Source organism: Zophobas morio, unplaced genomic scaffold (assembly GCF_036711695.1).
Source record: "Zophobas morio isolate AGI-343-1 ecotype UQ-CSIRO unplaced genomic scaffold, CSIRO_AGI_Zmor_V1 ptg000004l, whole genome shotgun sequence".
NCBI classification, from domain to species: domain Eukaryota; kingdom Metazoa; phylum Arthropoda; class Insecta; order Coleoptera; family Tenebrionidae; genus Zophobas; species Zophobas morio.
The window spans coordinates 1,438,162-1,726,519 of NW_026972109.1; the positions used below are offsets into that span (position 1 = coordinate 1,438,162).

The 288,358-nt window shown below is 32.7% G+C and overlaps 5 protein-coding genes and 1 non-coding gene across 10 annotated transcripts; 4 read left to right on the forward strand and 2 right to left on the reverse strand.

Annotated features, from left to right (window-relative positions):
- The first annotated feature begins 819 nt into the window (after positions 1 to 819).
- Positions 820 to 982, forward strand: LOC135144950 (U1 spliceosomal RNA). Its single transcript, XR_010283272.1, has one exon. It is a non-coding gene; the product is annotated as a U1 spliceosomal RNA (small nuclear RNA).
- A 6,883-nt stretch (positions 983 to 7,865) lies between these two features.
- Positions 7,866 to 10,161, forward strand: LOC135136848 (putative uncharacterized protein DDB_G0271606). The gene is made up of 3 exons (XM_064066286.1): positions 7,866 to 8,697; positions 8,754 to 9,925; positions 9,978 to 10,161. The coding sequence occupies exons 1-3, from the start codon at positions 7,907 to 7,909 to the stop codon at positions 10,064 to 10,066; spliced, it is 2,052 nt and encodes a 683-aa protein (XP_063922356.1). The 5' UTR covers positions 7,866 to 7,906; the 3' UTR covers positions 10,067 to 10,161.
- A 6,841-nt stretch (positions 10,162 to 17,002) lies between these two features.
- Positions 17,003 to 23,291, forward strand: LOC135136879 (G-protein coupled receptor 143-like). The gene is made up of 6 exons (XM_064066342.1): positions 17,003 to 17,367; positions 17,414 to 17,525; positions 17,584 to 17,678; positions 17,728 to 17,906; positions 17,954 to 18,281; positions 22,964 to 23,291. Exons 1-6 carry the CDS (start codon positions 17,218 to 17,220, stop codon positions 23,183 to 23,185), a joined length of 1,086 nt encoding a protein of 361 aa, XP_063922412.1. The 5' UTR covers positions 17,003 to 17,217; the 3' UTR covers positions 23,186 to 23,291.
- LOC135136853 (protein cappuccino-like) lies at positions 23,183 to 40,165 on the reverse strand. Of its 5 annotated transcripts, none has more exons than XM_064066317.1 (10): positions 40,088 to 40,165; positions 26,660 to 27,623; positions 26,014 to 26,189; positions 25,104 to 25,962; positions 24,997 to 25,023; positions 24,481 to 24,860; positions 24,216 to 24,425; positions 23,839 to 24,163; positions 23,493 to 23,790; positions 23,183 to 23,442 (listed from the first exon to the last, which is right to left on the reverse strand). In XM_064066317.1, the coding sequence occupies exons 2-10, from the start codon at positions 27,582 to 27,584 to the stop codon at positions 23,307 to 23,309; spliced, it is 3,336 nt and encodes a 1,111-aa protein (XP_063922387.1). In that variant the 5' UTR covers positions 27,585 to 27,623; positions 40,088 to 40,165; the 3' UTR covers positions 23,183 to 23,306. The 5 variants fall into 5 exon arrangements, with proteins under 5 accessions (XP_063922387.1, XP_063922378.1, XP_063922402.1 ...); XM_064066308.1 differs by lacking the exon at positions 40,088 to 40,165 and adding an exon at positions 28,287 to 28,902 and having other exon boundaries at positions 26,660 to 28,237; XM_064066332.1 differs by lacking the exon at positions 40,088 to 40,165 and having other exon boundaries at positions 26,660 to 26,842; positions 26,888 to 28,901.
- LOC135133588 (cylicin-2-like) lies at positions 37,093 to 38,413 on the forward strand. Its single transcript, XM_064062040.1, has 2 exons — positions 37,093 to 37,232; positions 37,831 to 38,413. The coding sequence occupies exons 1-2, from the start codon at positions 37,093 to 37,095 to the stop codon at positions 38,411 to 38,413; spliced, it is 723 nt and encodes a 240-aa protein (XP_063918110.1).
- Positions 40,166 to 48,022: 7,857 nt separating the features above from the next.
- Positions 48,023 to 210,153, reverse strand: LOC135136890 (hemicentin-1). Its single transcript, XM_064066352.1, has 10 exons — positions 209,833 to 210,153; positions 141,217 to 141,391; positions 118,547 to 118,821; positions 94,601 to 94,783; positions 77,039 to 77,579; positions 69,897 to 70,510; positions 67,941 to 68,918; positions 55,833 to 56,210; positions 55,306 to 55,659; positions 48,023 to 48,970 (listed from the first exon to the last, which is right to left on the reverse strand). The coding sequence occupies exons 1-10, from the start codon at positions 209,873 to 209,875 to the stop codon at positions 48,804 to 48,806; spliced, it is 3,708 nt and encodes a 1,235-aa protein (XP_063922422.1). The 5' UTR covers positions 209,876 to 210,153; the 3' UTR covers positions 48,023 to 48,803.
- Between the last annotated feature and the right edge of the window lie 78,205 nt (positions 210,154 to 288,358).

A 288,358-nucleotide genomic window follows, 5' to 3' on the forward strand; every position in this document is an offset into this window, starting at 1 on the left:
TTTATTCCATATAATCCTCTATTTTTACCTTTCTGCTTATATGTATTATTATATAATATGTTTATTTTATTCAAATGTGTATAAACTTTTTATTTATAATTTGCAGTTTGTGTTCATTTAAAAATTTTTATATTATACTACCACTTTATAATAAAAATATTAATTAACTGTTCAAATTTAATAATTTCACAAAATCGTCAAAAACGATATTCATTTGTTCCCGTTCGCGATATTTCGGCACCCATCGTTACGTTTCACTTTCGCAGCTGATTTAATTTCCAACCCGTATAAACGTTATTATTATTATTCTGTATTAATCTGTTCTTGTTTCGGTTCCAACATCGCAAATCGCTAGTTTCACTTATAAAACCAGTTTTGCGGACTTATATTTTAAAGGAACAGATTTATCCCGAATAACTGTTATTTTGAATCTTCGGTAACAACTTGTTCCTGTTCCACGTCGGTAACCGTTCCGAAATACCTGTTCCGTCAAATACTCCCCACCCCTACAAGGGACAACTTGTTACTTTTTTTTCTCTTGAAACTTTTTACACACAGACACAGACGTTAATAATAACCACAATAAAAACAAAGATAAAGTACGTGAATTAAATTTGACACAATCAAGCATGTTTTTAACCAAAGCGCATAGCAACACTCGTTATCGTCACACTCCAAATTAAAAAACACACAAATGATGTACAGGGTGTTTTCTATGTGAAGTTGTTCTTTAGGTCGAGAGATGTCCCCATGTGTTACAAACCACTCCTGTCTGGCTACCCCCCGTCTACGACTACCCTCCAGCAACCCTCGACGAGCATACTTACCTGGCGTAGGGGTTACCGTGATCACAAAGGCGGTTCCCCCAGGGTGAGGCCCTTCCATTGCACTGCGGCGGGGCTGACCCCCGCGATTATCCCTAATGCGGATAACTCGGGCGCACAATTTTTGGTAGTCGGGACTGCGTACGCGCTATCCCGGTCTGATATAATCAAACAAAATTTGCTTTGTTTTATCTGCGATTATGAAGTAGATGTCACTTAGGCGTATTTGAGTTGGCTGATAAGTAAGGCACTTATTTTTTGTGTTTATTTGTTTTCGAGAAATGGGCGAAGTAGATAAAATTTTGTTTTTCTGGCAACTAAGACGTTTTAATCGTTTTATCGTGCTCGTGGGATTACGCAACTCGGCTCACGCCTTGTTACACGAAATGGAAGCTGTGAAGAATTTTCTTTTTCAGTTTTCTACGATTTCCCGCATTAAAGATAATTTAATAATAATAATAATATTTATTGACTTCAACAGGAAGAAACACAATTGCAGAAACCAAATAAAATCATTTATTTTTTCAATGTTTCCTCCGATTTTACAATTTTTCCTGCGTTTATTTCATTCTTCAAATTTTTCATTTTCCAATTTGCAAATTTTTCAATTTTGCAATTTTTGTATTTCGAATTTACAATATTTGTTTTTTTCGATCACCAGATTAACGATTTGCTTTGTTTAATTTGACAGATTTATTTGCCTTTTTTTCCATAGGTACCTCTAGCCTTCCTTTCACAACTAGAAACTTAAAACATGTTGAAAATGGTATATTTTTTTTAGAAAAATAGTATTTTGCTCCGCTCCTCGGTCTAACAACGAATGAAAGACTCATCACAATTGAGATCGGGGAGGGTGGGCGGGCTTTAATCTATGTTTGCTTTTTTTAATATATAGAGTTTTCTTTCAACAACAGGATAGTTAACATGTTTTCAGTTTTTTGTTGGCAAAAAAAATTCCTATATTAAGAAAAAAGGGAGAAAATATTAGCCCCACCCACCCACCCCATCTCAATTGTGACGAATTTTTTATTCATCGTGAGTTTAGTTGCAAAATTCTCATTTCCTTACAAGAAATTACATTCGAAATATGTTTTTAAAAGGGTAGAATTTTCTAGAGAATTCACATTAGTACCCGCTAAGATAAGATACATTTTGGCAAATGAAATGCCCTCTAAGATAAAACTGATTTTGGCAAATGACATACTCTCTAAGAAAAGAGAGGGCGGATGGGCTAATACCTGTTAAGACTGATTTTGGCAAATGATATATTCTCGGAGTAGAACGAGGGTGGGTGGGCGGGGCTAGTACCTGCTAAAATAAGACCGATTTTAGCAAATGTGATATCCTATAAGAAACGAGAGGGTGGGTGGGCGGGAGTTGTACCTTCTAAGATAACACTCATTTTGGCAAATGAGAGATCCCGATTCGATCTCAAAAAAATCGAGAAATAAAAAATTGAAAAGTCAAAAAACTAGAGAATGAAAATTCAAGAAATCGAAAAATCACAAATCGAAAAGTACAAAGATTGAAAATTCGAGCAACGAAAATAGAAAATTCGAGAAATCAAAAAATCGAAAAATAAAAAAGTCGAATAATCTAAAAACTGAAGAATGGAAATATTTAAAAGTCTAAGAATTGAACAATGGAAAATTGAAAAATCGGAATATTGAAAAGGTAACACATTGAAAATTCGGATATCGAAAATTCGATGAATAAAATATGTATTCAAAAAGCGAAAATCGGAAAACCGAAAATTAGAAAATCGAGATTTCGACTAATCGAAAATTCTTAAATCGAAAAGTCGAAAAATGGAAAAATCGAGAAATTGAAATTTAAAAACTGAAAACTAGAATATCGAAAAATCGAAATTTCGAAAACTGAAAATATGAAAAATTGAAAATTGGAAATGTCAAAAATCGAGAAGTCAAAATTATTACTTATATTACTTATTTTATATTATTCAATGATTTTGGAGTGTACTTCAATATTTAATTCGTTTTCCATAAACCGACCCTACTTTTTTCAATTTTTCATTTTTCGATATTATAATTTTTCATCCTTTGTTTTTATTTCCTCAATTTTCAAGTTCCTTATTTTTATTTTTCATCTTCCAGATTTTTTAATTTTCATTTTCTTGTTTTAATCTTTGTTGTTTTTTTTTTTTTGTTAATATAAATAGTTTTCTTTCAACAACAGGATAGTTAACTTGTATTCAGTTTCTTGTTGCCAAGAAAGACTTCGTATACTAAGAAAAAATTGACAAAATATGAGCCCCGCCCACCCACCCCGTCTCAATTGTGGTGAATTTTTTATTCATCGTGCGCTGATGGGCGGAGCTTATTTGCAAAATTGTCATTTCTTTACATGAAATTACGATATGAATTATGTTTTCAAAAGGGTAGAATTTTCGATGTTACAATTAAACTCCGCCCCTCGGTCTGATTAGGAATGAAAAACTCATCACAATTGAGATCGGGGCGGGTGGGTGGGGCTTAGCCTTTGTTTCTTTCAACAACAGGATAGTTAACAGTTACTTGTTGCCAAAAAAGACTTCGTATATGAATTATATTTTTAAAAGGGTAGAATTTTCTAGAGAAATTTTAATGTTACAATTATTCAATTTCACGGTTGCAAGTTTTTCAGTTTATCGTTTATTGAAATTTTCGCGTTGAAATTTTTCAATTTTCCAATTTTTCGATATTATAATTTTTCATTCTTCGTTTTTTGTTCGTTCAAGTTCCTTATTTTTATTTTTCATCTTCCCGATTTTTTAATTTTTGATTTTCTTGTTTTATTGTTTTTTTTTAATATATGTGTATAGTTTTCTTTCAACAACAGGATAGTTAACATGTTTTCTATTACTTGCTGCTAAAAAAAGATTCTGTATGTTAAGAAAAAATGGTACAAAATATAAGCCCCGCCCACCCACCCCTTCTCAATTCTGATGAATTTTTTATTCATCGTGAGCTGAAGGGCGGAGCTTATTTGCAAAATTCTCATTTCTTTACACGAAATTACCATGTGAATTATGTTTTTAAAAGGGTAGAATTTTCTAGAGAAATTTTAATGTTACAATTAAAGTCCACTTGGGGCTTAATCTTTTTCTTTTTTCTTTATGTACATAGTATTCTTTCAACAATTTTTTGGCACCAAGAACAAGAGATATTATAATAAAAAACAGTGTCAAAATGTAATAATTTTTTTCGAAAAACTGAAGAAATGAAGAATTGAAAAATAAAAAATCGGAAAATCGAAAAGGAAACACATTGAAAATTCGGATATCGAAAATTCGATGAATAAAATATGTATTCGAAAAGCGAAAATCGGAAAACCGAAAATTCCAAAATGTATAAATCGAGATTTCGAATAATCGAAAATCCCAACATCGAAAAGTCGAAAAATTAAAAATCGAGAAATTGAAATTTAAAAACTGAAAACTTGAATATCGAAATTTCGAAAACTGAAAATTTGAAAAATTGAAAATTGGAAATGTCAAAAATCGAAAAGTCAAAATGATTCTTCAATATTTAATTCGCTTTCCATAAACCGAACCTACTTTTTCAATTTTTCAATTTCATAGTTGCATATTTTTCAATTTTGCAATTTTTCGATGTTATAATTTTTCATTCTTCGCGTCTTCTTTATTTTATTATTATCTAACTTTTGGATTTTTCAATTATCCAATTTTCATCACTCATCATACTTGGGATCGGGGGGCTGGGTGGGATTTAATCTTTGTTGTTTTTCTTAATATATATAATATATAGTTTTCTTTCAACACCAGGATAGTTAACATGTTTTCAGTTTATTGTTGGCAAAAAAATCGTATATTAAGAAAAAATTGAGAAAATATTAGCCCCGCCCACCCACCCCATCTCAATTGTGACGAATTTTTTATTCATTGTGAGTTTAGTTGTAAAATTCTCATTTCTCTACAAGAATTTACCTTATGTTTTTAAAAGGGTAGAATTTTCTAGAGAAATCTATATTAATACCCGCTAAGATAAGACTGATTTTGGCAAATGAGATGTCCTCTAAGAATAGAGAGGGTGGGTGGGCGGGGCTAGTTGCTGCAAAAATAAGACTGATTTTGGCAAATGACATACACTCTAAGAAAAGAGAGGGCTGGTGGGCTAGTACCTGTTAAGACTGATTTTGGCAAATGACATATTCTCTAAATAAAACAAGGGTGGGTGGGCGGGGGTTGTACCTTCTAAGATAAGACTGATTTTGGCAAATGAGAGATCCCGATTCGATGAATCGAGAACTCGAGAAATCAAAAAAGTCGAGAAATAAAAAAATTGAAAAGTCGAAAAACTGAAGAATGAAAATTCAAGAAATCGAAAAGTACAAAGAGTGAAAATTCGAATAACGAGAATCGAAAATTCGAGAAATCAAAAAATCGAAAAGTAAAAAAGTTGAAAAATCTAAAACTGAAGAATGGAAAATTGAAAAATCGGAATATCTAAAAGGAAACAGTTCTCAAAATTCAAATATGGAACACTCGATGAATCAAACATTCGAAAAGTAAAAAAGTTGAAAAATTGAAAATCTGAAGAGTGGAAAAATTGAAAAATGAAAAATCTGGAAATCGAAAAGGAAATATTGAAAATTCGGATATGAAATATGTATTCGAAAAGCGAAAATCGGAAAACCGAAAATTCGAAAATCGAGAAATTGAAAAATTTAAAAACAGAAAACTAGGATATCGAAAAATCGAAATTTCGAAAACTGAAAATTTGAAAAATTGAAAATTGGAAATGTCAAAAATCGAAAAGACAAAATTAGTATTTATATTGATTATTGTATATTATTTAATAATTTTGGACTGTACTTCTTCAATATTTAATTCGCTTTCCATAAACGGAGCATACTTTTTCAATTTCATGCTTGCAAAATTTTCAGTTTATCCTTTATTGAAATTTTCGTGTTGAAATTTTTCAATTATGCAATTTTTCGATATTATAATTTTTCATTCTTCGTTTTTTGTTTCCTCAATTTTCAAGTTCCTTATTTTTATTTTATATCTTCCCGATTTTTTAATTTTCATTTTCTTGTTTTAATCTTTATTGTTTTTTTTGAATATATGTTTACAGTTTTCTTTCAACAACAGGATAGTTAACGTGTTTTCAGTTACTTATTGCCAAAAAAGACTTCATATATTAAGAAAAAATGGACAAAATATAAGCCCCTCCCACCCACCCCTTCTCAATTCTGATGAATTTTTTTTTCATCGTGAGCTGAAGGACGGAGCTTATTTGCAAAATTCTCATTTCTCTACACGAAATTACCATATGAATTATGTTTCAACAATCTTTTGGCACAAAGAACAAGAGATATTATAATAAAAAACATAGTGTTAACATATTATAATAATTTTCCTCTAAAAACTCAAGAAATGAAAAACTGAAAAATGTAAAAATTAAAAAATTAAAAATTGAAAATTCATGAAATTACAAATGGAAAAACTGCAAAACCTAAAAAATAAATTGAAAAATTGCAATTGGAAAAATTGACGAAACGAAAAATTGAAAAAAAGTGTAATTGAAAAAATAAAAAAATATGAAAACGGAACATTGAAAAATTGAACAATTGTAAAAGTAAAGAAAATAAAACTGAAACGAAAAATTGCAAAATCTATAAACTGAAAAATTCAAAACTTGAAATCGATAAAATGAAACAAAAAATGGAAGATTGATTTTTTTAATTTCGTCATTCCAGTTTTTTCTAGAACCGACGAACTGATACGTCCCAACTTAAAAAAAGTTCCAACAATTTAATCTACAATTGAACATTAAATTAATTTGATTGTTACTATCTGCTTTTACACTTCGAATGGCAGCATCGTGAAAACCATGTAAGAAGTTACATCAGAATTCAATGGTGGTAATCACTAATCGCGACAAACCCAAACAAAGTGTTAATAATGAGAATTAATCTCCTACTAATACCATTTTACGGTTGTTGACCACTACAGTGAGACTGGCGATAACAGATTCTGGTTTAAAAAAAAATATGTATCGTTTTAATTATATAATGATATTTTTTCGCAAAGTCATCCGTGACACCTATCACAGGTGTCATTTGCAAGCTTTCCTCGCCAAATTTGTGAATCTAGTCGGAAGCTTTTTCTAAAACGAAAGAAGAAGTTTCATTTATATTTACTCGTTTGTGAACTAGTTTGCAAAACTTATTTACACTGTCGCATTAAGAACATACAATATTGTTTATAATAATTATAATAAATACCTATTAATATTTCTACAAGGTAAAATGATTCATGACAAATAAAAAGAAACAAGAAAATTTTGTCATGATTTGTTTTTTTTCGGTTTTTTATTGCATAATTATCACCATGCGATTGACATCTTGGGCAACAGAATCCAACACTTTCATAATATTTATTTCTGTTGTTTACCAGTTAAAAAATGCAATACATTTCATCATGTTTTTTAAACGCTTTTTTAATAAATTAGAAACTTTCAGCAATACCTGGAAGACCATTACAACCAACCACGTCTATTTATATAGACCGACATACCAGCAATTCGTTTTTACTAAAAAAAAAAGAAAAAAATAGATTCCTAAATAGTTCTTACAAAATATAGTAGTTTCAAGAAGCTCAGATAGTTTTATTTTAAATTTGTTGAATTAAGTAATTTATAAATGCAAATTCCACAACTCAAATTGGTCCTAACTTTTCTTGACTATTTGTTTGTTATATAATTACAATAAAATACTAGCAAAAACAAATTTATCTCCTCATAATTATAATGTTTATCACAAAATATAGGTCCGTCCTATCGCCCTAAAAAAATGCCCCCGATGTGCCACGAACAAATAGATAACTCCATCAGACATTTTTTATTATTGTCGATATCTTCACCAGATACCATTTTGAACTCCTCTACAATTATTCCAAAGTGTTAAAAAACAACATATTTTTACTACAATCACTAATCAATTAAGTGTACAATAAACAAGGGTAAACCACCTTTGACATGATACAAACGCGATTAAATCCAATATAAAAGCCCCACAAACTTCATCGTAGTCACATCAGACTCAGCCAACAAGTCAAGATGAAGTTTCTCCTCCTGGCCAGCTTTGTACTCTTCTGCACTGCTTCCACAGTGTACAGATCCAGAAACATCTCCGTCAACGACGATGGCAACATCGTGATCACCTCGCCAACCGGTCGCCGCGTGGTCATCTCGAGAGAACTTGGACCCAGTGGACAGAAGAACATCGACATCGCCATCTCCGGCCCCAACATCCCGACCAAGAGGATCCAAGTCAACGACAACAATCTTGAAGAGGGCGTAATTGGAGGTAACCCACAATGGTCGTCGCTTGACAGTTTGGGCGAAGAGTCCAGGCTGAAGAGAGGATCGTTCAAGGGGAAGAGCCAAGGAGACGTTCTTTCCGAGATCCTGAAGGAATACCAAGGGGTCGTTGACGAAACCCAGTACGAGAAACTTCTGACCAGGATCAACAAAGCTGTGAGGAAGGGTGAAATCAGTCCCCAGGTTTACGATTTATTGGAAGGGCTTGAACAACAACAGTATGGGCAGCAGTTGGTTCAAGGACAGTATGGTCAACAGTACGTTCAAGGGCAATATGGGTATGGTCCTCGTTATGGTGGGTATGCGTACTCTGCTGGTTTCCCGCAAGGACAGTACCAGGGCTACCAAGGTCCAATTGCTTCCTACTTGTATGGTCAATATTTGGGTTACACTCCCAACGTCAGCCCCTTCTTGCAGTGGATTTTGCCCTACACCCAAGGCAGCTACTATGGCTTGTTGGCTAACCAGCAGTTGAACGGTGGAGTGCAGTCGTTTTTGAACAGATTGGGCTACCAGGGTGTGTCTAGGTAATTAGTTTTCCAATTTTACCCATCAAGATTTTTAATTATTTTTTAATTGTTAGTGGTGTCGGAAACAGCGCTCTTTTGAGACAAATCCTGGGTTATCAACAGACTCCTTATGGCCAAAGCCAGTCCGGAGTTCCCTATGGTGTTCAACAAACCATTGCACAACTCAGTGGCTACCCACAAATCGAGCAATACAACGATGTCGAGCAAACAATTCAACAATTAGCTCAAGTACAACAACAACTGCAACAACAACAACAGATCACCCAACAATACCTCGTCCAACAGGCAATCGAACTGCTCGTTCAAGTACAACAGCAACAACAACAAGTCGGTCAATCAACCGGAGTTCAACAAACAGTGGAGGCCATTCAGATCTTGAACCAAGTTCAACAACAAGTCCAACAACAACAATGGGTCGGACTTTTGCCCAGAATCCAACAAGCTATTCAGATTATTGAACAGCTGTACGAACTCCAGCAACAACTTCCCCAACAAGCTCAAATCGGTCAACTTACTGAACTCCGTCAGGTGATTCAGTCCGTGTACGAAATCCAGCAGCTGCAACAACAACAACAGCAAATCGCTCAGTTCGTGCAACAGTTGATTCAGATTCAACAGCAACAAGGCGTCGGCCAGCTCACCGGATTGGGTCAACCTTTGTCCCAGTTGTACCAACAACAGCAACAAATCGCTCAGCTCATCGCTCAGGTGAATCAAATCCAGCAGCAACAGCAAGGATACGGACAACTGGTAGGCTTCCGCCAGCCCCTTGTACAGTTGTACGGACAACAACAACAGCAAATCGCTCAACTCATTGAACAGTTGAACCAGATCCAGCAACAACAAGGAATTGGAGGAGTTGTGGGTTTAACCACCGTGCAACCACAGCAACCAATTGCCCAACTTGCCCAGCAGTTGATCCAAGGCCAACAACAACAGCAAGGTATTGGAGGAGTTGTAGGCTTGACCACTGTGCAGCCAGTTGGACAGCAGCAGTTGTTGAATCAGATTCAGCAACAGCAGTTGAACCAGATTCAGCAGCAGCAGCCAATTGCCCAACTTGTTCAGCAGTTGGCCCAAGGTCAACAGCAAGGAATTGGAGGAGTTGTGGGTTTAGGTTATGTACAGCAGCCGGTCGGGCAGTACAGAAGTGTTCCTTTGACTCTGCAGCAGCTGATTGGAGTTCCACAAAGCAGACTTGGAGGTTACCAGCCAACATACAGAGGTGGGTTCAGTGTTTTATTTTAAAATTGTTGTTACAATGTTTTTGTTGATAGGTTATGGACAAGGTTACCGCACTGTTCAGCCTGCTTACGTTCAAGGGGGTTACCTCAACACTGTTCCACAAGTACAAGTTGTATATTGACCTGTAGGAATTTATGTTTGATCTGTAATGTGAAATGGTTTTTATAATGTAAAAAAAAGGCATTGGTTTTGGGAATAAACGAGTGAATAGTATAACCTGTTTTTTTGTATTGCAATTATGTCACAAATAAGAGTTGAACTTTGAAAATTTGGTCAGCGTAACATGAAAGCGGCAGTGCAAGTCACTAATTCTCCATTTACATACTATTTAAATAAATTTGCTTTTAAAGTATTTGCAGGTGCAAATATTGACTCATCCATTAAAAAAAATCTCGCTTCTTAGTAGTTATAAATAAATTTGAAAACTATTGATCGTTATTTAGTTCTATTTTTTTAAATCATAAATAGTGGTCATTTCAAAGTTTTGACCTTCGGTACACACTATAGTTAACTACATACTTCATCACTTAAAGAGAAAAGCATATCAATATTGCTTTGTTTGAGCAACTTAATGAGTAAAAAAATTTCCAATGATGTGGAGACAATATCCCGAGAAGACAATATCCTATTGTTATATAAGGAGGCAAGAGAAATGTATTTAGCCATCAAGGTCTTAAAGTACGACATCATTCGTTGAATAAATAGGATTGCCAATGGAATCCCCTGTTCCAAACAATAGAGTTCACACAACGTCTAATACGGTAACTAAATTAATGTTAAAAGCTTGATCATTATCACAACTAGATGACCTAATGCATTTATACACAAAAAAGTTAAAAGAAGGAATTTTACTTAATGCGTTAATACATTTAATAAAGATAATGACCTGAAATAATAAATAATATTTATTATTGTTCGTTAGTAAGCGAAACCTTTATTTCATTTTTTTAGAATTTTCACAACAATTCCTATCGAAGTCGTGTAAAATTAATCTCACATTTAGTTAAATACTTCCGGTTTGTTTTCTAGACGAATGAGCGTCAGACACCGATAACTAGAGTCCCTCTATGTTGTGTTAAGATTAACAAATAACTAGACCTTATCACAAACCCCCGTTAGGTAACAAAGAAACAACGGAACCGGCACTAAAATTAATCGTTTTTTAATAGCCCAAACTCCGTCATCCACTCGCCCATCGAAATATCCGCCTGTCCACCTCTGTTACATAATACCATAAATCATCCCAAGCACTCATCTCTGCATCATTGTCCCGCGTTATTTTCATTTCAGACCGGAGGTAAATACAATTTCCAGCAAATTAACGCGGTATTCACTGTTTGCAAACCAAACACAGTTTAAATACCTTGAGTCTGTAACGTTGAAACCAGTTTAGCGCCGAAGTTCTTGCTGTCAAGTCCTCAAAATGAAAGTCTCATTACTATCGTTCGTGTCATTAACAAACCTCTTCATTACCGTGCGCAGTGAAACGTTAACCTGCAAGGTGATCCCTTTCGATACCAAAGACGGGATCTCGGGCACCTGTTGCGTGATTTTTAAAAATTCGTCCAAGGTGCCGTTCCCGCAGGACGAGATTAAGCAGCATATTTTGGCGCAGAAGGACAAGGAGGAGCCGGAAAAAGCCAAAAATGTTGACGAGAAAGTGGTGAATTCTGCGCAGGGAGAAAGGGCGAAGAGTGACGACGAGAAATTGGTGTTCAATCAAGGTGTAAATGGAACGCTGCAAGGGAAGAGGGCTGATGAGAAGAGGAATAGGACGGAAGTGCCGAAGAATTTTACCATCAATACCAAGAACGCTTTCGATGTGCCCAAGGGGTGTCCTGAAGGGCAGAGGATGGACCATACTGGTGCGTGCACGGAGCCGTTCTAAATTCCAAAATCGGACTGAAGAGGAAGTACTGCGTCAGGAGTCATGACTTTGAAAACGAATGTTTGTGGTTAGATCTTATCAAGTGTTTGAAATTTATTAAAATGTGCGTTGAATACGGCGTTGTAAATTTCAATTATCATTATTTAAATGTAATAAATAATAATTAAGGCAAAGCGTTCGTTCTTTTCGTCAATGTTAAAAAATGAGTGAAAAGTGCGTCAATTATTATAAATAAAATGAAACAACGACGTTTAGCAGGTGTACTTTACTCAACATGTGACTTCCACACGAAATAATAGGGACAGTTTTCACGTAGGATTTTCTTTCTTCGTAAACACATGACCGCACGTCTGCCGTCCTGAATTTTAACTATGTTTGTATCACGTGCTACATAAAAAGGCACTTTGTGACGTATTTCAGGATGAGCGAACAAGTGTTTCCTGTTTATTTTTCAGTTTACAAGGTTTGGAAACAAATTAGTTTTGTTTTAATTTTCTGCTACAACACAAAGAGGAGACAATAATTAACAAAATTTGTTGATAATTTGATTTTTTGACACAAATTCACGAAAGTTGGTAGAATGAAAACGGAAATTGCGCTTTTTTGTATTCTGTGGGCTGGCAAAATCCGTGAACACCAGCTCAGCTGTCATAAATTAATATCAAAATTATTAATAAATGACAAAATGTGTAGAAAGAAACAAAAAAAGAAACAAACATACAACCGTCAATTCAGGTCATGTCAAGTCAGGTCTTGTTAAGTCAGGTCATTTGCATTTAATTAAATATAATGTTAAAAATGTTACCCTAATTTCTGTTGTTTATTATTCACTTTACTTCTTTTACAACGTTTCGATGGTAAATTACTAATGTTAAGTTTTTCCTAAACTTCGGATTCGTAATTACCAGAAGCTTATCTATAATTTGACACCAAATTTCAGTCGATTGAACTCTTTAATTGCTTGCCTAAAGACTCTGTAGACAAAAAGTGCACTTAGCCCCGCCCAATTCCTTCCTTAATTTCACTAATTTAATATTTGATTTAGTGTATAATAGGAGTTAAATTGAGATTTAAAACAAAGACAAAAGTAGCCCCACCCACCCACCCCTACTTCGTTTTGATGACTCATTTGATTGGTTGTGACACAGAAGTTGAATTTTATATCAGCAAATAATACAATCTGGAACTACATTTTTTTTAATAAAATTTTAATTGTTATACGAAAAACGACTGCCGTATCATATGAGGTACAAGTGTAAACGCTATCCCTTTTCTTCACACCAATGGAATGATTTAATAAGGAGGAGCTTCTGCTACGGGGAGGAGCATTGGTAATATTGCTTTATAAATATAATTCTCACGTATGATATGCTGATCTAGCACCCACTTAATATTTTCAACAATTTTTTTTACAACTCTTCAACAATTTTTCGGCAAAGATTCAACCCATTTGGCTAAAACTCCAGTAGGATAATAACGTTGTAATTAATTAATAATATTAAGAGTGATCACTAGAATCAAGAGTGGGCGGGTGGGCGGGGCTATTGCTTGCTTAAAATCTCTGTAGTGAAAAGATAAACTTAGCTCCACCCACTTCCTTCCTTTATTTTACTGACTTCAACTTTTATTTTCTGTAAAATAGGAGTTGAATTTTGAATAAACATTACTTAAGAAGATATTTCACATGGTAATTTCTTGTAGAAAAGTAAGGATTTTACAAATAATCTCTGCCCCTCGGCTTACGACAAATAAAAAAATTCATCAGAATTGAGATAGGGCGGGTGGGCGGGGCTTATATTTTCCCTTTTTACTTAATAAATAGCCATCTTTTCACAACAAGAAACTTAAAACATGGTTAATGGTACATTTTGGCAAGGAAATATGGATTTTCCATTTATGGGGCGGCGCCTAATTGCAAAATCGATATTTCCTTATACACATTTTCCATTTTAAACATGTTTTAAGTTTCATGTTATGAAACGAAGTCTGCACATAATACAACAAAAAGGCAAAATGTAAGCCCGCCCACCCGCCCTGTCTCCATTGTGATGATTTTTTTATTGGCTGTGAACCAAGAGGGCGGAGCTTAACTGCAAAATACTTACTTCTTTACAAGAAATTAAAAACATGTTTTCCAGTGTTGTTCAAAGAATACTACGTACATTAAGAATAAAAGGCAAACGAATGAAAATTTCATTACTATTTAGATCAGGGCAGGTATGAGTGGGGTTTAAACTTTGGCTTCAATTTTTGAAACTAATTCTCAGTCGATTGAACTCATGTTGACCATTTTTTCGGAAAAATTTTGAAAATTTTAGCTCATTTTTCACGTTTATTTGAATAGACATCGTGACGGCGTTTCGGATTAGTAATTACCGGAAGCTTATCTATTATTTGACACCAATTTTCAGTCGATTGAACTCTTTAATTGCTTGCTTAAAGACTCTGTAGACAAAAAGTGCACTTAGCTCCGCCCAATTCCTTCCTTAATTTCACTAATTTAATATTTGATTTAGTGTACAATAGGAGTTAAATTGAGTTTTAAAACAAAGTAAAAACTAGCCCCACCCACCTACCCCTACTCAGTTTTGATGACTCATTTTATTGGCCCTGAAACGGAAATGTTAATTTCAATCAGATAATAAAGTTGTCGTTAATTAACAATATTAAAACTGGTCACTAGAATCAAGACCCTGTAGAGAAAAAGGTAAATTTAGCTCCGCCCACTCCCTTTCTTCATTTCACTATCTTAATATTTTATTAATTGTAAAATAGGAATTGAATTCTGAACTGGTAAGCGGTAGAAACGAAAATTTGAAACAAAGACAAAAGTAGCCCCACCCACCGACCCCTACTTCGTTTTGATGACTCATTTGATTGGTTGTGACACAGAAGTTGAATTTTATATCAGCAAATAATACAATCTGGAAATACATTTTTTTTTATAAAATTTTATAGTATACAGGCTACTCCTTTTCTCCGAACCAATGAAATGATTAAATAAGGCGGAGCTTCTGCTAGTGGGAGGAGCATAAGTAATATTATTTTTTGAATATAATTCTCGCATCTGATATGCTGATCTAGCACCCACTTAATATTTTCCACAAAATTTTTTTACAATTCTTCAATACTTTTTCGGCAAAAATTCAAACCATTTGTCTAAGACTCCAGTAGGATAATAACGTTGTAATTAATTAATAATATTAAGAGTGATCACTAGAATTAAGAGTGGGCGGGTGGGCGGGGCTATTGCTTGCTTAAACTCTCTGTAGCGAAAAGATAAACTTAGCTCCACCCACTTCCTTCCTTTATTTTACTGACTTCAACTTTTATTTTCTGTAAAATAGGAGTTGAATTTTGAATAAACAAGAGGTAGAATCTAAGATTAAAAGTTAAAACTAGTCCCACCCACCCCTACTCCGTTTTGATGACTCATTTTATTGGTTGTGACACAGAAGTTGAATTTGATATCAGCAAATAATATAATTTAGAACTACTCTAATTTTGAAAATTTTGGGCTCATTTTTCACACTTATAACACGATTACTTAAGAAGATATTTCACATGGTAATTTCTCGTAGAAAAATAAGGGTTTTACAAATAATCTCTGCCCCTCGGCTTACGACAAATAAAAAAATTCATCAGAATTGAGATAGGGCGGGTGGGCGGGGTTTATATTTTCCCTTTTTACTTAATAAATAGCCATCTTTTCACAACAAGAAATTTAAAACATGGTTAATGGTACATTTTTGCAAGGAAATATGGATTTTGCATTTATGGGGCGGCACCTAATTGCAAAATCGATATTTTCTTATACAAATTTTCCATTTTAATCATGTTTTAAGTTTCATGTTATGAAACGAAGTCTACACCTAATACAACAAAAAGGCAAAATGTAATCCCGCCCACCCGCCCTGTCTCCATTGTGATGATCTTTTTATTCGCCGTGAACCAAGAGGGCGGAGCTTAACTGCAAAATACTTACTTCTTTACAAGAAATTAAAAACATGTTTTTCAGTGTTGTTCAAAGAATACTACGTACATTAAGAATAAAAGGCAAAATATAAACCCCGCCCACCCACCCGATCTCAATTGTGATGACCCCTAGATCTGCCAACGAATGAAAATTTCATTACTATTTAGATCAGGGCAGGTATGAGTGGGGTTTAAACTTTGGCATCAATTTTTGAAACCAATTTTCAGTCAATTGAACTCATTTTGACTTTTTTTTTGGGAAAAATTTTGAAAATTTTAGCTCATTTTTCACGTTTATTTGAATAGATATCGTGACGGCGATTTCGGATTAGTAATTACCGGAAGCTTATCTATAATTTGACACCAATTTTCAGGCGATTAAACTCATTTTGACCAATAAAATAATTAAAGTCATTTTAAAAATACAACCAATAAAATTATGCATTTAATAATAAAGGAGGGAAAACGGAGACCACAGATTTAAGGAAAACGGGAGTGTTGAAAAAACCGCAGTAAAAAACACTGCATGAAATTAAAATATTTAATAAAATAAAAAACGCGTCCTTGAATTAAATTATACAAAAAACGTTAATTTAACGAGTGGCTGCATCGAACCCGTCTATTATGAAACTAGAAATTTTAAAAAGTGATGGTATTAAAATTTTGAATAACCGTTTTATTATATGTTTGGTTTTTCTTCACACTATTCTGTTTGCAAATAACAAACGTTTAAAAAATCCATAAAACTGTTTAATCGCCGGTTGATAGTGCCGCTTCCTACCAATGTCAGCAAGCAATAAATAACCTTCTCTTTATAATCCCCAAAGGTAAAAAATATTTGGTACAACAATGATGTTTATTGTAATTATTCGATCACCGGAAAATTAGGCCATATCCGTGAAATCGTTATAATAATATTATTATTACACGAATTAAAGCGTGCGACGTTACCAAATGTATTTATAGTAAATTTCTTACACAAACTACCTAGGAAATTCCATCGCACTTCTTAATTATGTGAATTATGACTAAGTAAGTACTATCCTGTTCAAGCCTACGCATCCACTCGTATTAAATCTAAAAATACCCACAACCATGTAAAAATTACGATAATTACGAATCCGTCCCTGTCCTTTGTTTACTCGAAAACATAATCCTGAAATAAACTCCGTTATCAGTCAGATTTAAATATCTTCACTCTGCCACGATAATCTTGTTCTGTGCAAATAAATCGTTTTCTCCACACATATCAAATTATTGCGTCGAAAACTGATAACTATCCATTCCCTGTAGATTATGTGGTATCTCGCACGAACAAAAACATGTGTGAAAGTGCAGCTGAAGAAACTCCAATCGATATGAAGTTTTAACAGTGTTTTTACGGCTTCTGGCTTTCGAAGTGCTTCAGCATGGCCGACCCGACTATACAGACCTTTTGCTGCCACCACGGAAATGGCACCGACATGGCGGTGACCATCATGCAAGAATTCAACACCGACGCATACAATGCCGTGTGTATTTTCTCGTCGTGTCTGGGCATACTGGGAGCTGTTTATCAAGTAAGACTTATCAAGTGTTTGTTTGTTTGTAGTAAGGCGGTTGTAGATTTTGCCCAGGCAAGAGTTCTCGAATAGGCATAGGTGGTTGTCGTTTTCGGCCGAACGAGGTAGAAAAATTATAGTGTGGTTGGCAATCGCGGATTTGTTGGCTTCTTTAGGTACGTTATGGTTATGTCACGTTCTGGCTGATTAACCAACCATCTGAAATAATCTTAGGAGTATTTACAAGGTCGACGATATGGATGAATTACAAAAACATTATGCCGGCTGTCGAGGATGACTCCAGTGTCGTATTTTGTGCCATTTCTTCCGTAAGCGGCCTTGACTTTCTCGGCTTTTTATCTACTGAGTTAATTTTAGGCTTTGATTCAATACTTCTATACAGCGACGTGGATATGGACTTTAATTTATGCCATCGATATGAGGTTTATTTTGAGCGAGCAGGCTTCCAGGACCACCTATTACCACCTGGTGGCTTGGATTTTACCAGCGATTTTAACCGCAACGGGTTTATCCTTGCTGTACCTTCCGGATGCCAAGTAATATGGTCGTTTTTGAGAACCAACCAAGACATTTTGTGTTGTAGTTGCCACACTACCACGTCTTTGAAAACCGCAGTCGTACGAATATTACCCAATTATGTGGCTACGTATGTACCTATAGCGACCGTAATGATCGCCAATCCGTGTCTGTACCACAAGTCCTCGAGAGACATGGAGCAAATAATAACCAGTGCCTCTGGTCAATTCACCAGTAGAGAAAGAGAAATTCTAGACGCAATCAAAGTCAAATTTTCTGTGATAAATTTCGTGTTTTATTTGTGTTGGATTCCAAACTTACTTAACGGTATTTTGCTATGGACGCTGTGGTTCCACTTGCCGGCGGAATGGATCATAGCAATCTGGTACATTATGGTAAAGAGATTTGATTTGTCTAGGTTGTCGATTTACGTTGCTGTTCGCCATTAACGTTGCCGTTGGGGTACTTTTCACAACAAGGAAGGTAAAACATGTTTAAAATGGTAAATTTTGTAAGAAAGTATCGATTTTGTAATTAGGCTCCGCCTCTCGGTCTGACAACGAATGAAAATTCATCACAATCGAGCTTGAAATGGATATGGGTGGGACTTAGTTTTTGGCTTGGTTTCTCGATATACATAGTATTCTTTGAACAACACGATACGCAAAAACCATTTTTATTGCACTCTTGGCTCACGACGAATAAAAAAATCATCACAATTGCGATAGGGCGGGTGGGCGGGGCTTATTTTGCCTTTTTTTCTTAATAATATACAAAGCCATCTTTTCACAACAAGAAACTTAAAACATGGTTAAAATGATACATTTTTGCAAGAAAATATGGATTTTGCAAATATGGGGCGGAGCCTAATTGCAAAATCGATATTTCCTTATATAAATTTTCATTTGAAACATGTTTTAAGTAGTGAAAAGAAGTCTACATATATTAAAACAAAAAGGCAAAACGTAAGCCCGCCCACCCACCCTATCTCGATTGTGATGATTTTTTTACTGGCCGTGAACCAAGAGGGCGGAGCTTAACTGCAAAATACTCATTTCTTTACAAGAAATTAAAAACATGTTGAGTGTCGTGTTGTTCAAAGAATCCTATGTACAGAGTCATCGAAATTGATTGAGAGAGTTGGTACTCCCTGTTTTTGCCGTGAAGTTTGTCAACCTTATGACAGATTTGTTTAAGGTTATGTGGCAATGAATTCAGTGGCATGACAAGAGAACTGGGGGTTGATTGTCGAATCAATTCCACGCCCCAAATTCGTCTTGAGTACCACTCCGGAAATGCCATCACTAGAAATGTGTTCTGCTCTACAGACATAGGCATATTAGAAAAATCCAAAATTCGAAACTTCAAATTTGACAACTAATATTTTTTACCAAAAAAAATCGACAAAAGACGCCACTGAGTTTTGAAATTTGAAACTTCAACCTTCAAATCTAGCAGCTAATATTTTTACACAACTTAATAAACCAAATTATTCAAGTTCAGGTTTACCAACTCTCTCAATCAATTTTGATGACTCTGTATATTAAGAAAAAAGGCAAAATATAAACCCCGCCCACCCACCCGATCTCAATTGTGATAATTTTTATATTCTTAGAAACTGAAAACACGATACCCAAAATGTTTTTAATTTCTCGTAGATAAATAAGGATTTTGCAGTTAAGATCCACCCCCTTGATTCATGGCGAATAAAAAAATCACCACAATTGAGATAGGGCGGGTGGGCGGGGCTTATATTTTGCCCATTTTCTTAATATACGTAGTCGTCTTATCAGAACAAGAAACTTAAAACATTTTTGAAATGTTAAATTCTTGTAGAACAACATGGATCTTGTAATTAAGCCCCGCCCCTCGATCTGACAACGAATAAAAATTCATCACAATTGAGAATTGGGAACAGGGCGGGCATGGGTGGGGCGTAATCCTTGGCTTTATTTTTTCTTAATACACATACATAGTTTTCTTTAAATAACACGATACCCAAAAATGTTTTTAATTTCTCGTAGAGAAATAAGGATTTTGCAGTTAAGTTTCACCCCCTTGGCTAACGACGAATAAAAAAAATTATCACAATTGAGTTAGGGTGGGTGGGCGGGGCTTATATTTTGCCCTTTTTTGTTAATATACATAGCCATCTTTTCACAACATGAAACTTAAAACATAGTCAAAATGGTACCTTTTTGCCGATCTAGGGGCGGAGCCTAATTGTAAAATCGATATTTCCTTATACCAATTTTCCATTTTAAACATGTTTTCAGTTTCATGTTGTGAAAACAAGTCTACACATATTAAAACAAAACGACAAAATGTAAGCCCGCCCACCCGCCCTGTCTCGATTCTGATGATTTTTTTATTCGCCGTGAACCAGAAGAGGGCGGAGCGTAACTGCAAAATACTTATTTCTTTACAAGAAATTACAAACATGTTTTTGAGTATCGTGTTGTTCAAAGAATACTATCTATATTAAGAAAAAAAAGCCAAATTATAAACCCCACCCAGCCACCCTCTCTCAAAATTTTTGGTTTTAACTTTTTCTTAATATACATTGTATTCTTTGAATAAGATGATATTCAAAAACATGTCTTACATGGTAATTTTTTGTAGAGAAATAATAACAACATTGAAAAAAATCATCACAATTGAGATAGGGTGGGTGGGCGGGACTTATATTTTGCCTTTTTTCTTAATAAACAACGTTTTCAGAACAAGAAACTTAAAACATATTTGGAATGGTAAATTCTTATAGACAAATATGGATCTTGCAATTAAGCCCCTCCCCTCGATCTGACAACGAATAAAAAATTCATCATAATTGAGAATTAAGTTCGGGTCAGGTATAGGTGGAGCTTAATCTTTGGCTTTATTGTTTTCTTAATATACAGTATGTCCCCGGATTGAGTTCACAAGAGGAAAAAAACTGTATTTTCTATTTTACAAAAAAATGACATAGGAATAACATTTTTTGCTTAATTCAATACGAATAAATCTGCAATTAAAACTTCAGTATTCCTGGTCTGTACTCTTAAAATAAATTTTTTCATATTTCTAAGTTTTCGTTACTTTTAGTTTTTTTTCGATTTTAAGGACACAGCCTGATAATATTAAAATTTTAATTGCAGATTTATTCGTTTTGAATTAAGCAAAAAATGTTATGCCTACGTAATTTTTTTGTAAAATAGAAAATACAGTTTTTTTCCTCTTGTGAACTAAATCCGGGGATATACTGCACATACATAGTTATTTTTTGAACAATACGATATCCAAAATCATATTTTTAATTTCTCGTAGAGAAATAAGAATTTTGCAGTTAAGCTCCGCCCGTTTGGCTCACGATGAATAAAAAAAATCGTCACAATTGAGATAGGGTGGGTGGGCGGGGCTCCATCTTGCCTTTGTTTCTTAATATGTGTAGACTTATTTCGACAACAATAAACTTAAAAAACATGGTCAAAATGGTACATTTTTGCAGACCTAGGGGCGGAGCCTAATTGTAAAAGCGATATTTCCTTATACCAATTTTCCATTTTAAACATGTTTTCAGTTTCATGTTGTGAAAAGAAGTCTCCACCATATATTAACACAAAAATACAAAATGTAAGCCCGCCCACCCGCCCTGTCTCGATCGTGATGATTTTTTTATTCGCCGTGAATCAAGAGGGCGGAGCTTAACTGCAAAATATTTATTTCTTTACAAGAAATTAAAAACATGTTTTGAGTATCGTATTGTTCAAAGAATAATATGTATATTAAGAATAAAAGACAAAATATAAACCCCGCCCACCCACCCCATCTCAATTGCGATGATCTTTTTTATTCATTTTAACGTGTTTTAAGTTTCTAACTTAAAACACGTTGAAAATGATACATTTTTGTAAGGAAATATAGATTTTGCAATTAAATTCCGCCCTCTTGGCTCACGACGAATAAAGAAAAATCATCACAATTGAGATAGGCCGGGTGGGCGGGGCTTATATTTAGTCTTTTTTCTTAATATACGTAGTCATTTTTTCAGAACAAGAAACTTTAAACATGTTTAAAATGGTTAATTCTTGTAGACTAAAATCTTGCAATAAGCCCCGCCTCTCGATCTGACAACGAATGAAAAATTCGTTACAATTGAGAATTGAGATCGGGGCGGGTATGGGTGGGGCCTAATCTTTGGCTTTATTTTTTCTTTGATATACATACACATTATTCTTTAAACAACACAATACCCAAATAGTATATTAAAGAACGAGTTTCATAAGGCAAATATTGAGGCACGAATCCAAGTTTATAGAACGAGCGGCGAAGCCGCGAGTTATATAAAGGATGAGTGCCTCAATGGCCTTATGAACGAGTTATTTATACTATTTTTTCTACCGCACACGTTTTTTCCCAAAATTTAATTGAAATTTACATTTTTTTTAATCTGGGGACTTTTGTCGTGGTTGGTCTGACACTAACCACGAAATATTTGAGGTTCGAATTTTCACAACAACAACTGTAATTCGAATCAATTCGAGTTTTTGTAATTTAAAATTGGTTAAAATGTCTTGCGAAGAAGTTACGCGTCCAGAAACATGGGAAATTTTAAGTTTACATTTGCCACTGACATTCACCTGACATTTCTCGTCATGGCTACCAGTCTTATCGATCTAAATTACACCAGATCTATTAAAGAACGCCTTTCCGCTATTAACGAACTGCTGTGACGTCATTTGCGTGCGTTAATAGCTCTATTAGAAAACCAAAAAACGTGGGCGGTAGAAAAAACATGTTTTAATTTCTCGTAGAGAAATAAGATTTTGGCAGTTAAGCTCCGCCCGTTTGGCTCACGACGAATAAAAAAAATAATCACAATTGAGACAGGGTGGGTGGGCGGGGCTCCATTTTGCCTTTGTTTCTTAGTCTGTGTAGACTTAATTTGACAAGAAGAAACTTAAAACATGGTTAAAATGGTAAAATGGTCAAAGTTACCATCAACGGCAACTAGGCAACGTCAGCGGGAACAGCAACTTCATTAGGAACTTCAACATCAACAGCAAGTTTATAAATCCCACTTAACTAATCGTTGCAGGCTTTAATGAATCCACTCCAAGCTTTATTTAACTGTATGGTCTACAGAAGGTGGAGAAACGGTTCCGAAAAAATAATTCTCCCGTGGCGAAAAATCGAGGGCTGTTATCCCACTGCTCACACCGAACCCAGTCCCAACTCCCTCAGCAACAGCGCCCGTGAGGAAATCCTGCCCTTGTTACGAAACGCCCAAAGCGTCAACGGTTACAGAAATTACTGGTGATTTTTGTAACGAATTGTAATTTAATAAATACAAACTTTCGTAACTTCTTTTATAAATAAATATGTACTAAAAACAATAAATACTTAACTGCAACGAATATAAAGAATTTGGTATGTACAAGTTAATTATTGGTCTCGATCTGTGAAGCGTGTTTGGCTTGGAGTTTTTTTATTTTGGACTTGAGTCCGTTTTCGCGCTCTTTGATCTTAATGGTTTCGGAAACTCGCTCGTTTTCTCTTTTTCGGAACTCCTGAATCCTAAAACAAGTGCAGTCAGTTTAAATCACTCACGATTGAGGATTAGTTACTTTTCCTTCTCCATCCTGATCAACTCCTTTTTAAAAATGTCTTTAAAATCCATGCAGAATGGTAACCATAGTTCGAAAAACGAGTTCGGGGGGTAGTCTTCCAAAGTCCCCGATTTTGGTCTAAAAAGGTAGAACTTCATCGTATTCAGGAACTTGACTTTACACTCATCCAAGTTCTCGAATTCCGCCATCAGTTGCTTTTTCGAGTTTTCCAAAAACAGGGTCATTTTGTCTTTGAACGGCTGCAGGTTTTCCGAGTTTGATGATTCAACCACTTGCTCGGTTTTTTTCTCGCATTCTGGAACGACTTAGCGGTGAGTCAGCTCATCTATATCAACCCAATTACCTGCCAGTTGTTTTTCCAGTTTTTGCAAATCCGCTCTGACGTCGTCGAACTTGACCGAAGCGGCTCGTTGAACATCGCCTGGCTCCGGAACCGGAAGCACCACGTTGGGTTCGAACGGATTATCAATTTTCTTCATATACAGCTTTACGATGTAATGCAGCAGAGTGATTTTGGAATCTTTCGACTTTACGTCTTTTAGTTTTGGCAGGATTTCAAGCCCGAAGCCGTCGGCTTGGCCCCGGGCCATGTTTCCGCCGTTCATGTAGTTTCCGAGGGTTAGAATTATGGCGAAAACCTCTTTGAGTTCGCCGTTATTGACTAAAAACTGCGGAAACGGTTTAGTGCGAGTTTCGTTTGGTAAAATGGGTTTTACTCACTTCGCATGTGGATTTGATATTCGTTAAGATGTGTCCTATCGTGCTAATTGAATCATCAAATTCGACTTGAAACATTAGACAGGATATTCTGTCAGCGAAGTTGGCTATTTCGGATAGGTCGTGCAAAAACTGCTCGGGTTTGTCTAGAGGTACTTGTGGATTCGTCGCTAAGTGGTTTTTTATGAGATTTAGTTCTTCGGAGTTGGCCCTCTGAAATAAATTTAACGTAACAGGTGTCGTGATTTCGGTGGATGATGATACTCACGACTTCGTATATCTGTTGCAACGCCTCTAGATTCACTATAGACGTGTCAAAATTATAAATCGCGTTTTCTATCTCTTGGAAGTCTACGTGTAAACTTTGAGCAAGTATTCCGACGTTCTGCGACCTCTTGCTATCTAGTATCTTGACGGCTTTAACTTTGGTTTTTTGTTCTTGTTTCTTGACAGTGGGTGTTCTGGTTACTACTTGTCGCGAAAATAGGTCTGCAAACTCGTTCAAACTTTCTAGAGGTAGTTCATCTATTTGGGTCCACAGAGCGGTGGAAGGCGCGTCCACCGTGTCCACCTCACTTGGTGCTAAAATTCTAGTCCAGTAGAGTGGCTTCATGGGGACTTTAGGGTTTAGAGTGGCTTTTCGCAACCCTAAAAACAAGTCACGATTATCGAATCTAGGAAAATTTTTCATAGTGAAGCAATATCGTGTTAGAAGCGTGATCACAAGCAAGTCGAAGCGTTTCCCAAATGCCTTAAGCAAGCATCCGTCTTAAAAGCGTCTTACCTAAGGACACTGGAACAGGAGGGACCACTACATAACAAAAAAAAATGTGCCTTCTGAGTAACATAAAACAATATTGGTGATGAGCTAACAGAATGAAAGACAATTACCGGCTTTTTGGGAGACCCAGCCTCCGGCGGGTGGCGGTGGGAGAGGAACGGGGCCGCTTGGTGGTGGCGGTGGTGGAGGCGGCCCACTTCCTATCGTCAGAGGTGGCGGAGGCGGTATTCCTCCAGACGCGACAGGAAGCGGCGGCGGCGGCGGCGGCGGAACCCCTAGTCCGGGAAGAGGTGGAGGCGGCGGTGCTTCCAAACTCGGCATTGGTGGAGGTGGTGGAACAAACGTCGCGACACTTGGTGGAGGAGAAGGAGGAGGTACCGAGGGTTCTAATACCGGCGGTGGCGTTACCACACACGCCGCCGCCACCAAAGTCATCGGCGGCGACGGCGTCGCCTCCCCCTCCACAACCACCTCTTCTATCATGATCGGGCTAGTGGTTTTGTCCGTTCGTGGCGTATCTTCAGTCTGTGTAGATTGTGCTTCACTACGTTGTGCTTCACTCAAACAGTCCGTTTGAACAATTTTATTTAAACTACTATCACAGCTCTTAAACAACTTGTTTTCTTCCACCGGCGAACTGAAATCTTCGACCGTCTTAGCGGTCAAGTGTTGGATTTCGATCATGGTTTTGTACTTGTCGACTTCTTGTTTTAGTCTGTTGATTTCTTCTTCCAATAGCAAGATTTCGACATCGCGGGCGGATTTCTTGAACTCTTGGTTGGGTCTTGGTTCCTCGTAGTCAAAAGGTTCGTCTGGTGTTTTGGGCGTCGTCACAGCGTCGTTTGTGCTCGCGGAAAGAAAAGCGTCGGACGGCGACGTCGGAGGCCACGAGACCATGCTGAGTCTTCCTGGTGTTTGCGGAATGGATAAGGGGGTCTCGGCATGGGTCCAGTAGTACATGCAATCAGGCTGCAAACAATCAACTTAACGAGATAAGATAATTTGCCGGTATTAACCAACTTTGAATATGTTGTACATTGGGACATCCTTGTCTGGGATTTGGCGAAGTACCCCGGCGGCTAGTAAATGGGTGCAGAACTGAATCGCCAGTAGCTTGAGGTCTTGTCCGTTGAGCAGCTGCACTAAGTGATGATCTTCACTAAACTCCGATAAGTACCAATTCACGAGCATATGACCTTAAACGGAACATTCACAATTAGAACTGGACCCTGAGCCGACTCATCATAAGGATGTATGGGTTGGTGATCACGCTCAAAAAGCATAGCCAACGAGAACGAATACCCCACAAGAATTACTAACTAAATTAGTTTACCTGTTTGACTTGGAGCACAATCACGTAACAGTTGTTTACTGACGAAAAACATAATTTTATCGCGAGATTACATTAATATGGGTGTTTGTCAGACAGCTCTCTGTCGTCTCAACTATTTGTTTTTTATGCCAGCTAAATGAAGATTTAAAAGACACGATATAGTAGACAAATTAAGTTTATAATGAGGCCGGAATTAAGCGCATTAATTACAAGAGATTGCCATGACGTACCCAAATAAGTAGGATGAATTCGCTTTTTATTTTATCGTTATCGTTTCAAATGATTTGCTACTATCAGATTGAACTTGAAAAACTAGTTCAGATAAATATCTACCTTCGAACTTTTCGTACAACTGGAAGTCCAATTTTTCTGGGACGAACTTAGGCTTGGTGATTTTCGCCTCTAGGTCCGCCTTGTTCAACGTAAGCGAGGCCACTTTCTTGAGTACTAAGCCATCTGGACTGAGTTTCGTAGGCTCTATGGGAACCGACATGTGTCTCTTGTACTCCGGGTGTCCTAAAACAACCCGTTCGCCAATTTCGTTTACACCGTCAGCCTCACCATTCGCTAGGTTGTTGTCCGACATCCTCTTGGCCAAGTGCGCCACCTTCTGCTCCTCTCCATGGTCCTGCGACTTTCGTTTCAACGTCCCACAATCCCCGCCTTCCTCGTCGTCCTTGTTTACGACTTCCACGTTTTCCGAGACGAAGCTGTCTTTGGGGTCGCTGTCCAGACTAATTTGGCTAGTTTTCGACACGCCGAGTTTGCTCAACTTCTTGCACTTGTCTTGTTCATGCCTGGCGCGGTAATCGTTCAGCTTGAAACTATTCAAAGTTAGGTTGTGTAAGAAATCCTCTTGCGTAGAGATATTAGGCACTTCCACGTCCAGATTAACGCTTTCTTCACTGTAATAGCACTGGTTCATTTCCGTGTTGAAGCCCACGGGTGTTAGGGGGTCGGTGAAATTGGAATCGGAGCTCGACGAGACCGCGCTGGGCGGCGTTTTGGTTTTCTTCTCGATATTTTTGTCGTTGAGCCGGTTGACTTTGCACCAGGAGTCGGTGACGATGAGGTTATCGGTGGCATTTTTTTCGGGCTCGGGGGCCGGGTCTTCGGAGTCTTCGGGCACGACGCCGGTGAAGTGGGACGAGTCGACTTTTCCGCGCTTTCCTCGCATTTTCATTAAGGATTTTACTTTACCTTGGGATTTGCCGGACTTGCCGGCCTGCTTAGGCTCGTTGGTTTGTAGATTACCCATTTTGGTGTCTGGATTTACGACAAGTCTAACTGTTTTCGTCTAGATTTAACAACAAAAGCGTTTGATTTAGAGGGAGTTGAACGAGGAGCCGCTTGCACACACTGCAGTTCCATTCTTAACTATACTTCGTTACTAAGTCACTACATTGATGTTTAGTTTTGCTACGATTTACTACAATTACTGTAAATATCACATTTTTGTATAAAGAACTGTACGGTGTTTGCTTCGGGCTTGTCAAGGCGCAGCTGCGCATGGTTGCGCCGTGGAATCGATAGAAAACAAAATACAACGCTGCTCTATTAAAACCCCCTTTTAATTGACTTTTTAGCGCTCTTTTGAAAACGTATGCACTATGAGTGATAACATTGTTACTTTGGCCGACTTGGGTCAGTGCTGTTTATTTATGGTGACACAATGTCCGTTTAACCACAAAAGGCACGAGCGTATAAATAACTCCACTTATCGTTTGATTATTCCAAAAATACACTCACGATTTACTCGGTACATTGGGATCGGAAAAGTAAACACGCGTTTTGATAATTAAAAAAATGCTGCAGGAATGGAACGAATTAATTTCCTATAGCGTTGTTGTTTGTGCACTTTCCTGCGGCAAATTTGTAGGTCCGAATGTTTCCCGGAGAATTCCGGGCATTCTGGAAACTCTGAATTTAAATAAGACTTTGCGGAATGGACGTAACTTACGCAGAAGTGGTTATAAAATGTCCATTTGCAGTGTTTAGTAAGTACAGTGTCTTTTAAAGGAGAGTGGAACGGTCTTTTACCACCTACGTTCGCAGAAACGTTTTACTTTTACCGCCAGATTTGTCATTTCCGACGCACTATTTTTATTTCTACATTGCTCGTATCACAACTAAGTTATCTTCAAGTTTCAACATTTAATTAAATCTAACTTTATCACTCTTTTTTCTCTAGATTAACAACACGCTTATTGTAACGCTTGACAGTACGTGTTTACCCAACAGATACGTTTTTTAAGTTAATAATGGTCAAAGTTCTTCGACTCGTGTAATCGTGTTGAATAGTAATTATGTTTCTGGAATACTATATTTCATCGTGACGATACCGTAATGAAACGATAATGATTTGACCTTGCAGAAATAGGGTAAAGAGAGCGATAAAATTCAAATTTGTGGGTGTTTCGACTAATCTACATGTTAATTGTTTTACTATGTAGATAAAATTAGTCATTTTTGTGATAAGTGTAATTGGCGTGGAAATTCGTGGATTTTTTCCTCAAATAAAACTGACCCAAAACAGCTGGTTTGTTCTTTTGCATATTTATTAAATGTTATTTAATACTAGCGAAGGCGACTCCCTAGTCTTATGTTTTCTTGACCTTTTATGACCCCTAAAGTAAAAAAAGTAGGTCTCCCGTTTCCGTCTGTCTGTCTGTCTGCCGTCTGACCGAATTTTTATTAGACAAATAATCTTCGAAATTGCAGGACCTACTTTTATGTATATTAGGACTATCATGTTCAGTTTTCACCCTAGACATCCAGATTTTTGGAAAAAAATTAAAGTTGTATAACATTATGCAATTTATCTTTGAAACTGCAAAACCAAAAAACTTATCCTGAATTGTTTGATTTCGACTTTTCAATGTTTCAGTTTCATAATTTTTCGTTTTTTCAATTTCACAATTTTTCGCATATTAGAATTTTTCATTTTTCGATTTTGCAGTTTATCAATTTTCCCGACATATTTATTTTTTTTTAATCTTTGATTTTTCAAGTTCTCTATTTTCCAAACATTGGATTTCTTTAATTTTCAATATTTCCATTTTATATTTCGTTTTTATGATTTCGCACTCATTCGATTTTTAAGTTTCTCAATTTTTAATCTTTGGATTTTTCAAAGTTTTAATCTCATATTTCATATTTTTTCGTTTTTTTCATTTTGATTTTTCAATTTTACAATGTTGCAATTTTTCCATTTTTTTGATTCAAATGTTGAGAAATAGAAAAAGTGGAAAATCGAAAAATCGAGAAACTTTTAAATCGAAGAAATGAATGAATCGAAAAACTGGAAAGAAGAAAAAATGAATCGAATCGAAAATAGCAAAAATTGTAAAAGCGTTCAAATTGTAAAGTTGGAAAACTGTAACACTGAAACATCGAAAAATTGAAAAATTATACCGAAAAACTGAAAATTGAAAAATTGAAAAATCCAAACATTGAAAATTTCAAATTATAAAAATCATAAAAATCAGAACATTAGAACACCGAAAACCTGAACAATAAAGAAAATAAAAAACCGAAACGAAAAACTGCAAATAAAAAATATAAAGAAATGAAAAATTAAAAATTCGAGAAATTTTAATTCGAACATTGTAAAATCCAAAAACTGAAGAAAAATGAAAAACTGAAAACTTGTAAAAATTAAATGTCAAAAGACAAGATTTTCAGTCTTTGCTTTTCAGATTCTCGATTTTCCAATCATTAATCTTTCAATTTTGCAATTTTGGATTTCTCAATTTTCCGATTTTCGGATTCCTTTAATTTTCAATGTTTCGATTTTACATTACGATTTTGCAGTTTTTCAAATTTTTAAGTTTCCTAATTTTTAATATTTCGATTTTTCCGTTTTTCCTTTTTTAGTTTTTGAAGTTCGTTATTTCCAGTTTTCAGATTTTTCAAAGTTTCGTCTCATACTTTTTCGCTGTTTCATTTTTGATTTTTCAATTTTACAATGTTGCAATTTTTACATTTATTTGGTTCGAAAAGTTGAAAAATAGAAAAATTGGAAAACTGAACAACTGAAAAAAACAAAAATTGCAAAATCAAAAAATGGAAAATCGATAAATAGCAAATCGAAGACCTGAAGAAACGAAAAATCGAACCACTGAAAAATTAAAAATCGGCGAATTTGAAAAATTGAAAAATTTCCAAAATTGAAATGTTGATAAATTAGGAAATCAAAATCTTAAAAAATAGAGAAATAGAAAAAAAGAAAAATAATCTAATGTAGGGAAATCAAAAAAGGAATCGAAAAATTGAAAAATGGAGGATTTGAAAAATTTAAACACTGAAATGTCGAAAAATTAAAAAATTGTAACATTGAAAATTTTGAAAAACAAAAATGAAAATACGGTAAAGTCGAAAAAAAAGGAGAAATAGAGAATTTGAAAAATCGAAATATCGAAATTTGAAAAATTTTAAAATCGAAAACTTGAAAAATCGAAAAATGTAAACATTAAAAATTGGGAAACTGAAACATCGTAAAACTGAAAATTAAAAAAAAAACAATGGAGAAATTGAAATATCGAGAAATTAAAAAAATTTAGAACAAAAATGTCGAAAAATTGGGAATTTGAAAAATTGTATAATCGTAACGTCGAAAAGTTAAGAAAAAGAAAAATTGCAAAATCAAAAAATAGAAAATTGAAAATTCGAAATGGAAGACCTGAAGAAAGGACAATTCGAAACACTGAAAAATTAAAAATCGAGGAAATCGAAAAAACGAAAAATTGAAAGAACGATCAAATCGTCGAAAATATGGAAAATTGAAAAATTTCCAAAATTCAAATGTTGAAATATTGGAAAATCAAAAACTTGAAAAAATAGAGAAATTGAAAAAAAGAAAATCTGAAAACCTGATGTAGAGAAATCAAAATGAAAAATTGTAAATTTGAAAAATCGAACAAAAAATAAAGAAGCTGAATTACCCCAAATTCGAAAAATTGAAAAAACCGAAAAATCTAAAACCAAAATGTCGAAAAATCGAAAGATCGAAAGTCGAGACATCAAAGAAATGAAAAATTTTAAATTTATCAAATCGAAAAATTAAAAACTGAGAAATCGGAAAACCAAAAAATTGAAACATTGAAAAATCCAGAAATCGAAAAGGACGAAAAAGAACGGAAAAGGACGAAAAGGACAATAAGTATGAAAAAGGACGCAAAGGGTGAAAAAGAAAGACAAAGGATGAAAAGGACGAAACAGGACGAAAAGGACGAAAAAGTACGAAAAGGACGAAAAAGGACGAAAAGGACCAAAAGGACGAAAAATACGAAAATTATGAAAAAGGACGAAAAGGAGAAAAAAAGGACGAGAAAGGACGATAAAGGACGAAAAGGACGAAGAAGGTCGAAAAGGGCGAACAAGGACGAAAAGGACGAAAAAGGACGAAAACGACGAAAAAAGACGAATAGGACGAAGGACGATAAAGACGAAGGACGAAAAGGACGAAGGACGAAGGACGAAAAGGACGAATGACGAAAAGGACGAAGGACGAAAAGGACGAAAGGCGAAAAGGACGAAGGAAGAAACGGAAGAAGGACTAAAAGGACGAAAAAAAAAGGACAAAGGATGGAAGGGACGAAGAACGAAGAGGCCGAAGGACGAAAATGATGACAAAGGACGGAAAAGGACGAAAAGGACGAAAAAGTACGAAAAGGACGAAAAAGGACGAAAAGGACCAAAAGGACGAAAAGGAGAAAAAAGAACAAGAAAGGACGAAAAAGAACGAAAAGGACGAAGACGGTCGAAAAGGGCGAGAAAGGACGAAAAGGACGAAAAAGGACGAATAGGACGAAAAGGAAGAAGGACGATAAGGACGAACGACGAAGGACGAAGAACGAAAAGGACGAAAAGGACCAGAAGGACGAAAAATATGAAAAGAATGAAAAAGGACGAAAAGGAGAAGAAAGGAGGAGAAAGGACGAAAAAGGACGAAAAGGACGAAGAGGGTCGAAAAGGGCGAAAAAGGACGAAAAGGGCGAAAAGGACGAAAAAAGACGAATAGGACGAAAAGGACGAAGGACGATAAGGACGAAGGACGATAAATAAATAGGTATATATTTGCCAAACAGCATAAGCCACAAGTAGGCAAAATAGAAAAAAATACAAAATACATATATAACAGGAAGGAAAAGGACAAAAAGGACGAAAAATACGAAAGGAATGAATAAGGACGAAAAGGAGAAAAAAGGACGAGAAAGGACGAAAAAAGACGAAAAGGACGAAGGACGATAAGGACGAAGGACGAAAATGACGAATGACGAAAAGGACGAAGGACAAAAAGGGCGAGAGGCAAAAAGGACGAAGGAAGAAACGGACGAAGGACTTAAAGGACGAAAAAAAAGGACAAAGGACGAAAGGGACAAAGAACGAAGAGGCCGGAGGACGAAAAGGACGAAGGACGAAAAGACCAAGGACAGGAAGAACGAAGGACGAAAAGGTGACCACTTTTTTGAAAAAAAATTCGGAAATCCTTTGTCTCTGGTTTTAAAATAGTTTCAAATAACCTAGGGAATCTTTGTGTTTTGTTTTTGAACTAATTTGAAAGAATGTCCGGGGCAAAGGACAGAAAGAACGAAGGACCAAAAAGACGAAGGACCAGGGACAAAAAGGGCGAAGGACCAAAATGACGAAGGTTGAAAAGGATGAAGGACAAAAGTGATTTTTCATTTTTTAGATTTTGCATTTCTGCGATTTTTAAATTTATCAGTTTTTAATCTTTGGATTTTTTCATTTTTCATTTGTTTAGTTTTTCAAGTTCTTGATTTCCCATTTTAAGATTTTTCGTTTCTTCGGTTCTTCAATTTGCAATTTTTTATTTTGGAATTTTTCGTTTCCCAGTTTTTCAATTTCTCAACTTCTCGAATCACATGAAAAAAGCAAAAAGCATAAAATGAAAACTTTGTAAAATCTGATAAATTTAAAAATCGACGAAATGCAAAATCTAAAAAACGAAAAATTAAATAAAAAAAAAAAATAAAGAAATCGGAAAATCGGATAATGTGAAATACGAAAATTCTAAATTGAAAAATTGAAAAATTGAAAAATCGGGTGACTGAAAAACCAAGGATGAAAATTTGAAGGACTGAATAAACTAAAAATGATAAAATCGAAGAAAAAGGTGGTCCCAGAATTTTTGGTGGATTTTTGGACAACATTTGAAACGTCCGCTTCAATACTCCCCATTTAAAAGAAAATTTCGACCTTTTTCGACAAAGAACTAAACAATGCTAACATGGCCTACCTTTGACTGAAAACGCTCTGAACGGTATCTAAATCGTTTTATTTATATTTCGTTTTTTTAATACCCGTAGCGACGTATCATGCATGTTTACAGTTTATAAAATTTTAATAACCGTAGTAGGAGAGTTTTCAAAGGACTATAAAGCTTTCATATTTTATTAGCGAGCACTTACAAAGTATAATAAATGAAATTTTAGAAGAACAGGAGGCGAATTAAATACAGATTGTTTCAAATTTAAAGTTTCCGGTTTGTCGGCCATCGTCGCAGTACAATTTATATGACGAAAATAAATGGAAGCAACCCTGTTTCATTATGACTTCCCTGGAACTGTTCGTTTATGAATATTCCAGATCATGGTATGGTGCGACTACTGACGACTCCGTTGTTTCATTTCGTTCCAGTTGTAATTTTATGGTTAATAACGAAGCGATTAATATTTGTAGATGCCTGTAGCAGTTATTAAATTGTTTCATACAGTTTTATGATGTTACGGCTACAATGGAAAGGACGACGCCACTTCAAACTACTCGTATCCCACTAACTAATCTAAAGATTTCTATTTTTGCACTAGTACGTGTATCGCGCAAACTGTTTTCTTTGAAAACTAATTTCACTCAAGACCGTCTTACTTTACTTTGCTTTGGGGTAATTAATTCTTTAACAAACCGCCACATTTGTTCTTCGGGAAACAAACCTTTTATGAATTCACCGCGTGCTCAAAGTTGTATCATAAAAGTTTTAAGAAGAGAACCCGCAAGTTCTAAGTAATTTGATCGTAAAGTATGAAACAAATAAGACCCTACGAGAATAAATTAATTCGAGATTTTATTAATAAGTAGTGCGCACAGCAGATATCCTTACCTTTACGTCCTTATTTTCATTTTATACACATTTCGTTTAGAAAACGCAGGCGAACTTCCGGCGAACTAATTCTTGCCAAGCCGAGAACTGGCATTTGCATACGTTTTAAATAAGGTCCTTAACGAAAATCTCCAAATTTCTGAGTTCGGCTCTCGGAATGGAAATTCTAGACAGCTCGCTGTTTTTGATGTAATTGAAGATTCGTTCAAATTAACAGAAAGCGCCCACGTTTAAGATTATTTCGGCCTGGCTCCTGAAGTGTGCCGGTGTTATTGAAATTTATCGGCGCACTCATATGCACTTTAATTTTCTGATCAAGTTTCTACAAATTGGGTTTTCTCTACAGGCTCTTTCGGATAATGGTTTTAAATAAATTTTCTTTCACATCATGCCGAGGGATTTGGCTTACCGAAACTGAATTTTATCAAACTAAAGCGATTGAAGAACTCTACTAAGCCTACGTTGTGCGCGGATAAAAAGGAAAATTAAATCGGTCGGAAAATTATCGGCGAATTATGTCGTAGCTTTGCTAGAGATAGTGAAAGTATATGTAGGGGTTTAGATATTCACGAAACTGTTACAAACACAATAGAGATAAAAACTGAACATGGTGTGTCCAAATCCGGGCAGATAGGCAAATATACAGGCTGTTTCCTGGCAATCGTGACTCAATTTTTATAATAATATTGTAGCTTTATATGGAAAAAATTGGTTGAAGATTTTTAAGATAGAAATTCGCTTGTCGGCGTAATTAACTGTCAGTTTTTCCATTTTCCAACTTTTAAATATTTCAATTTTTAGATTTTCCAATTTTTTGATTTGAAAATTTCGTTTCGGTTTTCATTTTTCAGTTATTCGATTTTTCGATGTTTAGTTTCTTCAATTTTTCGAGTTATAAGTTGTCAGTTTTTCATTGTTTTTCAATTTTTTTGCATTATTGCAATTTAAAATTGCTCCAGATTTCAATTTTTAACTTTCCAATTTTTCGATTCCTTCAGATTTTTTATTTGTAACCTTTCGTTTCAGTTTGTTATTTCCTTTGTTTTTTCAGTGTTTCGGGTTTTCAGTGTGTTTTTTGGCTTTTAATTTTTTGAATTTTTCGTTTCTCCAATTTAAATTTATAGTTTCCTCAATTTTTGATTTGCAATTTTCTTAGTTTTATTTTATATACGTAGGTAATAATAATTACAATTTCAAACTTTTTAATTTTTTTAATTTTACAATTTTGACGATTTTATGATTTTTCAAGTTTACAATTTTTGGGTTTTCAATTTGAAAAAGGACGACAAAGGACGAAAAGGACGAAAAAAGACAAAAAGGACGAAACAGGACGAAGCACGAAGAGGACGAACCACGAAAAGGACGAAGGACGAAGGATGAACAGGACGAAGGATGAAAGGGACGAAGGATCAAAAAGGACGAAGGACGAAAAGGACGAAGGACGGAAAGGACGAAAAGGACGAAGGACGAAAAGGACGAAAATGACGAAAAGGACGGAGGGCGAAAAAGGCGAATGACAAAAAGGGCGACCACTTTTTTTTGTTTTCAAAGTAGTTTGAAAAAAAATTCTGGAATTCTTGTATCTGGTTTTGAAGTAGTTTCAAATAACCTCGGGGATCTTTGTCTTTTGTTTCTGAACTAATTCGAAAGAATGTCCGGGGCAAAGAAAGAAAACGACGAAGGACAAAAAGGACGAAGGATACTAAAGGGACGAAGGACTAAAAGAACGAAGGACTAAAAGGATTTCTTCAGATTTTTGATTTGTAACCTTTCGTTTCAATTTGTTATTTCCTTTGTTTTTTCAGTGTTTCGGGTTTTCAGTGTGCTTTTCGGTTTTTAATTTTTTTAATTTTCCGTTTTTCCAATTTAAATTTTTTGTTTCCTCAATTTTTGATTTGCAATTTTCCTAGTTTTCATTTTATATACGTAAGTAATAATAATTATAATTTCAAAATTTTTGTTTTTTTCAATTTTTTATTTTGACGATTTTATGATTTTTCAAGTTTACAATTTTTGGGTTTTCAATTTGAAAAAGGACGACAAAGGACGAAAAGGACGAAAAGGACGATGAAGGACGGAAAAGGATTAAAATGACCAATAAGGACGAAGAAGGACGAATAAGGACGAAAAGGACGAACGACGAAAAGGACGAAGGACGAAAAGGATGAAGGACGAAAACAACGAGGACGAAAATAACGAGGACGAAAAGGACTGAAAAGGACGAAAAAGGACAAAAGAGGACGAAAAGGACGAAAAGGACGAAAAAGGACGGAAAAGGACGAAGTGAACGAAGCACGAAAAGGACGAAGGACGAAGAGGACGAAGCACGAAAAGTACGAAGGACGAAGGGTGAACAGGACGAAGGATGAAAAGGATGAAGGACGAAAAGGACGAAGGACGTAAAGGACGAAGTACGTAAAGGACGAAGTACGTAAAGAACGAAGTACGTAAAAGACGAAGTACGTAAAGGACGAAGTACGAAAAGGACGAAGGACAAAAAGTACGAAAAGAACGAAGATCGAAAATGAGGAAGGTCGAAAAGATCGAAAGGACGTAGGACGAAAAAAACGAAGGACGAAAAGGAGGAAAGACGAAAAGAACGAAAAAAGACGAAAAGGACGATGAAGGACGAAAAAGGATTAAAATGACGAAGGACGAAAGGAACGAAGGACGAAAAGGAAGACGGACGAAGAGGACGAAGCACGAAAAGTACAAAGGACGAAGGATGAACAGGACGAAGGATGAAAAGGATGAAGGACGAAAAGGACGAAAAGGACGAAGGACGTAAAGGACGAAGTACGTAAAGGACGAAGTACGTAAAGGACGAAGTACGAAAACGACGAAAAGGGCGAAGGACGAAAAGGACGATAGACGAAAAGGACGAAAACTACGAAGGACAAAAAGAAGGAAGGACTAGAAGGACGAAAAGAACGAAGATCGAAAAGGACGAAGGATGAAAAGTACGAAAAGAACGAAGATCGAAAATGACGAAGGTCGAAAAGATCGAAAGGACGAATAAGGACCAAAAGGACGAAGGACGAAAAGAACGAGGATGAAAAGGACGAAAAAATATGAAAAGGACGAAAAAGGAAGAAAGAGGACGAAAAGGACGAAATAGGATTAAAAGGACGAAGAAGGACGAAGAAGGACGAAGAAGGACGAGTAAGGACGAAAACGACGAACGACGGAAAGGACGAAGGACGAAAAAGATGAAGGACGAAAAGAAGGAGGACGAAAAGGACGAGAAAGAACGAAAAAAGATGAAAAGGACAAAAAAGGACGGAAAAGGACGAAGGACGAAAAGAACGAAGGACGAAGCGGACGAAGCACGAAAAGTACGAAGGACGAAGGATGAACAGGACGAAGGATGAAAAGGATGAAGGACGAAAAGGACGAAGTACGTAAAGGACGAAGTACGTAAAGGACGAAGTACGAAAAGGACGAAAAGGGCGAAGGACGAAAAGGACGAAAAGGGCGAAGGACGAAAAGGCCGAAGTTCGAAAAGGACGAAGGACAAAAAGGACGAAGGACAAAAAGGACGAAGGACTAAAAGGACGAAAAGATCGAAGATCGAAAAGAGCGAAGGACGAAAAGTACGAAAAGAACGGAGATCGAAAATGACGAAGGTCGAAAAGATCGAACGGACGAAGGACGAAAAGGACGAAAAAGGACCAATAAGGACGAAAAGGACGAAGGACGAAAAGAACGAGGATGAAAAGGACGAGAAAGGACGAAAAAAGATGAAAAGGACGAAAAAGGACGAAAGAGGACGAAAAGGACGAACGACGAAAAAGATGAAGGACGAAAAGAACGAGGACGAAAAGGACGAGAAAGAACGAAAAAAGATGAAAAGGACGAAAAAGGACGGAAAAGGACGAAGGACGAAAGGAACGAAGGACGGAAAGAACGAAAAGGGCGAAGCACGAAAATTACGAAGGACGAAGGATGAACAGGACGAAGGATGAAAAGGTTGAAGGACGAAAAGGACGAAGGACGTAAAGGACGAAGGACGTAAAGGACGAAGTACGTAAAGAACGAAGTACGTAAAGGACGAAGTACGAAAAGGACGAAAAGGGCGAGGGACGAAGTACGAAAAGGGCGAAGGACGAATAGGACGATGGACGAAAAGGACGAAGGTCGAAAAGATCGAAAGGACGAAAGACGAAAAAAACGAAGGACGAAAAGGACGAAGAACGAAAAGGACGAAGGACGAAAAGGACGAAAAAAGATGAAAAGGACGAAAAGGACGATGAAGGACGAAAAAAGATGAAAAGTACGAAAAAAGACGAAAGAGGACGAAAAGACCGAAAAAGACGAAGCACGAAAAGGACGAAGGACGAAGGATGAACAGGACGAAGGATGAAAAGGATGAAGGACGAAAGGGACGAAAAGGATAAAGGACGTAAAGGACGAAGTACGTAAAGGACGAAGTACGAAAAGATCGAAAGGACGAAAGACGAAAATGACGAAGGACGAAAATGACGAAAAGGACGAAGGGCGGAAACAGCGAATGACAAAAAGGGCGACCCCTTTTTTTTTGTTTTTAAAGTAGAACACAAATTCTGGAATCCTTGTATCTGGTTTTGAAGTAGTTTCAAGTAACCTCGAGATCTTTGTCTTTTGTTTTTGAACTAATTCGAAAGAATGTCCGGGGCAAAGAAAGAAAACGACGAAGGACAAAAAGGACGAAGGACTAAAAGGACGAAGGACTAAAAGAACGAAGGACTAAAAGGACGAAGGAGTAAAAAGACGAAGGACCAAAAACCAAAAGGGCGAAGGGCCAAAAGGGTGAAGGGCCAAAATGACGAAGGTCGAAAGAATGAAGAACGAAAATGACGAGGGACGAAAAGGAAGAAGAACGAAAAGGATGAAGGACTAAAGGGACGAAGGACTAAGAAGACGAAAGACCAAGGACAAAAAGGGCGAAGGACCAAAATGACGAAGGTCGAAAAGGACGAAAGACAAAAAGATGAAGTACGAATAACCTAAAGGCTAAAAAATTGATCAATTGAAAATCGAAAAATTGCAAATAGAAAAATTAAAAAATCTAAAAACTGATGTATTTCACTTTTTAAAAATTATAAAATCAGAACAGTAAAATAACGAAACACTAAAAAAAAAGAAAACAAAAAACTGAAACAAAAAATTACGAATAGTAAGCCTGCATAAACAAAAAAATGAAAAATTGAAAAAACAAATCGACAAATTGGATAATTGAAAAAAATAACCAAATATAAATAAAACAATTTAGACACCGTTCAGGGCGTTTTTAAGCAAAGGCAGGCCTTGTAAATCTAGTAGTTTGGTTGGCATTATTTAGGTCTTTTTCGAAAAAGTTCGAAATTTTTTTTTAAGTGGGGAGTATTGAATTGGACATTTGAAAAGTAGGCCAAAAATCCACCAAAAATTCAAAATAACTTTTGCAGGCCGAAATCTACAAAAAATCTATTTAGGTCGTTTTCGAAAAATGTTGAAAAAAGGTCGAAATTTTCTTTTAAGTGTGGAAAAAGTTGTCTAAAAATCTCAAAATGTGGCAAATCGGACTGACAGACAAACCTGTCAATGAAGCAGTTAATCCAAAGTGAAAAAAAAATCATAGCCTACTTTTTTTGCCTACAAATATACTGAACGATTTATACCTGTAATTACGTATTCCTTATCAACATCGGGTCAAAAATGTGCACATATTTCCACTACAGCGACCATTCCACACTGAATATTTATAAAATCGTGTATTATGTGCAAATATATGAATGAAGCCTTCGTTTTTATGTGTCAGTAAAAATTCCACCGGATTTGCAAAGGCGGCGAAAGCCGGAAGCGTGAGATAAAAGTGCATTTTTAAAACCATGATGATTCCCTCCAAAATATCATCTAACTGAAATTTATTTGGCACTTGGCTGCCAACAGTGAAACTTTCCATAAATAATTCGTTTTAAAATTCATCGGATGTTACATGTACTACAGCTGGAATTAAATTCAATAAAGCCCCGGTTGTAAACAACTCGCTGCAACCGAACTGATAATAACTAAATTAAAACTCATTCTACGCGTAGCTTTGACGTTTTCATTAAACATCAGCAGAAGTGCGAAAAATGCACCGATTAAAGCCGCTATTAATTAATGCACCCGTTCTGAGTCGAAATTAACATCTTCCAGCTCCCCTTTCTGGCGACGTTGTTATTTTACTTGGCGTAGAGCAACAAAATTATACAAAGTTTTTGCAATTTAATAATATTGCCAAGTTGGAGCAGAATCTATGTGACTCTGAGGTAAATCCAGTGTTGGTGCGAAATTTTCAACTAAATTAATTTTGTATTATAAGAGAAGGCACCTATATGAGACAGGTCTGACACAATATTATTTCCGTTTTACCAAGGTAACCAACAAGGTGTATAATTTTCATTACCCGCACGCGGAAAAAGAACGAACACTCATTCCCGGCGTTTTCCGGGTGTGTTTACTTATTATTTTTTGCCTTGAACTTGATATACGGTTGCAAGGTGGATGTGTAAACAGCCACAAATAAAAATGTTCCGGTAAAAAATTAGCACTAGTTGGGATAACATAACCAGGTTTTTACACCCATGTAGTTTGAACAAGATCTCAATCTCTGATTTTTATCAAAAAGATAACAGTTGTCATGTTTTGTAGTTATTCCGGTGTTGATAGCTTGTCGCCGGTTATTAATCCCTGATAACGAAAATATACACATCTCTGACACGATAAGAACCTTGTAATAAGTCTCTCTGGTGATAGAATGCGTCCCCGCCACGATGGTCAACGTCAACGTCATCAAAGCTACATTTTCAATTTTTAATAAAGTTTGTTTTCTTTCATTTAATAACCCAAATTCATTTTAAAATACATCTGTGTACGCTGGAAGTAAACAGTGCAGCGATATGTTAAAAGTTTAATCTCTGATTCCACCAAATTCAAAAACTTTTGTTCAAGCTTATTTTTTTAAGGTTCTCTATTTTTACAATTGCCGTTTTTCATTGGCGTTTGGCGGAAGATTGAATAGTTAAAAGTACGTGAATAAAGTTCTCGACGCTCTGTTTTAAATAAACGAAAACATTGGAACGGCGTTTTACAGCGAATATTTTCATTTAGTTTTTATCGCACAAAAATAAATAAAAGCGTCTGCAGCCAGTTCTGGTGGGTTAAAAATTGCTGTTTATTGTCTGACTTTTGGAATGTGGGAGTTGATAGCATAATGGGAAAAATGGTTTAAGGGTATTTGGAGAGAAATTCCTCGCTCCTGAAGTATAGTCCAGCTTCTTCGAAAAATTATATTATCTTTGAGTTTGTGGTATTTTACTTATTTTATGAAAACACATTGAAGTTAAAATAAAAATATATACATAATACCAATTACCTGAATTTTGGTGGGCTGGAAACCACCATGAGGGTACCGGGGGCAAGGATTAACCAGTGACATCCGCGCCGACTCGACATCTGCTTTTTTTCTCTGTTTTTTTTCCGACAAATTATTATCTTAACCGAAAAACCGTAAAATCGAAAAATTCAAAGAACGAGCAACAGAAACGTCAAAAATTGAAAATTTGAAAAATTCAGAAATGGGAATGTTGTAAAATTTGGAAATCGAAAACTTGAAAACTTGAAAAAACGAAAAATCTAAAAATTAAGATCGGAAAATCGAAAAATTTATTAAAAAATGGGGAAATCAAATCAAAAAATCGTAAATTCGAAAAATTGAAAAATCAAAAAAGAATAGCAAATTTGGAAAATTGAGAACTGAAAAATTCCAAAACTGAAATGTCCAAAAACCGAGAAATCAAGAATTCAAAAAAAAGAAACACTGAAAAATTGAAGCATCGAGAACTTGAACCGTGAAAAATTTAAAAAATCGAGAAAGCTGAACATCAACAAAAAATCGGGACGGCATACAGACGGACGGACAGACGGACAGACGGAAACCGGAGATCCATTTCTTCGTACTCTAGAGGCTATGAAAGATTGAAAAAACGTAAAAGTAGAGAGTCATCCGACGGGCTCGATTAAGTAATGCTCTGGAAGTAAAAATAAAAAAATTGAAAAATTGAAAAATCTGGAAATTAAAATCTTGAAAAATTTGAAAATCGAAAACTTAAAAAAATCGAGAAATCCAAAAACGAAAATTTTTAAAAATCCTAAAATTGATGCCGGGTAATTGACAATTCGAAAAATCAAAAAAATTATGAAACGATTTGAAAATCGAAAAATTAAAACATCAAAAAATGATAAAATTAATAAATCGAAAAACTGAAAAATCGTAAAACTGAAAAGTCAAACAAAGAATCGAAAAATTGAAAAAACGAGAAATCGAAAATTCGAAAAATTGATTAAAAAATTTAAAAATCGGGAACTCAAAACCTCAGAAAATCGTAAATTCAAAAAATTGAAAAATCAAAAATGTATAGAAAAAACGAAAAAGTGAAAAATTCCAAAACTAAAATGTCGAAAAATTAGGAAAATCCAAAACTTAAAAAAATAAAGATATCCAAAAAACCGAAAAGACGAAGATTTTTTAAAATCTAAAAACTGATGTCGTGAAATCGAAAATTCGAGAAATTGAAGAAATGATCGAACAATTTCAAAATTGGAAAAGTAAAACTTCAAAAAAATCGTAAAATTGAACAATTGAAAAATCGCAAAATGTAAAAATTAAAAATAGAAAAAAAAAGAAAATCGTAAAACTGAAAAATAAACAAAAAAAAATTGTTAAATCGAAAAATTGAAAAATCGTAACGTCGAAAAGTTGGAAAAACAAAAATCGAAAGTCCCAAAAGTCGAAAAATCGAAAGTTCAAAAATCGAGATATTGAAAATTGAACTATTGACATATCGAGAAACATGGGCGATCGACAAATCGAAAAAATCTGAAAAATAAAGAAATCGAATTATCCCAAATTCGAAAACCTGAAAAATCTAAAACCGAAAAACCGAAGGATCCAGAAATCGGGGCATAAAAAAATCAAAAATTTTAAAGTCGAAAAAATGGAAAATCATAAAACTAAAAAGTCTAAAAAAGAATGGAAAAATTGAAAAATCGTTACGTCCAAGATGGAAAAATAAAAATCGAAAAGCAGAAAAGTGGAACAATCGAAAAATCGGAAAATGTAAACATTAAAAAATCAATAAACTGAAAAATCATAAAACTGTAAAGTCAAAAAAGAATCGAAAAATTCAAAAATCGGGAACTTGAAAAATTCCGAAATTGAAATGTTGAAAAATTGGGAAATCGAAAAATCGAAAAATCGTTACCTCGAAGAGTTGGAGAAACAAAAATTGAATAAGTAGCCGAAAAGTGCAAAAATCTAAAAATCGGAAAACCGAAAATCAAAAAATCGAAACATCGAAAATTGAACAATTGATATATCGTGAAATTGAAACACTAAAAAATAAAGAAATCGAATTAGCCCAAATTCGAAAAATTGAAAAACTGAAAAATCTAAAACCGAAAAGTCGAAAAATCGAAGGATGGAGAAATCGGAATATGTATAAAAAATTTAAAAATCTAAGATTTAAAAAACTGAGTAATTAAAAATCGAGAAATCGAAACATCAAAACATTAAAAAATTGAACAATCATTGAAATGTTGGAAAATTGGAAAATCGAAAACTCAAAAAATTGAGAAATCCAAAAAAACGAAAAGCCGAAAAATTTTAAAAATCCAAAAACTGAAAATTCGAAAAATAAAAAAATCACGAAAAAGCTTAAAAATCGGAAAATCAAAACATCAAGACTGCTTAAAATTGAAAAATCTAAAAATTGAAAAATGTAAAAATTGAAAAATGGAAAAACTGAAAAATCGTAGTCAAAAAAGAATCGAAATATTGAAAAATCGCGAAATTGAAAAATTCCAAAACTGAAATGTCGAAAAATTGGGAAATCGAAAAATTGAAAAATCTAAAATTTTAAATAGGTATTGAAAAATTGGAAAATCGAGAAATCGAAAAAACGGAAGGCGAAAATTTTTAAAAATCTAAAAATCGAAAAAATTGTTTAAAAAATTTAAAAATCGGGAAATTAAATCATCAAAATTGAAAAACTGAAAAACGGAAAAATGTAAAAATTAAAATATCGAAAAACTTAAGAAACGTAAAACTGAAAAATCAAAGAAATAAGAATCGAAAAATTTAAAAATAGAGAAATTGAAAACTTCAAAAGTGAAATGTGAGAAACTGGAAAAGCCGAAAATTGGAAAAATCGAGACATAAAAAAATTAATAATTGACACATCGAGATTTTGAAACATGAAAAGAACAAGAAATCGAAAAATTGAAAAATAAAGAAATCTAAAAATTGTTTAAAAAATTTAAAAATCGGGAAATTGAAACATCAAAAAATCATAAAATTGAATAACTGAATGGTCAAAGAAAGAATCGAAAAATTGGAAAATCGACAAATCGAGAAAACAGAAAGCGAAAATTTTTAAAAATCTAAAAACCGATGTCAGGAATTCAAAAATTCGAAAAATGAAGAAATTGATTAAAAAAATAAAAAAATGTGGAAATAAAACATCAAAAAATCGTAAAATCAAAAAATTGAAAATAGGAAGAAAGTAAAAATTAGAAAATCGAAAAACTGAAAAGCGTATTTAACACAAAACATAAAAAAGCTCGAAAAATTGGAACATCGAGAAACTGAAAATTTCCAAAACTGAAAAGTCGAAAAATTGGGAAATCGAAAAATTAGGAAATCGAAAAATTGAAAAATCTAAAATTTAAAAAATCGAAACATTAAAAATCTAGAATTCGAATCTTCAAAAAATTGACAAAATTGAAAAACCCTGAAATTGAAATGTTGAAAAATTGGAAAATCGAAAACTTGAAAGAATCTAGAAATCCAAAAAAAAGAAACGCCGAAAATTTTTAAAAATCTAAAAACTGATATCGAGAAATCGAAATTTCGAAAAATAAAAAATTCATTAAAAAATTTAAAAATCGGGAAATCAAAACATCAAAAAATCTTAAGATCAAAAAACTGAAAAAACTTAAAAATCGAAAAAGTGAAAAATCGTAAGACATAAAGTCAAACAAAGAATCGAGAATTCGAAAAATCGAAACATCGAAAATTTAAAAATCGACGAATCGAAACGTCAAAAAATTGAAAAATTGAAAAATCCTTCACTGAAATGTTGAAAAACGAAAATTTAAAAAAATCAAAAAACTGATACAGGAAAATCGAAAATTCGAAAAATCAAAAAATTGATTAAAATAATTAAAAATCGGGAAATTGAAACATCAAAAAATTGAAAAACGACGAATGTAAAAATTAAAAAACCGAAAAACTCAAAAATCGTAAAACTGATGAAACGTCAGAAACTGAAAAACGTCGAAAAGTTGGAAAAACAAAAATCGAAAAGCCGAAAAGTCAAAAAATTGAAACATCGAGAAACTGAAAGATGAAAACATCGAGAAACCTATAAACGGAAAAAAGAAAAAAATGGAATTAGCCCAAATTCGACAAAATGGAACATCGAAAAATTGAAAAACCGAAAAATCTAAAACCAAAAAGTCGAAAAATCGAAAGATCGAGAAATCAAAACATCAAAAAATGGAAAAATTGATACGTTGAAAAATTAAAAAATCGAAAAATCGAACAATTGAAAATGTAAAAGTTGAGAAAAATTGGAGAATCGAAAAATTGAAAAATCGTTCAACTCGAAAAATTGAGAAACTGAATAATTCAAAAACGGAGAACTTGAAAATTTGAAAAATCGAAATGTACAAAAATTTAGAAATCGAAAAATTGAAGAATAAAATAAAATGAAAAATTCCAAAACCAAAATATCGAAAAATTAAGAAATCGGTAGATATAGAGAAATCGAAGAATTGAAAAGCCGAAAAATCGAAAAATATACTATAGGATAATACTATACTTCCAAAAATCTCGATATCAAGGATAAAAATCCAACACGGGTTCATAAACTTCAAGTTCAGGCTTATCTTACTTCAAAGACTTAAATATAAATAACATTTAAATAAATTCTTCAAATTTATATTGATGTTTTTCGAAAAATCTGTATGCTTAGGGTAAAAACTCAACACGGATTCATAAATCACATGTATAGGAATATGTTATTTTATAAAATCTATATGATATTCTAGACAGATAGACGGAAACGGGAGACCTATTTTGTCGTACTGTATGAGGAACCATCGAGGAAACATGAAAGTAGTCAACCGCCTGATGGACTCTCGTTTACAATACTTTCTAGCTTATATTCGAAAAGTAAAAAGAAACGAAAGACCCCCATAATTGTTTCAAAGCAGAGGTCTCAAAACTTTTTCAAATTTTTTCAGAAATAAGAAAAAAATATATTTCACATACTTAAATCACAAATAAAAGATTATGCCACTCTATACATTTCAATCAAGAACACTAAAAATTTTATAAAATAATGTGCTTGTGGTATGAATTTGCCTTTGAGGAGACAAGATTAATCAAATTTTATTTTCTTTTGCTTTTATTTTATTATTCATCATGTATGTCATGTTGCAGCAGCACAACGATGTATAACGTTCGCTTAGAGATATTTTTTGCATTTAATACCCCACGTGCATCGAAACTATTACGTATAATTTAAAATGATTGATTTTCCTGTGAATACGCTGCAAGAATATCAAAGGTCAGATTATTATGTTAATTTTCCAGAGAAACTTGACAGTTTAAGGTAATGAATTTACAATACACCTTACAATATCTATTACCTAAATGATTTATGGAGCACTCGATGCACTGTTGCACATGGTGTAATCTACCTAAATTAATTTGCCTCACTTTAGAATAACAACACCCTAATTACGATCATCACCGAAATATTCATCTCTTGTCGAAAATTTATCCGCCGTGTTGCGAAATTACAGCAAGCTTATGTTTTGTTCGAACATTCACAACCCCGTTTTGGGTTCGTTATGGACGAACCACGAGTAATATTTTGAAATTCTGTTTCATACAGGATTAGTTCTCTATTTTTGATAATGCAGAAACGTAAATAGAGGACCCACTCTACACCGAAGTAGAAAGTTGGCGGTTTTAAAGAAGATCAGAGTCGTTTCACGGCTACAACTTAATTCAAGTAATTCTCGCAGAAGGAAGTTTTTATGTAAATCCCTAATCAAATTTCACACCTGTCTCGAGCGCTTATTTATTAAAAATCTGTTCCCGTTTTACGATAAAAGTTGTAAGCGAAGTTGGCGTCGTAGAATGCGGAGCGGCGTGTTTACATGCACACTACAAAAACGATCCAAAGTTCGGTAGTGGAATTTAGTTTACATCACGATACGTAAGCACATGTGAAAGTACAATGGGTGTACGATGGAATAATTTTCGTCATTCTCGAGAAACTTGAGCCAAAGTTTGTGGATGTTTGTCAGATGCTTGCCATAAGACACCTCGAGAAATTGCTCTATCTCATTAATGCTGTAATAAGGGCACATAAACGAGTGTATAAAACACAGAGATAAGGTTACGCATTATTAAATAAGCTCTTTATTTATAATTAGGCTTTATGAAAATTGCGAAATTACGGCAAACGCATTTTGAGTAGGGCGAAACGAGACAGCGGTTAGAAAAGTTTTTAATACACATTTATTTACAAAAATGAATGATACAAATAAAAAACTTATCATGGGGTATTATTTACAACATTAAAACTCGAGTATAGTAATAATCTTAAAGACCTAGCCTTACATTTACAAAATAATAGTCTTTTTGCATTGTATTTACAAAATAATACACAATAAAATTATTTAATATTCTCTAGTCGGCTTTTAATCATCTTGTGAGATCATTTGAAACGAAGAAAACTTTGAGCGTGACACTTTTCGAAAATAGCACGTGAAAACACAAGAGAACCAAGTCGTCGTAGCGCATCGAGTTACTTTTCTTTGGCACATTTTCTCTACAAAATAATCTCGTCGTCCATAAAAAAATAAAAGCACGTTAAAAAGTGGCAAATGGGCTTATTTACCAGTCTTTAAGGCACGTCGATGAAAGGTAACACGATGCGCCACCTCCACAAACCTAAATCAAACAATACGATAACAGTACACAACAAATACTTATTGCAATCATAATCACATTTCTTTAAAATTCGTCTTTTTAAAAAGTTTGTTAGTCCACATTTGGCTTTCAAATGGCAAAATTTGTGACACGAAATGGCAGTTAAAAACGGTCCACATGCACACACACAAACATTTAAAACACTAATATTGTGAAGAATAATAACGTGATTTCAGGTACTCAAGACGATAATTATTTTCGAAACATAAAAATAGGGAATTTACAAACTCTGCTGATACGCGGGAAGCACAAAAAAAGTCTCAAACGGGGAACGAAAACAACACTTAGACAATTATCTCGCGAATTATTCTTCTTGTCCGGGAATTAGGGGTGGAATATCCACTTTCTAAACTTTCCTCATAACTGAGTGACATGTGTTGAGGCGGCTTCTCGTCCTCCATTTGCTCCAAATATGGATCCGGGAGGCCGCTGACGTCGTGATATGGAGAGTCTGCAAAGAAAAGACGGATTTGACAAATAATTCATACACAATATTTGGCGAATTGTACAAGGAGTATAACAAAGAAACGAGGGGCGGCGAACGCTGCGAAATTCTACTGTGAATACCGACAACGAACAAAAACGTCAAGTATCTCATTTGAGTGAGCTGCCGCTGTGGAAAGTACCAATAAAATCCATATTCAAACCAATATGAATGCACAGTGGGATCAAGCATCGAGGACGGAGTACCGATGTCTGTATTTGTCACACTCGGAAATGTTGCGTTTATTATGGGTTTATACTAGTTGGAACCGATATTGGCTCTAATACGGCTCTGCCGGAACGAATAACTCAATCGATTGCCTAAAATTAGTATTAAATTTGAATTGGAATCAAGTTCGTAGCCCACGTACATTCTGCATCCCAATCAACAACAAAAAAGTGCCATTTTCGGTTAAATCCAGTCCACGAAAAAAGTCTCCATTAAAATTCTGTATTACAGACAAAATCTAATAATAACATATGACAACAAGGTTGACTGCGTAAAAATAATGCCCTAAATGAAATTTATTTGTTCTCACAATAAGTTTTTTTTTAAGTAGACGGAAATGTGTCACATTAGTGCTCGGCACATGTCATTAAAAAAAGCTTTTACCGTCTGCCGAAGTTTCTTTTGCATGTGTTTCAACTGAATTATTGATTACATTGAATAACAAATGTTAATAGATTTTTTTGGTTTTCCGGAAAATCACGAGCTTTTCAGAAAATCCAATTTCCGTTTAGATTAAAAGGATTATTACACTGCAGGTAGAGCATGCTGTCCTCAATTCAAGTAACTCTGTGGTGACGTCATCATTTTTTACATAAGGTTACTAGGCAAAATTTTGTAATGACGTCATCACGGGATCTTAAAATGTGTCTGAAATTTTACAATAGTTTGTTCGATAGTGGGGGAGTTTCTGTCTAATAGGATAGTAGAGACAGAGGCGGAAACGGGACCTACTTTTTCGTATTCTAGGAGCTATGTACTTCAAATGTGACGCATCTGACGGATCTGGTAGATCCATATTTTATTTCTGAATTCTTGTAGAATCTAGTGATTCGTCAGATGTATGTTGTGTTGCATTCAAAGTACGACGGGTTCGTGCTCTTATGTGAATCACCCTGTATATAATAAAAATAATAAATTTCTAAAAGATCAAAAATGTTTAATATACACAAAACTTTAAAAATATGTAATTTTTTTACATGAAAATAGCGTGGTAATTAAAAAAAATTGCTAGATGGTTATTTCGACAGAACTTTCCTCGCCGTTAAAGTACAACTTCGAAAAATCAAAAAACAAAAAAATCCAAGTCTAAAAACTGGAGAATTAAAAATAATTGAAAAATCGAAGATTCGAAACATCAAAAATTGAAAAGTGGAAATATTTACAATTCGTGTATTGAAATTTGAAAACCCGAGAAGCCAAAAATCGAAATTGAAAAAATTGAAAATTCGAAATTCGAAAAATAAAACATTTAATGAATCAAATATTGGCAAAAACGTAAATCCAAAAAATCGGAACACCGAAAATTTGAAAAGTTCGAAAGTCAAGACTTCGAAAAATCGACGACTCGAGAAATAAAAAAATTGAAAAAACGAAAAATCCAAGAATGTAAAAACTGAAAAATCGAAAATTCTAGTACCGAAAATCGAATACTCGAGAAATCAAAAAATCGAAAAGTAAAAAAATTGAAAAGTCTAAAAACTAAGGAATGCAAAAATAGCCAAATGGAAAATTTGAAAAATCGAAAATTAGAAACTGTAAATAAACATCGAAAATGAAAAAACTAAAAAATCAAAAGTTCGAAAATCAAGACTTCGAAAAATCGAAAAATCCAAGAATTGAAATATAGAAAAAGTCGAAAAATTGAAAATTCGATAAATCGAGAACTCGAGAAATCAAAAAATTGAAAAGTACAGAAATCAAAATTAAAAAATTGAAAATTCGAATACCGAATAATCGAAAAACTGAAAAATCAAGAAATGGACAAGAAAACAAAATGAAAATCCATAAGAGCGGAAATTCGATAAGTTGAAAACCGAAAAATCACAAGTTCGAAAAACAAGACTTCGAAAACTCGAAAAAATCCAAGAATCCAGATATACAAAAAGTCGAAAAATTGAAAATTCTAAAATCGAAAAATCGAGGACTGAAAAAAATAAAAAAATCGAAAATTAAAAAATTGAAAAATCGAAAATCTACAGAATGGAAAAACTGAAAATTCGAGAAATCGAAAAGCAAAAGTTGAAGAGTCTAAAAACAGAAGAATGTAAAAATTGAAAAATCGAGTATCGAAAATCAAAAACCCGAGAAATCAGAACGAAAAAACAAAAAATCGGAAAACCGAAAATTTGAAACTGTAAAAATGTCGGAAATCGAAAAATCGAAAAATCAAAAGTTCAATCAAATCGTAGAATCGAAATATGGAAAAAGCCGAAAAATTGAAAATTCGAAAAATCAAGGACTTGAGGAATCAAAAAATCGAAAATTAAAAAAATTGAAAATCGAAAAATGAAGAATGGAAAAATTGAAAATTCGAATATTGAAAACCGAAAACTCGAGAAATCAACAAGTAATAAAAATTGAAGTCTTGAAACTGAGAAAAAACTCAAAAATCGAAAAAATCCAAGAACCGAAAAATAGAAAAAACAAAGTATCCAAACTTTAAAAAACGGAAAGTGGAAAAATTGATAGATCGAGAAACCGAAGTTAAAAAATTGGAAACTCGAATATCGAAAATTCCAAAAATGGGAAAATCGAAAATTGAAAATTTGAAAAATCGACAATCCGAAATGTCGAAAAATTCGAAATATTGAGAAATAAAAAAAAAAATAAAAAATTTGAAAAACTGAAAAATCCAAAAATTAAAATACAACAACAATCGGAGAATTCAAAAATTGAGAATCCGAAAATGGAAAAAGAAACAAATTAAAAATTCTGATGTCGAAAAATCGGAAATTTGATGAATCAAATACTAAAACGAAAATTCAAAAAATCGTCAAACCGAAAAAACAAAAATTCTAAAATCAAGGTTTCGAAAAAAATCTAAGAATCGAAATATGGAAAATCGAATTATCGAAAGTCGAAAAATTGAAAATTCTAAAATCAAAAAATGGAGAATTGAAAAATCGAGAAATCGAAATTAAAACAAATTCAAATTCGAATATCGAAAATTGACAAGTGACAAAAATTGAAAAGTCAAAAAGTCTAAAATTTCGAATGAAAAAACCCAAAAAAATGGAAAAATTGAAAAATAGAGAAATCCAAATTAAAAAATTTGAAAACTCAAAACATCGGAAAATCGAAAACTCGAGAAATCAAAAAATTTAAAAATCTAATTGAAGAATGGAAAAATTGCCAATTCGAAAATATGAAAATCGAAAAAATCGAATAACCGAAAACTTGAAACTGTAAACGTCGAAAATCGAAAAAAGTGATAGATCGAGAAATCGTTAAAGTTAGAAAATTGAAAACTCAAATTTCGAAAAATGGGAAAATCGAAAATTGAGAATTTCGAAAATTGAAAAATCGACAATACGAAATGTCGAAAAATTCGAAATATTGAAAAATCCAAAAAAAAAAAAATAAAAACAAAAAATTTGAAAAATCGAAGAATTCAAAAGTTAAGAAATCCGAAAATGGAACAAGAATCAAATTAAAAATACTAAAACGAAAATCCAAAAAATCGTCAAACCGAAAAAACAAAAATTCGCAAATCAAGATTTCGCTAAATCAAAAAAAATCCAAGAATCGAAATATAGAAAAAACGAATTATCGAAAGTCGAAAAATTGAAAAATAGAGAAATAGAAATTAAAAATTTGAAAACTCAAATATCGGAAACTCGAAAAACTGGAGAATGGAAAAGTTGAAAAGACTGATCTCGAGTATCGAAAATCGAAAACTCGAGAAATCAAAAAATCGGAAAGTAAAAAAATTTAAAAATCTAATTGAAGAATGGAAAAATTGCCAATTCGAAAATTTGAAAATCAAAAAAAATCGGAAAACCGAAAATTTGAAACTGGAAACATCAAATATTGAAAAATCAAAAGGTCGAAAATGAAGACTTCGAAATATCGAAAAAATCCAAGAATCGAAAAATTGTGAAATTGAAATTTAAAAAATTTAAAACCCAAACATTGAAACATCGAAAAATCGAAAAATCCATTGTCGACAAATCAAGGAATCAAATATTCGAAAAATGCAAAACATAAAACAACGAAAAAAATTTGAAAAATCGATGGATTCAAAAACTGAGAAATCCGAAAATGGAAAAGGAAACGAATTAAAAATTCGAAAATCGAAAAATCGAAAATTCCATGAAAAAAATATTAAAACGAAAATCCAAAAAAATCGAGACAGCAAAAATTGAAAATCCAAAAAACAAAATCTCGAAAATCAAGATTTCAAAAAATGGAAAAAATCCAAGAATTGAAATATAGAAAAATCGAAGATTCTAAAAACAAAAAATGGAGAAATTGAAAAATCGAGCAATCGAAATTAAAAAAATTAAAATTCTAATAACAAAAATTGACAAGTAACAAAAATTGAAAATTTGAAAAATAAAAAATTCAATGGATCAGATTTTCCTAAAATCGAAAAAAATTCAAGAATCGAAAAACAGAAAAAACGAAGTATCGAAAGTCGAAAAAGTGAAAAATAGAGAAATCGAAATTAAAATTTGAAAACTCAAATAACGGAAACTAGAAAAACTGGAGAATCGAAAAATTGAAAAGATTGATCTCGAGTATCGAAAATCGAAAATTTGGAAATCCAAAAAATTGGAAAACCGAAAACTTGAAACTGGAAACTTCGAATCTTGAAAAATCAAAACTTCGAAAATGAAGAAGAAATATCGCAAAAATCCAAGAATCGAAAAATAGTAAAAACAAAGTATCGAAAGTCGAAAAATGGAAATATTGAAAAATAGAGGAATTAAAATTTAAAAAATTTAAAACTCAAACATCGAAAAATCAAGGAATCAAATATTCGAAAAATGCAAAAAATAAAACAACGAACAAAATTTGAAAAATCGCTGAATTCAAAAATTGAGAAATCCGAAAATGGAAAAGGAAATGAATTAAAAATTCGAACATCGAAAATTCCCTGAATCAAATATTAAAACGAAAATCCAAAAAATCGAAACAGCATATATCGAAAATCCAAAAAAAAAAAACAAAAATTCGAAAATCAAGATTTCAAAAAATGGAAAAATTGATAAATGGGGAAATAGAAATTAAAATAATTGAATATTCTCATATCGAAAATTCGAAGATTTGTTGAATGAAATATTAGTAAAATCGAAAATTGAGAAATTGAATAAGCGAAAAGTAAGATAATTGAATATTCTAAAAAAAAAAAAAAAAACGAAAATCGGAAAATATTCCAAAAATTTACAAAACGTTTAATCAACTATTTGAAAAATTGAAAATAAACAAATCGAAAATCGAAAAAACAAAAACTAGACAAATCGAAAATGATACAAGAAAATGTAATTCCATAAAATTTACGGAAAAATTGTAAAATTACGTAAACAACGTTTTTTGGGGAGGACATAACCGAATAAATTTTGATTAACGATTTACCATTCCTATGATAATCTTAAGAAATTTGCAACATTTCAGAACATTCGGTTTTTCAGTTTCAAAGTGAAATTTTATCATGAATCCAGATTTTTAGGACAAAAAAACAAAGCTATTGCTTACGTTCGAAAAGTAAAAATGAATACAGTTTTTAACGATAGGAAAAAATCGGCGATTTCGCTAAAGTCCAGTTTCGTTAAAAATCGTAATGTTGGAACTGATGTTCGACAAGAAAATGCTTCCTTTGTCCGTTCCTCTTCAATGTTCATTTCTGTTAAACTTGGAGTGGGCGCAAATTTGACCATCGTGGATCTTTCCAGATTCTTTATGGCGAATTTGAGCGAAATTAAACTCTTGAAGTTATCGTTTGAATATGAGGGTGAAGAATGAGTTTCGAACTGGAAAAAGCAACTTGGAATCTCAACTTCGCTTGTCTCCTCACCCCCATCGATAAACTAAGCCGATAAATAGCGAAACAAGTACCCAACTGGCCGTCAGTCTGCCCCCGTGCGTTTAATCACGGAGAAAGGCAGCTCTGAACATTTAAAGACCTCTCCCACGATTATGGCCGGCAAGACACACAACGCTTTCGGTATTATGAGGGCAATTTTTCTGAGAACTTGTATCTTCAATTATTAATGTAATAACAACACCGCTTATGCTTTACGACGACGAAGACATCTCCAAAACGTATTACGTAAAAAGTGTTTTATACTCACCAATATGTTGGTCGATTCTCTTCTTGGGCTTATGTACGGCGGCGTACGGATCGCTGCAATAATCTTGCCTGGACGGATTGTTGCTGTTTCTCATGTAGTCGTCTCCGTGATTGCTCTGCGTCGTAATATGCGGATAGGGGGCATAATCGTCAACTGCCCCATAACCTCCATGGGTTATAGGATCATATCCGTACGAATTCTGCCTATCAACATTGATATGATGAGGTTGAAGTTGATTGGTCGAGTTGGTGGACGCTGCGGCCATTTTCATCTGCCACAACGAGTCTTGGGAATTAACGCTGCCCCCGTTATTAGAATTTGAATAACTGTTTTCCAAATAGCCCATGTTGGCCCCTGCAACGAACGCGTTAGTCGAGCCCGGAGCGATCCGGTCGTTCCCGCAACTCCCAGATTTTGGATTTCATTGATATCATTCGACGGTTAGTAAAATATGTAGGAGGGAGTTTCGACCCCAACGAAACCCCAATTCTGGGAGAAGTCTGGAACGACCCGACAAATAAACTTACAGTCGTTGTTGGCGATATTCTGCCGACTCTGTATGTCCGGGTTGGCCACGTGATACCCATAACCGTTCTGCGTGGCGTAAACGTTCTTCTGGTCTTCCATGGCCAGCGCCAGGTCCAGGGAGTGTTCCAGGGCCTTGTTTTCCATCCCGGTTGATGGGTAATACGGGGGCGGGGCTTGGTTCTGCTGCGGGATTATCGTCGGTCTCACCGAATCCATTTCGTAGTCCTTGGATTGGGACTTTTTCGACTGATTTCTTTTACATCTGCAGAAGATCAGCAGCAAGCCCACGAACAAGACAAAAACGATGCAGGAAACCACGATGGCAATCAATGTCGGGGTGGCAAGAGCCGGCGCCTCGCGGAAGTAGGATGATCCCACTGCAATAGGATTTACGTTAAAAAATTTAGGATAACATTTCGGCGGCAGTTAAGTACAAGATTTAATCCCCTGCGACCCGACTTGCGAAAGTCAGTGGATGCGAGCGAATCAAACGATGCTTATAAACAATACAGGGGAACCTCGCCCCGATTCCTTCTTTATCTGCATGCAGTAACTTTTTGTAGACGGCTGGGGAATTCGAGACGGGCCCCGATTAAAAAATTATTAAAAGTGGAAGAGGATTTTTATAATCGGCTCAGAGATAACGACAAACTTTAAACACCACTCGATTTGAAATTATCTGAGTCGCACGTTTGTAATTAAGCTCACTGACGACGCAAGGCGGCAAATACCTGCTTTCGTAGCAACAGTCTTAAGAAAGGTGTGCGGCACACCGCTTCCGATGACGCTGCAGAAACCATCTACGGCTCTAAATGTCAAAAAATCTTTAATTCATGTCGCATGTGCTTGCTTTAAAATCAATACAAGCTCATTATTACATGTAAATTAACCTGCATGTACAATGTCAGTTCAGCGGACACATTTGAATCAGACAAATCTACCTCCAGAGGCGGCTCGTGAGTCGAGAAATTGGGAAAACAAGACACAAAATGCTCCAATATCTACAAAAATTATATTGTTGTGTTTGCGTTTTTAGGATTTTTTTTGCAAAAAATGAAATTTTATGTCAAGTCAAAAAATAGTTTATTCTATGTAGCAGGTGAGGCTCTATTATTATTTTTATTATTTCTGACGGATATATTTATAGACATTTTTTTTATAATTTAAAAATAAATGTGAAAAAATATTGTAACTCAAAAATTCGGAAAGTAAAAAAAAACTGAAAATTCGAATATCGAAAAATCGACAAGTAACAGAAATTGAAAAATCGACGAATCAAATTATCGAAGAAACGAAAAATCCAAGAATTGAAAATTCGAGACTAAACATTGAAAATCGAAAAACCGAAAAATCAAAAGTTCGAAAATCAAGTCTTCGAATAGTCAAAAAAAATCCAAGAATCGAAATATAGAAAATGAGAAAAAAATTGAAAATCCGAAAAATTAAAAAATCAAAAATTCGAAATTTCGAAAATTTAAAATTTGCAAAATCAAAAGTTCGAAAAATAAAGTCAAAGAATCGAGGATTCGATGAATGAAATACTAGAAAAAGCGAAAATAATAAAAACAAAAATTTGGAAAACAGCGAAGTCGAAAAATTAAAAAAGCGAAAAGGAAGATGATTGAAAATTCGAAATCAAAAAATCGAAAATCGGAAATCTGGAATTCCTAAAAACGAAAAATCGTTTAATGAAACATTCGAAAAATCGAAAACTGGAAAAATCGGCAAGTAACACAAATTGAAAAGTCTAAAAACTGAAGAATGGAAAAATTGATAATTCTAAAATTCGATGAATGAAATTTTCGAAAAATCAAAAAATCCGAGAAGTATGAAAAGTCGAAAAATCGGAAATTAAAAAAAAAGTCGAAAAACTGAAGAATTGAAAAATTGAAAATTCGGGAAATCGAAAAGTAAAACAGTTGAAAAGTCCAAAAAATGAAGAATGTAAAAACTGAAAAATCAAAAATTCAAAAAATCAGAAAACCAAAATGAGACTAAACATTGAAAATCGAAAGCCGAAAAATCCAAAGTTCAAAAAATCAAGTCTTCGAAAAGCAAAAAAAATCCAAGAATCGAAATATGGAAAAAGTCGAAAAATTGAAAATTCTAAAATAAAAAAATGGAAAAATTGAAAAATCGGGAATACAAATTAAAGAAAAATTGAAAATTGGAAAATTTTAAATTTGGAAAATCAAAATTTCGAAAAATAAAGTCAAAGAATCGAGGATTCGATGAATGAAATACTAGAAAAAGCGAAAATAATAAAAACAAAAATTTGGAAAACAGCGAAGTCGAAAAATTGAAAAAGCGAAAAGGAAGATGATTGAAAATTCGAAATCAAAAAATCGAAAATCGGAAATCTGGAATTCCTAAAAACGAAAAATCGTTTAATGAAACATTCGAAAAATCGAAAACTGAAAAAATCGGCAAGTAACAAAAACTGAAAAGTCTAAACTAAAAACTGAAGAATGGAAAAATTGACAAATCTTAAATTCAAATGAATAAAATTTTTGAAAAATCAAAAAATCCAAAAATCGAAATATACAAAACAGAAGTATGAAAAGTCGAAAAATCGGAAATTAAAAAAAATCGAAAACCTGAAGAATTGAAAAATTGAAAATTCGGGAAATCGAAAAGTAAAACAGTTGAAAAGTCCAAAAAATGAAGAATGTAAAAACTGAAAAATCAAAAATTCGGAAAATTAAAACTCGAAAACTGGAGAAATAAAAAAATCGGAAAGTAAAGAAACTAATTGAAGAATGGAAAAATTGCGAAATCGAAAATTTTGATTTGAAATTTTTTGAGTTTCCGGTTTGATTTTTCGATTTTTTAGTTTTTCGTTACTTCACCATTGAGATTTCCAATTTCTACATTCCAAAATTATTCTATTTTTGAATTTTTCGGTTCTTCAATTTCTCATGTCGCAATTTTTTTGAAATTTCAAATTAAAAATTTTACTTTTCAATTTTTCGAATTTTCGGTTTTTTGATTTTTAATTTTTCGTTTCCGCTACTTTTTGATTTGCAATGTTTTGATTTTCCAGTTTAAATTTTTTAATTTTTAGATTTTGCTCTTTTGAATTTTTGGATTTTTCAATATTTCGTTGCTTCACCGTTTAAATTGTTTTTTTCTCTCAATTTTTCGATTTTTTTATTTTTTCGTTTTATTATGGATGTAAGTATCTGCTAAAATAAAACTGATTTTGGCAAAGGAGATATCCTCTAAGAAAAGAGAGGGTGGGTGGGCGGGGCTAGTAGCTGCTAAGATAAGACTGGTTTTGGATAATGAGCTACCCTTTTAGAAAAGAGAGCGTGGGTGGGCGGGGCTAGTACATGCTAAGATAAGGCTGATCTTGGCAAATCACATACCCTCTAAGAAAAGAGAGGGTGGGTGGGCGGGGCTAGTAGGTGCCAAGATAAAACTGATTTTGGCAAATGAGACACCTACTAAGAGAATAGAGGGCGGGTGGGCGGCGCTAGTACCTGCTAAGATAAGGTTGATTTTGGCAGATGACATATTATGTGAGAAAAGAGAAGGTGGATGGGCGGGGCTAGTAGCTGTCAAGATAAGACTGATTTTGGCTAATGAGATACCTTCTAAGAAAAGAGAGGATGGGTGGGCGGGGCTAGTAGCTGCTAAGATAAGACTAATTTTGGATAATGAGCTACCCTTTTAGAAAAGAGAGCGTGAGAGGGCGGGGCTAGTACATGCTAAGATAAGGCTGATTTTGGCAAATCACATACCCTCGAAGAAAAGAGAGGGTGGGTGGGCGGGGCTAGCAGGTGCCAAGATAAAACTGATTTTGGCAAATGAGATACGTACTAAGAGAATAGAGGGCGGGTGGGCGGGGCTAGTACCTGTTAAGATAAGGCTGATTTTGGCAGATGACATATTCTGTGAGAAAAGAGAGGGTGGGTGGGCGGGGCTAGTACCTCCTAAGTTAAGGCTGATTTTGGAAAATCACATACCCTCTAAGAAAAAAGAGGGTGGGTGGGCGGGGCTAGTACCTGTTAAGATAAGGCTGATTTTGGCAAATGTCATATTCGGTAAGAAAATAGAGGGTGAGCGGCTGGAGCTAGTAGCTGCTAAGATGTTTTGAATTTTTGAAAATTTGTTTGAAGTAAACTTGTTCTTTTTGTCCAAAATTTAAAAATGCAAAAACGAAAACTTGATTATTCAGAAGCTAAAACTGAAAAAACTGCAAATCAAAAAATTGAAGACATGAAAATTTGAATTACCGTTTAATTGAAATAAAGGAAAATTAAAATATGTACAAATCGAAAAATCGAAGAAATGAAACATTGAAAACTAAAAAATTTGAAGGCGAAAAATTGTAAAGTCGACAAAAAATAATTCTAAATCGAAAAATTTAAAAGTCGAAGTAACTATAAAAGCGAAAAATTGAAAAATTCAAGAGTTGATAAATAGAAATTTTGAAAAACTTAAAAAGTAAATTCGAAAAATTGTAAAATCTAAAAAAAATTGGAAAATCGAGAAATTGGAAAATCGGAAAACTAAAAATTTGTAAAAACTCAAGAATGGGTGATATTAAAAAATGCCCAGTCAACGCCATATAAATAAATGCGGTGAAGTAATTAAAAATTAATTAGTTAAGAAAAATTTTAATATAAAAATTGATAAATCCAAAAACTGTGAAATCGTGAAAATTTCAGTTTAAACAAATTTAGATTAGAATCTGGGAAAATGAAACATTAAAAAATTGAGAAGTTGAAAAACTTAAAAGCTAAATTAAAAATTGAAATTTCGATTACTTGAAATAAGAAAAAATTAAGATATCTACAAATCGAAAATCTGGGACATCGAAAAATTACAAAACCAAAAAAATCGAAAAATTGTAAAATTCAAAAATTAAAAATTGAAAACTAGAAAACCTAAAATCGGAACACTGTAAAGTCGAAAAACTGAAGAAACAAAAATTCGCAAATGGAAAATATGAAAATCGGAATATTAAAAAATGGGGAAACTGGAAAAATCAAAAACTAAATAAACGATCTAGAAATTGACAAATGTTGATACATAAATCAAAATTTTGAAAAACTGAAAAAAAGGCTTGCAAATCAAAACATTGTACAATTAATAAATGACGTTAAACATGTTTTAAGTTTCTTGTTGTGAAAAGAAGACGATGTATGTTAAGAAAAACAGACGTAAAATATGAGACCCGCCCACCCACCCTTTCTCAATTGTGGTCATTTTTTCTATTGGTCGTGAGTCAGGGGGCGGACCTTAATTGCAAAATCCTTACTTCTTTACAAGAAATTACCATGTGAAACAAATTCTTAAGTCCCACCTATGTCCGCACCGATCTCTATTGTGACAAATTTTTCATTCGTTGTCGGATCAAGCGACGGAGCATAATTGCATCCATATTTCACCAATAAAGTTTAGCATTTGAAACATGTTTCTTGTTGTGAAAAGAAGACTACGTATACTAAGAAAAACAGAGGCAAGATATAAGCCCCGCCCACCAACCCGATCTCAATTGTGATGAATTTTTCATTTGTTGTTAGACCGAGGGGCGGAGCATACTTTCAAAATCCTAGAAAAATTTACTATGACGTTAAACATGTTTTAAGTTTCTTCTTGTGAAAAGAAGATTACGTATGTTAAGAAAGACAGAGGCAAAATATAAGCCCCGCCCACCCACCCTGTCTCAATTGTGATGATTTTTTCTATTCGTCGTGTGTCAGAGAGCGAACCTTAATTGCAAAATTCTTATTTCTCTACAAGACATTACGATGTATAACAAGTTCTTAACTCATTGTATTGTTTAAAGAAAACTGTATGGATTATGTAAAAAAGAAAGCCAAAAATAAAGTCCCATCTATATCCGCAAGGACCGGAGCAGAGGAAACAGAGGAAAAATATATGTTTTGCAAAGTTAAGAAGTTCGCTCATAGATATATTGAGAGCTAGGAATTTGTTGCAAACAACTTAGGGTAAATTTGGCGAATTTAGACAGACATTTTTGAACAAAATTTATGGAAAATTTGGTATTGATATTTTATCGTCGAAATGTTCAATGGAAATTAGATTTTCTGGCAGATATGGCCTGACTTGACCTGACTAGAGACAGTTTTTTGTGGTAGGTGGGTTTTTTTGTTTTAGATAAATTTATAGAAATTAACCGTTACGGACAGCCTACATATCAAACAGCACCAGTTTTCGTACTAATTTTTCGCATTTATTATTAAAATATTAGAAAAAAAACCCTTTCATTGGCCAGAAATAATACAAATATTTGCCTCACCTACTTATACTTCGCGTGAAGCAGCGACTCTACCCCGACGGACTGTTTATCCGCGAGTTCGAGTTAAAAAGTAAAAAGATTAAATTTCGCTAAGCACTTATTTTCAGTAAGTCTTGTGCTTTAATGTCTTGTTGACTAGGTCAGAGGAATAAATTCACATTAAGATCAAATTAAGTCGCTTTGTTTTTGTGTTCATTTCAGCCTGAATCTCAGGTTTAAAGCTTTGAACGAGTCGACAAAACTCTTGTTTCCGCACATAGGAATGCTTTAATTCCGAATAACGCAATTGTCTCTATGACAAACGAAAACAAAATCCAAATTGCTACACTTCCGCGCAAAAATCGCTATTTTTAACGACGCGTTTCGATTCCTGGGTTATGAATTAATGAACGGGATAAGGGCGACGACGCGGCAATAAACTAAAAGCGACGTTTCAAAAATCCGCCATTTATTTCAATCCCCCCTTATTTTCATAGTTTTGAGTACACATAAATATTTTTAAAACCGTGAAAGGGAATATGAAATTTTTAGCATATTCGCAGGCACAGTTTTATCAAAGAAGAAATAAAAGCAGGCACGTTTCCAGCATAATTAATGCCGGAATCTTGACAGCATTTTTGCCTTCATGCAAGTTCTAGCTTCGCGAGCATTTGTTATTTTCGGCCAGAGAATGATTATAATGAAAGGGTGGAGGATCTAATTAACCCGGCTGGAATATAACGGCGCAAATAAAGCCCCGGTCCGGTCCTGAACGGGAATGATTAGAGAGGTAGACGTCGTATTTAAGAAATATAAGAACTTAATTACCTCGCCCGGACGTTAATTACACGAATTACATGTCACGAATACGTAAGTTCTCGGAAAGTATTTGTCTGACAAATGTACACAGAAAATTCGATAATTCCGCGGCGGAGCTACGTTTTTGCGAGTGGGTAGAATTTAATTTAAAAATGCGCGAGCGGAGGGCACGCGAACACAAAATAGAGACCTAGTTTCAGTGTGCCATGAAAAATATAAAATTATTATAGTTTGAAATTTCCCGCTAGCGTGACGTCATTAGAAACTGGTCGAACATTTACAACTGTGGGTTTGCTTTATTATTAAGTGCTCCCCTGTGGGTTTCACAATACCTTAATTTTACGACAGCCATATAATCTAACAAGTTTTGATTATATTTGCTGTTATTATTATTATTACTATTATTACGTGATGATAGTAGTAAAAAATACGTATGAGTAGCGGGCTGGGAGTTTTAGGCCTGTGCCGAAGCCTTTGAAAATGGTAAAAAGTGAAAAAAAATTAGAACAGGATGATACCCATTGGAAGCTTTTAAGGGTAGAAAACGGTTTATGACGATTTCCGGCAAAACTACAAGTGCTATCGCAAAAAGTTAAATGGCAAAGTTGTAGGTAATAAAAAGATCTGTAACTTTTGTATTTACACTTTCTGTATATAACATCAAAATTTACGCGAAAAATGCAAATAACCGAGTTTTTGGTTTTTTATTTTTATCTCCCACAAAAAAAAAAAAAATCACGAAATTTGGTGAAAACTTACCTATTTATGTCCCAAACTCACTGTAATTTTTTTGATTCAAAATATTTATTGTTTCCCCTTATTTTGATTTAATATCGAAAAACCACCCTAATTTTCAATCGAAAATTCTCACGTCAAAATATTTGCTTTTTTAAAAAAATCGGTGTGCGTTTTATTCGCTGAAATCTCTACTTTCAGGTGGTGTAAAAAAATTATACATTACTATGGCAAATTTTCACAGGAAATGCAAAAAACCGAAAAAACTCGAATTCAAAAATTTGTTTTTTAATTATTATGTAAAATTTGGAGCATTTATTAAAGAATGGGACACATAGGTGCCTATTTATTGCTATTTTAAGATAACTTATATACCTGAATGGCCTACGGAAAATTTACTTGCAGAGAATTGTGACGAATTGACTGACTTAAAAGAAACTTTTGGAATCTATAGTCACAAGGATTTGCCTGTAACCAAGCAGAAGAAGATGCTGCTGCTGACATAATTAAGATCTCGATAGAAACTGCCAGAGATACTAATAAAACTGTCATAGTTGTGGGTCAAGATATTGATCTTTTGGTCCTTTTGAATCAATTGAATTCAAATAATTATGACATTTATTTTCTCAAACCAGGTTCTGGAAATGTAAAAGATCTATTTTTCACGTCCAATAGTTTCAAATATGAATCTTTCAAAAATATCGTTGCATTTCTGTATTGTTTTTCTGGTTGCGATACAACATCTGGGTTTGCTGGAAAAGGAAAGAAAAACATCGTAAATTCATTGACTTCTAATATATAAAATTCTCGTTTTACAGTGTGTGTAACCAAACTCCTCCGAAATGGTTTGACTGATTTTAATGAAATTTTCTGTCTATATTCGGTAGGTCTGAGAATAGGTCGTAAACTATTTTTTATACCCCTAGGTGATAAGCGGGGCCCACCCAAAATTTTTTTTATATTTTTCGGACAAAATTTTTTATTTTTATTTTTTTAAGATTTGGCTTCAAAAAATACATATAACCCTAAATTTTCGCCCTTCTACCACCAACCTCCATTTTGTAGTAACGATATTAGTATAGGGTTATTAATAGGGTTCAAGATGGCTGTTGAATATAATCATTGTCGTACGATAAATATTTATGTATAATTTATAATTTAATTTAATTACAATTCATTTATTTATTTTAATTTAGTTTTTTATTTACCTACTGAAATATTTACTAGAAACAATTTATATGGCAAAACAACGTTTGCTGGGTCTGCTAGTTAGACGATAAAAATTTGTCAAATTTGGCCAATATTTTTTATAAAAAAACATGCAAACAAAGAAGATATTGCAAAAAATGGATTGCAATTAATCAAATATCCCTATTTATACATGTAAAAATGACAATATAACACTGAATCAATCAAGATTTCGAAAATCAATTGGCAAGAATTAAATCATCTTTCATATTGACAAATCTCCCATCAACAGAAGGCGTTTGTTTAATGGATTTTCAATTTATTGGTTTATCAGTGTAACATGGATTCTTGCTTTTTTCGAGTAATTAAAGTGTAAATTTTAATAAACAGCTCAAAATTTTACCTGATAAAATTCGAATTCGAGATTTTCGTTTTTTTGGATTTCCTATGAAAATCTGCCCTAGTAATGTATACTTTTTTTTACACCATCAGAAAGTAGAGATTTCAACCAACAAAAAGCACACCGATTTTTTTAAAAAAGCTAACATTTTGACGTGAGAAGTTTCGATTGAAAATTAGGGTGGTTTTTCGATATTAAATCAAAATAAGGGGGAAAAATAAATATTTTGGATCAAAAAAATTACAGTGAGTTTGGGACACAAATAGGTAAGTTTTCACCAAAATTCGTGAAAAAAAAACTTTTTTGTGGGAGGTAAATTTTCATTTTAAATATGTGTCTAACGATAATTATAGTTTGTTAAATGTTTCACTTTTCCAATTTTACGATTTTAGAAGTTTTCCATTTTTCAATTACTGGATTTTAAAACTTCTTCATTTATTCGCTTTACAAATTTTCGATTCGATTCATAATTTTTCTCGATTTTGCTATTTTTAATTTTTTTGATTTTTCAAATTTTCGATTCTTTAATTTTTCAAATTTTCTATTTGCAACCGTTTTTCTACTTTCAAAATTTTCGGTTTTTCTTTTTCGTTGTGAAATTTTTCAATTTTTGGATTTTTCAATTTGTAGATTTGCCATTTTTCTACTTTTCATTTTAATTTTTGATTTTTTTGATTCGATTCGTGTTTTCGTGGTTCCAATTTTTCGATTTATTAACTTTTTACAATTTCGAAGTTTCCCAAATTTTATTTTTTCAATGTTTCGATTTTTCATTTCTTCAGTTTTTCAGTTTTTAATTTTTCCATTTTTCAACTTCGATTTTTCTACTTTTGAATTTGTCGGTTTTTTAATTTTTATATTTTTTTACTTCTCGAATTTTCAATTTTTAGGTGTTCGAAGCTTTAGATTTTGAAATTTTTCGAGTTTTCAACTTTCAATTTTCCAACTTTTGAATTTTTCAATTTTTAGATTTTGCAGTTTTTCGATCTGAGTTTCTCCAGTTTTTAGTTTTTAAATTTTCAAATTTTCGTTTCGGATTTATTTTCTTTATTTTATCAATTATTCGGTTTTTGGATGTTTCGATTTTATAATTAATTTTTTCAAATTTATCGGTTTTTCTTTTTCTTCGTCATTGTGAAATTTTTCAATTTTTAATGCTTGCAATTTTTCTAGTTTTCATTGTAATTTCTGAGTTTTCCATTTTTTTTGAGTCGATTCGTGTTTCCAATTTTACGATTTATTAACTTTTTACGATTTTGAAGTTTCCCAAATTATATTTTTTCAATGTTTCGATTTTTTAGTTTTTCCATTTTTCCAACTTCGATTTTTCTACTTTTGAATTTTCCAGTTTTTGATTTTTCAAATTGTCAATTTTTTAATTTTTATGTTTTTTTATTCTCGAGTTCTCGAATTTTCAATTTTTAGGTGTTCCAAGCTTTAGATTTTGAAATTTTTCGATTTTTCAACATTTCGAATAAAAAAAAATGGAAAAAATGTGAAGAATTTTAAAATTGGATTATCAAAAATTAAAAAATGAAGACTTTAAAATTATAAAGTCGAAAGAAACATTGAATAAAATAAAGGAAATGAAAAAACGAAAAATTGTGAGATAAAAACGTGGAAATTCTTTTTGTTTAAAAAAAATAGTAAAATAATTATAACCTCAAATTCACACTTTAATATTCTAAGTACGTATTCTTTTGATGAAAGAAAACTATATATCTTAAGAAAAAAAACCAAGATTAAGCCCCACCCGCCCGCCCCTATCTCGAATGTGACGAATTTTCATTCGTTGTCAGACCGAGGGGCGGAGCATAATTGCAAAATCCATATTTCCCTACAAAAATTTACGATTTTTCATTTCTTCAATTTGTCGCTTTCCAATTTTTCAATTTTCCAACTTAACCGATTTTTAATTTTTGATATTTTTTAATTTCTCGAGTTCTCGAATTTTCAATTTTTAGATGTTCCAAGCTTTAGGTTTTGAAACTTTTCGATTTTTCAGCATCTCGAATAAAAAAACTGGAAAAAATGTGAAGAATTTTAAAATTGGATTATCAAAAATTAAAAAATGAAAAAATATAAAATGAAGAATTAAATTATAAAATCAAAAGAAACATTGAATAAAATAAAGGAAATGAATGTGGTATAAAAACCTGAAAATTCCTTATGTTTAAAAAAAAAATAATAACAATTCTAACCTCAAATTCACCCTTTCATATTTTAAGTACGTATTTTCTATAAGAAAGAAAGCTATATATGTTAAGAAAAAAAGGCAAACTCGGTTATTTGCATTTTTCGCATAAATTTTGAGGTTATGTAAAAAAAGTCTAAATACAAAAGTTCTAGATCCTTTTATTACCTAGAACTTTGCCGTTTAACTTTTTCCGATAGGACTTGTAGTTTTGCCGGAAATCGTGATAAACCGTTTTCTACCCTTAAAAGCTCACGTTCTTTCCTTTCCGACCTCAGATCGCCCGTAAATTATTTTTTCTTTTATTTTTGTTATATTTTCTTTCTTTTCCAATGGGTATCATCCTGTTCTAAATTTTTTTGTTCTCAAAAATTATCGGCCCTCGTATTTCATTTGGCGTAAATTTTTGCGGATTTTCCCGTTCGGCTGGGGCGCGTCGTAATTACAGTTGAAGATTGTTGACACGGGCCCTAACCGGATTAGATCTTGTTTATACCAAAAACAAACTGATAAATACTCACGCTCCGCTTCGACGAACTCCCCGCAGTGTTCCTGACGGGTTCTCAAGCACAACTTCACCCCCACTCTGGGGGTGTAGTTATCATTAACACCGATGGGTTCGTCCACTAACGAACGTCCTTTGTAGCTCCTGCCCAACTGGTCCAAATTAGCTTCCTTGTACGTAGGGGAAATGCCCGAAACTTGCAAAGGAATAGTTTCGACGGCTTGCCATATAGGAATCGGGTGACTGTCGCTGCTAACGGTCTCAATAACCGCCACGAGAGGCAGACAAGTAACCGGAACGTTAATCGACACAGTGTGCGAAGACGGGTCGTAGGCCACCCTTTGAGGAAGAGGGATCCGGTCGACCCTCGTCGTTAGACGAATCTCCTGCGAGTGCTCGCTGTTCCCCTTGGTATTCAGCGCTTTAACCTTAAACAAATAGGTCTGATGCTGGTCCAAATGCGAGACGTTGCAGGGGACGTTCTGCTGGCAATCAACTTCCGACCAATCCGTGGATTTCGACACGGTCCCGCATCCCTCGACCATGAGGTCTTCATCACCGGGGACTTTCTTGTACGAGACGAAGTACTTGGTGTTGGAGATGCCGCCGTTGAAACCGGGCTCCCAGCCGAGGGTGACGAAGTTCGGGCCGGTGTGAAGGGACACCAGCTTGGACGGTTTCTCAGGTGGACCTTTGGGCTGCAAACGAATCTTAGTCTCGATCTTTCCCAAGTTGTTGACGATCTGGCAGTTGTAATCGCCGTAATCGGATTTCTTTATGTCGGAAATGCGTAGCACACTGGTGAATGTGTCCTCTTCCATGCTCGTGTGGATGACGTAATGGCCTTCGGAGGATGATTGAAGAGGTGTAGGATGCGAACCATAAAACCATTTGAATTCGGGTTTCGGGTAGGCGAGAACTTTGCACACAACTTCAGCAGTTTCGGAGATGTCATAGGCGACTTTGTTGTATTGATGAAGGACGATCGGTTCATCTGGAAAGAGATTTATCGCTGCTGATAACGCAATTTCCAAGAAAGAACAAGATGTATGTAAAGTACACGGCTCGGCCTTGGAATATAGTGAACAATTTTACGGAAATCAAAGGAAATGCAGTTACGTAATAAAGCTCGCTGCTAATGGGGTAAGAAACAAAAAAGGCATTTAGGTTAATAAAGTCGAGAACTGAGGCCATTATTTGCATTCAGAATGCTCAAACTAAATCTCAACTTTGAAATCATTAGTCGATGCGGAATCTTGAAACGAAAGAATCCACGACGAAAGTTCAAAACAGCCGTTTGCTCTGAAGGAATGTTTTATATAGGATGTAGATATAATAAATGGATGTTATTGCTTAATCGGCATTTAACCTTTCAAGTTGGCAGTTGAGATACTATTACTAGCGTCGTAAACCACTCCGAACTGTAACAAATCGCTTCTGAGAGGAATTTAGCATTAATCGATATTTGTTGAAACATTTTCCTACAAATCCTTGAAATACTATACTGTAACTGTATTGTGTCATTTTCTTATTCATTTTTGTAAATTTAGACCCAGTGTGTGAGGTTATGTTGGAAATCTCGCCCTCGATAGTTTGCTCCAGCTTCAATTATAATAATTATTAACGTCGATAATTAATTATAAATAGCGCCTCAGTTCACCACGCTATCGACATCTAATATTTCTGATTTATTTACACCGAGTGACTGAAGCAAAAGTCGCCCATTATATTTTAAATAATCCATTGAATAAACTTCAGTCCCATAATTACTTGTTACGAAAATAATAAAAGTAGGACCGCCGAAATTCGATAAAATCCATTCGGACACGCACTTCCTTTGTTCCATAAAACATGTTATACCTTCCCTGCTGTAATTTACAACTTTGTATTTAGTTAGGAATTCGAAATGCGAAAAATCTCCCCGGATAAAAATTGCATGCGCGTAAATTTGATTTAGCGCCCAAGAACTTACGTTCAATCTTCAGGTGCATGCTGGACTCGGACTTTTTGACCTCGTTCTCAAAGGAGCACGTGTAAATCCCTCGATCGCTGGGCAACAATTCGTTTCCATTAGGTCGCGCTTTTCCGCTGAATTTCAAAACACTCTGTACGATGACGGCGCCATTATGACTCTCGGCATAATCAGTCTTGACTTCATACATATTCACGTCGGCAGTGAGTTCCTCGTTATCCTTCAGCCACTTAACCATCGGTTTCGGTTTACCTTTCGCGCTGCAGGTCATGGAGAAATTGGGATCACCGACACGTTTAGTTTCCAAAGGTTTTAATTGATACTTGAAGCTCGGGGGCTGATGGACTTCTAAATTGACGGAAGCCATCTCACCGGGACCTAATTCATTAGTAGCCTGGCAATTATAGACCCCTTCGGTGCCCAGATTCGCGTTCGAGATTGTGTACTTAGTCCCGGTTGCCAAGATGGTGGGCTGTCCGTCGCTGCCGATCCGGAACCACCGGTACTGGGGCGCCGGCCAGCCCGGAGGCGTCGCGGTGCACGTCAGCGTCACGGCGGAGCCCTCGGTGGCCACGGGCTTGTCCGGCATGATCCTCGCCTTCCCCGGCTTATGCCTGCCAACATACAAACAGCGTTAATAAATAATTAGAATCGACCAAAATTCAAGTAGGCTGATTAGGCCTCCAGTTCTTGGTGATTTTATATATCAACAAAATTTGACTAATCATTCCCACCAGCAATTTGATGACGTAATCTGAAAAGATTCTATTTTTAAATGATTTTTTTTATTGTTTATTGATCAGATTTCAAGAACCGTAGCCCCAGTGTTTTATAAATAGTATTACACTGCACGTGTCGGAATTGCCATACGCGTCCTTTTCCCATTTTGAAATATGAAAACTCGATAGAAACACAAGCGTAACCTTACCATTTATCAATGCATTAATATTTTTTAAGCAAAACACATGAAAAATATTTGTTATTCTTATCTTAGTGGGTACTGATAGATGTTTTTTTGTTGTTCCCATACTTATCAATTCGATGGTCGTAATAATTTGATTTCGATAATCCGGTCAGGTCAGGTCAGGTCAGGTCAAGAAGGGAAGGATATCTAAGAAAGGAAAAGGAAAATAAGAAAAACAAGAAAAAAAAAAGAGAAGAATAGGATACAGAGAGAACGAAAAACTGACGATCAACCCCCCCTCCCGGGAACAATTTGTGTTTTGCTTTTGGAGTAACTCTTGAAGAATCTAGGGAACAACTTTTGTTTTAGTCTTGAAAATGTTTCCAGGAATCTCGGGGACTTCTTGTGCCTGTTTTTTGAAGTACTTTGAAACAATCTTAAGAATCCCCCTTGAAATAATTATATTTCAAAAACTGATTTTTAGGAAATGACTTACCCTCTAAGAAAAGAGAGGGTGGGTGGGCGGGGCTAGTACCTGCTAAGATAAGACTGATTTTGGCAAATCACATACCTTCTAAGAAAAAAGAGGGTGGGTGGGCGGGGCTAGTACGTGCTAAGATAAGACTGATTTTGGGAAATCACATACCTTCTAAGAAAAGAGAGGGTGGGTGGGCGCGTCTAGTACCTGCTAAGATAAGACTGATTTTGGCAAATGGCATACCTTCTAAGAAAAGAGAGGGTTGGTGGGCGGGGTTAGTACCCGCTAAACTACGATCGATTTTGGCAAAATTTCAAGATGCCGTAGGTAAGTTTTTTACCACCACCTTATATTTTAATTTTCAAGTAATTTCAAAGGATTTAAGGGACCCCTTTTTCCAATTTTTTGAAGTAGTTTAAAAGAATCTTGAGGACCTCTTGTGTCTGGAATAATCTCAGGAACCCCTTTCAAATCGTTTTTGGAGTACATAATTTGAAAGCATCTCGGGCTCCCCTTTACGTTTTAGTTTTGAAGTAGTTTCAAAGAATCTCGGAGATTCCTTGTGTTTAGTTTTTGAAAGTGATTTGAAACAAATGTGTCTAGTTTTTAAGCAGTTTGAAAAAATCTCGAGGATCGCTTTAAGATTTGAAGTAGTTTTAAAGCATCTAAGGCACATACCTCTTGTGCCGATGTTTTGAAATAGTTTAAAAGAATCTTGGGGACCTCTTGTGTTCGGAATAATCTCAGGGACCCTTTTTATTTCGTTTTTGAGGTACGTAATGTGAAAGCATCTCGGGGTCCCCTTTATGTTTTAGTTTTGAAGTAATTTCAAACAATCTTGCCGACCCCCTTTCTGTAGTTTTTTAAGTAGTTTGAAAGAGTCTTGAAGACCGCTTTTGTTTCAATTTTGAAGTAGTTTTAAAGATTCTCGAGGACCCGGTTTTAGAAGTGATTTGAAAGAATCTTGGGGACCTCTTGCGTTTGGTTTTTGGAGTAGTTTGAAACAATCTCGAGGACCGCTTTATATTTTAATTTTTAAGTATTCTGAAAGAATCTCAGGGACCCCTTGTGCCTAAATTTTAAAGTAGTTTAAAAAAATCTGGAATAATATCAGGGATCCCTTTTATTTCGTTTTTGAAGTACATAATTTGAAAGTATTTCGGGCACCCCTTTATGTTTTAGTTTTGAAGTAGTTTCAAGCAATCTCGGCGACCTCTTGCGTCTGGTTTGTGAAGTAGTTTGAAAGAAATCTCGAGGATCCCTTTATATTTTAATTTTCAAGTAGTTTTAAAGAATCTCAGGGACCCCTTGTGCCTAGATTTTGAAATGGTTTAAAAGAATCTTGAGGACTTCTTGCGTCTGGAATAATCCCAGGGACCCTTTTTATTTCGTTTTTGAAATAATTTGACGGCATCTGTTTTAGTTTTGAAGTAATTTCAAAGAATATCGGGGACTCTTTGTCCCTGGTTTTTGAAGTGATTTTAAACAATCTTGGCGACCCTTTGTGTCTAGTTTTTTAAGTAGTTTGAAAGAATCTGGAGGACCGCTTTTGTTTCAGTTTTGACGTAATTTTAAAAATTCTCGGAGACCTCTTTTGCCTGGTTTTAGAAGTGATTTGAAAGAATATTGGGGATCTCTTGTGCCTGGAATAATCTCAGAGATCCCTTTTATTTAATTTTTGAAGTAATATGAAAACGTAGGAGACTTCTTACATCTGACTTTTGAAGTAGTTTGAAAATATATCGAGGATTTCTTTTGTTTTGGATTTGAAGTAACTTGAAAGAATCTCAGGGATCTTTCTTTGTCTTGCTTTTGAAGTATTTTTAAAGAATCTTAGGGACCTCTTGTGTCTGGTTTTTGAAGTAGTTTAAAAGAATCTCGGGGATCCCTTGTCTATGGTTTTTGAAGTAGTTTGAAAGAATCTCGGGGTTCCCTTGTGGTCTGGTTCGTGAAGTAGTTTGAAAGAATCTTGACGATCCCTTTATATTTAAATTTTCAAGTAGTTTCAGTGTACTTCAGGGACCTCTTCAACCCAGATTTTAAAGTAGTTTAAAAGAATCTTGAGGACCTCTAGTGCCCGGTTTTAAGTAATTTGAAAGAATCGTGGGGGACTTCTTACGTCTGATTTTTGAAGTAGTTTGAAAATATATCGAGGATTCCTTGTGTTTTGGATTTGAAGTAACTTGAAAAAATCTCGGGGACATTTCTGTGGCTTGCTTTTGAAGTATTTTTAAAGAATGTTAGGGACCTCTTGTCGCTGGTTTTTGAAGTAGTTTAAAAGAATCTCGGGGATCCCTTGTCTCTGGTTTTTGAAGTAGTTTGAAAGAATCTCGGGGCTCCCTTGTGGTCTGATTCTTGAAGTAGTTTGAAGGAATCTTGACGACCCCTTTATATTTAAATTTTCAAGTAGTTTCAAAGTATCTCAGGGACCTCTTGAGCCTAGATTTTGAAGTAGTTTAAAAGAATCTTGAGGACCTCTAGTGCCTGGTTTTAAGTAATTTGAAAGGACCGTGGGGGACTTCTTACGTCTGATTTTTGAAGTAGTTTGAAAATATATCGAGGATACCTTTTGTTTTGGATTTGAAGTAACTTGAAAGAATCTCAGGGATCTTTCTGTGTCTTGCTTTTGAAGCATTTTTAAAGAATCTTAGGGACCTCTTGTGTCTGGTTTTTGAAGTAGTTTAAAAGAATCTCGGGGATCTCTTGTCTCTGGATTTTGAAGTAGTTTGAAAGAATCTCGGGGGTCCCTTGTGGTCTGGTTCTTGAAGTAGTTTGTAAGAATCTTGACGACCCCTTTATATTTAAATTTTCAAGTAGTTTCAAAGTATCTCAGGGATCTCTTGAGCCCAGATTTTGAAGTAGTTTAAAAGAATTTTGAGGACCTCTAATGCATGGTTTTAACTAAGTAATTTGAAAGAATCTTGGGAAACTTCTTACGTCTGATTTTTGAAGTAATTTGAAAATATATCGAGCATTCCTTTTGTTTTGGATTCGAAGTAACTTGAAAGAATCTTAGGGATCTCTTGTGTCTCGTTTTTGAAGTAGTTTGAAAGAATCTTGACGATCCAGTTATATTTAAATTTTCAAGTAGTTTCAAAGTATCTCAGGGACGTCTTGCGCCTAGATTTTGAAGTAGTTTAAAAGAATCTTGAGGACCTCTAGTGCCTGGTTTTAAGTAATTTGAAAATATATCAAGGCTTCCTTTTGTTTTGGATTTGAAGTAACTTGAAAGAATCTCAGGGATTTTTCTGTGGCTTGCTTTTGAAGTAGTTTAAGAGAATCTAGAGGATCCCTTGTCTCTGGTTTTTGAAGTAGTTTGAAAGAATCTCGGGGCTCCCTTGTGGTCTGATTCTTGAAGTAGTTTGAAAGAATCTTGACGATCCTTTTATATGTAAATTTTCAAGTAGTTTCAAAGTATCTCAGGGACCTCTTGAGTCTAGATTTTGAAGTAATTTAAAAGAATCTTGAGAACCTCTAGTGCTTGGTTTTAAGTAATTTGAAAGAATCTTGGGAGACTTCTTACGTCTGATTTTTGAAGTAGTTTGAAAATATATCGAGGATTCCTTTTGGTTTGGATTTTTTTTTTTTATAATTACTTTCCAACAGGCCGAGAGGCCCAATTATAGGAAAGGGGACATACAAAAACACCCAGAGCCAGAGCGGGAATCGAACCCACAACCCAAGGTGTAGTGGGCAGATGCCAAGCCACCTCACCCACCGGGTCCTCGGGATTTGAAGTAACTTGAAAGAATCTCAGGGATCTTTCTGTGGCTTGCTTTTGAAGTATTTTTAAAGAATCTCACGGACCTCTTGTGTCTGCTTTTTGAAGTAGTTTAAGAATCTCGGGGATCGCTTGTCTTTGGTTTTTGAAGTAGTTTGAAAGAATCTCGGGGCTCCCTTGTGGTCTAATTCTTCAACTAGTTTGAAAAAATCTTGACGATCCCTTTATATTTAAATTTTCTAGTAGTTTCAATGTATCTCAGGGACCTTTAGTGCCTGGTTTTAAGTAATTTGAAAAAATCGTGGGAGACTTCTTACGTCTGATTTTTGAAGTAGTTTGAAAATATATCGAGGATTCCTTTTGTTTTGGATTTGAAGTAACTTGAAAAAATATCAGGGATCTTTCTGTGGCTTGATTTTGAAGTAGTTTTAAAGAATCTTAGGGACCTCTTGTGTCTGGTTTTTGAAGTAGTTTAAAAGAATCTCGGGGATCCCTTGTCTCTGGTTTTTGAAGTAGTTTGAAAGAATCTCGGGGCTCCCTTATGGTCTGATTCTTCAAGTAGTTTGAAGGAATCTTGACGATCCCTTTATATTTAAATTTTCAAGTAGTTTCAAAGTATCTCAGGGACCTCTTGAGCCTAAATTTTGAAGTAGTTTAAAAGAATCTTGAGGACCTCTTGTATCATGAATAATGTATAATTTCGTATTTGAAGGAATTTGAAATCATCTGGGGCACCCCTTTATGTTTTAGTTTTGAAGTAGTTTCAAAAAATCTCGGAGACTCCTTGACCCTTGTTTTTGAAGTGATTTGAAGCAATCTTGACGACCACTTGTGTCTAGTTTTTTAAGTAGTTTGAAAGAATCTTGGGATCCCTTTTTGTTTTTGAAGTAGCTTGAAAGTATATCAAGCATCCTTAGTGTTTTGTTTTTAAGTAATTTGAAAGAATCTCCTCTATGGGTTTTGTTTTTGAAGTAGTATGAAAGAATCTCGGGGACCCCTTGTGTTTTGTTTTCGAAGTAGTTTTGAAAGAATCTCGCGGACCTCCTGTGCGTCTTGTTTTTGAAGTAATTTGAAAAAATCTCTGGGACCTCTTGCATTTTGTTTTTGAAGTAGTTTCAAAGAAACTCGGGAACCCCTTGTGTTTAGTTTTGTTTTTGAAGTAATTTGAAAGAATCTTTTGGATTCCTTGTGTTTTGTTTTTGAAGTAGTTTGAACGGATTTTAGGGATTGCTTGTCTTCGTTTTGAAGTAATTTGAAAAAATTTCGGTGATCCCTTTTGTTTTGCTTTTGAAGTAGTTTGAAAAAATCTTGGGATCCCATTCGGTTTTATTTTTGAACTAGTTTGAAAGGATTTCGCGGATCCCTTGTATTGTTTTTGAAATAATTAGAAAGAATCTCGAGGACTTCATATATCTAGTTTTTAAAGTAAATTGAAGGCTATTGGAGTCTCCTAACAGGAATACGAATAATAATTTATCCTGAAATTTTTTTGGAATTGGAATTCTTGTCTAATTAAACTTAAGAGAGTATAATGACAAAAGCATATTTTTTCTAGAAATTTTCGCACTAATTTTTCAACAAATTGATATTAGGTCAATGCTGGATCGAACTTGTTAAATTTAAAGGGTGTGAAATTGCAAATTTCCATAGTAATGGGTTAAATTCGTAAATCTGATTGGCTGTTTATTTTTTTAACTACCTTTAAATTATAAAATGTTTGATTCAGAATTGGAACTTTAGGAAAATTACTCAAATTTAGAAGCAATTTTTGTTCGAAATTCCGAATTTTATAATTAATCAAATCAAAATTAGATTTTCTGGCATAGAAAAATTACACATTTTTCAGTTGATATGATCTGACTTGAGGTGACCTGACTTGACATAATCTGATTTGACATGACCTGACTTGATATGACGTGACAATTTTTCTTTACGTTGTCCTTAATAACGTTTTAATAAGTATAAGTTGCTTGTGAACGGAACAATAGTGGCCGGTATAATTCACTAAGAGAACTATCTTATAGTGTGACGAACCGTACCTGATCAAAAGGGCGATGGAGGAGTTTCCGATCTTCTCGTTCCTCCTCAGCGGCGGCGAGCTGGGGCTGATGATGTTCACTGCCCTGCAGATGTAGGTGCCCGAGTTCTCCGCCGACACGTGACTCAGTCTCAAGGTGTCTCCCGACTGTCGGAAATCCGGCTGGCCATCTTTGACCCATTCTATGGTAACCGGCGTGGGGTTGGCCGTCACGTTGCACTTAATGTACACGGATTCGCCCTCCTCCGCCTCCTTTGTTTTAGCCTCCAAGGTGACTATCGGCGCGTAAAGGACGTCTAGGGTGATCTCCTTCTCCCCCACTTTGCCCAGGCCGTTCTCGGCGCTGCACGTGTACTTCCCCGCGTCCTGGATGCTGACGCGATGGATCACGTGGTTGTTGTATGTGCTAATGAAACGTCCGTTCCGGGTCCACCGGATTCCGGAAACTTTCGGTTTGGCGTCAACCGAACATTGTAAGGTGGCTTGAGAGTCGCGCTCGACCCTCAAGGGGTTCTCCGGACCAACTTCGACGCGAGGGAAATCTGGAATTAAACGAATACATTATTATATAGTGATTTCGTGCCGTGTAATGCTAAGTTTTGGTTACGAGCACAATTGGAAGCCGAAGTGGAGGCGTGGGATTACGGGATATTATTGCGGTGCGAACGCCAGACGGATCTCCCGAAAAAATCTCTGTTAAATTCATTACGTCGAATAAAATAAAACCGGCAATTTACTTTCGCCTTCCGATATATAAAAAAAACTAATATAATTCTACATGGGAAGAGCTGGTCGGCAAAAACGAAAAAGCGCCCGTTTTCCCTTACTTCGTTCGTAACCTGGAAGGCCGTGAATATTTTATGAAGGACCCTACGACGAATATTCATTCTGCGAAGGCTGCTCCAATAACGCCCTTCAATTAATTGCTAATTCAAGAATTAACAATGATATCCCATTTTGAAACGAACTCCTCTTGTTCGAGCGAGCCATGAATTTACAACCGCCGAGGGAATTTCCTTTTTATACGGCGGTTTGCATTTATGGCGGCCTATTTCACTAGTTTCATATACATCAAACGGCTTTTTCGCGGTTAACTCAACTCTTATTTTCTTGGCAACGATATACTGCGAATTAATAAATCAAGCTCTAAGGCTAATTTAGTTTTTCAAATTTGAAGGAGTTTTGGCGGTGACCTTTTGAATTTGATTGATGAGTGAAATATGAAGATATAAAACAGGCTGTTATTACCAATTAATAGACGAAATTGTGGAACGGAAATAAATACAAAAATAAAAAAATTTAAAGCCTGGAAAACCGGGAAATTAAAAAAACTGAAATCGAAAGAACCATTGAAAAATAAAGAAAAAGAAAAAACGAAAAATTGTCAATTAAAAATGAAATGAAAATTAAAAAATCGGGGAAAAGAAAAAGAACTTGGAAAATTGAGGAGACGAATAATTGAAAAATCGAAAAATTGGAAATTAAAAAAAATCAATTTTTGGATCTTTCAATCAATTTGCAATTTTACCTACGGTTTTATTTTTCAATGCTTGGATTTTAAAACTTTTTCGTTTATTCGATTTTTCAATCTTTCGATTTTATTTTTTCGGTTTCTTAATATTTAATTTTTCAATTTTTCGATCTTGCAATGACACAATTTTCCGATTTTACAATTTTGACGATTATTTTTGCGATTTTACAATTTTTGGGTTTTCCAATTTTTAGATTCGATTTTCCAACTTTTCGAATTAAAAAAATGGAAAAATTACAAAGTTGTAAAACAAAACAAAAATGGAAATCAAGAACTTGAAGCAACAAAAAAATGAAAATTCGAAAGATCAAAAATTGAAAAATTTAAGAATCGAAAAAGTTCAAAATCGAAAAATCCGAAACTAAAAAAACAAGTCTTGGACTTTTATTTATTTTTTCAATTTAAAATTTTTCAGTTTCTCGATTTTTCAAGTTTTCATTTTAAATACGTACCTAATAATTTTTTTTTTAATTTCTCACTCTTTCAACTTTACGGTTTTATTTTTCAATTCTTTGATTTTAAAACTTTCATTTATTCGATTTTTGAACTTCTCGATTTTGAATTTTTCGATTTTTATTTTTTTTCTGTTTCTCAATATTTAATTTTTCAATTTTTCGATCTTCCCAGATTTAACAATTTTGACGATTCCATAATTTTTCGATTTCACAATTTTTGGGTTTTGTAATTTTTTGATTCGCTTCGTTTTTTTTCTTTCCAATTTTTCGATTTTTAAGTTTCTCGATTATTAGTTTTTCAATGTTTCCACTTTTCCGACTTTTTCAATCTTTTCTGATTTTTTTATTTTTTCCATTTTTGAATTTTTCAACTTCTTGAATAAAAAAAATGGAAATCAAGAACTCGAAGAAACGAAATAATGTGAAGTCGAAATATTGAAAATCAAAGAAACTAGGAAATCGAGAAATCCAAAAATTGCAAAAATGATAATTTTAAAAATATTGGTAAACCGAGGAATCGAAAATCAAAGACTGAAAATGTGAAAAATTGAATAAACGAAAAACTAAATCGAAATAAACATAAAAATAAAGAAAATAAATGAAAAAACGAAAAAGTGATATAAAACGTGAAAATGAAAACTAAAAAATCGGAGAAATGAAAAAGCAAGAACTTGGAAATTTGAGGAAATGAAGAATTGAAAAATCGAAAAATCAGAAATTAGGAAAAAACAATTTTTGGATTTTTCAATCTTTCGATTTCCAACTTTTCAGTTTTCAATTTTTTTTGTTCTTTAATTTTTAAACTACAATCTTTCAAGTTTTTATTTCAAATATATACCTAATAACTATAACTTTTAAAATTGTTCACTCTTTAAATTTAACGGTGTTTTATTTTTCAATTCTCCGATCTTTCAATGATACAAATTTCCGATTTTACAATTTTGACGATTCCATAATTTTTCGATGTCACAATTTTTGTGTTTTCCAATCTTTTTATTTGACTGGTTTTTTCTTCTTTTCAATTTTTCAACTTTTTTTCGATTTTAAGTTTCTCGATTATTCATTTTTCAATTTTCCGTTATTTCAACTTTTCCAATGAAAAAAATGGGAAAATTGAAAATTCGAAATATTGTAAAGTCGAAATATTGAAAATCAAAGAAACCGGAAAACCAAAAAACCCAAATTTTAAAATTGGAAAACCGAAGAATCGAAGATCAAATATGAAGGAAACGAAAAAACGAAAAATTGTGTTATAAAAACGGAAAAATGAAAAATCAAAATTAAGAACTTGAAAAATTGAGAAAATGAAGAATTGAAAAATAAAAAATTAAGAAACTGAAAAATTGAAAAATGAAAGAAAATAAAAAAATGTAAAATCGAAGAAAAAGGAAAAACGAAAAATTGTGATATAAAAAAATTGGTCGGAAGTAAGTAAATGTTTGCAAGATTTTAGAGCAGATGTCTAGAGTGAAAACTCGACAAGGATTCATCAATAAAACTAAAAAAATATTTATCCAAATACCTTTTGCCTTCTGTCAAAATTTTACATTGATGATGTGATATAGAAACGTCTGATTTTTTCATAGAATTTAAGAATTTATATAAATACAAGTCGCAATACATACACAATAATCTTCAAGTTTTTATTTAATACAGACCCCACAAAAATATTTAACACTTTATTGTCAAAATTTTCCACTAGAGACTAGACTAGACGCGCGGTTTCCATGGCAACGGTGTAAACAAAACGTCTAAAAAAGTCATAATTTGATACTTAAAAAAATAGTTTTGATAATTATGACACAAATTTCGTATAGTTTTTTAAATATTGAAAATTACTATTTTGCTGTGTCGAGTGTTTGTAGATGTTGTAATTTTGCCTTGTGCCCCCCGACACCGCCGCCCCTGTTTTAGCCACAACAAAAACCCCTTCGCTTAATTAGAGAAGTTAATACATGCATTGAACATTTCAACATTATTCCACAATTAGCGAAATAATTACACACAGAGACTTCATTAATATGCCCCGAATGCAATAACCCGCAACCTTTTCATTACATATTATGCCTCCGAACAGCACGAAAAATCTTGGAATTAATTAACAGAATTTGGGCGCCCTTGGTGGTAAATTACGCGTGAAATCAGCTCTCTACTTCATAACGGATTTATTGGGCCATCTATAACTTTTATAGTACATCAGTAAAGCGTCTGTAAAATACATCCGGTTTCAAGGCATAAATTCACTTATGACGATACGAGAGATAAATGTGCGAAGTGAAATCTGCGAATGTAAATTCCAGGTTCGTTCCTCCGAAAATATCGATTGTTGACGGTGTTCGATATTCGCCCAGCCACAAAGAAATCCTAATTAAATTGTCGATAAAATTCAATGCAGACGTCAACTGCTAAGTTCGACGCGAGCATTGTTAGCTGGAATCGGCCGCATCACCAATTAGCTTTGGATTTAATGACGATTTATGCTTTTGATTTTCCCCGGCTTATCGAAATATAGCGAAATTGGCTTATAATCAGGTTAAAGCGTGGCTCTGTACGTGCAAACTTATTTCCCAGCAGATGAGATTTCTTGCTAAGTGATTGGAAGTCTGTTTAATTTGCGGCACCGGAAGTAAAAACAAACAAGAGAACGACATGTGTAAATTTTGGATTTAATTGCAGTACGGGCTGGTATTGCGTTCCGGGTTTAATTGTAAACTAACGACATTGAGGCTTAAGCGTCGCCATGCTTCGAAAATATTTACGGCTTAAGTGCCGTATGTCTCATTATTTTGAAGATGTCCTCACAATTTTATCTTCGTGATGGCGTGCCCGTAGTGTTCTACCGTGTTCCGCAGATCTAATTCCGGGGAACAGGTTCCTGATAGACTGCTATTATTCTTTGATGATAAAGCTGCGCCAGAAATTCTAGTAAAATTGGTTATCCGGGTAATGCAGTATGAGAATAATCTTTACATTTAATAGCTTAACGTCGACTGTTGCACTAAATCCAGGTCTGAAACCATGACAAACATGAAGAGAAAAGAGATAATGAGAATGAACTTAACAGATAAAATCCGACCATTAATTCCGTGAATTATAAATTTTACGATCAACAGTTTACAGCCCTTTGCGATTTGTGATACCACACATAAGGTCGGCAGTTTTTAATTATCACTTGTATTATGAATAACTCTGCATACAGTAATTTCGTTCATTATTGATTTTCAATGATGTAGACGTTTGCGTTGGTCATGACTCCAAGCAGAGCTGGAAACCTTTCAAGTCAATGCGATATTTGTAACTGTGAAAGTAAATGTAATCTACATGTAGGCGTCGCTAACAAGAACAAATGCTACCATCGAGACTTATTTATGCTTGAACGGGCACAGGTTTACAGTTTACAACAATTTACACAGAATCTGCTAATAGCGATGGAGAGTCTTGAGAGTCAAATTAAATTAGAATCTTTGAGGTGACGTCATCAAATGGTTGGTGGGGAAGAACAGCAAATTTAGTGGGGGTTTTACCAATTATGCGATATTCCTAAAATAACTATTAAATTTGATCACAATCAGTACTGGTTTCGGAAATTATCTGTCAAATATATATCGGCGTCGAGAAAACATGAAAGTAGCCGTTCAAGGGATGGAATTTTTTCAAAAGCAAAATTTTTCAATACCTTCTCCTATGAAATTGTTGGCAAAGTTCCCATGATTTTTGAATCTTAACAAAAGACACTTTAATATAGATTTCGACTTAGAAGTTACTGCGGCCTCATTTGTTGGATAGATCCTATCTTTTTCCAGATTTTTTTGGAAGTTTTTGGAAACTTTTCGAAAGTAAAATATTTCGATTTCTGGATTTTTTGATTTTTTGGCTTCTCAATTGCCCGATATTTCAGTTTTACAATTTTTCGTTTTTTTCTTCAGATTTTCGATGTTTGAATTTTCGTCCTTTTTCAAAATTGTGCAAGTTTTTAAAATTTAGATTTTTTACTTTTTGATGTTTTCATTTCTTGATCTTTTGATTTTTCGATTTTTGAGTTTATATTTTTTAATTTTGGGATTTTTCAATACTTCGATTTCATTTTTTCGATTTTTAGATTTCCGAAATTCAAAACTTTCAAAGCAAATTTTTTTAAAATCGTACACTAGGAGTATAAAAATACTGTGTTTTTGAAAGTGCAAATTTGCACTCCTATGAAAATTCCGATCAATTTTCGACAATTTTCGGAATTTCACTTGACATTTTCTTATAGATTTCGAACTCCAGAAGTTAAGTCTCGGTCTAATTTTTTCGATAGATGGTAGTATTTTTCCAGAATCGGCCACTGAAATATTGCAATTTTTTGGACTAAAAAAGTTCGATTTTCCGATTTCTCGATTTTCCGATATTTCAGTTTTACAATTTTTCTTTTTATTCTTCAGATTTTCGATGTTTTAATTTTTAGATTTTTCAATTTTTTCGGTTTTTTTACCTTTGAAATTTTTGATTTTTGAGGTTACATTGTTCAATGTTGGTATTTTTCAATACTTCGATTTCAATTTTTCGATTTTTAGATTTTTTAATTTTCCGAAATTCAAAACTTTCAAAACAATTTTTTTTTTATATCTTACACGCGGAGCATAAACATACTGTGTTTTTGAAAGTGAAAATTTTCAATCCTATGAAAATTTCGATCAATTTTCGATAATTTTCGGAATTTCACTTGACATTTTCTTATAGATTTCGAACTCCAGAATTTAAGTTTCGGTCTCATTTTTTCGATAGATGGTAGTATTTTTCCAGAATCGCCCACTGAAATATTGCAACTTTTTGGATTAAAAAAGTCCGATTTTTCGATTTCTCGATTTTCAATATTTCGATTTCTCGATTTTTTCATTTTTCGGCGTCTCAATTTTCCAATATTTCAGTTTTACAATTTTTCTTATCATTCTTCAGATTTTCGATGTTTGAATTTTTGGATTTTTCAATTTTTGGCAATTTTAAATTTTAGATTTTTCGATTTCTCAAATTCTCGATTAATGTTTCTTTGGCTTTTCGATTTTTTTGTTTGTTTTATCAAAATTTTGCAATTTTTTAAAATTTAGATATTTTACTTTTTGATGTTTCCATTTCTTGATCTTTTGATTTTTCGTCTTCTCCCCTTTTCAATATTTTCAGTTTTCCGACCTTTAAAATTTTTGATTTTTCGATTTTTGAGTTTATATTTTTTAATTTTGGGATTTTTCAATACTTCGGTTTCATATTTTCGATTTTTAGATTTTTTAATTTTCCGATATTCAAAACTTTCAAAGCAAATTGTTTTAAATCTTACACAATTTCTCTCAATTTTTCGATATTTCAGTTTTACAATTTTTCTTTTTATTCTTCAGATTTTCGATTCGTCGATTTCTCAAATTCTCGATTAATGAGTTTTTTCATTTTTCGGCTTTTCGATTTCTCGATTTCTCCAATTTTTCGATTTCTTAAGTTTACAATGTTCAGGGATTTTTCAATTTTTCGATTTTTATTTTCGAGTTTACTGATTTTTCAAAATACGTATTGTAATTTTTTAAATTTTAGATTTTTTACTTTTTGTTTTTTCCATTTTTAGATATTTCGATTTTTCGCCTCCTCGCTTTTAGATGTTTCAATTCTTCAATTTTTCGAATTTTAAAAATTTTGATTTTTCGATTTTTGAGTTTAAATGTTTAAATTTTGGGATTTTTCAATACTTCGAGTTCAATTTTTTGTTTTTTTTATGTTTCGTTTTTCAAAATTTTTAAAGCGAATGTTTTTAAATCTTACACAAGGCACATAAACATACTTTGTGTTTGAAAGTACAAATCTTCACTCCTATGAAAATTTCGGTCAATTTTTCACGATTTTCGAACTGCAGAAATTAGTTTCGATCTCATTTTTTCAATAGATGTTAGTATTTTTCCAAAATCGTCCACTGAAATATTATAGATTATTGGAATAAAAAACTTCGATTTTTCGGCTTTTCAATTTTGCGATTTTCAATATTTCAATTTCTCGATTTTTCGACTTCTCAATTTTCAGATATTTCAATTTTACAATTTTTCTGTTTATTTTTCAGATTTTTGATATTTCAATTTTTAGACTTTTAAATTTTGGCTTTTTCGATTTCTCAAATTCTCGATTTTTCAATTTTTCTATTTCTTAAGTTTTCAATGTTCAAGGATTTTTCAATTTTTCGACTTTTTTATTTTTTAGTTTACTGATTCTTCAAAACATGTTTGCATTTTTCGATTTTTCGCCTTCTCGCTTAGAGATTTTTCAATTTTTCGATTTTTAAAACTTTTGATTTTTCTACTAGTGAACCGATTGTTGTCAAATTTTGTATGTACACATATTAGGAATATCATGTAGTCACCAAAAAATTCCCAAAAAATTTTGACATATATATATTTTAAAAACATAGCGTGTTTATGCTCCTGGTGCAAGATTTAAAAATATTTGGTTTGAAAAATCGAAAAATTGAGAAATTCCAAAATTGAAAAATCCCTAACATTAACACTTAAGAAATAAAAAAAATGAAAATTCGAAAAATCACAAACTCGAGAAATCAAAAAATCGATTAATCGAGTAAAATCGAAAATTTAAAAAAGCCAAAAACTGAAAAACTCAAAAATCGAAAAATTTAAAAACCTAGAAATTGAAAAATTGAAAAATTTAAACTGAAAAATCGAAAAAGAAAAACATTTAAAAATCTAAAAATTGAATTTTTGATTTAAAAAGTTCGATTTTTCAGCTTTTCGATTTTTCGATTTCCCGATTTTTTGATTGGATGAAAATTTGTTTAAATTTTGCATTTATGCATATAACCCTCATAAAAAAAATTGGTATAATGTTATTCGACAGAACTTCCCTCGCCCCTAAAATAAAACTAAGCAAATCCAGTTTTCAGACGAAAAATACAGGTAATAGCAACTACAGTGCGAAAAAAATATATAAAAAAATCAGGAATAAAGTTAGGGAAAGAAGCTTTTTCTTGCAAATTGCAAAATAGACAAAAGCTACAAAATAACGATTTCTGTGCTTTTTAAACCCTATATTGATCCACAATATTGTTGCAGAAACTTTTGTTAATGACAATTTCACTTAAGGAGTGCAAAAAATCATCTTCCTATTAAAAACAGTCATCGATGAGAATTTACTCCTGAATTCTATACAATCCGTAAAGCACGATCGATCCTTGTTGACAAGACAATTATGACAATAACGTGAAAATTCGCTACGATCTTCAAGAAAGCCATATTTTCCTCTTACAAACCACATAAATAGAGCTAAGCTTGAAAGCACGGTCTGCTCGCTTTTTCAGAAAATTTGTTGCAGTACGAATTTCACGATAATTACGTTCCATTATAAAATACGTCTTTCGTAGGAAATTTTTCATTCTATATACTCTCACAATACAACCCACGGTCTTAATATTGAAGAAGTTATCAAAATGAATACCTTGCATTATTCCGTGACAAGAGCACCTTTCGGTCTAGATCGCGTGAAGATATTAAACAATATTTCCCTTATCAAGATTTTTAACAACAATTGATCTAGATTGCCCCAACAAATTAATTTTAACGAAACAATAAGCAACGAAAACGATACTGTTAGCCTTTTGTAGACCACAAAGCGAGTTCGTAGACAATTTTCAAACGTCAGTTTTTATCAAACGGAGACAATTTATATTTACAAGACAAACGTTTCAATTTATTTAGAAATGAGTTTTTTGTGGAACTACATGTGCGCGTTTCGTCATTACGTAAAAAACGAGATCCGAATGTCATGCTGACAGCGTCATTTTAATTGGCTGTGACGTAGGTTTGACGTCATTGAATATCGGTTCGGGCTTGTTCTAAACATAGCGAACCCTTTAGCTTTTTGCGATAACACAATAAATAATTCATGCTTTTTTTGCAACTTATCTACATTTAAATTAAAGGAGATTTCGCTATTATTTATGTGTTATTAATTATTCGCTTTTCTGAAACCCTAAGTATTAGATAAACTACAGGGTTAGAACAAATGTGTGCAGTTCATACAAACTCGGCAAAAACAAGACACCCTAATCGTCCCTTTTTGTCTCTAATTGTGTCTTCACATAAAGTCTCGAGTAACGTCAACAACGCACTCATTTTAATCTTAGGATTGTTTTTCGAGAATTTAGCACGAGCTTCGCGCAATGAATTTTTCAGCATCATTCTGTGTATTCTGCTCTCCCTAAACCAACAAAATTATAATTAAATAACCGTAACGAGATGTAGGTGTAATTATCGTTCCGCTGCATAAATATTTTTAATGTTTTAGAAATTGAGTTGAAAATACTTCGCATGTAAACAGGCGATGTCAAAAGTTGCTTTTCGGTCTGGCTGAAATTCAGATTTCAAAGATAACCCGTGTAGCGTATTATGTTTAATTAAATGTTTACTCAGTTCTGCTATAATGTAAATACGTAAAACGTCCACGTAATTTTGTTTCGAGCGGCGAATTAAAAACGTCCTGTATGACAGGTAACCACCTGTGAAAAGTGCGGTTTAGCCACGGTAAACAGTTGGCTTTGAAACATGTGTGCATCCTGCATTGCAGTTTGTCGTTAGTGATGATAATTTATTGGTTGGTATATTTATTACTTCCTGAGCTTGAGCGTAAGTATGGTGATCGAGTCCATCGGGCGACTTGCCACTTTCAGGTTTTCTCGACGTTTCATGACCTCTATGGTACGAACAAGTGGTCTCCCGTTTTCGTCTGTCTGTAGTCTGTGTCAGTTTTTATTGGAGACAATTCTAAAAACTACTGAACCGATTATTGTCAAATTTTGTATGTATATTAGGAATATCACATAGATTTGGCTAGTTGCTAAAAAATTCCAAAAACATAACGTGTTTATGCTCCTGGTGCAAGATTTTAAAAATCGAATTTTTTTAAATCCCTGAATGTTAAGAACTTTGGAAATCCAAAAACTGAAAAATCGAGAAATCGAAAAATCAATAAACCGCAAACTTGAAAAATCAAAAAGTCGATCAATCGAGAAAAATCGAAAATTTAAAAATGCTAAAAATTGAAAAACTGAAAAATCGAAAAATTCGAACAACCAAAAAATTGAAAGACCAAAATCTAAAAGCGGGAAGACGAAAAATCGAAAGATCGAGAAATAAAAACATCAAAAAGTGAAAAATCTAAAGTTTAAAAAATTGCAAAATTTTGGAAAAATGAAAAACTAAAAAATAAAAATTGGAACCTCGAAAATCGAAAACTTGAAAAATCCCTGAACCTTAAAAACTTAAAAAATCGAGAAATTGAAAAGATGATAAATGACAAAGTCGAAAAATCAAAAAATTGATTAATCGAGAAAAATCGAAACATTAAAAATTTAAAAAATTGAAAAACCAAAAATTCCAAGGGCAGGAAGGCGAAAAATCGAAAGATGTAGAAATCGAAACATCAAAAAGTGAAAAATCGAAATTTAAAAAATATGTAAAATTTAAAAAAAATAAAAAAATAGAGAAATCGGAAAAACGAAGATACAAAGTCCAAAAATCAAAAAATTGATTAATCGAGTAAAATCGAAAATCTAAAAAAGCCATACATTGAAAAACAGAAAAATCGAAAAATTTAAAAATCTAGAAATAAAAAAATTGAAATTAAATTATTGACAAATCCCAAAATCGAAAAATTGAAAAATCAAAAAATCTAAAGGTAAATCGAAAGCAAAAAAAATTGCAAAATTAAAAAATCGAAATGGCGAAAAATGCAAAAATTGAAAAATCGAGAAATCGGAAAAACGAAAAATACAAAGTCGAAAAATCAAAAAATTGATTAATCGAGTAAAATCGAAAATCTAAAAAAGCCAAAAACTGAAAAACAAAAAAATCGAAAAATTTGAAAATCTAGAATTTAAAAAATTGAAATTAAATTAATAACAAATCCCAAAATCGAAAAACTGAAAAAACAAAAAATCTAAAGGCGGGAAGACGAAAAATCTAAAGATCGAGAAATCGAAACATCAAAAAGTGAAAAATCGAAAGCCAAAAAAAAGGCAAAATTAAAAAAAAAATGAAAAAATCGAAATGGCGAAATATGTAAAAATTAAAAAATCTAGAAATTGGAAAAATGCAAAAACACAAAGTCGAAAAATAAAAAAATTGATTAAACGAGTAAAATCGAAAATCTAAAAAAGCCCAAAATTGAAAAATTGAAAAATCGAAAAATTTAAAAATCTAGAAATTAACAAATTGAAATTAAATTATTGACAAATCCCAAAATCGAAAAATTGAAAAATCAAAAAACCTAAACGCGGGAAGACGAAAAATCGAAAGATCGAGAAATCAAAACATCAAAAAGTGAAAAATCCAAAGTTTAAAAAATTGCAAAATTTTGGAAAAATGAAAAACTAAAAAATAAAAATTGGAACCTCGAAAATCGAAAACTTGAAAAATCCCTGAACCTTAAAAACTTAAAAAAATCGAGAAATTGAAAAGATGATAAATGACAAAGTCGAAAAATCAAAAAATTGATTAATCGAGAAAAATCGAAACATTAAAAATTTAAAAAATTGAAAAACCAAAAATTCTAAGGGCGGGAAGGCGAAAAATCGAAAGATGTAGAAATCGAAACATCAAAAAGTGAAAAATCGAAATTTAAAAAATATGTAAAATTTAAAAAAAATTAAAAAATAGAGAAATCGGAAAAACGAAGATACAAAGTCCAAAAATCAAAAAATTGATTAATCGAGTAAAATCGAAAATCTAAAAAAGCCATACATTGAAAAACAGAAAAATCGAAAAATTTAAAAATCTAGAAATAAAAAAATTGAAATTAAATTATTGACAAATCCCAAAATCGAAAAATTGAAAAATCAAAAAATCTAAAGGTAAATCGAAAGCAAAAAAAAATGCAAAATTAAAAAATCGAAATGGCGAAAAATGCAAAAATTAAAAAATCGAGAAATCGGAAAAACGAAAAATACAAAGTCGAAAAATCAAAAAATTGATTAATCGAGTAAAATCGAAAATCTAAAAAAGCCAAAAACTGAAAAACAAAAAAATCGAAAAATTTGAAAATCTAGAATTTAAAAAATTGAAATTAAATTAATAACAAATCCCAAAATCGAAAAACTGAAAAAAAAAAAATCTAAAGGCGGGAAGACGAAAAATCTAAAGATCGAGAAATCGAAACATCAAAAAGTCAAAAATCGAAAGCCAAAAAAAATATGCAAAATTAAAAAAAAAAAATGAAAAAACTGAAATGGCGAAAAATGTAAAAATTAAAAAATCGAGAAATCGGAAAAAGGAAAAAACACAAAGTCGAAAAATCAAAAAATTGATTAAACGAGTAAAATCGAAAATCTAAAAAAGCCCAAAATTGAAAAATTGAAAAATCGAAAAATTTAAAAATCTAGAAATTAACAAATTGAAATTAAATTATTGACAAATCCCAAAATCGAAAAATTGAAAAATCAAAAAACCTAAACGCGGGAAGACGAAAAATTGAAAGATGGAGAAATCGAAACATCAAAAAGTGAAAAATCGAAAGCTAAAAAAATGCAAAATTAAAAAAAAAATGAAAAAATCGAAATGGCGAAAAATGGAAAAATTAAAAAAATTATTAATGGAGTAAAATCGAAAATCTAAATAAGCCAAAAATTGAAACACCGAAAAATCGAAAAATTTAAAAATCTAGAAATTAAAAAATTGAAATTAAATTATTGACAAATCCCAAAATCGAAAAATTGAAAAATCAAAAAACCTAAAGGCGGGAAGACGAAAAATTGAAAGACGGAGAAATCGAAACATCAAAAAGTGAAAAATCGAAAACCAAAAAAAATGCAAAATTAAAAAAAAAATGAAAAAATCGAAATGGCGAAAAACGGAAAAACTAAAAATCGAGAAATCGGAAAAACCAAAAAATACAAAGTGGAAAAATCAAAAAATTGATGAATCGAGTAAAATCGAAAATCTAAAAAAGCCAAAAATTAAAAAACTGAAAAATCGAAAAATTTAAACATCTGGAAATTAAAAAATTGAAATTAAATTATTGACAAATCCCAAAATCGAAAAATTGAAAAATCAAAAAATCTAAACGCGGGAAACCGAAAAAACATCAAAAAGTTAAAAATCCAAAGTTTAAAATATCGCAAAATTTTGAAAAAACGATGAACTAAAAAATAAAAAAATCGAAACGTCGAAAAATCACAAAATTGAAGAATCCCTGAACATTATTAAAAACTTAAGAAACCGAAGAACTGAAAAATCGAGAAATCCAAAGGAAGAAAAATCGATTAATCGAGAAAATCGAAAATTGAAAGTTAAAAAAAATGCAAAATTAAAAAAAAATCGAAATGTGGAAAAATTAAAAAATGACAAAATTGAAAATCCCTGAACATTAAAAACTTAAGAAATCGAAGAACTGAAATCGAGAAATCGAAACAAAAAAAAATCAAAAATTGAAAAATTGATATCGAAATATTGAAAAATCCCAAAATTGCAAAATTTAAAAAATTGAAAAACTAAAAAATCTGAAAGCGGGAAGGTGAAGAAGCGAACGATGGAGAATTCAAAACATTAAAAAGTGAAAAATTGAAAGTTTAAAATTTTGCAAAATTTTGAAAAATCACAAAATTAAAAATTCCTGAACATTAAAAACTTAAGAAATCCAATAAATGAAAAATCGAAAAATCAAAATTCAGACTAAAAAATTGAAGAAATGAAAATTTAAAAAATTGAAAAACTAAAAAATCCAAAAGCGGGAAGGTGAAAAACCTAAAGTTCAAAATATTGCAAAATTTTGAAAAAGAAAACAAAACAAAAACATCGAAACATTGAAAAATCGAAAAATTCCTGGAAAACATTGAAAAATCGAGAAATCAGAAAGACGAAAAATCATACAAGTCAAAATTTAAAAAATCGATTCATGGAGAAAAATCGAAAATTTAAAATAGCCAAAAATTTAAAAATTGAAAAATCTAGAAATTGAAAAATTGAAATCGAAATATTGAAAAATCCCAAGATTGAAAAATTTAAACTAAAAAATCGAAAAATAAAAAATTTTTAAAATTGAAAACCAAAAAATCTAAAAGAGGGAAGACGAAAAATGGAAAGATCGAAACATCAAAAAGTGAAAAATCGAAAGTTTAAAATATTACAAAATTTTTAAAAATCGATAAAATACAAAATATAAAATTGGAACTTCGAAAAATTGAAAAATCCCTGGAACATTAAAAAACTTAGGAAGCCAAAATTGAAAACGTGGAAAGTCGGAAAATTAAAAAATTTAAGCATTGAAAAATCGAAAAATAAAAAAAATCGAGGATTCGAAGAATCTACAAATTTAAAAATTCCCAAACTGAAATATCGAAAAATTGAGTGAACAAAAGATCGAGAAATTGAGAAATCGAAAAATTGTAAAAATAAGGAAAGTAAAAAATCAAATCAAAAATTGTAAATCGAAAATTTGAAGAAATGAAAATTTTTTACAATCCAATAATTGAAAAATTCTAAAATGGTAAAACTGAAAACGTGACGAATTTTAAAAAATATTATTACATATTTAAAATGAAAACGAGAAAAATTGCAAATCCAAAATTGAAGAAATGAAAAATTTTAAAACCATGAAAAAATAAAGATCTAACAGTTGAGAAATCGAAAAATTGAAAACCGAAAAATTGCAAACAGAAAAATTAAAAAATACAAAAATTGAAAAATGCTAAAATCAGAACATTGTTTAAAAACCGGAAAATTGAAAACAAGAAAAACTGGAAACTCCTGAAATTACAAATCCAAATGTTGGAAAATCGAAAAATTGAAAAATTTAAAAATGAAATTTGGAAAACATTGCAAAATTGAAGATAAAAAATATGAAAAATCTAAAAATTGAAGAAACGAAAAATTGAAAAAATAACAAACAGAAACGATAAATTGTAAATCGACAACCTGAAAAATCGAAAAATTTAAAAATTGTAAAACAATTGAAATCTCCCAAAAATGGAAACTTTCTAAAATTGTAAAATTGAAGTGAAATTTTTAAAAAATTATTATTAGTATATATTACACATTTAAAATGAAAACTAGAAAAATTGCAAATAAAAATTTTGAAGACACGAAGAATTAAAAAAACCGAAAAATTGCAAAATCTAGAAATTGAAGAAACAAAAAAAATTGAAAAATCGCAATTCGAAAAACTGAAGAAATAAAAAATTAAAAAAATAAAAAACAGAAACGAAAAATTGATTAATTAAAATGAAAAATTGTGACACAATTGAAAAGTCGAAAAATAAGAGTCGAAACATTCTAAAATAGTAAAATTGACAAAGCGAAAAATTTTTTAAACTATTATTAGAACCTACATAGTATATTACGCATTTAAAATGAAAACTAGAAAAATTGGAAATCAAAAATTGAAGAAACGAAAAATTGAAACCCGAGAAATTGCAAATCGAAAAATTGGAAAAATAAAGAAAATAAGAAACCGAAACGAAAAATTGCAAATAAAAAAATGCAAAATCTGAAAAGTGAGACATTCAAAAGTTGAAAAATTTAAAAATTAAAACTCGAAAAGTTGCATATCGTAAAATTGAAGCAACAGAACTGTTAAATTGCAAATTGTAAATTTGAAGAAATGAAAAACTGAAAAAATTAAAACTGAAAAAATAAAAAATTATAAAATCGAAAAATTGAAGAAACAAAAAAATAAAAAATTGAATTGAATAATTCAAGTCAAAAAATTTGCGGGAATGTTGTTTACGCCACTGCACTGATTTTTACTTTATAGAGGTTATCGGTATCACTTATCAGAAAACAAATCGTTTCGATCGCTAGGGTACTTTTGCTAAATAATTGTTAATATTATTAAACTTTTAATTAAATAACTGTAGTTCCGTTAGTTTTCATTGTTCTTTTTATACTGTAAACAAATGTTTTTTTTTTTTATAATTGGTTTAAGTACCTGTAGGAAATAAATTATCATTATCATTATTATTATTATTATTAGAATACTAAGTGCCTGAAAAAATCAACTCTCTCAGATCAATAGTGTTGGCCAAATTATCATCTGCTGTTTTCATATTGAACGACCCGAATGGGTTTAAAAACTCGACTATTTTAGTTCGTAATCACTTATCACTTATAAAACGTTTCGGCCATCATCGCCGGCACTCTTCATCTCTCATCGTCAACTTAATCCCGCCGTTATCGATAACTTTATCTATTTGTGCTTTCTCATAGATAATGACATCCGCGTCTAATGAACTGGCGTGTAATTTTCGAGTTTCTCTCCTCGCCACAAATCGACTATCGAGCAGAAAGTTTACACTCGATCGTTTTTATTACAAGATGAAAGCCACCATCTGGAACGTTCTCCGTAACGGCACCCAGGCCGGATGCATATGTTTATACATGTTTATCCTTCGCTAGCGCCTTTTTCGCGTCGAAAAAGCCCCGACTTGTTTACACTTGTACCAAAATATCGCCCTGAAAAACTGAGATAATACAGTCAAATTCTCATTAACGTAAACAGCGCTACATTTAATCCGGTTTAATTAAGCTCGCAAAATCGGGATGTTGCGGTAAAAAGTACTTACAGTTGACGCTAAGTGACACGGTTGAAATTAACTTCTTCTTCTCGGGCAAGGCTCTGTTCCACACTTCGCAGCGAAACACGGCCTCGTCGTCCTCCTTCGAAGGGACGATCGAGAGGGTCGCGGTGGTGGGCTGGTCCCGCGAGCCGCCATTCTTCAGCGCCGCCTCCAAGGGGTACGTGGAGCCTGGAAGAAAGTTTGGATTTATTCCCGTTTTAATTTAATCGGGCTTAATGAAGGACAGGCGGGTTTAAATTAACGAAAATGTATCGCGAAGTCGGAAAAAAGGTGTCAATCACGATCACAAACTTCTGCTATAATGTGGTTTTACAAACACAAAATTTGCAATTTTCAACACGCGAATAATAAAAAAGCGAATGGTGGTGATTTATGGCAAAATTTAATATGCGGTGGCTGGAATTAACGTCAAAGTAGAATATATAGCGAATTTGCTATAATAAGCTTGACAGTGACATCACTGACATCTCTTGTAAGATAAATAATACTTGAGAAAATTGCCACAAAGGGGGTTAAAGAGGTGAAATTTCAACCACTAATTAGAATTTTGTTACTTTGTGGTTTAAAAGGTGATAAATTTAGACCACATGTAGCGTAATGAATATTACGCTGTTTTCACGTACATAAAATACACTTGATTTTAACACGATATCACCCGTAATTTTTCAATTTTTGAAACACAAACGAATTTTCACTTAAAAAAATTAACAAGCAAGGTAAAATTATTTAACTAGACCACAACCTGGACCCCTTAATAAAAAGATTATCAGTTCCGGTGAATGTTAAGAAAATTTCGGAGAAATTCAAGGAGTTCCGGTAATTTCTTTCAACAAAATGTTGCAAAATTACATATAATTCCGCTCCATCGTAATAAATTGATGGTAATTATCTTAATGAGCACAATAAAATTAAAATTTTTATTTTTTTACCATAAATTTCAACTTTTCATATCTGGGGAGATAATGATGTTAATCTAATCTACATAATTATAAGTAGAAGGTGATTTCTGGTGATTTCCAAATAATTTTACTTCACGTCCACTTCAATTTTAAAACTACGTCAAAAAAGGTAAATTTTCTCTTATTTCTGAAAGTAGAGCAAAAATTTTCAAATTCACGTCGAAAAAATGAGAATCCCATAAATTGAAAATCGAGAAATGAAGAAATTGAGAAATCGAGAATTGAAAATGCAAAAATTGAAGCAATCGAAAAATTAAGAATTCGAAAAATCGAGAAATTGAGAAGTTGAAAAATTGAAAAATCAAGAAAGTAAAAATTCTAAAAATCGAGGCTTGTATAAAAACGAACAACTGAGAATTCGGAAAATCGAAAATCGAAGCACCGAAAAATAAAGAATTCAAAATTCGAAAAATGGAGAAACTGGGAAATCGAGAAATTGAGAAGTCGAGGAATTAAAAATCGAGAAAAATTGAAACACTGAAAAATCGAAAAATAACAAAAATTAAGAATTTTAAAAACTGAAAATCGAGAAACTGGGGAAACTGGGAAACCGAGAAATCTAGAATACGAAATATCGAAAAATCGAGAATTAAGAATTCGAATAATCGAAAATCAAGCAATCCAAAAAACAAAACTTTGTGAATTCGAAATATCGAATAACTTGAAAAATCAAAAAATCGAAATTTCAAAAAAAATTCGAAAAATCGTGAATTGGAAAAAAAAACGAAAAACTGACAATTCAAAAAATCGAGAAATGCAGAAATTGGGAAATCGTAAAACTGAGAATTCGAAAAATCTAAAATCGAAAAATGGAGAAACTGAAAAATTGGGAAATAGAGAAATTTAGAATTTGAAAAATCGAGAATTCGGAAAAAAAAACAAAAATTGAGAAATCTCAACACTGAACATACAAAAATTGGGAAAACTGGGAAAACGAGAAAAAACGAGAATTAACAATTAAAACTCAAGCAATCCAAAAATCAAAACATTGTGAATTCGAAATATCGAAAACCGAAAAATCAAAAAATCTAAAAATCACCAAAGTAAAAATTAGAGAAATCGAGAAACTGAGAAATTCGAAAAATCAAAAACAGTGAGAAATTCGAAACACCGAAAAATCGAGATTTGAGAATTCGAAAAATTGGAAAATTAAAAAAGTAAAAATGTGTAAAAATTCAAGAATTGGGAAAAAAAAGAAAAATTGAGAATTCGAAAAATCGAACATCGAAGCACCGAAAGATTGAGAATTTAGAATTAGAAAAATCGAATAATGGACAACCAAACTATCCAAACTTCAAAAAAGTAAAAATTCGAAAAATCAGAAATTTGAATTTGGTTTTTTCATTATTCGATTTTTCTTCCAATTCTAAATTCTCAATTTTTCGTTTTTTTCCAATACTCGAATTTTTACAAATTTTTATTTTTTTGATTTTTTGATTTTCCGGTTTTTCGAATTCTCAAATCTCAGAGAAATGAAAATCGTGAAATCGAAAAATTGGAAAATTGAGAATTCGAAAATTAACCAAAAAACGAAGAATTGAGAATTGGAAAAATCAAATAATGGAAAAATTAAACTACTTAGTAAAAGTTCGAAAAATCGAGAAATCGAGAAATTCAAAACCAAGAAATTAGAAATTTCGAATCTCGATTTTTCGGAGTTTCGATTTTCGATTTTTCCGATTCTCAATTTTTTTGATTTTTCGAATTCCTCAGTTTCTCCATTTTTCGAAATTTCCAAAAAGTAAAAATTCGAAAAATCAGGAATTTGAAAAAAAACGGAAAACTGAGAATTCAAAAAATCAAGAAATGAAGAAATCGGCAAATTCGAAAAATCAAAAAAAGTGCGAAATTCGAAACACCGAAAAATCGAGATTTGAGAATTCGAAAAATTGGAAAATCAAAAAAGTAAAAATTTGTAATAATTCGAGAATTGGGAAAAAATAAGAAAAATTGAGAATTCGAAAAATCGAATAATGAACAAACCAAACTATCCAAATTTCAAAAAAATAAAAATTCGAAAAATCAGGAATTTAAATTTGGTTTTTTCATTATTCGACTTTTCCAATTCTAAATTCCCAATTTTTCGTTTTTTCCAATACTTGAATTTTTACAAATTTTTCTTTTTTGATTTTTTGATTATCCGGTTTTTCGAATTCTCAATTCTCTATTTTTCGGAGGTTCGATTTTCGATTTTTCCGATTCTCAATTTTTTTGATTTTTCGAATTCCGCAGTTTCTTCATTTTTCGAAATTTCAAAAAAGTAAAAATTCGAAAAATCAGGAATTTGAAAAAAAACGGAAAACTGAGAATTCAAAAAATCAAGAAATGAAGAAATCGGCAAATTCGAAAAATCAAAAAAAGTGCGAAATTCGAAACACCGAAAAATCGAGATTTGAGAATTCGAAAAATTGGAAAATCAAAAAAGTAAAAATTTGTAATAATTCGAGAATTGGGAAAAAATAAGAAAAATTGAGAATTCGAAAAATCGAATAATGAACAAACCAAACTATCCAAATTTCAAAAAAATAAAAATTCGAAAAATCAGGAATTTAAATTTGGTTTTTTCATTATTCGACTTTTCCAATTCTAAATTCCCAATTTTTCGTTTTTTCCAATACTTGAATTTTTGCAAATTTTTCTTTTTTGATTTTTTTGATTTTCCGGTTTTTCGAATTCTCAAATCTCGATTTTTCGGAGTTTCGATTTTCGATTTTTCCGACTCTCAATTTTTTTGATTTTTCGAATTCCGCAGTTTCTCCATTTTTCGAAATTTCAAAAAAGTAAAAATTCGAAAAATCAGAAATTTGAAAAAAACGGAAAACTGAGAATTCAAAAAATCAAGAAATGGAGAAATTGGGAAATTCGAAAAATCAAAAAAAGTGAGAAATTCGAAACACCGAAAAATCGAGATTTGAGAATAGGGAATATCGATGATCAAACCATTCATAATATGAAAAAATGAAAATTCGGAAAAGCGAATACGCGAAAAATCAAAAATTGAAAAATCAAAAAATTCGAGGAATTGAAAAACGAGGAAACGAAAAATCGAGGTTTCGAGAAGTTGAGAATTCGGAAAATCGAAAAATCAAAAAAGTGCGAAATTCGAAACACCGAAAAATCGAGATTTGAGAATTCGAAAAATTGGAAAATCAAAAAAGTAAAAACTTGTAACAATTCGACAATTGGGAAAAAATAAGAAAAATTGAGAATTCGAAAAATTGAATAATGGACAAACCCAAACTATCCAAATTTCAAAAAAGTAAAAATTCGAAAAATCAGGAATTTAAATTTGGTTTTTTCATTATTCGACTTTTCCAATTCTAAATTCCCAATTTTTCGTTTTTTCCAATACTCGAATTTTTACAAATTTTTACTTTTTGTTTCTTTTGATTTTCCAATTTTTCGAATTCTTAAATCTCGATTTTTCGAAGTTTCGATTTATCGATTTTTCCGATTCTCAATTTTTTTGATTTTTCGAATTCCCCAGTTTCTCCATTTTTCGAAGTTTCAAAAAAGTAAAAATTCGAAAAATCAAGAAATGGAAAAATCGGGAGATGGAGAAATTCGAAAAATCGAAAAATCAAAAAAGTAGAAATTTTAAAAATCGAGAAATCGAAAAATTCAAACACCGAAAAATCGAATAAGCGAGAATGCGCAAAAATACAAAAAAAAAATGGGAATTTGAAAAAGCTAAAAGCAAAAAATGGAGAAATTAGGAAACCGAGAAATCGAGAAATTTTGAATTCGAAAAATCAAAAATTGAAATAATCAAAAAAGTAAAAAATCGAGAAATTGGGAAATTGAAAAACCGAGGATTTGAAAGTCGAAAAAACGAAAAACAGAATTAAGAAATTGAAAAATCGAAAATCAAACAATTCAGAAAACAAAAATTCGAATTATCGAATGATCGAAAAATCAAAAAATTGAAGAATTCCAAAAAACAAAAATTTGAGGATTCGAAAAAGCGAAAGTCGAAAAATGAAAACCTAAAAAATTAAAAATCGAAAAATTTAAATGAAAAGTCGAAAAATTGCAAACCGAATTCTCTGAACGTAGAGCAAAATTAAGTACAGATTCGTGAGAAAATTCCGATAACTGTTTCTAAAATAATTCCCGGAATTTTGAACAATTCCGGAAACAGTTAGGTAATTTCATCATTAATACTCTGAAGGGGCATTTTTCTATCCATCAAAGTTTTATCCCCTTGTGAAGTTAAAGACGACAGATCCTAAATGATGTTGTTCGAGTGGGAGATAAAATTCCGTGCAATTTAATAAAATCGTATTCCATTATGCAAGAATCACTTCATAAATTCAGCGCTAAGAATAATGTTAATTTAAAACTATGATACATATTACTAATTCCGGTGAATCTTAAAGACAACTCCGGTGAAATTCAAGAAATTCCGGTAATTTCAGTCGGTACAATTTCAAGAATTTCTTCCAACAAAGCATACACTCAGATGTCTAACCTTCCAAATAATTCCGTTTGATCGTGATAAAGCGTCGGTAATTATCTTAATGAGTATAATGCAGTTTTTTGCAAAAATGAATCATTTATTGTATTGTGCTTCACACACCGTATGCGAAATCCACGTTACAATTTGGCTTTTCACATGTGAGATAATGATGTTAATTTAAAATGGGGTGCACCTGCTTCGCACATAGATGCCACTCACCATAATTTATGTTGTTAATCTGCATAATTACAATCAGAAATAAAACGAAAAGACTGAAACAAAGTAAATAATGCAAACTAACGCTACAACGATTCGATATAACTTGCAGCGAAATGTAGATCCGCGTTTTGTTGTTAGTTATCCGAGAATGTTATGTTTTTGCAAAATTTAATGGATGTTTCGAGTATATGAAACGGAAGTTTTATAATACGGTTGAGACGTTCGTTGTGGGTTTTTTATAAACGTAGTATCCTCCGGTGTTAGATGGCTGCGAAAGATCAAATGGTAACGCCTTCCTACACCAATTTTATTTGTGACTGTGACATTTTCCCTTAAATTCCGCCCCGTTATTGCGGTCTCCAAACAAACAACCCCCTGTCGCAAACATTTCCCCAACCAAAAAAGTAAAATTCTAATTCGTTTTAATACGACGGTGAAGTACGGCCCCGTAATTTTTTATCAAAACCGAGTACTTTCACATATACTAATAATTTAAATTTAGCATTTCTCTGGGGCGAGTCACCCCAGCATCACGGATGGATATGTTATCTGAGGACACAACGTTCCAGCGAGTTATTCCAAATTGAAGATCGTGAGTTAGCTGTGCACATTGTTTGGGCTGGCACGCTAGTGATATCGCGCTCCACTTCCACACTTTGTTATGCAGCGGCTTTTCGCGCGGTATCCGCAATCAAAATAAACGTAACAAAAGAAATAACGATCGCGAAAATTTTAAATGAAATTACTCCTCTCGGCCTACACCGCTTCATTTATCTTCGGGCAGTTGCACAATTTCGGAAAAAAATTCGTCGCTGGAGTTGTTTATGACCACAAGAGGTTATTACCGAGATTATTATTGGACTCTATCTCGCAGAGCCATTTCGGATCTCGTCTGGTAAAATCAGCTTCATTCCTTTTGAATTTTCTCAATACTGATTGTGTCCGCATCCCTCCGAACCCGAATCACCGTGCTGGGGTTGCTCTCGTAAATTATTAATCGCCCTGTGGAGATTTTTCGTCTCAGGCGAAAGCGGAACTATAAAATCTATTAATAAAGTAAATTTTAGCCCGGCGCATTAAAAATTTAATCGTAGTCGGCTACAAAAACACTCCTGAGTACCTACATCAAAGAATTTCAAAAGCCATTAGCAGAAAAAAAGTCTAAACACAATTATCTTTACAGTCCACTTCCTAAAATGTGCGTCGATTAAACATTCATGGAATAAATATTAAAAACAAGGTACCAATTAGACCAGCGACAACGCTCTACAAGCACGCCTACTTATCAGCTACCGAATGATTAAATAAACAATTAAGATTGTTATTGATTTGTGCAATCGAATCGGTGGGAAGTTTACGGTGAAAAATACGAACCGGGTTCGTAAACAGTCGAGTTTTCAGGCAATTAGGCGATCTATAAAAATATACAAATGTGTTTGGCTGCGGTCGGCGGCGTGTTTTTTTAAAAAATATCACCGTATGTTTCTTCCGTACTCATTAATATTTCGGGTGGGTAAGTAATGAGTATTTTTTTCGATAAACCATCGTCAAGGATATTTTCTGTAACGTGGTTTTAAGAGTTCATTTACAAAGGAATATGAGTACTAGCGGAAGTCAGAAAAATTCGGTTTTAATTAAGTTACTCTACACTTTTTGTTGTTTCCTGTTTCCCACAAGACTGTGTCTTTGAGTCACTACAAGTCCACGATTGTTTCAAATTTACAAATATTTACATATTATGATTAGATCCACTGAAGGTTCTGAGTAAGCCCGTGATTGTTATGACACATTTTTACTTCCTAAGCCTCGTGAGATGAGGAAGTATTGTAATCAAATCCATCGGGCGACTGACTATTTTCATGTTTTCTCGACGTTTCATAACACTTAGGGTACGAAAAAATAGGTACCCGTTTCCGCTTGTCTGTCTGTCTGTCGTCTGTGTTGATTTTTATTAGGCAGATAATCTCCGAAACTATAGGAAAAAGATTATTGCCATATTTTATAAGTAATGTTAGGTAGATAATAAAATATTAATCAAAATTTGATGCCCAACCTTACCAACAAAGGAATGACGTTAGACATTAACTTCAAATTTTACAGTAATAAATGTTATCTAAAGTTTATTAAATAACGTACTCCTCCACGTTTTACCCCAGGCATCCAGATTTTTGAAAAAAAAAAGACAAACAAAATTGTATAACAAATTTTGGAGTCATCAATTTTTTGAATTTTGGATATTTCGGTTTTATTCTTCAATCTTCCGATTTTTCAATTTTTCGATTTCTCAATTTGCTGATTTTTCAATTTTTCGATGTTACTATTTTCCAATTCTCAGTATCTTGATTTTTCGAATTCCCGATTTCTCGATTTTCCAAATTCTCAGTTTTTCGTTTTTTTTTCAAAGTCTTGTTTATTCTATTCTTCGGTATTTCGATGTTTCAATTTTCAATTCTTCGATTTCTTAATTTCTCGATTTTAGATTTTTGAATTTCTACTTATTTGATTTATCGTTTTTTCTTTTTTGAATTCTCAGAGTTTTGGATTTTGTAAAATTTTTTATTTTTGAATCCTCAATTTCTCTATTTTTCTCAGTTTTTAGATAAAAGTATATCATTTTTGGGGGTTCTGTTTTTTTTTATTCTACCACCTTTCGATTTTTCATTTCCCGATTTTTCAATTTTTCGACGTTTCGCTTTTTTCGATTCAATTTCTCAATATTTCAAATTTTCGAGTTTTCGATTTTTTGATTTTTCGGTTTCTTATTTCCGATTTCTCAATTTTTGGATTCTCCAATTTTTCGATTTTTCGTATTCTCAATTTTTGGTTCTTGGAATTCACAATTCCCCATTTTCCAGTGTTCCAATTTCCGAATTCTCAATTTTTTGATTGATTTTCCAAATCATGTTTCCAGATTTTTCGAATTCTTAGTTTTTTTTTTCAAAGTCTCGTTTATTCGATTTTTTGAATTTCTACTTATTTGATTTTTCGACTTTTTGGTTTTTCAATTATCCGACTTTTTCAATTTGTTAAATTTTCGTTTTTTCGAATTCTCGAGTTTTCGTTTTCTTGATTTCCGATTTCTCAATTTTTTTATTTTTTTTTTATTTTTCGAATTGTTAACATCTAGATTTCTTGATTTCTAGTTTCTCCATTTCTCAATTTCCGTTTTTTCAAATTTTCGTTCTCGATTTTTCATTTTTTCGATTTTCAGTTCCTCGATATCTCAGTTTCTTCATTTTTCAATCTTTTGCTCAATTTTTCGTTTTTTGGATTGTATGATTTTCGATTATTCGAACTCTCAGTCCTCGATCTCAATTTCCGGATTTTCAGAACTTTTCAATTATTCGTTTTTCTGATTTTTGAATTCATGGTTTTTCGAGTTTAAGACTTTTCCAATTCTTAATTTTCCGAATTTTCAACTAGATTTCTTGATTTCCCAGTTTCTTCATTTCTCAATTTTCGTTGTTTCGAATTCTCGATTTTTTTTCGGGTTTTAATTCCCCGATATCTCAGTTTCTTCATTTTTCAAATTCTTTTTTTCGAATTTTTACTTTTCGATTTCTCAATTTTCGTTTTTGAATTACATCTTTGATTTTCGATTGTTCGAATTCATAATTCTCGATTTTTCATTGTTTCGATTTTCGATTTTTCGTTTTCTCGATTTTTAAAATACATGATTTTTCGATTATTATTCGCTTTTTGATTTGTGGGTTTTTCGAAATCTCAATTCTCGATTTTCCGAATTCTCAACTTCTCGAAACCTCGATTTCTCGTTTCCTCGTTTTTCAATTCCTCGAATTTTTTGATTTTTCAATTTTTGATTTTTCGCGTATTCGCCTTTCCGAATTTTCATTTTTTCATATTATGGATGGTTTGGTCATCGATATTCCCTATTCTCAATTCTCGATTTTTCGGTGTTTCGATTTTCGAATGCTCGATCTTTTTTTATTCCTCGATTTTTTAAATTCTTCATGACCGATTTTTTGAATTCTCAACTCAATTCCTCCATTTCTTGATTTTCGATTTTTCGAATTCTCAATTTCTGAATTTCTCGATTTCTCGATTATTCACTCTTTTAATTTTTTCAAATTCTCAATTATCCCGACTTCTACTTCTCGATTTCTTGAGTTCCGAAGTTCCCAATTTCTTCATTTCTCGATTTTTTTATTTTTCTAATTTTCGAATTCTGAATTCCTCGTTTCTTAGTTTCTCGATTTTCAAATTTTTACTTTTCGATTTTTTGATTTTTCAATTACATATCCCGATTTTCCTATTTCTCCATGTCTCAACGTTCGTTTTTTAGTTTTCTCGATTTTCAATTCCTCGAGTTCTTAATTTTCCATTTTTTTGTATTTTTCGTTTATTCACTTGTTCGAATTTTCAATTTTTCGTTTTTTGGATTGTTCGATTTTCGATTTTACGAATTCTCAATCCTCAACCTCAATTCTCAATTTTTTGAATTTTTACTTTTCCATTTTTCGAATTCTCGACTTTTCGTTTCTCGATTTCCAATTCCTCGAATTCTAAATTTTTCAATTATTCGTTTTTTCGATTTTTTGAATTCGCAATTTTTCGAATTTTCGATTTTTCCAATTCTTAATTTTCAGAATTCTCAATTTCTAGATTTCTTGATTTCCCAGTTTCTCCATTTCTCAATGTTCGTTGTTTCGAATGCTCCATTTTTCTGTGCTTTGATTTTTCATGTTTTCGATTTTCAATTCCCCGATATCTCAGTTTCTTCATTTTTCAATTTCTTGATTTTCCGATTATTCGCTTTTTCAGTTTCTCAATTTTTCGCTTTTGTATTGTTTAATTTTCGATTTTGCGAACTCTCAATCCTCGATTTCTCAAGTTCCAGACTTTTCGAATTTTTACTTTCCGATGTCTTATTTTTCGTTTTTGAATTATTTGATTTCCGAATGTTCGAATTCTTAATTCTCGATTTTTCCTTGTTTCGATTTTTCGTTTTCTCGATTTTCAATTCCTCGATTTTTAAAATGTATGATTTTTCGAAATCTTAATTCTCGATTTTCCGAATTCCCAACTTCTCGAAATCTCGCTTTTTCGAATTTTCAATTTTTCATATTATGGATGGTTTGATTATCGATTTTCCGTATTCTCAATTCCTCAATTTCTCGATTATTCACTGTTTTAGTTTTCTCTACTTCTCAATTATCCCGACTTCTCCATTTTTCCAATTCTCAAATCTTCGATTTCTCAATTTCTTGAATACTCATTTTTTTTATTTTTCGATTATTCGCTTTTACGTTTTTCCAAATTCTTCATTTTTTTGGATTATTTGATTGTCGAAGTCTCAACTTCTCGATTTCTTGAGTTCCGAATTTCCCAATTTCTTCATTTCTCGATTTTCGAATTCTCAATTTTTTTGTTTATCTAATTTTCGAATCCTGAATTCCTCGTTTCTTAATTTCTTGATTTTATTTTAAATTTTTACTTTTAGATTTGTTAATTTTTCAATTATCCCGATTTTCCAATTTCTCCATGTCTCAATGTTCGTTTTTTCGTTTTCTCGATTTCCAATTCCTCGAATTCTCAATTTCTTAATTTTCCATTTTTTCAATTTTTCGTTTTTTGGATTGTTTGAATTGTCAATTTTTCGTGTTCTCAACTTCTCGATTTCTTGAGTTCCGAATTTCCTAATTTCTCCACTTCCCGATTTTCGAATTCTCAATTCTTTTATTTTTCTAATTTTCGAATTTTCAATTCCTCGATTTCTTAAGTTCTCGATTTTTCAAAATATTATTTTTCGATTTTTTAATTTTTCAATTAGATACTCGATTTTTCGAATTTTCAATCGTCGATTTTTCGGTGTTTCGATTTTCAATTCCCCGATTTCTCAATTTCTTGATGTCTCGATTATTCGCTATTTCAATTTCTTCAAATTCTTAATTTCCCGACTTCTCGATTTTTCCAGTTCTTAATTTTTCGATTTTTCAGTTTTTCCAACTCTCAATTCTTGATTTTTCGAATTCGCAACTTCGCGATTTCTCAATTTCTCTAATTTTTTTATTTTTAGATTATTATTAGCTTTTTCGTTTCACTCAATGTTTCGGTTTTTTTCATTGTTTGCTTATAGATTTTTAAAACACAATTCTGGATTTTTCAGTTTCAATCTTCGAATTTTCAATTTTTCGTACTTTGATTTTTCGGTTTTTCTATTTTTCGATTTTTAAATATTATGTTTTATTTTTTCATTTATCCGATTTCTCGATATTTCGATTTTTCGAAAAGCATTGTTTTATCTTTGGAATTTGCAAAAAATGTTCATAAAAAAACAAGATTTGTTGCGCTGCGCTTCAGGGGCGAGGTAAGTTCATCGAACAACCTTCTCCCGATTTTTAATAATGAACTCGGACTCGTAATGGAATGATTTCCAAGTTTATCTCGTCGATCTCCTGTGTATATGAACCTTAATCCGTCTTTTCCGGCAGTGGCCCTCTGGGCGAAACTACATCGACATTTCCAGCGCGTACGTGACGTACCGTCAATCAATTTTGATTGTCCGAAATCAGCTTTAAACTTTGACGTATTATAAGAAAAACATAAGCCAATCATTGAAATCGAATCTCATACGCGTTCCGTATTTCCTGAAATTTTATATCGAATACAGCCGAAACAGTTTTCGCATTCGACTTTATAGTAAGATAAAACTTTACCAATTTTATTACTTTTATTAAAAGCTATTTGCCCACTGGGACATTATATCTGGAACAATACAAAGATAGCCGGCATTGATTTCGAACCAGAATTTTGTTCAAAATTAATCAAATTCCGTGGATCCGGATTTCAGGCGGAATTTGCTTGAACAGGAGCACGTGCACAATATGCATTAAAATAACACGCGAACTTGAGGTAAACTTGTAAGTAGAAAATGTACTTGAGGCTACTTAAGTTAACTTCGTACTTAAGAGAGTTTTCCGTGATGTGTTGAAGATTTGCGAAAAGTGGTAAGTAATAATGGAGCGATTTAGATTTATCGATTTATAAAATTCGTCACGTGTTGGTGTTTTACAGGCGAAAGCACTCCGGTAATTGTGATACGCATCCGTCAGTGTTTTCGAGGTGATTGCATTTTAAAATCTGGCTCATACGTCGCTCGCTTTATTGATGCTAATAGAAAGCAGTCGAGTCGAGAAGAGCTTTTAACGGGCTCAGTTATACCAATAGGGAAAGTAGTTATTTGAATTTATAGCGGCATTTCGACATCGTTTAAACTTCAATATTCTAGTCCATTATAGTTACAATTGCGGCATTTCCATTCAAACAGACGCATTTATACCGACTTTCCCTAACTAATAATTAAGTATTTGCCGTTTTAAATAATTCACGATCTGTTGGGTATTTTCGGTCGTCGAAGCACAAAACAATCGATATCGTCACTTTTGAGCGACTTTTCCACCGGGAAAAATAAACAGCCGGTGGAGCGAAAACGTTTAAAAATTAATTAGCGATGCAATTATGTCGGTAGTCGCACCTTCTTTGACTATAACTTGTAATTTAACGTAAATCTCGAGCAAAATTAAAAATAAACTAATGATTGAAGTTCTAAATTGAAAAAAGGAATTTTAATCAAGTTGGATAATCCCTAATTAAAAAAAGTTTTTAATTTAACTGTTCCTAACTTTTATGAATCGTACGAATTAAATTTTCACGTCACTTTCTGAAAAGCGCGATCATTTTTCCAAATTTGCGCCACATGCGCACTGGGTGCCTAATTAACCCCGGTTAACGACGTCTCGACTACTTTAAATTTTCCACAAAGCGCTCGTGTGGTTATTGTTGAAGTGTCGCACCACAAAGGAAGCTCATTATTTATTTTTTCCCATTTAAGAAATGGTATCTTTTTGTGAATCGTAGAAAATCTTAATTCAACTTTAATAAACCTCGGGTATTATAATGTCATTTCTGACATCATTGTTGGCGTGTGAACCGTCGCTGTGGGTTTCCACTTTCGTGGAGGAAGTATAATCCGATATTACAATACTGGGGCGTACACATCAGATTAAGGTTAACGATTGCATTACCGAATTATTTCGACGTACAATTTGTCATAGTCTTCTCATCAAAAACTACTCAATCGCCATCGATTATGCCCGTTTTTATCAAGGACATGGGAAAAATTGTGGCATGCACGCTAACTTTCGGTGCATTGATTGATTTAAATATAAAACAGGAAAAATAGGACGTCGAAGTTGATGAAAAATTAATGACAGGAGGTTTCTTTGCGCTACGTTAATCTAATGAGATGTTACTCGGATCTCGCCAGAATGACTTCGTTACTTACGTCGAACAAGCGAAGGTTCATTTCTGCGCCATTGAACCTACTTCCACTCTGAGAAAAATACGAAATAGCTACTTTTGCATTTAATCGAAGGCATTCTGTTCCGGTGGTTCGGATAAATGCAAAGTGAGTGTATATGTATATACTTCACTATGTACTTATGCAAATTTCGACCCATTTCTTCGATAATTTCAACCGTTTTTCCAGCATCGCTCATTGAAATATCGCAATTTTGAAAAATTTCAAAAAATTCTGAGTTTACTCCGAATATTTCAAAAATATTGCTCCGTGACCGTAAACACGCTATATTTTTGAAATCAACACGTCAAGATCTATGATCCTGATTTTTTTGAGAATTTTTGGACGACTTTTTCAAAAATGAAATTTTCCACTAACGCAAATTTCGATTAATTTTTGATGATTTTTTCGAAATTTAACTTAACACATTTTCTTGTAGATTTCGGGCCGCAAATTTCGGATTCTCAATTTTTCGATTTTTTGATTTTTCAATATTTCGGTTTTACGATTTTTCAGTTTGTTGATTCTTCAATTTTTCGATTTTTCCAATTCTTAATTTCTCAGTTTTCATTTTTTTCGATTTTTTCATTTTTCTATTTTTTGCTTTTTCAGTTCTCCAAATTCCCAATTTTTAGTTTTTTTTGTTTTGCTTGATTTTCGATTTTTTCGATTTCTCAAATTTCGTTGTATGCATTACTTGATTTCCATTATTCGAATTCTTAATCCTCGATTTTTCGTTGTTTCAAATTTCGATTTTTCGTTTTCTCGACTTCTCAATTTCTTCATTTTTAAATTATTTGATTTTTCAATTATTCGGTTTTTCCAAATCTCAATTCTCGATTTTCCCAATTTTCAACTTTTCGCAATCTAGATTTTTCGGTGTTTCGATTTTTCATTTTCTCGATTTCCAATTTCACGAATTCTCAATTTTTTGATTTTTCGTTTATTCGCTTTTTCGAATTTTCATTTTTTTTTTAAATTCCAAAAAGTTCCAATTTCACTCCGAATATTTTGAAAGTGTTGTTCATACACCCTAAACACGCTATATTTTTGCAATCAGTACGTCAAGATCTATAACTAGAAATTCCAAAAAGGTAAATTTTTGTACAGCAGTATTGACTTTGCGATTAAGCTCCGCCTCTCGGTGTGACAACGAATGAAAAATTCGTCACAATTGAGATCGGGGCGGGTGGGCGGGACTTCGTTTTTGACTATTCCTTTCTTACGTATGTAGATGACATTTAATATACTAAACAAAATTTGTCTGATCATCCTCGCCAACAATGGAATGACGTCATTTCCGAATTTTTAATAGTAAGTCTTGTTTAAATATTAGGCATCCAGATTTTTGGAAAAAATAAAAATTGTACCACAAATTCCGATTTGACAATTTTTTAATTTTTAGATTTCTCGATTTTCGATATTTCAGTTTTGGGAATTTCAGTTTGTTGATTCTTCAATTTTCAGTTGTTCAGTTCTTGAAATTTCGGATATTTGAGTTTATCGGTTATTCAATTTTTTGATTATTTAATTTCTCAATTTCTAAATTTTTCAATTTTTGAGGTATCTACATTTTTTGAGTATTTGATTTTTCGAATTCTCAATTTTTAGTTTTTTGGATTTTAAAATGTTTCAATTATTCCATTTTTTAAATTTAAAACGATTTTTGAGTTTATCAATTTATCAATTTTTCGGTTCTTCACTTTTTGGGTTTTTTGATTTCCATTTGTCGATTTTACAATTTTCAGGTTCTTCGATTTTTGATTTAAAATTTTTGAATTTATAATTTTTCAATTTTTTGTTTTTTCAGAGGCTTGCTTTTTACGATTTTCAGTTTTCCCGATCATTAGACTTTTTGAATTTATCGAGCCTTTAATTTCTTGATTGCCCGATTTTTCGATTTTTCAATTATTTTATTTTTCGATTTCTCGTTGTTTCGATTGTTCTATTCATATTTTTCGAATTCTCGATGTTTCGATTTGTGCTTTTTTTAATTTATCAGTTTTTCGAATTCTGAACTTCTCGATTTGTTGTTGTATAACAAATTTCGAATTTTTCATTTTTTCAGTTGTTCAGTTTTTCAGTTTCTCAATTTTCCGATATTTGAATTTATCGGTTATTCAATTTTTAGCGTGTCTAAATTTTTTGACTAGTTGATTTTTAAAATTCTCAATTTTTCGTTTTTTCAATTTGAAAATTTTTTAATTCTTCCATTTTTTAAATTTAAAATGATTTTTGAGTTTATCGATTTGTCAATTTTTCAATTCTGCACATTTTCGGTCTTTGATTTACATTTGCCGATTTTACAATTTTTGTTTTTTTTTTAATTTCCAGATTTTTCAATTTCCGTTATGGAATTCTTAATTTTCCCATGTAAAATTTTACGATTTTTCGATTTTAAAATTTTCAGTTTTCCCGATCGTTAGATTCTCTGAATTTATCCAGCCTTTAATTTCTTGATTGCCAAATTTTTTGATTTTTCAATTACATATTTTTCGAATTCTCGATTTTTCGATTTTGTGCTTTTTTTAATTTTTCAGTTTTTCGAATTCTCAACTTCTCGACTTGTTGCTGTATAACAAATTTCGGAATTCTCAATTTTTCGATCTTTCAGTTTTGGGATTTTTTAGTTGATTCTTCAATTTTCAGTTGTTCAGTTTTTCAGTTTCTCAATTTTTTGACTAGTTGATTTTTCGAATTCTCAATTTTTCGTTTTTCAATTTTAAAATTTTTCAATTTTTCAAATTTTCGTTCTTTGAATTACATTCGCCGATTTTACAATTTTTCGTTTTTTTTTAAAATGTTACGATTTTTCAATTTTCGTTATGGAATTCTCAATTTTGCGATGTAAAATTTTACGAGGTTTCGATTTTAAAATTTTCAGTTTTCCCGATCATTAGACTCTGAATTTATCGAGCCTTTAATTTCTTGATTGCCCAATTTTTCGATTTTTCAATTATTCTATTTTTCGATTTCTCCTTGTTTCGATTGTTCTATTCATATTTTTCGAATTCTCGATTTTTCAATTTTGTGCTTTTTTAATTTTTCAGTTTTTCGAATTCTCAACTTCTCGATTTGTTGTTGTACAACAAATTTCGGATTTCTCAATTTTTCGATCTTTCAGTTTTGGAATTTTTCAGTTTGTTGGTTCTTCAATTTTCAGTTGTTCAGTTTTTCAGTTTTCTCAATTTTCCGATATTTGAATTTATCGGTTATTCAATTTTTGATTCTTTAATATATTGATTTCTAAATTTTTCAATTTTTAGCGTGTCTAAATTTTTTGACTAGTTGATTTTTCGAATTCTCAATTCTTTGTTTTTTCAATTTTTAAATTTTTTAATTCTTCCATTTTTTAAATTTAAAACGATTTTTGAGTTTATCAATTTGTCAATTTTTCAATTCTTCACTTTTTCGTTCTTTGGTTTACATTTGCCGATTTTACAATGTTTCGTTATTTTTTTAATTTACAGATTTCTCAAATTCCGTTTTGAAATTCTCGATTTTCCGATCATTGGACTTTTTGAATTTGTCGAGTCTTTAATTCTTTGATTTCCCAATTTTTCTAGTACTATTGAGATTTTTCGAATTCTCAACTTCTCGATTTGTTGATTTCTCAATTTCCCAATTTCTCCATTTCTCCATTTTCCTATTTTCGATTTTTCCAAATTTCAACCATTTAATTACTAAAATTTCAAGAAAATTGGAAGAATGTGGCAGTCACATCAGCTTTTGCAATTATCCGACTTTCTGAATTTGTTGATTTTTTCATTTTTTCATCCTTCAATTTTTCAATTGTTCCATTTTCTCGATTTCTCAACTCACTTTCCAAAAATGAAATTTTCCACTATGTATACATACCCCCTTCATGCAAATTTCGACCTATTTTCGACCACTTTCGAAATTTAACTACATACATTATTTCAAAAAATTCCAAATTCACTCCGAATATTTCGAAAATATGTATATTGTATATCTCTGAAATTTTTGAGAATTTGTGTGTATTTATTGAAAATTCAAAAATTGAAGAATAAAAAAACACTGAAATATCCAAAAATTGAGAAATCCGAAATTTGTTCAACAATCTTTACTTTTTTCCAAAAATCTGGATGCCTGGGGTAAAAACACAACTCGGATTCATAAACCACAAGCGAAGTGCGTCAATTTATAAAATTTAAATAACACTTACTACTAAAAATTCGGAATGACGTCTTTCCATTGTTGGTGAGGATAATCAGACAAATTTTGTTTAATATATTACCATCTGCATATTATTTTAGAGAGAAAAAGTCAAAAACTAAGCCCCATCCACCCGCCCCAATCTCAATTGTGACTAATTTTTCATTCGTTGTCACACCGAAAGGCGGAGCTTAATTGCAAATTTCGACCCATTTTCGACCATTTTCCAAAATTAACTAAATACGTTTCCTTGTAGAATTCGGGTCGCAGAAGTCACTTCCTTTTTTTTTTCTAAAATATTGCTCCATTGCCATAAACACGCTACATTTTTGAATCAGCACGTCCAGAATTTTTATTCAAAAAGCGAAGACAAAGTTTTTGTCTAGAAACATCCTGAACAGTTTATATGTGAGTCGGGTTACATTACGCGGTACACATTTGTGATCAATTCTGACTGCTCAGACCGAATAATTACTCCTCTATTACTCACTTCCTACCGATATCTCCTGAAATAAGCGACTTCCCGTCGTTCTGTGAGAACCAAGGTTTACGCATTGTTAAGACAACAGTACAAGAAGTCCTCGTGCATGCGAAAACGTTTGCATATTGCACAGCGAATCCAATTGTATATAGTTTGGAAACCGAGATATCCATTATAAACGCAAATATCGAGACTTCATTTACATATAGATTGATATTTTTGCATTTATATTTTCACGGACGTTAAAATTTTAGCGAGTAATTTTGGCATTTTTCGCGCAATGTAAAAACTAGCCGCCGCTTTCCGTGATAGGGAACAGTCACGTCTAATTTACATACCTACTGTAATTTTTCCAATGCACTGTGCCTCGATTTATATTCCTTTCACTTGGCAAATTGCCGCTTTTTCGCCCTTTTGTTCCAGTTTGAAAGTTCTAATTATTAATTTTTTGCTCGTTCTAAATGATCAAGAATTAAGGGCGACATCGTCCGCCCGCAACCGCCCTAATTAAACGTGCAGGATCCGTCTCCCGAAATAAATGTCTGTTGCGGAAATCCTACGCCCTTGCCCTTTTGAGACCTCTAATAATCATATGTCCTGGTTATCGCTTATGATACCACACCAATCATAATCTAGCTTATAATTACTAGATATTGCTTTCAGTTCCCGAACATTTACGCTTCCTTGGAGCACATTTAACTTATAACAACTTGATGGAAGCGCTTTAGATAGATTTTATGTACGTTTTAAAACCACGATGGGTAAATAAAAGCTAACTGACCGAGACATTTAATCTAATGGTATCTACTTCTTTGCCTATCACATTTGCTTTGATATTTTCCGATCGATTTATAATAATCTACTAGGGTTATTTCTGGAAATGCGGTCTTGATGTAGAAACGATGTAAGCACATAAAAATGTACTAAAAACGAATTTAATTTGTCTATAGAACTTCCCTAGCCCCTCAAGCACAACCAAAACATTGATTTTGAGATCCTTAAATTACTGGCGATATATACAGGGTGAGTCACTAAAATTATTTTCAACTATACAGAGTGTTCAGTTTTTAAGGAATAACACAACTTAGTTTTTTATATATATTTTTACATGTTCCCATTGACTTCTTAGGCTTTACAACCACAGTCTATTTTTGAAAATCCAATGCAACGTATTTTTTTAGGAAAAAATTGCAATAGAGGTATTTTTAAAATCCGTCTTACAATATTTTGTGGAATCGAAACATCGAAAAATCGAGAAATGGAGAAATTGAAAAATTAAGGAATCAAAAGTTACGAATTCGAAAATCGAAATACCGAAAAATCGGGTACTAAAAATTCGAAATATCTAATCGAAGAATCAAAAAAGTAAAAGTTTGAAATATGAAGAAATTGGGAAATCCAATCCAATTAAAAATTGAAAAATCGAAACACCCAAAAATCGAAAATCGGGAATTCGAAAAAATTTGAAAAATACATAGAAAAATGGAAAAATCGAAAATTAAAGCAGTAAAAATGGAGAAAATAGAAAAATCGAGAATTCGAAAAAGATCAATTGAAGAATCGAAGAACTGCACAATTAAAAAATCGAAAAAATGAGGAATCAAAAAATTAAAAATTGGACAAATTCAAAAAATCCGATAACTGAAAAAACTCTGATGTGACGTTCCAAATAGGGTTTTTTTATTTAAATGTGTTACAAATATTTTGTGGAATTGGAACATAGAAATATCGAAAATCAAACAATCCAAAAAACGAAAAATCGAGAATTCGAAATATCGAATTGAAAAATCAAAAAATGGAAAAACTGAGAAATTAGCAATTCGAGGAATTAATGAAAATCGAGAAATCTAGGAATCAAAACACCGAAAAATCGAAAATCGAGAAATTGATAAATTGGGAAATCAAGAAATTGAAAAGTTGAGAATTGAGAATTCGAAAACTCGAACAATAGAAAAATTGAGGATACTCGAATCGAACAATCGATAAATTGAGGATTCGAAAACTGGAGAAATCGAGAATTTGAGAATTCTAATAATAAAAAACTGGGAATACAGAAAATCGAGAATTGAAAATTCAAAAAATCGAATCAGATAATCAAAAAAATAAAAATTCGAAAAATGGAGATATTGAAGAATTGAAAATCAAGAAATCGAAAAATGAATCGAAAAGTCAAAGAAATTGAAAAAACGAAAAAGTGACGAATCAAAAAATTAAAAATTCGACAAATTCACAAAGAGGATTTTTGAAAAATCAGTCCGATTTTCTTGAAATTTTTTAGAAACTGAAGCGACTATTTTGTGAATACGAAACATTGAAAAATCGAAAAAACGAAAAACTGAAAATTCGAAAAATCGAAAATTGAGAAATGGAGAAATTGAGAACTCAAGGAATCGAAAGTTGAGAATTTGAAAAATCGACTAATAAAGAAATCGAGAAATTGAGAATTCAAACAATCAAAAAATTGAGAATTCGAAAAGTCGAATTGAAAAATCAAAAAAGTAAAAATTCAAAAATTGGAAAAAAACCAGGCATTGAAATCGAGAAATCGAAAAATTGAAACACCTAAAAATCGACATTTCGAAAAAATTAAAAAATCAAGATTAAAACAGCAAAAATTATCAAAAAATCCAGAGTTCGAAAAATCAAAGTAGATCAATTGAAAAATTCAAGAACTGAATGCAAAGCTGAGGAATCAAAAATTAAAAAATGGACAAATTAAAAAATTCTGAAGAGACGTTGCAATATTATTCCAATTTTTTTGAAATTTTTTAGAAAAGGGTTCATGAAAAAATCGTAATAAGATTATTTTTAAAATCTGTTACAAACTTTGGGAACTGAGATACCGAAAAATCGATTGTCGAGAGTTCGAAATATGGAAAAAATTGAGAATTCGAGGAATTGAAAAATCGAAAAGTGGAGAACTATAAAAAAAGGAAAATTTGGAAATTCGAAAAATCGACAATATACAGAAATTGGGAAATCAAGAAATCGAGAAGTTGAGAATTCGAAAAATCGATCAACTGAAAAATTAAGAATTCGAAAAATTGATCAATCGAAAAACTGAGAATTCTAAAAGTCGCACAATCGAAAAATTGAGAATTCGAGCAATCGAAAAATTGAGATTTCGAAAAAATAAAAAATTGAGGATTCGAGAAACTGAGACTTGAGAATTCAAAAATCTATTCGAAAAATCAAAAAAACAAAAATTTGAAAAACGGCGATTTCGAGGAATTAAAAATCGAAGAAATTGAAAAAACGACAAATTCGGAAAAGTCGGATATTTGATTAAAATTCTTATGCGACGTTGCCACGTTAGTCCAATTTTTTTGAATTTTTTTTAGCACTTGAAGAGTTCTCGAAAAATAGGGTTATTTTTAAAATCTCTAACAATTTTTTTGGATTGGGACACCGAAAAATTGATAATTGAGAATTCAAGAATGCAAAATCAAACAATCAAAAAAACGAAAAATGGAGAATTCGAAACGTCGAATAATCGAAAAATCAAAAAATCGAAAAATCGAAAAACCGAGAAATCTAAAAATCAAACACGGAAAAATTGAAATCGAGAAATAGAGAAATTGGGACTTATCAAGAAATCGAGAAGCTGAAAATTCGAAAAACTGAACAATCGAAAAATTGAGAACTCGAAAAATCGAATTGAAAAATCAAAAAGTAAAAATTTTAAAATGGAGAAGAATTGAAAATCGAGAAATAGAAAAAACGAAACACGGAAAAATCGAAAATCCAGAATTTGAAAAGTGGAAAACTCGAAATATATAAATGGAAAAATTGAAGATGGAAGATTGGACAAATTCAAAAAGTGGGATATTTGAAAAACTCTTATGCGACGTTGCCATATTAGTCCAATTTTCTTGATTTTTTTTAGTAGTTGAGGGGATCACGAAAACATCGTAACAGGGTTATTTTTAAATCTATTACAATTTTTTGGAACTGAGACACAAAAAAATTGGTAATTGAATATTCAAAAAATGGAAATCATACGATTCAAAAAAGGAAAAATTGAGAATTCTAAATATTGAATTAAAAAAAACAAAAAACAAAAATCAAAAAATCAAAAAGTCGAGAAATTCAGATTTTGAGGAATTGAAAATCGAGAAATCTAAACATTAAAAGTTGAGAATTCGAAAAATCGAATCGAAAAAACGAAAAACTGAGGAGTCAAAAAATAAAAAATTCGACAAATTCAGAAAGTCGAATATTTGAAAAACTCGTATGCGACGTTGCCACAACGTCCATTTTTCTTCAAATTTTTTCAGCAACTGAAAATTTTGTGGAGAAATAAATAAAAATATGCGCTTTGTTCTGAGATAAATAGCATTAAATTTTAATATACAGAGTGTTCTTAACTTATATTACAGACAAATCTTAAAAATAACCCTTGTATTACTAAGCAAATCCAAGTAAACTGAATATGTCAAAATATATTATCCATTAAAAAAATGTGTAGTAACTTTTTCTGTCTCTAATAATAAATTAATAAGGTATCGAGGACAGTGAGCTTCGTGACTCACCCTGTACATTATTTTCCATAGATGGTTCTCAATAAAATCAACTGTTTGAGTTTTGTTAGACACCCTATATAAACAAGTTTTCAAAAATAGATATATGAAGAAATCAGACATAAAGATGTGAAAGTGACTGTAAAATTGACAGAAACGGAGGACCTACTTTTTCATATTCTACAAGCCACGAAACATCGAGAAAACATTAATCATTCGTCAACCTCATCACAATGTAATAAAACAATCAGATTAGTTTCATTTTTTGAATGATTGTCCCCCGAAATATCCTCCACTTTTCACCTCATTACTTTATTGACCTTATATTCGAGCAAATATTTGCACAGGAAAGCCCGTTACATGTGGATAGTCAACACAGACGGTGGTCAAGAGATCGATTCCCCACAATAAATTTTCAAAGCTATTTGATTTTGCATTGATATCGCAACGGAATTGGTTCGCTCACTGCAACCACACAGACTAAAAATTTAAAACCGTCGGTCGCCACATAGCTTTCTATAAAATTTAGAACGACATTTAACACCGATTATAAATTTTTTTAATCGGTGGTAAATTTTACACGAAACCGCGCAAAGCAATAATCGTGATCGTCGCGCATTAGGGTGCAATTTATTACATAAAGTATATATTTTTTTATAACGAGTAGTTGTAGCCGCTGTGGCTAGTAAAAGGTACAATGTTTGCCTCCATAGTGCTAGCCCGATTGAGCACGTGCGGCACTACGGTTGCAGTTGGAATCAAAGGTCTTATTAATTAGTCATGGGTGCGATGCTTACCTTCTCTGTACCACCTGACTTGTGGATCTGGCGATCCTCCCACGCTGCTGCAGGTCAGCTCCTGTCTTTTCCCCTCGGTGACGGTGACGTGGGACCCGGGAGCGATGGCTGGTTCTTGGGGAACCGTTAACACGGTAAGGGTGTATTTCTGTACATGCAAATTGGCCCCGGAACCTCCGGCCTTAACTTTGCATTCGAAGTTGCCGTTGTCCCTGTCGTAACTGGCGTTGGAAATTAGGAGATCGTAGATACCCTTCTCTGGATGAAAATTCAATCTGAAACGGAAAGTAGCCGTTTAAATGAGTGGGGCAAATACGAACAAGGGTCCAGAATTAATGAATTATAACACCCAAACACGGTATTTCAGGATGACCGGCGCAATTATGGAGATAGCATCGCGCTAAAGCGCGTTTTTAACACCATTGAATTAATTTAACGTAATTTTAACAGGACCTTATCGCGAATCCAATTCCGTAAATATTAGCCGGAATTAAAAAAAACCAATGCGAGAATCGATCTAGGCAATTTTTGTATATTTAGCGCGTAACGACCACTTAAATCTTCGGTTAAAGAAAGCGTGAAACGGCGATAAAGGGCCACGACAACGAGGAAATAAAAAGGGATTCGATCCCGTAAATTATTTTACGTATAAATAAAGTGGAGAAGTCTTATGAGTGCGGAAGTGCAGCGAATTGGGGCAAGCAAATTAATTGAATTTATAAAAGGATTAGAGCGAACGAATTCATACAAAAGAATGGCGAACCCTCAGCGAAAACCACCTTTGGGTAGACGTTCAGGTAAGCTCTTTGTTAGTCGGAGGCGTCCCTTCTATATTTTCTTTTTATGTCTCACATTTCATATGTGCTTTGGAATCTGATTCTTGCCGTCTCGTTTTCTATAAGTTGATTCTTCGATCGTTTGCGGAATAAAATACAATCCTTAATAAATTTTGACGCGATAAATTGAGAAGAACAGCTTGGAGCGACCCAGTTGTTGTAGGTAGAAACGTCGATCCCACGTACAGAGAGAAAGAAAAGGCGGTTTCGCGGGGCGTAGGCAGACGCAATTCAAATCTTTTGAAAACTGCTGTAATAGATCGAGTAACAGCGGGGGTTGGGCGATGATAGAGAATGTTTTAAATGCATTGGATGCATTCTTTGCACGAAACGCGATTCTTTTAATAGAAATCTTTAAGACAACAAAGGGACGACGAGCGAAATCTGTTGCGATCTGTGCAGGAAGAATCTATAATGAAGACGGTTTTATGGCAAAAACGACGGCTGGATGAAAAGTTTAAAAGTTGTAGTATGAAATTGGAAGATCGTCGGTATTTTTGTCGACAATGGCGAAATATGAAACTACAAAAAATGTAGTATTGTGTTTAATACGTGAGAAATCAAATAAATGGATGTTTTGAAACGATATTTCACAAAGATCGATTTAATTAAAAATGTTGTAGTTTGTAAATTTAATATCATGAAGCTGAAGCCAGGGATTATTTGGAAACGGTAAAATAAAATCAATTGACAAAAAATCCTTTTGATGCGATTGCTACACGAAATAAAATGAAATTAAAGATTTGATTGAAATTTATGTAGAGACGGTACACTGGAAATTTTATTTTTGACGTCGGTTATTGTATTTATTTTGTGTTATTTGTTAATCCTTCCAAGGTACGCTTTCCTTTCAACGAGATTTCTATTCCTAGAAGGAAATATGCGTTTACTCAAAAATTATGAATTATGAATATAAAAAAAGTGGTTTGTCTGTCGTCTGTGTCAAGCTTTACCGGACAGATAATCTTCGAAACTACCAGACCGATTGTTGTCAAATTTTGTATGTTAGGAATATCATGTAGATAGTGAAACCCTAACCAAAACTTGGCTCATCATTCCGACCAAGCATTTGACGACGCCATCTCAAAAGATTTTATATTAAAATGCATTAAATATTATTCAATAATATACTCCTACACTATTGCAAAGTCGAATGCATTAAAATCTTGAAAACGTTTTAAGGTTATTGGAAATATGGCTAATTGATGGTTAATCAAAATTTATCCGTTTATGCCCCCCCCATTGTTTGTTGAATAAACGTTAAAAAGTCACATAATCCGTGTTGAATTTTTATCTGAGACATCGCGATTTTTGGGAAAAAATCAAAATTGTATAATTTTTGGATTTACCAATTTTTCGAATTTTCGATTTTTTGGTTTCTTGATTTTTCAACTCCGATTTCTTATATTTTTAATTTTTTAATTTTTCAATCTCCCTATTTTTCCATTTTCAATAATATATATGTTATTACATTCTTCGGTTTTCTAATTTTTCAATTTCCAAAATTTTTGATTTTTCAATTTTTCGAGTTCTTAATTTCTCGTTTTTTTTCTTTTTGATATTTCAATTCCAAATGTTTTCAAAATTTTAAATTTTTCAATTTTTGACCAGGGTTTTTCGAGGTCCCGATTTCCCGATTTTAAAGTTTTTAATTCGGTTTTTTCCAAAAACTTGCACACAAATGAACCATTGTTGATTTAATCATAAAATTAATAATTGATTAATTAATTACTTCAAAATCTCACATGAAAATTCTAGAAAATTAAATTCTGTTATACAATTTTGAATTTTTTGCAAAAATCTACACATAAATAATCATTTTCGATTTAAACTCTAAAATTAATGAATTAATTGATTACATAATTACTTGAAATATCGTGCTTAAACAAATTTAGAAAATAAAAACATCAATTTCGCAAAAATTTACACATAAATGAACCAGTCCTGCTTTAATAATAAATTAAATTAATTCATTAATTAATTAGGTCAAACAACTTACAACAAATTGTAGATAATATAGTTCCTCGATTTCTCGATTTTTAAGTTTTCGATTTCACAATTTTTCGACATTTCAATTTTGGAAAATTTTCAAATTTCGTTTTTTCAGTTTTTTGATTCTTCAATTTTTAATTTTTCGATTCTTCGACATTTCGATTTTTCAGTTTTTTGAACTTTCCATTTATTGATTTCTCGATTTCTCATTTTTTCATTCATTCAATCTTTCAAGCTTTTGTTTTCTTATTTTTTGGTTTTTTAAGTTTCGATTTTTCAACTTTTCCACTGTTCGATTTTTTGACTTTTAGGTATATTTCTTGATTTTTCAATTCTTCGATATTTCAGTTTTGACATGTTTCAGGATTTCGATTTCACGATTTTTTCCTTTTCGATTTTTTAAATTTTAGATTTTTCAATTTATTTATATTTCTATTTCTCGATCTTTCGATTTTTCGACTTGTTGTTATTAGATTTTTCGGTTTTCTAATTTTTCAATTCTTTAATTTTTCGATTTCTCCAGATTTTGACGTTTCGACATTTCAATTTTCCGAGTTTTCAGCTTGTAGATGTTTCGATTTCTCGATTTTTTCATGTTTCAATTTCTTGATGTTTGGGGCCTTTCGATTTTTCATTTATCCAATTTTTCTGTTTCGATTCTTGAATTTTAGATTTTTCAATTTTTCGAGTTCTTGATTTCTCGTTTTTTTTTTGATGTTTCAGTTCCAAATGTTTTCAAAATTTTAAATTTTTCAATTTTTGACCAGGATTTTTCGAAGTCCCGATTTCCCGATTTTAAAGTTTTTAATTCGGTTTTTTCCAAAAACTTGCACACAAATGAACCATTGTTGATTTAATCATAAAATTAATAACCGATTAATTAAATACTTCAAAATCTCACATGAAAATTCTAGAAAATTAAATTCTGTTTTACAATTTGGAATTTTTTGCAAAAATCTACACATAAATCAATCATTTTCGATTTAAACTCTAAAATTAATGAATTAATTGATTACATAATTACTTGAAATATCGTGCTTAAACAAATTTAGAAAATAAAAACATTAATTTCGCAAAAATTTACACACAAATGAACCAGTCTTGCTTTAATAATAAATTAAATTAATTCATTAATTAAATAGGTCGAACAACTTACAACAAATTGTAGATAATAAAGTTTTCGATTTCACAATTTTTCAACATTTCAATTTTGGAAAATTTTCAAATTTCGTTTTTTCAGTTTTTCGATTTTTCGAAAAGCATTTTCTCGATTTTTCAGTTTTTTGATTCTACAATTTCACGATTTTTCGATTTTGTAAATTTTGGTGTTTCTAATTTTTAATTTTTCGATTTCTCATTTTTTCATTCATTCAATCTTTCAGGCTTTTGTTTTCTTATTTTTTGATTTTTTAAGTTTCGATTTTTCAACTTTTCCACTGTTCGATTTTTTGACTTCTCTATTTCTTGATTTTTCAATTCTTCGATATTTCAGTTTTGACATGTTTCAGGATTTCGATTTCACGATTTTTTCCTTTTCGATTAGTGGTTTAATTTTTTAATTTTTCAATTTTTCGAATTTTTAAATTGTAGATTTTTCAATTTCTTTATATTTCTATTTCTCGATCTTTCGATTTTTCGACTTCTCGTTATTAGATTCTTCGGTTTTCTAATTTTTCAATTCTTTAATTTTTCTATTTCTCCAGATTTTGACGTTTCGACTTTTCAATTTTCCGATTTTTCAGTTTGTAGATGTTTCGATTTCTCGATTCTTTCATGTTTTAATTTCTTGATGTTTGAGGCCTTTCGATTTTTCATTTATTCAATTTTTCTGTTTCGACTCTTGAATTTTAGATTTTTCAATTTTTCCAGTTCTTGATTTCTCGTTTTTTTTTTGATTTTTCAGTTCCAAATGTTTTCAAAATTTTAAATTTTTCAATTTTTGACCAGGATTTTTCGAGGTCCCGATTTCCCGATTTTAAAGTTTTTAATTCGGTTTTTTCCAAAAACTTGCACACAAATGAACCATTGTTGATTTAATCATAAAATTAATAATTCATTAATTAATTACTTCAAAATCTCACATGAAAATTCTAGAAAATTAAATTCTGTTATACAATTTTGAATTTTTTGCAAAAATCTACACATAAATAATCATTTTCGATTTAAACTCTAAAATTAATGAATTAATTGATTACATAATTACTTGAAACATCGTGCTTAAACAAATTTAGAAAATAAAAACATCAATTTCGCAAAAAATTACACACAAATGAACCAGTCTTGCTTTAATAATAAATTAAATTAATTCATTAATTAAATAGGTCAAACAACTTACAACAAATCGTAGATAATAAAGTTTTCGATTTCACAATTTTTCAACATTTCAATTTTGGAAAATTTTCAAATTTCGTTTTTACAGTTTTTCGATTTTTCGAAAAGCATTTTCTCGATTTATTTTATTTTCGATTTTTCAGCTTTCCCACTTTTCGATTTCTCGATTTTTCAGTTTTTTGATTCTACAATTTCACGATTTTTCGATTTTGTAACTTTTGGTGTTTCTCAATTTTTAATTTTCCGATTCTTCGACATTTCGATTTTTCAGTTTTTTGAACTTTCCATTTATTGATTTCTCGATTTCTCATTTTTTCATTCATTCAATCTTTCAGGTTTTTGTTTTCATATTTTTTGATTTTTTAAGTTTCGATTTTTCAACTTTTCCATTGTTCGAATTTTTGACTTTTAGGTATATTTCTTGATTTTTCAATTCTTCGATATTTCAGTTTTGACATGTTTCAGGATTTCGATTTCACGATTTTTTCCTTTTCGATTTTTTTAATTTTAGTGGTTTGATTTTTCAATTTCTTTATATTTCTATTTCTCGATCTTTCGATTTTTCGACTTGTCGTTATTAGATCTTCGGTTTTCTAATTTTTCAATTCTTTAATTTTTCGATTTCTCCAGATTTTGACGTTTCGACTTTTCAATTTTCAGATTTTTCAGTTTGTAGATGTTTCGATTTCTCGATTTTTTCATGTTTCAATTTCTTGATGTTTGACGCATTTCGATTTTTCATTTATCCAATTTTTCTGTTCCGATTCTTGAATTTTAGATTTTTCAATTTTTCGAGTTCTTGATTTCTCGTTTTTTTTGATATTTCGGTTCCAAATGTTTTCAAAATTTTAAATTTTTCAATTTTTGACCAGGATTTTCGAAGTCCCGATTTCCCGATTTTAAAGTTTTTAATTCGGTTTTTTCCAAAAACTTGCACACAAAGGAACCATTCTTGATTTAATCATAAAATTAATAATTGATTAATTAAGTACTTCAAAATCTCACATGAAAATTGTAGAAAATTAAATTCTGTTTTATATTTTTGAATTTTTTGCAAAAATCTACATATAAATCAATGATTTTCGATTTAAACTCTAAATTTAATCAATTAATTGATTAATTAATTAACTAATTACTTGAAAATATCTGGTTGACCGAGCTTCACTCGGCTCGTTTGGTAGTATTAGATCAGATTAGGACAGATAAATATGCGTATAGTATGCATTTTGAAGTACACGCGCTAGTTAAAAATACACATTAAAAAAGAAATTCCATAAGCAGTCTTTGTTTTAAATAGTGATGAGTGACATGTAGAGATTAAAGAATGGAAAACTGGAATTATTGCTTGACATTTTTATTAAAATCTCATTTGTTACCCAAGTTCTCTCTCTGTCGTTCTCTTTTTTTCCTAGTTCTCTCTCTCGACTCTAGAAAAAGGTCACAACCACTTTCTTACTGCCAGAATGGTTTCGCCTCTGGTGTGATTAACATACTGAGTTACCGTGCTCTTTTGCGTTATTCCTAATTTCTCAATCTCAACCCTGCTCCCGAAGATGCCACTTACGAAAGTGTGCGAAAAGTTGAGCCCAAAAACTGAAATAATACGGTCCCATCCCGGAAAACAATCACATATTGACCCTGACCGTCGAACCTCTGAAATGAATGCTTGACAACATAACCTTAACTCAACGCACTTTCGTGTGCCTTTTATCCGCTCACTGTTTAGTTTTCCGTAAATTTTGTTACCTCAGAGGGTGAATTTTAACGTCCTCTATACAGTGGAGTATGTTTCGGTACGTACAATTGAAGATAAAAAGGTACGTCAAACGTACTGTCAGACTGTCACCCAAACTTCTCTTATAAAACAATCTCGTGTTCGTGTAGTGTCATCCGATGTTACCTAGCAACGAATATAATTCACTGCCTGAAAATTGCTGAAAATGTATGAAGCTGTAATTTTCAGAAGTTAAAACTATGATGAATCGATTTCTTGACCCAAAAAACCCCCAACCTGTAAATTTCATCGAAATCGTTAGAGCCGTTTTCGAGAAACCCATTATATATATAGATATATATTTATATATATATATACAAACTTTGCTCGTTTAATAGTATAAGATATGGCGCTTAAACAAATTTAGAAAATAAAAACTCCAATTTTGAATTTTTCACAAAAATTTACACACAAATGAACCAGTCTTGCTTTAATAATAAAATTAATTAATTTATTAATTAATTACTTGAAACATCGCGCTTAAACAAATTTAGAAAACAAAAACATTAATTAATCAATTAATCCATTAATTAATTAGGTCAAACAACTTACACGAAATTGTAGATAATAAAATTTCTCCGTTTCTCGATTTTTTAAGTTTCCGATTTGCCAATTTTTCAACATGTCTATTTTGGAAACTTTTCAATTTTCGTTTTTTCAGTTTTCGATTTCCCGATTTTTCAATTTTTCGGTATTTCAGTTTCAAAATTTTTCAATATATCGATTCTTCATTTTTCCGATTTTTCAATTTCATAATTTTTCAATTTTTAAACTTTCCATTTCTCGATTTTTCAGCTTTTCCGTGTTGGACTTCTCAAATCTTCAATTTTTCGAGATCTCAAGAATTTGGGCCAATCGATTTCCCTATTTTTCAATTTTTCGACCTCTCAACTTTTAGATTTCTCAGTCTTTTCATGTTTCAAATCGTCGATTTTTTAATTTTTCGATTTCTCGATTTTTCCATTTTTTGACTTTTTAACTTTTCAATTTTTCGTTTTTCCAATTGGTGGACGTTCCGATTTTTCAATTTTTCGATTTCTGGATTTCTAGTTTTTTTTATTTTTCAGTTTTAAGTCTTTGTAAAAAGTCTCAATTTTTTAATTTTTGATTTTACGATTTTTCGATGTTTCAATTTACCGATTTTAAAGTTTTTAATTCAGTATTTTCCAAAAAAAAAAAAAATCAATAATTCATTAAATAATTACTTCAATGATTTCACGTAAAAAACTCTAGAAAATGAAATTCTGTTCTACAATTTTGTATTTTTTCCAAAAATCTGCACACATAAGCGAACCGAACCATTTTCGATTTAATCTCTAAAATTAATTAATTAATTAACCAATTACTTGAAACATCAAGCTCAAAAAAATCTATGAAATAAAATTTCCGATTTTAGGGTTCTGACATTTAATTTTTCCAATTATTTTATTTTCATATTTTCGATTTTTCAATTTAACAATTCTTCAATTATTCGATTCAGCAATTTTGTGACTCTTGAAATTTTAGATTTTGCAACTTTTTGCTTTTTCGAAGTTTCGATTTAAAGATTTTAAAGTTTCAATAACAATTCATTAATTAATAACGTCAAACAACTCAGATAAAAAATTCTAGAAAACGAAATTCTGTTCTACAATTTTTAAGTTTTTCCAAAAATCTACACACATAAGCGAACTATTTTCGATTAAATCTATAAAAATAATAATCGCCTTCGATTCGACTCCCCGAGCATCCCCGCCATTGCTTTTTTAACTCGAAATGCGATAATCCTGCCCCGACAATGGATCGAGAGCTTGTCAAAGCGCTCGAAGAATGTCAGCGTCTGCGAGCTTTCGTTTTCTGTTTTGGCTGAGTACTCGCCGCTTAAATCGACAGGCTCATGTTTAAACGTGCCACAATGCACCTTTTATAGTGATTTTTTATTAAAAATAACGCAAACCGAGGGTACGCGCTTTGTACTCAACACATCTCACGTCGAGTATTGTGCTTGATGAATGGTGGGAAACGTGAGTTTCATACAATGCAACCGACACCGGAAGCCTTCATGAAAGAAAGAAACATCAACGTCGGCGGGGCCTTTAAATTAAATAAGCAAGAAAGACGTGAAATTTGTGATAAGTTCCATTATTTTAACGTTTTCAATCGTGGCAGGCGGCGCGACGTGTGGGTACTGATTAGGTTGCTGCGACTATACGTAATTTTTGACTGCGGCTTCGTACGAAAATTATCTAAAAGTTTGACTGTCGTGTTTAATTCTTGTAAAATGAAATGAAACGTTTTAAAACGTTTGTAAATTTAATTTCATGAAGCAGAATCCGGAGAATTATTTGGCAACAGGAAAATAAAATCAATTAACAGAAAATCCTTTTGATTCGATTTGCGACACGAGATAAAACTGAAATGGATGATTTAATTGAATTTTGTAAAGACGGCACGCTGAAAATATTGTGGAAATTTTATTTTTGATGTGGTTTATTTCAACATTATTGTGTGAATGTTTAAAATTAATTAAAATTTTATTCGCTTCAATGACGATTGTAATTAAGTTTTATTTGTACGTATTTTGTATTATTCATTTATTTATATTTCTAAATTCCACTGTCGTTTGAACGAAATTTTAATTCCTGAAGGACAATATAGATTTATGTAATATGATTTTCAGAAAATTGGCTCCATTTATTCTGATACTGTATGGATTTACTCTAATGATTTTTTTTCTGATTAAGAAGTTTATACGCAGCTGAAGTTTAATAACATTGTGGTTTAAAATGGTTCTAATTAGAAATTTGGCCAAGTCTCAACTAATTCATTTTACAGATGGATAATCGGGAAATATGTGCCAAGTAATCGTTTTTCAGTTTACGACAAGAACAACCTAATTTTAAGAAAAGGAAATTACTTATTCTTATTACGCAACAATTTTGCTGTTAATTATTGAATTTTGACTTGAAAACTTCCACTTTTGTTTTGATCGTCTGGTTGCGGTGTTCCAATTTTTTTTCTTACGCTAAAACCGGCGGAGTAAAAAGTATTATTAATACATGACAAAACTTGTAATAAGCCTTCAAAAAAATCTAACGTTAAGACCGCTCCGGCCCTCCTCGAGCACTCCGCTCCGTATTCGTTACTCCGCGAAGTTATTAAGACCGGAAAAAACGAAAAGAACGAGTGGGTTGTAATTAATTATTGCAGTTGACTCCGGGCCAATTTAATATGTTCAATAAAACCGAAGCCACAAAAGAACTTTTTTTTGGTTAAAAAGTAACCGGCGAACAAAGAAGTCGGAAGCCTCGGTGAATTATTAACTTAAAGAAAAAAGGGAAAACAGCCAATAAGTTGAAAAAAGTATGTGGCGTAGGTACGCATTATACGCAATTTTACGTCGACGTGCCGAATTTGCACACACAACTTTAAATTTGAACTTAACTTGCTTCCTCGTTCTGCTTTTATCGACTCGGGGTAAAAAGTTTTCGTCCTACTTAACCTTCCTCGTTGACTCGGAGTGACCTATCTCCGACCTCGATTAGGCAAATAGTCCATTTATTTTAGGTTTCGTGCGAATAGCTCTATCCGCTGCAACCTGAATCGATGGACAATGGAACGTGTTTATGCTGCGAAAGCTTGACGTTTTAAAAAATATGCCGATTTCGAACGCTACGGTTGTGATATAAGAGTCGAGGAGAAATGTCGATTCCATTGAAAAGCCGCCAGAAACGGATCCGCAACGCATTCATTTCGCGCTTTTACACGCCGTTAAGCCGTGCTTAGTGCAAAGGCTTGCAACAGCGTGAAATTTTATAAATCTACATTGTGCTTCTTACGTAGAGACCGCTTGATTTATCATCGAGGAGGTTATCGCTGTTTTGGCAAACGAGATTGATGGAGGCGTCACCTTTGACTTTGTTTACGGAGGAGCTACTTGATACAAGACGAAAAACACGTAAATCGACAGCTGGCTAACTATTATTACAACAAGAAAGCTCCGTTTGTTGACGGTCCACCAACGCTGTAATTTACATTAACCCATCATACTTTAATCATCCATACTCCGCCAGCGTTTATGATGGGAACGCACTTTTATTGTCCCGAGGAATCGCAAACGGTTATCTATGTCAATTCCAACACGTGCAACGTAATACTAATAACAATATAGATATAAAAGAAGAAGATAAAAAAATCGAGATGTTTGCAGTAAGAATTATTATTTTACATTAGCGACAGAGCGAAGACGAACTACCGAACCGCTTACTTTAAAAATGTTTGTTTTGTTTAGTTTCATAATTGAGAGGTTGGTTTCTGAAAGCAATCGGTCGTTATTATTTGCGTAAAGAAAATTTTCCAGAAGAATCCAATTTTCCAGCAACATAAAACTAATGTTGTTTTATTTAAACGCGGTTGGAAATTTTTAGCTGAAAATTCAAAGGTTTAATGAAGGAAAAAATATTTTACAATAAAAAATAATTAATTACGCATTATTTCCTCCACGTTAGTCGAACATACCTAATAACGAAAAAACCTGTAAAATTATATTGTTAAATTGACCGTGAAAATTTTATTTAAAAAAAAACGTGCTCCAAATTTCATTTTCTTGTAATACTAGTTGAACTCTAACCGTCGGAGATATTTTTATTTTAACTTACTTAAATATTAAACATTGGTCGAAGGTTATTTCGACAGAATTTCCCTCTCCCCTGAAGTGCGGACCCGCAAATCTTGCTTCTTCAAAATATTTGAAGATTTTGGTGTTTGGAGGATTTATGGATTTTGATGTTTTAAGGGTTTGAGAATTTTGGTGTTTTGCGGATTTGAGGTTTTGGTGTTTTGAGAATTTGAGAATTTTGGTATTTGGCACTTTTCGATTTGAATGTTTCAATTCTTAAATTTTTGATTTTTTGTTTTTTCAGTTTTTGAATTTGCATTTTTTAAGTATAAACTTTTCAGTTTTCCAATTTTTGTAACTTTTGAATGTTTGATTTTAGATTTCGCAGTTTTCGAATTGAATTTCTCGCGTTTTCAATTTTTCATTACGGTTTTTTATTTTCTTTTTTTTTTAATTATTCGATTTTTCAATGTTTCGATTTTATATACTTTTTGTTTTATCAATTTTAATTTTTTCAATTTTCCGATTCTTCAATTTTTAGAATTTGAATTTTTTTTTTTTTGAGGAACTGAGGATTTTCGTGTTTTGAGAATTGGAAGAATTTGGTGTTCCGAGGATTTGAAGATTTGAGGATTTTGGTATCTTGAGAATTTGGGGATTTTGGTGTTTTGAGGATTTGAACATTTTGGTGTCATGAGGATTTGAGGATTATGGTGTTTTGAAGATTCAAGGATTTTGGTGTTTTGAAAATTTGAGGATTTGAGAATTTTGGTTTGATTGACACTACTGTAGTTTTCTCGATTTGAATTTTTCCATTTTTAAATTTTTCATGTTTTGATTTATTTTTCAGTTTTTGAATTTGCATTTTTTAAGTATAAACTTTCCAGTTTTCCAATTTTTGTAACTTTTGAATGTTTGATTTTAGATTTCGCAGTTTTCGAATTAAATTTCTGGCGTTTTCAATTTTTCATTACGGTTTTTTATTTTCTTTTTTTTTCAATTATTCGATTTTTCAACGTTTCGATTTTATATACTTTTTGTTTTATCAATTTTAATTTTTTCAATTTTCCGATTCTTCAATTTTTAGAATTTGAATTTTTTTTTTTTTTTTGAGGAACTTAGGATTTTGGTGTTTTGAGAATTGGAAGATTTTGGTGTTCCGAGGATTTGAAGATGTTGGTGTTTTGAAGATTTGAGGATTTTGGTATCTTGAGAATTTGGGGATTTTGGTGTTTTGAGGATTTGAACATTTTGGTGTCGTGAGGATTTGAGGATTATGGTGTTTTGAAGATTCAAGGATTTTGGTGTTTTGAAAATTTGAGGATTTGAGAATTTTGGTTTGATTGACACTACTGTAGCTTTCTCGATTTGAATTTTTCAATTTTTAAATTTTTCATTTTTTGATTTATTTTTCAGTTTTTTGATTTGCATTTTTTGAGGTTCCAACTTTAAATTTTTTAGTTTTTCAATTTTTCAATTTTACAACTTTTGAATTTTTCAATTTTTAGATTTTGCAGTTCTTGAATTGAGTTTCTCGCGTTTTCAACTATTAATTTTTGTTTCGGTTTTTCACTATCTTTATATTTTTTTTCACTTATTCCATTTTTCAATGTTTCAGTTTTAGAATTTGAAAGTTTTCGGTTTGCAACTTTTCGTTTCGGTGTTTTTATTTTCTTTATTTTTGAAATTTTTTCGATTTTTCAATATTCTGATTTTGTTTTTTCTTTTTTTCAACGTGAAATTTTTCAAATTTTGGATTCTTCAATTTTTTGATTAGTAGCAATTTTTCAGTTTTCATTTTCTCGATTTTTCAATTTTAGGTTTCTTCAATTTTTGATTTGCAAATTTACGATTTTATAATTTTTCCATTTTACAATTTTTGTATTTTAAAACTTTTTCTTTTAATCGATATTTCTATTTTTCGATATTCAATTTTTCAATTTTCCGATGTTTCAGTGTTACACTCTTTCGACTTTACAATTTTAAAGACTATAATTTTTTGGTTTTCCAATTGTTCGATTCATTAACTTTTTTCGAATTATAAGTTTCTTGATTTTCAGTTTTTCAATTTTACAACTTTTGAATTTTTCAATTTTTAGATTTTGAAGTTTTCGAACTGAGTTTCTCGCGTTTTCAATTTTTCATCTCGTTTTTTATTTTCTTTTTTTTTCAATTATTCGATTTTTCAATGTTTCGATTTTATATACTTTTTGTTTTATCAATTTTAATTTTTTCAATTTTCCGATTTTTCAATTTTTAGAATTTGAAATTTTCCGATTTACAACTTTTTTTTGAGGAACTGAGGATTTTGGAGTTTTGAGAATTGGGAGATTTTGGTGTTCCGAGGATTTGAAGATTTGCGGATTTTGGTGTCGTACGATTTGAAGATTTTGGTGTTTTGAGGATTTGAGGATTTTGGTGTTTTGACGATTTGAAGATTTTCGTGTTTTGTGGATTTGAGGAATTTGGTGTTTTGAGGATTTCTGAGTTTTGGTGTTTTGAGGGTTTGAGAATTTTGGTGCCTTGAGGATCTGAAGATTTTGGTGTATTGAAAATTTGAGCATTTTGGTATCTTGAGAATTTGGGGATTTTGGTGTTTTGAAGATTCAAGGATTTTGGTGTTTTGAAAATTTGAGGATTTGAGAATTTTGATTTGATTGACACTACTGTAGCTTTCTCGATTTGAATTTTTCAATTTTTAATTTTTCATTTTTTGATTTATTTTTCAGTTTTTTGATTTGCAGTTTTTGAGGTTCCAATTTTAAATTTTTTAGTTTTTCAATTTTACAACTATTGAATTTTTCAATTTTTCGTTTCGGTTTTTCACTATCTTTAGATTTTTTTTCACTTACTCCATTTCAATGTTTCAGTTTTAGAATTTGAAGGTTTTCGGTTTGCAACTTTTCGTTTCAGTGTTTCATTTTCTTTATTTTTGAAATTTTTTCGATTTTTCAATATTCTGATTTTGTTTTTTCTTTTTTTTTCAACGTGAAATTTTTCAAATTTTGGATTCTTCAATTTTTCGATTATTAGCAATTTTTCAGTTTTCAATTTTAGGTTTCTTCAATTTTTGATTTGCAAATTTTCTAGTTTTCATTTTAAATATATAATAATAATTATGCTTTTAATTTCGGTTTCAAATTTACGATTTTATAATTTTTCCATTTTACAATTTTTGTATTTTAAAACGTTTTCTTTTAATCGATATTTTTAATTTTTCAATTTTCCGATGTTTAGTGTTACAGTTTTTCGGTTTTACAATTGTTCGATTCATTAACTTTTTTCGAATTATAAGTTTCTTGATTTTCAGTTTTTCAATTTTACAACTTTTGAATTTTTCAATTTTTAGATTTTGAAGTTTTCGAACTGAGTTTCTCGCGTTTTCTCAATTTTTCATTTCGGTTTTTTATCATTTTTAATTTTTCAGTTTTCCGATTCTTCAGTTTTTAGAATTTGAAAATTTTTGATTTGCAACGTTTCTTATTTGCTTAATTTTTTCAATTTTTGGATTTTCCAATTTTTCGATTCTTTTACGAACTAAAAGTTTCTCGATTTATAGTTTTTCAATGTTTTTTCGATTTTTCAACTGTTTGAATCAAAAAAATGGAAAAATTGCTTAATTATAAAAATTGAAAAATAAAAAAAAAACGAAAAAGCATAAAATGAAAACTTTGAAAAATCTAAAAATTGGAAATCAGGACCTTGAAAAATTGCAAGAACGATAAATTAAAAAACAGAAAACCGGCAAACTTAAAAATGAGAAAAGTGCAAAATCCAAAAAACCGAAATACTGTCTAATCGAAATATTAAAAATTAAAGAAATCGGATCATTGAGAAATCTAAATATTGGAAAACCGGGGAATCGAAAAATCAGAGATTGAAAATTTGAAAAACTGGATAAACAAGGATCATAAAAACGTTGAAAAAATAAAAGAAATGAAAAAATTAAAACTTGTGATATAAAACCGAGAAAAGGAAAATTAAAACGACAGAAAAATGATAAAAAATATAAAATGAAAACTTTGATAAATCTAAAAATTTGAAATCAAGAACTCGGAAAATTTAAGAAACGATGAATTAAAAAATCGGAAATCGAGAAACTTAAAAATAGAAAAAGTGCAAAATCGAAATATCAAAGAATGAAAATTTGACGAATTGAATAAAGGAAAATGACGATAAAAATGGAAGAAAAATTGTAATTATCGAAAAATTGAAAAATGAAAAACGAAAAATTGTGATACCAAAAAATTGGTAGAAGGTAAATAATTCCAGATTTTTAGAAAAATTATAAGATTTGATTTTGCAAAATTTTTTGAGTCACCCTATAAAAGTAATTTTAAAATCAATGAGTGCCTTGAAAACCACGCTTACACTTATTATATTTTGCATATTTTAGACAAGATTTAATCGGCAAAATTTTGGGATGACGTCATCAATTTTTTAGGAGACGATAAACGAATAAATTTTGATTAAGTAATTACCATGATGACGATAAGCTTAAAACCTTCGCAGCTTTCAGACCATTCGGTTTCAAAGTTAAATTGCAAAATGTGAAACACGGATTCATACACCACAAGTACAGGACTACCTTATGGACAGACGAGAAACAGATAGATGGAAACGGAAGCCCTATTTTATCGTACTCCAGGTGTCATGAAAGGTCTAGATAATTGAGCTTACGCTCCGGAAGTAAAAAAGCTGTGTTCGAGTTCATTCAAAGGGTGTGCTTTAAAGTCCACCGAAAATAGCTTAACGCACTTTTTTAAATGAAAATAACGCCGACTCGCGGTGCGGGAATTTAAATACAACGCCGACATTCGAGATTAAAAGCGCCATGTTAATTACAATCCAGATGATAATTTGTCATATTTAAACTTAAAACACTGGCGCAATTAGGAGCTTAATAATTCCCATGGAAAATGTTGCAGCGTTACGTGTAAATGTGCGCCAGTGGCAGCCCTTACACCTTACATGATATAAAGCCCTTTGCATGTTTTATTCGTACGAAATATGATGGCGCAATTACAGCAAACTTCCGATAAACAGCGCCGGCTAAAAACTAAGCTAGATTAATGTCAGGCAACGAGTTACAAGCAGAATACATAATTTTTTACAGTCATCCTGCAACTGCGCTCCGACTGTTGTTATAAGCAGGAGTTTTCTGAGCCACTCGACGTTGCATAAACGCTATTATACCCTTTCAAACTTAAATGATGCAAACGCGCCCAAAATATTTAACATAATGTCAAGTGTCGCAGATCCGTAGGTCGCACTGGGTCAAAATGTCATCCATAAATATTCACGGCGATAGCGGAATCGGTTGGCTGCGCGCTGGATTAACAAAATCGCTCGAGCTAAACAAAGCGAGCGCAGCGAGCTATAAATGCTGAGTGACACTCGCGACTGCATTGAGTGTGAATCGTCGCTCGCGTTGAGAGCCATCTCTTTATTTCCTGGAGCGTTGGCGGCGTATCACTTTCAACAAAGCCGTAACTTTCTACGAGTTAAGATTAATAAATGGCTCTTTACATTTCTTTTTTATAGAAACTTAGGAAACGGCTAATGAAAGAATTGTGTTGGCAAAAGTTTACAGCCCTTGATACTAATTACTACCAGTGTAATGCGGTTGTTCCGCAATTCACTTTTATTGTATACTCATGTTACGCAAATAGTTTGTTACGGGGGTTTGGGTTGAATGCCAAAACGAAATTATTGTGGATTTTGCTTTACGTGGAGTGGAAACAAAAATATTGGTGCATAAAGTTCGGAAAATTGCGGAAATAATTTAATAAAAATTAACTAACTGCACAGATATGGAGTTCTACGTTGTTAAATTATCGTTTTGGGTTACATTTTTAAATTTACAACACATTGACAGGTTTTAGGTTTTAGTATGAGAGAGTAATTCCATGACATAGATAGCGGGTGTGGTTTTAATAACCAAAGGAAATAATAATCTCACAAGGGAGGTGAAATTTTCTTTGATAAAAAAATAATATTTCGTGTTCATGGGTTTCATCACAAACAGATGTCGACAAATGTATTCAGCAGACACATCTACAAAACCAGTGTAATTATTTTTCCATTTCATGTACCGTGTTTATACAATAAATGGGAAACTAACACAAAATGCCGTTGGTTAATCGTTTCAGTTTTTAACTATTATTTTAAGTATTTAAAAATGTATTTGTTGCATGTACACAATTTTGCATATTTTAATGTTAAATAAACACTATACTATATGAACTATATGATTTAAATGTACACTTTATTTGTATATATTTTATTTCAGCTGGCACACAGTTTTTAAATGATCGTAAATTTAAACAGTTACACAAACATTTGCTAATAACACTAGTTAAAATAAAATTTAATTTAATTAAAAACGACTCTTATCACCCCTAGAGTATGAAAAAATAGGTCTTGGCTAATACAATGCGAAAAATTATTGTTATATTTATCTTGGTATAATTAAACAGTGCGTTTCAAAAACAAAACTCACAATCTGATGTAAGCCGAACTTAAATTTAGTCTATGACACAATTTCCGAAATAATAATGTTAATTCAAATATAATATAGGTATATTATGGCGAACTGGAATCAAATACGAAAAACTAAAACTAAGTAGTACCAATGCAGCTTAATTTTGGCTTGCTTTTTTTTACTTAAAATTTTTCTTTGAACAACACGTTTACTTAAGAACACTTTTCATATGATAATTTCTCGTCAAAGAATCAAGATTTTGCAATTAAGCTCCGCCTCCTTGCTAACAACGAATAAAGAAAAATCGTCACAAATGAGACAGGGCGGGTGGGCGGGGTTTATGATTTAACTTTTTTTTTCTTCTCAATGTATTTACTCTTCATAACAAACGACTGAAAATGTATTTAAAGTGGTAAATTTTGTCTCCCACGCTTCTTAACATATTTACTATGATAAACAAGTTTTCACTTTCTTGGTGTGAATAAACGACTGCCACATTAAGAAAAAAAGGCTAAATACATAGCCCACCCACCCACCGTCATCTCAATTGTGACGAATTTTTTTATTCGTTGTCAGCCGAGAGGCGGAGCTTAATTTTGGCTTGTTTTGTTTCTTACTTAAAACTTTTCTTTGAACAACGCGTTTACTTAAGAACATCTTTCACATGGTAATTTCTCGTCGAATAAAAAGGATTTTGCATTCAAGCTCCACCCTCTTGCTAACAACGAATAAAGAACAATCGTCACAACTGAGACAGGGTGGGTGGGCGGGGCATATAATTTGATTTTTTTTTCTTCTTAATGTACATACTCTTCACAACAAATGACTGGAAACATGTTTAAAATGGAAAATTTTATCTCCCACATTTCTCTACAAATTCACCATTAATTTAAACAAGTTTTCAGTTTCTTGTTGTGAATAGAAAAACATGCACATATAAGAAGAAGAAAAAACCAGAATACTAACCCCGCCCACCCACCCTCTTCTCAATTGTGATGAATTTTCTTATTCACCGTGAGCCGAGGGGCGGAGCTTAATTTTGGCTTGTTTTCTTTCCTACTTAAAACTTTTCTTTGAACAACACATTTACTTAAGAACATCTTTCACATGGTAATTTCTCGTCGAATAAAAAGGATTTTGCAGTCAAGTTCCACCCTCTTGCTATCAACGAATAAAGAAAAATCGTCACAACTGAGACAGGGTGGGTGGGCGGGGCATATAATTTGACTTTTTTTTCTTCTTAATGTACATACTCTTCACAACAAATGACTGAAAACATGTTTAAAATATAAAATTTTATCTCCCACATTTCTCTACAAATTCACCATTAATTTAAACAAGTTTTCAGTTTCTTGTTGTGAATAGAAAAACATGCACATATAAGAAGAAGAAAAAACCAAGATACTAACCCCGCCCACCCACCCTCGTCTCAATTGTGATGAATTTTCTTATTCACCGTGAGCCGAGAGGCGGAGCTTAATTTTGGCTAGTTTTGTTTCTTGCTTAAAACTTTTCTTTGACCAACACGTTTACTTAAGAACATATTTCACATGAAAATTTCTCGTCGAAAAATAAGGATTTTGCAAGTAAGCTTCGACCCTCGGTTTACGACGAATAAAGAAAAATTGTCACAACTGAGACCGGGCGGGTGGGCGGGGCTTCTTTACAAATTTACCATTTCAAACAAGTTTTCAGTTTATTGTCGTGAATTGAAAACTACGTACATTAAAAAAAAGACAAAGGCAATTACAAACCCCGCCCACCCGCCCTCATCCCAATTGTAATGAATTTTCTTATTCGTTGTGAACCGAGGGGCGGAGCTAAATTGTAAAATGCTTATTTCTCTACAAGAAATTAGTCTGTGAAACATGTTTTTAAGTATGGTAACAAGGGTGTCCTAGACTTTTCAAATTACTTCAGAAAACAACACCCAATGGGATCCTCGAGATTTTTACAAAACTACTTCAAAAACAAAACACAAGGGGCTCCCGAAATTCTTTCATATTATTTCAAAAACAAGACCCATAGGGGCACCCGAGATTCTTTCATATTACTTGAAAAAAAAGACCCACAGGGGCACCCGAGTTTCTTAAAACTACTTCAAAAACAAAACAAAGGGGGTCCCCTAGATTTTTACAAAACTACTTCAAAAACAAAACACAAGGGGCTCCCGAGATTCTTTCATATTACTTCAAAAACAGGAACTACAGGAGGTCCGCGAGATTCTTTCAAAACTACTTCAAAAACAAAACAAAATGGGTCCCCTAGATTTTTTCAAATTACTTCAAAAATAAGACCCACAGAAAACAACCGAGATTCTTTAAAACGACTTCAAAATCAAAACACAAGATTTCCCAAAGATTCTTTCAAACTACTTCAAAAATACAAAGGGGTTCCCGAGGTTCTTTGAAACTACTTCAAAAACAAAACATAAGGGTTTCCGTAGACATTTTCAAATTACTTCAAAAACGAAACCCACATGGGATCCCCGAGATTCTTTAAAAACTACTTCAAAAACAAAACACAAGGGGCCCCCGAGATTCTTTTATATTACTTCAAAAAAAAGACCCACAGGGGGCACGCGAGATTCTTAAAACTGCTTCAAAAACAAGACAAACAGGGGACATCTGAGATTCTTTAAAACTACTTCAAAAACACAAGGGGTTCCCGAGGTTCATTGAAACTTTGAAGACCTGACTCAAAATGACTTGACTTCATATGGCCTGATTCGACACGACCTGACTCGACATGACCTGACTCGGCCTGACCTGACTCTACATAACCTGAATTAAGATGACCTGACTTGAGATTACTTAACTTGAAATGACCTGACTCGACATGACCTGACTAGACATGACCTGACTCGGCATGACCTGACTCTACATAACCTGACTTAAGATGACCTGACTTAACATGACCTGACTTAACATAACTAACTTGACATGACTTGACTTGTCACGACCAGAAATTACACATTTTCGACGTACTTAATATTTCTAGAATTTCATTTTAAGCCAAAAATTTCCTTATGAATTCCCAAAAACGCAAACACGACAACATACTGTTTTTGAAATTTAGATATTGGAGCATCTTGTGCCTTGCCCCATCAACTTCTCAATTCATGGGCCGCCTCTGATCGTTTCCCAAGAACAAAATACTTAATGCGTTCGAATCATAGACAGTGGCGGAGTATGAATGACTAGAGTACGATACGTAACGAATTCAGAAAAACAAGCTCTTCCAAAATTCAAAAAAAAAATATTGTCATTAAGAAAAAGCTGGATGTAGCCAAACACAAAAAACGCGTAGGTTGCGAAAACAAATATATATCGTTTAGCTTAACCTTCGACCAACTTTTTAATTAAATCAGTCCAGACTTTCCAGACATCTGTACGTAGCCGCCAACAATGCCTAATTTCCCAGAATTTTCCATTGTTTCATAAAAAATTCTGACGTGAGAAAAATAAACGCTTTCCAGTCCAAGTTCTGCAGTGTTGATTTCATTAAAAATTGAGAGAGTAATTTTAATTCTGTACAAAAACATGGAAAGCCAAAGTTCAGAGGTCCTTCCACTTACAAACTCTGGATGCCGCTGCAGTAACACATCAATAATTATTATTTTAATATTTGAACAGTAATCCCACTCGGAGTATTTCAATACAATAAAAAATTAAATATCCCCGATTTGAAATGATTTACTCCACATAATGGAAAATTGGTCCAAACTTTTAAGATCATTAACAACTTAAACAATTAAAATGGATTCGGCTTTGGGGCGAAGTTTTAATGACACCAGGAGCCCCAGAAGCTGATGAGCATCCTTTTGTTAGTCGCTATTCCCCAAAACTGATTCAATTCCGCCCACTCATAAACAATACTGTGTATTTATAATTATGACGTTCTCTAACTCAAGTCATAAAACAGCTTAGTATGTAGCGAAGCCCCCGGTCAAGAAATTAAAGCAAGTAGTATTTAATAATGAAAATTATGCAAATCGGTAAATCTGATTTGGCAATTGAGCAACGGTCACGTCCCTGATTGTGTACGGCGTCTTCCGTCCAAATTGATTAAGTTTCATCCAACACTCGGTTCCGCAATAATTTGTAAGCTGGCTAATCCTTCGTCGTGATTATACCACGTAATATCTACAAATCTGCAAATGAACGTATTACCATAAGAAAACGTCCGAGGATAAATAACGAAATGTCCTTCTAATCGCTCGGAACAATTGTTGAAGTTGGAGCAATTTAAGTTACTTTAAGCAAAGCTGACTTTTAAATGTAAGAAGCTTTAATAAATGTCTGCATTACTTTTTGTTGCGCGCTGCGAGTTTCCAGTTGCCGTTTTTATTCCCGACGAAGCTTACGAGGGATTTAGGAAAATATTTCGTGTGGTTACTCTAATTGAGCTTTCCCGATTCGACACAAGAAACTATGCGGCCTGACGAAACCGTAAAACATCCGACAAGGAGGAAATATAATAACCATAAAGTTTTACTACCCGTTTTAAAAGGTAACACATCTTTATTAGATTATTCGGCTTTCCCGCTGATAAAAATTTTCAGGAGATAAGGCGTGCCGCATTTAGCGCCTGCTACGCAAGTAAGTGGTCTTTAGATGAGCGCCAAAACAAAGTAAAAATAATCATAAATCTTACTTGTAGTTGTTATCCAGAGGAACGTTTCCTATGGCCACATTATCGTGCGTCTGCTTGTTGTTTTTCGCCCAATAATATGTCAGGGTCTCTCTGGAATTGTGAGGTGAAAATCGGCATTCCAACGTGACATCTTGGCCTTCCCTGGTGTCCTTAATTTCGTCAGTCAAGATTATGTCTGAAAAATTGAAACAACGATTGATGATATCGAACGATCCAACAGAAAAAGGACACGTTTTCAGGTCACAGTTTTATCTGCAAGACGGTTTAAGTCATGCTTTCAGAAAATAAAGCGCAACACTTATAAAGGGCGAATTCTGTTTTTCATTAAGGTTGTATATAGGGTCGCTAGAATGTGTGGAAACGGCTAGATATCTAATTGTAACTAAAATTAGGTGCAGAAGTACAAGAGGTTAAACCTAATTATTCGTCAGAAAAAATTTTTTTGGCTTCATTTCTATTCGAGATGCAAAACCAACTTGATTTTTTTTTAATGATATATAATTAATGAATTTTTGAATAGCTTTTTTTCTGATTGAAATGGCAAAATAAATTATTCTAAACAAGAAGATACGACTGAAAAGATGTTTAAAATGGTAAATTTTATCTCCCACACTTCTCTAAAAATTTACCATTTTAAACAAGTTTTCAGTTTCTTGTTGTCAATAAAAGACTACTAAAATAAAGTTTTTGCAATTAAGCTCCGCCTCGTGTCTCACAACGAATAAAGAAAAATCGTCACAACTGAGACCGGGTGGGTGGGCGGGGCTTATGAATTGACGTGGTTTTTATTCTTAATATACTTCCCCTCTTCACAACAAAAGACTGTAAACATGTTCAAAATGGTAAATTAATATCTCCCACACTTCCCTAAAAATTTACCATTTTAAACAAGTTTTCAGTTTCTTGTCGTGAATAGACGACTACGCACATATAAGAAAATGCAAGGTAAAATACGAACCCCGCCCACCCGCCCTCATCTCAATTGTGTTGAATTTTCTTATTAGTCGTGAGCCGAGGGGCGGAGTTTAATTTTGGCTTTCTTTTTTCGTTAAAACTTTTCTTTGAACAACACGTTTACTTAAGAACATGTTTCTAATGGTAATTTCTCGTAGCAAAATAAAGATTTTGCAATCAAGTTCCGCCTCCTTGCTTACAACGAATAAAAAAGAAAAATCTTCACAATTGAGACCGGGTGGGTGGGCGGGGCTTATGATTTGATTTTGTTTTTCTTCTTAATTTACTTAGGTACTCTTCATAACAAACTACTGAAAACATGTTTAAAATGGTAAATTTTATCTCCCAAACTTCTCTACAAATTTACCATTTTAAACAAGTTTTCAGTTTCTTGTCGTGAATAGACAACTACGCACATATAAGAAAAAACAAGGCAAAATACGAACCCCGCCCACCCGCCCTCATCTCAATTGTGTTGAATTTTCTTATTAGTCGTGAGCCGAGGGGTGGAGTTTAATTTTGGCTTTCTTTTTTCGTTAAAACTTTTCTTTGAACAACACGTTTACTTAAGAACATCTTTCACATGGTAATTTCTCGTAGAAAAATAAGGACTTTGCAGTTAAACTCCACCTCCTTGCTCACAACGAATAAAAGAAAATCGTCACAACTGAGACAGGGCGGGTGGGCGGGGCTGACCATTTGATTTTGTTTTTCTTCTTAATATACTTAGGTACTCTTCACAACAAACCACTGAAAACATGTTTAAAATGGTAAATTTTATCTCCCACACTTCTCGACAAATTTACCATTTTAAACAAGTTTTCAGTTTCTTGTCGCGATAGAAAACTACGCACATATAAGAAAAAAAGGCAAAGTACAAAGCCCGCCCACCCGCCCTCGTCTCAATTGTCATGAATTTTCTTATTCGTCGTAAGCCGAGGGGCGGAGCTTAATTTTGGCTTGCCTCTTTCTTACGTAAAATTTTTCTTTGAACACGTTTACTTACGAACATCTTTCACATGGTAATTTCTCGTAGAAAAATAAGAGGTTTGCAGTTAAGCTCCGCCTCCTTGCTCACAACGAATAAAATAAAATCGTTACAACTGAGACAGGGCGGGTGGGCGGGGCTTATGATTTGACTTTGTTTTTCTTCTTGATATACATACTCTTCACAACAAAAGGCTGAAAACATACACACGCACATGTAAGAAAAAAAAAAGGCAAAATACAAAGCACCCCCACCCGCCCTCATCTCAATTTTGATTAATTTTCTTATTTTACGTGAAATCGAAAAATTGTTACATTGAAATATCGGACAATTGAGAAACCGAAAAATTAAAAAATCGAGAAATCGAGGAATCGATGAATAGTAGAATTGAATAATCAAAATTGAGTGATCGAAAAATTGAGTGAGTAACCGAAAAATTGTAAAAAGAACGACAACTTGAAGAATTATGAAATTGAAATTAAAGATTCAAAAAATTGAAAAATCCCAAAACTGAAATATCGAAAAATTTGAAAAATCGAGAGTTGAATGTTGAATATTTATCCTAGACATCGAAATTTTTGGAAAAAATGAAAATTGCTATACAATAAAAATTCAACACGGATTCGTAAAGTTCAGGATTATGTTACTGTTTAACATTGTAAGATGACATCATCAATGGGCATAAATGGATAAATTCATCATGCTCTCTGAAGTTATAAAATTTTGATTGAACACAGATTCATAAACCACAAGTGGAGGAGTACATTACTCAGATCACTTTCATAAAATTGAAAATTTAAGGAAATGAGAGATCCAAAAACTGAAAAATCGAAAATTTGTACAATCGAAAAATGGGAAATGACAAAATTAAAAAACGGAGACAACGAATAATTGAAAAATGGACAAACTGAAAAATCACAAATTTCAACTTCTCGATTTTTAATTTTTAGGTTTTGTGGTTTTTCACTTTGTGGGTTTTAAGAATGGAAAAATCGAAAAAGCGAAAAATCGAAAAATCTAAAAACCGAAAAAATCAGAAACCCTGAAATCGAAAAGTTTTAACTAAATATTGAAAAACTGAAAATCCGAGAACCTGAAAAACTAAAATTGAAAATTCGAAAATTTGAATAGTCGAAAAATTGGGAAATAGAAGAACTGAAAAACCAAGAATCTAAAAAGTGAAAAATCGAGGTTACCAAATATAAAAATGGAAAAATCGAGAAAAATCTAAAACGTAACCTAACTTGACCTGACCCGCCATGACCTGACGAGCATCAGATCACCCCTCTGAGTGTGAGAGACGTATACATTTTTAGACCAATTTCTTGTGTTAGTTTTATATTCCGTGCTTCTGAAATTGTAGTAGAGCTAAGAGGTTCTATAAGCTACCAATTTGGGTATACAACGACGCTTTGATGTTGAATAATTAAATTTATTTTTAAAGCTTTTGCTGCGAACTAGTTCGAAAAGCGTTCCGGGCTTTTTGTGTCGTGTCCGGCCGGAGCGGAAAGTTGGCGAAATTCTCAGGGCGATAGGAAAATTCGACGTCTTCCAGTAACCGCAGACGACAGAGAAAAATAAGCGTCGCTGCTGCATCGTGATGTAGCGTTCCACCACAATAAATAAAATAAGGAATAAATGTGTTAGGGCAGAAAGAATGGGGAGTCACATGCGAATTTATTTCCCAAATGCTTCCAGAATGTCTTCCACTGGATATGATAACCTAATCTAGCGATAAAATTAAATTTGTGTGACGTCACGGGATTTTTTGTTTTTGTCGATTACGCGATGTTTACCGAGGAGTGGGTGCGGCAAGAGTCCGGGGAGGGCGTGAAATATGTTTTCTGGAAGCGATAGTGAGCCCCATATGGAGCGCCGGTCGAGACAAGATAAATATCTAAACAGATGTTGATAAAAATTTCCGTCTTAGCAGATGTGTTGGAAAATTCGTCACGAATGCGAGCGACATGATTTTGTGGTGGCTATAAGATCGGCGAAATAAGGCGATGGAGCGGCATATTTAAATGAAGTGCTCGCCCTGTTTTCGTGCGAAATGCAAATTTTCCTGTCATATATAAATTTAATTTTTTTGTTCGGAAAAATAGTATTCTGTGGTCCCACCCGGGGACCGAATTTCCAAGAGAACAAGACATATTTTAAAACTCGTTTCGTTCTACTCCTCTAATAAATGCTCCGAGGATCATCTTGAATATTAAAGGAGCGCCCGACTATTTGGATACTTTGTAGTTGAGAACTTTTACGAAATAATTTATTATTAAGTTGAGGAGTTTTTTGTATTAGCACAGGCAAAGTTGTTATCGAGTTGTAAAGTTTAGAGAGGAGCACTTGGCGAAAATTAAGTGCCATCGAACTTGGAGAAAATCCGTGATTCACTCGCGCTAGTTTTTACTTCCTCTGGCTAGTTTTTCACCAGCCTCATGATTGCAAACGGCTCATTCATATTTATAGTTGAAGAAAATCCATTGCATTCGGCTCCACCGGAGCGTGAAATTCGTGTTGCCAGTGCTCGATATAAGATTGATTTGTTTTTCAATCGTCACGTGTTGCTGATTAAGGTCCTCCTCGACGAAACAAACTACTCGACCGCAAAATCAACGCGTGCTTCGCTTTTTGTCTCCGCTTTCCGACGTGAAAAATCGACGCCGACACTTAAAATTAAATTCATTTGTTTGTGAAAACGTATTCGATGGATTTTTCACTTTGTTAACAAGGCGCTGTGATTAATGCGGCTTCGGGAAAATAAAAAAATCGCGCCCAACGAAGCCAATCTTCGCTTTCCTCTTTGCCTAAGTTCGGTGTAAACCCAAAACGCGACACATCCTTATTACCACCGCAAGCTCCGTAATAACGCGCGAAAAGGCGGAACTTTTAAATTTTTCACGCAGATCGGTTTCACGAGTTCGCTTTGATCGGGAAAACGAAACTACTAATTGTGGAACTTTTATTGATCAAAAGACAAGATCGCAAAGTAAAAGTGACGAATTATAGGTGAAATTTTACGTTCAACATGCGGGTTAATGCGTCGTTATCGCACTAGTGACATAAATGTAAAGAGCGCATTTTAGGCCACAAAAAAACCAAAACGAAATTCTACGTAATCAGCGATCCTAATCGTTGCATAACAAATCAGATATTTTTCGAAACTTTCTGCAGAAAAATTTTTCCTCTTGTTTGTTAGGACATTTTGATGCCTAGAGGAGGATCCCGCAACATTACACGATATTGAACGAGAATATTTAAAATTAGAAATTTTAATTTTTCTATATTTTCGCCTTGTAATGCTTTACTGGCAAGTTTAAACTATTACCAAAATGATAGCAATAATATATTGCTGCTTCAATCCATGAACCCCATCTTGTCAGAACAGGTTCTGGAGGCAATGGAGAATCCGGTAAGGTTTCCCGGAAGCCTAGGATTCTCAAATGAGCTTTTTTCTTTCATTCAGGATAACTTCAGCTAACAATTTTGTCCTGTTTCCAGACAACGAATGAACAATTCGTCACAAGTGAGGTTAGGGCGGGTGGGCGGGGCTTATTTTGTTGTGAAGACTATGTATATTAAAAACAAAAAAAACAAATCATAAGCCCGCCCACCCACCCGGTCTCAGTTGTGACGATTTTTCTTTGTTCGTTGTGAGAAACGAGGCGAAGTTTAATTGCAAAATCCTTATTTTTCTACGAGAAATTACCATGTGAAAGATGTTTTTAAGTAAAAGTTGTTATTCAAAGAAAAGTTTTAAGCGAAAAAGAAAGCCATAATTAAGTTTCGCCCTTCCGCTCACGACGAATAAGAACATTCATCACAATTGAGATAGGGCGGGTGGGCGGGGTTTATGTTTTTCCCTTTTTTGTTATATCTACGTAGTTTTCTATTCACCACAAGAAACTGAAAATTTGTTAAAAATGGTAAATTGGTAGAGAAGTGTGGGAGATAAAATTGACCATTTTAAACATGTTTTCAGTCTTTTGTTGTGAAGGATTTGTATATTAAAAAGAAAAAAAAATCAAATCATAAGCCCCGCCCACCCACCCGGTCTCAGTTATGACGATTTTTCTTTATTCGTTGTGAGCAAGGAGGTGGAGTTTAATTACAAAGTCCTTATTTTTCTAGCAGAAATTACCATGTGAAAGACGTTTTTAAGTAAACGTTCTTGTTCAAAGAGAAGTTTTAGGTAAAAAGGAAAACGAAAATTAAGTTCCGCCCCTCGGCTCATGACAAATAAGAAAAATTCATCACAATTGAGATGAGGGCGGGTGGGCGGGGTTTATATTTTGCCTTTGTTTTTCTTATATGTCCGTAGTTTTCTATTTGCGACAAGAAACTGAAAACTTGTTTCAAATGGTAAATTTGTAGAGAAGAGTGGGAGATAAAATTTACCATTTCAAACTTGTTTTCAGTCTTTTGTTGTGAAGAGTATGTATATTAAGAAGGAGAAAAAAAGTCAAATCATAAGCCCCGCCCACCCACCCGGTCTCAATTGTGACGATTTTTCTTTATTCGTTGTGAGCAAGGAGGCGGAGCTTAATTGCAAAATCCTTATTTTTCCACGAGAACTTACCGTTTGAAGCACATTCTTAAGTAAACGTGTGGTTCAAAGAAAATTAAGTAAAAAAGAAAGCCAAAATTAAGCTCCGCCCTTCGTCACAATTTTGATGAGGGTGGGTGGGCGGGGTTTATATTTTGATTTTTTTTTTATATGTGCGTAGTTTTCTATTCGCGACAAGAAACTGAACACTTTATAGAGTAGTGTGGGAGAAAAAATTTATCATTTTAAACATGTTTTCAGTCTTTTATTGTGAAGAGTATGGGTTGTATTGGTATATAAATGGGTGTTTTAATTATTATTTTCAAACCTACCTCTTCATAGGTGTAGGAAGAAAAATACATTATGTGCTTAGAAGTATAGAAAATTCAGATTTTAGAACCAAATAGGCAGAAAAAAGTAAAATAGGATCCAGCCTTTATCGATAGGTTTTAATTTATCGCACTCCCAGCCAGCTCCTTTGATTTTTTTTGTACAGTAGCAGAACAACCCGCTTTTCATTAAACCAGGTTTCATATCATCAAAAGGAAATTAATTACACAAATGGCGTAGGTAAGCCTTCGGGCGAGTTGGATTAAAGTTGTCGGTAGTTATGTTGATCTCGGTCTAAATTAAGTGTCCATTGCAGTTGAAGAATGTCCTAGAACTGGTAATGGGAAACATTGGCACAGATAAACCCGCGTCTGAACCGTAGGATGATAGTTGCCAAAAGAGGAAAGTTGTGTGTACAGTTTAATTCGAAATGCAGACAACCGACAACCGGTTGCTAAGACACTAACAACGTCCATTTTGCGTTAATAATCTCGTTCTCGGGTTGCAGCGAAAACAAAGGGCGTGTTTAATATACGGGAACCACAGGGTTTTTTCGGGCAAATAAAATATGCGCTGATTTACGTGAGTATGAAATTTCCTGCACTGTTTCATTTGATATTTCCAATTCGAGTTTGCTAACTGGATATCAAATTTCTTTCTCAAACTGTACCCGCATGAGTGCTTCCGAACATTTAATATCACCTCCACGTACGGCAAAGCAGGAATAAGTTTGGAATTTCAAGACGTAGACACGCACAAGGGATGAAAAGAATACATAATTGTTACCAACATGCCGAAGAATACTAATGCCTCCTCCAGATTATAAATTTATTCAGCAACTTGTCACGTTTGATAGGGGTTCTTGAAATTCAACAGGTTGCCATCCTTGTTGCTCGAGGATTTTTTCTTTCCGTCTAAACTTATTAGCTCGGTTTACAAAACGCGGAATTGCCCTCCCAATTATATTTAAACGAATTTAGCGAATAAATTACCGAAGCAAATCGGGATCGACGAAATTATTTATTCGTTTTCATGGCGCAACTTGATGGTGGCTAATGCTAGCTTTACAATGCGGACGCTTAAAACAAACCCTTATGTGAATTATTTAGTATCCGCTAAATCCGACCACGCGAATGCCGAATTAAAAACGTATCATGCCTGACCTAATTACGAAGATACCTGAACGAATTTCGCTGATTCTTCTAATATGGTAATCTTAATAAGCGTTAAAACGCGCCATAATTCATGAGAAAGGAACGGTTTTTCAGTCGGATTGTAATAAATTATCGGTAATGGTGCTTTTGGAGATGATTAATGCTGTGTGCATAAGAGATAACGGGATGTTTTCTACCGGCAGACAATTGTGTTCAACATGCATCTAAGGAAGCTGTGCAATGATTATGAAAGCTTATTTTCTTGCCGCATTGCTGTCTTTGATACAACAAACCACGTTCAGCGTATTGCGCCAAAATGCCGTTCCAAAGTCAACTAGATATCGGGATGCCTAGTATAAAAATCAAGGCGGATGCGTAAACCACAAGTACAGGAGTATCGTATTTTGCAAAATTTAAATAACATTAACAATGCAAGAGTTATAACTGAAGTTCGAAAAAGTGAAAAAACAAAAAAAGAAAAATCCAAAAATCTAACAATCGAAAAAAAAATTGAAACATCAAGAAATTGAAGCATGAAAAGATCGAAAAATTAAAAAGTTGAGAAATTGAACAATGGAAACATGGAAAAATTAATTTACTTAAAACTTTTCTTTGAACAATACCTTCACTTAAAAACATGATACAAATTAGCCCCGCCTTCTTGCTCACAACAAATGAAGAAAAATCGTCACAATTGAGACAGGGTGGGTGGGCGGGGCTTATGATTTGACTTGTTTTCGTCTTAATATGCATACTCTTCACAACAAAAACTGAAAACATGTTTAAAATGGTAATAGTTTGGTCCTATTTTGACTTAAAATCTGCTCTTTCATCAATGTAATAGTGACCCTATGACTCGCTCCCGCCCAAAGCGCGTAATTAAATTCAAATCTGTATAAGCAAATTTGAACATGGTACGATGCAATAACACGGAGATTAGAAAACCCATCGCTATCAGTGTGTTTGGTGGGGGCCTGTGGTGAAGCGTTAATTCTGTCACTAAATCGGGTATTGAACGTCAAGCGAATCGTGCTTGGATTGACGAAGGATATCCAGTGTGGCGCCGGGAGAAAGTTAAATTGGGTTTAATTTAGGCAGCTTCGAGCTCAGCCGGGGCCCTCTGAAGAACCACAAACCATTCATGCTTCGATTGGTAGCTGTATAGTTTTCGAAAAATGCGTGAGGATTCGGGAAGGTCGAATTTGCGTCCAGAATTGTAAAATTAATTATCGTTGTAAAAACATCAAAAGCACATCAATTTCGCGAAACAAAGCGACAACACTATTGGCATAGCGAAAATGGTTTAACGAGAACTAATTGCGTATTGTGTAGGTTCAACTCGTCCGTCGCATGTATATTGCATAAGCAGACGTCAGAATGAATTTCAATGGTTTTAAAGGTATGAGAACTGAGCTTAATTAAGTGCAGGTCACGAAGTGAGCATTACCTTCAACATATCAATTTAATTTGATTCCGGCCGCTTTTAGTTGGATATAGAACGAACGATAATGGCGCAGGATCGATCGAGAAATAAAATCCTTTATACTCGTGTAAATGTATAAAACGCCGAATAAACATAGAAACAGGCGATGTTTAAACAGAACGTGTCAACAGAAAGACAATGCTATAATACACCTTGACATTTAAACACGAATTTGTGCTTTATGCTTTATTTATGACAAAACACTTAAATGTCACTGCATTATCTATGCCTCGCTAATCCTTGATTCCCCTACATACCCAGAGGAACCGTTCCACCGATCAATCGCTTCAGCCGAATCGTAAATTTATATAATCATAAATGAGAAAAAAGTGAGCGGCGAGCAGAAAAACAATCGACTCGTTGCCTTTACGAGCCCACGCCCTCTGCCACCAGAAAATGTTGATCCCAAAACGACCATCCATAAACCGGCCAATTCGCAACCGAAATTCCTCGTTTTTCATCGAGGCGTTGTGCAGGGGTCAGCGCTGTCACCCTTGCGTTTCGCGTCATTCACGAACGACTAGTTCATACTATTTAATAGTGTAAGGGGTTCAATCTTGTGATAACTGATAACTTTCGTTCCTCCAGTGTTGCACAAGTCCTCTTCAGCGGCGCCACCATCGGTTCGTAACCGTCAAGATGGAGACTCCAACGCTCGGTGAGCACACAAGCCCGACGCGCGACTTCAGCAACCGGTTCCTCGGCAACGTTGCCGGTTGGTGCGAGGTCAAAGAAGCACCTGCCGCGTTTTTGAGCAGCCCATGGGCCAACGATTTCGAGAACACAGACGGCGGCTTTTCAAGCCGTCGCCTCCACTTAACATGCAAACGAAGACGCGGCTTCGTCGACGAGGGGTTTTTTTCTGAGGCGATAACGTGGAAATGGCAACCAGGCTGCAGCAACGGTTGCAGGGTCAAGATAGGTGTAGCGACTTCAGGTCAACAACATCTGATTCTCTAGCTTAGCTCCCGAGAGACTTGGCACGATCTTGCCCATTTTACACCCATTGTTTGACCAAGGAATGAAGTTTTTAGGGCAACGATTTGGTGGAGGTGTTTCTAGATCAGGATCTAACGACCTTCTCCCAAGGATTCGCCACGACCATAAAAAATGCACGTCTGAGGCTTAGAGCGTTATGAGCGGCGATGCGACACACTTCGGAAAATCAATAGCCACTTGAAGTGATAAAAGTTGCAAACATCTTTTTTAATTCGCTTGTCTACACACAACCTCGTTGACTCAATTTAAAGTTGGGCACAACATACATTAATAATACCACCCCTCCGCGAGATATTTGCCATCATTCCGCAACTGTAATTAGTTTTGCAGTCGGAACGTAGCGACCTTGTATTATATGGAACTTTTTTAATTTGGTTGTCGAGATAGCGACATTAGAATATGAGTGGCAACAAAAAAGAACACAATTTCTCAAACCCCGGGACCTTCTGCATCCTGCCGGGCGTTCTATCAGGCCAGATTTGTGATCCCAACACCTGAAGTAATTACCGCTTTGTGGTGGTCGCGTGATTTCGTGTTTTCCACGGCGAGATGGCAATTAGAGTTTTTTTAGCCCTTTTGGAACGCTTCAAGGTATACATGATGGATTCGGCGTTTTTGTAAGCGGCACTGTTTGCCTTACTCATTAGACGCGAACACCGGAAAAAATATGCCCGGAATCACAGATTTTGGATGACTTTTTGATCACAGACGTCATTAAGCACTATTTAACTTTAACAACGTTCCGAACTCATTATCAAAGCCTGAGAATTCCGCAGAATTTCATTTCCCAAAACACGAATTTAAAAAGACGCAAATTTAGATACATAGTCGCCATATTTGAAGAATTTGAAATTCCCACTAAAAATGTCAAAATGTATTCAAAAATTGGTCTAAAGTTACTCAGACCGAACTTTCCTCGCCTCTTTAGCCGAACAGATCCAGTGTCTTCGAATAATTATAAAATTAATTTGAATTTAATTTGGACAGGGTGGTGTAGCACTAATAATAACAGAAAAGGGGTAAATCTAACTTGATTGGATCAATAAATGTGTTGGAAATGCCGAGGATCAAATACGAGACCTTTCATATGCAAAGCGAGCGCCTACCACTGTGCTACAACCCACGCATGAGGTGGCTTTGTTCTATGTATCTAAGGAACGACTTCACTGTTAACAGGATTAAATAATAAAAACTATAAGAATAAAAAAATCAATGTAGAATCATAAACCACAAGTACAAGAGTATCTCACTTTACAAAATTAAATAGCACTTACTATGATAAACTTTGAGGTAACGTCATGAAATTAATAGTGGGGACGATTAAACAAATTTTGGTTAGTCTTTTACTACCTATACGAGGTTCTTAACATATTTACATACACAATTTCACAAGAATCAGTCCAGTAGTTTTGGATTATCAGTCTAAAAAACAGCGACACAGACAACCGGCAGATGGAAACGGGAGACCTATTTTTTATACGACCAGGGCCTCTGAGATTTTTAAATTTAAAAGAATGACTTGAGAATCTTGAGTTTATTCAAAATATGAAACATCAGTAGCCCCTGAGATTCTCTAAAACTATTTCAAAATAAAACGACGAAAAACCCTGAGATTTTCGAGTATCTTTAAAAATATGAAACACCAGGGGCCTCTGAGATTCTTTAATATCTTTAAAAAATGAAACACCAGGAGCCCCTAAGATTCTCTAAAATTATTTCAAAATAAAACGACGAAGAGCCCTAAGATTTTCGAGTTTCTTTAAAATATGAAACACCAGGGGTCTCTGAGATTCTTTAAAATTATTTCAGAATAAAGCTATTGGGACCCTTGAGATTCTTTGATCTCTTTAAAACATTAAACACCAAAAGTCTCTGAGATTCTTTACACCTATTTCAAAATAAAACGACGAGGAACCCTGAGTTTCTTTAGTTTCTTTAAAATATGAAACATCAGCGGCCTCTGAAATTCTTTATTACCTTAAAAATGAAACAACAAGGAGATCTTGAGATTCTCTGAAACTATTTCAAAATAAAACGACGAAAACCCCTGAGATTTTTGAGTTTCTTTAAAATATGAAACAACAAGAAGTCCCTGAGATTCTTTAAAATTATTTCAGAATAAAGCTATTGGGACTCTTGAGATTATTTGATCTCTTTAAAACATTAAACACCAAAAGTCTCTGAGATTCTTTACACCTATTTCAAAATAAAACGACGAGGAACGCCGAGATTCTTTAGTTTCTTTAAAATATGAAACACCAGGGGCCCCTGAGATTCTTTATTACCTTAAAAAATGAAACAACAAGGAGATCTTGAGATTCTCTGAAACTATTTCAAAATAAAACGACGATTAGGCCTGAGATTTTCGAGTTTCTTCAAAATATGAATCAACAAGAAGCCCCTTAGATACTTTGAAACTATTTCAAAATAAAACGACAAACAACCCTGAAATTTTCGGGTATCTTTAAAAATATGAAACACCAGAGGCCCCTGAGAATCTTTAATTTCTTTAAAATATGAAACACCAGGAGCCCCTGAAATTCTCTAGAACACTTCGAAATTAAACGACGAAGAGCCCTGCGATTTTCGAATATCTTTAAAATATGAAACACCAGGGGCCCCTGAGATTCTTTAATTTTATTAAAAAATGAAACACCAGGAGCCCCTGACATTCTCTAAACATATTTCAAAATAAAACGACGAAGAGCCCTAAGATTTTCAAGTTTCTTTAAAATATGAAACACTAGGGGTCTCTGAGATTCTTTAAAATTATTTTAGAATAAAGCTATTGGGACCCTTGAGTTTCGTTCATCTCTTTAAAACATTAAACACCAAACGTCCCTGAGATTCTTTACACCTATTTCAAAATAAAACGACGAGGAACCCTGAGATTCTTTATTACCTTAAAAAATGAAACAACAAGGAGATCTTGAGAGTCTCTGAAACTACTTCAAAATAAAACGACGAATGGCCCTGAGATTTTCGAGTTTCTTTAAAATATGAAACAACAAGAAGCCCCTGAGATACTTTGAAACTATTTCAAAATAAAACGCAAACAACCCTGAAATTTTCGGGTATCTTTAAAAATATGAAACACCAGAGGCCCCTGAGAATCTTTAATTTCTTTAAAATATGAAACACCAGGAGCCCCTGAATTTCCCTAGAACACTTCGAAATAAAACGACCAAGAGCCCTGCGATTTTCGAGTATCTTTAAAATATGAAACACCAGAGGCCCCTGAGATTCTTTAATTTTATTAAAAAATGAAACACCATCCTGACATTCTCTAAAAATATTTCAAAATAAAACGGGAACAGCCCTAAGATTTTCGAATTTCTTTAAAACATGAAACACCAGGGGTCCCTGAGATTCTTTAAAATTATTTCAGAATAAAGCTATTGGGACTCCTGAGATTCTTTGATCTCTTTAAAACATTAATCACAAAAGTCCCTGAGATTCTTTATACCTATTTCGAAATAAAACGACGAGGAATCCTGAGATTCTTTAGTTTCTTTAAAATATGAAACACCAGGGGCCCCTGAGATTCTTTATTACCTTAAAAAATGAAACAACAAGGAGATCTTGAGATTCTCTGAAACTATTTCAAAATAAAACGACGAATAGCCCTTAGATTTTCGAGTTTCTTTAAAGTATGAAACAACAAGGAGCCCCTGAGATACTTTGAAACTATTTCAAAATAAAACGACAAACAACCCTGAGATTTTCGAGTATCTTTAAAAATATGAAACACCAGAGGCCACTGAGATTCTTTAATTTCTTTAAAAGATGAAACACCAGGACGCCCTGAAATTCTCTACAACAATTCGAAATAAAACGACGAAGAGCTCTGCGATTTTCGAATTTCTTTAAAATATGAAACACCAGGGGCCCCTGAGATTCTTTAATTTTATTAAAAAATGAAACACCAGGAGCCCGTGACATTCTCTAAAAATATTGCAAAATAAAACAGCGAACAGCCCTAAGATTTTCGAATTTCTTTAAAATATGAAACATCAGGGGTCCCTGAAATTCTTTAAAATTATTTCAGAATAAAGCTATTGGGACTCTTGAGATTCTTTGATCTCTTTAAAACATTAAACACCAAAAGTCTCTGAGATTCTTTACACCTATTTCAAAATAAAACGACGAGGAAGCCTGAGATTCTTTAGTATCTTTAAAATATGAAACAACAAGAAGCCCCTGAGATACTTTGAAACTATTTCAAAATAAAACGACAAACAACCCTGAGATTTTCGAGTATCTTTAAAAATATGAAACACCAGAGGCCTCTGAGATTCATTAATTTCTTTAAAAAATGAAACACCAGGAGCCCCTGAAATTCTCTAGAACACTTCGAAATAAAACGACAAAGAGCCCTGCGATTTTCGAATATCTTTAAAATATGAAACACCAGGGGCCCCTGAGATTATTTAATTTTATTAAAAAATGAAACACCAGGAGCTCCTGACATTCTCTAAAAATATTTCAATATAAAACGACAAAGAGCCCTAAGATTTTCGAATTTCTTTAAAATATGAAACACTAGGGGTCTCTGAGATTCTTTAAAATTATTTAGGAATAAATCTATTGGGACTCTTGAGATTCTTTGATCTCTTTAAAACATTAAACACCAAGAGTCCCTGAGATTCTTTACACCTATTACAAAATAAAACGACGAGGAACCCTGATATTCTTTAGTTTCTTTAAAAAATGAAACAACAAGGAGATCTTGAGATTCTGTGAAACTATTTCAAAATAAAACGACGAATAGCCCCGAGATTTTCGAGTTTCTTTAAAATATGAAACAACAAGAAGCCCCTGAGATAATTTGAAACTATATATTTCAAAATAAAACGACGAACAACCCTGAGATTCTCGGAAACTATTTCAAAATAAAACGATGAAACGCCCTGAGATTTTCGAGTATCTTTAATATATGAAACACCAGGGGCGTCTGAGATTCTCTGAAGCTATATCGAAATAATTACAGCCGTGGCCTCTGAGATTCCTTAAAATATTAAAAAAAATGAAACACCAGAAGTCCCTGAGCTCCTGTAAAACTATTTCAAAATAAAATCACGAGGAGTCCTCAGGTTCTTTAGTAGCTTTAAAATATGAAACACTTTGGAGTCCCTGAGATTCTCTAAAACTATTTCAAAATAAAACGAAGAAGAGTACTGAGATTTTAGAGTATCTTTAAAATATGAAACACCAGAGGCCCCTGAGATTTTTTAAATTCCTTAAAAAATGAGACACCAGGGGCGCCTGAAATTTTCTAAACCTATTTCAAAATAAAACGACGAGGAGCCCTGAGATTCTTTTGTTGTATTAAAATATGAAACACTTGGAGGCCCTGAGATTCTCTAGAACAATTTCAAAATAAAACGATTAGAAGCCCTGAGATGCTTTAATTTCTTTAAAGAATGAAACACCTGAAACCTCTGAGATTCTATAAAACTATTTCAAAATAAAACGACGTGGAGCCCTGAGATTCTTTAATATCTTTAGAAAATGAAACAACAAAAGCCCCTGAGATTCTCTGAGACTATTTCAAAATAGTTTCTTCAAATTATGAAACACTAGGAGCTCCTAGGAGGAGAATGTGGTAAAACTGCTTTCTTGGTGCCTCGATCCAACATCAGAAATCCAGAGTGTTTCTACGTCGAGTTTTCAAGAACAAATCTGCATGTACCTTACCTGACCTGACCTGATTTGACCTGAGTATATTCATACTTTCGACTTGAATGTTTATACATCGAAAGAATTCGACTATTAAGCACTTAAATGGTATATTTTTGGTTACGCCACTGATTTCGGTTCTACAGCCAGTAAAATCATCGCGTAAAGCATGTTGTCGAGTGTAGTATTGCATTTAGTTTGACTGAGTCGAGCGTGGTGGTTTTGGCCCGTCTTGCGAGACATGGAACATCGCGGATCAAAGATTACGTCTTTATCATGGGAAACTTTGCGCATTAATGCTAAAATATTCAAAAATATACATTTTCACGGTGTGTTTGTCGCTGCTCTCGCATTTTAAATCATCGTTGCTCAGTTATACTTTGTTCTATGAGGGGTTCAGTTAATAATTCTTCCGGTCTTGCTGGGTACCGCGCTATCTCGGCGTGTTTTCGAAGCTCCCAGTAACAAGCCGAAAGTTTGAAAATGTCTCGTAAGTTCCCAGGCTAAATATTGTTATACCTGTTCTTGTTTCCACGGTGCCTTCATTCTGTTACAGGATCCACATTAGATGGTACAAAAATCACATTCCAATTGTAACTTTAGATCTTCCCCCGAGATATCATCCAGGAGTGGCTCGGGGCGCTCTCAGCTCATCGCGTTACAGCAATGCAATATTACAGTGTTTTTGTTTGTTAAATATCGTGCTTTAAAATTGCCTCGTCACGGGACGATTGTTTTGTTTAATATCGCATGGGAATGATTTATGACGTCACATAAGAAAAATTCCTGGCAGACTTACAAGTTTCTTGCATCTATTGCTGTCGTGTCGCGGAAGATTTATGCCGCGATTCATGCCATAATTGAGTGACGTCACGGTTATCAAAAATCCTTCAATAACTAATCTTTTCATATATTTTTATAGGTTATATTGAAAACTGATGGAAGGACCTGACCCTCGCGCGAATAAAAAACCGCCCTCGCAAAAATCTACTCCCGAAAGAAATCCACCAAACAGATTTAATAACACGGTCATAAGCATAAAACTCGACTTCGACATGTATGAGATTCGAACGAATTTTTTTAAGAGTACAATTTCATTTGCATTTCCTTGTTGAACGCGAAGCGGTATTATAAAACATCTCTTTATGGCTACGTCGACATTCAAGAAAATATTAAACGGGCGCCTTTAAATATTCAAATCGTAAACGGTCACACCTTTTATTGTACGTTTATTTAATCGCCTATTACGTTTTCCATTACCGCGCACTATCCACTAGTCGAAATTCCGCTTAATGGAACTATTTTATGGCTTCGATCGCGTCGTTAACGTAACTGACTGATCCCAAATTGTGTACTTGAGAGTCGTCTTTGAGCTTTCTTTTTGACATGGATATAAGATTTGGTGGAATGTTTTGGTTTTAACCTTTGCTGGAAATAAATCCACTCACAAGTATCCGACAGAAAACCCGAGGCTCTCCTGGGGATAAAACGTCCAGTTACAAACAGGATCTTAGAAATTCCTAATAAACTTTTCTGGAGAACGGATTTACTACGGACAGAGCATCCTACAACTTCTGCTTCTATAAATCAAGAATTAATCCCCGAATCATGTCCTAATTAACAACTTCAAAAGCCGCTCCTTTAAATACACCACACTCGCGCAAATTCCGGCAACTTTTCCAAAAAGTACACCCTTAACACCGTATTATTTAAAAGCGTATTACCAGAAAGTACCGCATTAATTTGTGAAGCGAACTTACGTCGAATAACTCCGCGCTACCGTAAAAAATTATTATCGGTTTAAGCTTATGCGCATTATTATCAATAACTTTTATAGCTTTATACGTTAACGATAAAAGCTTATTTTATTTTTATGATGGTGGTTTTTTATCGTAGAAATAAGTCAATTAGCCTGCAATAAAATTTGTTAGTGAGGTTCTCCAGGCCCGTTTATCTCTGGAGAGCTTTTACTCCATCATAAATCGAAGAAATACGATCAATCAATTATTGTCAAAACTATTTTTAAAAGGACATTAATCACCCGATTTTCAAGCTTCATTCTCCTTACGTAGTCACAAGTCCTCGAACAAAAATCCGAAATTTTGTTTTAAGGCGCACCTGTCCATTATTAAGCCTCTACTTTACACACGAGTGTCGTAATGGTATGAGATTTTACATGGTCGATTTGGTTTCGAAACGCACACACAAAAAAAACAAAGGACATACAAAATCGGTTTTTCGCTTTGAAAGGGAACAATCAATCAGAAGCCAAACGGAACAAAGAATTATAAATTACAGCAAACGCATCTGGAACATTTCAGCAAATTGTCTTTAACCATAAACTTAATTTCGTTTCAATCCGTTTGGCACACTCGTCTCTGGCTAAATAGAATTATCTAGCTCCGGAATTTTTTCTTTTATTAAGTATTTCGTCACAGATAAATGGCGTAACAACCCTTTCGTAGCTATCGTGACTTCCGACATTTAGCCAATAAATTTAACTGAATTTTTTATGATGGAAAACATTACGGGGAGAATTCTTTCCATGTAGCATGACATTTACATAGTCTCTGATTGCATTTATGAAAAAAATATGACCGATTTAATTTCAAATCTACGACATGCATACGAACTGAATTGTTCATTAAAAATTAATTTCGAACTAATTACAAACCAAATACTGGCGAAATGCGGTAATTATGCCGTTAATCTGTGGATTAATTATTCATGGAGGTTCACAATAAGTTATGTGAAGCAGGCACGCGAAGGGGGTGGTCGAAAAAACGAAATTCGGGCGATTAGGTAGCAGTATTGGAAAATATTCCTCATGGTGATTTACAAATTGAAAATAACCACCCGTCAGAATTTGCTACCATTTAAATGGTAGAAACGTCAGGGTGTGTGCAATTAGGTGAAAGAAATCTCCATCAAAAAATCCGTCACTATAAATTATAACCCACCCATTCGACACAGCGCGTTTTCATAACGAGACTTATAAATCGTTTTCGAGATTTTCAACCAGGAGCATACAAGAAACAGTCTTGACTCTTGAGGTGTGTAATTACTAAGGTAGGTCAGAGGAAATTAATATCGAGCTGAAAACGATAGAAGGTGATTCGCGGACCGTCTATATTACCTTCTAGACTGGTTCTTGGGTGTGGTACTTCGGAGAATGTTAACAAAATGGGACTGATACAGTTGGTACCGGCCGCTCTCTCTCTCGTATAACAAAATTAATAGCGTAAAACGCGTATAATTTGCTTTGTAGAGCAAACATTTACATCTAGCCCGGTCTGTGCTTACCCTTTGATTTAATGGAACAAGTAGAAAGTTAAACCAAATCCTAATTTACTTAAAACCCGGATGCCAACAATCGAACTCCGGAAAAACTTTAATTCTTGTCCCTTTCGACGAAAACCGCCTAACAAATGCGATTATTATTACTTTCAATACACACACTTTAACCCCGATTTATCCGACTCTAATTGAATCTGTGGCCATCGCCACCCTTTCACTCCGACCATCCGAAACAGACGAACCAATTCAGGAGTTGCTTTAAAAAACATCACTTATCAGCAAAGAGCAAGATGGATGAGGCTTTGTTCTTTATTACTTGAGACTACTCATGCTGAGATGGGGGCCGAACGACGGGAAGTCACGGGCCCTTTCGGAACACCTACGGGGGAGAAATCTAAGAAATTACAATCGTGACGACGAACTTTTTCCTCCTTCAATTATTCATTTCTCCTTGTTCTAATTGCGTTTCGTACGAAACATAATAACGAGTAAATATCAATTATTTACGAAGATTAATCTTCCGAAACCTCGGGAGTGCGCGTCATTTCTTAATTAGAAAACTTTTTAAATAAATGTTTTGTTGTTAAATCGTTACACCGTTTTACACGAAATCACTTCGCTTTTCTGTTTGGTGTAAGAACGTCAAAGGGTGAACAAAAGCGGCTTATGAAGCGTTCAGCTCAAGCTATATGTTTCATTCAAATTTTCGTGAGAGGTCCAGGAAGCCCGAATTTACGCCGTAATATGCGTTGGCATTCAAATCCACAGAAAGAGAAATTGAAGAAATTCCAGTCGTGCCGAGGCATCAAGTTTTTCCCTCTTTTAATTATTCATTTGAGCCGTACTTCTAATTGCCTTTCGTACGAAACATAATAACGACTAAATAAATATCAATTATTTACAAACATTAATATTCTGAAACCTCGGAAGCGCACATCATTTCTTAATTAGGAAACTTTTAAAATAAATATCTCAGATAAATTTTGTTGCTAAATCCTAAAACCGTTTACACTGAAAACGCAACTTGAACAATAAAGCTTCGCTGAATCCAAACGCAATTTTTAAAAAAATTGTACAACTTTTGTAAAGATCCCGGAAGTTTGAATTTTCTTTCGTTTCCGTTTTAAGAGTTTCGGGTTATCTATCCGGGAATCATTTCAACTTGTACTTGTACTTGTAATATAATAACCACTAAATATCAATTATTTCCCAGGATTAATCTTTCGTTTCTTAATTGGAAAACTTTTAAAATAAATATGGTGGATAAAGTTTGGCTAGCCACGAATTCCATCTGTTACCTGTCGCAGGTAGAAAAAATCCACGGTCGAGTGGATTTCGGTCGGTCACAAAATAACACCTTTGTGCCTCCTTTTCGGGATTTAAATGGCGACAGCGTCCTGCTGTAAGTAAAAACGAATCGCATACATAAGGGTCTCATGAGAACGGGGCGGATTCCGGTCACCTTTTTTTAATGTTCTCCGATCTTGGAGGGTCAGACATAAACTTGAGAATTCAGCCGGGCACCATCACGATTTTTTAACATTAACCCCGAACTTAATTAACTCCCAGGACTACTTAACGAAAATGGAAACTGTCAGTGGCGTAATTTATGACATGCAGATCGGATCTGCGGTTGCATGATCAAAAAATGGGGGAGGTGGTTCGACGGAACTTCCCTGGCCCCTGAAGCACAACAAAATTTGATTTTACATGTTTGTGTTTTTTTTAATAACAGATTCCGATGCCATGTTCTTCAAGATAAAAATACTGACATGCAAAAACAAGTCTTATTAAAGATACAAGGCAAACTTTAATTTCCTCATTTCATAGTGAAGGCCATAAGAAAATTTTTACTATGAATTATGCAGTGCATTTTGTTGCAACTGCAAACATAATAATCCTGAGGAATCCACTTTAAGAAAGAATAACTTGTTCCAAGTTTATGATGACATGACACACAGATGAAACTACAAATTCTGGTGGGCAATACGTTGCAAACATTGTAATGGGAAAATTATCTGTAGAGGCAGCTGGTACACCACATTTGCTGACATTGAAAATATTGGAAAAAACCAATAATGTATCAGTACCGCGTTTTATCATTGAGCCATTAGGTAATTTTATTAATTATTTAAAAACAATCCATTTTCCTCGGATCGATTTAAATTCACTTCGACTTGCATTAGTGTTCAAATCACATAACGTCAATCAGATTGGTTATATTTACCAATGCACGGTTGCACAGTTGCATTAAAAATGAATGAAAAAATTCTTTTATATTTAAAACTTTTCTTTGAACAACACGTTTACTTAAGAACATGTTTCATACCGTAATTCCTAGAAAAATAAGGATTTTGCAGTTAAGCCCCGCCTCCTTGCTCACAACGAATAAAGAAAAATCGCCAGAATTGAGACAGGGCGGGTGGGCGGGGTTTATAATTTGACCTGATTTTTCTTCTTAATATACATACCCTTCACAACAAAAGACTGAAAACATGTTTAAAATGGTAAATTTTATCTCCCACACTTCTCTACAAATTTACCATTTTAAACAAATTTTCAGTTACTTGTCGTGAAAAAAAAACTACATACAAATAAGAAAAAAAGGGCAAAATACAAACCCCGCCCACCCACCCTCATTTCCATTGTGATGAATTTTCTTATTCGTTGTGAACCGAGGGGCGGAGCTTAATTGCAAAATACTTATTTCTCTACAAGAAACTATCATGTGAAACATGTTTTTAAGTGTGATGTTGTTGAAAGAAAAGTATATATGTTAAGAAAAACAAATTAAAATAAGCCCCGCCCGCCCACCCCAACCTCAATTGTGACGCATTGTTTATTCGTTGGTCGGCCAAAGGGCAAATTATCCGGAATCAATATGAAAATGTCAATGGTTTAATTTCCAACGTAAATAAAGCATTTCTTAAAGCTAATTTGAGGATCCAACCCCTCCGGAAAGCCGTACCGGATTATCCATTGCCCCCAGAACCTGTTCTGATAAGAAGGGCTTCATGGATTGAAGCAGCAATATATTGTTGCGTTCCTTTTGGTAATTTGTCGTAGAAAAATAAGAATTTTGCAATTAAGCCCCGCCTCCTGGCTCACGACGAATAAAGAAATATCGTTACAATTGAGACAGGGCGGGTGGGTGGGGCTTATAATTTGACTTGATTTTTCTTCTAAATACATATACATATTCTTCACAAGAAAAGACTGAAAACATGTTTGAAATGGTAAATTTTATCTCTCACACTTCCTACAAATTTACAATTTTATACAAATTTTGAGTTTCTTGTCGTGAATAGAAAACTACGGACATAAGAAAAAAAAACAAAATACAAAACCCGCCCACCCGCCCTCATCTCAATTGTGATGAATTTTCTTATTTTTCAGGAGTCGAGGGGCGGAGCTTAATTTTGGCTTGCTTTCTTTCCTACTTAAAACTTTTCTTTAAACAACACGTTTACTTAAGAACATCTTTCACATGGTAATTTCTCGTCGAATAAAAAGGATTTTGCAATCAAACTCCGCCCTCTTGCTAACAACGAATAAAGGTGGGCGGGGCATATAATTTGACTTTTTTTTTTCTTCTTAATATATATACTCTTCACAACAAAAGACTGAAAACATGTTTACAATGGAAAATTTTATCTCCCACACTTCTCTACAAATTTACCATTTTATACAAATTTTCAGTTTCTTGTCGTGAACAGAAAAACACGCACATATACGAAGAAAAAAAGACAAAATATAAACCCCGCCCACCCACCCTCGTCTCAATTGTGATGAATTTTCTTATTCACGGTGAGCCGAGGGGCGGAGCTTAATTTTGGCTTGTTTTCTTTCCTACTTAAAATTTTTCTTTGAACAACACGTTTACTTAAGAACATCTTTCACATGGTAATTTCTCGTCGAATAAAAAGGATTTTGCAATCAAGCTCCGCCCTCTTGCTAACAACGAATAAAGAAAAATCGTCACAACTGAGACAGGGTGGGTGGGCGGGGCTTACGCTTTGACATTTTTTTCTTTTTAATACAGATACATACTCTTACCACAAAAGACTGAAAACATGTTTGAAATGATAAATTTTATCTCCCACACTTCTCTACAAATTTACCATTTTATACAAATTTTCAGTTTCTTGTCGTGAACAGAAAAACACGCACATATACGAAGAAAAAAAGACAAAATATAAACCCCGCCCACCCACCCTCGTCTCAATTGTGATGAATTTTCTTATTCACGGTGAGCCGAGGGGCGGAGCTTAATTTTGGCTTATTTTCTTTCCTACTTAAAACTTTTCTTTGAACAGCACGTTTACTTAAGAACATCTTTCACATGGTAATTTCTCGTCGAATAATAAGGATTTTGCAATTAAGCTCCGCCGTCTTGCTAAGAACGAATAAAGAAAAATCGTCACAACTGAGACAGGGTGGGTGGGTGGGGCCTACGATTTGACCTTTTTTTTTTTCTTTAATATTCATACCCTTCACAAGAAAAGACTGAAAACATGTTTAAAATGGTAAATTTTATCTCCCACACTTCTCTACAAATTCACCATTAATTTCAACAAGTTTTCAGTTACTTGTCGTGAATAGAAAAACATGCACATATAAGAAGAAGAAAAAACTAAAATACTAACCCCGCCCACCCACCCTCGTCTCAATTGTGATTAATTTTCTTATTCGTCGTGAGCCGAAGGGCCAAGCTTAATTTTGGTTTGTTTTCTTTCCTACTTAAAACTTTTCTTTGAACAACACGTTTACTTAAGAACATTTTTCACATGGTAATTTCTCGTTGAAAAATAAGGATCTTACAATTAAGCTCCGCCTCCTTGCTAACAACGAATAAAGAAAAATTGTCACAACTGAGGCAGGGTGGGTGGGCGGGGCCTACAATTTGACTTTTATTTTTCTTCTTAATATACATACTCTTCACAACAAAACACTGAAAACATGTTTAAAATGGAAAATTTTATCTCCCACACTTCTCTACAAATTCACCATTAATTTAAACAAGCTTTCAGTTTCTTGTCGTGAATAGAAAACCACGCACATATAAGAAGAAAAAAAAGGAAGATACAAACCCCGCCCAGCCACCCTCGTCTCAATTGTAATGAATTTCCTTATTCGTTGTGAACCGAGGGGCGGAGCTTAATTTTGGCTTGCTTTCTTTCTTACTTAAAACTTTTCTTTGAACAACACATTTTCTTAAGAACATTTTTCAGGTAGTAATTTCTCGTTGAAAAATAAGGATTTTGCAATCAAGCTCCGTCTTCTTGCTAACAACGAATAAAGAAAAATCGTCACAATTGAAACAGGGTGGGTGGGCGGGGCCTACGATTAGACTTTCTTTTTTTTCTTAATATACATACTCTGCGACAAAAAACTGAAAATATGTTTAAAATGGTAAAAATTTAAACAAGTTTTCAGTTTCTTGTCATGAATAGAAAACCACGCATATATAAGAAGAAAAAAAACAAAATACAAAACCCGCCCACCCATCCTCGTCTCAATTGTAATGAATTATCTTATTCGTCGTGAACCCAGGGGCGGAGTTTAATTGCAAAATGCTTATTTTTCTACAAGAAACGCCCATGTGAAACGCGTTTTAAGTACGATATTGAAAGAAAAGTATATATGTTAAGAAAAAATAAATAAAAATAAACCCCATCCGCCCGCCCCAACTTCAATTGTGACGAATTGTTCATTCGTTGTCCGACCAAGGGGCAAAGTTGTCCCATTCGACAGATGAACTTAATTAGCCCCGCCCACCCACCCGGTCTCATTTAAGTGATTGATTTTATCCAATCTGAATGAAATCAATGATCTTATACTGAACGAAAATAAAATTAGTCGTTAGAATGCGAATAGGGGGGTGGGCGGGGCTAATACTTGCTAAGATAAGGCTAATTTTGGCAAATCACATACCCTGTAAGAAAATAGAGGGTGGGTGGGCGGGTCTAGTATTTGATAAGACGAGACTAATTTTGGCACTTTTGACATATTCGACCATTTCCAACTGTATCCAAAAATTATTTGATTTCGATATTCAGATGTCATTTTCGGCTTCGGTTGTTCGGAAATTTCTATCGTTTTTCCAAAATTGCTAATTGAAATATGGCAGTTTTTTCGCTTTAGTCAAAATAGCTCGGTATAAAAATTGTGTACGTGCATAAACAAGGAAATTAGCATTAATTTTTGTTACACAAAATACAATTATTTTAAGAATGTGCTTTGTGGTTTTTATATGTTCACGCTCCCGCAACAGCCTTAAGTATCCCTCAGAATTTAAATTCCCATTGATAAAACAAGGACAAATTACTACTAATATTGTATTAATATTTCTGTTGCGTCAAGGGCATTTTTGCAAAATTTAGAAAATCCGCTTTCTCCTTAGCGTGCACTCTGGAAGTAAAAAATTGCGTTTTCACGTAGATCCGTCTACTTCGCGGTGTTTAATTTCGCCTCCGCAATCAGCAAGCGTGTCATTTGTGTTAGTTGCCCGATTCTTTCTTGAGCTTAATTGTTGCCCCAATAACCATCAATAAAGTCCGCCAGGCGGGTGGGATCGGTGCGAAATGCCAAGTCAGTTTATTGTAGCATGAAATGTCGTCGAAATGGAAAGGATGTAAAATCTCGAGGTAAATTAAACTCGGAGGCTTTAAAAAATGAAACGCAAACAATTCTCGAGAATTTCGCTCTGTTCAAAAGTGTTCGGAAGTTGTCGTGGTAATGACGTCTCCCCCGGCACAAACATTATTTGATACATTGAAAGAACGGTTCCATTATTGTTTGGCTTTTCATTTCTGCGGTAAGAAAACAATTCGTAAATAAAATGAATCCGGGAACAATGCGTCCGGCCGCCCCGATGGTAATAAGAAAGGAAAAATTTTACACCTAATGACCCGACAATCCCACCATCGCTACTCCGACAGCTAATCTCGCAATCTGTAACCACAATGCGAGAAAGTTTGAAAAAGGACATTACAATTCACATGAAATCCCAAACAATGGACAGGCAAAATTGAAAGCACCGAGATAAAAGGCCACCACCTTCTGTTTAGGAACTCCGCCAGCGAACTTGCTTCCATTTAAACTAAAAACCGTTATAGTATGCCCATAAAGTTAAGTATTATTGCAGATCGGGATTTAGAAATTGCTGAATCGCGTACGGACTTTCACGTTGATTCCTTTTCCACCGGACTGATATTTTATCGGCGCTTTTGCTGCTTGCTTAAGAAACAACGCACTTCGCAGCCTCGGAAACGCCCAATAACCTTTAAAACCACGAAAAATGGGCCTCGGACGACCATACCACCCCCAGGAATCGTTAAATGCTGAGACCGCCACATATGCGCAAAAACACCTTAAATCCAAACACGTTTTTAATTACCTACTTTTCGGGGCTAGCAAAAATAGAACAATCGTGACCGATGTGAGAACGCCGACCTCGGATCAGTTGGCTATTGTTCCCTCTAACTTATAATTTGTAAACGAGCCCGGCTTAATTACCTGTGTTTACTTACTTTACTTTAGAAGGCTCCATAACATCGTCCTGGATACGGACCCTAATTATAATAAATTGAAACTCGACCGGCTAAAGCCAACTTTCGAAGAAAAATTGCCAAAATGGCTTACGCTATTATCAAAAAGTTCTTTAATGGTGCAAGAAGTACAAATTTCCGCCTACTACCAAATAGTCGTCAAAACATACTTTCAATAAAATATCCATTAGTGTTTAACATTAGATTTTAATATATTGTGAAAACCATTTCGTGTGGCTTTAATGCATCATCATTGTTTATTCAAATCCCCTGGCCGAGTTTGCATAACCTCAAAGCACAGCTTTGTGATTAATTTATTTGTGGCGCTACAAAGTAAGCTATCTTTCCACTATCGCTTAATACTTTGATTCTTCGTTGCACAGCGTTAAAAACAATTACCTTCACCCTTTAGCCCGAAATCGCGTTAATCTGTTGCACACGTCATAACCCGTCGATCTGCGCGAACTTCCCGGGTAAACATGAGCACGGAATTTCTAAGTACGGCTTCGCTCCCCTTCACTCCGGTCCATTGCTTAATTATCAAGAATTTCATGTTTTAACGTCCTCAAACTTCGTTAACTCAATTATATAGTTTTGGGTATTCGATCCCTCTTCACCCGTGAAATACACTCCATCAAGCAGTGTTTTTCGTTCGTCGGTATCAAACTGATAATTATATATTTAGCGTCTTTTTTCATTAACGCACTCCCACTTCCACCAAAGACTGCGAGTCAATTTGCGATTTAATTTGCACATAGTTCAGAAAGATCCGCCCGCAAAGCCGAGTTTAAATGATGAACCTCGGTAATTTATCGAGCGAGTAGGAGGAATGTTTGACCACCTTAATTAAGCCACGAGTGCTCGTAGATGTCCACGTAATAGAAGATCGGTATAAAGTCGATACCGTGATTACAAAACTACTCGAAATGAAATTTTATTGTTCGAATACAGGGAAAAGATGCTTAGTCACTCGATGGCGGTGATTCCGAGAATCTTCTTCTCGGCATTAAACCGCACGATCTCATAATCATGAATAAATTATAACGAAAAAATGTTGCTGCGTCGTCGAATGATTCGATTTCGGTGAGAAATGCGACGTGTATGATAAATTTTAAGATCATACCTCTTTTTAGGTATATACCCGTAAAATAAATCAGACAAAGGCCATAAAACTTTATGACTATAACAGAATTTTCCTGCTTTTATTACAATATATAATTCAATAGGGCGCCGGAGTTTTCATGTGGACTCACTTTCTTTGTCAATACGGCGAGAAAAGTGCGAGTTTCTGGCCGGCCATAATTATGAACCTCACGTCACCCTGATTAGCGCTTTCTATATAACAATATCGTACTCTTTTCCAGCAATTAATTTACGAGCTAATTGCAGACGTCATTTCCACCGCCTTTGTACTTATCAAGGGACGGGATATTAAATTTGAGTTCCAAGTAGCTAAAAAATGTGTAGTAGCTATAATAGGAGTAGGCAGGATATTGTATCCTGTTCATTTAAATGAAAATCCCTCCTGAAGTTCTAAAGGTTAAGCTTCTTATTATTAATCGACAGGCAAAATAACCCATTCGCAATTTACTCCCGCTATGAAAGGAAGACGTATAGTCACCCTCAGACGATATTTCTAGTTTAAAGCGTCGTTTTTCTCCTCAACGAACCTAATGAGTCGTATGAATATCCCCTAAGACTCACCCTTCCAAAAAAAAACATATGATAAAAGTGCAATCCGCAGGCTTCTTTGTGACGCGGTGGTTCTATGTACCGTGTAAAATGAACACAAACGTTCACGTTCTATATCCCCTGGGACTATCGTGGTAGTTCTAATGGTGATGTGTTAAAGAGTCCGATACAATGGAGTGTGGGAAGTGACGTGCATACTAGGGGGGGAGCTTTGTTGGAAGCCGGAACTTATCAAGTGTCTAAACAGTGCCCAAAGAGACGTAGGATGAACGAAATAATGGAGTTTACGTGTAAGAAACTAAATCAAACGCATAAATTACTTCGTATTTAATTCGGGCGGGAGCTAATGGCGAGGATGCTCACGGTCTTGTTCTTCAGAAAGGAAACATAAATCATCGATACGTACTCAGGTCGGGTTCTTTAAAAGCGATCGAGGCGCTTGAGGTGATGAAATTTTGTTTTTAACTGGTTTCTGGGAGTCTTATTCTAGACTAGACATCAAAAAATTGGTCAGAGGTTATGGTCACAGAACTTAACTCACCCCTGAACAAATCCCGCTTTGAAAAATTACAAAACAATAACCTCTATAAAGTAAAACCAGTGACGTAAATAATACTCCCGCAGCTTTTTGACTTGAATTTTTCGTTTCTTCAATTTTTCGATTTTTAAATTTTTTGATTTTTCAATTTTTGATTTGCAATTTTTCGTTTCGCTTTTTTATTTCCTTCATGTTTTCAATCTTCCAGTTTTTGTTTCTTCAGTTTTACTACATGCAACTTTTGGATGTTTCAATTTTATAATTTTTTTCAGTTTATAATTTCTCAATTTTTTTATTGTTAATTTTTTAATTTCTTCAGTTTTTCGATTAGCGATTTTTTTATTTCGCAGTTTTTCGATATTACAATTTTTCATTTTTCGAGTTTTTGATTTCTCAATTTTTTTATTTTCCGATTTTTCAATTTTTAGTTTCCTCAATTTTTCGTTTCCTTAATTTTTCAAGTTTTTGATTTCCAGTTTTTAGATTATTCAATACTTTGTTTTTGTTTTATACTCCTTCGTTTTTTTATTTTTGACTCTTATTTTTCACTTTCCCAATTTTTTAATTTTCATTTACCCGATTTTATATCACAATTTTTCATATTATCAATTTTTTGATTTCCAATTATCGGATTGTCCGATTTTTACAATTTTCATTTTTTCGATTCCTAAGTTTCTCAATTTATATTCAAATTCTTGGCTTCCAATTCTTTGATTTTCCAATCTAACAATTTTGCTATTTTCCCATTTTTTTATTCAAATAGTTGAAAAACCAAAAACTTGAGAAATCAAAAAAACGAAAAATCAGGAAAAATTCAAAAATTGAAAAACTGAAAAAAATACGACACTGAAAAAGTTAAAAAATCAAAAAATTGCAAATAGAAGAACTAAAACAAAAAACCAAAAAATTGGAAAAATAAAAATCGGGAAACTTGAAAATCGAAAAATTGGAAAGCAAAAAATTGTAAAATCGAAAAATTATAGAATTGTCAAAATTGTCAAATCGAAAAACAGTGAAATTGTCAGATCGAAAAAATGAAAAATCGAATAAAAATGAAAAATCGAATAAAAATGAAAAAGATTTAAATGTTTTTCTTTAATTATAATTATTATTACAAATTTAAAATGAAAACTAGAAAAATTGCAAATCAAAAATTGAAGAAACCAAAAATTGAAAAATCGAAAAACCGAAAAATCTAAAATTGGAAAAAAAGAAAAATTGAAGAAACAAAAAATTGAAAAATCGAAAAACTGAAAAATTTCATATTGAAAAAAGTAAAATTAAAATTAGAACATTGAAAAACCGAAAAATTTAAAAATAAAGAAAATAAAAACCGGAAGGAAAAATTGAACAATTTCAAACTGAAAACGTTGCAAAACCTAAAATTTGAAATATCAAATATTGGAAAATCGAAAAACTGAAAAATTTTAAAATGAAAACTCCAAAAGATGCATGTTGCAAAAGAGAAGAAACAAAAAATTGAAGAAGTTCGGTTTTGATTTTTTTATTTTTACATTTTTTTGACTTTTCCAATTTCAATTTTTTCCATTTTTCGTTTGCAATTTTTCAGTTTTTCATTTTTTTACTTCTTCAATTTTCATTTTAAAATTTTTCAGTTTTTCGGTCTTCCAACTTTTGGATGTTAAATTTTGAATTTTTTTAATTTGCAATTTCACGAGTTTTTAGTTTATAATTTCCCAGTTTTGCGATTGCTCAATTTTTCATTTTTCGATTTTTCGATTAGCAATTTTTTAGTTTTGCAGTTATTTGATGTTCCAATCTTCATTTTCTCCATTTTATATCACAATTTTTCGTTTCTTCATTTCTTTTATTGTTCAACTTCACTCAGACTCGAGTGGAAAAACGAAAAATTGAAAAATTTCATACTGAAAAAAGGAAAATTAAAATCAGAACACTGAAAAACCGAAAAAATTAAAAAATAAAGAAATAAAAACCGGGACCAAGAATTGAAAAATTAAAAACTGAAAAAAAAATGCAAAATCGTAAAACTGAAACATCAAAACGTTGGAAAATCGAAAAACTGAAAAATTTTAAACTTAAAACTCTGAGGGTGCATTTGTAAAATTGAAGAAACAAAAAATTGAAGTGTCGGTTTTAATTTTCTTTATTTTTATCATTTTTCGATTTTTCAATTTTCCGATTTGCGATTTTTCAATCTTTCATTTTATTTGTTTTCAAAATTTTTCAGTTTTTCGAGCTTCCATGTTTTGGATGTTTCAATTTTTAGACTCAATTTTCCATTTCTTCAATTTTTCGATGTTGCAATTGTTTAATTATCATTTTTTCGGTTTTATATTACAATTTTTTGTTTTTTGAGTTGCTTTAATTTCCCAATGCTTCTTTCGATTTTATAATTTTTCGTTCATTTAATTTTTCAAAATTTCAATCTTTGATGTTTCAATTTTTCGATTTTCCAATTATCCGAATTCTTTAATTTTCAATATTTCGATTTTATTATACATATTTAATTTTTTTGATTTTGCACTTTTTCCATTTTTAATTTTGTCAATGTTTAATCTTCCGATTTTTCAATTTTTGGATTTTTTCAAGTTCTTGATTTCCAATTTTTAGTTGTTTCAAAGTCTTCATTTCATACTTTTTCGTTTTCAATTTTTGGATTTTTAAATTTTACAATGTTGTATTTTTTTTATTCGAATAGTTGAAAAACCAAAAAATTGAAAAATCGAAAAACTAAAACCTAAAATTGGAAAAACGAAAAATTAAAAAATGGGAAAATTGAAAATCGAAAAATTGCAAATAGAAAATGTGAAAAATTCTAAAATTACAAAATTTCATATTGAAAAAAGTAATATTAAAATCAAAGCACTGAAAAACTGAAAAATTGAAAAATCGATAATTCGAAAAATCCAATAAAAGGTAAAAATTGAAAAATCTAAAAGAATAACTGAAGAGAAGAATCGAGAAGTTCGAAAATTTTAAAAATCGAAAAAATGAAGACATGAAAAACTGTTTCTCAGTTTTTCATGTCTTCAAACGTCAAAAAACAGACGAAAAGTCAAAAAACCTAGTAAACGAAGTAAAATATCGAAAAATTGAGAGATCTGGAGTTGAAAAATCGAGAAGTCGAAAAACCGAAAAGCTGAAAAATCGAAAATTCCAAAAATTTTTGAAATGGAAGCTCTTGAGAGTTGCATGCAAGCATAAAGCTGAAGAAACAAAAATTGAAGTTTCTGTTTTAATTTTCTTTATTTTTTCAGTTATTCGTTTTTTCATTGTTCTTTTTTCGATGTGAAATTTTCGGATTTTTCAATGTTTCGGTTTTCAGACTTTCGATTTTTCAATTTCTCGTCTTCAATTTTTCTAATTTTCATTTTAAATATGTAAAAATAATATACTTTTGAAAGTTTTTCACATAAAACTTTTTCGTTTATTCGACTTTTCAATTCATGGATTTTAATTCGGTGTTTTGTGCAACGTCATTACAAAAAAATGTATGGGTTGTCAAAACACACTTATAGAATGATTTTTTTAATAAAGCGTTTTTGTCATATTGTACGAAATAAATTTAGTTAGAAAATAAATTTTCAGCAAAACAAGCGATTTCCCGGCGCCCCCACCATACGTAAAATAGAGCACTAAGCCACTCAACTTTTTTTAATTCTGTAGAAGATAACTAGATTATAAAATGGCTTAACTAGTTTTTAATGTTAGTTAATCCGTGATTTTAAAAATGACATAGTTGACGTATAACAAAAGAACGAGCTGTCTAGTTATAGATGTAAATTTAATAACTCCTTTCTATTAACGACTGGTTGTTGTATGCACCTGGTCGATTGTGCTGACGGGTTCCAGCTCTCCAATAAATGTAGTTAAAGGTCAGATTTGTTAAACACACGTTTTGCGTTATTTGTGGCAGCTATTATGCATATTAATTTTAGGCACACTATTAAATAATAAATCCATAAATTAGAGACCAGGGTAGAGTAAAAATATCTGATAACTAATAACGCGCAATTAAAGCCGTAATGAATTAAACTGAATTGTTTTATTAAATTACCGTATCTCGATTAACCGTGGTTATTCTACTTAATTCGTCTGCGGGAAGTTTTACCGACTGGCGAAGTTGCGGATGTGTATGTAGTACTTTTATATATTGTTGATTACAAAGTTGATGAGTGAAGTTAACAGATAAAGTGCCGCATTCACAGTTCGTATGCAGTGCGCTTGCATGTCTGGCACTTCTCCCTGAACTTTATCCAAGACGAGAGCGTCGTTTTATAATTCCGCAACTATCTATTATATTAACTAATTTATTTTGCGGGATTCCGCGAACAAGACACTATTAATGACTAAGCGGTTTTTCTGACGTTCGAGTTTCGAGATGAGATGAAATTCCGGTCGCAAAATAACTTTTCGATGTTTCATGTACCTCGCTTTCACTTTGAATAACACTTCATTACTTTAATCGACTCAATTCCGAATTTTGATTTTCACATAAATAACGTTCCAAACGACCTATCTTTCAACAGAGCACGTTATCACAGGGTTGTAAAATTTATTACACCCACAGGATGTGCCGCTATCTCCTTAGTTTGACTTTGTCTTAGAGAAAGAGGTATTAGTTCAGTAACACCCATTCACTGAGTTATAGGACGTATGCTTTCCACAATAACTCTTTCAGATTTTTTTTGTCTCGGTCTCGGAATAGTGCCAATATCGTTACGCCGAGGCCTTTAATGCTGCGAACAATACAGTTCAAGTTACATTATTATCGGAATGAGGCAATAAATTTCGACATCAAATCAGAGTTATAAGAGTTGTGTATTTCAACCCGTGCGGTTACATAATCGCGCAAGCGCATTTTTTTGACAAAGTTCCAGTTCGAAAGTGCATTTACGGGCTTAGCTGGTATAGATTCCTCGTTAGATCTCATTACGAATGCAAATCCCGTCATGGAAACATCGTTATAGTTCGTTGGGGACACAGATAACCATCTTTCATATTTAATCCGTAATCATTTCATTTCTCGATAATTTCGTGGAGCGTGCACATTTAATAAAGTCGGGCCGATTTTTCCGATTGTGTGCAGTTGATTATAGACGAAATTCGAGTAGTAAATTTGGAAATCCATTCGGAATGGAAATCACAAACATCCTTATCGGTATATTTCGATTTAAAATCTAATTTTGACGGCCCCTATCTTCGAAGCCCCCAGCGAAATTTCGTCCTCTTACGTAAAAGAAAAAACTTTATTCTCCCCTGACGTCTCCTCTTGATTGCGACAAATCCTCTTGTTTACTGTAGTTCAACGTAACTACTGCAACTTTCCGAAACAATTTAAGTTTTTAAAGTATGCAAATTGGTACGTCACTGACAGACATGCCGCTTCTAAAAAAAAGAGATTATGTCGTTATGTATCGTCGACGTTTGCAGACGTTCCTGTTATTTGCCGAATGCGAAATTTAATTAATAGCGAACTTTCCCTGTAGCCGAGATCATTAGACCACTTACGTTGCAAGTTCAAGGATCAAAGAGATGCAACTTATATCCAATTATGAATAATTTGCTGCTTTAAAGTTCTTCCATACACTCCGGATTTGCGCGACCGAGTTTCGGCGATTATTGCAGTTTTGACGACTTCTCACGTTCTGCTAACGAGACGATTTGGAAGTGTACGGACGAGATTTGCGGTACATCTGCCACGCTACAACTAGTCAAGTTTGTGGAGGTATCGCTGTATTGTCTGTGATACTTGATACAGTAAGTTCGGATTTCACTGATAAACAAGTCCAATAGTCGCCAACTTTAACTCAAAAGTTTGTTATTCTTTGTCGTGTAGATAATAAAACGCTAACGAAAATTTGACATTAACAACATTAATATTATTTATTATATGGTTTATGAATCCGTCTTCAGTTTTTACTCCAGACATCCGAATGATTTGAAATGTTACAAACGTGTCAAGGTCATCGTAAGCATGGTAAAAGGTTAACTAAAATTTATCCAAAAAGTTGGTGACATCAATTATTATTTTATTATTTTATTTTAATCACCCATATTGCGCCACACTTGTTTATATTTGGTATGGTGGGCACTTGTCCTTAGGAGCCAGTCAGAGGCCGCTCTTAAATTGAGAAGCCGATGAGGCACACGTTGCTCCAATATCTAAATATCGAAAACATTATTTTGTCTAATCAGCAGGCTTCGAAATTACGAAAGTGAAGTTCATTGCCGTCCAATCGCCGGCGCTATTGCAGTCATGGCCTACACAGTGTTCCTCAGTTATACGAGTTCTCCTGGATGTTAAAATTGCTTTAAAAATTAAAAATGACTGTTCAACATTACAATTTTCATGATGATCTTGATCAGATAAACCCCATCACTTTGGCTTTGCCTAACTCTGCTAATCAGGTCCTGTCGACTCAGGTCATGTCAAGTCAGGTCACATCTGTCAAAAAATCTAATTTTGATTAATTATATCAAAAATTTCGGAAAAAATTTGCCTTACTTTGTGCTGGAAAGTTGTTAGCAAAAGATAAAATTAAGCAGTCAAAAATGCGTAATTTTCTGTGCCAGAAAATCAAATTTTTATATAATTATAATTTCAAAAATTTGGCTTAATATTTGTTGTTTATCATTAATAATTCTACCTTCTTTGAGTGTGTTTTTAGTTCACATGGAAATTTTTTCGCAAAAACTGGAATTAGGCAGTCAAAAATGTGTAATTTCTTTGCAGCAAAAATTCAAAACAATCTTGAGGTTCTAGGTATTCCTGTTTGGAAGGAATTTAAAAGTGCTTTGGAACCTCTAGTGTCTTTTCTTTTAATAATTTAATCAAATTTCTTAAAGGATACGTCATTTGTTAAAAATCAGTCTTGCCTTAGCAAGTACTAGCCCCGCCCACCCACCCTCTCTTTTCTTAGAAGGTATGTCATCTGCCAAAATCAGTTTTATCTTATCAAGTGCTAACCCCGCCCACCCACCCTCTCTTTTCTTAGAAGGTATGTCATCTGCCAAAATCAGTTTTATCTTAGCAAGTACTAGCCCCGCCCACCCACCCTCCCTTTTTTTAGAAGGTATGTCATTTGCCAAAGTCAGTCTTATCTTGGAAGCTACTAGCCCCGCCCACCCACCCTCTCTTTTCTTAGAGGGTATGTCATTTGCCAAAATCAGTTTTATCTTATCAGGTACTAGCCCCGCCCACCCACCCTCTTTTTTTTTACAAGGTATGTGATTTGCCAAAATCGTTTTATCTTAGCAGTTACTAAGAATTTCGGAAAAGATTTGTCTTAATTTCTGCTGTTTATTTACAGTGTTTCGAAGATAAAATATCAATATCTGGGGAATATTTCTATATAATGTTTTTGAAGTAATTTTTAGAAACTCGGGGATGTTTTGTGTTTTGTTTTGAAGTAGACTGAAAGAATTTTGGGGATGCCTTGCCTTGTTTCCTGAAGTAATTTCAAAGAATATCTCGAGCCCCTTGTATTTTGTTTTTGAAGTCATTTAAAAGAATCTCAGGATCCCGCGTCTTATTTTTGAAGTAATTTGAAAGAATCTTGGGGATCCCTTGTGATTTGATTTTGAAATAGTTTCGAAAGAATCGCGCGCACTTCCTGTGGGTGTTGTTTTTGAAGTATTTTTAAAGAATCTCAGGGATATCTTGTCTTGAGTTTTTGAAGTAATGTGAAAGAATCTGGGGGCACTCTTTATGTTTCGTTTTTAAAGTAGTTTGAAAGAATCTCGAGGAACCCTTGTCTTATATTTGAAGTAGTTTGAAAAAATGTCTGGGAACACTTGTGTTTTGTTGTTGAAGTAGTTTAAAGGTGTCTCAATAACCGCTTGCGTGTTTTTGAAGTAGACTGAAGCATATCAAGGATCCCTTGCCTTATTTTTGAAGTTGTTTAAAAGAATCTCAGGAATCCTTTGTCTTTTGAAGTAATTTGAGAGAATCTCGTGAATCCCTTGTGTTTTTTTAAGTAGTTTGAAAAAATGTTGAGATCCTTTATCTCGTTTTTGAAGTAATTACTTCAAAACTTTTAAATTTCAAAGAATCTCTGAAAACACTGGTGTTTTGTTTTTGAAGTAATTTGAAACAATCTCGGAGACCTTGTAATTTGTTTTTAAAGTAGTTTAAAAGAATCTCGGGATATTTTGTCTTGTTTTTGAAGTAATTTGAAAGACTCTCAGAGACCCTTTGTGTTTAATTTTTGAAGTAGAGTGTAAGAATTTTGGAAACTCCTTGTGTTTTGTTTCTAAAGTAATTTGAAAAAATCTCGGTATCCCTTGCCTCGTTTTTGAAGTAATTTAATAGAATCTCGGGAAACACTAGTGTTGTGATTTTGAAGTAGACTGAAAGAATCTTGGGCATTCTTTAACTTGTTTGAAGAAAGTTCAAAGAATATCAGGGATCCCTTTTGTTTTGTTTTTAAAGTCGTTTAAAAGAATCTGAAGGATCCCTTGTCTTGTTTTTGAAGTAATTTGAAAGAATCTCGGGATGTTTTGTCTTGTTTTTCAAGAAACCTAAAAGAATCTCAGGAACTCCTCGTGATTTGTTTTTCAAGTAGTTTGAAATAATTTCGGAGACTCCTTGTATTTTGTTTTTGAAGTAGTTTGAAAGAATCTCGGGATTCCTTGTCTTGTTTTTGAACTACTTTAAAAGATTCTCGGAGACTCCTTGTGTTTTGAGTTTGAAGTCGTTTGAAAGAATCTCGGGATTCCTTGTCTTGTTTTAGAACTACTTTAAAAGATTCTCGGGGACTCCTTGTGTTTTGAGTTTGAAGTAGTTTGAAAGAATCTTAAAATTCCTTGTCTTGTTTTTAAACTAATTTAATAGAATCTCAAGGACTCCTTGTGTTTTGATTTTGAAGTAGTTTGAAAGAATCTCGGGATTCCTTGTCTTGTTTTTGAACTAATCTAATAGAATCTCAGGGACACCTTGTGTTTTGATTTTGAAGTGGACCGAAACAATCTTGGGATCCCTTGTCTTGTTTTTGAAGTAGTTTGAAAGAATCTCGGGATCTCTTGTCTTTGTTTTTGAAGTAGTTTGAAAGAATCTTGGGATTCCTTGTCTTGTTTTTGAACTAATTTAATAGAATCTCAGGGACCCCTTGTGTTTTGATTTTGAAGTGGACCCAAACAATCTTAGAATCCCTTGTCTTGTTCTTGAAGTAGTTTGAAAGAATCTCGGGATCAATTGTCTTTGTTTTTGAAGTAATTTAAAAGAATGTCTGGGAACACTTGTGTTTTGTTGTTGAAGTAGTTTAAAGAATATAAGGGATCCCTTGTCTTATTTTTGAAGTCGTTTAAAAGAATCTCAAGGATCTTTTGTCTTTTGAAATGATTTTTTTAAGTGTTTCTTCAAGAAGTTTGAAAAAATGTAGAGATCCTTTATCTCGTTTTTGAAGTAATTTAAAAGAATTTCTGAAAACACAGGTGTTCTGTTTTTGAAATAATTCAAAAGAATCTTGAGGATCTCTTATCTTGTTTTTGAAGTAATTTGAAAGACTCTCGGAGATCCCTTGTGTTTTATTTTTGAAGTAAACTGTAAGAATCTTGGAAACCTCTTGTGTTTTGTTTTTAAAGTAATTTGAAAAAATCTCGGGAATCCCCTGTCTAGGAGTAAAACTCAAAAGAGATTCGTACACTACAAGTGTAGGAGTAGTATATTACTGTACAAGATATAAATCATTTTAATATATAACCACGTGTCATAAATTCTTGGTAGAGACAATTAGCCAAATTTTTAGTATACATTCAAAAAGTGACAACAATCAGTCCAGTAATTTCGGAGATAATCTGTCTAATAAAAACTGACAGAGACTACAGCCCGACGACACGAAACTGAAATCATCCATCAAACTCAACAATTTTCCGAAAATTAAAAACGAACTGCGGACGTTGTATTTGACGCTTGAACACGAACACAACACAGCGCCAAGCATGGGTAACTGGATTAGACGTTGAAGGTTCGAATCCCCGTTAACGACAATTTTTTCCACGATTCAATTTCCCTCTTCCCGATTTTCGCACTTCTGGAGTTGTTTCAGCACCACATATGACGTCCAATTTTTAACCGGATGCCGGTTACCGGCACCACATCATTTTAAATAAACCCCACTATACAGAAATGATTCGAACAATACAAGGTTCAAACAGAAAATCAATAACCCGTGGTTTAAATTTCAGTTGGGTCAGAATTCGATTGTAACTGAATCTGTGGCACTTTCCTCTTCAAAAAAGGTAAAGCTAGAGGAATATTTTCTAACGATTTAGTTTCTCTCGGTCGGGAGAGTGGCAACCTGATTACGTTTTTATATCTCGCACTTAATTTCGTATTGCTTTGTTGGTGAAAAATTGCGGTTTATCTGCGCCGCATATTGACGAGTCCATCTATTAAATCTGGCACAGCACGGCATGTATATTAAAATCGTCGACCGCAATTAGTGTCGCACCTTTTTAGGACAAGCGACCCGGGATATAGTAATTCATTAAAAATGTGTTTTGCTGGAAACAGAGTACATTAAGCGGGCCGTTAATGTGTTAATGCGTCCCGATCCGACCCTGTATTTAATGCATATAGATTAATAGCCCAGCTTTTATATTATTAAGTCTGACAGTGGCGTGTCAGGTCGCCTTTATGCACTAATCTCGGCCGGTTTTTAAGGATCTATTGTGTTTCACGTGGCGTCATCACTATTATTTATCTACCGAAATAGGGGATGACAAGGAGTAAAAGTGTTTGATAAAAAATTTTCCGCGGAATGATAATATATGGGAGTCATCTAGCAGCGCTTAGATCAAACCGAATCCGTGTCACGCAGCGTTTCAGAAAGTCATTTGATTTACTTCGCCATATTACGAGTTCTTAAGGCTAAATAACGGTAAAATCGATCTTAAATCGGCCACATATTCCACACATCTCGCAGACGCAGACGCTAATAACAGTAAATCGACGAAACTCTCGTTTGTCATCACGAAAAAACATTCCGGTGATGGCCCGAATAAGGGTTTAATAGAGAAACAAATTTCCGAGTGTTATTTGGCCGGCTCTATGTAATTACGACGAAAATTGTTGGTAATGTGTCAGTCGCTGGAGATTGTGCCACGATACTAAAAATGTCGTTACGAGCAATTTACATACTTTCCCAAACTATGCGCTTCATTAGTACTACAATTAGGTACTGTATCAGAAGCCAAATTAAGGCAATTATTACATCGTTTCGTGGTTTGTTATTACCAAATTACAGGCATTCGTGTTCCGAACACAACTTTATGCAATCCAAGAGAAATAGCCGCTCATTTAAGGCGATAAAACGCCGACTGCATACTACAACCCTTCAAGGCTGTACTGGCATTTCGAACGGGAAATTTTTTAAATGCGCCAAACCGCTATTACAATGACATGAAACTCGTAAAAACCCGGTTTTGGTCATATTTAAACATTGACGGAACTAGAACTTGGGTGGGGCCAATAAAAATTCGAATACGTTTTCTACAAAACCGCTAATCTTTATAGTCGTTATTACTAAATTAATCACAAGCAACTCTTTTGAGGAAATCTAGTTTCAGTCAAATATAGAGCATGGTAAAAGTTGTATAGAACGTCCAAACTTGCTTATTCCACAGTGTTTTTACGTGATAATTAGTTATAACATCTGTCTCAAAAATGTATAGAATATAGCAATTAGGTTACTCCGGTTTAGGGGATGAGAGTTTTTTTAAACATCTTGTATAATATCTTAACAAAAGGGCGCCCCCCCCCCCCAATTTTTACAAATTCTTTCAAATTTTTGGAGCAAAACATCAGGGGCTTCCGAGTTTAAATAAGTTCTAAAATAAAACAACCCCCCTCCAGATTTTTTCAAAAGAGAATATCAAAAGAATTTTGACACTAGAGATATTTTCAAATATTTAGCAGAAACACTACAGGCATCCATGATCCTTTTAAAATCTTTCATAAACAAAACACCAGAAGTCCCCATGAGATTTTTTCAACTCTCTCAAAAAAACACACCAGACTCCCAGGATTTTTCAATTATTTAACAAAAACGCTACAGGCCTCCAAGATCCTTTCAAATTCTTTCAAAAACAAAACACTGGAAGCCCCCAGGATTTTTTTAAAACTCTTTCAAAAACAAAATATCAAAAGAATTTTGACACTAGAGAGAAATATTTATCAAAAACATTACAGGCATCCAAAATCCTTTCAAATTATTTCAAAAATAAAACACCAGAAGTCCCCAAGATTCTTTCAAATTTGTTCTGAACAAAACATCAGGGGGTTCCGAATTTAAATTAGTTCTAAAACGAAAACCAGCTTCTCAAGATTTTTTCAAGTTCTTTCAAAAATAAAATATCCGAGGCCTTCGCGATTCTTTTAAATTCTTTCAAAAAAAAGAGACCAGAAATACCTAGATTTAAAAAAAAGGCACCAGAAAACTCTAAAATTATTTTAAACTCCTTAAAAACAAGGGGTTACCGAGATTTCGAAGGACTAAGATTCTTTTATCTATTACAACCTAGGAACTCAATCTCTTCCAAACACACGACAATTCCCTAAGTCATTTACATACTTGAAAAAGAATCAAGAAACCCGGAAGATTTCTTTAATGCCTTAAAAAAAGAAAAAAACTTTGTCCTTTCAAATTTTTTCAAAAAGAGTAACATGGGATCCGAGATATTTTTCAAAATAAAAACAACCTATGAGAGACTTACAACATTCTTTCACGTACTAAAAAGAAAACTACTAGGAAGCCCTAATATTCTTTCAGAGTCTTTCAAAAACAAGAGTTATATTTGCCCTTTTTCTTAATTTAGGTAGTCGGCTTTTCTTGTTTAATCATTATTATTTTTTTAATATAGTTTTACTTCAAAACACGATGATAGTTAACATGTTTTCAGTTTCTTGTTGAGAAAAAAAAACTCGTATATTAAGAAAAAATGGACAAAATATAGGCCCCACCCACCCACCCCTTCTCAATTGTGATGATTTCTTATTCATCGTGGGCTCATTTCTAGAAATTACGATATGAAATATGTTTTTAAAAAGGTAGAATTTTCTAGAAAAATTTTGATTTCACAATTAAACTTCTCCCCTCGGGTTGATTAGGAATGAAAAGATCATCAGAATAGAGATCGGGTGAATGGGCAGGCCTTATATTTTCCCCTTTTTCTTAATATAGGTAGTCGTCTTTTTTTGTTTAATCTTTGTTTTTTTTAATATAGAGTTTAATTTCAATAACATGATGATAATTAACATATTTTCAGTTTCTTGTTGGGAAAAAAAGACTTCGTATATTAAGAAAAAATGGGCAAAATATAAGCCCCACCCACCCACCCCTTCTCGATTGTGATGAATTTTTTATTCATCGTGGACACATTTGTAGAAATTATGATATGAAATATGTTTTTAAAAGGGTAGAATTTTCTAGAAAAATTTTGATGTTGCATTTAAACTTCGCCCCTCTGTCTGATTAGGAATGAAAAAATCATCAGAATGGAGATAGGGTGGGTGGGCGGGCCTCATATTTTGCCCTTTCTCTTAATATATGTGGTCGTCTTTTTTGTTTAATTTTTGTTTTTTTTAATATAGAGTTTAATTTCAAAAACAGGATGACAGTTAACATGTTTTCAGTTTCTTGTTGTGAAAAAAAGACTTCGTATCTTAAGAAAAAATGGGCAAAATATAAGCCCCACCCACCCACCCCTTCTCGATTGTGATGAATTTTTTATTCATCGTGGACACATTTGTAGAAATTACGATATGAAATATGTTTTTAAAATGGTAGAACTTTCTAGAAAAATTTTGATGTTGCATTTAAACTTCGCCCCTCTGTCTGATTACGAATGAAAAAAATCATCAGAATGGAGATAGGGCGGGTGGGCGGGCCTTATATTTTACCCGTTTTCTTAATATGGGTAGTCGTCTTTTTTTGTTTAATATTCTTTGTCTTTTTTTGTCTAATAATTTTTGTTTTTTTTTAATATAGAGTTTTTTTTCAATAACAGGATAATAGTTAACATGTTTTCAGTTTCTTGTTGGGAAAAAATATTTCGTATGTTAAGAAAAAATGGGCAAAATATAAGCCCCACCCACCCACCCCTTCTCGATTGTGATGAATTTTTTATTCATCGTGGACACATTTGTAGAAATTACGATATGAAATATGTTTTTAAAAGGGTATAACTTTCTAGAAAAATTTTGATGTTGCATTTCAACTTCGCCCCTCTGTCTGATTAGGAATGAAAAAATCATCAGAATAGAGATAGGGTGGGTGGGCGGGCCTCATATTTTGCCCTTTCTCTTAATATATGTGGTCGTCTTTTTTGTTTAATTTTTGTTTTTTTTAATATAGAGTTTAATTTCAATAACAGGATGACAGTTAACATGTTTTCAGTTTCTTGTTGGGAAAAGACTTCGTATATTAAGAAAAAATGGGCAAAATATAAGCCCCACCCACCCACCCCTTCTCGATTGTGATGAATTTTTTATTCATCGTGGACACATTTGTAGAAATTATGATATGAAATATGTTTTTAAAAGGGTAGAACTTTCTAGAAAAAATTTGATGTTGCATTTAAACTTCGCCCCTCTGTCTGATTACGAATGAAAAAAATCATCAGAATGGAGATAGGGCGGGTGGGCGGGCCTTATATTTTACCCTTTTTCTTAATATGGGTAGTCGTCTTTTTTTGTTTAATATTCTTTGTTTTTTTTTGTCTAATAATTTTTGTTTTTTTTTTAATATAGTTTTTTTTCAATAACAGGATAATAGTTAACATGTTTTCAGTTTCTTGTTGGGAAAAAATATTTTGTATGTTAAGAAAAAATGGGCAAAATATAAGACCTACCCACCTGAGTTTTTTCAAATTCTTAAAAAAAAAACCGAGGGATCATAATTTTTTCACGTATGAAAAAAGAAAAAACCTTATAGGACCCCCAAGATTCTTTCACTTATTCTTGTTAAAAAAGACACTAGAGGCTCTAAAATTTTTAAACTTTCTCAGAAACACAAGGGGTCTCTACAATTTTACGCAGTACTTAAAAAAAAAACCCAAGGGACCTCAAACTACGTTTTATATTCTTAAAAAAAGACACTGGTCATCCCCAAATTCTGTCAAACTGTTTCAGAAATAAACCACCAAGGATACCTTCCTGGAAATTGTTTCCTGATCACAGTTCCAAGTACCTTTTTTAACAAAATAACTTCCATTTGTATTTCCCATGTTTCATACTTTTCTTAGATCAAAAATTCCGTCGTAAAAAGTTTTGCCTCAAGCTGTACCACTATTTAGTGAAATAGTTAAACTTTGGGGCCGGAAGCACCAATAAAAATAAACTTTTGTCTATGTAAATTTCATATCGACTCGGCTCCACCATAACACCAACAATCATCCTTTTTTCCAAGACGCCACGTCCCGCAATCCTTCCAAAGGACCTGCATAATCGCATCCAGCCGGTAATGGCGTCCCGCGTATTTATGAAGCGAACGGTTGGAAGTAACCCAGCTGTCGATTAAATTATTAACTAATTTGTATAAGCCGACGAGTAGTCTAATAAGCAACAAGATCACGTACAGACACGTCTACGTTCCCATTTGTTGAAAGAATATTCCTACTTCTCAAGTATACGCGCTTAAAGTTTCTACAATAGAGTCATGAAATTTCATATGGAAATTCGTTTGGATGTCTTGCCGCCGGTTAGCAAGACCGCTACGTGACCCAAGAGTGGGACAGAATTTGGCCTCCTTTGCAGCATCCGGCCATCGTCATCAACTTGTTCTCACCTATGTTCTCATTTTCGTATCAAACAGTCATTAGCCACACCCAAAGCGTCCACTGCAAAAATCTGCTAATTGCCAGCCAGCTGCTAATTCGGATAATTTTGCATTCAAGAGGAGTTTCGCCCCGCATTGCGGGTCAAAACTGGCGTTATTGTTTATTCGTTGAATGTACAAAACGCACACTTGAAAGTGACTTGACTTGACTTTGTTTTAAGTCGAACGGTTGGGTGGAAAAAGCGAAAGCCACCCCTGTCGTATCGATTATTAAATCAGCGCGCTAGCTTTGTTTTTATTTCGCTGGGAGGCCTTAGAAGCTGTACAGAATGAGATTATCGCGCACTCGGATACTTATAATCAAAACGCAAACATGACTGAATTAACTTTGATGGAGTATATTCATATGCTATAAGGTATTGTTGAAAATGGCAAGCAAATGGATTATTGTAGTCACGTCGACGTTCCGGTTTTGAACTCGGATGAATACATACCTATCTATCTGTGCAAATATCGTGGAGTCGAGAGCTGGCATGATTTACCAAAGCAAGCAAGCTTAAACGATATGAAAATTTCGCGTGGTTAAAAGGCGATAAAGGGTTTTTGCTCCATTTTTCCGGCAAGCACTTGCTTTGTTCTTGCATTCTCGCTGAACTGCGACTGTTCCCAAAAGAAAGAAATTACAAGGAGCGCCTGTTTTATTCGAGTCTAAACGGGTCCCAGGATTAATTTTCAATAATTCGGACACGGAATTCGTTTTCCTTGCGTTATTTGGGCTTTTATTAGGGACGCGACACTGTGTAGGTATTTCATCAAGGAAATTGTTGCCGGCAACATAAATATTTGGCAAATTAATTTTGTATAAGCTGGAGAGAACTAAATACAGTGGCGTTGTCCGGGGAGGTCCCAACGCCCCCTCTGCAAAGAATTATTATGTTTACTAACCACCCCTTAATCATTTTGCTACATTTAACTTTTGTATTAACTGAGATAAATAGAGCAGCGGTAGTTGGACGTTCTACATAACTTTTATCGCGACTCTCTATTTGATTCAGTGTAGATTTATTCAAAAGGTAATAAAGCGGTTTATAGAAAATGTATTCAATCTTTACAAATATCAAGTTCTACTAAGTCGATGGCTCAATATTACTAAAACCGGGTCTTTATGGCTTTCATTATATTGTAATTGCGGTTGCACACTCTTTAACAATTTGCCGTAGGAAATGCTAGGAAAGCCTTGAAACCGTGAAGTATGCAGCTGCGTTTCATCACCTTAAATTATATTCCGTAAAGTTGTGGAGGCCCCGGGTGTCATACGTTGTCTACGCCTATGGATTATCATTTCTGAGGGCGCAAAATTTTAAGAAATCTTAGAATGCCTAGCTTTTTTAATAAAATTAAAAGAATCTTGTTTGTTTTTTTTTATTTGAAAAAATGTTGTGGTCCCAAGTGTCTTTTTAAAAAATTTGAAATGTTTTAGAACTAAGTTTTGAAAGGTCTTGAAAATCTTAGAGCTTCTGATGTCTTTTTTAATAGGTGGAGGTGGAAGAGGGAATTTGAAAGAATTTTAGGGCTTCCTAGTGTTTTTTTTTTTTTTTAATCTGAAAGAATGTTGGCGGTCTCGTCCGGTTTTTTAAAGAATTTGGAGTAGTTTGAAAGAGTTTGAAAAATCTTACAAGTCCCTAGTGTCTTTTTAGGTGAAAGAATCTTAGTTCCTCGAAATCCCGTCGACCCCTTGCTGTTTTTTAAAGAGTTTGAAAGAATTTTAGGACTTCCTAGTGTCTTTTTTATGAAAAAATCTTGTGGTTTTTTAAATGAATTTTGAATAGTTTAGGTGAATCCTATCTTTAGTTTTGAAAGAGTTTGAAAAATCTTAAGAGCCTCGAGGTCTTTTTTTAATATCTGGAATAATCTTGGGGGTCTCTTTTAGTTTTTATTAAGAGTTTGGCATAGTTTGAAAGAGTTTGAAAAACCTTACAATGTCTTAGTGTCTTTTTAGGTGAAAGAACCTTAGTTTGTCAAAATATCGGTGACCTCTTGTTGTTTTTTAAAGAGTTTAAAAAATTTTAGGGCTTCCTAGTATCTTGTTTTTAATATGTGAAAAAATCTTTGGGGTCTCTAAGGTTTTTTAAAAAATTTGGAATAGTTTGAAAGAGCTTGAAAACTCTTAAGAGTCCCTAGTCTCTTTTTTTTGATAAGCGAAAGAATCTTAGTTCCTCGAAATCTCGGTGAGCCCTAGTTTTTAAACAGTTTGAAAGAATTTTAGGGCTTCCTAGGGTCTTTTTTTATTATCTGAAAAAATCTTGAAGGGTATCTTCTGGTTTTCAGAGAATGTGGAATAGTTTGGGTGAATCTTGTGTTTGGTTTTTAAAGAGTCGAAAAATCTTGGAGCCCCTAGTGTCTTTTTTAATAGACGTAAGAATTCTAAGCGTTCCTAGGTCTTTTTGTAATATCTGAAAGAATCTTAGGGGTCTCTTCTGGTATTTCTAAAGAATTTGGGATAGTTTGAAAGAGTTTGAAAAACCTTATAATGTCTTAGTGTCTTTTTAGGTGAAAGAACCCTTAATTCCTCGAAATCTCAGTAACCCCTTGTTGTTTTTTAAAGAGTTTGAACAATTTTAGAGCTTCCAAGTGTTTTTTTTTTAGTATCGGAAAAGAATCTTGAGATCTCGTGTTTTTTTTTTAAGAATTTGAAATAGTTTAGGGGACTCCTGCCCTTAGTTTTGAAAGAGTATGAAAAATCTTAGAGCCTCTAGTGTCTTTTTTTAAAAAGTGAAAGAATCTTAGTTTCCCGAAATCTCGACCCCTTGTTCATAAGAAGATTGAAAGAATGTTAGGGCTTCCTAGTATATTGTTTTTAATATCTGAAAGAATCTTGGGGGTCTCTTCTAGCTTTTTAACAAATTTGGAATAGTTTGAAAGAGCTTGAAAAATCTTTAAAAGTCCCCAGTATCTTTTTTTTTTTGATAGGTGAAAGAATCTTATTAGTTCCTAGATATCTCAGTGAGCCCTTGCTGTTTATAAAGAGTTTGAAAGAATTTTAGGACTTCCTAGTGTCTTATTTTAATATCTGATAGAATTTTGGGGGTCTCGCCTGGTTTTTAAAAAATTTGGAATAGTTTGAAAGAGTTTGAAAAATCTCAGAATGTCCTAGTGTCTTTTTAGGTGATAGAATCTTAGTTCCTCGAAATCTCAGTGAGCCTTGTTGTTTTTTAGAGTTTAAAAAATTTTAGAGCTTCCTAGTGTTTTTTTTTTTAGTATTGGAAAGAATCTTGAGATCTCGTGTTTTTTTAAAAGAATTTGAAATAGTTTAGGGGACTCCTGCCCTTAGTTTTGAAAGAGTTTGAAAAATCTTAGAGCCTCTAGTGTCTTTTTTTAAAAGGTGAAAGAATCTTAGTTTCCCGAAATCTCGACCCCTTGTTCATAAGGAGATTGAAAGAATCTTGGGGGTCTCTTCTAGCTTTTTAGCAAATTTGGAATAGTTTGAAAGAGCTCGAAAAATCTTTAAGAGTCCCCAGTGTCTTTTTTTTTGATAGGCGAAATAATCTTAGTTCCTCGAAATCCCGGTGAGACCTTGCTGTTTATAAAAAGTTTGAAAGAATTTTAGGACTTGCTAGTGTCTTATTTTAATATCTGATAGAATTTTGGGGGTCTCGTCTGGTTTTTAAAGAATCTGGAATAGTTTGAAAGAGTTTGAAAAATCTCAGAATGTCTTACGAGTCTTTTTAGGTGAAAGAATCTTAGTTCCTCGAAATCTCGGTGATCCCTTGTTGTTTTTTAAAGAGTTTGAAAGAATTTTAGGGCTTCCTAGTGTCTTTTTATGATCTGAAAGAATCTTGGGATACCTTGTGATTTTTTTTTTAAGAATTTGAAATAGTTTAGGTGACTCCTATCTTTAGTTTTGAAAGAGTTTGAAAAATCTTAGAGGCCCTAGTGTCTTTTTTTAATAGGTGAAAGAATATTAGTCTCCCGAAATCTCGACCCCTTGTTTTTCATAAAAAAATTGAAAGGATCTTAGGGCTTCCTAGTATCTTTTTTTATACCTGAAAGAATTTTGGAGGTCCCTTCTAGTTTTTTAAAGAATTTGGAGTAGTTTGAAAGAGCTTGCAAAAACTTAAGGGTCCCTAATGTCTTTTTAAACATGAAAGATTCTTGGTCCCTTGAAATCTCGGTGGTCCCTTGTTGTTTTTAAAGAATTCTAAAGAATTTTAGGACTTCCTAGTGTCTTTTTTATTATCCGAAACAATCCTGGGGATCTCTTCTGTTTTTTTCTTAAATTTGGAATAGTTTGAAAGAGTTCGAAAAATTTTCAGAGTCCCTAGTGTCTTTTTTTTTTTTTGATCAGCGAAAGAATCTTAGTTCCTCGAAATCCCGGTGAGCCCTTGCTGTTTATAAAAAGTTTGAAAGAATTTTAGGACTTCCTAGTGTCTTATTTTAATATCTGATAGAATTTTGGGGGTCTCGTCTGGTTTTTAAAGAATCTGGAATAGTTTGAAAGAGTTTGAAAAATCTCAGAATGTTTTAGACTCTTTTTAGGTGAAAGAATCTTAGTTTCTCGAAATCTCAGTGACTTCTTGTTGTTTTTTAAAGAGTTTGATAGAATTTTAGAGCTTCCTAGTGTCTTTTTTATGATCTGAAAGAATCTTGGGATACCTTGTGATTTTTTTTAAAGAATTTGAAATAGTTTAGGTGACTCCTATCTTTAGTTTTGAAAGAGTTTGAAAAATCTTAGAGGCCCTAGTGTCTTTTTTTTAATAGGTAAAAGAATATTAGTATCCCGAAATCTCGACCCCTTGTTTTTCATAAAAAAATTGAAAGGATCTTAGGGCTTCCTAGTGTCTTTTTTTATACCTGAATGAATTTTGGAAGTCCCTTCTGGTTTTTTAAAGAATTTGGAGTAGTTTGAAATCTCGGTAGCCCCTTGTTGTTTTTAAAGAATTCTAAGGAATTTTAGGACTTCCTAGTGTCTTTTTTATTATCTGAAAGAATCTTGGGGGTCTCTCTTGTTTTTTTTTAAGAATTTGAAATAGTTTAAAACAGTTTGAAAAATTCTAGAATCTCTTAGTGCCTTTTTAGGTGAAAGAAACTTAGTTCTTCGAAATATCGGTGAGCCCTTGCTGTTTATAAAGAGTTTGAAAGAATTTTAGGACTTCCTAATGTCTTATTTTAATATCTGATAGAATCTTGGGGTTCTCTTCTAGTTTTTTGAAGAATTTGGAATAGTTCAAAAGAGTCTGAAAATTTTGCAGTCCCAAGTGTCTTTTTTAATAGGTGAAAGAATCTTAATCCGTCGAAATCTCGGTGACGCCATGTTTTTTAAAGAATTCGAAAGAATTTTAGGGCTTCCTAGTCCTTTTTAAATATCTGAAAGATTTTTTTTAAGAATTTGAAATAGCTTTGAAATCAAAAACAGCACTTATGTATATTATTTTATACGTTTCAAATAAGATTAACGCAAAATTTCGAGGTGACGTCATCGATTTTTTCGAAGGATGACAAAACAAATTTTGGTTGGCACTTCGCCATCTGCACGATAATCGCACCCTTTCGTATTTCTTTGTCACCGTCACGTGACCGTCTGTTTCCTTTGAACCCGTCGGCATTGTCACGCCGAACCATAATAAGTCAAATTTCGGTCGACACAAAATAATAAAATTACAATGCACAATAACACAAACAAAAACAAGTTATTAAATATATCATTATCTCCTCGTCTTTTGGGAAATAAACTAGAAACGAGTACAGTCTCATTATGTCCGTTGTTATATCAGTCCGCGTACTTTCTATCTTACGAGAATTATTGCGTCGATAACGTTCAGGTCACGCTCCGCAAATTCAAAACTTCCAACTATCATTGTTATCAATTTTGATTTTCGCGAAATAGGAAAAACCTCTTACAAGCCGAGAAAATTTTAGGTCTATCACCTCGTTTCGCAAAGTTTGACAGATCCAGATACAACCACATCGAACTTACTAGTGACGAAACTATTTCCAATTTCCTATCAAGAACCAATTTAATTCAAACTTGACGTACAAGTTGTCGTACTCCATTTTCTTGGTGTGTTACATAAATCCCCACATATATTACCATCCGTTTGAATAGAGCACTGGGAGTGGGTAAGAAAAACAAAAATGTGTTTGGCTAATTTACAAAAACGTCGCACTGCGTAGCGACTTCAATATCGTCGTAAAAATACGGTATCGAGCACCTATTTGTAGAGCACGTCGTTAGTTATCCGATCTGCATCAGAAAGGTGGCAAGAGACATCATTTTGATCGACAACCGTGATGCCTTTGCATAGCGAAATACGTATGTTATGTATACAGGCTATACCGATGTATATCCTCGTAATTAGTTATAGTGCAGTCTGAATATTTACCAACTGTTATGCATAAATAATGGCAACGTATCATACGCTGTCAAACCAAGACCCAGGGGTTTCCATTTAACGTTACGAATTTAAACGCGCAAGATATATCCATCTATCTATAATTGACACAGGATCGTTAAAATTTTCAAGATCTCATACACAATGCAGCCATTCTGGAAGATCGTATCACCGACAGAGTAAATGTTGACCAGACAAAAATGAAAGCTCACAAATAATTCAACGACATTATTTCAATTAACGTGGGGTTAGCCGGTAATATCACACGTGAAATTTTAATACTTGGACACGTCGAAAAAAATTACATTTCCAATTTCGAATGTAATCCTTGGGAATTATTTCCCTTAATTGATGTCACTCGTCCAATTTGTTTTGCTTGATGAAAAGGATTGTTTATGCCGATATCTCGTTTTTCTGGATATTTACGTAAACGGAAGGAAAATCTGTCTTTCGAGAAATTTATTTCTCCAGAGTTATATTTTGTTTTATTCGGTCACATTCACAATTGTGTTTAAAATTCTGGTTGCATTTTCCTTTCCACAAATAAAACAAAATCAAAGAAAACTTTTAAAGATCTCGGGGTTCAGATTGGAACTAACATCATCAAAGGAGTTTTTTATCACTCTTAAAAAAGAACAAGCTAAGATTTTATCGGAGCTTAAGAGAACACAGCACGCCGAAAAACAAGACAAAGAAAACAAATTTCTATACGCTATGCCGTCGAAGACTTGATTTAAACTTTGCATTCCTCTATTAGTTTGCGGGAAACTTATAATGAAAATATGTTTTATTGTACTATAAAAAAGTTTTTTCATTTCTTGGGGCGTGTCTCAGCGGGTAATAATTTCTTTTTACGCCTCCTGGAGGCGATTAGTTCCCGTATACACAAAAATGGCGACAATTATCACATTTGAACCACTCAAAAACCAATTTATAACAAAATTATTATTGAAATTATGTTTACCAACTATCATATTTCCGAAAACTTCCTACTTCGAAATTATCGTTGCGTTGTTAATAAAACATCGAACATTCGAATACGAAGGGGATTTATTGGAAAGGCGCGACGTGGACGAAATACCATTTTGATTGACGCCATTGACATTTATGTTACACCTGCTGCCCACGACTCTTTTTATATATAAAAAATGAATACGAGTCCAAGACATAAATCAACCATACGCCACCAGAACCATTTCCTTATGCGTGCTCCTCTTCGTTCCAACAAAGCCAATAATTGCTGCAATTTCGATTGGAACTGGCGTTGATTTGGGTTGAGCTAAATACCCCTAAGCCTATTAATTCGGCCACTAAGACACTGTTTATGTTCATGTCAAACGCACGGATCGCATTAAAGTACACACCTCAATCATTTGCATGAAAATACAAGTTAATTAGTAAATTAATCCTGCACGAAGGGAATGTAATCTTAAAATTTCATTACATGTTAAATTTCCTCACCCCATTTTTATATTTAACTACACGTTTGGCGTGTTTGCACCCTTCCCTTTCGTCGGTTATTTATTTGAATTTGTTGTGTTATCGCTAAATTTTCTTTAATGGCGTTAAATGGCTCGACGTGGAAACCGAATACGAGTTGAGTTTTAATTTTCTGACAAGTGAAACACAATACACACGCATTTATAATTTAATACACCTATTTTGATTATTTTTGAAAGAATTTAAAAAAGCTTGGAGAACCTTGGTGTTTTTGTCTTTGAAAGTTTGAAAAAATCTTACGTATTTTGAAATTCGGACTTATGAATTTAAAACTCGGGATTCTACCTTCATAACTAGAAATCTCTGACTTTCTAGATCCGATCAAACTCATAATTTTGGCGAACTGTGAGATTTCCCGGTTTATAACTCGTAATCCTGCTTCTAGAATCCGAAATTCAGACTTAAGTAAGAATTCTGACTTCACAGTCGGGAATTCCTACTAAATTTGTTCACTTTTGTAACTCGTTCCTACTTTCCAGTTTTGAATTTTGACTCTGAAAATGGAGAGAAAATTTCAGAGTTTATGACTTGAAATTGTGACTTTAAATTCAAATTTTCAAATTCACGGTTCATAATTCTGTTTTCGAACTGTCGACCCTAGAAGTATGAATTTCGACTTTCTATTCCCAACTTCCTACATATTATTTAAGAATTCCTACTTTGAAGCCGGAATTTTAAAGCTCGAAACCGTTTATGACTGGAATTCTCACTTCTAGGACAGAATTGTGACTCTGAAAATAGGAAATATTTCTTGAATTTACAACTCGAGTTCCCGAAACTACAACTCGGAAGTTCGACTTTCTGTTTTGAATGCCAACTTTTCATTTCAGAATTTCGATTTCAAAGCTCGAACTAAAACTCAGTATTTTATCGAATTGTGAGATTTCCCAGATTATAACTCGTAGTTCTTCTCCTAGAATCCGAGTGTGTTTGAAACTCGGAATTCTGACTTTAAATTCAAATTCATCTCGAACTCTCGACTCTACAAGCAGAAATTTCGACTTTCTAGTCCTGATTTCCTACGTTTTTTAAGAATTCTTATATTGAAGCTGGAATTTTGGAGCTCGAAACACCTTTATGACTGGAATTCCAATTTTCTAGAACAGAATTATGACTTCAAAAAATTCGGGTTTATATTTCAGAAACTACAACTTGGAAATTCGACTTTCTGTTTTGAAGCTCCGATATTTTCGATATCCTAACTAAGAATTCTGACTTCACAGTTGGGAATTTCTACTCTGTAATTCGGAAATTTGGCTTTACATTTTTGAATTTCGTATTTATTTATTGCTCGAAGTTTCTACTTTTAAATTTGAATTTCAATCTACAAATGGGGAGAAAATTTCAGAGTCTATAACCTGGAATTCTGACTTAGAATTAAAATTTCCAAGTTTATGGTTTACAATTCTGCTTTTCTATTTCGAACTGTCGATCTTTCAAGCAGGAATTTCAACTTTCTATTCCCGCTTTCCACTATTTTATTTCATAATTCCTATTTTGAAACTGCGATTGTAAAATTCGAAACACTTTATGACTTGGAATTCTGACTTTCAACAACAGAATTATGACTCCGAAAGTGGAAAATTGTTATTCTTGTTTGTAACCTAAGATTCTAGTTTTACATGTCAGACTCCCGAATCTACAACTCGGAATTTCTACTTTCTATTTTGAAGCTCTTACTTTTTATTTCAAAATTCTTATTTCGAAACTCAAATTTATGACTTTAAAATTCGTAATTTTACATTCACAATTAGAGATTCTGACTTTCTAGATTAAATCAAACTCAGTATTTTGCAGAATTGTGATATTTACAACTTTAGAACCCGTAAACCTGCTTCTAGAATTTTGAATTCTGACTTAACGACTCGGAATTCCTATTTTCTGTGTGGGAATTCTTTGTCTGAATATCAGCTTGTGTCTTCAATTCCAACTTCGAAACCAAGAGTTCTGACTTTACCTTAGGAATTCCAATTCTGAATTTCAATTTTACAACTAGTATTCCTACTTTCAAGTTTCGAATTTTGAAAGTTTATAACTTGAAATTATCACTTTAAATAAAAATTTCAAAGTTCAGATCTCTTACTCTAGACCAAAGAGCAGGAATTTCGACTTTCTGTTCCGATTTCAGAAATTTATGACTTGGAATTCTGACTTTCTAGAAGAGAATTGTGACTCTGAAAATAGTGAGAAAATTTCAGAGTTTATAACTTTAAATTCAAATTTCTAATTTAGATCTCGTACTTTCCACCATAGAGCAGGAATTTCGATTTTTTGTTCCGATTTCCTACTTTTTATTTATATTTCCTACTTTGAAACCGGAATTTTTAAAGCCTGAAACATGTTTATGACTTGGAATTCTGATTTTCTAGAACAGAATTGCCACTCTAGAAATGGTGAGAAAATTTCAGAGTCTATAACTTGAACTTCTACTCAACTCGGACTCCCGAAACTACGATTAGGAAATTCGACTTTCTGTTTGAAGCTCCGACTTTTTACTACAGAATTCCGACTTTAAAAGTCGGAACTCCACCTTCTAGAAATTCTGGCTTTCTAGATCGAGATGTCCAACTTTACAACTCGGAATCTTGTTTCTATGATTCCCAATTCTGACTTAATGACTTAGAATCCGTATTTTCTGACTTCATAGTTAGGAATTCCTACTCTGGAATTCGGAAATTTGCCTTTACATTTCGAAATTTCAATTCTGAAAATGAGGAGAAAATTTCAGAGGCTATATTTAACTTGGAATTATGACTTTGAATTCAAATTTCCAAGTTTCCAGTTCACAATTCTGTTTTTACATCTCGAACTGTCGTCCCTACAAGCAGAAATTTCGACTCTTTATTCCAGAATTCTTACTTTTTATTTAAAAATTCCTATTTTGAAGCGGATTTTAAACCTCGAAACACCTTTATGACTTGGAATTCTGACTTTCGAGAACAGACTTACAACTCCGAAAATTGGAAATATTTCCTAGGGTTTATAACTTGAGATTATGCTTTTACAACTCGGACTCCCGAAACTACGACTAGGAAATTCGACTTTCTGTTTTAAAGCTCCGACTTTTTATTTCAGAATTCCAATTTTGACTTTAAAACCCAGAATTCCACCTTCATAACTCCAAATTCTGACTTTCTAGATCCAATCAAATTCAGTATTTTGCCGAATTGTGAGATTTCCAACTTTACAACTCGTAATCCTGTTTCTACAATTCGGAATTCCATCTTCCTAACTAAGAATTCTGACTTCATAGTTAGGAATTTCCACTCTGTAATTCGAAAATTTGCCTTTATATTTCGGAATTTCGATTTATTTATTACTTGGAGTTTCTATTTTTAAATTTGAATTTTAATTCTGAAAATGGGGAGAAAATTTCAGAGATTATAACTTGAAATTATGACTTTGAATTCAAATTTCCAAGTTTATGGTTTACAATTCTGTTTTTACATCTCGATCTGTCGACCTTTCAAGCAGGAATTTCGACTTTCTATTCCCAACTTTCCACTTTTTATTTCATAATTCCTATTTTGAAACTGGGATTGTCAAATTCGACACCCTTTATGACTTGGAGTTCTGACTTTCGAGAACAGAATTATGACTTCGAAAATGGGCAATCGTTTTTCTTGTTTGTAACCTAAAATTCTAGTTTTACATCTCGGACTCCCGAATTTGCAACTAGAAAGTTGGACTTTCTATTCTGAAGTTCTTACTTTTTACTTCAAAATTGTTATTTTGAAGCTCGAACTTTCTAGACTTGATCAAACTCAGTACTTTCCTGAATTGTGACATTTACAACTTTAGAACCCGTAACCCTGCTTCTATAATTCTGACTTTACCGTTAAGTTTAGAACTCTTCCGATTTCCTACATTTTATTTGTATTTCCTATTCTGAGATTTTAAAACTTTAAACACGCTTATGACTTGGAGTTCTGACTTTCTAAAACAGAATTACCGCTCTGGAAATGGTGAGAGAATTTCAGAATTTATAACTTGAAATTCTGCTTTTACAACTCGGACTCCCGAAACTACCATTAGAAAATTCGACTTTCTGTTTCGAAGCTCCGACTTTTTACTACAGAATTCCGACTTTAAAACTCGGAACTCCACCTTCTAGAAATTCTGGCTTTCTAAATCGGATCAAACTCAGTATTTTGCCGAAATTTGATATTTCCAAATTTAAAACTCGTAATATTGTTTCTACGATTCGCAATTCTGACTTAGTGACTTAGAATCCCTATTTTCTGACTTCATAGTTAGGAATTCCTACTCTGGAATTCGGAAATTTACCTTTACATTTCGAAATTTCAATTTTATAACTCGTAGCTTCTATTTTTTCAGATTCCATAACTTGAAATTATGACTTTGAATTCAAATTTTCAAGTTTACAGTTCATAATTCTGTTACTACATCTTGATCTGTCGACTCTACAGGCAGGAATTTCGACTTTCTGTTCCCAATTTCCTAGTTTTTATTTCAAAATTCCAATTTTGAAGTTGAGATTTTAAAACTAGAAACACCTTTATGACTTAGAATTCTGACTTTCGAGAACAGAATTACGACCCTGAAAATGGAAAATATTTCTTCTTGTTTATAACCTAAGATTCTGGTTTTACATCCAGAACTCCGGAATATACAAACTAGAAACTTGGACTTTCTATTTTGAAACTCTTATCTTTTACTTCAAAATTCGGAATTATCACTTTAAAATTTGGAATTTCAGATTCTTCCCTACAGTTTCTAATTTTCTAGATTCGATAAAAGTCAGTATTTTACTGAATTGTGAAATTTTTAACTTTAGAATCCGTAATCCTGCTTCTAGAATTCGGAATTCTGACTTAACGCCTCTGAATTCCTATTTTCTGTATCGGAATTGTTTGTCTGAATATCAGACTTGTATCTTCAATTCCAACTTCGAAACTAAGAATTCTGACTTTTAGTTTCGTATTTTGACTCTGAAAATAAGGAGAAAATTTCAAAGTTTATGACTTGAAATTATCAATTTAAATTCAAATTTCTAAGTTTAGATCTCGTACTCTCGACCATAGAGCAGGATTCTCGACTTTCTGGGATTTTAAAACTGGAGGCACGTTTCTGACTTGGAATTCTGATTTCCTTGAACACAAAAACCACTCTGGAAATGGTAAGAGAATTCCAGAGTTTATAACAAGAAATTCTGACTTTTTAAATCAGTATTTTGACGAATTTTGGGATTTCCTATTATACAATTCGTAGTCCTGTTTTAGAAATCGGAATTTTGACTTAACGACCCAAATGCCTGTTTTCTGCCTCAGAACGATTGCGTTTTTGAAACTAGGAATTCTGACTTTACAGTTAGGAATTTCAATTTTGTATTTCGGAAATTTGGCTTTAAATTTCGGAATTTCAGTTTTATAACTAATAGTTCCAGCTTTCCAGTTTTAATTTTGACTCTGAAATTGGGAGAAAAGTTCAGAAAACTTGAAATTAGCTCTTTAAGTTCAGTTTTCCAAGTTTATCAAGGGGTCCCTTCAGTTCTATTTTTGAAAGAGTTGGAATAAATTTGAGTTTCGAAGAATCTTGAAGGTTTTAGTGTCTTTCAGGATCAAAGAATTCTAAAATAACTTAAAAGAAAATTTATAACTGCAGCAGAAAAAATATATTTGCGTAAAAAAAACTATTACCACTACTTTGGTCCTTGTTCCAAATTCTTTGTTGTTACTCACAGCTGTAACCTTTTTGTTTAACCGCAATATCTTACAATTACTCCATGCTTAAGCAACCCCGTTGTCACCATTGCGAGGATTTCAAGCAAAAACCGGCCATTATCGATGACAAATCCGCTATTAAACCGAAGACACTCAACCAGTAAACACAATTCACTTAAATTCAGTTGGTATAAGATTAATAGCTCGACCAGTAACGCTTTTACAGGAAATACAGCAAATTTAAAACTCCGACATCACAGCAAGACAAATAAACTGACTAAAACTTTTAATAAAAACTAGTGCTGAAGTTTCAAACAAGCAAATACCTTTGAATCCCAGAAACTTTACGGCTCGCTGTGTACCAGTAAAAGCTAAATTAACGCGCACGGATAATTTAATAAAAAATGGAAACGAGTGTTTTATGCAAATATTGAAAAAATGATCACTGTTTCATCGATTTCATTATTAATCAGTGCGGAAAGCGTATTTATCATTTATTCATTGTTTTAATAGTTTCATTTAAAAATAAATTCGGGCCGAATTCGGGCGGTTTTTCGTGACTTTCGGCAATCTCGTCCCGAAAAGATTTGTAGTTGTTAAAAACCCCCAAACACTGCGATTGTTCACCCGATTTGTAGGTATTCGCCTAATTGGATTTATGCTTGACGATTAGCGGAACTCCGAAACGCGAGATAAATCATGGCGAAGTTTAAGCTCCGTAACGACGTATTTCCCTCGGCTGCAGTAACACATTAGTGGTAACAGGAAAATTTCAATTGTTCTACAATATCGTTACTGTTCGTCTGTTTACTTTCCGCGTGTACAAACACCTGTTTCGTTATCAACAACTTCTCGGCACGATAAGCGATAAAGTCAAGACCCCGGTTTCCGGCTTTGGAAAAACTGAAATTCGAGCCTGAGTTTTGAATGGAATTTTAACACATTTTGGTGTGACGAGGCAATTTTCTTTATTAGCTTCCGAAAACCCATACAAATCTGCTGTTTACCCAATCATAGCCCGAATTCCGCCGCAAATGTACAATTTGCGTTGATACAATATGCAAAATATAATAATTCGCTATCCACGGTTTCATCTCGTGTATAAAAATTCCGGCAGCGGTCGCCGATTCATCGATAATTCATGCTCGGAAACAATATCATCCGGTTGTTTTGCATAATTTTTTGACAACGATTAACAATACATTAAATAAATCACGAGTGATGGGGCGTAAATCACGGCATTGTTTTTCAGTAATAAATTCGCCGGGACTAGTAGTAAATTGAGGCTCGTGGAAATCCAACAATGACTCTACTAGCCGTCAATTATTTTCAAGTTGAAAGTTAAGTCTGCGTGATTTACGGGCTTTCCCTGTTTTCCTCCATATTATGCCCAATGCATCTCCTTCTCGTGTAGTTTTATTTGATAGATGGCGAGCATCTTGTAAATTGTACTGAGAACAAAGGCCTCGAAGCGAAAATTTATTTATGGATGCGGCACTCATGCCGCAAAACGGATTAAGGCGACGTTTTGCCACTCGCGATAATGATTATCTATCACGAATTGCTAAATATCCGATCCATCAAAACGAAACTAATGTTAATTAGTACGCAGACATTGCGGGAATCGATTTAACCTAAATTATGTAGCGCACGGAAAATCAACACAATACTGGGTCGAGCGACGTCCAACATTTGCGAAACACTCCAGTCCGACTGGTTATTTCGCGGCTCGCCCTCGTAGCACTACACAGCTTGTGTAAAAATCAAACCGGTTTCTTTGACACGTTTATAGAAAGGGCTGTGTTACACTTTGCGTATTTTATTGTTGTAAACCGTCTTTGTATTGCACAATATTCGTGTGTCGCCATATTCTCATTTGTATTCATTATAGAACTTAGCTACAAGCTGCCCGCGTTTGATAAATGTTGGCTTTTTAATCATCTTAACATGCGAACTGTGCACTCTTCCTTCGCATAACCAAATAACCATGCTCGTTATGGATTAGAAGAATAATTCTTCATTAGTTCGCACTTTTATCTCGGCGCGAAATCAATATGCCGATGGTATGATCGAGACGATTTATTGCCTTTTCGCCCTACCAATTTCAACCAATTTCCACATATTTTAATTAAAACCAAACGAAATTTCACAATAACGCCAGAGATGCGGAATTAATTGCCGTCTAAATCGCATGTGTGCTCTTGTTCGATCATTTCGTTTTCTTTTTAATTAAAAGCTCGTTTTCACACGGCTAATTATTCAACACCAACTAACAGATTTTTTGCGCATTTAATTTTGTCCCGATTTATGAAAAAAAAAACACTTGAAAAACAACCAACGGAAACCGAAGAAAAGAGAATCAAAGAAGAAAGAATTATTTAAATTGAAAAACAACGTAAATATTCCACTGAAAATATATATAAAGCGAACGCTTTATTCGATTAATGGAGTAAATCCATTTGGAACACAGAAGTCCCGACTACGCCCTCCACGTTCGTAACAAAGTCTTAAAAAAATTGATCGACGATTATTTCTAAAGTGGGATTTATAAACTTGCGGTTGACGTTGCTGGAAGTTGTCACTCATAAACTCCAAGTTGCCGATGATATTAACTTTGATGTATTTAAAGGGGTTGTAGAAGAAAAGTGGCGGATTTAAGTTGATTACTACAAAAATTTACCATTTTAGACATGTTTTCAGTTTCTTCTTGTCGAAATAAGTCTGCACACATTAAGAAAAAAAAAGCCAAAAAGAATTGCCCGCCCACCCACCCTATCTCAATTGTAAAGATTTTTTTTATTCATTGTGAGCCAAGAGGGCGGAGCTTATCTGCAAAATCCTTATTTCTCTAGGAGAAATGTGAAAAAAAAAATAAAGCCAAAGATTAAACCCTACTCATACCTGACCTGATCTAAATCACAATTGAAATAGGGTGGGTGGGTGGGTGGGTTTCATATTTAGTCTACACCATACTCGATACATGTTTTTAATTTCTTGTAAAGAAATAAGTATTTTGCAGTTAAGCTCCGCCCCCTTGGTTCACGGCCAATAAAAACAAATCACCACAATTGAGTTAGGGCGGATGGGCGGGCTTACATTTTGCCTTGTTGTTTTAATATGTGTAGACTTCTTTCCACAACATGAAACTTTAAAACATATTCAAAATGGAAAATTTATATAAAGGATTTTGCAATTAGGCTCCGCCCCATAATTACAAAATCCATATTCCCTTGTAAAAATGAACCATTTTGACAATGTTTTAAGTTTCTTGTTGTGAAAAGATGGATATGTATATTAAGAAAAACAAAGGCAAAATATAAGCCCCACCCACCCGCCCTATCTCAATTCGGATGATTTTTTTTTATTCGTCGTGAGCCAAGGCGGAGCATAACTGCAAAATCCTTATTTTTCTACGAGAAATTAAAAACATGTTTTTGAGTATCGTGTTTTTCAAAGAATACTACTTATATTAAGAAAAAATTAAATTGCCAGACCTTGGGGCGGAGCCTAATTGGAAAATCCATATTTCCCTACAAGAATTTACCATTCTGATCATGTTTTCAGTTTCTAAGAATGAAAAAGATCATCTATGTATGTTAAGAAAAAAATACAAAATATGAACCCCACCCACCCACCCTGTCTCAATTGTTTTGATTTTTTTATCGTCGAGAGCCAAAAAAGCGAAATTTAATCGCAAAATTCTTATTACTTCTCTAGAAGAAATTACCATGTAAGACCTGCTCTAAATAGTATTGAAGTTTTCATTCGTTGGCAAACCTAGGGGCGGAGCCTAATTGCAAAATTCATAATTTCTTACAAAAATTTACCAATTCGAACGTGTTTTAATAAGAATAAAAAAAATCATCATATACGTGATATTCTTTGAACAACACGATACTCAAACACATGTTTTTCATTTCTTGTAAAGAAATAAGTATTTTGCAGTTAAGCTCCGCCCTCTTGCTTCACGGCGAATAAAAAAATCATCAGAATTGAGAGAGGGTGGGTGGGCGGGGCTTATATTTTGCCTTTTTGTTTTAAAATGTGTAGACTTCTTTTTACAACATAACTTAAGACATGCCTGAATTGGAAAATTTGTATAAGGAAATATTGATTTTTCAATTAGGCTCCGCCTCATATTTGCAAAATGCAAATTTCCTTGTAAAAATGTAACATTTTGACAATGTTTTTTAAATTTCTTATTGTGAAACGATGGATATATACATTAAGATAAACAAAGGCAAAATATAAGCCCCACCCACCCGCCCTATCTCAATTCGGATGATTCTTTTTTATTCGTCTTAAGCCGAGGGGCGGAGCTTAATTGTAAAATCCTTATTTTTACCATATGAAATATATTCTTAAGTAATCATGTTATACAAAGAAAACTAAATGTATTCAATAAAAAACAAAAGCAAAAGAGAATCCGTCTCGATCTCAATCGTGACGAATTTTTCCTATACAAAATTACCATTTTAACCATGTTATAAGTTTCTTGTTGTGAAAAGATGGATATGTATATTAAGAAAAAAAAAAAAAAGGCAAAATATAAGCCCCGCCCACCCACCCTATCTCAATTCTGATGTCTTTCTTTATTCATCGTGAGTCAAGAGGGTGGAGTTTAACTGCAAAATCTTTATTTCTATAGGAAAAATAAAAAACATGTTTTTGAGAATCGTGTTGTTCATAGAATACTATGTGTATTAAGAAAGAAATAAAGAAAAAGATTAGGCCCCACCCATTTTCAATTGTGATGAATTTTTCATTCGTTGTCAGATCGAGGGGTGGGGCTTAATTGCAAATTCTATATTTCCCTAGAAAAATTTACCATTTTTAACGTGTTTTAGGTATCTAAGAATAAAAAAAGTCTCCACAATTGAGATGGGGTGGGTGGGCGGGGTTTATATTTTGCCTTTTTTGTTCATATACATACTATTCTTTGAACAACACGATGCTGAAAACATGTTTTTAATGTCTTGAAAAGAAAAAAGTATTTTTCAGTTAAGCTCCGCCCCCTTGCTTCACCGCAAATATGAAAAGATCGTCAGAATGGAGATAGGGCGGGTGGGCGGGCTTACATTTTGTCTTTTTGTTTTAATATATGTAGACTTTTTTCACATGAAACTTAAAATATGGTAAAAATGGAAAAATTGTATAAGGAAATATCGATTTTGCAATTCGACTCCGCCCCATATTTGCAAAATCCATATTTCCTTGCAAAAATGTGTCATTTTGACCATGTTTTAAGTTTCTTGTTGTGAAAACATGGCTATGTATTTAAGAAAAAAAAAGGGCAAAACATAAGAATCTCAATTGTGACGATTTTTTTATTCCTCGTGACCCTTGGCTCGCGGAGCTTAATTACAAAATCCATATTTCTCGAGAAGAAATAAAAAACATGTTTTTAAGTATCGTATTGTTCAAAGAATACTATGTATCTACATTTGGAAAAAACAAGCCAAAAATTAAGCCCCACCTATATCCATCCCAAGCTCAATTGCGATGAATTTTTCATTCGTGGTCAGACCCAGGGGCGGGGCTTAATTGCAAAGTCAATATTTCCCTATACAAAATTACCATTTTAACCACATTTTAAGTTTAGTGTTGTGAAAAGATGACTACACACATTACGCAAAAACGGCAAAATGTAGCCCCACCCACCCGCACTATCTCAATTGTGATGATTTTTCTTGTTCGTCGTTAGTCAAGTGGGGCGGAGCTTAATTGCAAAATCCGATTTTTCTACAGGAATTACCATGTGAAACATGTTCTTCAGTGATGGTGATGAGAAAACTATATTTATTAAGTTAAAAAAAAAAACAAAAGATAAGCCCCACCCATCCGTCTGGGTCTCAATCGTGCTGAATTTTCCATTCGTTGTCAGACTGCGGGCGGAGCTTAATTACAAAATCCGTTCCTGTTTTAAACACGTTTTAAGTTTCTTGTTGCGAAAAGAAGACTACGAATATTAAGAAAAAAAGGGAAAATATAAGCCCCGCCCACCCACCCTATCTCAATTCTGATGACTTTCTTTATGCATCGTGAGTCAAGAGGGTGGAGTTTAACTACAAAATCCTTATTTCTCTAGGCAAAATTAAAAACATTTTTTTGGGAATCGTGTTAAATTTACCATTTTTAACGTGTTTTAGGTATCTAAGAATAAAAAAATCACCGCAACTGAAATGGGGTGGGTGGGCGGGGTTAATATTTTGCCTTTTTTTGTTCATATACATACTATTCTTTGAACAACACGATGCTGAAAAACATGTCTTGAAAAGAAATAAGTATTTTTCAGTTAAACTCCACCCTCTTGAATCACGATGAATAAAGAAAGTCATCAGAATTGGGATAGGGCGGGTGGGCGGGCTTACATTTTGTCTTTTTGTTTTAATATATGTAGACTTTTTTCACGTGACTCTTAAAATATGGTAAAAGTGGAAAAATTGTATAAGGAAATATCGATTTTGCAATTCGACTCCGCCCCATATTTGCAAAATCCATATTTTCTTTCAAAAATGTGTCACTTTGACCATGTTTTAAGTTTCTTGTTGCGAAAAGATGGCTATGTATTTAAGAAAAAAAAAGGCAAAATATAAGGATCTCAATTGTGATGATTTTTTTATTCGTCGTGAGTCAATGGGCGGAGCTTAATTACAAAATCCATATTTCTCTAGAAGAAATAAAGAACATGTTTTTAAGTATCGTATTGTTCAAAGAATACTATATACACTAGGAAAAAACAAGCCAAAAATAAAGCACCACCCATTTCCATCCCAAGCTCAATTGCGATGAATTTTTCATTCGTTGGTAGACCTAGGGGAGGAGCCTAATTGCAAAATCGATACTTTTCTAGAAAAATTTACCATTTTAACCATGTTAATGATAAAGATATCTGTGTAACGTTCAAGTTAGAATTCTAGTGATGACGTCATCAACATTTTTGCAAGGACACGTAGATCAATTTGGATAGATGCGGTGTAATACTAACAGCAATGGCCTCTCAGCAACAACTTGAAGTGTTTATGTTTATTTATAACAAAAATCGTCACGCAACCAGTTTTAGCTTACGCTCGATAAACAAAAATCAAAAACTGTTGTAAAAACTGTTAAATTTTTCAACGTGACTAACGCTTGTGCAAGCGACGTATGTTAAAGTGCTACTCTGTAGTTAGACAATTCAATTATCGCCCGCTACGAATCTAAGAAACTAAAAAATTTCATCGTAGATTTAAAAAATCTAGCCGAACTCAAAGCAATCTCAAATATCCAACAAGTACAAATGAAATTCTTCCTATGCATCGTGCATCAAGGGTACAAAGGTTATCTCTAGTTTAGGGGAGAAACGACCTAAACCGCTTTGCACAGAAGCAGAACTTACCCTCGCAATTTATCAATGCTTATAACGTACGATTAGGATGCAAGGGTCTTCAACATAGACAAATTCTTCAGACAGCCGCAAGCGCTTATTCCATCGCAAACATTTATAAATATATGCACACACAACGCAAAACAAAGGCTCGACGCTTCTATTCCGTCTGTCTTCTTTCTAATATCAACGACTACAGAACGCACATGTGGTGCCACTCTGATTACTTCTCTGACAGTTATTTCCACGGTTTGGATGTTCATATATCGCAAATTGACAAAGGAATTTCTTTGATAAAAAATTTACAGGAAAATGCGACTCTTGCCTTTGCCGCCGAGCGGTTCTTTGTCTGCGCCCTTATTGCGTTCTGCAGACAATGCACGCAAAAGGGTACAGCAATTATACTATTTTGGCGATATATCACGACGACAATGCTTAACTTACTTCATTCCCAATTTGTGAGTGAGAATGTTCTCTGGAAAATTCGTAATGGGACACCACATGCATTGTTGATACATCGTTAATTAGCTAGAAGATGACAATACTGAGAACCCGAACGACACCTCAAAATGAATAAACGCCTGAAAAAACTCATTCGCAAGCAACCAAATGATGTCGAAACGAGATACCGAGCCTACGACCATGAAGTGTATGCTCACATTTGACAAAAGCTATTTTGATTATCTGCACCTTCCAATCGATTTGCTCAAAGAGAAAACATTCTAGTGAATCACGATAAAACGGAGCAGATGTCATTCCCTCGCTTCGACAACCACATATTTAATTTCCTAAAATGTATGGGTGGGTTTGAATCGTGGAAGGCAAATTTTTCCTGATAATACCCCGTCGGGACTAAAAAATCCAATACCGCCCCAGTTTGTTTAAAATATAAACATTATAAGCTATCATCGAGAAGCAGAGGCAGAAAAATCGAGGGCGGAGGGATTTAATAATTACCCTCGGCCTACACAAATAAAAAGATGTTGAATCATTCAAATCGAATAAGGACGTGAGTTCTCACAATCGCCGATTAATCGATTCATTTTCCGCTCCCGGCGCGAACGCCTTTTGAGGGAAAGCGACTCAGAAAATTTAATTCGAAAATGTTGTCGCGCGGAGGCACGTGTTATCAGGTGCCCGCGCGGAACCGTCATGACTTGCCGCGATCGCTTTTTCGAGCTTCAAATATTAAAATCGACTTTGTCCTCGCGGATTACGGCCTTCAGACATCTTCATCGACAACGCCCCATCGCGCCGCATTACGTGTAATGGATTCGCACAAACATCACACACTTGTCACTTCTTGTAAAATGTTCGGAAAAAAGGTCGAAAATATGTTTGCGCGATACACGAACGCGGTATTGACAAATTAAAATCGCGAAAATCGGTTTGATTAATCGAAAAAAGAGGGAAATAATTGTGTGGTTTTTGTAGCGTGTTTATTGACATTTTTGCGATTAATTTGAATTTTTTCAACTAAGCGACCGTTATCGGGTCTTGCGACAATTAATTATGACAGTGACAAACATCCGAACATCCCCGCTAGGATTAATAAAATGTTTCCACTTCAAAACATGCGTGACGGAGTTTTTGTTAAATTCGCTGCATCGTGATCATTCACATATTCCGAGAAACGCCGGTTTTCAGAACAAAGAACTGAACCTTGAGGTACCCCACCCGAGAATTAAAGGGAACGGCGATTGATACGGTTTTATTTATAACCGAATAATTACGAGCGTGTACCATTTCAAAATCAAGTGCTACCACTACATGTAAATTGTTTCCACTCGAGTTTGGTTATTGCCGAACCTTAAAATAAACAACACTATATCGGATCTAGGCTAAAATTCCGGACGATTTCAGTAAATTCATTTCTAAATTTAACGAACCCCTGAATTAGTTTGGGAATGCCCAAGGGACACCTTTTAGCGTACCCCAGAATTACCTCTCGCGTCAAATAAATAAATTCAATTGACCGAACGCGAGGCCGAAATAATTTTGTTTGACAAAATTAAAAACGCGACATTGAAAAGTTACGACGACAAATCGAATACTTTTTTCGAGGGAGACAAAAGGATTAAAGCTTGTTATTGCCCCGAAGCGGATCAAAACGTTACGGCTTTTTAGCCAAAAGCAATTATCCGGATAATCCAAATTTTGAATAAAACGCTTACATTTTTCGTCAAAATTCGGACGTGTGGCCACTTCTTGAGATAACCCGAGGTGCTATCCTTATCAGAGCATCCGTTGTTCAGACTTTCATCGACTGATAAGACGTGAAACGGCTTGTTGTAACAGAAAGCACAAACGTCCTGCCATTTTAAAGAAAACTAAATACCGTCAGCAAGGGTAGCGATAACGACGAAATTGGTCGTTATAGTTTTCGGAAGGAAGTTGCTTAGTAACAGCCCGACGCACAAGCCGAGGGGTGTTCCCAAAAGAAAATAACAATATTGTATATTTTTCAACAATAACAAGTCAACAGAGTGAACTTTGCCCTTTTTCGAAACGATCTATCTCGTATAATGAACAACTAAGACACCGGTGTAATTAAAAATTCCCTAGCGACTACCCAAGAGTCCGTAAAACTATACCATCTGGTGCGCTTATCGCCTCTACTTGTGTCTAAAGAAGCATGAACTAACCGCGTTAAGTCCTCGGCCGAACTTTACATGCAGTGAATTGTTAAAAGCGCAATCTACTTACGAAAAGCCAGCGCAAGGAGGAAAATCGTCTTAGCGACTTCCATGGTTCGTTAAAAGTTCGTTGTAGAAGATAAGAAAAATCCAATCCACAGCGCGCACTTTAAACCCTCATTTCGGGGGTTGACAATCCGAGTCACAACAACGACCACAAGCACTTAATCCATCCTGGTTTCACTTTTTCATCGAACATGAGAAACAGCGAACAGCACAAGAAACGCACGAACACAGTCCAGCTCAAGTTGTCGAAACTTTCGGAAACATTCGAAAAAATGCGCTGGGTCGCCGGTGCACAGTATCCTTCTTGCGCGAGGTTGTGCGAAGGAATGAGCGCCAACGGATTTGAAGTTTCGACCGTTGGCAGCGCTGCGTGCGCGTCGTTGAGACGAAGAGAGGCTTATGGTGAGGATGGAGGAGCGAGCGGGAGAGAGAAACAGTCAACAAGCAACTGTCGCCACAAAAAGGCACATAAACAGACAGAGATGGATAGTGTACCAATGGGTTTTGTGGCCTCTGGTTTATTGCAGTTTCTTTGTTTTTTCGCGGTCAAGTTTACAAACAAATGCGTTGAAAGAGAGGAATTATTTCGGGGACGGACGGAGAAATTGTGCGGGAGTCGGGATAGAAATTAAGCGCTCGGTTACTGCATGCGCTAATTAAGCTCGCGGACGGGTCACGCAAAATGGACCTAAATGGCTGCGAAAAATTCAAAACGGCCAAGCTACGGCCGGAGACAGCGATTTATAAATGGAGGTTACGACTTTCGAACTAGAAGCGAAACTAGATCCAGATGCTGATAGTCCCACTTTATCTACTTTATGCACTATACGAAGTTCGTTAAAAATTTTAAATAAATTGCTTTTGCATATTCGCGTTTCCACTTCAATCTAGTCCCGATATGTTTCATGAATACAACATATACTGCACTATTAATGTTTAAATTACGCTTGTTTTTGGATAAACATGATTTTTCGAGTTCAGCTAAATAAATTAAATATACACGAGAGAAAATGTAGTTATAATGGTAGTTGCACCAATTCTCATCAAATGAATATTGCACCCCGATTAAGGATGCTAAAGGCACAACTGCAACAACTGACGAGAACTGGAGAGTTAGTTTGAATTAATTATCGTGGTTTGAACTAATTCGAAAATAATAAAATATATTACGAAATTAGTTCGCATAATTGAGTGAATTGTTCAGTGTCACTTGAGCGTTGACGATTTGCAAAAGGTATGAATGTGGTCACTGCGCTCCCGTCAGCTGGAGTGAAGTTGTTCATCGAAATTTCTTCTCGAGTGTCGAGCGACACGACACTTTGGTGGTAGTTGCTCCAATATTTATTATAGTTTGACCCATTAATAAACTAGCGGAACTTCGTGTAATTAATATGCAACTTTCAATTGTTCAACCCTCCATTAATTAATAAGTTAAACTTCTAATTTGTTAGTTTTCGAGTTTTAACGACGATCGTGAACGTAACATACAACGTCGCGATCAATAAAAATGGTTTTGTAGTTGGCAGCTGTCTTTTTGATACGCTGATATGCGATAAAGAAGGGCGAGCCAACTAGAGGACGATTTTTGTTTTCGGCCTTCTCTATTTAATAAAAAATTGGTCCATTCCTTTACTCAAATCTCAAAAAAACAGAGGGTCCAAGAAGCGTTTTCAATTTTTTCAAAAATAAAGCACCTCAAGACTTTTTCACATTTTTTAAAAACACTAGTCGACCCTAAGATTTTTCTTTCGAAAATAAGACACCAGGGGTCAATTTTACATTCTTTACAAAAAAAGTACTAGGACTTTCTAAAATTATTTCGCATTCTTAGTAAAAGTCAGTAGTGGCCTCCCAAGATTCTTTCACATTACATATTTTAAAAAAGATACTTGCACAGTCAAAAATTTCAACCTTAAAAAACAGGGTTCCCCCAGCTTATTTCACATTCTTTTCAAGAAATACCAGAGTCTAACAAAATCTTTCACGTTCTTTTAAAAAAAATACCAGAGGTATCCAAAATTTCTTTTGCATTCTTTAAAAAAGAGACTTGGGACTCTCAAGATTTTTTCAACCTTAAAAAACAGGGTTCCCAACATTATTTCACATTCTTTTCAAAAGATACCGGGTACTAACAAAATTCTTTCACGTTCTTTTAAAAAATATACTAGAAGTCTACCAAAATTCTTAAACATTTTTTTTTAAGATCTTGGGTTTCTCAAGATTTTTTCAACCTAAAAAAACAGAGCTCCCAGACGTTCTTCCACATTCCTCTAAAAAAGAGACTTGGGGCTCTCTATTTTTTCAACTTTGGAAAATCTGGGTTCTCCGACATTCTTTCACATTCTTTTAAAAATATACTTGGGGTTCTCAATATTTTTTCAACTTTAAATAAACCAGGATTCTTCGACATTCTTTCACATTCTTTTAAAGAAGATACTAGAGGTCTACAAAAATTCTTTCACATTCTTTTAAAAAAGATACTTGAAGCTAACAGGACTCTTTCAACCTTAAAAACCAAGGTTCTCCCACATTATTTCAAATTCTTTTCAAAAGATACCGGGGACTAACAAAATTCTTTCACGTTCTTTTAATAAAAGATACTAGAGGTATCCCAAATTTCTTTCACTTTGTTTTAAAAGAGGTTCTTGGGGTTCTCAAGATTTTTTCAACCTTAAAAAAACAGAGTTCCCCGACGTTCGTCCACATTCCTCTAAAAAAGAGACTTGAGGCTTTCAAAATTCTTACAACTTTAAAAACAGAATTCCGACATTCTTTCATATTCTTTTAAAAAAGAGACTTGGGGCTCTAGATTTTTTTCAACTTTAAAAACCTGGGTTCTCCGACATTCTTTCACATTCTTTCAAAAAGATAGTTGGAATTCTCAACATTTTTTCAACTTTAAAGAAACCAGGATTCTTCGACATTCTTCCACATTCTTTTAAAGAAGATACTACAGGTCTACAAAAATTCTTTCACATTCTTTTAAAAAAGCATACTTGAAGCTAACAAGACTCTTTCAACCTTAAAAAACAAGATTCTCCGACATTATTTCACATTCTTTTCAAAAGATACCGGGACTGACAACATTCGTTCACGTTCTTTTAAAAAAAGATACTAGAGGTATCTCAAATTTCTTTTACATTCTTTTCAAAACGATACTTGGGACTCTCACGATTATTTCAACATTAAAAAAACAGTGTTTCCCGATATTCTTTCACATTCTTCTGAAAAAGATACTAGGAGTCCCCGAAAATTTTGACACGTTTTTTTTTTAAAGACACTTGAGTCTCTCAAGATTCTTTCAACCCTAAAAAACAAGGTTTCGGATATTCTTCCACATTCCGCTAAAAAAGTGACTTGGGGCTTTCAAGATTCTTGCAACTTTAGAAAACAGAATTCCGACATTCTTTCATTCTTTTAAAAAGATATTTGGGTTCTCATAGATTTTTTCAACTTTAAAAAAACCAGGATTCTCCGACATTCTTCCACATTCTTTTAAAAAAGATACTAGAAGTCTCCAAAAATGCTTTCATATTCTCTAAAAAAGGATACTTGGACCTAACCTTAAAAAAACAGGGTTCCCCGACATTATTTCACATTCTTTTGAAAAAGATACTAGGAGTCTCCGAAAATTTTTACACGTTTTTTTTTTATTAAAAAAAGATACTAAAGTTATCCTAATTTTTTTTACATTCTTTTAGAAAAGATCTTGGGACTCTGAAGATTATTTCAACCTTAAAGAAACAATGTTCCCGATATTCTTCCACATTCTTTTGAAAAAATACGAAGAGCCTCCCAAAATTCTTAGACATTTTTTAAAAAAGATGCTTGAGTTTCTCAATATTCTTTCAACCTTAAAAAACAGGATTCCCCGACATTCTTTCACAATCTTTTAAAAAAAAATACTTGGAGCTGACAAGACTTTTTCAACCTTAAAAAACAAGGTTCTCCGACATTATTTCACATTCTTTTCAAAAGATACTGGGACTAACAAAATTCTTTCACGTTCATTTAAAAAAAGATACTAGAGGTATCTCAAATTTCTTTTACATTCTTTTAAAAAAGATACTTGGACCTAACCTTAAAAACAGGATTCCCCGACGTTATTTCACATTCTTTTCAAAAGATACCAGGGTCTAACAAAATTCTATCACGTTCTTTTAAAAAAAGATACTGCAGGTATCTCAAATTTCTTTTGCATTCTTTTAAAAAAGATACTTGGGGCTCTCACGATTATTTCAACATTAAAAAAACAGGGTTTTCCGATATTCTTTCACATTCTTCTGAAAAAGATACTAGGAGTCCCCGAAAATTTTAACACGTTTTTTTTTAAAGACACTTGAGTCTCTCAAGATTCTTACAACCCTAAAAAACAAAGTTCCCGATATTCTTCCACATTCTTGTAAAAAAGAGACTGGAAGTTTTCAATATTCTTCCAGTTTTAGAAAACAGAATTCCGACATTCTTTCACATTCTTTTAAAAAGATATTTGGGGTTCTCAAGATTTTTTCAACTTAAAAAAAACAGGATTCTCCGGCATTCTTCCACATTCTTTTAAAAAAGATACTAGAGGTCTCCAAAAATTCTTTCACATTCTCTTAAAAATGATACTTGGACCTAACCTTAAAAAACAGGGTTCGCCGACATTATTTCACATTCTTTTGAAAAAGATATTAGGAGTCTCCGAAAATTTTTACACATTTTTTAAAAAGATGCTTGAGTTATTCAAGATCCTTTCAACCTTAAAAAACAGGATTCCCCGACATTCTTTCACAATCTTTTAAAAAAGATACTTGCAGCTTACAAGACTCTTTAAGTCTTAAAAAAACAGGGTTCCCCCACATTATGTCAAATTCTTTTCAAAAGATACCAGAGTCTAACAAAATTCTTTCACGTTCTTTTAAAAAAAGAGACTAGAGGTATACCAAAATTCATTTATATTCTTTTAAAAAGATACTTGGGGCTCTCAAGATTTTTTTTTAACCTTAAAAAAGCAATGTTCCCCGAGATTCTTTCACATAGTTTTAGAACCGAGACTTGGGGCTCTCAAGATTTTTTCAACCTTAAAAAACTAGGATTCTCTGACATTCTTCCAAATTCTTTTAAAAAAGATACTAGAGGTCTCCCAAAATTCTTTAAAAAAGTTACTTGGAGCTCTCAAGATTCCTGCAACCATAAAAAAACCAAGGTTTCCCGACATTCTTTCACATTCTTTTGAAAATCATAGTAGCGGCTCGCAAAATTTTGTCAACCTTAAAAAACAAAATTCGTCGATATTTTTTCACATTCTTTAAAAAAGATACCAGAGTCTAACAAAATTCTTTCACGTTCTTTTAAAAAAAGATACTAGAGGTGTGTCAAAATTAATTTATATTCTTTTAAAAAGATACTTGGGGCTCTCAAGATTTTTTTTTAACCTTAAAAAAGCAATGTTCCCCGAGATTCTTTCACATAGTTTTAGAACCGAGACTTGGGGCTCTCAAGATTTTTTCAACCTTAGAAAACCAGGGTTCTCTGACATTCTTCCAAATTCTTTTAAAAAAGATACTAGAGGTCTCCCAAAATTCTTTAAAAAAGATACTTGGGGCTTTCAAGATTCCTTCAACCATAAAAGCCCAAGGTTACCCGACATTCTTTCACATTCTTTTGAAAATCATATTAGGGGCTCTCAAAATTTTGTCAACCTTAAAAAACAAAATTCGTCGATATTTTTTCACATTCTTTAAAAAAGATACCAGAGTCTAACAAAATTCTTTCACGTTCTTTTAGAAATAGATACTAACTAGAGGTGTACCAAAATTAATTTATATTCTGTTAAAAAAGATACTTGGGGCTATCAAGATTTTTTTTAACCTTAAAAAAGCAATGTTCCCCGAGATTCTTTCACATAGTTTTAGAACCGAGACTTAGGGCTCTCAAGATTTTTTCAACCTTAAAAAACCAGGGTTCTCTGACATTCTTCCAAATTCTTTTAAAAAAGATACTAGAGGTCTCCCACAATTCTTTAAAAGAGACACTTGAAGCTCTCAAGATTCCTGCAACCATAAAAAACCAAGGTTTCCCGACATTCTTTCACATTTTTTGAAAATCATATTAGCAGCTCTCAAAATTTTGTCAACCTTAAAAAACAAAATTCGTGGATATTTTTTCACATTCTTTAAACAAGATACCAGAGTCTAACAAAATTCTTTCAAGCTCTTTTAAAAAAAGATACTAGAGGTGTACCAAAATTAATTTATATTCTTTTAAAAAAGATACTTGGGGCTCTCAAGATTTTTTTTAACCTTAAAAAAGCAATGTTTCCCGAGATTCTTTCACATAGTTTTAGAACCGAGACTTCGGGCTCTCAAGATTTTTTCAACCTTAAAAAAACAGGGTTCTCTGACATTCTTCCAAATTCTTTTAAAAAAGATACTCGAGGTCTCCCAAAATTCTTTAAAAAAGATACTTGGAGCTCTCAAGATTCCTTCAACCATAAAAAACCAAGGTTTCCCGACATTCTTTCACATTCTTTTGAAAATCATATTAGGGGCTCTCAAAATTTTGTCAACCTTAAAAAACAAAATTCGTCGATATTTTTCACATTCTTTAAAAAAGTTACCAGAGTCTAAGAAAATTCTTTCACGTTCTTTTAAAAAAAGATACTAGAGGTGTACCAAAATTAATTTATATTCTTTTAAAAAAGATACTTGGGGCTCTCAAGATTTTTTTAACCTTAAAAAAGCAATGTTCCCCGAGATTCTTTCACATAGTTTTAGAACCGAGACTTGGGGCTCTCAAGATTTTTTCAACCTTAAAAAACCAGGGTTCTCTGACATTCTTCCAATTTTTTTTTAAAAAGATACTAGAGGTCTCCCAAAATTCTTTAAAAAAGATACTTGGAGCTGCCAAGATTCCTGCAGCCATAAAAAACCAAGGTTTCCCGGCACTCTTTCACATTCTTTTGAAAATCATATTAGCGGCTCGCAAAATTTTGTCAACCTTAAAAAACAAAATTCGTGGATATTTTTTCACATTCTTTAAAAAAGATACCAGAGTCTAACAAAATTCTTTCACGTTCTTTTAAAAAAAGATACTAGAGGTGTACCAAAATTAATTTATATTCTTTTAAAAAGATACTTGGGGCTCTCAAGATTTTTTTTTACCTTAAAAAAGCAATGTGCCCCGAGATTCTTTCACATAGTTTTAGAACCGAGACTTGGGGCTCTCAAGATTTTGTCAACCTTAAAAAAACAGGGTTCTCTGACGTTCTTCCAAATTCTTTTAAAAAAGATACTAGAGGTCTCCCAAAATTCTTTAAAAAAGATACTTGGAGCTCCCAAGATTCCTGCAACCATAAAAAACCAAGGTTTCCCGACATTGTTTCACATTCTTTTGAAAATCATATTAGGGGCTCTCAAAATTTTGTCAACCTTAAAAAACAAAATTCGTCGATATTTTTTCACATTCTTTAAAAAAGATACCAGAGTCTAACAAAATTCTGTCACGTTCTTTTAAAATTAGATACTAGAGATGTACCAAAATTAATTTATATTCTTTTAAAAAGATACTTGGGGCTATCAAGTTTTTTTCAACCTTAAAAAAACAGGGTTCTTTGACATTCTTCCAAATTCTTTTAAAAAAGATACTACACGTCTCCCAAAATTCTTTAAAAAAGATACTTGGGGCTCTCAAGATTCCTCCAACCATAAAAAACCAAGGTTTCACGACATTCTTTCACATTCTTTTGAAAATCATATTAGGGACTCTCAAAATGTTGTCAACCTTAAAAAACAAAATTCGTCGATATTTTTTTACATTCTTTAAAAAAGATACCAGAGTCTAACAAAATTCTTTCACGTTCTTTTAAAAAAAGATACTAGAGGTGTACCAAAATTCATTTATATTATTTTAAAAAGATACTTGGGGCTCTCAAGATATTTTTTTTACCTTAAAAAAGCAATGTTTCCCGAGATTCTTTCACATAGTTTTAGAACCGAGACTTGGGGCTCTCAAGATTTTTTCAACCTTAAAAAACCAGGGTTCTGTGACATTCTTCCAAATTCTTTTAAAAAAGATACTAGAGGTCTCCCACAATTCTTTAAAAAAGATACTTGGAGCTCTCAAGATTCCTGCAACCATAAAAAACCAAGGTTTCCCGACACTCTTTCACATTCTTTTGAAAACCATATTAGCGGCTCGCAAAATTTTGTCAACCTTAAAAAACAAAATTCGTCGATATTTTTTCACATTCTTTAAAAAGTTACCAGAGTCTAACAAAATTCTTTCGTGTTCTTTTAAAAATAGATACTAGAGGTGTACCAAAATTAACTTATATTCTTTTAAAAAAGATACTTGGGGCTCTCAAGATTTTTTTTTAACGTTAAAAAAGCAATGTTCCCCGAGATTCTTTCACATAGTTTTAGAACCGAGACTTGGGGCTCTCAAGATTTTTTCAACCTTAAAAAACCAGTACTCTCTGACATTCTTCCAAATTCTGTTAAAAAAGATACTAGAGGTCTCCCAAAATTCTTTAAAGAAGTTACTTGGGGCTCTCAACCATAAAAACCCAAGGTTTCCCGACATTCTTTCACATTCTTTTGAAAATCATATTAGCGGCTCGCAAAATTTTGTCAACCTTAAAAAACAAAATTCGTCGATATTTTTTCACATTCTTTAAAAAAGATACCAGAGTCTAACAAAATTCTTTCACGTTCTTTTAAAAAAAGATACTAGAGATATACCAAAATTCATTTATATTCTTTTAAAAAGAATACTTAGGGCTTTCAAGATTTTTTTTAACCTTAAAAAAGCAATGTTCCCCGAGAATCTTTCACATAGTTTTAGAACCGAGACTTGGGGCTCTCAAGATTTTTTCAACCTTAGAAAACCAGGGTTCTCTGACATTCTTCCAAATTCTTTTAAAAAAGATACTAGAGGTCTCCCAAAATTCTTTAAAAAAGACACTTGCAGCTCTCAGGATTCCTGCAGCCATAAAAAATCAAGGTTTCCCGACACTCTTTCACATTCTTTTGAAAATCATATTAGGGGCTCTCAAAATTTTGTCAACCTTAAAAAACAAAATTCGTCGATATTTTTTTCACATTCTTTAAAAAAGATACCAGAGTCTAACAAAATTCTTTCACGTTCTTTTAAAAAAAGATGCTAGAGGTGTATCAAAATTAATTTATATTCTTTTAAAGAAGATACTTGGGGCTATCAAGATTTTTTTTAACCTTAAAAAAGCAATGTTCCCCGAGATTCTTTCACATAGTTTTAGAACCGAGATTTGGGGCTCTCAAGATTTTTTCAACCTTAAAAAACCAGGGTTCTCTGACATTCTTCCAAATTCTTTTAAAAAAGATACTAGAGGTCTCCCACAATTCTTTAAAAGAGATACTTGGAGCTCTCAAGATTCCTGCAACCATAAAAAACCAAGGTTTCCCGACATTCTGTCACATTCTTTTGAAAATCATATTAGGGGCTCTCAAAATTTTGTCAACCTTAAAAAACAAAATTCGTCGATATTTTTTCACACTCTTCAAAAAAGATACCAGAGTCTAACAAAATTCTTTCACGTTCTTTTAGAAATAGATACTAGAGGTGTACCAAAATTAATTTATATTCTTTTAAAAAAGATACTTGGGGCTCTCAAGATTTTTTTAACCTTAAAAAAGCAATGTTCCCCGAGATTCTTTCACATAGTTTTAGAACCGAGACTTGAGGCTCTCAAGATTTTTTCAACCTTAAAAAACCAGGGTTCTCTGACATTCTTCCAAATTATTTTAAAAAAGATACTAGAGGTCTCACAAAATTCTTTAAAAAAGATACTTGGAGCTCTCAAGATTCCTGCAACCATAAAAAACCAAGGTTTCCCGACATTCTTTCACATTCTTTTGAAAATCATATTAGGGGCTCTCAAAATTTTGTCAACTTTAAAAAACAAAATTCGTCGATATTTTTTCACATTCTTTAAAAAAGACACCAGAGTCTAACAAAATTCTGTCACGTTCTTTTAAAAATAGATACTAGAGATATACCAAAATTAATTTATATTCTTTTAAAAAGATACTTGGGGCTCTCAAGATTTTTTTTAACCTTAAAAAAGCAATGTTCCCCGAGATTCTTTCACATAGTTTTAGAACCGAGACTTTGGGCTCTCAAGATTTTTTCAACCTTAAAAATCCAGGGTTCTCTGACATTCTTCCAAATTCTTTTAAAAAAGATACTACACGTCTCCCAAAATTCTTTAAAAAAGATACTTGGGGCTCTCAAGATTCCTTCAACCATAAAAAACCAAGGTTTCCCGACACTCTTTCACATTATTTTGAAAATCATATTAGCGGCTCTCAAAATTTTGTCAACCTTAAAAACCAAATTCGTCGATATTTTTTCACATTCTTTAAAAAAGATACCAGAGTCTAACAAAATTCTGTCACGTTCTTTTAAAAATAGATACTAGAGATATACCAAAATTAATTTATATTCTTTTAAAAAGATACTTGGGGCTCTCAAGATTTTTTTTAACCTTAAAAAAGCAATGTTTTCCGAGATTCTTTCACATAGTTTTAGAACCGAGACTTGGGACTCTTAAGATTTTTTCAACCTTAAAAAACCAGGGTTCTCTGACATTCTTCCAAATTCTTTTAAAAAAGATACTAGAGGTCTCCTAAAAATTCTTTAAAAAAGATACTTGGAACTTTCAAGATTCTTTCCACCTTAAAAAAGCAGAGTTCACTCAAATTCTTTCACATTCTTTTAAGATAGAGCCTCTCAAAATTCTTTTAACCTTAAAAAACGGAGTTCGCGGACTTTCTTTCATATGTTTTAAAAAAGACACCTGGGGTTTCCCAGATTATTTCAGTTTTTTTATACAGGATACTTCTCAAGATTCTTTCAACCATAAAAAACCAAGGTTTCCCGACATTCTTTTGTAAAACATATCAGCGGCTCTCAAAATTCTGTCAATCTTAAAAAACAAGATTCGTCGATATTTTTTCACATTCTTTAAAAAAAAGACGCCAAGGACTTTCAAGACACTTCTTCAAATTCTTTCAAAAACTAAATACAAGGGATTCTAAAGATTTCTTCACATATTTAAAAACAAAGATACTTGGATTCCTCAAGGTTTTCTCAAATTGTTTCAAAAATAAAACACCAGGCACTTCTAAGACTATTTCACATTCTTCAAAAAAGATAATAGGAGCCCACACAATTCTTTCAAATTCTTAAAAAAAAGATACTAAGGGTCCCTAAGACTAAGATTATTTCGGATTCTTAAAAAAAGACACTGCGAAACCCTAAAAATCTGTTAAACGTTTTCAAAAACAAGACTTTTCCAGTTTTTTTCAAAAATGGAATACCGAGGGCCTCTTTCAGTCTTTAAAAGAAGCTGATTCTGCGGACTTTTCCTCAGTTCTAATTCGGTTTTATGATGTGTAAAAGTTAACTTTCTTAACAATAGATTACTACTGCCGGTGATGGGACGGTCATAAATAAGGATTTAACCATGCCGTTACAGTTTTACTGTATAATGGACCCATCACTGGCAGTAGTAATCTATTATTAAGGAAGTTAATTTTTACACAATGGGGTACTGTCATAAAACCGAATTAGAACTGCGGAAACCATACCATAATACCAATAACAACAGTACTGAATTCCATCAAATGAGGTATTTTAGACATTATTCTTGGATGGGGTTCTACACGTTTGAGAGCTTATTCGTCCAATAACAATGCCAGCAGACGACAGGTGGCACACGGTCTGAAACGGAGGAGCCACCTTTCCACATTCTAGAAGCCGCCCTTTAACTCTCGCATATAAAAAAGCAAAAATATGTATTTTCTTTAATTTTGTCTCTTATACATCGCCAAGCACCCCACGAACACCACACCATCTGGATCAAATGATGACAGCTCCAGCTGTAAGTATTCGTAAATTTTATCAGGGTCTCTGCGACGCCGCTTCGTGGCCCTTTACTACTGTACACCCGACTCAAATTAAGCTCGCCGTAAATTTACACAACACGAGCTTAAATAAACTACATCTCCATTGTCCGAGGAATTAAAAACGGTCACCCGTTCTCAAATTTTTTATTGATTGCTTCGACTCAAATAACCGAGGAGGTACAACTTCCAAACTGGAATGTAAACTAGATCCACATGTAGATAGTCTCCGTCGTCTGTTTGCCTCCGGTTCTAAACAACCAGTTTTAATTAATAGTGGTCAGAAAACCGTAATGCGTGTCGTTTTCTCTGGGCTTTTAGTCCGGCGCAAATTCTCCGAGAAATTTAGCGAAATGTTCCGACTCTTTAGAACGTATTTATTCAGACCTTAATTCGATAAAACCTGCATTAATTATACCATTTGTCTAGAAATAACGGCCCGAACGAGACCTACGAACTACCATTAGTCTCTTTCAGGTTGATAATTTCATCTCGGCACATGAACCATTGAAATTAACGCAAATTGGAATAAACTTTCTCGTGTGTTGGTCTCGATTTTTTGTCCAAGTAACACTGATTGTGACGCCGTACTGGCCGGTTTTAGAAATAAAATTCAAATCAGTCTAGTCCGAAACGAGTGAGAAGTCTGTTTGTCTATTTTTGAATGTATAATTTAGCGACCTGGCGTCTGTTATATTCTAGTTTATTTTCACGTGCGTTCAATTAGGTCAATTGGGTTTTTTAAAATCAATCATTCTACTCGCATCAAAAGAGTTTGTTTTCAGGATTTCGCGCTGAAACCTCGAAAATAGAAATAGCTAACATTTTGCGACCACGTTAATTGCCACAAAAAGAATTGTAATTTCATCACTTGTTGATACAGTGCGTTTTTTGGCGCACGATTTTATCTTTTCTGTAAATTTATTCGTTATGTAAATGGTATTTTGTTTGTGGGTTATTTTATTTTGGTCTAATTACACAACGCCCACTAGAGGACCGCCAACATTAATTTAATCTTAAAGAAAATAAATAAACGAAATTTTAATATAATATTACTGTAGTTCCACCCCACTGATTGTATCTTTTGTACGAAATAATAATCAGGCCTTGAACAAAACGATAAAGAGCGCGGATACAAATACACCTAATTATGTCTGTTGGCGGGACAAAAATAGCTTCGAGTGTGTAAAAGTAATGATGTGAAGAGCATTTCCAAGAACGTGTCTTCAGAAATGTTCGAAAAAACCCAAGGTTTCATAACTTCAGCCCATATGTCTAATTTAGTGCCTGTTTGTCTTTTCGTTTTTCTGCGAAATTTTAAACTCGATTAATATAATAATCAGAGCAATAATTTCCTCGTCGGATAATTGCGTCAATATAATAATGACTTCCACGTACCTACCAACAATATTTGCATTAAAATAACGATGGAATAAAACATCCCGCTCCAATACAATCAATTAGGATTTAACGACATCGGCATAAATTATTTATAGCGGTAACCGAATTAAATGCTTATTCTACTTTCCGACTTAATGATGATCCTTTTCCTCTCACTTAACGGAGCATTCGGAAGACAAATTTGTTTTGTGTGCGTTTTTTCGTCGAAAATTATGTTTTCGCAAGGGACCAAGGCACGTTCGTTGTGTATAAATCTGGCAACGACGCACGGACTTCAGTCCAGGTGAAAAAATAAATTACTCTCAGGGACCGCTCGTTAAATCGGACGATAATATCCCCCACACATCGGGTTTTTAAGGGCTAAATTCGCCTAAAAGCGGCTTAAGCTTAAATACCCTAACGTGATGGTTCGACGTTGTTATTTCCACAGCAGCTTGTATGGGTGTATTTAAAATGTGGCAGACTTTATTAGGCCCGTTCTAGTTCTTCAAGATTTATATTTAAAAGACGATTTCGACGTGGATTAACATCGGGGTTGTTTATGTTTCTGCAGATGAAGTCTAACCGAGGGTTGGTATTTCTCGTGGAAGTGTGTTATTTAAATTTGCTTTCTGGGCGAATTTTATACTAGAATTTATTCAACACTACCGCAACTTCCATAGTGCTTATTAATATTTCCAGCAAAGTTGAGTAATAAACTCGAAAATGGAGATCTCATAATAACTGGTAAAGATCATTTTGAGGAACAACCCCTTTTGTATTTAATTTTAATAAGGCGTATTAAAACAGCAGTCTGATATTTGAACGGAGCAGAACAATGGTTAAAACCCAAGGATTTGATCACGTTTCCATTTGACACGGGCAACTTTTGATTTGAATAAACAGTCCGACGGTGAAATTTGATCTGTTTCGGGACAGAAGCAGGGATTGGGTTTTCTTTCTCCGGCCTCGGCAGCGCCGGACTCGGCATTGTGCTTTTCACAACGCTACTTAGTAGCAGGGCCGGATCGAGCACTGTTGTTTGTTCGATTTTATAATTTCTGAATTTTTAGAGTTTTGACTTTTTTGATTTTTCGATTATGCATCTGTATCCCGGAATTTTTTGTGGATTTCGACTTCTTTTCGACCACCTTCGAAATTACCCAAAGACATTTATTTTCTTGTACGAGTAGATATAAATCTCCAGAAGTTAGTTTCAGCCTCATTTCTGCAATAAATTCCACACTTTTTTCAGTACCGAGCATTGGAATATGGCAATTTTTAGAATCTTTCAATAAAAAATTTGAATTTGGCTTGGAGTATTTCTTGTTTCAGTTTATTGATTATTCAATTTTTGGATTTTACAATTTCTGGATTTTCAATTTTTCTCCTCTTCAATTTTACAATTTTTAAACATTTCGATTTTTCAATTTTTGACTTTTATAAACTCTCAATTTTTTGATTTCTCAATTACTTGATGTTTTGATTTTCCCATTTCTTGACTTTCGGCTGTTTCGATTTTCACTTTTCAGTTCTTCAATTTTTACGATTTTTCAGGTTTTTGGTTTTCCAATTTTTCTATTTATTAAGGTTTCAATTTTTAAATTTCACTTTCTTGATTTTTCAAGATTTTAATTTCATTTTTCGAAATTTTCTCCTCTTCAATTTTACGATTTTTAAATACATATGTATTTCGATTTTTCAATTTTTCAAATTTGACTTTTATAAACTGTCAGTTTTCGATTTTTCAATTCTTCAATTTTTCAATTTTTTAGGTTTTTGATTTTTCAACTTCACTTTTTTGAGTTTTTATTTTCTCAGTTTTTGGATATTCAGTTTTGAGATTTTATCATTTTTTCCATTCTTCAGTTTTTCCTTCATTTTTCAATTTTTCGAAATTTCAATTTAGGGATTTTTCAGATTATTTATTATTCAAATTTTGGGTTTGATAATTTTTTGATTTCTCGATTTTACATTTCAGTTCTTCGAATTTCGATTTTTCAATTTTTTACATTTATAAACTCTCAATTTTTCAATTTTTCAATTAATTGATGTTTTAATTTTTCCATTTCTTGACTTTCGGCTGTCTCGATTTTTCAGTTTTTCAGTTCTTCAATTTTTACGATTATTCAGATTTTTGGTTTTTCAATTATTCTATTTTTTAAGGTTTCGATTTTTCATCTCTACTTTTTGATTTTTCGATTTCTCAATTTTTCAATATTTTAATTTCTCAATTTTTGGACATTTCAGTTTCGGGATTTTTCAGTTTTTCTTTCATTTTTCAACTTTTCGTAATTTCAGTTTTGGGATTTTTCATTTGCTTTATTATTCAATTTTAGATTTGTCAATTTTTCAATTTTCCATTGTTTCAATTTTACGTTTTCCGAATTTTTCTCCTCTTCAGTTTTACGATTTTTAAATAGATATTTCGTTTTTTCAATTTTTTTAATTTGACTTTTATAAACTCTCAGTTTTCGTTTTTTCAATTCTTCAATTTTTCAGTTTTTTAGATTTTTGATTTTTCGATTTTTTAAGGTTTTGATTTTTCGACTTCACTTTTTTGAGTTTTTAAGTTCTCAATTTTTGGATTTTCAGTTTTTAGATTTTTCAATTTGTCCATTCTTCAGTTTTTCCTTCATTTTTCAATTTTTCGAAATTTCAGTTTAGGGATTTTTCAGATTATTTTTATTTAAATTTTGGATTTTACAATTTTTTGATTTTTCAATTTTTCTCCTTTTCAATTTTAAGATTTTTAAATATTTCGATTATTCAATTTTCCAATTTTTGACTTTTCTAGATTCTCAATTTTTCAAGGTTTTGATTTTCGCATTTCTTGACTTTCCACTGTTTCCTAGTTCTTGGATTCATCAATCTTTCAGTTTTTCAGGTTTTTGATTTGTCAATTTTTCAATTTTTCGGTTTCTCAATTTTACAGTTTTTTAGATTCCCATTTTTGGGATATTTCAGTTTTTCCACTTTTCAGTTTTTCTTTCATTTTTCAACTTTTCGTAATTTCAGTTTTGGGATTTTTCATTTGCTTTATTATTCAATTTTAGATTTGTCAATTTTTCAATTTTCCATTGTTTCAATTTTACGTTTTCCGAATTTTTCTCCTCTTCAGTTTTACGATTTTTAAATAGATATTTCGTTTTTTCAATTTTTTTAATTTGACTTTTATAAACTCTCAGTTTTCGTTTTTTCAATTCTTCAATTTTTCAGTTTTTTAGATTTTTGATTTTTCGATTTTTTAAGGTTTTGATTTTTCGACTTCACTTTTTTGAGTTTTTAAGTTCTCAATTTTTGGATTTTCAGTTTTTAGATTTTTCAATTTGTCCATTCTTCAGTTTTTCCTTCATTTTTCAATTTTTCGAAATTTCAGTTTAGGGATTTTTCAGATTATTTTTATTTAAATTTTGGATTTTACAATTTTTTGATTTTTCAATTTTTCTCCTTTTCAATTTTAAGATTTTTAAATATTTCGATTATTCAATTTTCCAATTTTTGACTTTTCTAGATTCTCAATTTTTCAAGGTTTTGATTTTCGCATTTCTTGACTTTCCACTGTTTCCTAGTTCTTGGATTCATCAATCTTTCAGTTTTTCAGGTTTTTGATTTGTCAATTTTTCAATTTTTCGGTTTCTCAATTTTACAGTTTTTTAGATTCCCATTTTTGGGATATTTCAGTTTTTCCACTTTTCAGTTTTTCTTTCATTTTTCAGTTTTGGGATTTTTCAATATTTCGATTTTTGACTTTTCGATTTTTGACTTTTGGATTATTCGATGTGTCGATCTTTTTACTTTTTCGATTTTTCAAATTTTTGATATTTTAATTTTTCAATTTTTAAAATTTTAGATTTTTCGATTCCTCGATTTTTCATTTCACTTCTTCGATATTTCAGTTTTGCAAGTTTTCGAATTTTTCAAATGTTTCGATTTCTTAAGTCTTTCGATTTTTCGACATCCCGGTTTTAGATTTTCTGTTTTCAATTGTTGTTATTTTCAAATTTTCGATTTTTTAATGTTTCATTTTTAAAATTTTTCGATTTAGTTATCCATTTTTCAGTTTTTCTTTCATTTTTCAATTTTTCGATATTTCAGTTTTGAGACTTTTCAATATTTCGATTCTTCGACCTTTTGATTTTTGAATGCTGGATTTTCGGATGTGTCGATTTTTTTACTTTTTCAATTTTTAAATTTCAGATTTTTCAATTTTTTGATATTTTAATTTTTTAATTTTTAAAATTTTAGATTTTTTGATTTCTTGATTTTTCATTTCCGTTCTTCGATATTTCAGTGTTTCAAGTTTTCGAATTTTTCAAATGTTTCGATATTCTTAATCTTTCGATTTTTCGACTTCCCGGTTTTGGATTTTCTGTTTTTCAATTGTCGATTTTTTAAATTTTCGATTTTTCGAATTTGACTTTTATAAACTCTCAATTTTTCATTTTTTCAGTTCTTCAATTTTCAATCTTTAAAATTAAAAATCGAGAAATTCAAAAATTAAAAATTTTCAATTTTCGATTTGCTATTTCTCAATTTTGCTAATTTTGCGTTACCACAATTTTTTTTTCTTCGATATTTCAGTGTTTCAAGTTTTCGAATTTTTCAAATGTTTCGATATTCTTAATCTTTCGATTTTTCGACTTCCCGGTTTTGGATTTTCTGTTTTTCAATTGTCGATTTTTTAAATTTTCGATTTTTCGATTTTTCAAATTTGACTTTTATAAACTCTCAATTTTTCATTTCTTCAGTTCTTCAATTTTCAATCTTTAAAATTAAAAATCGAGAAATTCAAAAATTAAAAATTTTCAATTTTCGATTTGCAATTCTCAATTTTGCTAAATTTGCGTTACCACAATATTTCTTTCTTCGATTTTTCAGTTTCCCAATTTTTAATTTTTCGATTTTTCAATTTTTGTTTCCTCAATTTTTCATGTTCTTAATTTTTATTTTTAATTTTCCCGATTTCCAATTTTGATTTTCTCGATTTTATAACACAATTTTTCGCATTTCCATTTCCTTTATTTTTTCAATGTTTCTTTCGATTTTATAATTTTTCGTTTCTTCAGTTCTTCGATTTTCAATCTTCAAAATTAAAAATCGAGAAATTCAAAAATTAAAAATTAAAAATTTCCGATTTGCAATTTTTCGTTACCACAATTTTCCTTTCTTCGATTTTTCAGTTTCCCAATTTTTAATTTTTCGATTTTTCAATTTTTATTTCCTCAATTTTTCAAGTTCTTAATTTTTATTTTTGATTTTCCCGATTTCTAATTTTGATTTTGATGATTTTATAACACAATTTTTCGTGTTTGTATTTCCTTTATTTTTTCAATGTTTCTTTCGATTTTATAATTTTTCATTTCTTCAGTTCTTCAATTTTCAATCTCCAAAATTAAAAATCGAGAAATTCAAAAATTAAAAGTTAAAAATTTTCGATCTGCATTTTTCAATTTTGAAAATTTTTCGTTACCACAATTTTTAATTTTCCGATTTTTCAATTGTTTGTTTCCTCAATTTTTCAAGTTCTTAATTTTTATTTTTGATTTTCCCGATTTCTAATTGTGATTTTCACAATTTTATAACACAAATTTTCGTGTTTCTATTTCCTTTATTTTTTCAATGTTTCTTTCGATTTTATAATTTTTCATTTCTTCAGTTCTTCAATTTTCAATCTCCAAAATTAAAAATCGAGAAATTCAAAAATTAAAAGTTAAAAAATACCGATTTGCAATTTTTCAATTTTGAAAATTTTTCGTTACCACAATTTTTCTTTTTTCGATTTTTCAGTTTCCCAATTTTTAATTTTTCGATTTTTCAATTTTTGTTTCCTCAATTTTTCAAGTTCTTAATTTTAATTTTTTATTTTCCCGATTTCTAATTTTGATTTTCACGATTTTATAACACAAATTTTCGTGTTTCTATTTCCTTTATTTTTTCAATGTTTCTTTCGATTTTATAATTTTTCATTTCTTCAGTTCTTCAATTTTCAATCTCCAAAATTAAAAATCGAGAAATTCAAAAATTAAAAGTTAAAAATTTTCGATTTGCAATTTTTCAATTTTGAAAATTTTTCGTTACCACAATTTTTAATTTTCCGATTTTTCAATTTTTTGTGTCCTCATTTTTTCAAGTTCTTAATTTTTATTTTTGATTTTCCCGATTTCTAATTTTGATTTTCACAATTTTATAACACAATTTTTCGTGTTTCTATATCCTTTATTTTTTCAATGTTTCTTTCGATTTTATAATTTTTCATTTCTTCAGTTCTTCAATTTTCAATCTCCAAAATTAAAAATCGAGAAATTCAAAAATTAAAAGTTAAAAATTTTCGATTTGCAATTTTTCAATTTTGAAAATTTTTCGTTACCACAATTTTTAATTTTCCGATTTTTCAATTTTTTGTGTCCTCATTTTTTCAAGTTCTTAATTTTTATTTTTGATTTTCCCGATTTCTAATTTTGATTTTCACAATTTTATAACACAATTTTTCGTGTTTCTATTTCCTTTATTTTTTCAATGTTTCTTTCGATTTATAATTTTTCATTTCTTCAGTTCTTCAAATTTCAATTTTTAAATTTTTCAGTTTCGCGATTTTTGGGTTTCTCAATTATCCTGTTTTCGGGTTTCTTTAATTTTCAATACATCGATTTTACAGGATTTCGTTTCTTCAATTTTTCAAGTTCCTGATTTCTAATTTTTAGATTTTTGAAAATTTTCGTTTTATACTTTTTTGTTTTTTTCATTTTTCAATAATTTTAGAATTTTAATTTCTTTTTGTTCGAATAGTCGAAAAATCGAAATATTTAAAACTGAAAAAACGAAAAATTCCAAATCGAAAACGTAGAAAATCGCGAAATTGCAAATCAAAGAACTGAAAGAACGAGAAAGTAAAACATTAAATTAATGAATAGAAAAAGTGGAAAAAAGAAAAATGGCGAATGCGGAAAATTAGAAAACCCAAAAGTTATAAACTTAAAAAATTATAGGACTAAAAGATCGAAAACTTGAATATGAAAAAGTTTTAAAATCCAATAATTAAAAAATGGAAAAATTCTAAAATTGAAAAACTGAAATTATTTAAAAATTATTATTACGTATTTAAAACGAAAATTAGAACAATTGAAAACAAAAACTGAAGAGACGAAAAATTAAAAAGTCTAAAAGTTGCAAAATCGAAAAATTGAAAAACCAGAACATTGGAAAATTGAAAAACTGAAAAACTAAAGTCTGAAAATTCGAGAAATTGTAAATCATAATAATAATAGTAATAATATTACCAATATTCTGTAATATTTCGATTCTTCGACTTTTCAATTTTTGACTTCTGGATTTTTCGGTGGGTCTATTTTTTGCTTTTTCGATTTTTAAATTTTGGCCTATTTCGGTTTCTTAGTGTTTCCAGGTTTCCATTTTTTAGTTTTTTTTTTAAATTTTATTTATAAACTTTTAACTATTGGTTTTTTCGATTTCACAATTTTTCGATTTTTCAAATTTTTTGGCATCTCGATTTATCGATATTTTGATTGTCAATTTCTCAATTTATCAATTTTTAACTCTTCGATTTTGGCCTATTTCGATTTCTCAATTGTCCGACTTTTCGACTCCTTAATTTCTTGATCTTTTGATTTTTCGTTTCTTGTTTTTTTTTTAAGTTGTAGATTTTTGAATTTTACACTTTTTCGATTTCCTGATGTTTCATTTTCCGATTTCCAGTTCTTCTATATTTCCATTTTTCAATTTTTCTTAGTTAAACAAAAAATAATGAGTCTGCACACTTTGAGTCGACATTGGCCTGCGCGCGCTCTGGTCTGTAGATCAAACAAGTTCTCAGATGACGATCGATAGCATATCCGGGAATATTTTGTGGACATTTAGACAACTTTTGAAAAAGCAAAATTTTTCGAAAGTCATGAAAATTTCGACCCTTTTTCGACCACCTGCAAAATTTATCTAAAGACTTGGACCTCCAGAAGAATTTTGCAGATCTGAATTTGAAGAAAACAATTCAAAGTGAGCTGTTTTATCAGGGGGTGTCACACCCCTCATCGATACGGCCCTGCTTAATATATAAAGTGAATGTTAAAAATTGACCAGATTCGTGCAGATTGTTGTTTTTTGGCCCCAAAATCCTGGAAACAATTAAAGCTCGTCTAGACGAAATTGGTGAGTTAAAGGCAAAACGGGCCCCTTAATTTAGACGCCGCGCACGATTCCTAAAAATTAACTGTAATAAAGTGTGTTCAAAGTTTTAATGAGAGCGAGATGGTTTGCCTTCCTTGGCTTAGCATAGGAATCACGGCGTTCTCCGATCCGCTTTTTTTGCCTACTGGCTTTCACGAATGCTCCGTAATCGTTGAATTAAATCCACCTATGATCATGCTATCGCAAATGAAAATTGGATTTTGATTGTTATCCCGCTGTTATTATATCCACAAGCAAATTTTCACGTCCCAACATTAGATTTCCCCGAAACTAAAGCCCGCCACATACTGCCACCCACACGAAATAGCTAAAGCACAATGCTCAAATTGAAATTTTGCTACACTCTACCGACGTAATAAAATGCGACCCCGTTTCTACCCCGAATGTGTCCTATAATTCTTTATTTAGGCAAAATGACCGTATCTCGGCAAGAACTCGTAATCAGGGCCGGATTTAACACATCTATGCCGTCACTTTAGAGGTACGTAAAGACAATTTATGCTCTAGAAATTTGCAAACTCCAGGTACGTAATAAAAATCATTTTTGTTTTTTATCTACAAAGGCAACAGTTTGTTACGATTACGTCAAGCTGAAGCGAGTCAGCACAGCTTTATAGAGCTTTCCTTTAAAAATTATTCTGTTAATTAAATACGAGATAATGGCCATGCCGTAAATGGAAAACTCACTTAACTTCAAACAATTTTTTACAAAAGGCGTCGAAATGCAACACAGTTCAATTTCCGACGCCCCTGGTATAGCCTAAAAATAAAGTCGGCGCAATGATTTAAATCGTAAACGATCAGTTCGACTTCAATTTTTCGTCTAAACAATTTAAAAATAAATCGCTGTTTGACTACTGTTGCGGGAAATAGTGTTTGTTCATAAATTGCACAAACACGACGTGCTTTTCGCGATAACTAAAAAGTCGTTTCAAACCGAACGAATCAAAACAGAATGTTCTTTAATAATAACAAGCTTTTATTTTGACCGTGGGCCTCGGGGGAAGCTAATATTCCGCGCTATGGCCTTATTAAAAGCGAGATTTTTTTGACACTGCTTTGTTTTGCTATCAGATTAATTACGGCATTTTTACACTGAATTCAGTGCCCTGTGGAACGGAATTTTAGCTGGAGGGTACTGTGTTCAGTTTTTATTTTGTTTAGGTTGTCATATAAGTGTATGTTTTTGTTTGTGGTCTTCAAAGCAAATTGTGCTTCTATTCAATTTAATTTAGCCACAACTATGGATCAAAGCGAACGTGTGTGATGTGCAATGTAATGAAACGTGTTCAGGAATCAAAGAATTGTTCAAAAATGTGAAATGGCATGGGTGCAGTCGATTATTGCAGTATTCAAATAGATTGATTTTGTTGTTAATCATTTTATAAATGTTCACTGATCCAAACAACAGATGTGTAAATTCTGATAATAATAGTAATGGTACATAATTATTTTTAAAAAACTAAGTAGGATAAGCCAAGTCATTCCAAAAATATATTTTATGCACCTCTTAGGCTTTAAAACCTTTTATAACAAAAATAGAAAAAATTAAATGAGAAAGTTCTGACACCTAGAACGTATGGATAAATTCCAAATTTTGTGTATAGATTTCGCCAAAAATACAAAATTTCCGGTTTTTAGCAATCAGCACATCGAAATCTATATTCCAGAATTTTTGTGAATTTTTAGACCTAAGGAGATTTTTTTTAAGCTCCTACCAGAGTTCCAGACTAGTCTATTGAAGTATAGTAGGTTTTAGGATTTTTCAAAAAAATTGAATTTTAGATCGAATATTTCTAAAATCTTACTACGGGACCACAAATTCACAATTTTTCGTTTTTTCGAATTGTCAGTTTTCGATTTTTCAGTGTTTAGATTTTCAATTTCTCAATATTTCGAAATCTGAATTTTTCGAATTCTCAATTTTTCAATTGTTCGATTATTCGATTTCTGAATTCCACAATTTCTCAGTTTTTCCATATTTTGATTTTTCGAATGCTCAATTTCTCGATTTCTCAATTTTTCGATTGTACGATTTGTCGATTTCTCAGTTCTCGATTTTTCGAATTCTTAATAATTTCTCAATTTACCAATTTCTGCATTTGTCGATTTTCGATTTTTCGAATTCTCAATTTTTCATTTTTTCGAATTCTCGATTTTTCGTAAATTTGCTTTTTTGATTTTTCTGTTATTGGAGTTTTTGATTTTTTAAATTTCAATTTTTCGTTTTTTGTATTGTTTGATATTCGATTTTCCAATTTTTCGATTTCTCGACTTTCAATCCCTAGATTTCTCAAATTTTCAATTTTTCGTTTTTTGAATTGTTAAATTTTCGATTTTTCAATTGCCCAGTTTCTTGATTTTTCGAATTCTCAATTTCACAGTTTCTCAATTTGCCAGTGTGTCTTTTTCGATAATCTAGTTCTCGAATTCTTAATATTACGTTTTTTCGCATTCTCTTTCCGGTGTTTCGATGCCTCGATTTCCCAATTTCACGATTTTTCGAATTTTTACTTTAATTGATTTTTCGATTTTTCAAATTCTAGATCTTTGATTTTTCGAATTCCTAATTTCTCAATTATTCGTATTCTCAATTTCTCAATTTTTCGAATTCTCAATTTTAGTATTTCTCTATTTTTCAATTTTTCAAATTTTAACCCTTTTGATTTTTCGAATTCTTAATTTTTGATTTTTCAATTTCTCAATTTCTCAATTTTTTTAATTTTTACTTTTTGATTTTTCGATTGTTTGATTTCCCAATTTCTCGATTTCTCAATTTTCCAATTTTTCGTTTCTCAATTTTCGATTTCTCGAATCCTCAATTCTTTGATTTTCAAATACTCAATTTCACAATGTCTCGATTTTCCGATTTTTCAAATTTTTACCTCTTTCATTGTTCGATTGTTCGATTTTTCGAATTCTCAATTTTTGATTTTTCGAATTTTTTTTTTTGATTTTTCGAATGGTCAATTTCGCGATTTCTCGGTTCTCGATTTTTTGAATTCTTCATGATTTCCCAATTCCTTAATTTCTCCATTTCTCGATTTTCGATTTTTTAATTTTTTGGATTTTCAATTTCTCGTTTTTAGGATTGTTTGATTTCTCAAAATTTCAAGTGGTTTCTCTGTTTCAATTTTTCATTTTTCTAATTCTCAATTTCTCGGTTTCTCGATTTTTCGATGCTTTTTTAGTTTTTGGATTTTTGATTATTCGATTTCGCAGTTTCTCAAATTCTCGATTTTTCAGTTTCCCAATTTCTCCATTTCTGCATTTTCGATTTGTCAAATTCTCAGTTTCTCGTTTTTTCAAATTCCCGATTTTTCAGTGTTTTGATTTGTCGATTTCTCCATTCTCAATTCGCCTTTTTTTCAATCTCTCGATTTTTTGAAATTTTACTTTGTCGATTTTTCAATTTTTCGTTTATACGATTTTTCGATTTTTCCGATTTGTTCATTTTTTGTTTTTTTTTTTGGTTTGTTTGATTTTCATTTTTTCGAATTCTCAGTTCTCGTTTTTTCGGTGTTTGGTTTTCGATTTTTCCAATTCTCAATTTCTCAATTTTTCGAATTCTCGATTTTTCGATTTCTCAATTCTAGATTTTTCGATTTCACAATTTCTCGATTTCTAGATTTTTCGGACCTCCGATTTTTCAATTTTTCGCTGTTTCCAATTTTCAAATTCCCAATTTTTCGAATCCTCAGGTTTCTGATTTTTCAAATTCTCAATTTCTCGATGTCTCAATTTTAAGATTTTTTTCAAATTCCCAATTTTCCAATTTTATCAAATTCTCAATTTTTTGTTCATTGAACTGTAAAATTTTCGATTTTTCGAATTCGCAGGTTCTCAATTTCTCGATGTCACAATTTTACGATTGTTCGATTTGGCGATTATTCAGTTCTCGATTTTTCGAATTCTCAATGATTTCTCAATGTTCAAAATTCCTCATTTCTCGATTTGACTTTTCGAATTCTCAGTTTTCCATTTTTTTTGGAATTCCCGATTTTTCGTTTTCTCGATTTTCAGTTTCTTAATTTCACAATTTCTCGATTTTAGAATTTCTTAATTTTCGATGTTTATATTTTTGATTTTTCTAATTCTCAATTTTACGGTGTTTCGATATTTCGATTTCTTGGTTTTGAATTCCGCCGTTTCTCAACCTTTCGATTTCTGGATTTTTCGAATTTTCACTTCTTTTGATTTTTCGATTATTCGGTTTTTCAAATTCCGATTTTTCAAATTTTTCAATTTTCGATTTTTCGCATTCTCAATTTTTCGTTTTTTGGATTGTAAAATTTTCGATTTTTCGAATCCTCCCTCAGTTTTTTGATTTTTCGAATTCCCTATTTCTCGATGTTTTAATTTTTCGAATATTCGATTTTGCGATTACCTACTCAGTTCTCAATTTTTCGAATTCTCAATAATTTCTCGATGTCCAAAATTCCTCATTTCTCGATTTTTGACTTTTCGAATTCTCAGTTTTCCATTTTTTTTTGAATTCCCGATTTTTCGTTTTCAAGATTTTCAGTTTCTCAATTTCACAATTTCTCGATTTCAGAATTTCTTAATTTTTCGATGTTTACATTTTTGATTTTTCGAAGTCTCAATTTTACGGTGTTTCGATATTTCGATTTTTTGGTTTTGAATTCCGCCGTTTCTCAACCTTTCGATTTCTCGATTTTTCGAATTTTTCAATTTTCGGTTTTTCGCATTCTTAATTTTTTGTTTTTTGGTTTGCAAAATTTTCGAATTTCCTAACCCTCCCTCAGTTTTTTGATTTTTCGAATTCTCTATTTCTCGATGCCTTAATTTTTCGGTTGTTCGGTTTGGCGATTACTCAGATCTTCGATTTTTCGAATTCTCAGTTTTCCATTTTTTCGAATTTTCGAGTTTCAGTTTCTCATTTTCAAAATTTGTCGATTTCAGAGTTTTTTCGATGTTTACTTTTTTGATTTTTGATTATTCGATTTTTCGATTCTTCGGATTCCCAATTTTTTTTTTTAGACTGTTTGTTCGAATTTTCAACTCTCGATTTTTCGCTGTTTTCAATTTTTGATTTTTCGAATTCTCAATTTCTCGATTTTTCGATTTTACGTTGCTTCGATATTTGAATTTCTCGCTTTTCAAGTCCTCCGTTCCTCAACCTTTCGATTTGTTGATTTTTCGAAATTTCATTATTTTTGGTTTTTCGATTATTCGGTTTTTCAAATTTCGATTTTTCAAATTTTTCAATTTTTGATTTTTCGAATTCTCCACTTTTCGATGTCTCAGTCGTTCGATTTGGCATTACTCAATTCTCGATTTTTCGAATTATAAATCATTTCTCAATTTCCCAATTTCTGCATTTGTCAATTTTCGGTTTTTTGAGTTCTCAGTTTTTTATTTTCTCGAATTCTCGATTTTTCGAAAATTTGTTTTTTTGATTTTTCGCTTATTCGATTTTTTGATTTTTCAAATTCTCAATTTTTCGTTTCTTGAATTGTTAAATTTTCGATTTTTCGATTGCCCAGTTTCTTGATTTTTCGAATTCTCAATTTGGGAATACTTCAATTTTTCGTATTCTCAATTTCACAGTTTCTCAATTTGCCAATGTGTCTTCATTTTTTACTTCCCGAGCGTAAGCAAAGGAAGTATTGTAATCGAGTCCGTCGGCCGACTCTCTACTTTTACGTTTTCTCGATCTTTCATGACCCCTAGAAGACGAAGAAATAGGTCTCCCATTTCCGTCTGTCTGTCCGTCTGTCCGTCTGTCCGTCTGTCCGTCTGTCCGTCTGTCCGTCCGTCTGTCCGTCTGTCCGTCTGTTGTCACGGATTTTTATTAGACAGATAATCTCCGAAAGTACTCGACCGATTGTTGTGAAATTTTGTACTTATATTAAGAATATCATGTAGATGGTAAAACGCTAACCAAAATTTGTCGAATCACCCCCACCACTAAAGCGATGACGTCACTTCAAAACTGTACATAGTAAATGGGTTTTCAATTGTATAAAATAACATAGTCCTACACATGTAGTTTACAACTCTGAATCGACTTTTCACTCGAAACGTCCAGATTTTTGGAAAAAAAATCAAAATTATAAAACAACATTTTGAAATTTAATTTTTAATCTGCTAACCAGAATGCTTTGAAATGTTGCAGATGTTTTAAGGCTATAAAGAGCATCATAAATCTTTAGTCAAAAAATATTTGCTTATCCCCTCCAAAAACTTGATGACGTCAGCTCAAAAGTTTGTGGAATAAATCATATCTAAAATGTACAAAATATGATGAGTCTGTACTTGTGAACTATCACTCCATTAATATTTTTTGGATTTGCATATACAGGGTGACTCAAAAAAATTAATGAATGCGTAAATATATTTTATTGATTTAATCAGGAACTACAAAACCGAATGCTCTGAAATCTTGCAGATGTTTTAAGGTCATAAAGAGCATAATAAATGTTTAGTCAAAATATATTTGCTTATCCCCTCCAAAAACTTGATGACGTCAGCTCGAAAGTTTGCCGAATAAATCATATCTAAAATGTACAAAATATGATGAGCCTGTACTTGTCATTTATCACTCCATTCATATTTTTTGGATTTGCATATACAGAGTGACTCAAAAAAATTAATGAATGCGTAAATTTATTTTATTGATTTAATCAGGAACTACAAAACCGAATGCTTTGAAATCTTGCAGATGTTTTAAGGTTATAAAGAGCATAATAAATTTTTAGTCAAAATATATTTGGTTATCTTCTACAAAAAACTGATGACGTCAGCTCAAAAGTTTGCCGAATAAATCGTATCTAAAATGTACAAAATATGATGAGTCTGTACTTGTGATTTATCATTCCATTCATATTTTTGGATTTGCATATGCAGGGTGACTCAAAAAAATTAATGAAGGCGTGAATTTATTTTATCGATTTAATCAGGAATTACAAAACCGAATGCTTTGAAATCTTGGGAATATTTTAAAGTTATTATAAGCATGGTAAACTTTTGTTCAAAATGTATTTGTTCATCCCTCCTAAAAAAATTGATGACGTCACCCTTAAATTTTGCTGAATAAATCCTATCTAAAATGCAAAAAATATGATGAGTTTGTACTTGTGATTTATCATTCCATTCATATTTTTTAGATTTTCTTAAGAGGTGGTTCAAAAAAATTAATGAAGTCAATTTATTTTATTGATTAAATTAAAGGCAACACTTATTATTAGTATTACACCCCAACCAACCCAATTTGGTAGACACAAAATTTGTTAAAGGAAAAACTCGGTTGAAACATGGGTAGCACGCTTATTTACATCGACTTTAACATTACAGACCTGCATTTGTTTTATGCGTTCACTTGTTTCCGCGAATGTGAAATAGACATGTTTATAATCAACCAATTGTGAATTTCACCGTCAAGAATTAAAATAAAACCCAATGTTTTATATAATAAGCGGAAGTCGAAGCAATAAAACCGACGGTCGTTTTGTTTACAGTTTCTGTGTTTGGCTCTCACGTATGCTGTTACGCCTGTCATCTTAAATTAACAATGTTTATACATACACGATTTTCAGTTGCCTCTGATACGTAGGTATACGTGAGTAAATTGTTTCGTTATTTTATTGATTATTACAAATCAATATTCAAACGACCCAATTCATTTTCCCGAAAATTTGAGAATATAATAATTTTATTCTTAGTATTACACTACATCTATCCCAACTGATATACGTGTCCTTGCAAAAATGTTGATGACGTCATCGCAATTTTTTTTTAAATTCCCACTACAAAAATGTAATGAGAAAAAAAACACAATAGGCATGCAGTCGTCAAGTTTCCGACAGCGAGGGAAGTACTGTCTAAACTCTTTAGACCAATTTTTGATAATCTAGTTATCAATTCCTTGATTATTCGTATTCCCAATTTTTCCATTTTTCGATTTCTCGATTTCTCAATTTCTCGAATTTTCGGTGTTTCGATTTATTGATTTCCAGATTTTCAATTCCTGGATTTCTCAATTTCTCGATTTTTTTTAATTTTTACTTTTTCATTTTTCGAATATTCAATCTCGTGATTTCACAGTTCTCGATTTTTTGTTAATGATTTCTCAATTTTTTAATTGCTCCATTTTTCGGTTTTCGATTTTTCGAATTCTCAGTTTTTCATTTTTTCGAATTATAAATTTTCCGATTTTTCGATTTTTAGAATTGTTACTTTTTTGATTTTTCGATTATTCGATTTTTTGATCTTTTAGATTTTTAATTCTTCGTTTTTTGGATTGTTTGATTTTTGATTTTTCAAAATTTCAATTCTGGATGTTTCTCTGTTTCAATTTTTAATTTTTCTAATTCTCAATCTCTTGGTGTTTCGATTTTTCGATTTCTCTATTCTCAATTCACCAATTTTTCAATTTCTAATTTTTTTAAATTTTGCTTTGATTTTTCAATTTTTCGATTATTCGTTTTTTCGGTGTTTGGTTTTCGATTTTCCGAATTCTCAATTTCTCAATTTTTCGAATTCTCGATTTTTCGATTTCTCAATTCTAGATTTTTCGATTTCACAATTTCTCGATTTCTAGATTTTTCGGTGCTCCGATTTTTCAATTTTTCGATTATTCGTTTTTTCGGTGTTTGGTTTTCGATTTTCCGAATTCTCAATTTCTCAATTTTTCGAATTCCCGATTTTTCGATTTCTCAATTCTAGATTTTTCGATTTCACAATTTCTCGATTTCTAGATTTTTCGAATTCTCGATTTTTAAATTTCTCAATTCTAGATTTTTCGATTTCACAATTTCTCGATTTCTAGATTTTTCGGTGCTCCGATTTTTCAATTTTTCGATTATTCGTTTTTTCGGTGTTTGGTTTTCGATTTTTCGAATTCTCAATTTCTCAATTTTTCGAATTCCCGATTTTTCGATTTCTCAATTCTAGATTTTTCGATTTCACAATTTCTCGATTTCTAGATTTTTCGGTGCTCCGATTTTTCAATTTTTCGATTTTTCGATTATTCGTTTTTTCGGTGTTTGGTTTTCGATTTTTCGAATTCTCAATTTCTCAATTTTTCGAATTCTCGATTTTTAGATTTCTCAATTCTAGATTTTTCGATTTCTAATTTTTTGAAATTTTGCTTTAATTTTTCAATTTTTCGATTATTCGTTTTTTCGGTGTTTGGTTTTCGATTTTCCGAATTCTCAATTTCTCAATTTTTCGAATTCTCGATTTTTAAATTTCTCAATTCTAGATTTTTCGATTTCACAATTTCTCGATTTCTAGATTTTTCGGTGCTCCGATTTTTTCGATTTTTCGATGTTTCCAATTTTCGAATTCTCAATTTCTCGATGTCTCAATTTTACGATTATTGGATTTGGCGATTATTCAGTTCTCGATTTTTCGAATTCTCAATGATTTTTCAATGTTCAAAATTCCTCATTTCTTGATTTTCGACTTTTCAAATTCTCGGTTTTCCATTTTTTTTTTTTTTGGAATTCCCGATTTTTCGTTTTCTCGATTTTCAGTTTCTCAATTTCACAATTTCTCGATTTCAGAATTTCTTAATTTTTCGATGTTTACATTTTTGATTTTTCAAATTCTCAATTTTACGGTGTTTCGATATTTCGATTTCTTGGTTTTGAATTCCGCCGTTTCTCAACCTTTCGATTTCTTGATTTTTCGAATTTTCACTTTGTTGATTTTTCGATTATTCGGTTTTTCAAATTTCGCTTTTTCAAAATTTTCAATTTTTGGGTTTTTCGCATTCTCAATTGTTCGTTTTTTGGATTGTAAAATTTTCGATTTTTTTAATCCTCCCTCAGTTTTTCGAATTTTCGAATTCTCCATTTCTCGATGTCTTAATTTTTCGACTGTTCTATTTGGCGATTACTCAGTTCTCGATTTTTCAAATTCTCAATGATTTCCCAGTGTCCAAAATTCCCCATTCCTCGATCTTCGATTTTTCGAATTCTCAGTTTTCCATTTATTCGAATTCTCGAGTTTCAGTTTCTCATTTTCAAAATTTCTCGATTTCAGAGTTTCTCGATTTTTCGATGTTTATTTTTTGATTTTTGGATTCTTCGGATTCCCAATTTTTCTTTTTTTTGGATTGTTTGATCTTCGATTTTTAAGATTTTCAATTCCCGAATTTTTGATTTTTCGAGTTCTTAATTTTTCGGTTTTTCGAATTCTCAATCTCTCGATTTCTCTATTTTTAGAATTTTCACTTTTTTTGGTTTTTCGATTATTCGGTTTTTCAAATTTCGATTTTTAAGTTTTTCGATATCCCATTTTTTTAATTTTTCAATGTCTCGATTTTTGTTAAGTTAAAATGTTTCGATTTTGGATTTTTCTCGGGTTCTCAGTTTCTCTTTTTTTATTTTATTTCGCTTTCGCCATATTTCAATTTTTCAATTGGGATCTCGATTTTTCGATTTTTCAATTTTTCGACATTTCAGTTTTGGGATTTTCCAATTTCTCAATTTTTTAATTTCGATTCTTCAATTTTTCTATTTTTTAAATTCTAGAATAGACGATTTCCCGATTTCTAGTTTTTTGAATTTTTGGTTTTCGATTTTTCGGTGTTTATAATTTTCGATTTTCTATTTTTGTTTTTCGATTAATATTTTCGAAAAATCAAAAACTTTAAAAAATCGAAAAATTGAATAACCGAAATACCCAGAAATCGGACAACCAAAAAACTAAAAGCTCGACCCATTTTTTCAATTATGTTGGCTTGTAGTAAATGGGAAAAATAAAATAACCGGATTTAGTTGGAGCTAGTAGCTTTTTCTAAAAATCCACTATTGTGCCTTGTTCTCTCTACTCACAACAGTCTAAAAAATACATAAAAACATAAAAGAATCATCCATTAACTACACGTACGGGCACCGGACGATTCACGTTTTGCATACATTTAGTGCTAGCCGAAGAAAAATGGAAACTCCAGTGTACGCTAAAAGTATTTTCATGTAGAATTAATCAAATCAGATATTTCGCAATGCAGAAGTTGGTGCAGCTAAAAAAAACGTGATTAATTGTGACATTCCAAACTTCTGCACCCGTTTCAGATTAACTAGCTAAACCAATAAAAGTTAATAACACGGTAGTAGAGTCGGGAATATGGTCACCAGTTCGTATCAAAGTTTACCTTCACAATAAATGCAAAAGAACGATAGTTCTCCGCTATGCAGTCTTAAATCTTTTTATGACCAATTTCACCGAGAGTTGTAAAGATGCGGAAGACTGTTTGAAATTGCTAAACTGCACGGATTCTTATTTTCAGGTCGTATTCCGGCAAACTAAGTGTAGTAAAAGTAAATAGGATTTCAAAAGTATGACAATTGTTGCGTTTATGCCCGTCGTTTTTCGCGGAGCGCATTTATTTCTGTCGATCTGTGTCGTTTTCAGCTCAAAATTTGATAAAAATTTCCGTCTGCACATATTTCGCATTTTCTTGTAGTGGTGGTTTATGAATCCGCCTTGATGACGCGAACGGTCGCTAAATATTTTTTCTCGTTTGGTGGTCCGCGACGAAAAGTTTTTATTACGTAAATTTGTCGTTCTGCGTGTCAGGCTAGAACAAACAAATGTCTTATTATTTTGGCAACAAATATTATTCCTTAATTTCGTCGAAAACGAAAATGTTTTTGTACGCCATTAAATCAACAAACTGCTTTCTAACTATGATGGAAAGCATCATTCCGGCTATAAAGTGCTGACTAATATTTTTTCGCGATATACTTACTTGATGAAAGTTCGGAGTTGGAGATTAATTATTATATTTGCAAAAGTTGTGCCTTCTGGATATTAATTTTAATCTGTGGGTTTTGTTCGTTATCAACGGAATTTAAACGAGGGTGCAACGGAATTTTAAAAATAGTTTGACCTAAAACGTTTAGCGGAACTTTACGAGTGTGTAGTGAGTGGTAAAGCGAAAAGCTCACGTGAAAGTCTTTAACATAAAAGTGGAGGAAGGAAGGAAGTACAGTGAACAAATTTTCATAGTTTGCGATATTCAAACTAGTTGTCGGCGGGTTTTATGAAAAAATGTAAGCGATTTTATTTAAAAAGCTCACGCATCCACTTCTAACAATACCGCCTGCAATAAATAAATAAAAAAGTAAATATTTTTAGTCTTGATACGGCATAAATGTCACGCAACGCCATAATAAAGCTTGCAAGAATTCCATTTTTAATATGAAAGTAATAAAATTATAGTTTACTGCTTTTGCATCTTATAAAAATGTGTTCACCGCCTCCGCTTTTACTGCATATTTGAACGTCTATTGTAATGTCGTAAAGAAAATTATGATTGAGACTTTTTATGATATAACCCTACATCATGATGCGTTTTAAAGTTACTGCATATTGAAGAGCTTCCTTAACACATCATCTCGCAGACATTTTAAGAAATGGGCATCATCGATTTTTTTCAAATTGAAACGCTTGTACAACCCCAAATTAATCTTGCTTCTAATTTAAAAATAGATTGCCTTTTAGCTTTTAACATTCCGAGCTTCTAATCAAGATTAGGGGTGTTAACCTCGTTTATATTCTAGTATACCTGGAACTTACACAGGTAGAAAAATGCTATTATAGGTGGGTCATCGGTTCTTTGCAATTTATTACCTGGATGTAATATGCTGTCATAAAACCTTCACACTGAAAACTCGAGTGTTCCTTCGTTTCAACCGAATTTACTAGCACGTAGAAGATGAATATTCCATTTCTTTATGGTATTTTACTGCCGCTGTAGACAGCTTCGCATTGAAGATTCCTAGGCATTCAAACATATTAAAATTTCTGTTATACACAACCTACGACGAAATTAGAAAATATTACCCCGGGATTATTAATTCTTGATGAATCGGTAAAACAATGTGCGTTGTCCTGGAAAAATCAAATCAGACTTCAGAACGATTTTTACCACCCCGAGTGTGTAAAAAGTAGGTCTTCCGTTTCTATATGTTGCCTATGTACTGGATTTACGCAGCGAATGGTATTTAAAATTTACAAAATAATGTACTTCTGTACTAGTGGCTTATGAATCCATCTTGATTTGGTTTATTATTATTGTTACAAGTTTTATTGTTTAAAAAATGTAACGTGTCCAGGGTCCGGGGGTAATATTTGAAGTTAATTTTTTTTTTAATCCTAAGAAGATAAAAATGCCTTTCGGTAAGTTTCGAAAAACGGTCGAGATTTCCATAAAAGGGGAGAATTGAAAAATTTTCGCTTTTGAAAAAGTTGTTTAAAAATCCACACAAAAATCTGAAATATACGTTGATATGCAACTGAAATAAAAAATAAAAATTCGGAAAATCGAAAAATCGAGAAACTGAAAAATCGGAGAATTGGAAATCCAGATATCGAAAAATTGAGAATTCGAAAACGAAAAACTGAGACTTCCAAAATCGGAAATCAGGAAATGGAGAAATTAAAAAATTCCGAAACCGAAAAATTGAGTTTCTAAAACAATGAGAACTGCAGAAATTGAGAATTCGGAAAATAAAAAAAAATGAGAATTCGGACAATGGAAAATCGTACATCGAAACGTTAAGAATTGAGAACTCAAAAAATCATATAACGAAAAATCAAAAATTTAGAATAAAAAAATTGGTCTAAAGAGTTTCGACAGTACTTCCCTCGCTGTCGGAAACGTGACGACTGCATGCCTATTATGTTTTTTTTTTCGCAGTGGATTTCAAAGAATTCGGTTTTGTTGTTTCTGAGTAAATCAGTAAAATAAATTTACGCATTCATTAATTTTTTTGAGTCACCCTGTATATGCAAATCCAAAAAATATGAATGGAGTGATAGATCACAAGTACAGACTCATCATATTTTGTACATTTTAGATATGATTTATTCGGCAAACTTTCGAGCTGACGTCATCAATTTTTTGGAGGGGATAAGCAAATGTATTTTGACTAAACATTTATTATGCTCTTTATAACCTTAAAACATCTGCAAGATTTCAAAGCATTCGGTTTTGCAGTTCATGATTAAATCGAAAAAATAAATTTACGCATTCATTAATTTTTTTGAGTCACCCTGTATATGCAAATCCAAAAAATATGAATGGAGTGATAAATTACAAGTACAGACTCATCATATTTTGTACAGTTTAGATAAGATTTATTCGGCAAACTTTCGAGCTGACGTCATCAAGTTTTTGGAGGGGATAAGCAAATATATTTTGACTAAACATTTATTATGCTCTTTATGACCTTAAAACATCTGCAAGATTTCAGAGCATTCGGCTTTGTAGTTCCTGATTAAATCAATAAAATATATTTACGCATTCATTAATTTTTTTGAGTCACCCTGTATATGCAAATCCAAAAAATATGAATGGAGTGATAGATCACAAGTACAGACTCATCATATTTTGTACATTTTAGATATGATTTATTCCACAAACTTTTGAGCTGACGTCATCAAGTTTTTGGAGGGGGTAAGCAAATATTTTTTGACTAAAGATTTATGATACTCTTTATAGCCTTAAAACATCTGCAACATTTCAAAGCATTCTGGTTAGCAGATTAAAAATTAAATTTCAAAATGTTGTTTTATAATTTTGATTTTTTTTTCCAAAAATCTGGACGTTTCGGGTGAAAAGTCGATTCAGAGTTGTAAACTACATGTGTAGGACTATGTTATTTTATACAATTGAAAACCCATTTACTATGTACAATTTTGAAGTGACGTCATCGCTTTAGTGGTGGGGATGATTCGACAAATTTTGGTTAGCGTTTTACCATCTACATGATATTCTTAATATAAGTATAAAATTTCACAACAATCGGTCGAGTACTTTCGGAGATTATCTGTCTAATAAAAATCCGTGACAACAGACGGACAGACGGACAGACGGACAGACGGACGGACAGACGGACAGACAGACGGAAATGGGAGACCTATTTCTTCGTCTTCTAGGGGTCATGAAAGATCGAGAAAACGTAAAAGTAGAGAGTCGGCCGACGGACTCGATTACAATACTTCCTTTGCTTACGCTCGGGAAGTAAAAAGTAAAGTCGAAAAATTAAAAATCGAGTAATGAAGAAATTGGGAAATTGAGGATTCGAAAAATCTAGGAATCAAGAAATTGAGAATTCGAAAAATAAAAAAACTGAGAATTCGAAAAATCAAAAATTACGACAGCAAAAAATCACGAATTGAGAATTCGAAAAATCGAAAATTGAGAAGTCGAGGAATCGAAAATCGAGAAATGGAGCAATTAAAAAATTTAGAAATCGAGAAATTGAGAAAAAAAAATAAGTATTCGGAAAACGGAAAATCGTACACCGAAAAATCGAAAAATCAAACGTAAAAATTCGAAAAATCAAAAATTGAGAAACGAAGAAATTGGGCAATTCAGAAACCATAAAATTGAGAATTTAAAACAATAAAAAGTCCAGGAATTGAGAATCGAAAAATAAAAAAAAAATGAGAATTCGAAAAAAGAAAATCGAGCAACAGAAAATCGAGAAATGAAGAAACTGGGAAATTGGGAAATCAGGAAATTAAAGATTCGAAAAATTGAGAAATCAAGAAATTGAAAATTCGAAAAATCAAAAATTATAACACCACAAACCGAGAATTGACAATTCGAAAAATCGAAAATCGTATAATCAAAAAAGTAAAAATTTGGAAAACCAAAAAGTCCAATAGTAGAAAAAGCAAAAAGTGAAAATTCGAAAAATCGAAAATGGAAAAACTGAACAATCGGAGAATTGGAAAACCAGAAATCGAAAAATTGAGAATTCGAAAACGAAAAACTGAGAATTCCAAAATCGAAAATCAGGAAATGGAGAAATTAAAAAATTCAGAAATCGAGAAATTGAGTTTCTAAAACAATGAGAACTGCAGAAATTTAGAATTCGGAAAATTGTAAATCGAAAAATCTAATGTAAAAATTGGAAAAATCGAAAATTGAGAAAAGGAGTAAGTGGGAAATCCAGAAATTGTAAAACTGAGAAGTACAGAAATTGAGAATTGGAAAAATCGGAAAACTGAGAATTTGAAAAATCCAAAATTGAGAAATCGAGGAATCGGGGGATTGGAACTCGAGAAATCGAACACAAAAAATACCCAAAATTCGAGAATCCGAAAACGAATAATTGAGAAGCCTAAAAATCGAAAATCGAGAAATGGAGCAATTAAAAAATTTAGAAACTGAGAAATTGAGAATTAAAAAAATGAGTATTCGGAAAATGGAAAATCGTACATCGAAACGTCACGAACTGAGAATTCGAAAAATTGAAAATCGAAAAGTCAAATGTGAAAATTCGAAAATTGAAAATTGAGAAACGGAGAAATTGGGAAATTCAGAAATCATAAGATTGAAAATTTTCAAAAATAGGAAGTCCAGAAATTGAGAATTGAAAAATAAAAAAAATTGAGAATTCGAAAAATCGAAAATCGAATAATCGAAAAATCAAAACGTAAAAATTCATAAAATCGAAAATTGAGAAATGGCGTTATTTGGAAATTCAGAAATGGAGAAATTGAGAATTGAACCAAATGGAAAGTCCAGAGATGGAGAATTCAAAAAATAAAAAAAAATTAAAAATTCGAAAAATCGAAAATTGGATCCGAAAATTTTGAAAATTGAATAATCGAAAAATCAAAAAAATAACATCAAAAATTAAAAATCGAGAAATGGAGAAATTGAGAAATTGGAAAACTGAGGTTCGAAAAATTGAAAATTCGAAAAATTTGGAAATCAAGAAATCGAGAATTCGATAAATCAAAAATTTAGAAATGGAGAAATTAAGAAATTCAGAAACTTAGATGAAATTGAAAATGCGAAAAGTGAGAACTCCAGAAATTGAGAATTCGAAAAATAAAAAACAGTGAAAATTCGGAAAATAGAAAATTGTACACCCAAAAGTCAAGAATTGAGAATTCGAAAAATCGAAAATCGAATAATCGAAAATGCAAAAATTCAAAAAATCGAAAATTGAGAAAAGGAGAAATTGGGAAATTCAAAAATCGTAAAATTGAGAATTTAAAAAAATTAGAAGTGCAGAAATTGAGAAACCAAAAAATAAAAAATTGAGAATACGCAAAAACCGAAAATCGTATACCGAAAAATCTAGAACTGAGAATTCGAAAATCGAAAATAAAACAATCGAAAAATAAAAAAAAACGAATAATCGAAAATCGAGAAATGGAGCAATTAAAATATTCAGAAATCGAGAAATTGAGAATTAAAAAAAATGAAAAGTCCAGAAATTGAAATCTCGAAAAATACAAAAATTGAGATTATAAAAATTGAAAATCGTATACTAAAAAATCAAGAATTGAGAATTCGAAAAATCAAAAATTCAGAATTCGATAAATCGAAAATCCAAACAGCGAAAAATCGAAATTCGAGAAATGGAAAAATTTGGAAATTGAGAAATCGGGAATTTGAGAAACTGAGAAATCGAAAAATCGCAAAATCCAAAAATAAAAATTTGAAACATCGAAAAATCGAAATACCGAAAAATCGAGAAATCGAGAAATTGTGAAATTGGGAAATTGAGAAACTGAGGAATCGAAAAATCAAACAATTGGAAAATTGAGAATTCGAAAAATTTTGAAAATACGAAAAAGTGAAAAATTGAGAATTCGAAAAACCGAAATTCGAGAAATGGAAAAATTTGGAAATTGAGAAATCGGGAATTTGAGAAACTGAGAAATCGAAAAATCGCAAAATCCAAAAATAAAATTTCGAAACATCGAAAAATCGAAATACCGAAAAATCGAGAAATCGAGAAATTGTGAAATTGGTAAATTGAGAAATTGAGGAATCGAAAAATCAAACAATTGGAAAATTGAGAATTCGAAAAATTTTGAAAATACGAAAAAGTGAAAAATTGAGAATTCGAAAAATCAAAAAAATTCAAGAATTCAAAAAATCGAAAATCCAAACACCGAAAAATCGAGAACTGAGAATTCGAAAAAACGAAAATCAAGCAATCCAAAAAACAAAAATTGCGAATCCGAAGAATCGAAAAATTTAAAAAGTAAACATCGAAAAATTGAGAAATTTTGAAATCGTGAAATTGTGAGACTGAGACACTGAAAATCGAGAAATCGAAAAATCGAAAAAATGGAAAACTGAGATTTCGAAAAATCGAAAATCGAGAAATGGGGAATTTTGGACATTGAGAAATCATTGAGAATTCGAAAAATCGAAAACTGAGTACTCGCCAAATTGAACAATCGAAAAATTGAGACATTGAGAAATTGAGAATTCGAAAAACCTGAGGATTCGAAAAATCAAAAATTTTACAATCCAAAGATGAAAAATCGAAAATTCCAAAAATCGAGAACTTGCGAATTTGAAAAAACGAAAAATTGGAAATTCGAAAAATCAAAATTTGAAAATTCGAGAAATCGGAAAAAAATCGAAAAATCGAAAAATGCGAAACTGTGAAATTGGTAAATTTTGAAATCTAAAAATCGAACTGAAAATTTGAGAATTCGAAAAACTGAGAAATTAAGAACTGGAAAAAGTGGGGAATTGGGAATTCGAAAAATCAAAAATTTGAGAATTCGAAAAATCGAAAATCCAAACACCGAATAATTGAGAATTGAGAATTCGTAGAAACGAAAATTAAACAATCCAAAAAACCAAAAATTTGAAATTTCGAAAAATCTAAAAATTGAATAATCGAAAATTCAATAAAGTAAAATTTCGAAAAATCGCGAAATTGAAAAATCAGCGAATTGAAAATCGAAAAAATTGAGAATACAAAAAATCGAATGTGTTGAAAAATATAGCGAGTGTTTAATGTCAAATTAAGTTTTTTGAAAAATCCTAAAAATTGCCTTATTCCGAAAACTTCTGGAGGATTAAATTTACAGGAAATGTCTTTAGGTAAATTTCGAAGGTAGTCAAAAAAGGGTCGAAATTTTCAGAACGTATGAAACATTTTTGTTTTGAAAAAGTTGTCTAATAATTTACAAAAAAACGAAAAATAAAAAAAGTAAAAACTCGAAAAATCTAAAAATTATAAAATTAAGGAATTGAAAATCGAGAAATCGAAAAATCGAAATTCGGAAAAAAGAGAATTTGGAGAAACGAAAATTTAAAAATTCGAAAACTAGAAAAGCGAAAAATGGAAAAATTGTAAAATTGATAAAAGCGAGAAATTAAGAATTCGAAAAATCAAAAAACCGGGCATTCGAAAAATCGAAAATGTAACGATAAAAAAGCGAAAAATCGAAAAAGTCGCAAAATTTTTAAATATCGGAAAAGTAAAAAATAAAAAAATTGAAAAGTCGAAATGAAAAATTAAAGGATAGCAATATTGAAAAATCTCCAAACTGAAACATGGAAATCTTGAGAAATGGAAAAATTGAGAAATCAAATAATTGAGAAATCGAAACATTGAAAAATCGATAAACCAAAGAGACGGAAAATCTAAAACACGAAAAATAAAACATCCATTAATCGAGAAATTGAGAAATCGAAAAATTGAAAGTTTAGAAACGTCAAAAATAGAAACATTGAAAAATCTAAAATTTTTTTTTTAAATTGAGTCGAAAAATTGAGTAATGGAAAAATTGAAAAACCGGAAAATTGAAGAATCGAAAAATTGAAGAATGGAAAAATTGAAGAATGGAAAAATTGAAGAACTGAACAATTGAAGAATCAAAAAATTGAAAAATTATAAAACTTGAAAAATTCGGAAATCGACAAATTGAAACATCGAAAAATTGAAAAATCATGAAAATGGAATGACGAGAATTCTAAAAGGCGAAAAATCAAAATAATCGAGAAATTAAGAAATTGAAAAATTGGAAATTTAGAAAAGTCAAAAATTGAAATATTGAAAAATCCAAGAATTGAAAAATTGAAGATTCGCAAAATTGAAAAATCGACAAATTGAGAAATCGCAAAATTGAAAATTTAGAAACGTCAAAAATTGAAGAATCGAAACATTGAAGAATTGGAAAATTAAAGAATCGAGAAAACTGAACGACAAGAAATCTAAATTGCGGTCCAGTAATTTCGAATATTATTATATGTTTAATAAAAATCGTACCCTGGGGGTCATGAAACGTCCACAAAACATGCAAGCAGTCAGTCGCCCGATGAACTCGATCAATACGGGAAGTAAAATGAACAATTAGTTGACAAAAAAGTCACTTTAAATAAACCTGTGATTTCGGCTGAAAATTTCCGATAAATCCGTTTAAAAATAACACTGCTGTCTATTATTTTTGCGCTGCCACTGATTACAATTAAATCGCACGCAAACAGAATTTGTTTGCAAAAGTTGTCAAAATGAGTCGCTCCAGAGAGTGGTTTTTGTTTTTACAAACGTCACACAAAATATAAACAAAAAATATTCCAATTAATCTGTGCTTCTTTGAAACTGAATAGCGATCTGATCCTGGCATGCAGTGGCGCCTGTCTCACAGTCGGTCTAATTCCACTCTTTAACTAGGCTAGCATGTCAGCCCTGATACAAAATCGATAAAACTGTAACACGAACGAAAATTTGCAAACGTCAGTTTACGAAATACGGCTGAATTAAAAACTGACGCAGCCGCCACTGGCTTCGGCGATATATTTCGCTATTAATTTGGCATTTCTTTGTATGTGAGTCGGACTTGCTGTGAACTAGATTGCGACTACTGCGACATGTGGCATTTAAAGGCTGCCACTGCAACATCAGACGAAAAGTCATCATTCAGCACGGTTTCCGGTGCGAGTTTTAATGGACATCACCTTCCACTTCCTCGGTGTGACACAAGGTCTTTTAAATTGGTTTGCGTTCACACTGTGTATTTTGTCGAAATAACATGACAAAAAGCCGAGCTTTTTATGATGAATTGCATGTTATTTTTTATACGAAAATGGCTTTCACTAAACGACACGAAAGGAAAAAAGCATTTTCTCATGCGGATTGCTCGTGTGATGAATGCTGTCATTGCCGATGCATCTATTAAATATTAAATGAAAAAGTGCTGCCTTTTACTTTTTTATTGAATTTTTTTAAGCTTCTGGGAACAAGTATGTATCAGGTTATGAATTATTCATCAAGTTTGCAGTGTTTGTTTCAAAAAGCAATATTCATCTCGGTGAGGTTTTATCGAAATGAAATTTTACTCTATCAATTCGATTACAGTACACGACGAACCTTTATTTTCATCACGTTAGTGCACGAAATTTATTACTGTCTTACACCATTTACATAATTACATTTATCCCGGTTTTTTATTTTTACAAAACAACAAGAACCCGGCCATCGGCTTTTCTAATTGAATTTTTTCAAAAGCAAATTGCATGTATTCATAACACTAAAGTTTACTCAGGACCTTAACATAGGGGTTGAAAAGGATCTTCACTCTATAGCAAAGGAACAAAGCCAGAATACCAAAATATTCACTTGACGTGATAATTCTTAACAAACTCAGCTTTCACAGCCCACTTCTCAAACCAACCCCTCTGGAATTTAACAACAAATGTATTATTACCATGTTAAAAAGAAAACATCCTTAGGCGGCAATTTATAAAAATAATAAAATTTTCTTCATATGAATCTCAAACAGAACCAACGTATCGATAAAATTCTGTATTATACAGTTCAAAGATTTCAGCCCACATTTGATTGTAAAAATTCAGTTCTGGGATTTCGCCACACAGATCTTTTGTTATTAATGTAATTTCAGGAGATCCTACTCACCCCTGCCAAGGGTATCACCTTGAACTTCGACCTTATTTGTTTTATGAATAATGCTGCTTTCATTTTTAAAAGCTGAAATAACTAACTGATTTTTTTCGAAAAGCTCTGGATATTTGAATTGTATAGTCTACGATTAAAGAGCAGAGAGAGCAGGTTTTAGAAAACGTACTGCAATGAAAAAACTCATTTCATTCATATTTTCATGTTTCTTTAACATTATTTTTCAGGAATTTAAGAGTCTCACTTTGAAGACCTGAAATTTTATCTTGCCTCCCCACTATTTAAATTACCTATCACTGGAACTCATTATGTTTATTTATAGTTCTCATTGGAAATTCTAACAAAAAAACTTTTTAACTGTTGAAAAACGTACATATTTGAAAATTATGGCCTGAAGAAAATCGTCAAACGAGGGAGAGGAACGTAGTTGAAGCAAAAATGTATTCTCAGTACATGCTTAACTTTGAGTGTTTATGTTTATACTTGGAAAGAATTCGACTATTAAGCGGCAGCAAATCAAAGTGTGCGTTTATGTTAAAAAAGTGGAAGAGTGGAATATTATTATTATTATTGTGACAATTACTATTTTATTATTATATGTTAAATATAGGTGGATGCAACATTACTGTACTCTTATATTTTCGGAAAATAGGGTGAAATACTCTTAATGTGATAGGTCAGATCAGGTCAAGTCATGTCAGATCCGATTGTCGAAGTTCCTGTTATCTACCTGAAATTGAGGAAGAATTAAACCATGAAAATTATAATAATAATAAGCAAATTCAAGGTGGATTCATAAACCACAAGTAGAGGACTGTTTTATTTTGTAAAACTGAAATATCTTAGTGCCCAAAATGTTGAGAATGTTTTAAATTAAAGTTAAAAGTATCATGCGAAAAAAATTTAAAAAACTACCAATAAGTTTATAAAAAAGGCGGCTAAAAATCCTACAGGCAGACAAAGAAGACTTAAGAAGGCGTAAAAAATGCGACGAGAAAAACGACAAAAAAATGCGACTATAAAAGGTGGTATAAAAGAGACGACAAACGAAGCAAAAAATAGACAAAAAAAGGGACCAAAACCAGACGAAAAAAAAATGAAAAAAAATAGGAAGAGAACGAAAAAGCGACGTAAAAAAGATTATACAAAAAATGCGATTAAAAAAATGACAAAATAATCGGCTGAAGACTTCCGACAAAAAAAAGACGAAAATTATCTGGGAAAAATTGCACTGAAAAAAAAAAGTCAAAAAAAAGGCGACTAAAAAAAGCAATGTAGGAGACAAAGAATTGAAAAAGATAATAAAATAAGCGACGAAAAGTTCACAAAAAAAAGGCGACTAAAAAACAACAAAATTGGTGACTCCAAAAAAATTTTAAAAAGGAAAAATCAAAATATAAAAAAGTTGAAAAATCGAAATATTGAAATTCTCAGAACTGAAATATTGAAAACTTGATAAGTCGAAAAATTGAAAAATCGAATTCAGAAATCGGAAAATCGAAAAATCGAAAAGCCGAAAAATCGGGAAATAGAAAAATCAAAAACCGATTAATCGTAAAATTGGGAAATTGAAAAATCCAAACCGGAAATCGGAAAGTCGAAAAATCAAGAAATGAATTAATACCAAAATCGAGAAACTGAAGAATTGAATAAACGAAAAACCCAAAAATCGAAACATTGAAAACTTGAAAATTCTAAAAACGAGAAGTCGAAAGATCGAGAAATCGAAACATTAAAAAAGTGAAAAATTCCACAAAAAGTGTCAAAATCAGACGAAAAAAAAAAATTAAAAAAAGAGGGAAGAGAAAGAAAACTGGGACAAAAAATAAAAAAATATGAAATAAGGCGTAAAAATGTGACAAAAAAAATGACAAAAAAAGGCGACGCGAAAAACCACAAAAAATTTTAAAAAGCAAAAAATTAAAATATAGGAAAGTTGAAAAATCAAAAAACTGAAAAATGTGAAAACTGAAATATCGAAAACTTGAGAAATCGAAAAATTAAATAATCGAATTCAAAAATCGGAAAATCGAAAAATCGAAAACCCAAAAATACGAAAAATCAGAAAAATGGATTCTTCGTAAAATTGAAAAATCGAAAATTTAGAAACGCCAAAAATCTAAAAATTTTAAAATCGAAAAATTGAAAACTCGAAAAATTCCATAAAAAGCGTCAAAACAAAAGACCAAAACTAGACGAAAAAAAATCAAAAAAAGAGGAAGAGAAAGAAAAAGTCAAAAAAAGAGAGCAAACCCAGACGAAAAGAAAATCAAAAAAAAAAATGGGAAAAGAAAGAAAAAGGAGACAAAAAAAGAAAAAAAAGGCGAAGAGAAAAACGACCAAAATTTTAAAAACCAAAAAATCAAAGTACGTATAAGAACGTTTAAAAATCTAAAAATTTAAAAATCTCGAAACTGTAATATCGAAAACTTGAGATGTCGAAAAATTAAATAATCGAATTCAAAAATCGGAAAATCGAAAACCCGAAATGTCGAAAATTCAAAAAAATCGATTCATCGTAAAATTAAGAAATCGAAAAATCGAAAATTTACAAACGCCAAAAATTGAAAAATCGAAATCGGAAATGGGAAAGTCGAAAAATCAAGAAATGGATTAATCGTAAAATCGAGAAATCCAAGCATTGAAGAATCGAAAAACCCAAAAATCGAAAAGTTTAAAAGCCGAAAAATTGGAAACTCGAAAATTCTAAAAGCGAGAGTCGAAAAATCGAAAGATTGAGAAATCGAAACATTAAAAAAGTGAAAACTTCCACAAAAAAAGTCAAAAAAGAGATCAAAACCAGACGGAGAGAAAATCAAAAAAAAAGGGAAAAGAAAGAAAAAGGGGACAAAAAAGAAGAAAAAAGGCGACGAGAAAAACGACCAAAATTTTAAAAAGCAAAAAATCAAAATATCAAAAAGTTGAAAAATCGAAAAATTCAAAAGCTCGATACTATAATATCGAAAAGTTGAGATGTCGAAAAATTAAATAATCGAATTCAAAAATCGAAAAATCAAAAACCCGAAAATTCGAAAAATAAAAAAATCGATTCATCATAAAACTGAGAAATCGAAAAATCGAAAATTTAGAAACGCCAAAAATTGAAAAATTGAAATCTTAAATGGGAAAGTCGAAAAATCAAGAAATGGATTAATCGTAAAATCGAGAAATCGAAGAATTGAAGAATCGAAAAATCCAAAAATCGAAAAATTTAAAAGCTGAAAAATTGAGAAAACTCGAAAAATCGAAAGGTCGAAAAGTCAAAAAATCGATTAATCGTAAAATTGAGAAATTGAAGAATTGAAGAATCGAAAAACAAAAAAATCGAAGAATTTAAAATCCGAAAAATTGAAAACTTGAACAATCTTAAAGCGAGGAGTCGAAAAATCGAAACATTAAAAAAGTGAAAAATTCCACAAAAGTGTCAAAAAAAAGACCAAAACCAGACGAAAAAAAATCAAAAAAAGTGGGAAGAGAAAGAAAAAGTTGACAGAAAGATAAAAAAAGCGAAATAAAGCGTAAAAATTGATACAAAAAAAAAGACAATTAAAAGCGATGAAGAAATGACAAAAAAATTCGACCAAAGAAGATGCGACAAAAAAAGTCGAAAAATATTTAAAAAACAAATGCCTTTAAAAAGGGAACAAAAAGCAAAAAAGGAGTAAACACCCTTCGTAATAAAGGCAACAAAAAAACAAACGATAAAAATGAAAAAAAAATTGACACAACTAAGAAAAAAAGCGACAAAAAATATCGAAAAAAAGACGTCAAAAAAGTTTACAGAAAAAACAAAAAAAAAAGATTTAGACCCGATTTAAGACACCGAAGTTAAAGTTAATTCGCGATTTAAAATAAAAGTTAATCGCGAATTAACTTTAACTTCGGAGGTCCGTTGCGAGGCAACGCGCATGTTTTGACCAATCACGGGCTCATATTCCACATTTTAATCCTCTGTTAAACTAATCGAGGATTAAATATTTAATTCGCTGTTCTATAAACCGGCCCTTGATCAATAAAAAAAGGGAAATAATCGGGGATCGACTTTTATAAAATTTTAATATCTTGAAAATGCTTCAATTAATTGAAACGTAATTAATGAGTATGCAAATTAAATAAAATAACAACGAAAATAACATAAACAAAAGAATTCAAAAAAAGAAAAATAGAAAAATAAAAAATTTTAAAGCCGAAAAATTAAAACACCCAGATATCGAAATCCGGAAAATCGAAAACCTGAAAAATCGAGAAATCGCAAAAGTTATATAAAACGAAAAACCGAGACGTCGAAAATTCGAAGGATCGAAAAATGAAAGAAATCGTCAAAACTAAAATTTAAAAAATCAAAAAATTGAAGAATCTAGAAAGTGAAAAATTGAAAAATCCCAAAACTGAAATGTGGAAAAATTGAAAAATAAATGGAAAAGTGAATAACTGAAAAACGGAGAAATTGAAATATCGGTATTGAAAAATTGGAAACCAGCTAAAACCTCTGATCCATAGAATCTTTGTTCCTTTGAGCAGACGAAGAGAAGATTGGGGTTGTAAATCATCATTCATTCCTGGTCTCTATTTTATTAGATTTTATATAATTAAGGGGGGTTTTGTAACTTGGACATTTTCACCTCGTTTTGATGGGGGATGTAATTAGTTAAAAACTGGTCAAATTATAAATTTATGCAGAGCGTGTTTTATTGTATCTCAGCTTAATCCCATTTCTGAAATTAAATTTATTACGTAACGTTATGATTTCATTATCTAGACAAAAAACAACAATATCAACTCACATCTTAGCCGGTTACGAAAATTTCCTAAATGGCTTCATTAAGCTTCGGAAACCGCCTAAAATCCCATCTGGGTGGGTATTCCCCGGCTGTCGGACGCCACTGGTGCAAAGATACAGAATCCCATCTCCTCGCTTATCGTATTGTTCGGGATTGGATTCAGATTGAATCTGGAAACTATTAGTTATTGCTAAACTTTACAGGAATTTGTGGAGGATTCGCGCATTATCCTCGTTGTAAAACATTTACTTTATATAGGACGCGATAACAATAAAACAAAAACACAAGGGAGAGTACAATAGCGTGAATTATTGAACGCTTGAGAAATACGTACATTCTCATCTACAAAACATACTCAAGTTTAGAAAATATTGGCCCGTAGCTCTCACGTTAATAGAACCCAGTTCCGCGAAATGCACAGGTACGAAGGTCCCACCTTGGCCGATTTTATGGCAGAGCAGCCCCTTTGTCCACCTCGGCATTGAAAACTAAATTTTTTAGCACACCTGCATTTCGAATCCGCAGTTTGTGGCTGAGGGATCCCATTAAAAGGGCGACCATTTTCCGGGGCGCCCGAGATAGTAGGATGTAGGTAAGATCAATATCGGCATGCTGGGCAATTTTTATAAAATAAATTTCGCTACGTTCGAGTGAAATTTATAAACTGCGCCTCGGAAGTGAACGGTTTGGCGAAAAACGTGGTGTGCTTTTTCGATGCAAATTTTCACCGAAAAAACACTAATTACTACCGATCGAGGAATCGCTGGACCAGGGCAAAACACATGATGGGGTTATTCAAGCGCGGCATTTATTTATTTTTTGGAGATATGGTGTTTGCTTGCGATTTTTGTCCAATAATTAACGGTTTACCAGTCGTTGGAAAGTTAACAAGCAGAGAGACGTTAAGTTAGGTGAAATTAAGGACGAAAGTCGCCGTACGGGATTTCAAAGCAAGACCACCTGCCGTCTAACATTCTAGTGGTTCGTTATACGGAGATCGTCTCAAAGGGCCCGTGCTTCCAACCCGACTTCATTTTTTAAATATGCCTTGAGAAATACGGCTATCTGTGGGGTTAAAGTTTGAGGGAAATTAACAGAATGTTTAAACTGCACGAACTGGGCCGTACAACTATATATTCAGAAGGTCTTTAGACTAAGGAAGGCCATGTAAATCTAGTATAGTTTTGGAAATTGCATTCTACCCCATACAATTTTCTTGCCAATAACTAATTTGGTTCAGTACAGGTGCATGTTGTTTTATAAAATTTCAGTTTACTTAGCAAAACATTGATATGATCATCAAATTGTTGGTGGGGATGATTAAGCAAATCTTCCGTCTGCTGTCTGTCTGTCTCTCTGGTGTCTGTCTCCATTTTAATTAGACAAGTTATCTCCGCAAGTACTGGACCGATTGTTGTCATATTTTGTATGTATATTAGAAATATCATGTACATGGTTAAACGCTAACTAAAATCTCGCTAATTTGGCAAATTTAAGATCCAATTTATGGAAAGCGATTCAAAAGTTAATCTTTGTTTTTTTTTTTAATAAATAAAGTTCTCTTTCAACAACAGGACAGTTATGTTTTCAGTTTCTTGTTGGGAAAAAAGACTTCGTATATTAAGAAAAAAGTGGACAAAATATGAGGCCCGCCCACCCACCCCTTCTCAATTGTGATGAATTTTTTATTCATGGTGGGCTAAAGAGTGGAGCTTAGTTGCAAAACTAGCATTTCTCTACAAGAAATTACCATATGAAACATGTTTTTAAAAGGGTTGAATTTTCTGGAGAATTTTTTTTTTCTTTATGTACATAGTTTTCTTCCAACAATTTTTTGGCACAACAACAAGAGATATATTAAAAAACATAGTGTCAATATATTATTCAATAATTTTGGACTGTACTTCTAATGTAAGCCACGTAGAGTAACTTGTACTTTCGCGTTTTTCTCGGAAGACTAAAAACGAAAAATTAAAAAATTAAAAATTCAAAACTCGTGAAATTTCAAATCGAAAACTGCAAAAACTAAAAATTGAAACATTCGAAAGTTGAAAAATCGGATAACTGGAAAATTTAACTCGAAGTGATATCGCAGAATTGCGGAAAAGAAAAACAAAAAATTGGAAATTGCAAATGGATAAATTGACGAAACGAAAAATTAAAAAAAGTGAAATTGAAAAAACAAAAAACTATAAAATTGGAACATTGACAAATTGTAAAAATATAGAAAATAAACAACTGAAACGAAAAATTGCAAATGGAAAAATTACAAATTGAAAACTCGAGAAACTCAATTCGAAAAAGTGCAAAAAATTGAAATCGAAAAAATGAAACAAAAAAAATGAAAGATCGAAGAACTGAATAATTCAAGTCAAAAAAGCTGTGGGACCGTTATTTATGCGACTGGATTTTACATTATAGAGGATATCAGAAAACAAAAATTGCAGAAACAAAATACATTTTTTCGAAAAAGTTTGAACTATTTGGCTGCATTTCATTTCCGAGGCGAGGGAAGTTCTGTTGAAATAACCTTCGAACAATTTTTTTTTAATTCGGGAGACTTTTGGGTTCCAATGGAGATTTTTTTTGCAAATTATTTAAAACAATTTTGGAAGGCTTTGGTATTCTATTTTTGGAAAATTCTCACTTGACCTGTTTTTGAGTTAATTTTGGGACTTGGTATTCCTATTTGGAAAGAGTTTCAAAATTATGTCTTATTTTAGCAGGTACTAGCCCTGCCCACCTACCCTCTTTTTTCTTATAGGGTATCTCATTAACCAAAATCAGTCTTATCTTAGCAGATACTAGCCCCGCCCACCCACCCACTCTTTTCTTAGAGGCTATCTTATTTGCCAAAATCAGTTTTATCTTAGCAAATACTAGCCCCGCCCACCCACCCTCTCTTTTTTTAGACGACATGTCATTTGCCAAATTCAGTTTTATGTTAGCAAATACTAATAGCTAAGACTGATTTTTCCGAATAACATAACCTCTAAGAAAATAAAGGGCGGGTGGGCGGGGCTGGTATATGTTAAGGTAAGACTAACTTTGGCAAATGATATTACCTCTAAGAAAATAGAAGGGTATATTATTTGCCAACAGTCTTATCTTAGTAAGTACTAGCCCCGCCTACCTGCCCTCTATTTTCTTAAAGTGTATGTCATTCGCCAAAATCACTGTTGCCTTAACAAGTACAAGCAATTTATTTTCTTAGAGGGTATGTCATTGGCTAGTCAGTCTTAACTTAGCAGCTCCTACCTCCGCCCACCCACTCTTTATTTTCTTAGAAAGTATATTATTTGAAAAAGTCAGTCTTATCTTAGTGAATACTAGCCTCGCCCACCCGCCCTCAAGAAAATAGAGGGTAAGTGGGTAGGGATAGTATCTGTTAATGTAAGACTGGTTTTTGGCAAATAATGTACCCTCTAAGAAAACAAAAGGCGGGATTAGCTTTTACCAAGACAAGACTGACTTTCAAATAAAATACCCTCTAAGAAAATAGAGGGTGGGTGGGCGGGGCTAGTATTTGTTTAGGTAAAACTGATTTTGGCAAATGATATACTTACTAAGAAAATACAGGGCGGAACTAGTATTAACTAAGACAAGACTGACTTTTTCAAATGAAATACTCTCTAAGAAAATAGAGGGTGGGTGGGCGGGGCTAGTACTTGTTAAGGTATGGCTGAATTTGGCAAATGATATACTCTCTAAGAAAATAGAAGGGTTTATCATTAGCCAAAATCAGTGTTATCTTAGCAGATAGTAGCCCCGCCCACCCACCCTCCATTTTCTTAGAGGGTATCTCATCTGTCAAAATCAGTTTTATATCAGCAAATATTAGCCCTGCCCACCCGCCCTCTCTTTTCTTGGAGGGTATGTGATTTGCCAAAATCACTCTTATCTTAATAAGTACTAGCAATTTATTTTCTTAGAGGGTATGTCATTAGTCAGTCAGTTTTATCTTAGCAGGTACTAGCCCTGCCCACCCTCTATTTTCTTAAAGAATATAGTCTTTGAAAAAGTCAGTCTTATCTTTGTCAATACTAGCCCCGCCCATCCGTCCCCAAGAAAATGGAGGGCAAGTGGATAGGGCTAGTACTTGTTAAAATAAGACTGGTTTTTGGCAAATGATGTACCCTCTAAGGAAATAAAGGGCGGGGCTAGTATTACTAAGACAAGACTGACTTTTTCACATGAGATACCCTCTAAAAAAATAGAAGGGCATATCATTAGCCAAAATCAGTCTTATCTTAGCAAATACTAGCCCCGCCCACCCACCCCCTCTTTTTTTAGAAGGTATCTCATCTGTCAAAATCAGTTTTGTCTCAGCAAATACTAACCCCGCCCACCCACCCTCTTTTTTCTTAGAGGGTATGTCATTTGCCAAAATCAGTTTTATCATAGCAGGTACTAGCCCCGCCCACCCGCCCTCTCTTTTCTTAGAGGGTATGTGATTTGCCAAAATCTTTCTTACCTTAATAAGTACTAACAATTTATTTTCTTAGAGGGTATGTCATTAGTCAGTCAGTTTTATCTTAGCAGGTACTAGCCCTGCGCACCCGCTCTCTAATTCCTTAGAGTATATTATTTGAAAAAATCAGTCTTATCTTAGTGAATAGTAGCTCCGCCCACCCGCCCTCAAGAAAATAGAGAGCAAGTGGGCAGGGCTAATACTTGTTAAAATAAGACTGATTTTTGGCAAATGATCTATCCTCTAAGAAAATAAAAGGCGGAGCTAGTATTTACTACGACAAGACTGACTTTTTCAAATGAGATACCCTCTAAGAAAATAGAGGGTGAGTGGGCGGGGCTAGTATTTATATAGGTAAAACTGATTTTGGCAAATGATATAGTCTCTAAGAAAATAGAAGGGTATATCATTAGCCAAAATTAGTCTTATCTTAGCAGATACTAGCCCCGCCCACCCTCCCTGTCCTTTCTTAGAAGATATATCATTTGCCAAAATTAGTTTTTTCTCAGCAAATACTAACCCCGCCCACCCACCCTCTTTTTTCTTAGAGGGTATGTCATTTGCCAAAATCAGTTTTATCATAGCAGGTACTAGCCCCGCCCACCCGCCCTCTCTTTTCTTAGAGGGTATGTGATTTGCCAAAATCACTTTTACCTTAATAAGTACTAGTAATTTATTTTCTTAGAGGGTATGTCATTAGCCTCTTATCTTAGCAGGTTCTAGCCCTGCCCACCCGCTCTCAATTTTCTTAGAGAGTGTATTATTTGAAAAAGTCAGTCTTATCTTAGTAAATACTGGCTCCGCCCACCAGCCCTCAAGAAATAGAGAGCAAGTGGGCAGGGCTAGTACTTGTTAAAATAAGACCGGTTTTTGGCAAATGATGTGCCCTCTACGGAAATAAAGGGTGGGGCTAGTATTTACTAAGACAAGACTGACTTTTTCCAAGTCAATACCCTTTAAGAAAACAGAGGGTGGGTGGGCGGGGCTAGTACTTGTTAAGGATAGACTCATTTTGGCAAATGATATAGTCTACAAGAAAATAGAAGGATGTATCATTTGCCAAATTCAGTCTTATCTTGGCAGACACTAACCCCGCCCACCCACCCTCTCTTTTTTAGAGGGCACGTCTTTTGCCAAAATCAGTTTTATCTTAGCAAGCACTAACGAGTAACTTTTACAAAAAATAATCAAAATTTTTGAACATTACGGGTCTAACAATTAACACGGATGATGTTCTGATTTTATAATTTTTCTTTTTTTTTAATTTTTTTTTCTTTGGATCTACAATTTTTCAATTTTCAATGTTTCGCTTATTAAATTTTTAGATTTTTCAATTTTTCGATTTTCATTTCTATAATTTTTCGATTTGCAATTTTTCGTTTGATCTTTTGTTTCCTTTATTTTTTCAAATTTTTGGTTTTTCAATGTTTCCATTTTAAATAATTTTTCTTTTTCAGCCTGAAATTTTTCAATATCTAGATTTCGCAATTTTTCGATTTGAATTTTTCGTGTTTTCAAAGCTTCGACTTTAAAATTTTTGTTTTTTAATTTTTCATATTTTTTCTTGTTCCTTCAGTTTTACGACATGAAACTCGTCAAGTTTTCATTTTTTCTGTTATTAGGCAGACTTTCCCTCACCCTGAAGTACGGCCAAACAAATACAACTTCTTCGAAAAATTAGAAAAATTTCAATTTGACTGTTTATGTTTATACTTCGAAAGAATTCGACTATTAAGTGTGTATAGATAACCAGCCTCAACAAGTACGCATTTGTGGCGAAAGTAAATAAAATTCAATTTACTTTTTTCTGTTTAATTAGTTGTAGTGGATGGAGTTTTTGCTGCCGGTTTAATAAATGTGCGCGTTTTATAAATATGCAGCCTTTCACAGCTTGTGTTATGGAAACCCAAGACTAACGGTAATATTCTAATTATTCAGATTTATGGCAAGCGTAATTAAAACGTACTATAACGTTATTAAACTTAGTTCTAGCAAAATTTTTATCGGCGTTTACCATTTTAATAAGGCCATAAATTGGCCCGTGGTCACGTCATATTCCTCTTTGCTCTAAACGCACTTAAGTGTCAAAATGTGCTCTAGATTTAATTGTTGTAAAAGCCGACACTTCACACGTCTGCTTTCTTTTGCTTTTTTGTGTTGATAGATGAAAGTTTAGAAATCGAGTTCCACGAGAAATGCGCCTCTTTTTGGTGTAAAATAATTTTTTTGAAAAATCGACGGGTGAACCAAATCAAACTTTGTAAAATGTAGAAGCAAATATTGGCTTAAAAATGTATGAACTGGAGAACAAATCTTTGCACTTTCGCTTAGTTGAAGCGCAGCTGTAATCGAATTATTTTAACGATTTATATAAAATGTCAATTATCTTAGCTAGAGAGTTAATGGCCGGTGACGTTTATACATTTCACTAATTTAATATTATATCAGAAGACCTAGACTAGTCAGTCTCGCTATCAATTAAATAAGCGCTTGATTCGGTCTTTTATTCGTTAATTTTAACATTTGAAACATAAAACCTGGAAAATACAATAGATATAATTGGAATTTATAGTAGCCAATTTTAGATTTTTTGCCTTTATTAAAGTTTTAAATTTTCACGCTACTGTGTTGCAGTTTTTAATAATTAAAGATTCTGCTACACGAAACGTAAATATTATTTATACCATCGACAGCTTAAGCTTGTTAGCCAGATTACGTCTAACATAAATGTATTTGCGGAAGTGCATAACTAATACGCTTTGGGTTGTTTTGATAATTAGTTTGCAACCTAATCATAACTTTTTGGTTAACTTAACAAGTCAATAGAATGCACTACACTATTTGTAGTTTCAGCTGCAAGATAATCAAATTATTTCGGAAAAACTGAAATATTTTCTTTCGTTTTTGCACTCAAGCTGTTCTATTTAGGAATTTAACCCCAACATTAATTTCATGGCGACGGTCTCGCAAACTGCAGCTTTATTAACTGTCTCCCTTCGTATAATTATTAGACAGCATATTGAACTAAGTTTAATATCACTTCCTTGGTCTTCATAATTAAAAACAAACGCAATCCCTCTCTAAATATTGTTTTCGTTTTCTTTCATTTTAAAATTACACGAAGAGACAAGGGGAACACGGTATTGATTTTTGGTCTCTTTATATCTCAAACTCTTAATTATTAATTGTCTTCATTTACTATTTACAGGGGACATCCGGCAACTGCATACACCATTATTTGTCTTTAGTTTCGTATGTGTTAACACGGAATCAATATTTTTCAGGTTTAGCTCATTATAAAATACACAACTTTTTGAATGTTTTAGTATTGATGTAGCAGAAATATAATATATACAAAAGCCGGAATAAATCTTGAGGAGTCAGACTGACAATGACAGTAAATTTACGTTAGCCGCGAGATACAAAACCAAAGTTCTGACAGCAAAAAATAAGAGTCGGAAGCAAGATAACAAAGAATACTTTATACTTTGTTCAATTAAAAGGAGTGTTTTTTTAATGGGTACGGAGCATTATTAAAACGAAATCTAAAACGGTATTTTAAAACTGGTCTAAAGTACAGTCGAACAAATACGGTCGCCTCGTAAAATTGTAATATTTAAATCTGCGAATTTTATTTTATTTTTTGATATTCTCTAAATTGAACTAAAGCTACAAGTGTGAACAAGATGATGTATTTAAAGCAGTTAACCAACGAGAAAAGTAGGTATTCTTAGTATGGTTATGTGTAAGTTTGAAAGAATTCGACTATTAAGCACGTACAGATAACAAGTTTATGTATTTGTGTTAAAAGAAAATGGAATTTTTATACATGGTACATTTCTTATAGATTCCGAGTTTGATGTCATATTTATTCTACCTCTTCAAAATTCCGAAATATTTAAACCAGATTTTTTTTTAAATTTGCAAAAAAAAAGAAAACGACTTCAATTCGAACAGAAATAAACATTGACTGAAATTTTTCCTACATTTTTAATTTGAAGTCATATTTGCTTTACTATCTTTAATAACCGAGAAAACATGGTTATTCTAGAGATTAGACAAGGTGGATTCATATTAATTCAAAATTAGCTAGCTTTTTATAAGTTATAACTAATTTTCACCCTTTTGACATTTTCGACCATTTTTCAACAATTTTCGAAAATTAGTTACACATTTTCTTGTAATCCCGACATTCAGGAGTCATTTTCAGCTTCGTTTCCTCGAAAATTTCTATCGTTCTTCCAAAATCGCCAATATAGCAAATTTTACAGTTCCAGTAGCAAAGAGTATAAGAAAAAAATTACGATCGAGGTATTTTTTTACATTTTTCACATCCTAGATTCTATTGGTTTCCACCCCCACTCCATAGAGGAAAATAATTAGCCCCGCCCACCCACCCTGTCTTTACTTCAGTGATTAATTTTACCCGGTTCGAATGAAATGAATAATCTTATAATGAGTAGAAATAAAAACAGTCCTAAAGAATGAGAAGACTGGGGGTGGGCGAGGCTAGCACTTGATAATCATAAGATAAAACTGATTTTGGCAAATGACATACCTTCCAAAAAAATAGAGGGCGGGTAGGCGGAGCTAGCACTTGCTAAGATAAAACTGATTTTGGCAAATCACATACCTTCCAAGAAATTAGAGGGCGGGTGGGCGGGGCTAATTCTTGATAAGATATGAGTGTTTTTGGCAAATGACAGACATTCCAAGAAAATAGAGGGAGGATGGGCGGGACTAGCATTTTAAGAGATATGACTGATTTTAACATTTACTTATTTCACATCCTAGATTCTATTGGTTTCCACCCCCACTCCAACGAGGAATATAATTAGCCCCGCCCACCCACCCTGCCTTTATTTCAGTGATTAATTTTATCCGGTCTGACTTAAATGAATCATCTTATACTGAGCAGAAATAAAATTAGTCCTTAGAATGAGAAGACTGGGCGTGGGCGGAGCTAGCACTTGCTACGATAAAACTGATTTTGGCAAATCAGATACCTTCCAGGAAATTAGAGGGCGGGTGGGTGGGGCTAGTACTTCATAAGATAAGAGTGTTTTTGGCAAATGACATATCTTCCAAGAAAATAGAGGGCGGGTGGGTGGGGCGACCATTTTATAAGATTTAACCAATTTTAACACTTTTGACATTTTCGACCATTTTTCAACAATTTTCAAAAATTAGTTACACATTTTCTTGTATATTTCGACATTCAGGAGTCATTTTCAGATTCGTTTTTTCGAAAATTTCTATCGTTCTTTCAAAATTGCCACTTGAAATACAGCAATTTTTCCAGTTTCAGTGGCAAATAGTATAAGAAAAAAATAACAATTAATGTTTTTTTTTTACATTCTTCACATCCTAGATTCCATTGGTTTTCACCTCCGCTCCATAGTGGAATATAATTAGCCCCGCCCACCCACCCTGTGTTTATTTCAGTGATTAATTTTACCCGGTTTGAATGAAATGAATGATCTTATACTGAGTAAAAATAAAAATAGTCCTCAGAATGAGAAGGTTGGGGGTGGGCGGGGCTAGTACTTGATAATAATAAGATAAAACTGATTTTGGCAAATGACATACCTTCCAAAGAATAGAGGGCGGGTGGGCGGGGCTAGTACTTGATAAGATGAGAGTGTTTTTGGCAGATGACATATCTTCCAAGAAAATAGAGGGCGGGTGGGTGGGGCGACCATTTTATAAGATTTAACCAATTTTGACACTTTTGACATTTTCGACCATTTTTCAACAATTTTCAAAAATTAGTTACACATTTTCTTGTATATTCCGACATTCAGGAGTCATTTTCGGATTCGTTTCTTCGAAAATTGCTATCGTTCTTTCAAAATTGCCACTTGAAATATAGCAATTTTTCCAGTTTCAGTGGCAAATAGTATAAGAAAAAAATAACAGTTAATGTTTTTTTTACATTCTTCAAATCCTAGATTCCATTGGTTTTCACCTCCGCTCCATAGTGGAACAACATAATTAGCCCCGCCCACCTACCCGGTCTTTATTTCAGTGATTAATTTTATCCGATCTGAATGAAATGAATGATCTTATACTGAGTAGAAATTAAAATAGTCCTCAAAATGAGAAGGCTGGGGGTGGGCGGGGCTAGTACTTGATAATGATAAGATAAAACTGATTTTGGTAAATGACATACCCACAAAAAAATAGAGGGCGGGTGGGCGGGGTTACCATTTGATAAGATATGACTAATTTTGACACTTTTGAAATTTTTGACCATTTTTCACCCATTTTCAAAAACTAGCTAGACATTTTCTTGTATATTCCGACAATCAGGAGTCATTTTCATCTTCGTTTCTTCGAAAATTTTTATCGTTCTTTCAAAATTGCCACTTGAAATATAGCAATTTTTCCAGTTTCAGTGGCAAATAGTAAAAGAAAAAAATTACGTTTAAGGTATTTTTTTACTTTTTTCACATCCTAGATTCTATTGGTTTCCACCATAGTGGAAAATAATTAGTATTAGTTTCCACCCCCACTCCATAGAGGAACATAATTAGCCCCGCCCACCCACCCTGTCTTTATTTCAGTGATTAATTTTACCCGGTTTGAATAAAATGAATGATCTTATACTAAGTAGAAATAAAAAAAAGTCCTCAGAATGAGAAGGCTGGGGGTGGGCGGGGCTTGTACTTGATAATGATAAGATAAAACTGATTTTGGCAAACACACCCCTCAAAAAAATTGAGGGCGGGTGAACGGGGCTAGTACTTCATAAGATAACAGTGTTTTTGGCAAATGACATATCTTCCAAGAAAATAGAGGGCGGGTGGGCGGGGCTACCATTCTATAAGATATGACTAATTTTGACACTTTTAACATTTTCGACCATTTTTCAACCATTTTCAAAAATTAGCTAGACATTTTATTGTATATTCCGATATCCAGTTTCAGTGGCAAATAGTATAAGAAAAAAATTACGATTAAGGTATTTTTTTACTTTTTTCACATCCTATATTCTATTGATTTCCACCCCCACTCCATAGTGGAACATAATTAGCCCCGCCCAAGCACCCTGCCTTTACTTCATATCCGGTCTGAATGAAATGGATGATATACAGAGCAGAAATGAAATTAGTCCTTAGAATGAGGAGAGCGGGGTTGGGCGGGGGCTAGTACTTGCTGCGATAAAACTGATATTGGCAAATGACATACCTTCCAAGAAAATAGAGGGCGGGTGGGCGGGACTAGTACTTGATAAGGTAAGAGTTTTTTTGGCGGATGACATATCTTCCAAGAAAATGAAGGGTGGGTGGGCGGGGCTAGCATTTTATAAGATATGACTGATTTTGACACCTTTGAAATTTTCGACCATTTTTCAACCATTTTCGCAAATTAGTTGGACTTATCTGAATTTTTTTGAAAACATTTAGACAACTTTTTTAAACTTGAAATTTTTCCAATAGTCAAAATTGGACCCATTTTTCACCATTTTCGAAACTTAACTGAATACATTTTCTTGTAGATTTCGAGCTTTAGAATTCACTTCCGACATCACTTCTTTAATAACTCCAACAGTTTTTCCAAAATCCGCCGTCAAAATATTGAAATTTCTGGAATTTTTCGAAAATTTGAGTTTAAAACCGAACATTTTGAAAATCTTGTGCGATTAACATAAACACGCTATATTTTTTTGGAAATCAGGACGTCGAGATCTACATCTCTGAATTTTTTGAGATTTTTTTGTCAACTTTGTTAAAAATTGAATTTTTCCAATATATACTTCCCCCTTCTTTCCGCCCATTTTTCGTCTTTTTTTGACACCTTTTTGTCGTTTCATTTCGCCGTTTTTTTTACGTTTTTTTCCATTTAAATTTTTTTGTTATTTTTTAGCGTTTTTCTTATCTTCAGCTTTGTGGTTGATAACGTCTTTTTGTCGCTTTTTTCAGTTGTTTCAAATATGTCCTTTTTTTCTATTCCTTTTTACCGTTATTTATCCTTCTTGTTTGTAGGTTTTTATTTCGTTTTTAGTTACTTTTGTCTTCTTTTTTGTTGTTTTTATCGGTTTTTGTCTTTTTCTTTCATCTTTTTTTGCTCCTTTTTTCTTTTTTTTTTCTGTCGTCCTTTTTAACACCGTTTTTTACTTCCCGAGCATACGCGAAGGAAGTATTGTAATCGAGTCCGTAGGCTGAATCTCTGCTTTTACGTTTTCTCGAGCTTTCATGATCCCTAGAGTACGAAAAAATATGTCTCCCGTTTCCGTCTATCTGTCCGTCTGTCTGCCGTCCCCGATTTTTATTTTATATAATCTCCGAAAGTACTGGACCGATTGTTGTCAAATTTCGTATTTATATTAAGAATATCATTGTGATTTATCACTGTATTAATATTTTATCAGATTTGCTTATACGGGGTGTCTTAAAAAAATTAATGAATGAGTCAATCTATTTTATTGATTAAATGAGGGACAACTCACTTCATTGTCCCAGAAAATTGTGAGAATACAATTCTGTTGTTTTCTAAATTCCATTTTACACTATATAAAATAAGTCAGTGAAATGGAGAAAGGAGGTGGGTGGGGCTAAATTTAGCTTTTTCTAGTTTTATACACAAACAGTAGCCCCGCCCACCCACCCCTTTTTCGTCCCAGTGACAACTCTTAATATTGTTCAGTCCTATCTTAGCAAGTTTTAGCCCCGCCCGCCCACCTTTCTTTTTCTTAGAGGATATGTCATTTACCAACATCAATCTAATCTTAACAAGTACTATATCCGCTCACCCGCCCTCTATTTTCTTAGAGGGTATGTCGTTTGCCATAATCACTTTTATATTAGCAATTACAATCCCCTCCCACCCAACCTTTGTTTTTCGAGTATATGTCATTTACCAAAAATTATATTAGCAGTTACTAGCCCCGCCCACACACGATGTTCTCATTCTAACGATTTTATCTCTCTTCAATTGAGAACCACCTTTCATTCGGAGCAGACAAAATGAATCACTGAAATGGAGGCGGGGTGGGTGGGCGGGGTTAATTATTTGTTCTTTTGTAAAGTGAGAATGGGAACTATTAGAATGTAGGTGTTAAAAAAACATTAATCGTATTTTTTTGTTATACTACTTGTTTACTATAATATTTATTTCTTATTTCTGCAGAAAAAATGTGAGAACGGGTGGGTGGGCGGGGCTAAATTTAACTTTTTCCTGCAGAATCTTTTATAAGTAAGCAAGAGCCCCACCCACCCACCCACCCTCTATTTTCTTGAAAGATGTCACTTGCCAAAAACACTCTTATCTTATCAAGTATTAGCCCCACCCACCCGCCCTCTATTTTTTTGGGGGTATGTAATTTGCCACAATCAGTCTTATCTCAACAAGTATTACGCTGCATTAATCCAAGTTGATATATGTGTCCTTCCAAAAATGTTGACGTCATCAGAAAACTGTGTAAAGTAAAACTCAACTTGAAAATTCTGGATATGTTTCATTGCAATTTCAATGTACGGGGAGTTCCCTATTTTTCTTGTTTTTTAACATAATTTCACCGTTTTTAATTTTTTTTGCAGTCTTTTTTTGTGTTGCTTATTAATTTAACTTCCCTCAGTAACCGAAAAAGTGGCTATTAGAGACATTATAGAATAAACAAATCAAGGTGGATTCATAAACCACAAGTACAAGCGTACATTAGTTAATAATTTAATCAGCTTACTGGACAGTGTTGAACTGACTCCATAAAATCCACAACAATTTGACAACAGTCGGTTGTATTTCTCAGACATTATTCGGGTATTATTGCGTCCGTTGTATATTTGTTTTTACGAGATAGGGGTTACTGCATCCGCGATGTCGCAGTCAACTTACGTATGTAAGAGGTGGACAAAACTGAAAACTCTGGATTCCTGGCGTAGTGTTTACGAAAACTTCACCAATAAATCTCACCGGTGCCCATAAATTTCGTTTATTGTAGTTTAAAACACTTAATACTTAATTCTTAATGCACCATATAAAAAAAAAGTTTCCCAGACAATAACTCCGTTATTAAATTATAGATCGATATGCAACAAAAGCCAAATTTAATACCAAAGTGAGTATTCCACAAAACCCCAATCCAAACATTTCACCGATGCAGCCACAGAAATCCCGCTTCCTCATTTCCCGAAAAAAGCCGCACTTTTCTCAACCTCATTTCTCCGCTATGAAACAGTTTTCCGCATCGGCATTCTCCTGAAATATTGGAAGGCTAATTCAAACCATTCACACATTTTGTAATCTCGATTCCGTGTGCAATAAAATTAGCCGGCCAGTCAGTCACGTACTTGTTTTCTTTTATCTTAATTACGTGTAGGTAGGTAGGCGCCCCTCCGAACCCGAGAAGGGAGAATGCGACAGACGTCGTCGGCACCCCTGATTGCACGAGCCTCCCTTTTACCCCATAATAATAACAGTGACATTTGGCTCGCTCGTGCTGTTCCGATGCTTTGAATAATCTACACAACAGCTGAGTTCTCCCGATGCGGTAAAAAACGGGATCTTTTCACATCTTTGGGATGTTTTCGGGTACAATATGGGGCTTAATCATTATGATCGGGCCGCAAGTGGAAGGGTTGCATAAAGGAGATCCGAAGTGTGGTTGACGCATCGGTCCTTTGTCGGTTTTTAGTGTCAGGAACACTCCAAAAATTATAAAGTCGTTGGTTGTGTCTTTGTTTTGTACAACGACATAGTCTTGAATGCCGACGACGATTAAAAAATCTTAATATGGACTTTGTGAGTCAAATATTCGCTTAATATTAGTTTTAATAGGAAACGTTATAAAGGAAGCGCAATAAAAGGCATATTATGCGTAGATTCCAAAAATGTCGTAGTTAAATTCAAGCAAAATAAACAGCAATAAAAATTCTCATCAGACGATATTCGCGAAAATGCATAGAAACAAAATTAATACGAAGATATTAAATTGAAACAAGATTTATTCCAAGAGCGTTTAATTAAAAAAGCTATGAATATTGTCGTGAAATAAATTTTCTAATTTTGTTGCTAATAATGTTGCTAAATTGGTGCATGCCGTTGTAATTCGTGACTGCAGACGAATTCGACAAACACTATTCTGGACTCATTATCTCGACTCCCATGTGCCCGCTCCGACTGTTTAGTCTGTGACGCTGTTAACAGATTATTACGTATGCTAGAGCTTTGCCGGTTTCGCCCAACTAGACAAAGCTGCGGCATTTTTTGCGAGCTTTGAAAACTACACCTGCATGCCAATGAAATTATAAACTTTTTCGTAATAATGGGCCTTGATACAACACGGAGGCAATTTTTTCATAACAACCGTATTCTCATGTGAGTCACGGTTTTTATGTAAAATAATGCTAACAATACCAAAGATAACGTACGAACAGCAAACTGTACCACTGTGTAACGCGGAGTACAACGTACGCCGAGGTCTGATGCAAATGAATTTCATTTCCTTGTGAGAAACATGCCGCTGCCGTACTTATATTGTATTTTCTTTATTAGTGTTATGCTGAAAATTCGGACGAGCTGATGCGATCTTGTAAGTTGGAATTTTATTTTTCGGTTTTTTCGCTAATTTCGTATTCAACGCGATAATAAATTGCTAGGAAAATATTACTCTCCGCGGGAAATTTGTTTCAGAGGAGAATTAGGTTCCACTTCTGGCGTAATTATGCTTTGGGAAATGTGGCTATTACCGGTTTCGTCCCATCTGCGAACATCATCAAACAGCGATGTCACAAACGTATGCGAAAAAAGGCTTTTGTTTAATTTTTTACGTTTTGTTGTTCGGTATTCAGTGATTTAAACTTAAAAAAAGTGCAATGTTATTTAAATTAAAATTATAAAATTTGATTTTTTGTATTTTTTTTAGTTTATGATAAGTGTAAGAATAAAATGTTATTGTTAATTGGGATTTTTTTGGGAAAATCTGAAATGTTTTGGTGCAGTACTCAACTTGTTTTTAAAATTGGTTTTTATTGCGTACCGTATTATGTATCATCTAATAACGGAGTTATTATCTGGAAAACATTACTTTTTTTGTTCATATGATGAATGTGGTAGAATGATTAAGTATTAAGTGCCTTAAACTACAATAAACAAAATTTATGGGCACCGATAAGAATTATTTGGATAAAGTTTTCGTAAACACTACGCCAGGAATCTAGAATTTTCAGTTTTGTCTACCTCTTACCTACTTAAATTTACTGTGACGACGTCGCGGACGCAGTAATGCCCGAACAATGTCTGAAAAATACAACCGATTGTTGTCAAATTTTGTGTATGTTAAAACACTAACCAAAATTTGTATAATTATCCTTGCTCCAATTTTATGAAATCAGTGCAACACTTTGTGCAGCAAAGATGTTTAAATTTTATACATAAACTAATGCACTCTTGTAGTAGTGGTTTATGAATCCACCTTGATTCTGTTTATTCTATGATGTCTCTAATACCCATTTATTCGGTTAATGGGGGAAGTAAAGCTTCAAATTAATAATCCTCGAAAAATTTTTAACCCCTTTTTTATCGCATTTTTGTCGAACAACTTTTGTATTTTTCTGCTAGTTTTTTGTCTCCTTTTTTGCCAAGCTTTTACTCCTTTTTTCACTATTTTCGGGTGGTCTTTTTTGTCCTTTTTTAATCTGTTTCTTCCCTTTTTCGTCGGATTTTATTTAGTAAATTTTTATAGTTTTTCCTATCGTCTTTTTCTCGTTTCATTGTTCATTTTTCTGGCCTTTTTTTGCTTTTTTTTGGTCGCTACTTTTTTGTACCCTTTTTTCTCCTCATTTTTTGTCTTTTTTGCCATTTTTAGTGCATTTTTTTTATCGTCTCGTTTTTCAAAAATTTGGTCAAGAGGTTTTCGCCCTTGGAAAAATGCTTATTTTTCACGTTTTTAGCAAAAAGTTATAATTCCTCCTATCCAAAAGACAAAAGCATTATCTTGCAGAAAATTCTGGGAGATTAGGAATCTGGAGTCACATTTTTAAATAACCGGAAAAAAGAAATATTTTTCAAGATTTTTCAAAAAAATGTTTCGTTAGTTATTAAGTTCAAGTTATATTTGCGCGACTTCGTCTAATAACCGAAAAAAATTAGTCTTGGTTATTAGGCAGAATTTCCCTCACCCCTGAAATATGGTGAAAAAAGTACAACTTCTCCGAAAAATTGTAAAATTTAATTTTGCGAATTTTATTTTTGCTATCCAGTGGTGTACAAGCTTAACTTTGACTGTTTATGTTTGTATTTCGAAAGAATTCGACTATCAAGCATATATAGATAACTAGCATCAACGGCGGCGGATCAAAGTATGCATTCGTATTGAAATTAAATAAAATTTCACGGTTTTTTTTTCGTCACGAAACAGAAGTCAGAACTACAATTTTTGCCTCAGTTTTTTGCTTTTTCAATTTTTCATTTTTTTTTGTTTCTTTAATTTTCGAGTTCGAGTTTTCATTTTTGAATTTTCTAGTTTTCGATTTTTCAACTAGATTTTGCAATTTTTCATTTGCAAGTTCACGACTTTTCAATTGTTATTACTTCAATTTTTCGCTTTGCTATTTTTCGTTTTGGTTTTTTATTTGTTAATTTTTTCAAATTTTATAGCTTTAATTTTTTTCAATGTGAAATTTTTCAATTTTTGGATTTTTATTTTCATTATTCGATATTTCAATGCTTCGACTTTATAATTTTTTGTTTTGTCAGTTTTTGGTTTCTTCAATTTCCCGATTAGCAATTTTTCAGTTTTTCATTTTTTTGTGTCTTCAATTCTACGACATACAACTCTCGAGTTTCCTTATAAATTTTTCAGCTTATCGATTTTCCAACTTTTGGATGTTTCAATTAATAGATTATGCAATTTCACGAGTGTTCAATTTTTATTTTTCAATTGTTCGATTTTTCAGTTTTTCATTTCCACAATTTTCCGATTTGCAATTTTTCTTCTCGGTTTTTTATTTTCCCTATTTTTTCAATTTTAGGTGTTTCTATGTTCTGATTTTATAATTTTTGTTTTTTTTCACTTTTATTTCTTTCAATTTACAATTTTTCGCTTATTCAATTTTTAGATTTTTGAATTTTTCAATTTCAATTTCAATTTTTGAGTTTCTTGATTTTTCAAATTTTCGTTTCTATAATTGTTAATTTTAAATTTTTTTAGTTTTCATTTTAAGTATGTAATAATTATAATTTTAAAAATATTTCACTTTTTCAGTTTTACGGTTTTAGAATTTTTCCCCTTTTTAAGTATTGAATTTTAAAACTTTATCAATTTTTCGATCTTCCAGTGTTCCAATTTTTACGATTCCATAATTTTTCGATCTTACAATTCAATTTTTAGTTTTCCAACTAGCCGCGCCCACCCACCCCCTCTTTTCTTAGAGAGTATATTTTTTGCCAGAATCGGTCTTATTTTAGAAGCTACTAGCCCCGCCCACCCGCCCTTTCTTTTCTTAGAGGGTATCTCATTTGCCAAAATCAGTCTTATCTTAGCAGGTACTAGCCCCGCCCACCCACCCTCTCTTTTCTTGGAACGTATATGATTTGCCAAAATCGATCTTATTTTACCAGCTACTAGCTGGGGTCACTTTTTTAAATAACCCGAAAAAAGAAAATATTTAAAAAAAAAATTCCAAAAACAATAAATAGTTTCACTTCAAGTGAAACAAGTGTTAGCTTATTGAAAATTTTTCGTTAATTATTAATTTCAAATAGTATTTGCCCCACTTCGCCTAATAACCGAAAAAAATTAGCCTCACCTTATTAGGCAGAATTTCTCTCACCCCTGAAGTACAGCCAAACAAATACAATTCCTTCGTAAAATTAAAAAACATACTTTTGCCCATTTTATTTTTTGTTTCTTCATTTTTTCAAATTTTCAGATTTGTTATGTTCTGATTTTATAACATTATTTTTTTATGTGATGTTTTATGTGTGTTTTCAATTTTTGTATTTTTATTTTCATTATTTTTCAATTATTCGATAGTTCAGTGTTCGGACTTTTTGTTTTGTCTGTTTTTTTCTACAGTTCTACGACGTGCAACTCTTCAAGTTTTCATTTTAAAATTTTTCAGTTTTTCGATTTTCCAATTTTTTTATTTGCAATTTCACGTGCGTTCTATTTTTATTTTTCAATTGTTCGATTTTTCAGTTTTCATTTGCACAATTTTCTGATTTTCAATTTTTCGTTTCGGTTTTTTATTGTCTTTATTGTTTCAGATTTCAGGTTTTCCAATGTTCTGATTTTATAATTTCACTTTTTTCAACTTGTCAATTTTTGGATTTTGCAATTTTTCGATTAGCAATTTTTCGATTTTATTCTCTCCATTTTTTTCAATTATTCGAATTTTCAATGCTTCGATTTTATAATTTTTCGTTTCTTCAATTTTCCGAATAACAATATTTCAGTTTTTCATTTTTTTGTCTCTTCAATTCTACGACATGCAACTCTTTGAATTTTCATTTTAAAATTTTTCGAGTTTTGAACTTTTAGATCTGACAATTTATAGATTTTGCAGTTTTTTTTTCTTACAATCTCACGAGTTTTCAATTTTCAGTTTCTCAATTGTTCGATTTTTAGCAAAATTATGTTTTTTTTCTTTATTTTTTCAAATTTTCGGTTTTTCTATCTTTTGATTTTATAATTTTAATTCTTTTTTAATTTTTCGGTTTTCAGTTTACATATACTTTTCAATTTTTCGATTTGAAATATTTCGATTTTATTCTCTTTATTTTTCAAGTATTGGATTTTTCAGTTCTTCGATTTTATAATTTTTTGTTTGTTCAATTTTATTCCTTCCAGTTTTTTGTTTCTTCAATTTTCGCTTTTTTGATTTTTCAGTTTTTCATTTCTACAATTTTTCTATTTCCAATTTTTCGTTTCGGTTCTTTATTTTTCAAATTCTCGGCTTTTCTATGTTCTGACTTGATAGTTTTTCTTTTTTTTCAATATGAAATTTTTCAGTTTTTCGATTTATAATTTTTCAGTTTTCCATTTTTCGCTTTTTTAATATTGCGTTTTTCCAATATTTATAATTTTCATTTTAAATATATATGTAGTAATAATGAGTATAATTTCTAAAATTTTTCACTTTTTCGGTTTTACGGTTTTAGAATTTTTCCATTTTTTAATTATTGAATTTTAAAACTATTTCATTCGTTCGATTTTTCATTTTTCAATTTCTGGACATTCAATATTTCAACTTTTCGAGCTTACAATGTTACAATTTTTCAACTTTACAACTTTGACGATTCCCTAATTTCTCAATTTTACAATTTTTTGGTTTTCCAATTTTTCGATTCGATTCGTTTTTTCTTCTTTCCAATTTTTCGAATCATTATTTTTTCAATTTTTGAGTTTTTCGATTTATAGTTTTTCAATTTTTCAACTTCAATTGCAAAACAGTAAAATTAAAAAATAAAAATTTAAAAAATGAAAAAGTTTAAAGTGAAAACTTTGAAAAACCTAATATTCAAAATCAAGAACTTGAAAAATTAGAACAACGAAAAATTGAAAAATCAACCAATTTTTTAATTTTTTTTCTTTCGATCTACAATTTTTCGGTTTTCAATTTTTCATTTCTATAATTTTTTAAATAATATACAATAATAATATAATAATTGTAATTTTAAAACTTTTTCACGTTTTACTGTTTCAGAATTTTTCAACTTTTTCATTTTTTTGATTTTTCATTTTTCAATTTCTGGACATTTAATATTTCAATTTTTCGAGCTTACAATGTCACAATTTTTCAAGTTGATAACTATGACGATTCCCCAATTTTTCGATTTTACAATTTTTTGGTTTTCCAATTTTTCGATTCGATTCGTTTTTTCCTCTTTCCAATTTTTCGAATCATTATTTTTTCAATTTTTCAACTTCAATTGCAAAACAGTAAAATTAAAAAATAAAAATTTAAAAAATGAAAAAGTAGAAAGTGAAAACTTTGAAAAACCTAATATTCAAAATCAAGAACTTGTAAAATTAGAACAACGAAAAATTGAAAAATCAACCGATTTTTTTAGTTTTTTTTCTTTCGATCTACAATTTTTCGGTTTTCAATTTTTCATTTCTATAATTTTTTAAATAATATACAATAATAATATAATAATTGTAATTTTAAAACTTTTTCACGTTTTACTGTTTTAGAATTTTTCAACTTTTTCATTTTTTTGGTTTGTCATTTTTTCAACTTCTGGACATTTAATATTTCAATTTTTCGAGCTTACAATGTCACAATTTTTCAAGTTTACAACTTTGACGATTCCCTAATTTTTCTATTTTACAATTTTTTCCTCTTTCCAATTTTTCGAATCATTATTTTTTCAATTTTTCAACTCCAATTGCAAAATAGTAAAATTAAAAAATAAAAATTTTAAAAATTAAAAAGTATAAAGTGAAAACTTTGAAAAACCTAATATTCAAAATCAAGAACTTGAAAAATTAGAACAACGAAAAATTGAAAAATCAACCGATTTTTAAATTTTTTTTTCTTCCGATCCACAATTTTTCGGTTTTCAATTTTTCGTTTCTATAATTTTTTAAATAATATACAATAATAATAATAATATAATAATTGTAATTTTAAAACTTTTCACATTTTACCATTTTAGAATTTTTCAACTTTTTAATTTTTTTGATTTTTCATTTTTTCAATTTCTGCATATTTAATTTTTCAATTTTTCGATCTTCCAATGTTACAATTTTCACGATTCCACAGTTTTTCGATCTTACAATTTAATTTTCGGTTTTCCAACTAGCCCCGCCCACCCATCCCCTCTTTTCTTAGAGAGTATATTTTTTGCCAGAATCGCTCTTATCTTAGCAGGTACTAGCCCCGCCCACCCACCCTCTCTTTTCTTGGAAGCTATGTCATTTACCAAAGTCGATCTTATTTTGGCAGCTACTAGCTGGGGTCACTTTTTCAAATAACCGGAAAAAGAAAATATAAGAGTTTCAATTCGAGTGAAACAAGTGTTCGCCTAATAACCGAAAAAAATTAGCCTTACATTATTAGGCAGAATTTCCCTCACTCCTGAAGTATGGTCAAACAAATTTAATTTTGCCCATTTTATTTTTTCATTATAACTCCTGTAAGTTAAAACAAATATCTCTGTACTCTTGAACTACATGAAAGTGGTTGGCGATTCAGAATCACCTTATTACAATACTTTCTTAGCTTAAGCTCGGGAAGTAAAAGATTGTTATGCAAATTGGTTTTTTTGCGACAATATAAAAATCAAGGCAGGTTCATGAACCACAAATACAAGAGTACGTCGTTTACATTTTTGTGCCAAGTCTTCGGTCCTGACTTCATGCATAAAAATTATTTCGTGAAGCTTTCATGTATGCACGTATATTTTAGTAGCAAGTAATACAGACAGTGCACGAACGAAGTGCGTTTTTATGTAATACCCAGTAGATTATTTTTACATAAAATTATCCATAACTTTCAGCTCAGTATTCCGAAAGGAAAATTATTCATGACTTTTATCTTGCACCTAAACCTGTTCCAGCTCCGGATTCGAAAGAGATAGTAACAAAGTAAAATTATCATTAGCTGGCGATTATAATATTGAAACGTTGAAAATAACGAGTGGGTGATGAATAAAGATTATGTTAATGCCCATTTAATGAACTTAAAATAGGCAACAAACAAATTGTCTTAATTGTATGTAAATTGTCTGAGAACTTTTCGTCATTTTGTACAATTACAGAAAGTGCATTACGAAACAAAGCCAGGGAATTTATAAGTCGTTGCTCAACGAGTGACAATGCAAATTCGAGTGTTGGTAAATAGAAATTTAGACACGCGCCTCATGCACGTGTGTTCCAATTAAGTCAGTATCGAAATTGTGCATTTATCGGTTGCAACAGGACTGCGTCACAGTGCCAACTAGTAGTCGTTTTGATGGCCCCTTCTTTGAAACTTTAATAGAATAAATTATTCGCTAGTGAAGATTCGACTCACGTTCCTAACTTAGTTTTCTTATTTCTGAACCAACTTTACTCACTAGGAGATACAATTTTATTTTATAAGTTACACATTTTAGCACATGATGAAATCACTTTTCGTCGTAAATATCGGCCGGCGATTAATTCGACCCTAGTAAAAAACACACGCATCGTTAACTCACTCGGGCGGAAAGTGTGCCAACCCTCACTGAATTCAACAAATATAAAAAATGCATTACACGGAGTAATCAATTTTCTTCAAATGAAACATTCCTTCGCGGTACCTCAATATCGATAAGAGCTTTTCCTATCGAATGCTGAAATACTGAACATCTCACACTTCACTAAAAAATGCGATACTTCCAAAGGGCATAATCCAAGTTTTCACGCACATTATCATCCCACTATAGCAAAACTTTACAATATAATATATTTCAGGGCCGCTTCGTCGCCTAAGCACGTACTTCCAAGATGAAATAAGTTTAATATGCTTGGGGCAACAATAATTTCGACGGCCGCTTGTTAATGTGATTCAAAATGAAATTAATTGATGCCACTACCAGTTTTAACGAAACGTGAGAGGAATAAGTAGCTGTCGTTATCCACATGTGGTGTATTCGGGGTTCGATTATTTTATATATTGATAATGTTCGCTCTATAGATGAAACGTTACGGGATACGATTTTCAATTAACGAAAGAGCATAATTTTCGCTCTAAACCAAACATTTCAGATAAATTATTATTACGCATTTAAATGTTTTATTGTTTGCTTATTTCTATCCACTCCCTAAATACACACACACAACGTAACCGCCAATTAATAAAATCGCTCCATTTAAATTATGGAACGCCATTTTAATTTAACAAACCAAGTAAACAAATTATTTATCCACATAATTATGTTAATTTATCTTGTCCAACTCAATTGCAACAAAATAGTGCGCCGCGTCATTGTCGACCGCTAGACGAGGTATAACATTTTTTGGTTTTTTGTATGAAAAAATGATATTATAATATAGATGTATCATACATCAAACTGCAGCTTTTTTCATATTCTAGAGCGCAGAGACCAGTTCAATCAATTAAAAAAATATGGCTGAGAAATATCGTAAAAAAAGCGCCATTGTATGTTTTCTTTTCAAGTTTTTTGAGTCATAACCATCATAGAATCGCTTGAAAATTCACACATGGATAAAACATCACTTTTTACAGGGCACAGAGTCATTAAATGTTTGTTAGTGGTACAATTTCTTTAAATAATAATGTGTTTATTAAAATCAAAATATACCACAAATTAAAGCAAAATACGTCGAATAATTTTAACAGGAATATCAGAGGAAAATTACTGATCTATTGCTTAGCAGAGTTTTTAACAAAAACTAACAATTATTGAAAAAAAATGGGTATCAATTCGACAGAATTTGAGCAGTTAGTTCAGTACTTTGCCGATAGGAGCGCCACTAAAATTTACGGAAGCGACTTTCCAGGTAAAACCCTTATCGCCTGCTCTACCATAACCTGATTGTTAGAGTTCTCGGCTGATTTTTCTAATTTATGGCAAGAAACTCAATTTTATAACAAGCCGCCAGGACTGGCCGTAGTAATCTATTGTTAAGGAAATTAACTTTTACGCAATGAGGTACTATCATTAAATCGAATTAAAACTGGGGAACTATAATATTTTTACTCCACTCAGGATCCTGAATTTAATACACATGATTACTAAAAATTCATTGTAATGTTATTGTTAATATATATTTTACTTTGTTAATTAATAAAACTAATAAACATATTTATAATAATAATAAAAATTTATAAAATACAGCTTTTGTTTAACACGTATACGTATCTAAGTGTATCTACTACTTATCCCAGAAAGGAGGTGTTTTAAAAAAGCCCTACGCCCAGTAACTTCTCCCTTCATTGTTTACTCGAAAAAAGTGCTCGTATATGTTTTCATTTGCCGAGAGATCATTTTCAAAATATATATATAATAAAAAATATGCAAGTCTTGTTGATGAAAAATGTACTCCTAATAAATTACTCCTAATAAATTATTAAAGTACATAAAAAAATAGAAACTAATTTTATTTATTTTAAAAAAATCTCTCGCAAAGGCAGGTTCCTCTTTCTTCTTAAATCAATTATTTCGGGCAATGATGCGCCAAAGTAAAATCTGCCAAGTTTATCTGCCATCTTTTTACATATTTCTTCGTTTTTTTCTATATTAATTCGTTTGGGTGTCCACACAACAAAATAAACTTGTGAAATACCCGTAACAAGCATTTGTCCCTGGACTTGAAAGTAGTAATCATGCGTAACCGTAATTTCTCTTTCTTTTGCCCAAATGTGCCTGTTGCCTGGTGTCTATTTCAATTTGGTCTAAATTCAAAGATAATTTTCTCAAAAAAACGTCTTTGGCAGTCACAAATGTTTCTACATCCATTTAAATTTATCATAAGCATCGTAAATTTTTGATCAAAATATATTTGCTCAAAAGTCTCTTCTTATGATTCATCATTCCATTCATGTTTTTTGGATTTGAATGTACAGGATGACCCCAAAAACTAATTAATGCGTAAATTTATTTTATTGATTTAATCAGGAACTACAGAACCCAATGCTTTGAAATCTTGCAAATGTTTTAAGGTTATAAAGAGCATAATAAATTTTTAGTCAAAATATATTTGCTTATCCCCTCCAAAAAATTGATGACGTCAGCTGTAAAGTTTGCCGAATAATCCTATTTAAAATGTACAAAATATGATGAGTCTCTTCTTGTAATTTATCATTCCATTCATATTTTTTGGAATCGGATATACAGGGTGACTCAAAAAATTTAATGAATGCGCAAATTTATTTTATTGATTTAATCAGGAACTACAAAACCGAATGCTTTGAAATCTAATGTGAAAAAAAAACATTACAGGCATGCAGTAGTCACGTTTCCGATAGCGAGGGAAGTACTGTCTAAACTCTTTAGACCAATTTTTTTGATTTTCCCATTTCTCAATTTTTCAATGTTTCAGTTTTGGATTTTTTCACTGTTTCAATTGTTTAATTTTCCTTCCATTTTTAGGTTTTTCAATATTTCAACTTTGGAATTTTGCAATATTTCGTTTATTCAATTTTTCAAATTTTTGATATTGTGTTTTCTCGGTTTTTAAATTGTTCGATATTTTAATTTTTCAGTTTTTAAAGTTTTAGGTTTTTAGATTTCTCACTATCTCGACTTTTCGATTTTTCAGTTCCATGAATTTTCAATTTGTCGAATTTTTAAATTTTAGATTTTTTGTTTTCTTTGATGCATTGAGTTCTCGATCATTCGATTTTTTGAGTTTTCAGGCTTGGATTTTTTTTGTTGTTCAATTCTTGGATTTTGAAAATTTTTGTTTTTTAAATTTTCCTATTTATCAACTTACTGGGATTTCAATGTTTTGATTTTTTGATTGTTCAATTTCTCGATTTTTTGAATTTTTAGTTTTTGATACGATTTTTTTTTTCAAAAATTTTCAGTTTTTCGATTTATTAACTTTACGGTACTTCAGTTTTGCCCGATTTCGATTTCTCAATTTTTCGACATATTACTGTTGGGTTTTTTCAATTTATCGATCCTTCGATTTCTCGATTCTTCATATTTTCGGTTTCTCGAATTTCTTCATTTTTCGATTTCTCAATTTTCCGATGTTTGAGTGTTACGATTTTTAATTTTTTTTATTTTTCAATTTTCAATTTTTGACGTTTCTAAATTTTTCGATTTCTCAATTTTTCGATTAACTGATTTTTTGATTTTCCCATTTCTCTATTTCTCGATTTTTCAATTCTTTCTTCAATTGTGATTTTTCAATTTTTCCATTTCTGAATTTTTCAATGTTTCAGTTTTGGATTTTTTCACTTTTCCGATTCTTCAATTTTCTTTCCATTTTTCAGTTTTTCAAGATTTCAGTTTTGAATTTTTTCACTTTTTCAATTTTTCAATTTTCCTTCCATTTTTCAGTTTTTCAGTATATCAGTTCTGGGATTTTGGAATGTTTCGGTTCTTCAATTTTTCCATTTTTTGATGTTTCGATTTCTCGGTTTTCCAGTTTTTGGATAGGTATTTTAATTTTTCAATTTTTAAGTCCTACATTTTCCGTTACTTTTTTGTTTTCCTTGATGTTTTGATTTCTCGATTATTCGATTTTTCAAGTTCTCGGTTTAGATTTTTTGGTTGTCCAATTCTTCAATTTTTAAATTGTTTAATTTTTAGATTTTTCCATTTTTCTGTTTACCGATTTTTTTTTCATTAAAAATGTTTCAATTTTTCAATTATTAACTTTGGTCTAATTTGATTTCTTAATTTTTTGATTTTTTGACTCCTCTACTGTTGATGTTTTGATTTCTCGGTGTTTCAGTTTTTGAACATTCCGACGTTTCGATTGTTGGACTTTTTGGCTTTTCGAATGTTCAATTTTTTGATTTTTGAATGTTTCAAATTCTAATTATTAGATACATATTTAAATTGAAAATCAAAAATGAAATAAACAAAAAATTGAAAAATCGAGAAATTAAAGTTGAAAAATCGAAAAATTTAAAAATTGCGCATTCAGACTATTGAACAACTGAAAATTTAGAAAATAACAAAAAAACCGAAACGAAAAACTGCAAATCGAAAAAATGAAGACACGAAAAATTGAGAAATCGAAAAAATGAATAATCAAAAAATGAAAACTCGTGAAATTGCAAATCAGAAAATTGCAAAATCTAAAAATTGAAACATCCAAAAATTGGAAGAATATAAAACATTGAAAATCGAAAAATTGAAAAAATTAAAAATTCTAAAATCCCAAAATTAAAGAAGTAAAAATTTTCAAAATTGTAATTAGATACATGTTTAAATTGAAAACTGAAAACACGGTAAATGAAACGAAAAATTGAAAAATCCAGAAATTAAAAAATTTAAAACTTGAAAAATAGAAAATTTTAAAAAATTCACATTAAAAGAAAGAAACATTATAAAAACAGACTGAAAATTGCAGAAATTCCAGATCAGAAAATTGCAAAATCTAAAAGCTGAAACATCCAAAAATTGCGGAAATTAAAAATCGAAAAATTAAAAAAGTAAAAATTTTCAAAATTTTAATTATTAGTTACATATTTAAATTAAGAATCAAAAATTAAAGAAACCAAAAATTGAAAAATCGAGAAACTTAAAAAAGTTAAAGTAATGAAAATTTTGAAAATAAAAAAACCGAAACAAAACCGCAAATCGAAAAACTGAATAATTAAAAAATGAAAACTCGTGAAATTGCAAAATCTAAAAATTGAAACATCCAAAAATTGCAAGAATATAAAACATAGAAAATCGAAAAATTGAAAAAATTAAAAATTCTAAAATCCCAAAATTAAAGTAAAAATTTTCAAAATTGTAATTAGATACATATTTAAAGTGAAAACTGGAAATACGGTAAATCAAAAATGAAACGAAAAATTGAAAAATCGAGAAATTAAAAAATCTAAAACTTGAAAAATCGAAAATTTTAAAAAATTCACATTAAGAGAAAGAAAAATTATAAAAACAGACTGAAAATTGCAGAAATTCCAGATCAGAAAATTGCAAAATCTAAAAGCTGAAACATCCAAAAATTGGGGAAAACTAAAAATCGAAAAATTAAAAAAGTAAAAATTTTCAAAATTTTAATTATTAGTTACATATTTAAATTAAGAATCAAAAATTAAAGAAACCAAAAATTGAAAAATCGAGAAACTTAAAAAAGTTAAAGTAATGAAAATTTTGAAAATAAAAAAACCGAAACAAAACCGCAAATCGAAAAACTGAATAATTAAAAAAAAAAACTCGTGAAAGTGCAAAATCTAAAAATTGAAACATCCAAAAATTGGGGGAAATTAAAAATCGAAAAATTAAAAAAGTAAAAATTTTCAAAATTTTAATTATTAGTTACATATTTAAATTGAAAATCAAAAATGAAAGAAACCAAAAATTGAAAAATCGAGAAATTAAAAAAGTTGAAAAACTGAAAATTTTGAAAATAAAATAACCGAAACGAAAAACTGGATAATTAAAAAATGAAAATCATGAAATTGCAAATCAGAAAATTGTAAAATCTAAAAGAAACATCCAAAAATTGGGAGAAATTAAAAAATTAAAAATCGAAAAAATAAAAAAGTAAAAATCTTCGAAATTTTAATTATTAGTTACATATTACAATTTTCTTTCCATTTTTCAGTTTTTCAAGATTTCAGTTTTGAATTTTTTCACTTTTTCGATTTTTCAATTTTCCTTCCATTTTTTAGTTTTTCAGTATTTCAGTTCTGGAATTTTGCAATGTTTCGGTTCTTCAATTTTTCCATTTTTTGATGTTTCGATTTCTCGGTTTTTCAATTTTTCGATAGGTATTTTAATTTTTCAATTTTTAAGTTCTACATTTTTTTGTTTTCCTTGATGTTTTGATTTCTCGATTATTCGATTTTTCAATCATCAACTTTTCGATTTTTCAATTTTGGTTTAATTTGATTTCTTAATTTTTGAATTTTTTGACTCCTCTACTTGATGTTTTGATTTTTCGATGTTTCAGTTTTTGAACATTCCGATGTTTCGATTTTTCGACTTTTTAGCTTTTCGAGTGTTCAATTTTTTGATTTTTGAAATTTAGATTTTTGTTTTTTTGATTTTTTGGTGTTTCGATTTCCCAATTCTTCAATTTTTCGATATTTCAATTTTTCAATTTTTCGAATTTTTAAATTTTGGATTTTTCTTTTTTTATTTCTCAATTTTTGGATTTTTTAAATTTTACATTTTTCGATTCAGGATTTGAATATTGAGAACTTTTCAATTTCTGGATTTTTAATTTTCAAATAGTTTCGATTTTTGGGTGTTTTGATTTTTCGATTTTTGAAGTTTTTGATTTTTCGATTTTTTAGATTTGTTGTCTATTTTAGAAGAAGAATTGCTGGTTGCGTTTAAGGCAACAAATGGCGCCCAATTCAAACTTGTCTCTCGTCTAGCGTTCCCCCTTAAAGCTACTTCAGAATTTTCTGTTCATCCATTCCTTGTACAAATAAATGAAATTTAATTTATTTCCGACAAAGCAAACAATTTTTCAGTAGTTATATTGCCTAAACTAAATTACAGTCAATTAATATAATTCTCT

Excerpts from the sequence above, each read along its gene's own strand:
- LOC135136848 (XM_064066286.1), top strand. The coding sequence starts at position 7,907 with ATGAAGTTTCTCCTCCTGGCCAGCTTTGTACTCTTCTGCACTGCTTCC. Across the intron at positions 8,698-8,753 it reads GGCTACCAGGGTGTGTCTAG|TGGTGTCGGAAACAGCGCTC; the intron begins GTAATTAGTTTT and ends TTTAATTGTTAG. Across the intron at positions 9,926-9,977 it reads TTACCAGCCAACATACAGAG|GTTATGGACAAGGTTACCGC; the intron begins GTGGGTTCAGTG and ends TTTTGTTGATAG.
- LOC135136879 (XM_064066342.1), top strand. The coding sequence starts at position 17,218 with ATGGCCGACCCGACTATACAGACCTTTTGCTGCCACCACGGAAATGGC. Across the intron at positions 17,679-17,727 it reads TATTTTGTGCCATTTCTTCC|GCTTTGATTCAATACTTCTA; the intron begins GTAAGCGGCCTT and ends AGTTAATTTTAG. Across the intron at positions 17,907-17,953 it reads CTGTACCTTCCGGATGCCAA|TTGCCACACTACCACGTCTT; the intron begins GTAATATGGTCG and ends TTTGTGTTGTAG.
- LOC135136853 (XM_064066317.1), bottom strand. The coding sequence starts at position 27,584 with ATGGGTAATCTACAAACCAACGAGCCTAAGCAGGCCGGCAAGTCCGGC. Across the intron at positions 25,024-25,103 it reads CTGGGTCTCCCAAAAAGCCG|TGGTCCCTCCTGTTCCAGTG; the intron begins GTAATTGTCTTT and ends TTTGTTATGTAG. Across the intron at positions 23,443-23,492 it reads ATCAGGATGGAGAAGGAAAA|GATTCAGGAGTTCCGAAAAA; the intron begins GTAACTAATCCT and ends CACTTGTTTTAG.
- LOC135133588 (XM_064062040.1), top strand. The coding sequence starts at position 37,093 with ATGACGAAGGACGAAAGGAACGAAGGACGAAAAGGAAGACGGACGAAG. Across the intron at positions 37,233-37,830 it reads GGACGAAAAGGACGAAGGAC|GACGAAAAGGACGAAGTACG; the intron begins GTAAAGGACGAA and ends AAAAGGATGAAG.
- LOC135136890 (XM_064066352.1), bottom strand. The coding sequence starts at position 209,875 with ATGGAAGTCGCTAAGACGATTTTCCTCCTTGCGCTGGCTTTTC. Across the intron at positions 77,580-94,600 it reads CGTGTCACTTAGCGTCAACT|ATTTCCCTCGCGTCGAAGTT; the intron begins GTAAGTACTTTT and ends GTTTAATTCCAG. Across the intron at positions 68,919-69,896 it reads CATGCACCTGAAGATTGAAC|ATGAACCGATCGTCCTTCAT; the intron begins GTAAGTTCTTGG and ends ATCTCTTTCCAG.